The sequence below is a fragment of the Arctopsyche grandis genome, chromosome 6 (assembly GCF_051622035.1).
Source record: "Arctopsyche grandis isolate Sample6627 chromosome 6, ASM5162203v2, whole genome shotgun sequence".
NCBI classification, from domain to species: Eukaryota; Metazoa; Arthropoda; class Insecta; order Trichoptera; family Hydropsychidae; genus Arctopsyche; species Arctopsyche grandis.
Window position 1 is genome coordinate 8883811 of NC_135360.1, and position 288358 is coordinate 9172168.

Consider the following 288358-nt stretch of genomic DNA (forward strand, 5'->3'; position numbering starts at 1 on the left):
GAAAAAAAACCTCTTAATAATAATATTCGTAATTACGATTTTTTTTATAAATTTTCATAATACATATTATAACCCAAGCCTTCGCTGAAACTTCTGTGATAGATAGGCAGATTGAAACATCCTTAAAAATTCATAGTAATAAATCAACTGTGACAATGCAGTATTAGACACTTTAAAAGGCTTACACTTTTTTTAGACACGTTTACACAGATTTAGATACTGCATTGTCATAGTTGATTTATTAGTATATATGAATTTTTAAGGATGTTTCAATCTGCCTATCTGTGACAGAAGTTTCGGCGAAGGCTTAAGGCCGGACCGCACCGTGCAACTTTGTCGGCCGACTAGTTGCGCGACACCAAAAAATGTATGGAAATGTGTGCGACAAACAAGTTGACGGGTCTGGCATGTCCCATCTACCTGCATGCATTGGTCGGGTCGCCCTTAGCCAAGTCGCTCGCAAGTCGCACGGTGCGGCCCGGCCCTTAAGTTAAAAATAACATTTATTATGAAAATTTATAAAAAATTGTAAATAGCCTTATGACTTTTTTTTCCTATTAAACTGTATACTTAGAAATTTTATTTAAAAAAAAAATACCACAGAGTTGTTATACATTTCTTTGATATATGTACATTAGCATTGAAATACTTCTGCAACCGCCAACAAGAAAATTAGTGTGTAGATAATTATCACTGGATAAGTAGCTATATTATATTTTAAATCAAATATTTATATTCTCATATTTAATAAATTTAGTCTGTTATAAATTGATGAAGTTCCCTAACATGTTGGACCAATCAATTCAAAATGGGAGCAGGATATTCTCTGGTGACAGATTTTTTTAAGTCGAATCGCGAGGAGACTTGAGATTAATCGTTAGCAGCATTCCTCAATCATGGCTTCAATTGTGAGAGATTATGATTCTCAGTTATGAAGGTTTCAAAAGTAAGAGAAATTGAGTATTCTGGAGGTATTCATTTTAATTTAATGACTTTCTGTTGGAAATTATAATATTTTAGTAAGCTGTACCTATACAATGCTTAGCTTATTTCAATTTAAATTTGAAACGAAAGATGAAAAGTATATTGATTTTGTGGACAAAATTTGTACTCGGTACTGATTTCGTCTAGTTTTGTCTTGGCCAAGAATATTTCTGGTTTCTTAGGGTAGCTATTAAACAACTAGTACCATATACATATACGGTACTAGTTGTTTTACCCGGCTTCGCTCGGTATTTATAATATAAACCGCTTAAACATGCCTAATCTAATAGTAAACATTTTATTAAATTTATTTAAATAGTTTTATGTTATTTAAATTTATTTGAATATTCATTTGTTGTTTTTTTTTTTATTAAATTTAACGTCACGGATTTTACGAACCAAAACTTATATACATAATACATACATACAAAGTTTCTTTCGAAATTCTATATTAGATTATATATGAAATTGAATATTCTACCATTTATTGAAATAAAAATTTATTTTTTATCGCCTGAACTAATTGCGCTGTTATTATGTCTGGCATATTATATACATTTATAGTTTAATAGCTAACAATATTATTTCTCTTTGTTTATACAAGCGGGCTTTCACGTTTTTACATTAGATTTAAAATCACAGTCTCCGAAATGTGTAATGTGAAAATTATAATGAAAACTTTCGCTAGTCTAAAATTAAAGAATAACAGAAGACGTTGAACTATGTTGTATATACAGCGAACTGATAGGTACCAAAGTTTTCATAACGTAAATTATTCTTACACAATTTGAAAGGGGAAAAAAATTAAATACACGTTCATACGGAAAATTATTCCTCTGTTTTGGTTTAATTGCATTGAGTGGAGATTTATTTAAACATGTACATCATAAACATGTATACATTTTTACGGAAAAAAACAATGTACGCTACTGTTACTGAGTATCTTCTCAAGCACGCCCTTTACTTACATACAACCCACGCAATCGATTAAACAAACGTACCGGGTCGATACTTTTCGATAAGACCTACGTTGATTTGTTATTGTTTGAGGTGAGCTTTATGACTTTTCGAATAAAATCAAAGTCATAAAACGAAAGAAAGAACATCGGCCACGGTATCGTTGCGCATAATTGATTTTTAACTACGCGCAATTTATTTATTTCACTCGGCTACTTTATTTCTTTTGAACAAATATTTGTTTCGTTTTCTCGCCGAAATTAATTTTATACAGCCTTTTTTGTGTGTATGTATGTATATATACACAGGGATCGTATCTGACGTGCGAAATGACAGGTGTTGCCCTCGGGCGGGTCGTAATTATAATTTTGATAATGACAAAAAAAAAACACTGTTGCGAAATCTGTGACACGAAATTTCGTCGACTTTACTTTCGATCTCATTTTTAACAGTAACAAGACCGGCGAGTGGCACTTTTTTAATTGATTATTATCATTTTTAAAATATGTATACATACTAGTGGTGCTAGCCGGCTTCGCTCGGTAAATGAAAATTAAATGAAAACCATGAAAAAAATCTTCATTTGTTTTTTTTATTAAATTTATTATAATCGATAAATATTAATATTATTTAACAACCGACCAATCAAAAACATCTTTGACCAATCCAGCCAATCAGAAACGACTTTGACGACAGCCAATCAGAAACGAATTACATACGCCATTTCGGTTTTATATATAAGAATATTTAAAATGAAACATAGAATAGGCTTGTAATTATTCAATGTTTCAATTTATTTTAGAAATGAAAAATTTTCACTTGTTTCATTTTTGACTAATTCAATTTATTTAGTTCTAATGTTTTTATAGAAAACTAGTGGTTTTTACCCGGCTTGGCTCGGTATTTTTAATATAAACCGCTTAAACGTGGCTAACCTAATAGTTAACATTTTATTAAATTTATTTGAATATTCCTTTATTTTTTTATTAAATTTAACGTCACGGATTCTACGAACCAAAATTTACAAAGTCTCTTTCGAAATTATATATTACATATATGTATACATATGTGATTCTATTATATAAATATTGCGTCAATCTAAGGTAAAAAATGTAATCAAATAACTAGAGATTCATTTTCATATAGTATTAACTGGGTAAACTGTGCTCAACTGGTTGGGTGGTTGTTGAGCAACGCCAGTGGTTGATTTTATCATATATAAATGTCAATGATTTTTTCATCAAGATATAACAGGTTGTTATTATTATTGTGATTCTATGATTGTATAACTGGCCACAGTTGGAGCTCTCAGTAATGTCAATGTGGCTAATATGTTAAAAATAAAAATGAAATTAAAACATAAAAACGGACGCGATGTTTGTATATATGTATGTTTGTGTTTATGTGCGAGTGCATCGGCAAGTATGGAGGCTTAACAAAAGCAAATTTTAGAATACCAGGAGTATACGTTATGCATAGGGGTGTAGCGGGATGTGGGGACCTGAGCGTCTGACATGTGCTCCTGATACTGAGCGAGTTGGAACGGGTGGGTCAACGTCAGATGTGCTGGAGCGTACACACATACACACATCCACGAAGACACACACACACACACACACACATTCATTGCGAAAGGTGCATTATGTAATTAGCCCGTGCGCCTATAAATTAACTTACTCTATTTATACAATATGTACATATAACTTTATTTTAATTCGTGTATCAATTCCTTTCCGAAGCCACCCATTGAGATCAACGGGCACAACACTAGTATGAACATATAAAAAAATCAGATTACTAAAATGTAGAGATACGCGAATCTCTTTTCTAAGTGTATTTTCAATACTTTATTTTTTTGTCTTACTTGACTTTGTTTTTATTTTTTCCTCTATGTATTTTGTGATGTATGTAGACAAATCCCTTGGGCACGACAAAGTGCCGCCTACCCAAGTATTTTAAATAAATAAGTAATGTCACATCGAAACTTATCTACGCACATATTGTACCTATGTACATATACATATATGTAATTTTTTCTGCTACGTCTCAACAAGTTTCCGGACGTCAAAGTATTAACACACGTAGGCGCGTTCTTTCAAAAGTACGTACTATTTTTTATCGCTTTGTACGTGCGATAGCGATTTTGAAGTTAAGTAACTTGTGTTCTATTAATTCGGTTTGAAAGGTTTTTTTTTTGTATTATTTTATTATTGGATTCGACCAATGCGATGACGAAGTCAATATTTTTTCGGACATATAATATCGTGCGTCGAAACATTTCGTTAGCTAAATCGATTCTTATCTAAAGTAAGTTTGCCAAGTCGGTGACTATACGTAATACATACATATGTAGTTAGCATTTGAATTATTTTATATGTAAATCTTAATGATGTACTGCAGCTATGAAAATTTTTCAATTTTTACATAAAAATATTTTATTTATTAATTTTATAAGCCTATAAATATGGTTTTGTGTAAGTTTGCATACGATTTCGTCTCTTAATAGTTATTTATGGACTATGATTTCAAGGTGTAGACTTTTTATATAGCGAAAACCTACATATGTACTTTTATTGAGAATTTTTTTCGTCTATTAATACATCTTTTTTTATATATGTACATATGTACATCAATGATCAATTGATTGAAGTAAATCAAAAATCGTTGAAATGAGAAGTAATTGATTGATTAACATAGGATATATCAGTTTTGGCGAGGTCTTAAGAAACTTTGCTCAAATTTCATGATGAAATCATTTTGTATACATATTTATAATGGCCTGAATTTATTTGGTCAGTTAATAGATGACCAGTAAGTAAGTTATGAAAGTCGGTCACTGCCTGTTTGACTCTTGTCTGTCAAAAAATAATTAAAACAGTAAGTAAACTACATAATACAATAATCAGTTTACTGACCGTTCATTTTTTCATCTACATATGTATAAGGGCGTAGACACACCGAGTAATACGCGGCACGTGCTTTTTTCAGATAGTTTTGCACATGATAAAAAAAGATAGCACGCAAAATGGTCGAAATAATAAAATTGTACGAATTAACAATGACATAAGACACGGTCATTAACAGTTGGGGTTCACCTAGGCATGCCGTACCGCACGATCATGTGTGTCTGCGCCTTAATACACCATCAACACACATATTCGTAAATGTTACTGACCATTACAGTTACTGACAATTATTTACATTTTCAATTGAAATAAATAATCTATTTCAAAATCAATTATTTTGACATACACAGACACACAGACACACACATTTTTTCTAAATGATGAAAACGTGATCAGTGATCGATTCTGAGTTCGAATTAGTCAAAATCTCGAGTTCGAATTTTCGCATGAACACAAAACTTCATCTATTGTTACTACGTACATAGATAAAGTAAAAATTGACGCGTTCTACAAGCAAATCGCACTTCAGAGAAATTATATTATATGAATAGATATTGTATTCTAATTTGTTTATATAATGTATTGTGTTATACGTATGTATATTATATGTATGTACACATGTATAATATACTGTATTATAGGTATGTATTATATCGGTCTCCGTGACGAGCCAGAATGTTAAATTACAGAAAACACAAATATCGGAAGGCAAAGATCGAAAATCGAAAGATCTCAAGTCGAAAGATCAAAAAAAGAGTGCATGGTAAACGGTACATACTCACTTAATTTGCGCGAGCAGGATACAACAGGAACAAGGGGAACAGGCTTTTCCTCCCGTATTAATGTGCGCGCGCAGAATACGGGAGGAAAAGCCTGTTCCTCTTGTTCCTGTTGTACCCTGCTCGCGCAAATTAAGTGAGTATATACCGTTTACCATGCACCCTTTTTTTTGATCTTTCGATTTTCGATCTTTGCCTTCCGATATTTGTGTTTTCTGTAATTTAGCATTCTGGCTCGTCACGTAGACCCGTATTATATGTATGTAATATAATGTATTATATGTATGTACGTATATATAAAGTAAATAAATAAATGTATGTTAGGCCTACATGTAGGTAGGTAGGCCGATTGTACTTTTTAACCGTTTCACTGCCGGTGACGACCCAAAACGCGTCGAAAGATTAATAATCGGCGCGAAGGGGTGATGAGGGGGAGGGGATATGAATTAATTTTCGCAGTTCAGCGTTGAGGCGAGTAAATAACGGGTAGGGGAACGAATCTGTGCAATGGATAAGGGGAGTGGTGGGCCCCAAACGGGGCGGAGTCCCGAGTGGGAGTGCTCGGCCCCCTCCCTCGCATCGCCCCCATCTCTCCCTTCGTTTCATAACAGTGGCTCACACATGAGAGAGTCACTCTGTTGACTAGCGAGTGGGACGGATCCGATAAATACGCCACAACTGCCTTTGAGGGGCTTCAACAGGAAGTCGAATTGTTACATCATACGTACGTCAAGTGCCATCTTTGATGTTGTGGTGTATTATGAGGGGATCCTGTGCGTATTATTTGACGGTATGGTGGGTGCGTGTTGTGCTACGTGACGTATATCACGATATTAATGACGCAACTTATGCATGTAAATGTGTATGCTTGCTCATCTTGTTTGTGGGTGCTTTCAAGTTTTCTAGCAAAGGTGCTACTCTCACTTTGGTGGCTGTGTCTACTGTTTGTATTGTGATTTTGGTCGTTTTAAACATGTTTATTATGGGTAAGGGCACTTCAAAGTTGGTGTACTTCTTTCCGGCCGCTTTCCTCATGTCTGACGATTGTGACTTTCATGTCTTCTGATTTCCACAGTGAGGCCCTTAGTGGTCCTCCAGCTCTCTCGACAACCCGAAACTCTCAGTGATTCGACAACTGTTTTCCCAGTTCCACCCCTAACCGGATCACTCCATCTTGTTGGGGATCGTCCTTTTCTTCTGTTTCCCTCAATTCTTCCGAGAACGACCAATCTTTCCAGGCTGTCCTGGCATCGCCTCGCGATGTGTCCAAAGAACTTGAGGATACGCCTAAGCTATATAGAAGATAGTCTATCACCAACCCCCAGCTCTTGCAGGATAGAGGCGTTGGTTTTTTCGCTGTCCAGAGTACTTTGTTGGACTGAATTGGTGTATTATATGTATGGAATTCTACTAGAAGGGATGAAACTGGAATGAGAGGAATTCTGATTTCATGTCTAAATATCGGATAAACGTGAGTGCCGTGTTCCTAAAAATGGCCAATTCCTTCAAAACCATCAGTGTTCAAAACATTGTAATAACATGTCCTTTCTATTTCTAATTCGACACTAGAGTGTGTAGCTGAACCCATGTGTAATCGATATCTACTGATGACGATCCGCAACATTCAATATGGCTTTAGTTGTATATTCTAGACATATTATACTACTAGAACTAGTGTTGTGTCTGTTGATATTTCTATGCGGGGTTTTGGAAAGGAATTGAACCACACCCGAGGCTACTGTCACTAGCCGCCGTCGTTCACTGCCCCCCTATTATATCCCCGCACGCTTTCCCGACTCTCCGTATACAAATGAGTACGTGTAAATAAACTTTTGATAATTGTTAGATTTATTTTTAGAAATCTCCATACTTTTCCATGCAAGGAAACATACATACACACAATCCTTTCGTTTTTATACATAAAAATTAACTGGAATTACAGATGAAATGACTTATCTGTTGAAGGAATTGATTTGTACCACATTTGTCATACATTTTATCACATGCAATCTTCTGATATTTATATAGTTGACATAGATTCATTTGTAACATATCACGCAAATATGTGTTTATAAAATACTCGGTTTGCATTTTTTTACTGTTTAAAAAAACATTCGCCTTACTGTGTTCAAAAAATTCACTAGCAATTGTGCTGGACGCCAAGCTACCAGTTAAAAATACGTGTTCTAAGTGAAAATAATTAATTAAAAATCATTTCGTCGTATATTTAAACGTCGAATGATATAAAATAAGTGCAATAAATTAAAAAATAACGGCTGAAGCAGAGCCATCATTCTAAGGCGGACATCATTCTCACACTGACCGTTGAGCGCGGCGCGTACTGAATTCCACCTCTCTCTCCCTCTCTCTCTCTCTCTCTCTCTCTCTCTCTCTCTCAAGGGGATTCCCGTGAAAATAATTACTTCTTGAAATGAATTGAAGATAATTACTTCTGTTCTGATCAATGTTTTAATTTCGTAATTACATAATTGGAATCATATTTAGAAGTTTTGATCAGGAATTCATAAAATATAAAGACCCTGCATTCAGTATATGTATTTGGATATCTAATATATTATTATTATCCGCTATTATATAGCTTATTATTTTTATGATTATGTTAAATATGTTGTTTGTGTATATACATATATGTTTTATTTTTGTCATGTCTAATTTCTTTAGTTATTATTTTGTTTCTTTTCTATTATATTTTTGACCATTGTGGTGCATTAAGAATTCTAAAAACTGTAATGGTTCAAACTCTAAATAAATAATTTCGAAAGAGACTTGAATGAATGTTTACTATTAGATTCGCCATGTGTACGCCATGTTATTACAAATACTGAGCGAAGCCGCGTAAAACAACTTGTAAAAAATAAAATATAGTCCTGGCCACTCGCTATCCATCACAGTGCGGCAAGCGTTAACTTGAAATTGTCAAATATAAGTGTCTGGTTCAATGTTTAATAATATTTCGAATGTTAGAATTACCTATTTAGTTTATCAATAAATTACCAAACTAATTGCGCGACAGATCGCTTTGTATCTGAGCACTTTTAGGTTAAAACTTCAATTGATGTTCAATTAATTAGTGTAGTTTATTTTAAAATTTTCAATTAATGTACATAAAATTGGATATCAATTGAACATAATATTAATCAACATAATATCCATGTCGCATACATATGTTTTATTTTTATAATTGCCGCGATAGTCACTAGTATAGAGCCCTTAGTTTAAATGCGAAAGTTTACTTCGCATGCATGTATGTACGTTTAAATTACCACTTAGGCTAAATTTTAGCCTCGACGATGTCTACTCGTTAAAAGCTCGGAAAAGTTGACTCGTACTTACATACATACGTATCTGCAGACATGTGTACATACATATATACCTATAGTATTTTCCGAAATTTTCCCTCACAACGTTGTTACATCGCATCTGGGCCGATTCATTAAAATTGACAACATGATTCGACCGTACGGATAAAATTTTCCTTCGCGAAATATAATATAACATTGTATAAAATAAAAATAACATTCAAACACATCATTACTGCTCGAATTTTAAAACAAATTTATATATGTATGTATGTAGTTCATACAGCGTGCCGATAAATCAACCATTATGTATTTTCATTCATTGTACATATGTACATATATTACATTTTCAACACGTTAACGGCTGGTAAATTTCGATAACATTTTCAACGGACATAAATTCCATTTTCACCGAATTGTTTTCGTTTCACGGGTAATAATGTTGAGCTCGTCAATATTTTTATACACAGTTTATTGTGTATGTGTGTGTTTACGTGCGTGTAATTAATTTTTGTTTGTCGTGTTATAACATCGAACCTGTGTATGTACATACATATATGTATAACTAATGAGAAAAATCTCGTCGTACCAAAATCAATATTTAACTTTAGTACATTCATTGTTTATTTCATGCAGTTGTGGATGTATAAAAATATGTACATATATTAGGCTCGAATTTTCATCGTGGCATTTTTCACCCTCTATCAATTCGTTTTATTTTAAGGTTGATATATGTATCTACATACATAGTTTGCTTTATAGTGGTAGTCCTCTTAGATGATCTGGTGGCAGCATTTTTATTAATTATTTAATTTATATAATACAATAGTTTTATCGGTACATATCGAAAGAATAATACAATTACTTATTTTTTATATTTATTTTGAAGCGTAGATTATGTATGTATATATGTTACAGTGAAAGCATATTTCAAGTGAAAATATATTTTCACTAGTAAAAATATATTTTTACCAATTCATGCAGTGAAAATGTATCAAACAATGAATTAACAACGTTTAACTCTATAAATTTAACCCTAGCAACCCAATCTTAAATGCATAGGGCCAACCCTTACTTAGCCTAACCTATCCTAAACCTTAAATAATTAATTAATAAAACCAACCCTGAAAATGTAACTGGTTATGATTTCACAGAAACGTCAGTGAAATATATTTTCACTTGAAATATAATATCACTGTAACTTATACATATGTATATCCAGTGATCGATGTGTGAACTTGAACATTGGACGCCAAAATGTTGCACAAAGAAGTATAGAACGCCGTATGCTCGGTATAGTGAGGAACTCAAGTAATCGGAATACGTGGGTGAGAAGTGTGACAAGCGTAATGGACAAAGTTGAGAAGATGAATAGATTGAAATTGCAGTGGGTGGGTCACGTGGATAGAAAAATGGATGGAATGGCTGGAATGTTACCCAAGAGAATGGAAAGGGTGAAATTAACGCCGCAAAGAAGATGGGTGAATGAAATAAGATTTTTTTAGGGTGAGATGTATGAGATTTGCGCAGAACAAACGATCGGAAGCTTATTGGATAAGCCTTCTTCCAGCAGTGGATGGTGAATGGCTGTAAATGATGACGATATGTGGTTATATGGGTTCTAACTATTCGTTCCTTAAATTTAATTTTTTTTCTAACAAATACCGATTTTATCATAATATGTATATTGCAAACAGTATTAATTGTTTCTTTTAATGTTTTATATCTGAATTTATTTAAATTTTTCATTAGTTGATTGATAAACGATTGGCGAAAAGAATTTACGTCTTCGGCGATGAAATTCAGCTCATTTGTAATATTTTCATATTCTTTCGATTTATTTGACGTTCTGATGGCAGCATCATTTATCTTTTATGTTTATTTGCAACTGAAAATAATCATTTAACAATATATTTATTGTACTACATTTATGTTAGATGATGAATTTAGCGAATTAATAATGATTGTTTTATAATTTGAAAATCATATATAATTAATTGGGTCGGTTGAACTAATTACAACGTTTGTATATTTTGAACGATTTGATATATTAATATATACATACCTGTTCAATATCAATTTCAAAACATCATAATTATATTATGAAACTATGTATGTATGGTATCGATTCACTCAAAATCATATATACATATATACATGTATGTATATAATATTATTATTTTTATTGACCTTATCTGTTCGGTCACTGCACCAGTATCATTGTATGTAAGTGATGTCTGTACTATATATTTCAGTACGTCGATACATTATACAATGTATTTCTTCGACAATCACAGGTCATATCGTGACCTATGCATACGTTTATTGATCTAAAAACGTAATAATGCTGAAAAATGTATACCCACATTTGATTACAGTGCACCAGTTCTCAAAGTAGCATTTTTTTTTAATTTTCCAGTCATACGAGTATTAATGGCTTTGTTTCGTTCTGGTGTTGTTAATATGTCACGAAACAACGATATCAGTACGTTAATGCACTTTTGAAATAAATTCATGTTTTTTTTGTACTAGCGCAATGCTTTTAGTGGAATCTGTTAATTAAATGGATAAGGTTTCGGTAGACTAGGTATTTTTTCGTTTTTGTTATACTTATGTACATCTCGTGTGTACATACATACATGTGTATATAGTTGCTTGAAGAATAGGAGTATTTCTGTTTTCACACTTAATTTTTTATAAATGAAATATTTTAAATTCTCAGATTTTTTTATTTATTTATTACTTACAACCATTTTTACAAGGTTTTATATTAGTTTCACTTTTCCTAAACTCTTTCGATTGCTTTGAAACTTTGTCATTTTGCGAGGTTTCACTTCCGATAGAGATTTCAATTGTTTCCAATTAGTCCATAGTGAAATATAATTGTCATAAACATGTTTAAAATTTTCAGAATTCTCGAGTCGATGACAGCTCTCGATTACGTTCGGATGATTGCCCATTCATGTTTGACTTTCCGCCACTCGTTTTGTCAGATTTTAACTGTTTAATCGCCTATAATTTAAACTTTTTTACACTATATCTTACCTAAATTTGCATTATAGGCTCTCATTATCTATTCACATATTTTTTTACTTCACTAATAGCTATTAGAATGACATACATATTGTCAATACTGTTTGTACATAAGTATTATTCAAGACCAAACATCGATTATCATAGAGACATCTATGGACCAATTTTTGCAGCATTTTTAATTATCAACAAATTATTAGATGCTGTAAACATAATATATTGCGAAGAATAGGACAGGATTGCCAATTTGTTGGAACCGTTTCCAATGATATCAGGTAAACTGGCAAACTCTGAAAATAAACGATCGACCTTAGAGTCATATATTCAAAGTCTGGCCCGCAACAAAGCCAAGGATAGTACCCATGACCACTCATTCTAAAGCATTACACGCTAAACACTGATTAACATATGTGACTACTAGTGTTGTACAATATGTACAATATTTTATAAGATTATTATATTGAATTTTCCATTTGATTACGTGTATTCTATGAATTATAGCTTATATTGTATTTTGTTCATTGATTAGATAACTACTGATAAGGTTTTATAAATAGTGGTATAATGATTTTTGATAATTTAATATGCCGTTTGATTTTTCATTCAAACATTTTAAGCCTGTATTTGTAATAATTTTTACTGAAGGAGATGGAGTCGTGAATGTTTAGTCGTTGGATCATATGTATGTCCGTGGAGATTTTGTCGTGGAGTTGTATAAATTCAATATTCAAGCGTTTAATCATATTTTCACAACAGTTAGAAATGTTCGTACTTAATTAGATACTTTTGAAGAGTTCAAATTTAATTTCAGAATCTAATAATAGATAAGTTACATACATAACAGACGTACATATAATATAATGCATACGTACATAGTACATTACCCACACGGAAATTATTCATTTTCGTCAACCGTTTTTCCACTAATTCGATTTTCTCATTTAGAATCAATCGGCGACCTCGTTTTCCCATCGGAAAAACGATGCCCTATAATTTGAGTCAAATTACCAACCCTTTTCAAACGAAGCAAACTCTCTTACATGCCGTATATAATACACTGATAATTTCCATAAGCTCATGCTACGTTTTAAACGACTTTTAAATTCAATTCTATATGAACTAAGTATTTTATTATTTTTATTCATATAACGCAAGTATTATGTAATATGTAAGTACTTGGTTAGGTACATATCAACAGAACGAAATTTTCTTTATACGCCAACGATCCCATTCGCCAGGCTGAGTTTTAATCTAGAACCTTTTTCTCTGAAATACATATGGATGTGTGTGTGTGTGTGTGTGTGTGTATAAATCAACGTTTCCCCGTATAGATTAATGGATAATATGCTCGAATTCCTCGACTCGACCGCAAAACTTGCCTTAACGTCGTTATCCCTTAATAGCCCTTCGCATCCTTAGCCCTAGCGGGAATGGCGCTTTGTCGATGAATCCGGTTCGTTACTCTCCAACTTCCGGCGCTAATGGTGTACACGGATTTTTTCCTTCGGTTTTGTTGTTTTTCATGAGATTTCAGTTTCAGTTTCGTTATGTGATGGAGGGTTTCGCCTCGGACATGTGAACGAACCCGTCCGGCTTATGACATGTTTAATCTGAGGCGTAAAAAATTTGAGTGCTTTGTTTGTAGAGATTTTGGATCTATTCGGAAAAGTTCAGTTTTCAAAATTTTGGAAAAAGTCAAAAAAGTTATTCATTTTTTCTTAGTACTTCTGTTTTGTCTATTCGTGAAGTTGCATTTAGTACATTGCATTATACTACGTATGTACATATATCGTTGAATATAATTAAAATGACGCTGATTAAAAATAATAATTGGTTGGTCTGATGACCACAGATCGACGGTTAAGTTGCTTTTGCCCATAAAAAATAGTTAAAGCAAGAGACCAAAAAAAAGTTTGACAATAGTAAATTACAATAGTGAACCATTTTTTGTGCTGAAAAGAATGTTGGCCGCTGATTTCTGCGGACTTGCAGTATAGGCTATGCCAGTAGTGGCGAACCTTTTTACAATCGCGCGCCAAAATTTCTACATAATTATTTATTTACTGAGCGTCAGGATTTTTTATCACAAAGGAAGATAGAAAATAGAAACCTTCAAAAGTTTTATATTTTTTTTTTTGAAAATGAACTTATTAGTAATTTAAAAATAAAAATGAAATTTAAAAATTATTTGAAATTAAAGGAAAATTAATAAAATCAAATTTGGAACTCGTTCGCGTGCCCGCTTAATGTTTGGACGTGCCACCTTTGGTGCACGATTGCTCCAGGTTTACCATCCCTGAGATAGGTTAACCATATATTGTACATATACACATGGATCAAATACAATAATAAAAAAAAATCATCAACAATAAACATTAAATTTGAAAGCATATTTACGATCTTAAATTCAATATTTTTTGGCAATTTGATGAAATCGTCAATTTGGTACGTGCCACAGGAGAATAGAACAAAGTGCGGCATCCAATGTAATCGAATCATTGTTCAAATCATCAAACGGCAGATCTGGTATTTTTATTAATGCAAGAAACACGTCAACCCCAATAATTAGGTGCAAAATTAACTATAGACTATTTCAAATTAATGTAAAAATTTTATAGTAAATATATAAGCCTGCTTAATATTTTGTGATAACAAGTATTTCGTAGAAATTAATGTGAAATTGAAATGAAAACGCATATACATATATATTTGAATGTAATTTTTCAAATATAATGACTTATAGAGATTGTACATGAAAGGTTCCGATATTAATTTGGAACATAAAATCAATTAGATATGGAAATGCACAATATTTTTAACAAAATTATCGCACAAATCTTAGTAATGTTGGATTTCTTTTGGTTTTTTTTTATTCTATCATAATATAGAGTTCCTTATAAAATTTTCGTTATTAAATATTCAGTCTACTCAAGTACAAAATCACTGTTGATTTTTTCCATCCTGTGCCAACCCCTCCAGTGAGTAGACGCGCCGAAACAATGACCTCATCCAAACACGCTTCTCACGATGAATCAGCAAACGCTTGAAATCGACAATACGCGGAAAATAAAATAATAACATAATGCGAAAACAATCGTAATGTAATTAAAAGCGAGCGTAGGATAGGTGCAGGATGTGGGGTAGTGTTGTTAAATCACACCACGTAACACGCAAATACGCGTGTCGCGAATCGCAAACGAGGATCAAACCAGATAGCTTTCGCATACGAAAAATGTGACCTTAATGCGATCCCGGTGTCAGGATTAAGCGAATCAAAAAAATATGATTGAATTTAATTTGTATTTTCGTGTCGTAATCTGCGACCGGTCGTATGAATGGTTTTGTAATTAGGGGTGTGGTTTTGCTAGAGCTGAAATAGCATACATATATAAATGTTCAATGTACATATGTTCTTGATATTTTCATGATTTGACTAACCGTATTGTATAGTAAAATATTTTTCATAGCATTTCAGAGTACATCTGTATCATACTTCATACAAGATTCATACTTTTCCATGCAAACAAACATCCCTCCGTTTTCATTTATAATATTCTACAATTTTTGTGTGTTTGCGGATTTAGATACATACTTATCGCATAATATGATTCAATATGAAATTAGTTCAAATTTATATTTAAACAGATAAATTTTCAACGTTCATCGAATGATTGATGTTCTACAATCTTATCAGGATTAAGCTATTTTGAAAGACATATCTACTTATTTTCCCGTTTGAGAAGTATTTAGTTCATGTACCTATATATATATTCGTTTGATTTGTATATTTGTATTATATTTATGTTTTTAAATTGTTGAGATAAAATATTTGTGTCAACCTTTGTATCGTTGTAATTTTTGTCGTTCTTAGAAATCACTCGGCAAAAATTTGTAACTTTAACTTTGCTGCCATCTTCTGATTTTGATAAGATTTGCATAAAGTTATAAATTTTCCTTTTGGCTTTAATGCAACAATATTTTACTTGAAAAATGTCACGAACATCGTTGTGAAACTTGAAATTTAGTAACTTAAAAGTATCGACAAGACATTAAAATCTTTTATACAATTTCAGATTGTTTTTAAACAACACATATTGATTGAGACAATCGTTTTTCAAATATTTATCGTATAAATTGTCCCAGTTGATGTTTCAAAGAGATAAAATATCCTAATTTAATAACGTTGAATATAAAAATCTGATATGCCCATATCAAGGCGAAAAGGTTGAAGATAGATTATGGTGGCTTACCGTCACCGTCATAGACGTCACCGTACCCGAGATTCTGGATATTTGATACGCATTGTATACGATATTTTATCTCCAACGTAATGGCAGACGATACATTAACGTATATTGATGACCAAAATGAGCAATATGGCAAAGTATCAAAACGATCGGATAAGAGATAAGAGATATAAAAAATGACCACTAACACGAAAACCATGTGAACTGTATAAGAGGTAAGTAGAAATTGAATAAATAAGCATATAAACCGTCGCGCAAGCATTTATTGATTCTCGCGCATGCGCTTTAAACAGTGCCTGCGGTCTGATTTGGACAAATACCGGACATTGACAGAAATGGGTGATTATATAATATTGTGTCAGAGAATCAATTTGAAATACACACCGTACAAACGTGCCAATGTATTGAAATATTTATTGTGCCCGGGCTTCTACAGGTCAAAGGGTGAGCTTGGCCGAGTACTGGTCGTCTATGTACCTTACAAAGTACTACTCGTGTAGCATCGACAACCGAGAATATTCCGAATATTCCACAGCTTGCTGGTTCGAAAGTGGAACGCCTTGTCGTTTGTACATTATTTGGTAGGGTATATATTTGTATGTAAGTATGTACATATATTCCTCATCCAGATACGTAGTAGTAGGACACCTACATATCTATGGTGTGCCCGATGGGGGTGTACATATACATATATATTATATGTTTGTCCGCGAGTTGCCATGGCCGCCGACAACTTTGTGTCGCTTCACCTGACCTCCTTATGATAAGCTGTTTCTTGTCTGCCACTTTAACCTGTGTATTTACGACTTAGGAAAAAGGTCGTCATTTAGAGCTCAAAATGGGGTTGAACTTTGTACCATTGGGGCGAAAGGAAGTCTAGACTTTATAAAGATAATTTGAATACTACTATGTATGCAATCTTACTTTGAAAACTTATGTACCTCTGTATAGACTCAAATACTCAATGGTAGAATATGATTTTTATTATTTTTAAATGCTTTTTGTTCACAAATTATGTACATATGTATGTTCGTAATAAATCTCAGGTCCATTCTACTAATCCAGTGATCATTACCTATTTTACACATTTTTAATTTATCTATGTACGTAGTAACAATAGATGAAGTTTTGTGATCATGCGAAAATTTGAACTCGAGATTTTGACTGATTCGATCTCAGAATCGTTCACTGATCACGTTTTTATCATCTAGAAAAAAGGATTGTAAATAGGTTTTTGAGCTCTTTTTCCTATTATGCTGTAGATTAACATTAGAATAATATAATACTATGATTACTAACCAAATTAAATTAAATTGTAAAATAGAAAATGATCAGTAGATCAGTAGCTATTAAAATAGATATAAGATGTATTGTGAACATAATTTCGTAATAATAAAAAGCATTTAAAAATCAAATCATCTAGAAAAAATGTGTCTGTGTGTCTGTATGTCTGTTAAAATAATTGATTTTTAAATAGATTATTTATTTCAATTGAAAATGTGATGTGATGATGTACAAGTTATGAGGGGTTGTCCTAGTGCTATATTGCTGGACAGCCGTCTCCTTCTCCGACGAAAGGGTCTTTCAGACTGTATTCGTTGGGGGGTGGTGGCCTCATGTAGAGGGCTTTATTGGTATTTAAAGTGGGCTTATACATCGCATTGTAATTGCTCCGCTGCAAATGATTGCAAACTACGCGGCCGCATGCTCATTTCTTACTTTTGTCTCGGCTTTTGCCATTTTAAAATTGCCAGAAATATCCAACTCACTTTTAAGAATTGCCAATCATCAATGTACATCGAAATGTCATCTGCACAACCCCATGAATATCTCGTCTTTCGTACGTGCTGAAATTCAAACAGTCAAAATTCAATCGAAATGAGCATGTAGCCGCGTAGTTTGCAACCATTTGTAGCAAACCCTATTGTAATGGCATCACAGTAAAAATATGAATGTACATATTATATTAGGCGTGTTAACAGATAAATGTTTTTAAAATATTAAATAGTTCGTCGAATGCGACAGCCCGACTCTGCGTGGGCCAAAGCGGCTCATAATTTTAATTCTACGAATTGAATTCGAAATCAAATTTAGCGTTTGCGAGTAAATCATAACTGTATTACTCGGATATTTTACGCGTCGGTTATGCTCATACGTGTCGCGTTGAGTGAACGTTGCCGTTCTCGAGACGTATCCTTGAGTGGGATTTGCGTGATTTATGGCGGGAATTAAATTTCAAAAGATGAAAAAATAAATCCTTCATTTTTTCATCGTCGAAATTCGAGAATTTCGCCCGTTAGCGTCAAATATTCAGGGGAGCGCGCCGCCCCGGCGTACCCGGATAGGTACGACTATAGTTACCTGGATAATCGTACCTGCCGTACATTCATCATGTCGGTAAAGCTTCCGCGGCCGGATTTACCCGTATAAATTTACCGAAAAAGAGTATTACGCGACGGTAATCTGGCTTAATTTATTTGATTTAGCGATCGCGACTTAAATTTCCCAAGGAAATGCGCGAAAACGCACTTTTAACTCCGCCCTTCTACATATTCCGGTGTTTTATTTATAAGCAGCCGTGCTCTCCCTAGGAGATTTTAATTTGTTTTACCTTTATTTTGATTATCCATCTTCTATCTATATATATATATATATATATATATATATATATATATATATATATATATATATATATATATATAATATATATATATATATATATATATATATATATATATATATATATATATATATATATATATATAAATATATATATATATATATATATATATATATATATATATATATATATATATATATATATATATATATATATATATATATATATATATATAAAATTGAATGTCTGTCTGTGTGTCTCGAAAAGGCTCCTTAACCGCTGAACCGATTGCGATGGTACTTTCAGGATTTGTTGTATGCATGTCCGGGAAGATTACTGTGAAAGAAAACGGGAAAAAAACTCTTAATAATAATATTCGTAAATACGATTTTACCGACGCGAAAGTAAAGCTATATCCCGCCCTCAACACATCACGCCGCGAGTATGACAATAATCGCGCTACGCCTACCTCGCACTCGAATGTACTGACCATTCAGGGCTGTACCACAAATACACAGCGGATGGCCCACGTCAGCAAATATATCTATACTTATATATAAAATTTAATGTCTTTAGAACGGGAATTGCACGCGTTATTGTGGCATTGCAACGCATGCCGGGTTCAGCTAGTTATTAAATATAAATCACTGTATTGCTTTGTGAAGTGTATTTCTTTTACTTTTATACGTATGTTTGTATGTAGTTTTCTACTACTTTCTGAAATAATGAAAAGTTTTGTTAAAACTTGCCGCACAGTGACTAGGACTTTTTTATTTTATTTCATTTTTCCAAATATACTGAATTTAGGGTCTTCATATCATAAATCATATCATATATATAAAGACGGTAATCTGTGTGTGTGTGGGTGTGTGTGTGTGTGTGTGTGTGTGTGTGTGTGTGTCCTAACTCTCGCCAAACATAATGAACGAATCGATAAAAATCGATTAATTCATTTTTCGACGAGACGACTTTGTCGCGACTCGAACCGATCACCCCAAATAGCCTGAATATGGGTCTAAATTGAGCTTATGGTCTCGGACATCACGCCAAATCCAATTTTTCATTTCGCCTTTTTTTTTAAACATTAATTGAAATATTCCTTCTCGCCATATAAAAATACGTAATTTTAATATTTTCATTTAGCGAGGTTTTGAACCATTTTTTTATGTATTTATTTTCAATTAAATTATAATTATAATTTAAATTATTTATATTTTGACGATATTCGAGAAAAAAATTGATTTCATTCACCGCGGGCGCCGGGAATCGAACCTCGGACCCTCCGATCCAAACGCAATGTCCTCATGAGCTCGCGTCGCACGCCATATCCTCGCCCAGAATACGTGTTGTAAATACACATCATATGTATATGCACGTAATTTGTTATGTGTAATAATAATATTCAACGTTACGAGGTCAATGATCGTTTGTGTATAATCGGAAAATATTACATTTTGTTAACGTTAACTTTAAGAATTGAAAATTATTACAAATAAAGAATTGAAAACTATCTATGAGAGTCTACGAAAATAACGGTTCCGGTTCCGGATTTTTTTTTTTTAGTTTTATACGGGTATATAATAATTTTTATACCCATGCGATGATATTTCATCGGGCTATTCACTAGTACATATATAATATCGCTATTCTGAGTCTATCTGTGTGTCTGTCTGAGATAACGCCCTCCGTACTATAATAGTCGTTTCGATTCGAATTAAAATATTGAATACTCATAATGAAATATATATTAAATATTATAGAAATTGTAAGTTGACCTCATTTTTAGTCTACATATAAAGAAGTGGGGTTGCTATTTAAATCATGATTATTTACAAGATTATTATTAGTTTCACTGTGTAAACGTGGTGCAATCGTTTTGTTTGTCTAAAAATGTTTTAAAATTGTTAATCTCTTGTATTCTTTTTGACAAACGCTTCAAAGAACTCCCATTTTTTTTCAACAACAGGCTCTAGAGAACCGAGAGAACTGGCTTCCAGCACACTTCCATACATATATGTACATATGTATCTTACATATTTCAGATAGTCATATTGATTTTTAGAAATGTATGTAAGCAGATTATATTTATGGAAGCGCAGTTTTATTACCATGTATTTCGTTGTATTTATTTCCCATTATACTGATGAAACATACCGATTAACTATTCATAACACGTACAAGTGTACCCTATTAGAATGAATATTGACCTGTTATGAAAATTGGTCACACCCTTTTGAGTAAATCGCCTCCTCGAATAAACCATGAATGAAATTGGGATAACCACTCCGTATTGTGTTAAAACTATACTATTTTACCAGAAAAGTTCACATTTTGAATTAAGATAGATATGTGTACTAGTGTTGTGCCCGCTGAAATTTCAACGGGTGGCTTTGGAAAGGTATTTTTACACGAATCAAAATAAATTTATATGTTATATCTACCATATACATATATAAATATAATGTAATTAATAGACGCGCGCGCGTATTAATAGTGAAAAGTCGAGTTCGCTTATTACACGCTGGCCCTTTGCCCACCTCGAAATTATAAATGAATGTGTGTGTGTCTTCGTGGATGTTTGTATGTGTGTACGCTCCTGCGTATGAGCAGGCGCAACTGACGCTGATGTCACCCGTTCCAACTCAGGCGCTCAATATCAGGAGCACATGTCAGACGTTCTGGTCCCCACTTCCCCGCTACCCACTAATATGCATAACGTATACTCCTGGTATTCTAAAATTTGTTTTTTTTAACTCGCCCATACATACATACATATGTACGTATTAAAATTCATACAAATGTATGTAGATCCCGTCCGTTTTTGTATCATATATTGTATATAATATCGCTATTCTGTATGTCTGTCTGTGATAACGCTGCTAAATCACTGCTAAAACGTATATACGAATATAAAAACAAAAGAAAAAACTTATATATACATATATATAATGATCGCTTTTTTTAATGTTTCCTCTAGGCTGAGAATTTACCGCCATCTATTGAAACTTAATTTAATGAATTAATTTTTCTATCGGTTTTTTATATTGTTTATATGTAGGTAGGTATGTAGTTTTTTCCGTTTTTTTTCATATTAAACGATGATATCTTATCGGGCACAACACTAGTATATAATAATGGCTATTATCTGAACGTAGACATTGATCGTATTAACTTGAGTTTAATACATTGAAACGTTTCAATTGAACTCGTAATAAATTTAATTAAATACACTGCAGTGACACAGCTATCAAATAACTCGATACAAATGGTCTGTCTTTAATGGAAATAAAACAGCTGGACATCTTACCGAGTCTTAAACCATTTTATGTGTAAATAAAATCGAATCGTCTCCGTTAAACTGTGATCACATTAAATCGCAATCGGACTCGAATCGCACCCCACTTGCGAATATGAGTTTTTAAATAAAAAATCTCCACTCTTTAACGGTGTCGGAGCGTTTTATGCAAATCGAATTTCTCCCGCTAACCCATTTTCGATACGTTGGATTTTCCGGACATTTTCCGAGATAGCGAAAGGACGCAATCGCGCACATACTAATTTCCCAAACATTCAACGAACCCGAAAAAAAAAACTAAATACATACATACATATGTACAAGGGTGTTTGCTAACCGTGCTAATTTGTACCTGCAAATTTATACTAGGAGCTCGTTCGAATTCGGCAGTAAATCTTCATTTCCTCTTTTTTTCACGGTACTTTCAGTTCCACGAAGGTGGTTGTCGTAAAATTTTAATAATCCTGCGTCGACGGTAACGACGTCGTTAAGGTGATGCGTGACGCGTATGTGCGTTCTTGGCACCGTAGCTTCTAGATGGTGTACTTAAACTCGATATCGCTATTATAACGTCTGATACGGCAATCTTACCGGGGCGATGACTAATGGAAAGCGTGTACGTATACGAGGTGCTTTACAACTGTAGAAAAGATCGTTCGTAAACGAGCTTCCGGTACAGATCTTTTCAAATGTAGAGACTTGTAGCTACATATGTATATGACGTGTATGTAGCTCATCTCATCCACTGTGGAGGTTTTCATCGCCTGTTTATATACATACGTGGTATTTTTTCGTAAAAAATTTGAAAACAGAATTATTCTACTGTATAATGTATACATGTTGTATTCTGACTTTCAGTGGAAAATCTTGTCGAACAGCGTTTTTCCTCGGCGTTCTATTTGAGTAATCCTTTTTGAATGTTTGCTTAGCAGGGGTGGGACAGTGATAGAAGTGAAATGCTCTTATGAGTTTTATCAAAGCTTTAAACATACATGCATGGATAGCAACATCATATGCTAGTATAGACTCATATACATACATACATATGTACATATAGCCAGCAACTAGTGCTTCCAATCTCGGAAGGTTTCTTCAGCACCGGGATTGCGTTGCTGGGAATTCTAGATTTCGGGATCCCGGTGTTATCACCGGAAAATTATTAGTATGTATAAGAAAGCATTTCTGTCAGCACTATAATCCCGGTATCCAGACTAGTTTCACCACCGGGATTCATGGTACCAGAAAACATCGTGATCCCGGGATTGGAATCCTTACCAGTAACATAGCTCCGTAGTTAACGTATAATATCTAATATATGTATATGTAATTTCGAAAGAGACTTTGTACATCTAATATATAATTTGGAAAGAGACTTTGTATATATGTATGTATGTATGTATCCTTGATTCGTTCGTAGATCCGTGACATCATCGAACAAATGATTCGATTTATTTTTATTCGATTCATAGGCGCCGAATCGATTTTTTTCGATTCAAAGGATTCAAAGTCCCCACAGGGGGCGCAAGGGGAACAGCCCCGTGGGGCCCCGAAGGGGGTGCCATAGGGGGCACAGCCCTGTCGGCGAGCTTGTGGGGATAAAATCAAGGGGCAGTGTTAGTCGTGGAATTAGGTGCGATGCAAATTGACCGAAAGGGCTGAATGCTGAAACCGCTAGCAGCAATAACGGGTGTGATTCATGTAATCAATTAATTTAAAATAAATAAATAAATGTTTTGATATCGTTGCGTTTCTCCCTATCTTAAGTGTAAAAATAAACAATTCATGTAAAAATAAATTCATGTAAATTTACAAAACCATCCGTCGAACTATCATATGGAGTAGTTATAAAATCGGTCCTATTAATTTATAAGTGGCGATTAAAAAAAAAAAAATTTTTATTTTAAATGTGAATTTTTTCATAAATATATACAACAATGTGTGTTTTAATCAGTTTATATTTAACTTTTGACTATAAATTAATGTGGCGTTCATCGTTAAGGATAATCAAATGACTCTCTACTGCTTTCTGACATCTCAATTAGTTTAACTTACAATTTAATTCACGTAAGATATTGAGTTCATCATTTTATATAGCAACTGCTAAACGATCATTGGCTCAAGTCCGCCATTAATCATTTTTTTCAACAATGGAAGTTCAACTCCATACCCTCCAAGGTTTATTCGATCGTCTACTTAATTTATATTCGATCATTCTTAGAACCATTGCCAACTGAAAGCGTTCAATAATAAGCAATAAACCGATTGAAACGAGCGATGTACGTTCGTTCAGGGTTAATAGAAATATTTAGAAGCGAGTTTAACCCAGTTTGCACTCTGCGCTTATTGTTGGCTTTAGTATTATTCTATTTATATATACATAGGTAGGGTATGCCGTGTATGGATTTTATTATAGATATTCAACTCGTACTTACATACATACTTTTGGCATTTTATTAGACATATTCATGTACAGGTGCTGTGTCTGTGTGGAAGATACTAATTAGAAACGTCTGAAATGCGGCTCATTCGGTGTCTTGAGGTATTTCATACTGTACGTGCGCGCACGCGATCAATTATGTTAAAGTTGTGAATCTGAAATAATATTTCAGCACGGGATTTTCAAATTAATTATTTCAGATTGTGATTATATTATTATATGATTTCAGATTATATTCTATTATTTTTCTTTGTGTACAATTTTTGTTTTGAAAGATATATTTTTCTATTTTCTAAACTCATTTCATCTACATACTTACATATGTACATATCAGTGGCGTGCGGTGATTTTTCACCCAGAGAATGTTGTCCAAAACACGATCAGTTTATTTTTTTAAATTTTATTTTATTCTCCAAACATTGTCATATTTATATTTATTAAAATGGCTTTGATGTGTTTTCGTTTTTTATTGAGTGAATATTCAATATTATGTGGGTTTTGGGCTCTTAACAATAATCTTTTTTTCATTACATGGTAGAGAAGCCTTTTGTCCTTTTTAGTACATTTTTAATTAAACAATTCCAATTATTATTAACAACGGCGATAAATCCACTTGCATTGCTACTTTGGCTATCTATATTTAGGGCCATAATGAATATTAATTTAGGACGTAATAAATTACAATAAAAAAATAATTAAGTAAATAACTTGGGACGTAACGTACGAAATATCAATCAACGACTCAAGCGAAAGTCCATACATAAAAATCGAATGAAGTCCATACATACGCCACAGGAGATTTCGCTTCCAGAACAAGTGTCGCGCGAGTGAGACGGCTGTAGAGTCGTCTCATTCGTGTGCATACGCACACGAATGATAGAGTGACAGCTCATTTGTGCGCATGCGCAAAAGATTTGTAGAGAACTTCAGCATATAAGGCGATACGAGCTTGTTGTGAAAAAAGGCTACTGCCTTTCAACGCGGAATTTTGTCAATTTTGACAGACAAAATATCGTATATATCACAATTACGTAATCAAAAATAAATGAAACTAAGAAATTCAGAAAACAAACGGTATGAAAATATTTCTCACGTAAATTTTAAGGGATGCGCAGCATCCACAGCATCCACGGATGGCACGCCACTGGTACATATGTATATTTTTTGCAACGTTGAATAGGGTACAACTAATTAAAGTTGGATGCCATCGTTGAATTCTTGCATCGTATGAGGTCGACCGGGCTGAGTCGGTCAGAGTGTACATATGCACTCTAATATAAAAATAACATGAAATATTAGATTAAAGTCTCACCGGTATATATCGCTCTCATTTCTTTATACACATTAAAGATAGGAAGAAACGCAAAGATGTCAAAAAAAATATATACATTTGCAATACATAGCGTCTCCCGCTATTTATTTTGTGCCTTGGAGACATTCGCTCTTTCAGAATATAATCTCATATATTTATATTTATATACTACTGAATTATTTTGCTTTGAATCCATATGTTGACAATTTTGAATTGAGTAATGGTACAATATTGCAGTCGGCAAAAAAATGACTTAATTTCGATTACTCTCTATTAAACCATTTTTTACAAACCTCCTTTACGTTTCATTAATAGCTTCACTTTTTGAAAAATCGATTGAAAAAAGTTCGGTGATTGACTTGAGGATTAATTTTTGTGACTTTTAAATGTAAATTTTAATAATATTCATTTTTAATCTTGAATATAATCTTAAATTGTAAAATAACTTGTCAATTCAAATGATATCAGGAAAAATTGAAAAAAAAAATTTTTTGCCTATTTTTGGCAACTTAAATATGAATTATTTTTTGACCTTAGCCAATCACGTTTTTGGGGAAAATGTTCAGTTTTTTTCTTATATATTTGCATATTTTTTATTCAATCAATCATTATAAATCACACTAGCAGATTGCTCCAACGCGACGAGTGTGCTATACAGATTAAGAACTATTTATTAATTATTTAAATGGGTATATACCCATTTATTGAATACAACGTCTAATGTCGAACGATAAACAGCCACATAGACATCTATGGACATTTTTTTTTGGCATTTTTTGATAAGCGAAAATTGAGATTCTGAATAACTTGAATTTTTGAGAAAGGGATAAGACAAGGCTACCAATTTGTTTGACCCGTTTCAGTTAAATCAGATAAATTGAAACTTTGAAAGTGGGAAACGATCATGATCACGATGATATTGATTCTTAACTTTTCGAAATTAAATATTTCACAATACAATATTTGATCCAAATACTTGCAATAAATGACTGCGTATATACATATGTATAAAATTAAATTCTATTATGTAATAAGTATAATAAACATGATCATTTCCACTTTATCATACGATGACTATATTTTTAGAGTTTAAATGGTGCCGATCAATGGTTAACCTACTGACCCAGTCATCACACATTTATAGTTGGCCCGCTGTAGGAACAGACTTAGGAAAAACGTACGTGCTGTCTCTTTCATTGCTTATCGTGTAGCAAAGCATTTCGTACAATATTGTATGCTCGAAATGCTATAATCAATCCGCTGTAAAAAGCCACGCATATGCTGTCCTTTTTACCCATATCTGCGTTTTACCCAAGTGTCCCAAGTGTCATTATAAGCGGATGGACAATAACAGACCAATATTCCAGTTTGAAAATTTGAATATTAGGCCCGCTTTAAATGAAGTCGATCCATAAAGCCCTGAATTTGAGGCTATGTCCCCCCTCCCCCCCTCCCGCCTCCAACGAATACAATCTCATACATACCTATGAGAGCATTTTCGATACAAATGTAGGGAAACTAACACAAGATAAAATTTCTACTGCCAGTTATCGGATTTTGTCATAAAATCACTATAAATATTATACACATTAAATGTCGAGAAAATAAAAATAATTTAAAAGGTCAAAATAAAATAATGAAACATTGTTTTAAAAAAAATTACTACCTTTGGTTTACGAATTCCGACCAAAACCTTATCAAATCGTTAATCAAAAAGTTAGTACATAAAGAATACAAATATAAAGTTTCAGCTTGATACGTTCAGGGGCGTGGAAAAAATTGAGTGGTCACAACATTTTTGACTTTTTTTTTTATTTTCATCATGGTGATACAAGGATTATGCTTGAATTTTTTTGTGAGGAGCACACATGTTTAAGTTGTCGAAATAAATAGTGGAAGGAAAATCGAACAAAAGTAAACTGCCACTTCCGATTGATGGATGCTCACCATATTTTATATATAGCATAGTATTAAGCTTAAACTTCTTTATATGAAATTTCAGTTCAAAAACCAAAAGGTTTCTGAGAAAAACATAGAAAATCTCGATTCTCTAGACTAAAATCTACTTCCGGTACTAAAAAAACTATTTCCGGTTGAGGTAAAAATATTATATTCGGATACAAAATTTACAATTTCTATTACACTATTCATTTGTTAATTTGTTTATCTTTATGCACCATTTAATGTAATTTTTATAAAAATCTATAATTGGACTCAGTTGTGATTTTGTTACATTTATCCTTTGTTTTATGCATTTCTACATCTGTTGTTTATTGATTTTTCAATAAATAAATAAATTACACGTAAAAAACTTCTGATTCAGTTAGCGGCTTGGGAGATAATTGAAATCGAAAAATTAAAAAAGGGACCCCTATAAGGGGAGGTACCATTTCCGGTCAACTTAAAAATTAAAAAAAAATTTACATCGTATCGATAACAATTTGAGTTACCGATACTAAGTTTCATGAAAACGTGATCAGTGATCGATTCTGATTTCGAATTTTCACATGATCACAAGACTTCATCTATTGTTACTACGTAGATAGCTAAAGTAAAAGCCACAATTTATGTACCTATTAGTACAATATAAACGAAATTTTAATATATAATATAAATAACATAAATGTGACTTTATATAGTGGTCATCATTCGTAAAGGTCAGAGTTTAATACTTAAGAAGCTTAAATACTCCTATGTAGTTTATTACCACGTCATCAAGTTATATTGTCACTAGTGACAGTTAACAGTCTTCATTTTGATTGTAAATTACTTACGAAAATACACCTGTCTTATTACATTGTTGCAATAAAATGTATTAAATTGACATAATATAGCCATTCAATACGAAAATTAGGCCAATTTATGAATTGAAGTTAATAAAAAAAAAATGTTATTGCAGTGACAGCCCTGCATCTATGATGTCACAATCGAATCAAATTAGGGTGCGTCAACACTCGACGAGATGTCGCACGATCAAATTATTCTATTGAATATTTGACCCGGACCCCAGGACAGGACTCTAAATTGGTTTTCATGGTGCAACGACAAAATCTTCCACTTCGCAAATTTCAATCCTTTGCCGACACGTTTTGATGTTTGCTTGGCCTGAAAATTTTGCATAGAGTAAATAGCAGACAGCAGTACTGTGGTCGGGCAAGCGTGTTGTATGCTTTGATCGGGTCTACCTCACGGGCCGGAATGTGAAATTACCGAAAACGCAAATATCGGAAGGCAAAGAACGAAAATCGAAAGATCTTACGTCGAAAGATAAAAAAGGGTCAATGGTAAACAGTACATACTCACTTAATTTGCGCGAGCAGGATACAACAGGAACAAGAGGAACAGGCTTTTCCTCTAATACGGGAGGAAAAACCAAAAAGCAAAAAATCTGTAAAAATTGCGCATTTTTTTACACTCATATCTCGCAAACGAGCAGAAACGAACAAAAGTCATTGTCATATTTGAATTTAGTGGGTCAAATTTACTATTGACTAGTTTCCGTCCCGGTTAGTAAAAAACGTGATTTTTTGTTGCTCGGTGTAATTTGTGTCTTATATTTCACTTCTCGAGCCAACTTAAAAGGTTCGTTTTTGGGATTTTTAAAGGCATGGTCGATAAAACGATTTTTTTATAGAACCAATCTCACTGTATCTTTTTAATGTATTTTTTGGACCGCACATTTTGATCATTGAAGTTGTTTGGATTTTTTTTATCTATTTCGACCCTCGAAGATTTATCAAAATAATATGAGCCTCATTTATTCCTTTCACTCTATTCCCTTATTTTTGGCAGTTTTCAAGTAAGATGCACTTAAAAAAAACCAAAACAGAATCGAACACAATAATAATACTGATTTTGTATTTTTTTTTACAAGCCTTAATTAAGAAGCATGACTAAATAGGGCTGAACAATAGAGGAATTTCTATTATCTAAGATGCAATGTAGGTAAAATCTGTTTAAAATACCCGAGTGTTTTCAGTCAGTGGCCTAATACATCTGTCCACGGCTGTACAAGTGAACGCACTGTTGGCAAAGGAAAATGTTCCAACCGATTTTCCAAAATAAAATCTCATAAAATTTACGACAAAATCAACACCCCATCATTCGATTTAACAATACAAAATTTAACAACCACTTGAAACGAGATGAGATTATTCAGACCCCCATCGTGTAAACACATTAACATCGCACATTATTGCAATGTTTACTCAGCAGACGATACAGGAGGCGTCAGATACGTCATCACCGCGATCGGTGTGGATTTCACAGATTATAAATATTTTTTGCATTTAATCAATTGAACGACGGCCTTGACATTTGACATACGGCTTAACACGAGCGTTAAAAAAGTTTATTGTATGTGTACGAGTAGTCCTTTGTGCCACATATGTACGTTCAATGATTCCTTTCACGGAGCGTTTTGTACGATTCCTCTCGGGTGTGCATTTCAATGGGTAGCTCATCGTATTTATTGTGATTCTGTATAGAAATTGTGTGCAATATACTCTTCTAAGATTTCAATATTCGTTTGTGAACGGAGTTTTCGACTTTTCGAACGTGTGTGCGTGTGTGTGTGTGTGTATGTGTGCTTACACCCGAAAAGTGCCGTAAAATCATCTCTCCTGCGAGAGGGTTTTCGCAAATCGTGTTCTCGTGAAACGTGACGCAATTTCGCATTTTACGATTGTTCTTTTACGACTTTAACAAGGTATATGACCGGGATACCGACTCGAACAATTGCGGCTGAAATGTTACCCCGGTGCGTTTATTATATCTTTGGTGCGTAACGTTAAGGGCTCGAACAAGATGGACGCGTGCGATGCTTTACTTTTCATGGGGTAAAAGTGGACGATGTTTTTTGCTGAAGTGGATTTTATGATCGCGTGTCTATGCTGTGTATGCTCCAGAGGCTTTTCTGTGTGTGTGTGTGTTGATTGGTTCAGAAAGGGTCAGTGCTTTTGATTGAGAAGTGTCGGTTGTGAAGTCTGATAGAAGTCTCGAAGATTTCGATAATGTCTGAGTACTCATGTATATAAGTGTTGGAACTTTCTTTGTTTGTATATATCTAATCTTCTTTTTTTGAGAAGTTTCATATACGTAAAGTATTTGGGATATATTTTAAAGATGACTAAAAAAATATGTACGAATAGAGATATGTTAGATGATTTTCAATCTTGGTCTGGAAAATCTAGGGTAATCGAAAACATATGTTATGACTTAAGATTAAAAAATTAAGTGTTTGAAAATGTGTATTATTTTATAATTTTTCATTAGAAGGCTATCTATATATTTTGATTTAAGTAAAATTTGATTAAAACATAAAGAATGTATGTACACACATATGTACATATGTATGTATGGACTTAGGCTTGAAATATATTGATATTTTATGTATGTATGTATGTATGTTTTTATTTTTTTAAATTAATTAATTTCTTTATTTAAGAATACTTCGGGAGTGTGGCAAAGCCGATGGTCCCGAAGGGGTGTGATAATCTTACAGTAGTACAGAAATAAAAATGTTAAATACTAGTTGTTTTACCCGGCTTCGCTCAGTATTTGTAATATAAACATTTAAATATTAATTTGTTTTTTTATTAAATTTATTTGAATCGAAAAAAATATAATATTCAACCAATTGAATTGTCGTCAAATAAACTTTGTATTGTTTACAAAGTTCCCAACTTACATACGATGTCTCTTTCAAAATTATATTAGATGATAATGAAAAAAAAAATCAAAATTTTATATGTAGCTTAAAGTATGTACGTACACAAGTCAGATTTAATTCTATGAATATATTTTTAATTAGTTTTATTGCCTTAAAATTCTCAGAAATTTCCGAGAAAAATGTCTACAATGTAAAAATAAAATGTGGTTGTTCCACTTTGGTGTGTCTGAATTTGACTCATAAATCCTTAAAGGTTCGTTTATATCAGTACAGCTCAACCTGGCAGTATTCTTTAGTACTATATGGACACATTTATACTATGTTTCGTAATTTGTTAGTGACGTATCTTAACAGTAGCAACCGACACGATCTATTCATATTATATAGCATTACCTGTCACCGAAACGTATCAAGCAGAACCGGTTTTATTTGGGCAATGTGGAAATATTTACGCATGACGTGACGTCATAATGGCGAGTGCTCCCATAATAACGAAAGTGCTGCCATTTTCGTATGATATTTTCGGAAACGTCATATTGTGACAATATTGTCTCAACGATACGACGCAAGCAATATTACGCTGTATCGTCGTGCTCTGTAATGTATACTTAAGCCGATTTTGCCTTGCACTCGTTCAAAACAATTAGTGTGAACGTGCCGAAAACAGGCGGTGCTGTATAGTATCAATATAAGTAGTCTTTTTCGTGCAGTGTTATGCCGAGCTGTTGTGCGCAGTGCTGGATAATATAAACAGACCTTAAGGCTTATTATTAACGAAATACTATATATATTATAATTATTTTTATTTTAATCTCAAAAAGGTTTTTTCTCAATAGCGATTTTTTACGATTATTTCATATAATAAAGTAATGAAATAATTAAAATTGTCTTCAGTGAAAGCCATCTGGTTTACAAAATTGCTTTTGATATGAAATAATTTAGTGTGACCTTACTACATTAATATCAAATATTAAATTGCTGACATTCTTTTTCATGTATTTTTTATATTAATACGAGACCTAAAATAGTTCACGCATACATTTATGTCATGTAATTTACCTATCTACATGCATATGTACATATGTATATACCAGTAGCATGCCGTCATTGATGACTAGAGGACTAGGCTAGTTCCTTTCAATTACAGTAAATTCAAATCGTTGTCCATATAGATATTTTCCATTCGGATTAGCGCTCTGAACTGAAATCGGCATAAACTGAAATGGTGGTAATGGATTGTTATGGTATGGTCCGTCGCGTCGTTTGCTTGCACAGACTCGACGTCTCAATTCTGTTCCCTTGTACTTGTGGATTGTTACGTATGGGCGTACCGTCGAAGACAACTTTTTTTTAATTTACTCGTTCCTCTAAGCATTTATGGATTATTTACTATTTTTTTTATTAAAAGAATATTCTTATTTGTGTCTTTTTTTACTAATTTTGTTATAACACATATTTATACAGAATTTTTTGAGTACAAAAAATAGCAAGGGACTCGGCTCGCGAAACGATTCCCTCTGAACAAATCAGTGCAAAATGCGCGGAAATAAATAACGAGGAATTCAGTATCATTTAGAAAATTAAGTTTTGAAGAAAAACAATATGTTATTAAGAAATATCCTAAGTAACCTACTTATGTAGGCTACTCAGGATATATGTATATGTTAGCACTAAATGAAAAATTAGATTTTTCCCTTTAAGGCAGATTATTATAATTAAAAAATTTATATGTATTTTTTATCATACCTTTTAATCCCCTGATATAAAAGTCACGGTATATTCATAAATATATTAATAAAGGAATGTTACTTACTGAGAAAATTGGAAAATTCAGACACCAATTTGATAGTTTATTTATGTATAAAATAGCCCACCAAACGACTAAATTATTATTTAGCGTTAATTTTTAATATTTTCTCCACAATTTATGCAATAGTATGACTCAATCATTCAAATATGTCATAAGTCCATTTAATTAACTCGATCTCATTGTTCGTCCAAAATTTAACACATGCAAACTCATTTATATGTAATGAAGCGTGCGAACGTTAATTATTTCAATGAATTAATCATTTTCATATACATATGGTATTACACGGTAATTTAAAATGTTGAAAAATTAATGTGTTTATTTATTCGCCTGATATAATCAAACATCAACTTTATCAATAACCATAAAGGGTCAGATATAAATATACATGTACATATATATATTATATGTATATTCAAACGATACGATAAAAAATCTCCTCGAACTTACGCATAATTTAATTTAATAAAATTATTTAAAAACAACACACACCGCATGACTAATACCCAGTTTTATTTTGAGACAGATAAACAAGATTTGCGCAATTTTTCCCCACATTGTATCGCTAATGTTTACACGCAGCATCATTGCTCTTTGTTTGAGCTGCGAATTTATGTAGAATAAGAAAAATTAAACATTGCACATTCGCACGTCACTGCCATATAAAATACATACATATGTACATACATATAATATATATGTAATTAAGTATTTTATATTATATATTTTAGGTCTATTACTTTGACTTCGTATTACATATGCGTCACACGTCTCCCATCTTTGAAGCTCGGTTTCAAGGCTTCCAATAATTGTCGATTCGATCTTGTCTAAACAAGGACACGTTTCAGACATGGCATTGAACATATCAAAGGTGAAACTGTGTACGGAAACAAACCAAAGCATTATGTAGTTTGGGGCAACGTCCTTCACGCATCGTCTTGTATTGCGCGCTACATTACTCCCCCTCTTTCTGCTTATAATAAATATACGACTTATCTTTTGTGTGATTTTCTTTTCAATTTCAATGCTAGATTTTACCTTATTATTGATTTTATATTTTTATATTCAGATGTATAAATATGTATATAAAAAAATTGACACACGTTTTATCATATTCAGGGCCAACAACATTGGGGGGGGGGGGGGGGGGATTTTCCAGAACCCGTGCTATTTGAAGGGCCCCGATTCTGAAAAAAAAATCATAATAGAAAATATTATGTATGTATATATCCTATACTCGCTGGATATGTACGTACATATTTATTTATTTTTTACATATATACCAGGAAGGCCTTACAGGTAACCCCAATGCGCCTTCCTGACCAATTACAAATATTGCAACATTTCTTTTATTATACAAGTCGCTGAATTACGAGACACTGAAAAACTCGCAAATTAACGAGACATCTATGAATTGTACATACATTTTATTTTACATTAATCAATCTCAAATAGTGGTGACATAGTAGGTAGGAAGGATATTTTAGCCAATTTTACCGGGAACCGTTTCAACAATTAAATCAGAGAAAATTGGCAAACTCTGATAGGAAACGATCGACCTGGAGTCACAAATATCCAGGTCTGATCAGCAGCACTACAGATATACTCTGAAAAATTATTTTCAATCGAGATCAGCTCATGGGATCGAACCCGGCACCTCTCGACGCTAAGCTAAAGCTTAAAGACCGAGCTATGCTGCTGGCTAATATGTATGTATATATGTTCCAGTGATATCATACTAGTAAAAGTGTACTTTCACTGTTTTTCCCAAAGTACACTCTCATTGGGCTTTAGGGATTTCATATTCCGAATACTTTTACTTTTGATACTTCTATTGTTATTGTGTCTTCTTCTTCTACCCGCAACAAAAGTTTTTGATGATATTATACTGACTTCTGCAGTTTGTCCAAATACAGTTTCATATGGAGACCGTTTGATATCTGAATGGGATTTATTATGTTTTATTAATTGGACTGACCTCAATCCTTTCTTCCAATTGATGCTGCTATGATCTAGCATCCAATTTGACAGCGTGTTTTCAATGTCCTGATTTGTGTGAAAGTATGCTTCCACCGACTGGGTTTGTGAAAGTATACTTCTACTAGTGAAAGAATAATTAGACTAGGGAATACAGATTGACTGTAACATATACACATGAATGTAATGTTAGAAAGGCTATCTTAATCAATAAAATACACCTTCTTTTTGAAAAGTAAAATTGATTTTGCTATTTATTTAATACAATTTCGACAAAGTGGATTTTCCAGGGTGTCATTTTCAGTTTGAAAAATTTTGATTTCATAACAAATATAGGCATTTTTAAGTGCTTAATCATTCAAGATTTTGATTCTAACCATGCATATTACGCATGAATAAAATACAATAATGAAAAGGAAACAAAACTAAAATTTGTTTAACTTAAAAATTAAAAAAAAGAACATCTACGGTCCCAAATTTAACAATCCGTCAACTAAACTATCATGCACGTATATTTTAGATTAAACAAATTCAAGTTGATTGTAATCTGGCTATGTAGATTGAAGTCTAGAAAAAAGGTCGAGAATTATTGCTTTCCCAGAGCAGGGGCTCACTCTCGACGGTCCTGATTATATTAAATATTTTCTTTATCCAGGTGCGTTTCGTATGTAATAAAAAAAATGGTGACAGTGCGCCATTATTCTAAACATCTGTTAGATAAAATGATGTTTATCTGTAATTCAAGATTCATAGAATTTTCATGGGTGAAACGTATCTGTATGTATATTTTTATAAATTTTAAATAATGTTATTTAATCATCTATTTGATGTCGTCACGATGATATATGTACATAAAAAAACATGTATGCTCTATATTGCATTCTTTATTCTATATTCGATTTTAGGAGGCCGTACGACCGTCCACTTTTACAAGTTTGTATTATCTTCACTCTGTTAGTTCAGTGACATTCTTAACCGTCAAAAAAATGTGATCTGATTTTGAACCACTTCTACTATTCAGGTCGCTTTGATATCTTACCGACATACGGTTAGCTATTATCTATCATTGAAGTAAGTTAATGTCTCCGACATGATGCTAGAGAAGTTAACAAACTCATTATTTTTATTCCTATCTCATTCTGATGAGTTTATGAGGTTATATTTTAGATTAACATTACCACCGTGGGCGTGGGTCTTTAGAGTTTGTTGCTTGCCTAATTATATGGCGCATGACGACATAAATACAAAATTATTGCTGTCGTAATACACAGCTCATATATATGTATGTATATTGGAATTATATTAAATTTCTTCATGATTTCATTTATATATATATTATTTTATTTTGCATAGATATACATATACCAGGAAGGCCTAACCGGTAGATCCCAATGCGCCTTCCCAGACAATTAATTAAAAAATTGCAACATTTTTATTATATAAATCGCTGTCTTCTGAGAGGCTGAAGAACAAGAAATTAACAAATAATTAATTAATTAATTATAGCTATAAATTATAATTATAAATCCATAGCGACATGTATGGAATTACACTTGTACATAAATAAAATATAGATATTTCTGACATAGCGTGTAGGATGATTTTTTCCAATTTGATGGAGGAACCATTTCAACAATGATCAGATAAATTGGCAAACTCTGATAAGAAACGATCGACTCGGAGTCGCAAAGTTTGATTAGCAGTATTAAAGATGAGCACGGGATTGAACCCGGCAACCTCTTGGTACTAAAAATAAACGCAACCACCAAGCTATACTGCTGGCCGTGTGAGCCGTTATATATGAAAGTGGCGGAAGTCCAATTTTCAGTTCTAAAAACACTATTTCTGTTTGACTTAATTTACAAATTTTTATTTATTTACACTTACTTTTATTCGGTATGTCCATAATATCGGAAAAACAGAATAAATGTATTACAGGATGCTATTATTTTTATTAAATATTGTTAAACGCAAATAATTATATTTAATGTATATTGGCTACTGGCTAATTATATTTAATGTGTATTAGTAACGGCTCATATATTAGCTACTGGCAACATAGGGTTAAGGAAAATGAAAATAAAATTTAATAAAAAAATCATTTTGCACAATTTATTTTATATAAAATTGGCGCAATCAAATATTCAATCTACCTACGAAATCTTTCATATTATTTTTTGTTTCGTAATTTTTAATGCAAACATTTTTTTATACAGTTCATTTATATTGCTTAAAACTTCTTATATGTATTTTCGATTTTACTAGTAGTATTTATATTGAAAGTACATACATACATAGTTGAAAGCCACATAATTGGATTTTATCTCCGAAGGACATACATGAATCCAATATCAAGCATGTTAACGATCGATAAATTGCAATATATGACTGAGATTCGCGCCATACTTTTCAGCACTAAACGTCAAACCAAGTCTAGCGTAAACGCAACAATGCACCGCATTTTCCCACGCTTCCATTGTATACGCTTTTTTCAAACTTGCAGAATATACGATTTCGATTTAGACTAAAGTTGAAAAACCGCACTAAACCGTGCATATTTTAAAGACACTGAACGAGACTGCGGCTACGGCACCCCCTCAAAGTCGTGCTTCTGGCCGTCAGCTGTTCTCTTCTTCAACACTCGTTCAAATATCTGGTTATGTACGTGTGTGTGCCGGTATATGCATACGGGGATTATATATTTTTTTCTTTGTGTTATTGATTGCGGCGAGCCACGAGCCGGCACTGGTCGTCAGTCTCGCGCCAACTACAGCACGATCTGGTGTACTCGCGCTCTGGCCCGCTTCGTATTTCGCGTATTATCGTGGCGGTTTGGTTTAGGATTTAAGTTGAACCTGTGTCGTTTGGTTCATTAGGGTATGTAGAATGGTTTTGTCGAACTTCCGGTCTTGTTCTTCCGTTTGTTATCCCGTTGGATTAACCTGTTACACGCGACCGGTGTGCAGCGCAGCGCCAGAAAAAAAAGCAAAAGAGTCGTGTCTTATGTTTTGTGTCGTAAAAAAATGATTTTTTATTTATTTTTTAAGCGTACATATGTACGTGCATGTTTAAAGTGATATTTATCTTTAATCGATTCTTTTAAATGAATAAATAAATGAACAAATAAAACGTATTCGGATCAAGTATCAAAGTGCTACATATGTATATATGTAGATATGTATAGTTAAAGTTACACATATGTATATATATATATATATATATATATATATATATATATATATATATATATATATATATATATATATATATATATTGTTTTAGCAATGCTTAGAATAAGTTTAAATAATGTGTAACCTATTTCGGTTACGATTTTTTTATATTATAACGAAACATATAATATAAAAAAATCCGAATTTGTGAATACAATCTGTAGAGGCAAAGCTTCATATGTATTTTAGATATTCAATTTTTTTAGTATTCAAATTTTTTGTTTACCTACTTTGTATTTTTTTAATCAAAACATATGTAAATACTATGATTGTCACTTCTGTTACATTTGAATGTCAGAATAGTATGAATATTTATGTAAAATGTATCAGGTAGTTGATATTTATTGATTTTTTATTTAACAAATTTAATATTAGAGGCAAAGTATTTATTATATTCTGATCATCATTTTAATTAAATTCGTGCCAGTGTGTTATATTATGTAATATTTGACGAAAAATTTAATTTGGAATTCTCTTATGCTTAATTAATTATTTTGGATATTTCGCGTGTTTTGAATCTTTTACATAATAAATATGTGTATTGAATTTTTTATGCTCTAAATTCCGAATAAAATTATTATTGTCGTTAAATTATTATCGCGCACCTGATAATTTCATACTAAAAGAAAAACTAATAAATACATACAAAAAGTACATAAGTATATATTTTAAGTGAAGTTTCACATTTTTTTGTGAAATAACGATTTCTATGCATCCGCTGTTATTTATCAATCAATTAAAAACGTTATATGAACATACGCAGTCTGATAGAAGAAACATCGATTTACGTAATTGCGTTATTATTGAATTTGATATACTCTATCGACCTTAATATATAAAAAAAAATGTAAATAGCTGCTTTCAAAACGACTCGCAATTGATTACATGCTATTGAAAATTTTTAAACGTGACAAATTTGTCGTATTTATGACAAATGTCCGATTTTCAAATCGATTGGAAAAAAACAGGTCGTCATGAATAATATCGCGTATCAAAAGCCTATATATGTATTTCACTTGTCGTTCAATCTAATTATTCGTACCATTCATTATAATTCGATATCGATTAACGTTTCATTATTATACCACATAAAACCGCTCAAATTATTAATAATCGAAAGGTCTGTTTATATTATCCAGCACTGCAAATCTAAAGCTTAGCAAAATACTGCACGGAAAATACTACTTATTTTCATACTATACAGCACCACTCGTTTTCAACACGTTCATACTTATTTTGGCCGAGTGCAAGGCAAAATCGACTTAAATATAAATTACAGAACGCGAAGATACCGCGCAATATTGCTTGCATTGTATCGTCGAGTCAATATTGTCACAATATGACGTTTCCTTGGCAGCACATTCTTTAATACGGGTGCACTTGCTACTATGACGAGTGAATATTTCCACAGTGGCTAAAGAAAATCAGTTCTGCCTGATGCAATTAGGTGACATGTACTGCTGTATAGTATGAATAGATCGTGTCGGTTATTGCTGTTTTGATGCGTTACTTACACATTACAGAATATATTAATGTGTCCATATAGATTGTACTGCTGTTTACGTGTAGTTGCCGACTTAAGTTTAGTATACATAACTGAACCTTAAATATTATAAAATAATATTAGTGTTAGTTTTATTTTTATTTTTGCTTCATAATTCGTATTTTTCCAATATTAAGTATAATATAGCGCGATACGTTATCAAATTTCATATTTTAACTCTTCGAATGTGAGGTTTTGTGCTATAATTCTTTTTTCTTGTATTATATAAATTCCATCCATCATTTTCGTATAAAAGTAGACGTTTATCCAATGCTTAGTTCGTCGGTGGATTATGATAGAATAGAATTTTTCAGCCACACTGCAGATAAGTTATCTCGGTTTGTTTGCATTTTTTTTTCAACCAAATATAATCGGAAAGTATGCTATTCGAATTACTTTTATTATATGTAGTAGGAAGCTGGACTGAAATTTCAATTAAATGCAAAATAAATTAATTGCGGAATCGGATTGTATGATATTGTGAGTCAATTACCACTGATAGTGGACGTTGCAAATTGTTTTAATTAATTTAGATTTTTATACGTATCAATTATAATGCTCGGATTTGCAATGAATGAAAATAGAAATTTTAACGGGATGCGTGCAATTTTTTTTTTGCTTTTCGTCGTGTGACGCTTTGTTGCAGTGGCGTACGGTAGATTGTATTTTATCTTTTTTTATGTAAATAGCGATTATTGTTTACACTCGCGTAAGAATGGACGTGATGCAGTCAGACAGATGCAGATGATTTGAACCGGTTTAAATATATATTTTATTATGCACCGCGCGTTTCCCCTTCTTAGTTGCGAAATGCATTTATAAACTAATTTACGTCTCGTTTGAGAATATCATTCTTAAATGGCTGTTTGCAATTTTAAAAGGACTGCTCGTCTCGCTCAAGACGAAACGTGTTGACTCAGTGATGTTCACTTTGAAATAATAGCATTTTATCTTTTTAAATTTCTCAGTTCAACGACTGCGAAAAAATAACGCGAAGAAAGAGGATCTTTCACCCGAGAGAGTGCACTTTGTTTATTTTTTCGCACATGTTTTGCATCAGCGTATTCCTGACAGTGAGAATAAAATCTTAATAAAATCTTACATTTTCAAAAATATATATTTTTCAGCTTAAATGGAGACGTTTTGATCATGACGTACATTCTGTCAGATGAGTAAGTGCCGTTAATCAAGTCATTGTCTCCACACATCAGAGCTCAACAACCAAAATCGTCATTTTAAAATCATGCTCAATTGTTATTTGATTTGGTAAATAATATAACACACATTAGATAATATATTTGTTTACGCTTAAACTATCTGTAGCATTTTATCTCATGCTTATTATACAATTATGTAGATTGAAAAATTATAATTTGTTTTCTACTAATATATATGTATAATATTTGCCATTTCCATTGTAAACATTGATTGTTTGTTTGACGGATTTAATTTAATCGCTATAATATACATACATATGTATATATAAAAACGGACGTGATGTATGTGGGTATGTTTGTGAATATGCATATATGTGGTGGACGCGTGGAAAAGTATGGAGATTTCAAAATAAAAAAATTTAGTATACCATGAGTATACTTTATACGTAGTGATGTGGCGTGACGACTGATCGGAGACGCGGGGAAGCTGGGTAGCGGGACAGCGGGTACCGGAATGTCTGACATGTGCTCCTGATATTGAGCGAGAATGGGTGGCCTCAGCGTCAGATGCTCTGCGCTGGAGCGTCCACACATACACATATCCACGAAGAAACACACATTCGCTCATCATTTCGAACGGATGAACGGGTTGGATCGGCGATTTTACGATTAATACGTGCGCGCGCCCATAAATTACCTTACATTATATGTATATATATATATATATATATATATATATATATATATATATATATATATATATATATATATATATATATATTTTATTTTATTTTATTTTATTTTACATATATACCAGGAAGGCCTTACAGGTAAATCCCAATGCGCCTTCCTGGCCAATTACAAATACAAATGCAGCATTTTTTTATTATAAGTCGTTGAATTGCGAGACACTGAAAAAACTCGCAAATTAACGAGACATCTATGAATTGTACATAAATTTTTATTGTACATCCATCAAATTTCAAATAGTGGTGACATAGTAGGTAGGAAGGATTTTTAGCCAATTTTTTTTTTCCGGGAACCGTTTCAACAATGAAATCAGAGAAAATTGGCAAACTCTGATAGGAAACGATCAACCTGGAGTCACAAATCCAGGTCTGACCAACAGCATACTCTGAAAAATTCATTTTCATTCAGGGATAGAACCCGGCACCTTCTTGACGGTAAGCAGAAGCTTAACGTCCGAGCTATGCTGCTGGCTATATATATATATATATATATATATATATATATATATATATATATATATATATATATATATATATATATATATATATATATATATATATATATATATATATATATATATATATATATATATATATATATATATATATATATATATATATATATATATATATATATATATATATATATATATATATATATATATATATAACATATTTGAATTCGTGTATCAATTCCTTTTCGAAGCCATCCATTGAAATCAACGGGCACAACACAAGTAATATATAATACATTTCGTGCCGTATTTGTATGCATGGTGTGAATTAAACAGACATTGTTATGTTCGTATAAATAAATACGTATTGAAAATAAAAGGTCAAGAATGAAGGTGTAGTTTAGTCATGTTTGCATTGTTGCATATTTAAGACTTGGTTCACTTTCGCGCTGTTTTTAATCATCGAGCTTTCTCGAGACTGTCCAATTTGAAAATTTATATCGAGGACATAAAGAGGCGAAATTTTTACGGCGCTTCTCAGGGCTCTGGAGTTCTGAACTTGAAGTCCACTCAGACTAAGTGGTCTTAAAGCTCCTCGCTTTAATAATAAGCATTTTTTTCTTAAATAAATTACCGTTGAGGTGGAAAGAGGTCAATAATTTCAATTATGACGTCTTCAATGCGGCCGTTCGATGCTGAAGTCAAATAATTGGAAATATATGAATATACATACATAATTTGTATAGTAAGAAAATTATATAATAAAGTTTGCTAAATTGAAAAAGTTCGAACTTCGTATATGTATGTATGTATGTACATATGTATATTCGGTGCATTATATTTCATCATTGTTTTGAAACTCTTTGTTTTAAATGTGTAAGGTTTTGAAGTGCCTATTGAGTAAAACAATGGTAGTACAACAAATCCATATTAAATAGAAGCCACACCTGGATGTGAAGTTACCCAGATGGTTTATGAAATATAGCATGTACAATATGTATTGTAATTTTAATTATATAGAACACTGATATGATTCGGAATTTAAATTCAGAAAACGAGTATTTTTAGGGTTGTAACTTGATATTGTGCAATATTCATTAAAAACTTTTGGATATATAATACTGACTTACATACATAATTACAAAGCGACATGTTCAAACAGCATTTTACGGTCTGAGGGGTGCTGAAAATATTCCCCTGCATTTTTTATATACATATTTTTTTTTTAACATCTGTGCGTTGTTTTGATTATAATATAATTCAAAGGACACGCTTTTAAAAGTGTTGATTGGAAACTCTTCAAAAGTTTACACAATTAAAGCAGCTGCTTAATTGGGTCAACGTGTTTAGTCCCAATTAACAGAAATCTATTGTAGTCAGTGTGTATGAAAAGTATTGTGTTTTGAACATTCGATTTTAAAAAAGTATGTAAGGCAATTTTAATTGAATGAATCTACTGAATCTTTCAAGCAAAAACGGTGCTTCTGCTGAAATACATACATATATGATATATCATGTGGATTAGATTATTAATGAAAAACTATAAATATAATACAAATTTAGCCAGCAGTATAACTTGATGCTAACTACGAGAGGTTGCTGGGTTCGATCCCCTGGTTGACCTCGATTTAAAAGAATTTATTCCGAGTATTTCTGTTATGCTGGTGGTTAGATTTAGATATTCGTGACTCCAAATCGATCGTATCCTATCAGAATTAGCCAATTTATCTGATTTTGGTGTTGAAATGGTTCTTTATCAAATTGGCAAAAGGCATAAATATAAAATTGGGTCCATCGGCTATGTCACCTTTTCCAAATATTAAACTAAAATAATAATTAAGATAGGACAGTGTTATGAAATGATACAATCAGTTCCGCTTTACTTCAAAACTGACCTTCACTATCCTAGTGGTTAAAATATAGAATATCAATATGACAAATTGTACAGATACTGAATATCCCAATTTAAAATATCAAAAATGTAACGTTCATTTCTACTTGTATAATATTAGTCAGTGTATAAATTGTGTGTCCCACTTTTTTAGTACGTGTTTATACTAATATAACATATTCTGCATTTATAAAATTCATAATATTGATATTATGTATTTTGATACGAACCCCATCCTCTCTTCATACTTATTGCTTGTTACTCAACAATTAAATTTCCGACCTTCCAACGGCCCTGTTCAATAGAAATGGTAGAATACACTCACATCAAACCGGAGCATAATCACTAGCTAAGCGATTGTTTATCAGTAGAGAGGTCATGGGTTCAAATCCCGGCCGGAATCGATGATTACGAACTCTCGTCTATCTAAGATCTGAATGCTTATTAAATCCAGGTTGACCGTGGACTGTTGGAGTTTCCAATTCCAATTAAAACTTGTGACATTTCCAATAAAATCCGCAACCTTTCTCGCTCTCGAAAATTCGACTATAGTTGATCCGCTGTAGAAAGACACTTAGGAAAAACTTACGTGCTGTCCCTTACACAGCCTCTCGACCAATAGCTTTCGAGCAGACAGTAAAACATTGTACGTGCGGAATGCTATTGGTCGAGATGGGGTGTAAGGGATAGCAGTGCGTTTTACCTAAGCGTATTTCTACAGTAGATGGACTATAATTCAAATTTGTCGATTATTGCAAGCATTCCTATGCTTACGGTTTGTAATTAATATATGATATGTACATATATTGTGTAATGCTATTTAAGATAACCATTGAGTTGATTTAGGGTGACCTTTCATGTCATTAAGGTATATGTACATATATGGATAAAATGATCGCTAGGTATTTTAACAAGGATGAATTTAAATTGAATTGTGTGTCCATCTGCTGGAGAAAGACAAGGGTAAAACGTACATGCTGTCCCTTACACATCATCTCGACCAATAGCATTTCGCACTTACAATGTTCTATCGTCTGCACGAAATGATTTCGGTGGACGATAGTTAAATTTGTCGATTCTTGCAAGCATTCATATGCTTACGGTTTGTTGTTAATACAGGTTTTTCATTCCAAATTGACCCTTTTTTATTTCAAATTGACCCTTTTTTATTTCAAATCAACCTTTTTCATTTCAAATTGACCCCTTTTAAATGTCAATTTGAAATTAATCTTGATTGAAATGAATAAGGTTCAATTTGAAATGATTAAGTGTCAATTTGTAATGTAAAACCTATGTATGTATATATGATATCATTAAACCTTTTTCATTTCAAATTGACCCCTTTTCAATGTCAATTTGAAATGATAAAGTGTCAATTTGTAATGACAAACCAATATATGTTATGTATACCTACATTGTATAATTTAATTAATACATACATATATGTATGATATGTGTATCTACATTGTATAATTTTTTTCTCTTATCTATAATACATACATATATGCGAAATTTTTAAAATGGTTTATCTTTTAATAACTATATTTTATTGTCGTTTGTAATTAATTAAACTGTAAATTTCCCAAAAATAAATAAATAAATAATGCAATTTGAGTTAGCCATTGCGTTGATTTAGGATGATCTGTCATGGTATATATGAAAAAAAAAAGATATTATTACGCTAGATATTTTAACAAGGATGAATTATAGTTAAATTGGAATCACGCGTCGCGAGTTGTCGACCCTTGCCAATCTCGTTACGGGGGCGGTGCGCGGCGCTGCGTTGCCGTGTCGCAGAGTGTGTCATTGTTATTGTTGTTTTGCAGTGTCGCATCGCAGAGCAGCGGTAGTGTTGTGTCTTAGTGCAAAGTGCATAGTGCATAGTGAATTTACAAAGTGCATACAGTGAGAGATGAGCGCGTAGCATGTCTGCGGGGCAGCAGCGCGCGCTAACAGCGATGGAGGGCGCAGCTGCCGTGGGCGCTGTGCCCGCCCAGGGCGGCGGCCCTTCCAGACAACGCTCTCTCAAGGACCGTCTCAGGGAGGGCATCACAGGCCTCCACTGGCAGTGAGTACCATCATCCCAACTCGCCATTATCCTCAACCGTGTACTTCCATTTAGATTTAGATGTCTCACTTATGTAATACTTGTTGTTAAGGGGCTTGCGCATTGTGTAAATTGAAAAAAAAATCAAGTTGAAAGTCAAAGTGGATCACTTGTTGAACATCGCAACCTGCAGTTTCAATGTCGAATATGTGGAGACTATTTAGCTGTCGACAGATAAAGCACATACAGGCTGAGATTCAGGGGGGGGGGCAAGCTTTGCATTAGCCCAGGGCGGCAGATTTGAAGGGCGGTTAAAATTTTTTCTAAAATGACATGAACGTGTCGTACATTTTCAATGGGTCTACCTCACGGGCCCGAATGTGAAACGCCCGAAAACGCAAATATTATCGGAATGCAAAGATCGAAAATCGAAAGATGTTAAGTCGAAAGATAAAAAAAGGGTGCATGGTATACGGTATTAATGTGCGCGCGCAGAATACGGGAGGAAAAGCCTGTTCCTCTTGTTCCTGTTGTATTCTGCTCGCGCAAATTAAGTGAGTATGTACCGTTTACCATGCACCCTTTTTTTTGATCTTTCGACTTAAGATCTTTCGATTTTCGAGTTTTGCCTTCCGATATTTGCGTTTTCGGGCGTTTCACATTCGGGCTCGAGACGGAGACCGATTTTCAATACACCGCAGGCAATTCAGAAGTTGGGTGACTCTTTGATGTCATTACCTTTTTTAAAGACGATCATCAATAAACAATGGAATTGATAAAAAATATATTTTTAAATTGATTCAAAAGAAAAAATACTGCCCTCAAAGTAATTTTAGAAATTGCAATTTATCAAAAAATTATCTTTTTTTTAAACTTCATCTACATTGTACATAATGATTACCGAAGGAAATTTAATTTGAATCGTCTTTCACGTGGCATGTCAAATTTAGATATATTTAGACAAAAAAAAATTTCGCCTATGGCTCATTTCATTATTTTTTTGGGCGTTTTGCATAAAGGTAATTTTTTCTGACATCTTTATCATTCTGTTTTTTTTTTATATACGTATATGTTATACGTTTTATTTATTTTTTTAAATAAAGTTTTTATTTTTATAAAATAACTTCATAAATTCCCTGCCAAAAAAGTACGTTTTAAAATAATTATTTTAATTATAATTATATACATATAAAGGGCTGCAAAAAAGCTAAATCGGGGCCGGGATAGATTAGATAGAAGTTTCCGTTCAAAACATAATACGACTAAAAGTCTATTCATGTACCGGCAACTCTACAGCACAGCATATACCGGCAACTGTACGTAACCACTAGTATTCTTTGATACATTTTAGTAGACATGAATGTGCCGACAAAATCTATTCGTACTATACATCAAACATGTCACCAACTATGTACATATTCACGCACAACATGACGTCGTATAGGCGAGTGCACGCGTATTAACGAAGGTGCGCATGCGCATATGAATATTTTCATAAACGTCATATTGTGACATTATGCAAGAAATATTACGCCGTATCGCTGCATTCTGTAATGTATGTATAATATGTAAGCCGATTTTGCTTTGCACTCGGCCAAAACTTGTCTGAACGTACCGAAACCGTGTGGTGCTGGATAGTATGAATAGAAACTGTCATTTACGTGAGCTTCTGCGTTGAACTGCTGGATTGTATGAATAGACCTTAAATGATTAATTACATTTCGAAATTTTTGACTTCGGGCTCCGGCCTTTTTAACAACCTGTCAACAAATTCATAAGGGAAAGCTTTCACTTTCAACTTGACTTTCTACTTGCATTGTGTGTAAGTCCCTTTAGCGTGTGTTGCACGATGCTAGTCAATTGTCACTGCTTGTCTGCATAGAAACAACTAGTGACAAGATTTATATTGTATTGTAAAGCAAGAAAGTTTTTTTACAGATATTCAAAATATATTTTTTTATCTGTGGAATGATTCTTTCAACTTATTGGTAGATAAAATATTGATGTTGTAGCTTATATGTGTACCACATATAAAATGTTGGAAAAAATGTTTAAAAATAAGATCTGAAAACGTGTGATTTTGCAACTATGTATGTACATACATAGTGCCCGATGCGGGGAGATTTCGTAAACAAGCCAAAATTTCTATGACGACGAGTCGATTTCTTTTTTCGATTCAAATAAATTTAATAATGATTATTTACTATTAGATTCGCCATGTTTAAGCTGTTTATATTATAAATACTGAACGAAGCCGGGTAAAACAACTAGTTGTCAATAAGGCTTATCTCAATTTGTCGGTCTTAGTTGAATAAGATCTTCTAAAACTGAAAAAATTATTTTTTGAAGGATTTTGTAAAATAAATCACGTCAAATTGACCCCATAATCGACTGCAACAGAAAAACGAATGCATCTATGCATTTCTAATTCTTGTTGTCCATCTCTGATATACATATAAGGACCAATATTTTTCACTGCCTGATACTTACATACATAGTCGTGCACTAAAAAAAAGTTGCAAGCAACTTATGTATATTAATCGTGCATCAACACAACGTTGCCATTCCGATAGTTTTCGGTTTTGTAATTGTATGCAGCAGGTTTCAGTTTTCGTCAAACTTTCTTCTGTACGGTTGTTGGATTGAATATAACAATGAGTGTAGATAGTAAATTATTTATATCACCGATGGAAATAAAACCCGTTTTGTGGGTTAAAACGATGCCCAGATACAATTAATGAAGTGTTTGGAATGCTCAATCCAGATTTCAACCAACTACGAGAAAAATGATGCTCAGATTATACCTATAATGAGTATTAAATATTTTCAGTTGATTTGCTGAATACATACATACATATATCAGTTTTATACCCACTTAAATTCTTCTTCTTGACCTATTGAATGTCAGCATTATCTTCGAAGTATTTTTATTTGTTAACATTGTATGCTGATCAAGCACCATATCGTTTTCTACTACATATGACTAGTTGATCAAATAACAAGTAATAAAAATATTTTCAAGTTTAATTTTACTCACACGTTGCACACATATAGTTTTATGTATGCACGCTGCATTAATAGAAGTAGGACATAAAGGTAGAACCAGATAATCCGACCAAAATACCAAGTTGTCCAAAAAAATCACATATTTGTTAAATAAGTGTGATAAAATTTTTAACGCTATTAATAATTTTTACAAATATATTTTGTATATTTGGTCAGTGCGAATTTAGAAAATGGTCAAAAATGAGTTAACTTATGGTAAACAGACTCAAAAGTGGCGCGAGACGTGCTCGTGGTTTCCAGCAATGATGGGTGTATTTTCATTATTTCGACAAGTTTCTCATACATTTATTCAAATATGGGAATCGCTGCTATTGATCACTGTCAAGCCTATGTATATATGTACATATGTATGTAAATACAAAGATAAAATATCACCGAAAACAATCTAGGAGGTTAGTTTTGACAAGGATCGCGACGGTATAGATTAGGCGTACTAGTAATATATCGCATGTGCAAAACTATCAAAAAACGCATACCGCTGTGTCTGCACCTTTACATTTTTGTAGCCATATTCTATTTATTTTCGTTCAGTTTTTACATCAGTAAGTAAAGAGCAAGCTCTTAATTACATGCAATGTTTCATAGGACAAGCATTTTATTATAAAATGGACTTATAAGCAAGATAATTTGATGAAATCTGTGAAAATAATGGAAGGACGAACACTTTCAGGATCAATGTCAAAATAATGCAGACCATACATACGTATACAACGAACAGATGTAATTTTTGAGTAAGGTTATACATCTCTTCAAATCGACAGTCTCGATAATACAGTTTTTGTAGACATCGACGATAACAATGTACTAGATGTATCCGAATCTAGCAGTTCGGATGAAAGTTCCTTTTCGAAGGTTGCAAAATCTAGTCAGTGCAGTAAAAAAAAAATAAAGCTCACTCTATCGAATGAACGAATCACAACGTTTTCCGAAAAACTCCAATCAATCGATCGTCATGCATGCATCTTTCGATGACGACCAAATAATTGACTTTTAAATGGAGGTTTCAAACTTTATCAAAAATTGCAACGTTAAACGGAATCAACGTGTTTCAATACAATTAAAAATCTGTAATCGTATATGTATATGTTACAGTCGAAGTGTATTTTCAGTTAAAATATATTCCAACTGGAGTTTTAGGTCATTCATATTCGAATACAATTCAACTACTAAATGATACCTCTGCAAGCGCAAATACACTTTCAACAATGTGCGCCAGTTTTAATATAACATTTGAACTTTGACAGTTCTAATATATTTACGAATGCCTTAGAATTCAATAATGCGTTAATATTTGCTAGGTATTACGAATAACGGTAATGACGACTGAGAATTCAACAAAGCAAAAAATAGTATTTGTAATATATTTATATGCCACTGTTTTTATGTGTTCAGCAAATAATACTGCATATTTTCGAAGACAAGATATTACTTTTTTATAATATGATAACCTTCATTTCGTTTTTCTGTTGTACGGTTAAAATATGGGTGCCGTGTGAACATGGCCTAATTGTATAAATGCATTAATATATTTCATGATTTATATGTATGTATAAAGATCAAAATACAACATAGTTGTTTTTGTTTGGGGGTATTTTGTACGTTAAAACCAATTATAATTAATTAATTGTATTGAAATATAAATCGTGAAATTATTGTTATTTATTGTGTTTGAAAACTGTTTTAATTAAAATACATGCTTAAATCTTCCTATCGTCCTTTTTTGTTCGCCGGCAATTACATATTACAAATGTATCAGTTTTAATCGAGTTCTTGTCGGCGTAGGAGTTGATTCACTCTTGTTTTGATAAAAAAAAAAACAATATCGCTTTTGTTGTGTTGTGGTCCAAATTTACATTTGACGTTTGCTGTTTTGTTTGTAAACAAAAAATCGATTTGCATAACGCCGACGATCTACAGAGCTCTGCTTTATCGATCGCCATTTTGAGCGCAAAAGTTTCAAAGATCACCGCTAGAGTGTTCTGCTAATTGTGATTCAATTATTTTATTTTATTTAAATTTTTAATACAATAAGTACTTTGTTAATTATAATGTTAAAATTTAAATAAAATTCCTTTGTTTCCGTCTTATGAAACTTTTACGAGGGAATCGTTAAACTTTGTAATAATTATCTATCTGCGCAGTCTTTTACGTCATTTTAAGCGCTTACATTTTATTCTGTCGAGTTTTTAATTTAATTACATGTCTTCTTATGTCCTGTCGGGATGAACAGTTTGTTTCGTTTAAAATTTCTTTATTAAAACTCGTACGTGGGCGTATAATTTCTATATTAAATTCGTGACTGTATATACGTATGTAGTCGAGTAGTCTTTAGGGGCGCAAAATTGAACGCGTGCTAGTATATATGTATGTATGTGTGTCGTTGGCAACGAAATCAAATTATATTTATTTACGATTTGGTAGACTCTGCCTGCTCGTTCGCGAATTTAATTAATTCCGCGTTGGATTCGCGTTTAATTTCAATCCAGCCCGAACGGGGCTTATTAAAATACGAGAACGTGTTAAACGCCGTTGCCACTTACTTATACGTACAAATTAATCGAAACTCATTGTTTTTACATTTTGATATACTCTCGTGCTTTCGTACATAGGTAGGTATACGTTGAAAGTTTCTCAAACCGACCCCGTAACCCGATTTTCACCACCGAAGCTTACTCCGACGAAAAAGTCGTCCCGAGAGGTTATCTCGAATGCGAAAACGAAATGAGATTGTCGAGAAACCAAAAAAGAAAAAAAAAACACCAACTATATATGTTTTTTCGGAGCAGAAATCCTCTATGCGAATGTTATGCAATGCTTAAAATTTATCAGTTCAAAAAGCTTGTGTGGAAAATTTTTTGCCCGCTAATTAAGCCGGGTCACGTGAGTGTCACATTAATAATATACCGCGTGGCAAAAAAAAATTAGCTCTCTCGAGATAATTATATTAAATCTGAGACAGTCTAATCCGCAATATTTAAATTGAACGGGTTAATTGCCCTGCTTATGGTAATTGTCGTGATGAAATATCTCGATTACGGCCGGCGGTTTAGCGTTCGCGACCGCAGATAAACAGCGCGAATCTCATCAAAACTATCTCATCTAAGTTTGATCCTATGGTCGACACACTTGTGCGGTTTGTATCTTATAGGCAAAACTATAAGCCGATTCGCTTTAGCGTAAGTGGATGTAGGAATGTGTGTGTAAATCGAAATATTTCGGATTTAGTTCGAAGAATGTACGTCGACAAAATTTTCCCATGTCGCCCTCTGGGGAATTTTCTATCGGATGATTAATGTTTTGCTACATTTTGTCTAGTGGTTAGTTTTTTTTTTGCCTCTACGCTTTCGTAAACAATAGTATATATTAGTTTTTTTAGGTGTGTATTTTTCATACAAAGAAATAAAAATAATTTCCGTCGCAAAATTTATTAATGGATATGAAATACGGAATATGTACTAGTAGAATATTCCAGATTGAGAAAATTCGATAATAGTATCTAATAAATATTCGCCTCTTTTGATGACAATGATTTTTCCTGTATTTCCGGTAGGCCAGTGTCCTATGATTTTTCTCAATACTTTTTGAATTATTTGAATTCATAATTATAATTTTGAACCATTTTCTTTCAGCTTGAGAGTACTTTTTATTTATTTGTATACATTTTTTGTATTAATTTATTAGATACATATTAGTAAATATTTAAATATCAGCGATTACAATTTCAAACAATGCTATTTTTAAATCGATTTATTTATTTTTAATGTGTTATTATTCCGAATGAAGTCTTTACCGTATGCTTTTATATGAGTGACATTTTTATATGCAACGCGTTATTTATTTATTCAGATATGACACGCGCGATTAATCGAACGCGATTACCGACTGCTTAAGAACCAGTTTATATTACAATTCTAAATCGCGCACGTTTCAGCATAGATTTATGTAGGTATGTACATATGTACATATGTAGTAGGATTCCACGAAAATTTGCACACCAATTTCAAACTCCGAATCAATCGCCTTGTACCACTTTTCATTGTCCGCGCGAAGGAAAGCATTAATTTTTAGCGTCTACACATGTATCGATGCATTCGAGTGAATTCGCGATAGACTTTCGACCTTTTCGACACAATATCTCGGGTCCCTTAGGTTTAGGTTTGGGGTAGGCAATGGGTGTGGGTGGGTAACAATGTGTTTCGTTTCCACGGCTTATTTCCTAGATGTCATGTCGAAACGTCAATTCGCCTCATGTAAATCGCGCGGGAGGGCCGTGGGCTTATCCGAGGGGTTAGGATTCGAAGAGGGATCCCTTCGAAAGCCCTTTTATCCTCGCCAGGGTCTTTTATTCCACCCCTTTTACGACGCGTATTCTGTATTTCGGAGACGTTTTCCGAAAAATGTGACCCGAATACTCCTCGCTGCGGAAATGTCGCGATCGCTTTTAAAAATGTCGATATTTGTGCGTGTGTGTGTGTTTTATATGAGTGTGTATAAGTTTATTAAATTTGGTTTTTCGTTACACTGAGAGGACTTGTGTATAGATCTGCCTTTATATCTGGAAAATCGTTGAAGCTAGTGTCATCTGCAGTCATTCAAATAAAGCTTCCGTTAGATTTATTTACACAGTACGTTTTCCCTATTAACGTGGCGGAACGCCGTTCCGGCACCTTCTTTCCCGATATTTTTGATGTTTCAAAAGCAATTAAACGAAACAATGTTCATGCGTAAATAATCACAATCTATATTTTTAATTTGTCAAGATGATAATATATGGTGTCCTTATGAAGAGGATAAAATATGGATGGATTTGAAAGTGCAAGAACAAGAACTGCACTTTATTTTACTTCAAAAAATAGCCCTGTTTGTATATATGTAAATTCTTATTACTGCAAGTGATTTAAATCCTTAGAATATTGTTTTTAAATGATTGAAATAGGTCGTTTTTATACAATATGCTTCCTAAAATTATATATTCCCCCCCCCCCCTATCCCATGCCCCAAGTCCCGGGGGCAAAGGTGCCGAGGCTGAAGCCCTAGGAGGTGCAGACGCCAGGGGCGAAGCCCTAGGGGGCGCAGGTGCCGGCTTCTGGTATACATATAATTTCGTATACATATAATTTTTTATACGAGACTTATTATATACATATGTTTGTTTGTTCGTGACAGTCAATTTAATAAAAAGAAACAAATGAGTATTCAAAATAAAACTATTCAAATAAATTTAATAAAATGCTTACTATTAGATTAGTCATGTTTGAGCGGTTTATATTACAAATACCTAGCGAAGCCGGGTAATACAGCTAGTTAAACATAGATATTAAGTTAAATATATTTAAAAGGATCAAACACAGGACCGACACATTTCTTTTAATTTTTGTTTTACTTAATAACTTAATATACCCATGCGATGATATTTCATCGGGTACAATACTAGTGAATATTTAAAGCTGGCGCAAGTCTTACTACTTGTCACTCTATCCACTCCTAGTATAAGGAAAACATTGATATTTCGATCGATTTAATATTGACCTCATTTAATGCGTCTTACAAATCCTAACCCGGCAAGGAAAACAAACACAAGATATTGATTTTAACCAATGAAAATAGACATCCAACCCAAAAGACCATCACGCGAACATTCGCGAATCATCGATTGCAAAACACCAATCGCTCGAGCTACATATGTATGTATGTAGTTAATTAACGGGAAAATGTAAATGGGGGTAGGGGGTTGGTTTAAAGTGACCCGTTAAAGCTGTGAGTGAAAAATCGGGATTGTCTGGCTAATGGAAGTGTACAATTTGGTACATACACGGATATATAATTATGTATGTGTGTTCGACACACCTTTTCCCGTTACGCGCAATTACGTACACACGCCATTATGCAACACGTTAACATCATGTCACTTCGGAACGGTCATTACCTGGATGGGTGACCTCGACACAATGCCCGAACGAATATACATATATAAACATATATGTATGTATGTATGTATGTATCTACTGGTTAATTTATATTTTCCGTTTTGTTTTGTCACTATGCGAAATGAGTTTTGATTGATTGGTTGTGTGAGAAGGCAATTTGCAGTGGATTGTGCTTTATATCATCCTTGCTTGATTACCCAGGGTTGCTCGGGCAAATAATTATTGAAAAATAAAAGTTAAAATTGTGTTTTTCCAAACTTTTTTGTGTAGAATCGGACACTGGGGGGGGACCATGGAGGGGGCCCTGCACTAAGATAATTTTTTTTTAATTTACTACGAAATTGATAAATGTCTTTCGTCTTCATACTTCTTAGTTATTTTATTTTTACTGTAGATATGTACATATATACCAGGAAGACTTGACAGGAAGACCCCAATGCGCCTTCCTGGACATTTAATTATAACAAATGCAGCATTTTATTATTATTATATATACATAAATCACTGTGTTTCCAAAATCTGAAGAACACGAAATAACAATTAATTAATCCAGAATTAATCCATTGAGACATCTATGGATTTTAGATTTGTACATAATTGTTACAAATTGTACGGGTACAATAAGTACAGAAGATTTGTGACAACAGGAAAGATGACTTTTTGCCAATTTTGAGGAACCGTTTCAACAATGATCAGATAAAATTGGCAAACTCTGATAAGAAACGATCGATTTCACAATACCCCCAAATTGGCGGATCGAACCCACTGATCACTTGGTGCTAAAAATACACGCTACATTAAGGCATACTGCTTAATGGTAGCGGTAACTTGTCGGTGATACCTTAGCTATTATTTTTACACCATGACTTTTATTTGAAACTTGTGAAAATATATGTTATCACTTATCAGGTGATCCTCAATCCTATTACTCCTTAATTTGTATTGTGAAAAATATTGATGAAATGATTTTTAATTTCAATTTTGAAACTTTTTGGGGGGGGGGGGGGAGGCAAGCATGCTAGCCCAATGGCCCGGCCCGGCTTGGGATGTGCGGGCCATGGTAGATAGTATACCAACTTTTGTAGCTTCTAGTCAATTAAAAAATGTAGATTTTAATAAAAGATACATTCATTTTTATACTAGCAACATAGCTTAGCAACATATAATGCTAACAACTGAGGGTTCATGGGTTCCAGCCCTGACCCCGTGTTGATAGCCAGATCTTGGATATATGTGACTCCAAATCGATCAGAGGCTGCCAATTTATCTGATTTCATTGTTGAAACTGTTCTTAACAAATTGGCCACCTATCCTCATTTGTCGCCATTATTTGAATTTAATTTCAAATTAATAATAATATTATAAATTTGCATACAACAGTAATATGTAGTATGTACAAAGTTGGCCATTAATATGTAGGTGTCGCTTTGGGGCAATCCCGTATTGATACCATGATAAAAAAAATCGTTTGCGGGACAAAAAGTTTGAGAACTCCTACTTTAAAGGTTTCCTAAAAAAATCACTTACTCGTGTGATATTAAATTATTCCTATTTTTTCCCCCATATATTGCTTCAACTCGCACTTTAAAGACTCACATTTCCGGAATAGATCCATTTTATTAGCTTTATACATTGGAGTTGGCGACCTCATTCGAAGAGAATGGGATTCTCAAAATGTACTCGAATATATGTACATAGTACGTTTACTATTTTAAAAGCGTCGTGCCGAATTTTTTTCATATAAGCCTTCTTTAACTTTGATCCAATTTCACCAAAGAAAAAAATCCAACGGATCGGAGGAAAATCCTAAGCTCATTTAAAAAATATCATATTTTTGAAAAGCTTTTTTCGCTTTTTCATATATGTACATAGTATTGTATGTATGTATATCGTATATTGTATATATGTATAGATATATCGCGAATGCAGATACTCCTGCATAAATAATGAAAGTTTCCACAGCTGCTTGTATGTATGTAGTTCTGATTTTTTATTTTAAATAGTTTCTATCCTACACTTATTTACAAATAGTTAATGAATTTTAATATGTACTATATACTACTGACATAAATACAGATATATATACATATGTATATATATATATTATAAACATATCTTGATACTATTATAAATAGAAACACCCCAAAGATTCTGCGACTCCCAGCTTGGAATACCGTGTATTACGTATACGGAATATTTAAATGGTACGAAAGTGGGCTCTGTGGGAGAGATGATCGTATCCCAAGTAGGATGAGGTGGAGACTTCTTCGGTACAAACGAGCTGCTCCAAGAGGAAAATCTATGTATATATGTATATGGGAATAAACAGTGGACTGGTAATCCCGATGGGGGTATAAAAACTCAGTAAGCCAGATGCAGTAATCCCAGAGATTGAATCCGAGCCTACATACATACATATTCGTACGTATGACATAATGTACCTGCCTGCCTACTGATATCGTTAAAAAATAACCCAAAACAGACGCGCTTTCCAATTGCCGAAGATCCTCTTTCCTAAATGAGATTTCGGTTACGCTAACATCTTATGGGATTGTGTATTATATACACAATAATGCGTAATGTATATTATAGGTATATGTATGTGTACACGTGTATATATTTCCCTTATGTATTTTGTACGAGTGCCGTGACAAATTCGAGTGGATTGTGGTATGGGAATAAAATGGCTATGCTCCATACAATTTTATCTGTTAATTGACTGTAACACACGAACAATAGTCTATTTAGCTTGACATTTCCAACCTTGAACTTTGAGTCTTTGATTTAACTGTCAAACTGTAAAAATTGGATCGATATTTATCATTGTTTTGTACCGTCTCTATAATTTTATAACAAACTTTTTTTTTTATTGAAATTTTATCCGTGCAGTTTGATCACATTTTTTATTTTGTGTTTTGGAATCACTGATAATATTTCTATATTGTTTGCTACTCTCCTAGATATAGTGGGAGACCTTTACTTGTGCTTTACATACATACAATATTATTGTATATGTACTTATAAACCGAGCAATTTTTAATGTTCAACGAAAAATCTGTCAAAATACTAAAAATTTCTTCTCAGTGGATATTTTTTGCAGAATGGTGTGTCTACCACTACATATATACCACTATTATTTTAAAGGTGAATTTTTGGCGTAACCTAACCATACTATTGTATATATATGTATATGTATGTATGTACTATGTACATATATATGTATATATTTTTATACATATATACATATATAAAACTCGAATACATCTAATATATAATTTTGAAAGAGACTTTGTATGCAAGGTTTAATGTAACTACATATGTATGTAAGGTTTGGTTGGGAGCATCGAAAACAAATCACAGTTTTTATGATGACGATATCGATATCGTTGAATATTATTTTTTTTCGATTAAAATAAATTAAATAAAAAAACAAATGAATGATTGCTATTAGATTAGCCATGTTTAAGCTGTTTATATTACAAATACCGAGCGAAGCCGGGTAAAACCACTATTTACCTATATTATTATAAAATTGAAATTATATTCAAATAATGGTGATAAATGAGGATAGGTTGGCAATTTGTTTGGAACCGTTTCAATAATGAAATCAGATAAATTGGCAACCTCCGATTGGAAACGGGTGGCTTGGAGTCACATACATCCAAGGTCTTGCTAGCAACACCACGGCAGGGATTGAACCCATGACCCCTCAGTTGATAACATTATACGGTAAACAATGAAATATATTGCTGGATCTATATTTATGAAATGCTAGCTGAACCCGGCATGCGTTGCAATGCTGCAATAACGCAAACAATTCCCGTTCCCGTTTCTCGATGTGTTTCGATAAGTGAATGCTTCGGTTTCAATTTAATACTAAATAATCAAATTAAATTACAGTAATGATAATTTTTCGGAAAAACGCAGACAGCGAACACATTTAAAATTATTCAGTTGTTTGTTTATTTTACCCTAACACCCCAGGTGGCGACGCGAACACATTTTAAATTATTATCGTTGAAATGCCACTCATTCCCGTTTCCGTTCCCGTTTTTGGGCGATTTTTTTACAGAAACCATCTCGGGCATACACACAATAGCTCCTGTAAGTTTCATCGCAATCGGTTGAATGGTATAGGAACGCATACGTGACAGACAAACACGTATGCGTTTATCTGTATTCTTCCGCTTGTACATATAATATATTATACTAAAATTTACGTACTTACATACATATAAATGTAATCATCTCAAAACAAATCAAATAGTCCACAATTCAAATGAATGCGGTAATTTAAACCGGAATGCATTGGTGCCACGTCCCAAGAGAAATACACACATCTACATACCAAATGGCGATATATGCGAATCTGTAATACAAAGCAAAAATATCCCAGATATTAAATGGGATATAGCGTGCTTTCAGCGAATGCAACATGCAAAACGACTCGCAATTACATTCCTATATTGGGTCATTATCCCACCTCACCCTTATCGCATAGCCTGGGCTGAAACCGTTGATGGCAAACCTCATAACCATCATTGTATACCACACACACACACACACATACAATGTATGTTCATACATCAGAGTCGTACACTCGTATCGCCACCTGGGATCAATTTCCTCTGGCCTAGTTGGATTTATGTCCACATCCATATATGTATGAAAATTTTAAAAATGAAATGACGCACATCAGGTATGCATTGCAGACGGTCGTGTATTTTCCGCTGCGCTTTTCCGAATCCCGTTGCATCGAGATAAATCGATTTTCCGCTGGCATCCGAGTGTGCATTTTACGTCTCTATGTATATACCGCTAGTACCACTTTTCTGGCTTCGAGATTTTCCTCTCGCATCAATTTCCCTTTATCGCACAGCCGCTTGTCGTACACACTGAAACCTTTACATTGTTTGATATTGAATGAAACACTCACCGAAGGTTACGTACAAGTGTAATACCTATACGAATTGTTTTGGAAAAAATGCTGAAATTTTACGTATTATATTCGTCTGTTGTTTACTTGGAGTTTGTTATCTTGGCTAACTTTTATGTAGATCTGCTGCCATTCAGATCTGAAGTGCTTTTGTCGCTCGCGAGTGTTGAAGCGAGTGATTATTATTGTCAGAATCGATACACGACAAGGTCGCACATTTGACACAATATTTCTGCTGTTGTGATTTTAATTAATGTTATGCTTTAAGTTTGAATGGATATTCTACAATGTAAAATATACCTACTACTTTTTGAATATAATATATATATATATATATATATATATATATATATATATATATATATATATATATATATATATATATATATATATATATATATAATATATATAAAAAGAGATTTCAAAAAAACAAATTTTTAGAATACCAGGAGAATACGTTATGCATAGGGATGTGGCGTGACGACTAATCATGTCGAGGAGACACGGGGTAGCGGGGAAGTAAGGGGTGTGGAACGTCTGACATGTGCTCCTGATATTGAGCGCCAAGCGACGTCAGGCCGAGCGAAGGGTGACGTCAGCGTCAGATGCACTGCGCGGGAGCGTACACATACACACATCCACGAAGTAACACACACACACGCATTCATTCAACATTTTGAACGAGTGAACAGGTTGGATATGCGAGCATGTAATGCGCGCACTCAACTTTTTCTATTAATACATGTACCTTACAACCGTATAAATTACCTTACATTACATTTAACATGACTTTATTTTAATTCATATATCAATTCCTTTCCGAAATCAACGGGCACAACACTTGTTTGTTATAAAAATCAAACTTCGATCGTACCTAGTCTACGATTATTATTAGCAGCATTGGCATTATACATATATTATTAATAATTATCTTACTTTATTGTTATTTTTATTTCTTGTTTCTTAATGTTTAAATTTTTCTTTTTTCTTTCACCTATTTGTGAAAATTCTATAATGGTTTTTTTTTTATTATTATAATTATTATTTTTTGTTAACAATTTTGTAAAATTGAAAAGAAAAAACTGTAGATTTTCCTATTAAATAAATAAATATATCCAGGTCTGATGTTTTGCTGAAAGTCTTCGGTTATATTGTTACGTATACTAAAAAAGAGCCGCCGAGTAATTGCAAACGGATTAGGCCAGGTAGCATCCCAGAGACCGTGCGATCGTGATAATTGGTTTCAAGGATTATATCTAGACTCTAAGTGCATTTAGGCTAAACAATGACCGTTATTAGTCCTTTCTCGGAACCGGTACCGTGAGACCGAATGTCGTGGGAAGACATCCGAATACGTGACTATACAATAGGTAAACAGATTAGACGTCCTGAGAGAACTACCCCTTATAAGGCGGTACGTAGGCGAAATCATGTCAATTCTGGACTGAGCACTGCCAGTGCGTGTATCTCCTTAATCATCAATAAATGCTGTGAAAGGACTTTGACCTTTGACTTGGATCCTCCACCCACCCCTACGCAACAATATTATACATTAAATAAGAAATCATCAGTGTTTTTTCTGGTTTGCTACACACTACTCTAATAATCCTATTGTTTTTTCTGACGCTTGTATTTACGCTCGTCCTAAGGAGAGCTAGTGCTGTGAACCCCCCCCCCCCCTTCCAGTCAAAATCAAAAAAATCATATCAATATTTTTAGCAGTAAAATAAAGGAAAATCACTATTGGAGTTTTCCAATTTATCTGATTTCATTGTTGCAACGATTACTCATCAAATTGGCAAAACCATCCTACCTACTATTTGAATATGATTTCAAATTTATGAAGCATAAATGTATGCATGTAAAAGTTTAATACCATAGGTGTCGCTCAGGAGTAACCCGTAATGACATCTTGGTGAAATATAAATCAAAAAATAAGCCAAGACATCTTAATTACAACCAACCCCATGGGCGTATCATGTTATAACGTTCCAAGCTCATAAATAAAAATAGTAAGAATCTGCATATCACATATTATACATATGTACGTATAGTATACATTTACCGTATTTTTAAACCACACCTCGTTCGTGCAAACAAACATGTTAGATATGCGTCTTGCTTACGCAGATATTATACATTTTCCTGCCGCTTTTCCGACGGCACACATGCGTCCCAAAGTTGACCCAGAATATTTTCGTGTCGCATCCACGTATCATTTGAATTGGTAATGTGCGGTGTAGCCTAATTGTATTGGACGAATTCGTATGCAAATCGTTCAGAAGTAGCATCAACATATGTATGTACGTATAACAACTACTATATGGATGCGATGTAAATAAATTAGAATAGTATGGTTGGTGGCGTTGAATGTGTGACGTTGTGGCATGTTCCATCTTGTATTACTGTTTCCAGCTTATGAATATTGATAAGGGCTTATTTTTCCGAGGTTTTCCAGGGTTTTTCAAGGCCTCTAATTTTTATTCTCTTTCATAAGCCAGCAGTATGGATCGGTGGTTGCGTTTATGTTTAGCACCGAGATATTACTGGGTTCTATCCCGTTCTAATTTTAATACTCATGGTCAGACTTGGATATTTGTAACTTCTAGTCGATCGTTTCTTATCAGAGTTTGCCAATTCATCTGATTTTCATTGCTGAAACGGTTCCCCCAAATTGGCAAAAATCAGCTTACCTGCTGTCACAAATATCTGAATTTGATTTATGTACAATGTGTAAAAATTTATGTACATGTCTGAATCCATAGATGTCTCAATGGATATCTATGGGTTTAATTTAAATTCTACATTTAAAAAAATTCCAGTCTGATATATCGAGCGGTTTGGGAGATGATTGAATCCAAAAACTTAAAAAAATGAGGACACCTATAAGGGGAGATACCATTTCCGGTCAACTAAAAAATTTACGTTGTAAGAATTTCAGTAACCGATACTAAATTTCAGTTCGATAGGACTAACGGTGTTCAAAAAATTCTCAAAATACACCGACACACACACACACACACGCGCAAGCATTTTTTCTAGATCATGAAAACATGATCAATGAAGTTTGAATTTTCGCATGATCACAAAACTTCATCTATTGATACTATGTATTTATTGATACTACGTAAAGGTCATATTTACTTATTGATACTACGTAAATAAAATAAGTAAAAAACTATTAACATCATGTATTGAGTGGATTCTGGTCTCCCGAGTTAGGAGACTATCGAGCGACCATGTGAACGACCAAGCAGCGACCAAGTCGCGCGGTGTGGCCCCGCTCTTTTTCTCTCGCGGTTTTGACTTCCATGTCGGGGTGGTTACGACGAGGCGCTTTTGTACCGAGAGATTTTGATTGGACACCCTATAATTTTGGGCATGCTTGGGTATAATTCCCTTGAACTTCGGAGAAACTTCTCGTTAATTCGTTTTGTTCTCCAGCTACTGCGTTGTAATACGTCATGCCCGTTGTTGCTGGAACAGTTGGGACTTTGTGTACCTAATAATTATATGTGTGATAGACATCATCATTTGATGGCTGTTCCCCATGCTCGCACAGTTCTTTTTCGAATGGCTCCTATACCAAGAGCAATTCGACTTCTCAATGAAATCGTTGCTGCCGTCTCTGAATGCGATATTTTCCACCTTGGTGAGCGTAGATTATCGGATATTATTTTAACATATTTATCTGGTAACCTGCGCTCATCATTACTGTTGCGTAAGGGTGGGTAGAGGATCCAAGAAAAAGGCCTTAGTCGTTTCACAGCATTTATTGATGATTAAGCTGTGAATCAGATGATTAAGCTGTGATGCTATCAGTCCAGAATGACCTGATATCGCCTACGTACCGCCTTATAAAGGGTAGATCTCTCAGGACGTCTAATCTGTTTACCTATTGTATAGTCACGTATTCGGATATGTCTTCCCACGGTATGGGTCAGTTCTGCGAAGGGATTAATAACGGTCATTGTTTAGCCTATATGCACTTAGAGTCTAGATATAATCGCTATCGCCTCTAAGTGCAATCACTTAGTTAATCCGTTAACGGATAATCCTTGAACGGTCACACAGTCTCTGGGATTCTATTCTACTCTCTTCCATTTGGGCCTCGCAGGGATGTTCTGTAGCTTGTTCTTATTTATTGGAACAGGCTGCAGGAGCATGACATTCCTGTATTTGTATTTTTTATTATTTTAATTTTAATTACAATAAAGTTCTTTAATTACTATTATTTTTTTATGATTATGTATACATGTATTATTGTCTATGTATAATGTTATATGTAACTGATTTTACTTTGCACTCGTCCAAAACAACGTATGAAAACGGTTGTTGCTGTACAGTATGATTAGAAGTAGTCTTTTCTGTGCAGTGTTGTGCAATGCTGGATAATATAAACACTGTTTAGCACAATACAGCACATGTTTATCAAACAGATATTTAATATTAAAATGTAAGACCTTCATTCAAAAAATGAAATGGTTTGAGACTCACTGTCAAACTCGACTAACCTTATTGTCACGTCGAGCAGACTATACCCATTCTTTCAACATATTATTTTTTCAATTGCACAAGCAATTTCAGCAGCTATGTACGTAACTGGCTCTCGACGACTCCACAGAGAGGCGGACTCTGAAAAGTAGTGTCGGTGGAATTCGTGCCCTATCTGAAGTATCTGCTCATCCGACGGGCAAACAACCATTTCAGCGACAGCCTCTTTGCACTGCTTATCAGCCCTGTTGCAAAAACCTCATTAGACCACGTAGCCAAAACACGACACGTGGCCACTTAAACGACACGGCCGTGGAATACGCTATGAGGCGCGTATGAGAGTTTTCCCACCTCTGGGGCAGGGTTAGTTTACGAGGTGTCAAGTGAGGTAACAGTGCTGCTGGTCTCGAGTATATTTTTCAGTGCCCTATAAGTTTTGATATATTGCATGAAACGTGATGCCACGTCGAGATGCGTCGTTGTGGATGGTGCAATTTAAATTTAATATGCTCGCTGAATGGAGGCGTGTTTGTTTTGTGACCAGGATGTATAGTATTTTTAGACATTTTTTTTTTGTAATGTTACTATAGCTAAAGCATAGTTTATTGGAGAAACTGTTTATGAACATCGAAATCGGTTTTATCACACACAACCTTTCCATCCTTGTATCAGCGATCCACATATTGTCTGACAATTATTGTTCCAACAATATTCACTTTTAATTACTCGCACTGCAGAAGGCAAATAAGAAACTGTTCGATATTGAAACCTCTGTCACTTCATGGTAAATAATACAAAAGATGTCCGACTTCGCTTCGAATTAAAAGAAAAATGTATGTGAAAAGGTGGTTGACATTTAAATAGGGTTTTGCCTCTTGTCCTCCATACTCTTGTTGTGCCCTTTCTTTATAATTTTAGATACAAAAATTGAATTGCTGTCAGTTTTGTATCATTAATTTCACAGTGGAATGATTTATGGACTACTTTTATATGAAAATCAAAATATACACGTATATATAATTTGGGTTTGTTTATTATATATAGGTACATGTTGTTTAATTTCTATGTAGATAATTCTCATGAATAACGAGGGATCAATAAGCGAATGCAATTTATTGTTAAAGTTTGCATCCCATATTATAGTAAGCTGCTAAAGAAGTTACACATACCATATTGTAGGATAAAGCACATACTTATGTGTATGTTTTGTATTGATTTTAGTTTTGAGAATTTAGATTTAAACTAGTCTGCTCCACTTTTTAATTCCGCTTTTTTAAGTCCGCAATGAAAATTGTTAGCAGAATATTGAGATAAATTCACCAATAAAAGAAACAGAGTGAAAAGGTGTAATGTCATTGTTTGAGATTATTTAGATTAAATGTTCGTCAAGCCAACTAGTTGAACAACAGTAGAGCTTTATTCATGGCTATGTGGAGATTTTAGGCTAATGTGAGAAGTAACCATAAAAGGACTTTCTGCGATAAAGTTATCACTTTAGAAAATTAATAGATTAGTCAACTTTTGTGGGTGTTCTGGACTCTTACTTACTTACTTACTTTACTTAAAAGTAAAAATAATATTACACTTATATATTTATTTATTTATTACAAGTATTTGTTCTCATATCTGTACTCTGGTACCTTTATCTTGGGATCTATGGGTTTCAACTCCCTGACAAAGAAAAGAGATTTATTTCTTGGGAAAAAATTCGTAAAATTACTTAGAGGAAAGATTCACAATGCCGCTATCCTGGAGAAGCTAAAATTTTGGGCCCCGGAAAATCATAGAGTTTTGCGAAAGCATGATACCTTTTTGCCAATTAGGGCTAAATCAAACGTGCTCATGAACTCGCCCCTCTCGAGAGCTGTTCGACACCTTAACTTACTGGCACATTACTTGAACCTCTTCAATGCCAGTTATGATGAGTTGTACGAACGCATCCTACATAGCACGATATAATTTTAAATTTTATTTATTTGTTTTTTATTATACATATTTCTTACTTGATTTTTATTTTTTTATGATTTTTGTTATTCTTGATTTATTTTTACTTATATTTATATTATAACCACAGTGATGCTTTGGGGCTACCTGTCATGTCTCTGTGGTATTGATTTTTAAAAATAAAATAGGTATTTTTCTAATACATAGTTCTAAAAATATATCTAAAAACCTTTTTTTTTAGTTTGTAAGGGGCTTAGTCTTAGTTAGTCTTTCTTTTAGGGCCAGATATAATTTTTTCGCAGGACCCGGGATTTCTCTCGGTGGCCCTGGTTACAGCTGTATATAAATCGAAACATTTACCAATGCCAAGGCAAGAGAGAGCACTCACTTTATACGGTTTACGTATTTATTCAAATGACCTCTTCTATCACCCCCCATTAGAATACGTGCCATTAGTCCTCGCATAATGTAATATAATATATAATAATATATTTTCTAATACATTTTCGTCGCCGTTACACCGAGGCTCGACCGGGGGGAGTGTCTTATTAATATTTCGTTTACGCGTTGACGAATTGCGCCTTAAAAGGATCTTAAAAGCCTCGTTCGAAAGCCTCAGATTTCGGCTTTTACGCGCTGCGAACTTTTCGCGGCCTTAATTGACTTTCTGACGGAAAACTCGGCGCCGCGAATGAGCGAGACCGCGAAACCGAAAACCGCGATTATTCAAAGGCCAACCTTCATCCCCGTTTTCCCATCCTCCCCTGCCTCCCTTTGGTCCCGGTCGCTAATGCTTCGGAAAGCCTCGAAAAACACTCGTTGAGAGCGACTCGCCGACGAAATATTTAAATAAGCCAACCGTTATCTGGATAAATCATCATAACAATGCACACTGTGGGGTATTGTTGACATTTAAATATTATTTTTACTTCGCATTATACACACGATCCTCTTTTTGCACGGGGGATACGTTCCAAAGACTACCGTGCATAAAAGATAAAGCCCTAATATTGATTTTGATTTTTAAATGCTTTTTATTATTACGAAATTATGTTCACAATACATCTCATATATATTTTAATAGCTACTGACCTACTGATCATTTTCTATTTTACAATTTTAATTTAATGTTGTTAGTAATCATAGTATTATATTATTCTAATTTTAATGTACAGCATAATAGGAAAAATAGCTCAAAAACCTATTTACAATTCTTAATAAGGGCCTAATATAAAATAGTAGATTAGTTACACTACTTAAAATCAACCGAAATTATGAAATTCTTGAACTCAAAAATATTATACTACAAATTTATGTATTAAAAATAGTTTCTAAAGATCCACACATTAGTAAGTCTACGGCATATTTTTAGTAGGTACATATTTTGAACAAAGTTTTTATTATATAATATGTATGTATGTATTTGGTTTTTTTACAAGCGTTTTATCAGTGACATTTCTACCCGTGAAAAAATTGTGATTTGATTTTGAACCACTCCCACTGTTTAGGTCACTTTGATATCTTACCGACATACAGGGAGTTAGTTACATAACATACCAAGTAATTTAATATCTCCGATATGAATCTAAAGGAGTTTAATTATCAACAAACTCATTAAAATTACATAGGAATCTTGTGTCAGATGAGAGCGATGACACCTAGCTATCCAAACACGTCTTTCTACCGCCCCTTTACAACTCAGGCTAAACAGTTAAACAGTTATAACAGGTACTTTTTTCACTCTCATTTATGTAATTTATATTTTTCATTGTGTCCCCAAGTCGACATCTATGGCCAAATTTTTACATATGTACTATATATTAATTTATAATATTATTATTAATCTGAAATTTAATTCAAACAATGGTGGCGAATGAGGGTAGGTGGTCAATTTTGTTGGAACTGTTTCAAGCCATGTAATCCGATAAATTGGCAAACTCTAATAGGAAACGATCGACCTGGAGTCACATTCTATCCGAGGTCTGGCCAGCAACACCGAGCTAGGGATCTAACCCGTGACCCCTTAGTTGCTAGTATTGTACGCTATCCTCTGAGCTGTATTGAATACAATTGAAGCGTTTAATTTAAAAAAAAACACTGGTAAATTAGCATCTATTTTTTATGGTGGAAAACGCGAATTTTCTGCTACTTCTTCTTGTTCCTTCTACGTCACATATTATGACGAGTCGCTTAAATTGACCACCACAAGTTGAAATAATGAAACATTTCCATCAATAGACGTTTGAAAAGGTTCACTTGTATTGGATCTTTTTTTATTGTAAAGAGTCGTATTACCTTTTAATAATTTTTCATATTAAATTATATTTCATATTTAATTATTAATCATTCTTCAAAAAGAAAGATTTGGTTATACGTTCCGTTGCATTTCTAAACTAGTATATGAAAAAAAATGCCAATTCTCGATTTATGTATCAATTTATCTCCAAAATATTACGTATCAATAATAAATCTAATGTTGAATATTGAGGTCAAATATTATTTTTATCGTTTCAATCTCTTTTGGGATTAGATTTGATCTTTAAATCGGTTCGATCAATTAATCACTTATAAATACATATGTAATTTATTCTTATTTTGAGATCAGGTCGAATGGTAATTCTTATCTACATATTGTATCATAACTACATATATTCATAAAAATCGGATATAAAATATTTGAGTTTTTTAGTTTTTGATGTCTTTATTTGCAAATTTAATTAAAAAATAGAACCTACTTTGTTTACGGCTACTACGGTTTCTTTGAATATCTGAATTTTGTATGAAAAAGTTGTCTAATTATCCAATTTTTTTTTGAAGAGTTTCTTTTCTTATGCAAAGCAGTAGAACGAGTTCTTCTCTAGAATATTAAATGTTAGCCTACACGTAATTTTAAATACTTTTATCTTGGAAATGCTGCATGTATAGGTATATATGTATGTACGTGCAAGTAAATGCAAGGTATATACATATGTACGTGCAATAAACTTTTTATGCAAAATATGTATAACAGTAAAATTTTGCTATTTATATTATATATAATATATATATATATATATATATATATATATATATATATATATATATATATATATATATATATATATATATATATATATTTATGTAGATATTGAATGCTTTTCCAGTTCAAAGACGTTGATTGAAATAATGTATAAATAAAAAATATGAATCAAGCAATCACACATACCATAAAACTTTCAAATGTTTATGTTTTAATTTTTCATCGGATGAATATTTGGCAAAATTTTCGTAAATATTATGACCGGTCGATTCTTCGACTGCCAATTTTTACGTTTCAAATTGGCACACAACACTCTTTTTATCGATCATTTTATTATAGGTACATTATTTTGTTTATAAAATGTGACGTTTCAATATCAGCCACGTGCAAAATAAATGGCGCAAATTAGAGACGTCACTATATTTAAAACACATATACATTCGATACATGATATTGTATCTGATACTATTTAAAACCGTTATTGAAAGCCGTTTATTTTTCGATTTATTTCGGATGATCGATGATTGATGTGTTTGTATGTATGTATGTATAATTACAGTTTGCAATAATCGGAAAACAACCAGTGTCATTCGGAAAGCCTGATTGGCGATTTTTATCTGGCTGAAACGATTTAAGTATACTATTTATAAAGCGTGTACTATATTTATAATGTCAAGGAGTACTTGTCAGTGTGACTTTTGAAGATTTTCGCGCGAATTTTTTTACACGTGCCTCGGAAATTTACCGGTTAACCCACTTAAACCGGTCGAGGATTGATTATTTCATTTATTGTGCTCGCTGGGCAGATGTGGCAATCGCAATCGCGAGAAAAATTGTTTTAAATTATAGACTACCATTGCAAAAGCGATAGTTAGACAGACAATAGTGTTTCAATGTACCTAAGCTATGTACATATGCATATATTGTTGACCTAAAGAGTTATATGTAGAGATTTAATTGCTATTCTAATTGAAATATGATTCAATTGCCATTCTGTTAGTCGATGGTTAAAGTAAATCAACGCAGATAGCTTACAAATATCTCATCTAGACCTAATCATATCATCATCATCGAATATCTCATTCTGGACCTAATCGAGTTGTTTTACTCTTTACGTGTCTAATAAACTTACAAAATCAATTAAGGTACAATTTGAACCCGTGCTATTGGTGTGGAGCGTTGACAAGTGGTTTGGAAAATGATCAATGGTAGTTAGCAAGTAAAAAATCAAAAGACAATCAATCAATCGCATTAATCAAAACCGTACATTTTTTATTTATTTTGAAAAATTTATTATTCATTATTTTATTGATTTAAGAAAAAAACCATTAAATTTATAATAAGCTACATTTCTTATAACTTTAAATATTAAATTTTAAATCGAAAATGTTTAAAAAATTTTAATTGGATTAATGGCTATAATTTTAGATATAATAAACATTGTAAAATCGCCTTTAGGCCAAATTATGCTTTTATATATACAATACATGAGAAATTTTTGAACATGAAGCTCGCAGGCAAAACACGCCAGTGTTCACTAAAACATTGAATTAAATCAGCCTAAATAATAAATCCTGAGAATTTCGGGCGGCTTTACAGAGCTTTGCCTCCATGTTATCAACGTAATATTCAAATGTGTGTGTGTTATATTGACGTAACATTAGGTGTGCATATATTGACGGTTGAAATTGGCGTATTGTTTGCCGGCACGTGATCGTTAACACTCTGCTAATCGTGTCAATTGAGCTAATTTTTGCCCTTTTGTAAATTGTCATCATCGTTTCGTCTTGTTACGGTTAACGTTGAGTTTAATTGAAAACATCCAGGCGTTTGATGCGTTAGGTAACGTCGTTTGCGGCGTTTTGACGTTGAAATTGTCATTTTTAGACCGGAGATTGTTTCAGATGTCTCCTTTCCTGTTTTCGCATGGGCGGAAATCGAATATTTTGACGATGCGGCAACGGATGTCTGAAAATTTCGCCTATTCTCTGGAAAACCTTTTTTTATTCTGATCTCTCATATACATACATGTATGTAATATGATGTGAGAGTTCAAATGCTACAGATAGACACTCAAATTGATATGATTAAATACTGTAGCGAGGACGCTGTGAGTAGTGGTAGAGGTAGTTAATTGTTGTTCCGTCGACGAGCCAGCTTCAAATGAAGTACGGAACAAATCCGCCGAATATTTATACACAGCGTGTGCTCTCAGCACAGATCATTGGTCGATGGGTCGCGACACCTTATTGGCTGTTGTATACAGATTATTCATTGGCGCGAACGCGCGATCAGGTGATCAGTGCTAGTCAACCAGTGGTCGATGAGCACCAATCACCTAATCTGTTTTTATTAATAATAAGTATTTTAATACTAATGTTTTTGTTTATTATAAGACAATTCTAGTTTTTATTTTATAAATTGTAAATTTCAATTAGATCGCCTCTCATTCTTCTCGTCTCCAATGTTGACAGATTTATTCTTTTCAATCTCATATCGCAGGAAAACATTCTTCTTTGAACCTCTTTGCATACATATTTATGGAAATATAATGTTCTTTTTAAAATGAAAGCTCCAGATAGTAAATGTACGTACATATTACAATTTAATTTTTATTAAATTTGGCCAAAAGCTTTTCAAAATTTTGGCCAAAATTCAGATAGCAAAAAAGAGGGTGAGGGACGTTCCCGTTTTGATTCCCCCCCCCCCCCCCCCTCTTTAGTAAAAAAAGTTTACTGAAACGTAAAATTTAAATAACTCCAAATATTCCAAAGAAAAATTCTCGGTTTCTTTTAATCACAAAAATAATGTACTACTAAAAGTTTTGATTTCTTCAATTTTCATTTTTTCTTCTGTTAATTAATATACTTTTTATACTAGAACGTACAAAATTATAATTAAAGGACTTGAAAATAAAAAAAATTTAAACATAATATAATATTGTATTTTACATTTATTTAAAAATAATTATGATGAAAGTAATAGAACAAAGTGATTTTATTTTTTAATTCTTTTGGGCATCAGTGAACGAGCAAAACGGGACAAATCAAACATTTTTTTTAAAACGACTGGACGAACGCACAGCACTTAAAATACAGAACTGTCCCAGCCAAAACAGAACATATGATTACCCTAAGGTAAAACCCTTTTTATTATATTTTTTTTGTATTTTAATAGATATAAATATACAAACATATATACTAGGAAGGCCTAACAGGTAAACCCCAATGCGCCTTCCAGGCCAATTATAAATATCGATAAACAATTCATAGATCAATTTTACAGACCATCATAGAGACATCTATGGACAAACATTTTTGCAGCGATATTAACCTCAAGCGCCAGTTTCACCAAATACTCACCCCACACTTTTCATCCCGTTCTTGAGACACATTCAGGTGTGTTTTCTGTGGGGTTGGTCTGGGTTCGTTTGCGCATCACATTACACCTGACGCTTTACAAAACTACTCATACAAGAATGATTAACTTTGTGGTTGTTATTATATTTTGAATTGATTTATTTATTTTACCATACCTATCAAAAACTGTAGATTTACTAGCATAACGAACAATGGCTATTTTGAATACTTTGAATCTCGTAATAACCGAGTTCAACCTTATGTATAAACATATTATATGTATGTAGTGTCAAAAAAATACTTTCACAAAAGTATTTGAAAGGTTATTGTAGGTCACATCCGACCCATATCATGACAGCAAAGGTTATATATGAATTTTCCAACTACATATGTACGTACATACGTATACGACTTTGGCCTTTTTGATTCCACACCACGAACATGTCATGTTGCATGCCACTATTATTGTCGTCTTTTTTATATGCACTCGATTGATTCACAGATAGCGTCATACTTCATAATACTTTTCAAGTGATCAAATACAATACATTCATACACACAGAACGCCTCAACTTTAAAATTTCACCGAATACATGCGTATTTGCGCTTCAATATTTGACATATTTCAAATATCAAAGGCGTCGAATGTTAATTATCGACATTTTCGTGTTTACTCGCTATTTTAATAGCGATCAAATTTGCCAGCCGGCCTCTATTGATACAGATGCGTAAAAAATACCATCGACACATCAAACGTATGTATGTATGTATGGTACATATACAATTCTAAAATGCCTCGTGCTCTTTTTCAGCGCGATGTTTTTCTTAGAAACTGAATATGAGCGGATCGCTTTGGCAAATTCATTTATTTCTCATATTTTTATTATAATATATACAATCGTCACTTGTTCAAAACGTTCGAGCCGTTTATCCAAAACAAAATTCCGCGTCTGTTTTTGCGACCGTACACATTCGATGCTAATAAAGTCTTGCAAACGACGTTGTTCAACGTGCCTAATGGCGAACTTCGACAGAGACTGATCGGAACGTATTAAACAAATTGGGTATTGTGTCGCTTCGTAGAAAAAGAAAATAATAATGACAAATCGAGCGGACGTGTGAGTGTTAACTGGCGGAAAAGTTCGCAGCTTTTCTGTTTAATAGCACTGGGCAAAAATTACCGTAGCGGAGTCTAATCAATCTTGACTGAGTTTGACCCACTGAATTCGAATATGACAATGATTTTTGTTGGCTTGCTCTCGTTTAAGAGATAAGAGCTTTTTAAAAAATGTACGAATTTGCAGTCCTCAATTCAAAATCTAGTATTGCTGTGCCGTGATTGAGTGTTGAAATCAATAGTCATATTTTTTCTATTGATTGTGATCTTTAATTGCTTTGAAATATTTATAATTAATTATCTTGCCAATTTTTAAGTCGAAAATGTAATATTTTTTACAAATTTTAATATAATAATTCCGCTAATTTTTCACTTTACAACGTTTTTAAATATTGTTTTTTTAATCAAAACCAATTCAAGTGGTAAATGATTACAAATTGAGTTAAAAAATGCTGTCGTATAGGGTGATGCAAGAGCGAGATGAAGTATGGAGAGCGCATCACCCCATCTTTCTCGCTCACGTTCACGTACGAGCGATGAGCGTCTCAGAATAATTCAAATTGTAATTTTAAATCATTTACTGCTTGAATTAGTATGTTCAAATATAATAAAAGATATTGATATTAAAAACCAACCCTTATAAACGTGGTAAAGTTAAAAATTAGCGAAATTACATAGCTAATAATACGGAAAATTGTATTAAAAACAGTATATTTTTGACTTTTATTTCAATTTTGACAATAAATTATTAATCATACGTATTTTATAGCAATAAAAAATCACAATCAATAGAAAAAACATCTGACTATTGATTTCACTACTCAATCATGGCACAGCAATATGTACTAGATTTTGAATTTAAGACTGCAAAACCTGAAAATCTGTAATAATTGCCCATCTTCATACGCTCATATCTCATAAACGAGATCAAGCCAACAAAAACCATTATCATATTCGAATTCAGTAGCTCAAACTTAGTAAAGATTGACTAGTCTCCGCTGCGGTAAGTAAAAAAGTTGTTGCTCAGTGTAATTTATTCGATACTATTATTCATTAATTTTATTGCTCGATTTCAAGCATGCGAAATGTGCATACTAATGATTTATAATTCTGCATGATTATTATTATGTTGGTTTAAGTAAACACGTAAAAAATCGAAACTTTACTCTGCAAGTCCTTCGTGACTATTGTAATTTCGATTTTATCGTCAACATACATACATATCTTATACTTTTTATCGGTCAAAAAAAAAAAAGTTTAATCCCTAATCTATGTATAATTTATGGTATTATGCAGGCTCAAAGGTACATTTGTATAATATGTATTTGCGTTCTAAAATTTAACAATAGTTTGGAAGTTGCGTCATTATTTTTCAGCGTTGATGCTAATTCTGAAAATTTACACAATGCTCACAAAAGCGCATACATACATATATTATTTGTAGAAAGTTTGAAAAATACGCAGAAATCAAATCCATTTCGAAAAACAAAATGTTTTTAATTTGAAATTAAATAATTGCGTTTCGTTTGTTTTTTCATCAAACGCTCGAGAAAATTTTGGTGACATATTGGAAATTCTGCTTTGCGTGCATGAATTTGTTATTTAAATGGCTGAGGTATGTTTTCACTTATTATGTTGAGCATGTCTATGTATCAGATGATGTTAGTGGAGAAAATCTGTAGTTTGACATGCATTTTCAATTTGATACATATTTGTGTATGCATATCAATAGTAAATATCTCCCTCTGAACTATTATTCATATAATACGGTATTATTCACTTATATATTGTTATAATACGGTATTATTCACTTAAATATTATACATACATGCATATATGTACATATATATGATTCTAACAGTTTCAGATCAGAAGTCCTCATCTTAAATTTCAGATAGGTTTTATAATATAGGACACAAAAATTTGTGCCCTATATTATAAACAGTACCTACGTGGAAAACTTTTTTAATAGTACTTTTGAAAATCGCTATTATTTTTACTAGAAACAATTTTATTCGTTAGAAGATCCTTGAATGTGAAATATGGATTAAAGGGGATTTTGTCAATATTTTAATTCTGATTGGATTAGTTGATCCAGATTGAATTATAATTATAATTTACATTATTTGAGAAAGAATAATCAATAAAAAAATTATTTTATTCACTATAAATAATTATACTTCAATTGAATGAATACACTTTACACCCCCTCACGACCATAGATACATTGGACTTCCCTTAATTATAACAATTATCTTACTAAAAGTCTATCTTACTAAAATCATTCAAGTTATAGTCGGAATCGGAGTCGAATCATACTAAAAAGTCGGAGTTGGAGTCGGTAAATTTTGAACCGACTTCACAAAGCACTGGTTTTTCATATATCTTTTTTTTATAGAAAAGTTTCGATTTTTCACTATTTAAGAAAATAAAAATAATCGCTTAATATCCATCTATTGCAGTTTGGGTCGGTTATGATTTTGACTGATACAGTGCTTTCATTTCAAATTCAACCATTTTGCAAATGAAATTCAAACTTTAGCAAATGGAATTATGTATGCAAAAAGGTTAAATTTGAAGTGAAATAACTGTAACGAGGATACAAAGTCGCCATTTTGTCCGAAACTCCCATACAAAGTGCGCCACGCTCACAATGGTCATTTTTATGGCGGAAACGCATTTAAGTTATGTATGTATACATAACTTAAATGTTCGTGGCATGGTTTTAAAGATTGCAATAAATCGTTGGGGGGATTTTAAATAAACATTTTCATAATTCAATCCAGATTTAAATAACCGTTTTTACTTGTGAGTTTAACTTTTATTTTTTCATTATATTGCGGCGTTTAAAAATAATTAAAAATTTTAAACTTAATTTTGTACTCTGTTTTGCCAAAAAACGAGTGACGTATTTTCGAAAAGTTGATATTTTGCTATCATGGAGTATGAAAACGGGAAAAAAACTGCATTATTAACTCAATTTATTCAAATTGTGGAATTATCTCTTTTGCGCTCCAAAGATGCAATATGTATGTATAATACATACATATGTATGTAAGTATGTAGATATTTATGTACATATTAGGCAAATTTCATTTGAAATAACATTTTTTTAATTGAAAATCTTCTGTTCTGTCTGTTTGTAACCATCTAAGACCCCATTTTATGTCTACTTTGCATGTTTCGGGCAAAATTGTTTACAACCCTACTAACTAACTATACATTCCATACAATTATCTGTTCAAACAATTATTAGCTATATGATACTAATAATCATGAAATTATTTTAATCCGATGGTTTATTTTTTATATTTTCATCTAACACTAAGTGACTTAAATAAAATCATACAAATCAATACTTCATAATTCCACCAAGCTCTCCTTACCTCGAATCGATAGCTTTTCTTATCGTATGTACATATGTACATACTATGTATGTATGCATAGTCTGTACAACTTTTTTGATTGTTTACGAATTTTCCTTGCGTTCCACATTCAGTTTCCATTTGCTTACATTTTCACGCGCTCGATGTGGAAACTATGACTATTTTGGAAATTTTCCTACGTTAGTTTTGTATACACTTTTTTCGTCATCGTTATCTCGAACTATGAGCGTCAGAGATACGTGATATTGAGCATATAGGCATTTTTCCCCCCTCCCCCCCTCTCCCAGTTATTAATTCAAATTTCGTTTTGAATTTTTGAATTCATAATCACTGCATCGGAATACCATCGATGCTCGTTTTTTGCAATTTTTTTTATTTCATGTGCTTGTAATTAAAATGGTAAAAATGTACATATTAATCGATGATTTGTCAGTCAAAGCGAGCGTGTATGTTTGTATACATGTATGTATGTATGTACGAACGTGTATGCAAATAGTTTTCAATTTCAATAAAATTCGCATTACACGGAGAAAATTTATATATGTATGTATGTATATGTAATAAAATATCCAGTTTTAACCCGTTACCTTTACGTTTCGTACAGATGTTTTGCATAGAATTTCTTGAAGTCGTACGTGAGATAATATTTAATAATAATTTATTGCTGTTGTGATAGTAAATTTTAGCAAATGCTGTTGTTTGTTTGCCATCCTTGTGTGTAATTGTTATTTGACGAAACATTGTCTTTTAAGATCAAAGCGAGGATAATTCGCCTGATAAGCTTATGTATGTGTTATATTATTTTGTGTAATAATTTGGCGATATTTCAATGGGATGCTTGATATTCCCGTCATCTGATTATCACATTCGGATGTTGTGTCGCTTTACTTATTTAATCGGATTGTGTTTTTTTTTAATTATTATTATTTAACTACAATCTTTGTTAATCTGATTGAAATAATAATTGGCCTGTTTTTTGTTAGAGTTTTGCCTATTGTCTGATCATTTTCAGTTTCATAAATGGAATGGAAATTTTTGAATTTGAGATTGTTTTGATGTGTAATCAAATTTAGAAGCCTGGAATGTCTATTTCTGAGGGAAAGATATTTTGCTTTTTCTATTTTACATATATCAATAAATAAATGAGTTATTTTGATATATGTATTTTTATGTTCCAAATAATCATCGAGAATATCGAATGCAATTTTTCGCTTTCTAAAATAATTAACGGTAGTTATTTTTTTTATTTTGTATTAGAACTTGACCCAATGGTCGTCAAAATAGGCTATTTATGTATAGCTTTGACATACATATATATTTATGCTTTCTTCGGCACGCATTTTTGCTTTTTTAAGCTCCATTTGCGAATTTCCGGTCATTTTTCTATTTTTATTGCCGATAATTACCGAAATATATATGTATAATGTTTGATCAAATTTGCCCCACTCTTTATCTCGTGACTCGAATTTCAAACTAATTTATAATTGATCGATTAATTTGACATAATCAAAAATTGATTTTTTTTTACATTAAAAATGATAAATTAGTCTTTTTTATCAACGTTTTAAATCTTCTATATTATCAATTTCTAATCTTTGATGATTTTAATGTTTTAAAACAATGTACTATCAATCTATATATGTACATTCATATGTACATATATACGATTGTACATTTCGAATACTCGCAATACTATATATATATATATAATTTATACATATGTATTTATGTACATATATGTATATTAAGGGGATATTATAAAATAATGCTGTATATATTCTAGAGGATTTTCCTATAAAAATAAAATATTTAAAATAAAGACCGATTGAATCGTGGAGTATACTCGTTGAACTCGAGTACCTCTCGGAACGTTATCGTGAATAATTTAACGTATTGGCTGTCAAAGCACTTACTCTACAGCGTATATACAGACTTTTCCTTTTTCTTCGAGTAAACTTTGAACCTACGTAGAATTGAATTTTGACAAACAAACATTTTCATTTGAAATATCTTACACCGTGTCTCTTGTATGTAATGTGCGATCCATGTGCCGAATGAGAAATCCTGTTTATAACAACCAGTTTCGCTAAAAAGTAAAAAATAAATGTCGTAACAATTACATTCGCAGGCGAATTTATGTCAGGTTGTTTGATGTTGCATTTGGATCATGAAAATTTAATTACGTGTATGTACAATTGTATACAGATTTTAATTCGTTATTGCAATTGTTTTATCATCAGTGTCATTGTATAAAATATCGTGCTTGAAGGTGTTTAGTTACGTTATATACTTGTTACATGTGTACATGGGTACATTGTATTTATTTTCTCCACGTTGAATATGCGAGTGAAGATTAGTCGTACTGCGAGGATGGTGGTCCGTTCATTTTTCCAGAGTTGCGTATTTAAAATCTCATTTTGAATTCATAAGCTAAGGTTATTATTACCCTCGAGGGTAGTTGGCTTGGGGTTTGCCTTTCCTATGAGTCGGTGTGGAATGGTCTTACGCAGAGCTTAACCTAATATTTTACAAACATGCTGTGTGTATGTCAGTATACTTAGGCACCTACGTATATATATATATATATATGTATGTACATGTAACTATATTGTGTGGGGAATCTTATATCAAGTACTAAAATAAGTTATATATGTATATTCACTCAAAATTTCGGTATTGTGAAATAGCATGGCGATTTTTCGCATTGCAACGCTTCTGTAAATGAAAGTTGTTTGGAAGTAAAATCATTTAATATACATATTATGTTGGGATTCGGTTCGTTGATTTTTTACTACCAGGCTTGTTATTAATGCTACGTTTGATTTGTCAGCGAATTTATCGACAAATGGATAAGTCTCCAACAGTTTGTCTGCCGCAACGGTTTCTTAGACTTAATAGCTTGTTTGCCAACCGATAACGCTTTGTCCGCTAGCACAATACGGGCGATCAAATTGCATTTGATAAAATACTTTTTTGTTTAGCAAAAGATTCTCGAAAACGATGTTTAATGCTAGGCTTTCTTCGACATCAAGCTTTAAACTTAATAACTTACGTTTAACGTTTTTAAGCCGTGATCTAGATTAGTTTAGTTTCCACAAAAATTTGGTAATATAAAATACATTACTTTTAATGAGAACCTTGGTTTTGATAACAAGTTTAGAAAACATCTTATTTTAGGTAGGCTGCGTCTTAGATCATCTTCAAACTAATTCAGAAATGTATTTGCTTCAGATAAAGACCTGAAAGATGATAATCAAATACCATTCGACCAAAGTTTGGGTCGTATTCATAGGTTAAGAGCCTCTGTACTAAATTGATCGAAAATATTGATCGTCTATACTTGGTCCGCTGTAGGAACAGACTTAGGAAAAACGTACATGCTATCTCTTTCACCGCCTCTCGACCAATTTTCTCGAGCATTTCGTGCAGACAGTAGAACATTTTACGCGCGAAATGCTATTGGTCGAAATGGGTTGAAAAGGACAGCATAAGTGTCATCCTACACCGGATGGACAATAAGGGCGAAAACACACCGAGTGGTATGGGACGACATGTTTCCTTGGCTTCGCGTCGTGACCGTAAACAGTGGATGTTCCCCAAACCGGATTCGGGTGTACTAGCACGTGCAGAATGCACATGTTTGGGCGGTCGCACATGTATGCATATCCATATGCAACCGACAAGTTTCTCCTACATTTCTTCAAATATGGGATTCACCGTTATCGATCACTGTTAAGCGAGGATAAAATATCACCGAAAACACTCCAGGGGGTGATTTTTGGGAATTTGTACCATGTACATATATGGACTAGGGTTGCTGCATTTTTTTCGCTCGTTTAAAAGTATCTTAAAAAAAACACGTACATACCACGTCCCACCCAGTCGCTCTTAGTCTATATTTTAAACTGGGATTCAAATTTAAATCCGCATTAAATGAAACGTAACAACTTTGTACAATATTTTCAACGAGCGATTTGCCAATTCGATCGACTTTTTCGCTCTTTTTATTTTGTATCTCCGGTAACCGCAAAAAACCCTCAATCCGCTTAAAATTCAACGAATCATTGTTCGAACACCTAAAGTGAAAGTACTCACAGTACGGAACTGCTGAAGAACATCCCGAGCGGAACCGTCGACGATCTTTGCGATCTTCAACGACGTTCGACATTCGGGAAGTATATATGTACCACCGCCGCCACCATTATCATCATCATCATCATCATCACCATTGAAAACGAAGCCTGTCTACGGTAGGACGGTACGTATTCTACGAGTACGTGACGTGCCGAAGCAACAGCAGTCAGTCGGCAATAACAGTGGTGGGGTTTCAACGGCCAAGCATTTGCCGGCGTTCGAGACCAGTGCAGAGCCGCGGCTCGTTGCAACCGGTTCGTTCTCATTTCGGCACCGGTTCGTTCGATCAATCGACAACAACAACACTCAACTCTCTATTTATATTCTATACATACACCCAACGTACATTTCTAGTTACCGTAATATAAAATAGGTATATAATGCAGTATGATCTTATTTTATGGTGTGTGCATCGCGGGCAGAGAGAGTCTGTCCGTCTGCCTGTCTGTTTATCTATCCGCCTCTTGGAGAAATTTCTCTCTCTCTCTCTCCCTCTCCATCTCTAGCATTATATGTGCGTCGTCGCGGAAATGTGTGAAAATGGCGTGTGTGTGTGTGTGTGTGTATGTCGCCGATTTTCACCGCGGCGAAATGGTCCATTCTAAAATGGCGAACCGGCGACGCTTATTTGCGCAAAAACGAAAGTTGGCAACCCTATGATATGAATATTATGACTTAATTCTATTTATCACGTTTTTAACTGATTAAAGGTTATGTCGTATTAAAGTTTTGAATGTGCGGCCTTTCTTCGTTCTAATTATGATTTTTTTTTTATATTTGATTGTAATCAGGTAGTTGAAAATTGTGTCACAAAATGCAAATGCATTTACTTTGTTTGTTTGGTTGTTTGCGTGTTGAATTTCAATTCCGCGTTGAATAATTTTGACAATGCCGTCCGGGAAGTGGCCGTCGTTTATTACGTATTATTATCGATCGTTTAATGTGATCGATTTGTTAATTGGAAAAGTATAGCGTGTCGTGTGTCGAATTTTTGCGTCATCGATTATATTATTTTTTACGTACGAATCTATTGTACGTTCTGTAAAAAAGATGTACCGGTTGGATCCTTTGTGCAAAGCTGTTCAATTTAGTTATTGGTTTGATTGAAATTTGTTGACGCGCTTGTTAAATTCAATAAGAGTACTATTATGTATCTGTGTAATACATATGTAGGTAGTGTTTTTATTACTTATCTACAAAGGCTTCGATTGATTTTGCATTGGTAATATGTATTTTTAGATATGTGAATTATTATCGTTCGAAAAATGCGCACTACTTGACCTCTTGAACGCTTTTTAAAATGTATGAACATGCACTGCAGATTCAGTCTGATTTATTGTCGTCACTATTGTTGTGTGTTCGATACAAGTTTGATGCTCATTATATTAAATTTCTCGAGATGAAAAATTTTCATTTTTGAAATAGAATACAAAACCATTCATCTATCGCATTTTGTATGCATACAAAAGAACACAATCTCGCTTGAGGTCACACTTTGCGCGACAATTTTGTTGTGTGTATATTATTATTAAGATGATTTCAAAACATATGTACATATATGACTGTTTGTGTATACGTATAAAATTACAATGTTATTATTTTTGATAGTTTTGACCCTAATGGGTTTATCGCATGCCCGGTTATCTCGTCGATGATTACACAATTCTGTCCGGTAAACGTTTCATTCCGTAGATATATTTCAATTTTTGTGTTTGTGTGTGTGTATATTATTAAATTAAGCAAATTTATAATTAATTCGCTGTGAAAATTTTCGATTTTACGATACGTACGATAGTGAAATCGTAAATGTCGTTTACGCTCTTGAATGTGTGTGTGTGTGTGTGTGTGCGGAATTGGAACATTTTTTTGCTTGTGTGTGCTTGATCTCTTCACGTGTTCTTCGATGATGATGATGATGAATTTGATAAACATGTTCGCTTTTTTTTGGTCAAATTGTTTGATATTGTGAGATATATCGTGACCGGTTGGTGCAACTTTTCTGTATCAATTAGCGCTCAACATGTTCTGTATTACTACTACTGTCGACATTGTTCTCTTCAATGGTTGGTTTCATTCATTTATGCGTCGATCGAAATACCAGTGGCTTTCAATTTTATTATGATTTTATTTTGTCTTTTTATTTCAGTATATTGTCATTTTTATTGTACAATTTTGAATCAAAGTTATAAATTTTTAATATAAGGCAAAAATAATATACGTTTTAATGTCAGTTTTTGAATATATATAAAAGGATTCGTGTTATAGTTGTGGCTATGTGTTGTATCTTTAACGTGAATTGTATCCGGTCTATACAAAAATAAGTACGTACGTTTGTCAAAATGAAGTGTTTTGAAATTTGCACTATTGAATGTACAGTATGTACATATGTCATTGTTGCGTTTTCATACTTTGTGTTATTCAATCAAAGTTATATGGGAATGTTTTTCTAGTCGGATCTCAATTTCTTCTCGATCGTCCCACTTTCTCTTATCGTCTTCGGTTTTTCTCTCTTTTTTTATATTATTTTCCGTCTTAAATCATAACGTCAACCCTTCCTCGTCGATATTGCGACGGGTCACTTTGTCAGAATTCGTCCAATTCTTGAGACTTTTTCTCGACGTTCTTGCGCCAAATGGTGACCTGTTGCTCGGCCGTATCAAAAGACAACGCTTTTTTTCCGCTTTATTATTATCGTATTTTATTATTTATTTATTTTTTACTCCAAGATCTAAAATTATTTTGCCTCGTCGGTGCTTGAAATTTTCATCAATCGATAGAATCGTATCTGTCGCACACATCGCGATCGTTTTTATATTAAAAGTGTGGAAAACGTTGTATTTTCCGGGCTATAAAATCGGCGATTTCGTATCGTATCATTTTTTTTCCATTTCATACACTGATCATTATGTTAGTGACATTTTTATTTCGTATTGTATCAGATTAACGATGATTTTATTTTGGTTTGCTATCTAACGCTCGTAGAATTTTGGATTCTTTCGACTTTTAGCGATTTCTTCATTGTTTTGTGTATGTCGCAATAGTGCCACGCCCGCAACTACAATTTATTTGACTATATGGAGGCATAGTGGTTCGTTCAACTTGTCAACAGTGATGTATTACCGGCCGAATAATAGTTGAATTTTTCTTGTGTGTACAATATGTATGTATGTATACACAGATGTATGTATGTATATATTTTCTTCTCGCTGTGTGTAGTGGTTGAAAACGCTTGCCAAAAAGAGCATTTTCGTTACACTTATGTTGTTGCCAGTTTCTTCGCTCTTATATAAGACGGGGGAGCGTATGCTGAAATTTTTATAATAGTGAAAACGTGACTAGGAAAATCCGGTCGGATCTTCGATAACAGTATAGAATTTTATGTTCATTTATATTTAAATATATTTGTAGAATCTTGAACATTCTAGTATCAATTTGTCATTGGTAATTAATTGCCTCTTAGTTGTGATTGTGTTTAATTATGATTGCATTTTTGAGTAGGTACTTAGTGTAAAATTGTATACATATTGTATGACTATTACGATAAATATTTGGCATTAAACGTTATATAATGCGTTTCGTGTGGTTATATTCCGCTTTCCTCTTTCAATGACCGGTAATAAATAGTAGGGCAATTAGTAACATTGACCGAAGATGTTCCACAAGTTGAATTAAAAGTTGGATTAAACATTCAGGCTATTATATTTACATGTATTTTAGTTTTTTGAAAGTATCGAATCATTTGAATAGATTCCCTTTAGCCACAAATATAATATGGTTGTAATTTTTAACGTGGAATATTAGCTATTAGATCTCGCAATAAATGTTTTTACGTCTGCAATTTAGTAAATATTTTTTTTTTGCAACGCATAAGTTGTAAATTCTATTAGGTCGCATTTTACATATGTAGCATAAAAATATTCACGATTTTGCGATTCTCAAAATATTTACCGTATGATTTTTTTTTATCCTTTAGGCAGTTCAAGTTCAAGAATAGTTATAAATTTAGATAATAAAATAGTTATAAATTAACTTCTTCAATTTTCCAGTTTTGCGAAGGTTAAATGTATCGATCAGTTGATAGTTTTTCTTACAGGTACAATTTTTTTTAATGCCTGTTTTGTAATTCGAAGCATTGCAAATTGCGATTTGAACGCGCGCACTAGTTTGATAAGCAAAACCGCAACCGAATCACAATAAACATTGTCGTTTTGGTGTGGTCGATTACGTGTCGTATATAATGCTTGCGAATCTAAATCCATTGGGAATTTACGGAGTAGTTCTAATGTATCCTATGTACCAAAGTGCTTGGAATTTGGGAAATTAATTATGAATGAGGATGACTCTCGACTTGTTGCGACACGCGCTGTGAAACTAGACTAGAGTTTCGTGACAAATGTATATCCTCGTGAGGTGACAACACATTGTGGTGCATGATTTAGTGACACCGGCCTTCACAATGTCAACGAGCGCAAAACATCTTGCCTCTTATCAAATAATGGAATTTTTTAGTGCTTATATCACAACAAACAAACTGCGATAAGTATGTTTGTATACTCCGGTTCTTCTCTCGCCGAGCACCTGGTGTTTTCTTTCGTTTTTACACACCTGAACACTCCCATAGCTTCTACTACTACTGCTCTCCTATAGATTTCCTAGTGTTTTCAAAACATAAAATTATACATATTTAACAAGACGAGTCATCGCTCCGAGCTTATATTCCGGTCAATGATGATTGAAGACGACCAATGTAATTATTATATGTATTATGTCGTATAGCTGACGGCTGTGGGTCTCGCTCGGAAACTGGTCCTATCCACTTATCTGTATTATCTTTCGATTGAATTGCATTCGTGTGTCACTGCACTTGAAAACAGCATTTGAAATGCTCGCGTAAGGTTTAAGGTCAAGCTCTCTCACTTGACCCAATTCGCTTCTACCTACGGGAAGCTTTTGATTCTCAATTGCGTACTTACACGGATAGGGTTGTCAACTGGATGCATGGATGTAGTGGACGATACTAACGCCATTTTGACATTTCAGAATAAAATTAAAGAAAATGGTTGAGCCGTGAACGTGCTATATAAAGTGTGTGTGTATCGTATAAAGTACATAAATAGGATAATATGGATGCGGAAACGATGGTGTCCAATAGTCCAACGATCATATCGAGCCCGCTCAACAAGTACAAGAAGAAGAAGAGTATCACTGGTTCAATTCCTACTTTGATCGAAAGTGTACTCGAGCATCCTGATGATGATGCTGCGGAAGAAGAGGAAAGAGAGCATGATTTCGTTGAAGTGGGATCCGTGCCTAAGAATGTAGGAAGCAGCTTGAGGAAAGGATCTTTGAGTCTGTTTCCGAGGAATAGGAAAGGCTCGCTCGGGCTCTCCTCTCTGTTCGGAATGAAGAACAAGACCGACCCGAATATTTCTCTGAATAATAGTAGAGAAATTGAAGATGATTCTGAGCTGTCTCCTCTTCCCACTCCGAGGAGATCTTCTATTGCCGTATTGGAGGACAGGTCTAGGAGAAAGTCCTGGGCCACTAAGCTGCAGATCGAAAGACGGAGACGTCAGTCTGGAGGCGAGGATGAGGTCCCGGAAGAAGTGAGGGGGAAGAGGAGACCCTCTTGGTGGAACAATTTAGTGCCTGAAAATTTGCTGAAAACCAGGTGAGAATTTTGTCGATGAAATTGTCCGATCGCCCACTCTCTACTAATAAATCGTTTCGAAGATCATTTGTGATGTCTATTTATCTCATGGGTTGTACGTATAATTTATATTCACGAAAATAATAATAAAATTATCTCGCGCTATTAATAATCATTGAATCATAAAAAAAATTATTTATTTATATTTTTATCGCATATTAAGTCATGCTTTTGTTGTTGGAATTATTTTTAAAATTTACGTATTTATATTTTATATGAATAATTAATTAGTTGGAGAAAAATATTGTTTACAGTTTAAATCGAAGTTCTATGTACATATGTATGTACTTTTTATTGATATTGTACCTATGTACATATATATGATAGTATACGTCTCTTTGTGGATTTTTCCGTCTATTTACGAGATTAGATATTGAAGTTGGATACACAAATGTACACATATTTATATCTAAAACGGCTTTTTTTTTCAAAAAAAAAAAAAAAAAAACAAGTATCGCATTCACTTTAATAATGTTGCAATTGCAAAATTGCTTTCTTTGAATAATTTTTTTTTTAATATTGTTTTCTTTTGGCTTTAAAAAAATGCCACAATAACAACATATTTCGCAATTCAACCTTGAATATATTTTGACCGTCAAAACGTCCCGTTTTTTTTCTGAGGCATCATCAAATTTCGCAGTTTTGAATGTCTCTTTCTTAGAAAAATGCAACTCAAAGAAATTCTTCGTACTCGTTCACGACTTTGTGTGCCGTTTTATGACGAACAATGCATTCGATCGACAACAATGCAAATTTGATACTATGTGCCATCTGGAAAACAAAAACAAGCAGCCAAACATCAATTTGTATCCATTCGACATTTTGCTTCGAGGAAAATTACATTGCGTTTAATTTATTAGCACTCAAACAGTGGACGATACCCAACCGCATATCATGATGTGTATCAATCTTTATTTGTTTCCATGTCAACATGTAAACAATAAACACGTGATTTTATATACATACATATATACGAGTCACTTGTCATTGCTCGGTAAAGTTTATCGATTGTATTATTATTATCTCATAGATCGAGATAAGCGTCTGCGGTTGCTACCTACCTGTCGACCTCATTATTACGTACATTTTACCATGTCTGAAATTAATGATTATCATAATTATATTATATATATTTATATATAAATGTAGTGAACATCTGATTGCGAATGTTATCGGGACTTACTACTTACTTAACGGCCTCGCAACTTGGACAGGTGTGTGTTTGTGTATGATGTTTCGAACTTTATCGCACATTTAGAGTGTGTTGTCGGTTTACGCGCTCAATAGGTTAAAAAGTGGATCAAGGACCGATCTGGACCGAGCATACATATTTCCGATAAATCGTTCATCACGCGGATGATCTACAAAACCCACGCGATCCAATCTGAATGATATGTATGCGCGTATTAAATTAGGAAAAATCTCTGCTCTTTGTATGCTATGTACTTTGTAGGTAGGCAAATTCTTGATCTCGATTTTTGTTGATCGGAATATCTTGGCCTATTAGTAGCCTTATCCAGAAGTTGCTACAGATATGGATGTCTTTGGTGTGATCCAGTATGGTTAGCATCTAAGCATCCTCATCTCGGTAGCGTGTAGTACATATACAGCGGTTTTTTGAGTGGCCAACATTCGGCACCGTAAGTCATGGTTGGGATATATGGAGTAGCTCTGTTTTTTTTTCTATACTGTCGTGATCCAGGCCAAAGCTCGGTGATTTTTTTGTCCTTGTATTGATATAGGTTTGAAGGTTTGACCGTGATCGAAAACGGTGATTCCCATTTTTGAAGAAATGTGGGAGAAACTTGTCGAAATAATAAAATCGTACGCATTAACAATGACGCGAAGATACGCCTATCACAGCTAAAAAACGACGAGCACGCCCATGCCCTACGATTCAGTGTGGTGTTTCCGCGTGTTCATTGCGTGTTCTCTTCTCTCGAAAAAATTTCCATAAATACAATACACGTTTACAATATTGGTCAATTTACTTAATATACTTTCGATGTACACTTATCTGTTTATTTTATGTACATTTAAAACCGGCTCAATATCTTTTTTAAAACACGCTTTCGCGAGACGAAAACGCTGTACGTCGTTAGCATGAATAAATTATTCCCAAAATTAATTTTCTAATTGTAATTTTCTTGTCGGAGATTGTCTATTTAAAACGCACTGAAAAATATTATATAAAATTCTTAAAAATTGCTCATTTCATGAGATTGTCCAAAAATGCTCAGTTCGCGAACGGTGCAAGGCTGGTGCTTTTTTCGTGAAATTGTCAGAATATGTGCCGATTTCACGAAATATACAAAACTAGTTATGCTTATTTCGTAAATTAAGCAATATAAATAGGGGCGCCTCGGGTGATGAATAATTTCACGAATTTTAACATGTATACATATTTGTATCGGTTTTTTTTTCGCTCGATACGCAGTTTTCCTTTGCGATTTAAAATTTAACGTCTGCAAACTCTTTAATTCCGTATTAATATATTCTCATTTAAACCCGCATACGTGAAGTTCGCCCTGTTTTAACCCTTTGCGCGCGCGGCATTCCCGCATTCGCCGCACGTATCAAATCCGTCGTCTTCGGGAATTCGCCACAAAGTTTTCAGACTTACTTAGTTCAGTTCTGTGCAATACCGACTACATATTATATATAATGGTTTCTGAAATATTCTCGAATCTGAAACTATGCCCAATATGTCCCCGATTAAATCTCGCATTCAGTGCGAATTCCGCGAGTTGCCGCCGCGAGGCGAATTTAATATTTACGTGCAATAATAAAATCAGCTGTTCGTCGTACGTACGTACATACAAATGTATGTAGGTGTAAACGCGCATATGAATCTTCGATAAATCAAACTTTGCGTGTTTTTATTTTTTAATTCCATTAATAAATTCTGAAGAATATAAATGGCCGCTTCGTGTTGCCGTTATTAGGCCGTTTATCAGATGATTTATTTGTACGCATATTTGCGTCATTTCACACGTCCGGTTGGCTATGTGTTAAGTGTTGTTATTTTTACGTACAAATATACATATTTGTATTTGATATATTGAAATTTCGCCGGAAAAATTGGTGTTTATTTTTCGTTTTTAATTTCAAAGGCACACACGTTGTTAATCCCGAATACGTGTGTGTATATTATATTAATTAATTTTTTTTACGCTCGTTTGAATTATGTATTTAACGGCGCGATGATTTATTATCGAATATCACATGACTTATTGTACTCGTAATTATATTTTCGGTTACGTTGTGTGTAATAATATTCGGTTACGTTGTGTGTGTGTGTGTATGTAAAAAAAATTGCAAATTTGTTAAACGATGAAAATACCAAATCATATTTCATAATTAATTGTACTTACGGCATATCTGTCTGTCTGTCTATGTCTATTCGTATCGAATTCGTTGCTATCGTGTATTTAAATTTAGCGTTTGAATATATGGACGTGTGAGCTAATTTAAATTTATGGTTTTCGATCGTTAAAGTTTGCCATTTTATATTCGCCATGATGCTATTTATATTTGTTAGTTGATATTGACGTTAGATTTGTATCTGGTGCGTTTTCTATGCAAACAAATGACAAATCTTTGATTTTAATTTATTATATTATTGTATATACAATTAGACGATTTTATAAAATTATTATATGTACATGTGTGTGTATGAAGATTGAACATTTTATTGTAGTCGAATATTCATAGATTATTTGTTTTATATATTTTTTAATTTTAATGTTCGGTATTTATTTATGTAAGTATATACTATTAAACTAATAAGTATATACATATTTACTGTCATATCTTGATTTTTATTAATACCATTAGTTTCGCCATCACGCGTCTAGTAGCGCTTGGGTAAAGAAAATGCTAACTTTCAGCGTAATTTTCCGGAAATGGTTACAGGTACACGGTGTACAAGTGCGGATGATGATATATAATACTTGAGTGAATAATTGCGGTTAATTATCTGAATTTGTATATATGTGATGCCGTGCAAATAAATTAGCAGTATGATTTTTTTTTTTAAATAAAATATGGTGGTACATATGTATGTATGTATGTATGTACATATATACAGATGTATCTAAGTTCGTGTGATGGATATACATGCATACATACATATATAATAAAAGTGCGAGTGATAGTTTTTATGTGACTCCAGGTCTTGAGTTAGCCAATTTATCTGATTTCATTGTTGAAAAGGTTCCTCACCAAATTGGCCACCTATTTGTCACCTCTACATGTACATATGTATGTAAGTACATTCGTACAACTTTATATATACATATATAGTTATCGCCTTGTGGAAACCTTTGATGACACCACGGTAAAAATAAAAATTTAAAATATGCACTTGCAAATTTACCATTTACATAATTTGATGAATAATTCATCACTGTTGTATGACATTTTATTTCTAAATTTTCACTGAATTTTCAAATTAAGTTTCATTCAATTGTTATTTCTTGCTTTAGAAATGTTTCCCTTCTCTATTTATAACTGTGTGTTCTCTCAGATGATTTCTATTTTTGTTTGTAAACAAAACATAGGGACTGCCCCTTGCGTCACAATAAACACATCTCTCGCGTAACCCGACCTTGAGAGTGGTGCGAAAATTAAGTCGACCTTGATTTTTTTGTTTTTAATTTTAAAAAAGCAATCAATCAGGATGGTGGTTTTATTTTCACCTTTTCGAGATTAAAAGTATTGAACGACCGCAACCTTTAACCTCGCATACACCTCAAGTTCGCAAAGATAACGTAATAAACGTATTTAAAAATAAACCTGTTTGCGCGGTATAATGCAATATGAAATTATTACTGGGTAAAAAATAGATACGGTCCTGAATCACTGATTTATTTAAATATAATATTACCGGTTTTAATGTGTATAAATATATTAATATACATACATACAAAAAACAACAACATTGCTAGTAACGATGACGGAATTGGCAAGACTTCGCCCGCCTCGTAAAAATTAATCGTGAATAATTTTATATATAAATCTGTCTTGATTATAAACATTGAAATGCGGACTGACTCGGTTTATGTGTGGTTTTTTTTATTTCGACTATGGTCGAATTTTAGCGCGTTTGCGCTCGTTGCTAATTTTCGACTAATTAACCTCAAAGTACGCAATTTGCGTGTTTTTAGGGTTAATTTTTGTCGATTATAAACCGCGACACGCACTCGCAGAGCATCTGTTTCGTGAATTATTTTTATCTTCGTTGTTTGTGTACAAGTTCGTGCACGAGATATATAATATTTTTGCAGTCGCGTTTGCAACATCTGTGCACTGTCTGCTCGCCATTTTATTTTTATTTTTGTTTTCGCGTGAATATTTTGTAAACGATGGTTTCTTCAATGGTTTGTTTTTTTTATTTATTTTTAAGGTATAATATAAAAATAGATCGTATGTTTTATCTGTCGGTAGGTGTGTTCACCCGAACGTTCGGTTTTGTTTTTTTTGTCTATGTTGGTTTTATAGAGAAAACGAGTGGTCACGATTAATATGGCTGTGTTCCTTCCGTATGAGTATTATTAATTTTTGTTGTGAATTTCGGTAATGGTGGGCAACGTTGACGATAATATTCTCAGTAATTAAATTTTACTCGTGTAGGTTGGATCTTTTTTGTGTACTTTCCTGCAGTGTTATTGTTTCTGTATTGACTATACATATTTAAATTTGACTGTTCGTTTAACTGTTGAACTTTTCAGTGTCTTGTTAATGGCAAATATTTAAGTACCTACGCTTTGGAATTTGAATTACAAAGTTGTCTTTGCCATTTATTTCTTTGACCCTAAAACTTTGAACAGTTAAAATTTTGCGTATTTCTATGCTGCAATCCATTTCCATTATTACCAATCAAATTTTATAGATTATTTTTAGCTTATGTATATAAACATCATAGATCTATGTATATATATAAATATTATTGAATCTATTTTTTTTAACTTAAGCAATGATTGTTAGTTTACAATTATATTATGTATGTATTTGATTTTACAAGGTGGAAATTTAAGAATTTAGCTGAAAGCTGAAAGCTTTTTGAAAATGGGAGTAATAGGTAGTAAATGGGATATTTTCCAAAAACTCTATGAGAGCCCGCTTATTTTTCGCAATGTAGCAATAGAAGTAATAGGTTTTGTAAAATTAACATAATTCCTAAACCTTATCAATTACATTAAAATTAAAATGTAGCTTTTTGACAGTTGTCTTTAGTGGTATGAATTATCAGATCATTATTTCTCAAAATGTGGTGATTGTTGTATTCAATTTTGTAGAAAATGTATATGCATTTCAACATATTTTCATTTAATAAACACGACATCTACACATATTATAGATCATTGTGCTTCATTTGAATGAAACATTAAATTTTAGAAATACGATTCAATTGTATGCTATGCGAGAAAAATACAGTAAATTTCAATATCTGGGGATTTGAAATCTTTTCTGAATATTGTTTTTTTGGAATATTATCGATCAATTCAACGGAAAAAAGTCAAGTTTTAAACCGCATTAAATATATGTACATATTTTTCAATTTATTTATTGATATTTTGGATAAAGATATACTGGTATGATATCTATGAAAGTTTTTAACTAAATCTTTAAATTAACATTTTTTTGTATGAAGTTAGGAGCATTTTATTAAAAACGGCATATTTGTTTACGTCCCATAATAGGTTAAGATGCATTTTATTTAAACGGTGCATTTTTTTTTCTAATTTCTTAGTAAATTTACACCAACTGCTCTGTTATATGAGATCAAATTTTCAGCTTTATAATCACAAATAAAGAGCGGTGCCTATTTGGAAGTTCGTTATACTTGTGGAATTTTGTCATTGTCCTCGCTGTTAATAATGGTCGTTCACAGATGATTGAATAGTAGGTGTGGTAGAGGTATCAGTCAAGATTCATTACTACATAGTGCTAGAATCATAAATTATTTTTATTATTAGAACTAACATTATTTTTTATATTTAAACTTCAATCTGGAATGCATATATGTACATAAATAAATATATGTTAGCTCAGACTATTAATCACTATTTTGATTCTGTGCCATGAATTTGTCATATGAAAAGATATTTTTGATTATAAAAGTATCGATTTAGATCGATTGCTTGTATACGCTTTAAGTGGAATTTTAATCTACGTACATATATGTAGGTATAATATATGTAAGTACCTACATACAATATAATTTGCACCGAGTAATTGAAGGTACGATTTGCATATTCGTCAACGGTTATTAATCATTATAGCAATGCTTAATTTATGCTAAGAAAATTTACGACACGTACGCACTCGGAATCAGTGCGAGATGCAAATTAGTCCGTACATACATACATACATACATAGGTACATATACAATATATATATATATATATATATATATATATATATATATATATATATATATATATATATATATATATATATATATATATATATATGTATGTATGAGATAACAAATATAATATTATCATACCCACCTTTGTCATATTATAGACAGCTGACGTTTTCTCATTGCGAAACCTTGGATCGATCTAACAATATGGACGTCTATTTTACACGCCTAATTCTCGTTTACATCGCGATTGTTTTTCTCGAATTCAATGCCATTGTTGTCGCTCTTTTCAGACTCTTCTTCTCGTTCACTTATTCGTGTGCTGTGTAAGAGTCTTTTGTAGTCCCGAGACAAGGCGAGACGGCTCGAAGAACGCACTTTATCTTCTCGAACGACAATACACTTCAATATTGACGTACGAGTGCCGCTCCGGCCCGTCATAGACCGTTTATGTAATAAAATATTACGTATATATGTATTGGAGATCGCTCTATATTCGTTCGTTGGTGTAATTTTGCCGAAAATTGCACGATCAAAGTCAATTTTCCGGATTTCGGTCCTGCGAATGTACATACATATGTACCTACGTTTCGGTTGACCTGTTTGTTCACAGATCGCGCACGGTCTTTTGCCACGTCTACCGTGCTATTTTGCGCTGCTAAAGGGTTATCAAATTCGGACCTGTGGCTATGTATAGTCATCGGGTATGTACATATGTATGTATGTGAGGGTCCCAAACTGATTTAAAGTATGTATGTATGCGATGTTTTATGATAAATGATTTTTTTTTTCAATATTGTTTTTCAAATGTTCGTATGAGTTATGTCTATAATATAATATAATAACATAACTTGTTTCCTTTCACCGTTATACTTTCGCCAATATCGATGATTATACGCCGAATGTAATAATTAGATTACAATAATAAATTACTGTTGATTTATGTTTGGGTTTAAACGTGTTTCGGATTGGATTTACGCGTGCGGTTTTATTACACTATGTATGTGTAAGCTTGCCTTGCGTAGTTTATTGTTCGACTTTTTCTTCGTGTTTGTTTAATTCGATTTAAATGTTTAAACTCTGTATGTTTTTTTTTTTTAATCAGATCATAGATACATTCATTTGTCGTATTAAAGTTAAATCCCTTTTTATACGTTTTCCGTTGCAGATATTTCCGTACTTAAAAATTTTCCAATCTGTTTTCGATCTGACTCTTATCTTCATAAATATTTGCAAACGCTGCATTGATATACATACATATACCTACATAGGTATAATACTTCGCAACTTCTTCGAAAGATCGTTCATCTGTCGATGTTCAGTTTTTCTGCAGATCGTATCTATTGGTGAAGTTCGACCTGTATTTTTTACCGATTGCAATTTATTTTTACTATGCAAATTACATACCTGAACGAGTCTGAAGGACTCTATTATTTTGCATAACACATACGTATACATGTACAATACGTTTAGAGTACATATTTGACGAATAAATTATTTCGAAATTTGTTAGTATTATTTGATCAGTCACTCTTCATTAACATTGTCGTTCAAATGATGAATAAATTAGACGCAGTACGTTTTACGTTCGATTAACGCTATCAACATTGTATACTCATTCCGTTTTCTATTACAACACTACGTATGTATGTACTACATACATATGTAAGTGCAAAATATTCGTACATAAATCTCTCGATACGTTTGTTTGATTGTACACACACAGTGGGCGATAAATTTGGCATTAATTTGCGAAAACACTGTCGCAACACATACACGCATAACAGTCAGTCTGAAAACGGAACGTTTATCCAACAAATTAACCGGCACATTGTTAAATCTTTACTACTATCTGTTCCGCAAGCAAACAACGCCGTATAAATTTGTGTCAATACACCAGATCCAGAAATTGTACAAACAAAACCAACAATGTACCAATTTGTAATTTATTTGTTGTTGCTTATGCAAATTTCGTACGCCCAATTAAAGCCACTTGATTCAACATTTACTCGCTTCTTCTTCTTCTTCTTCTTCTTCGTCAACGCTCAACGTTTAAAATTCGAACTTGCATACTTTCGAGCTTTGATAGTTTTGCGTATTGATATTGACTCGCATACATACATATATTCTGTTGTATGAATCGATTCGATTCGATCATATGTACATATTTTTCTCAGCTGTTGAACTTTGATCTAGTTGTGGTGGCTTTTGATCGAATATAATTTTCCCTTTGGATCTATTCTCGTGGTCCAAGGACTTTTGGCGTGTGCAACGCCAGATGCGACTATTATCTGCTCGTTTCGCTCACATTCTCCGCTAATTGTGACCGACTGAATGGAGGCTTTTGCCGGTCTGCTGTGTTCAGTGGACAATTGCCGTTGTTTAGCAAAATTGCGCCTCGGATCGGCTCGTGCCTTTCAAGGTACCCAAGTACTATGTGTGTGTGTGTGTGTAACGTCTAATTACGGACTTTAGTCGGTTGGTGACTTCCGGTGGGGCTTATTGCAGACTTTTAACCTGAATTGAACTGTTATGTCATGCGATTCGTTTGCTGGAGTGCAATTCGTCTCGGTCTGACCGTTGTTGAGTAACGTTTCTAGGACATATCGATGAAAATATTGAGATTGTGCTGTGAAAAGCTTCGACGTAATGGACAGCGAGCGCGTACATACATATGTACATATGTTTAAATGTGGAGAAAGGCATAGTGTGGTTCAATGATTAAGGTATGTACACGATTAATGTTTCCGGTCAGTTTTTTGGCAGCAGTGCATATTTTTGCAAATAAACTATTCGATTTTCTTTGTACATGTGTAGTGTAGACTATTTTAATAGTTGCTGGAAATGTCGTTGATGAGACTTTACACTTTTTGAATGTCAAAATGTAGAAAAGACTTGGTAATTATTTTGATACGTCATAAAACCCTTATAAATTTTGTAAATTCGTTGCCATGGCAACCAAATTTTTGTGCCGATTTGCAACTTTTGATACATACATACATATGTTCATCATTATATGTTTTCCACATTGTATGAAACCTTCTATGAATATAAATATGTATGTATATCCAGCAGTATAGCTCGGTGGTTGCGTTAATGCTAACCACCGAGAGGTTCCTGGGTTCAAGCTCAACGTTGACCTCGCTTGAAAAGAATGTATTCAAATGTATTTCTATAGTGCTGCTGGTCAGACTTGGATATTTGTGACTCCAAGCCGATCGCTTCCTACCAGAGTTTGGCAATTTATCTGATTTGATTGTGGAAGCCTCGTCAAATTGGAAAAACCATCCTACCCACCATGTCACCACTATTTGAATATGAATCAAAATTTATAATTTATAAATTGTACAAGATTAATATCATGGGTGTTGCTTAGGGGCAACTCGTAATGGCATTATGGGAAAATATATATTTTTTAAATAAATGTTCTCGTCTTGAAATATGTATATTGATCTATGTAATTTAAAACTGATCTATGTAATTTAAAACTGAAGAAGTTTCATCGTATCTAGGAAGCTTTTCGAACATGGTTTCTTCCTGTCGCTGGATGTTCGAAGTATCGATAGTATCTGTGACTTTTTTATTACAAACGACAACCTTGTAAAATTCAAAGAATTTAATGATTATGATAACTTTACGCCAGTATATTATAGCGTGGTTTCTTTGGTGTCGTGTTATATGTGCTATAGAAAGTTTAGACAAAATTTTGACAGTTATACAACCTGGAATGTCAAGGTCCGAGTTTGGTCAGTCGATAATATGTACTAGTTATAAATTTGGCATATTTTAAATTGGGCCGATTGCAATTCGACAACTTATCGTACATATCTTTCGAAACAACCAAAGTGAACCACTCTTTTTCACACCCTTTCCTGTTCTTTCAATGTCGATGATTTTAAATGCGTTTTTATTATTTTTTGCAATTCACGCATTTATTTTATGTACATACATTACATACATACCGAATTTTTTTTATTATTTTATATACACGTTGCTTCATTAGAGACTGTGTCAGGATATTACTCAATACAATAACATAACAGGTTAAACGAACTAACTGGTCACGAACGCACGATCGTATGTACATATGTATGGCTGGCGTCTCGCTAAACTATTTTTTGTGAATTTATTTTTAATTTAATAATAGTGTGCATGTTTCGTACAGGATTATTTTTCGCTCGATTGCGTCACACGGTGAGGCTGTGCGAAAATAGGTCAGATGGGTAGTGTGAGGACGCGACCCATTCAAATTTCGGGGATGAAAAGGGCTTAAGAGCCCACTCGAAATCTTCCTATTTACTCCCGTGGCGCTCGCTTAATGCCTCGACGGCGGCAGTGAACGGGTTAAAATAACCGGGAGATAATTTACGAAGGACGGTTTTATTAAATTTCGCCGGTCGTGCACTCGTTTCGCTTGCGTAAGTACGTAAGATCAGCGCAATAATTGCCGTACAGTGTTAACGGGGCGATTGTTTTATTGGTGCTCAACGCGACACTGCAGTTTTGTTTGTCGTTTGATTTTATAATGTTGTCGAGTGTGTATTTTGATTTAATTGGAATTGATGTTATGGTCATTGTGTTTGTTTTATTTTTACATACCTCTTATACAGTATGAATGTACATAGACATGTAGTTCTCTATGTTTGAAATTATATGTTTCATATTAAAGTGGATGTCTCATATACATATGTACATATGAACATATGTACATGCTTTGTCTGATTTTTTATTTTAAAAAAATCTATCCACGTATGTAATTATAAAAACCCATTCTTTTTTATTATAATTTTTTCTCGTTATTCAGATTTAACCATCCATCAGTATGCATACATATGTACAAACATATATGTACATACATATGTATGTCCATATATGAAGGAGATTTATCCTGGTTTGTCAATTTTTCTGGTCAAGTGTCCTTACATCTATTCCACTTGTATCATTAATAATAATTTTCTCCGGACTTGAAACTAGTATGTCACTAAAATCAGGGATTTTTCAACTGCTGAATACTCAAGATATGTACAATATTCCAATTACGATATAGTATACATATACGTGCGTCGAAGTAACTTTGATATTTTTGAGTACTTACATACATATGTATGTACATATGGAGGTAAAAACATATGTATGTTCATATATTGAATGAAATTCACGCTTTCAGAAATTTTCACCGATAAATTGGCTCGGATCAAACGACCACTTCCGGTCGTTGGATTTCCGTCGAAATTAACGGGTCGCTCGTCAATCTAATAAAGTCCTCAAATACAAATTTGCGCCCTTTTCCTATGATTAGTTTTGGAATCGTACCGAATCGATTAATTGATGTTCAAAACGAACACGTACATATATTATACATGTGTATTATTTCGTACGAATTCAATTTAATTTTTAATCGTGATAATTCGATTTATGTATGTACATACATATTTATTTATTTATTTTATTTTACATATATACCAGGAAGGCCTTACAGGAAAATCCCAATGCGCCTTCCTGGCCAATTACAAATACAAATGCAGCATTTTTTTTATTATAAGTCGTTGAATTGCGAGACACTGAAAAAACTCGCAAATTAACGAGACATCTATGAATTGTACATAAATTTTTATTGTACATCCATCAAATTTCAAATAGCGGTGACATAGTAGGTAGGAAGGATTTTTAGCCAATTTTTTTTTCCGGGAACCGTTTCAACATTGAAATCAGAGAAAATTGGCAAACTCTGATAGGAAACGATCAACCTGGAGTCACAAATCCAGGTCTGACCAACAGCATACTCTGAAAAATTCATTTTCATTCAGGGATAGAACCCGGCACCTTCTTGACGGTAAACAGAAGCTTAACGTCCGAGCTATGCTGCTGGCTGTATTGCCTAGCTATATTGCCTTATCCTCATTAAGTCCTTGACGAATGACTCATCTTTTTTTGTTTCCGTATTATTTTGTAATTATTTAATTATATATAAAAATCGTATAGAAAATTTGATTGATTTTCATTTATATGTTAGTCTTCTTGAAATTACAGACATACATGCATACATATATTACGTAACAGTAGGTATACATTAACTGTACTAACTGAGCACCAAAGTGAAACCAATATCGGTTTGAATTTTCAATAATACTCACTCGAATCGAACTCGAATTCACTACTCCAATCCTAAACTAATAAATTAATCGTTCGGAAAACGCACCTCACACCTTACTACGACTCTAACCCTTTGCGCGCGCAATTTTCAATACTCACCAGCACTCACTGTAATATACATACATACATATGAAGCTGCACAATATGCGCTGTTCGAAACTTTATTATTAATTTCAATGTGAACCTGCTCTGGCGCTGCTGCATTGCAATTTATGTACACAATATCCTGTGTATGTGTGTATTTTCTCTTCCTGTGAAATTTCATTTTGACCCGTTTTAGAATGTGTACACGTAGGAGGATTTTTCTCGCCGTGTGCATATTATATAGCTAGTACATAGGTTTCCACGTACGTGTTCTTGTATTTTCCAGGCGTGATTCACTTGTCCGTTTGCGTTTTCCGCGACGAAATGCGCATTTTCAGTTGATAACTTGGCAACCGTACCGAAACGAGATGGGTATGTGTCGCTGAGGGAAATTCAATATTTACCGAACTCGGCACGTACTATGTATGTATGTCCGTTTTGAATCGGAAAATTGACACGTTCTCCAGTACGTGTTTCTAATGGTAGTATTGTATGTGGTAGTTACATATTGTGAATCTTTATTTTTAGTGTTGTGTTATCGCTTCGATAATGTGTGTGATTTGGAGATTAGAGGCGAGACAATACAGATAGTGTGCGTACTTGGAAAAAATAATTTTTCGTCTGGATGTGTTTGTGAAGTGTGTCTTTTCAGCGGTTTTGATTGATTTAGTGGTCGCTCTTTATCAGACGAACCAAGTTACAGATAAAGTTTTTATTTGTAAGTCGTAAGCCCGTTCGAGTGTCGTAAATTTATTTGTCAGAAACTCGCATTGTTTAACCCTTTGTTTGGTGTGTTGAAATGTATTTCAGTGTTTAAGTTTTGAAATTCTGTTCGCGTAATCCGTAATGATCGGTTGTTGTGTGTGTGTGTGTGTCGTTATTCGGTAGTATGCAACCTTTTTTCATTTGTGATTTGAATGTATAATGTGACTTTTGGTGAATCATGCTATATGAAAGATTCGTTTTTAGCAAAATGAATTTAAAATTTGTGGAAAAAGCACTATTGAAACTTGTGGAAAAAATACTATTGAAATTTTTGGAAAATTCAAATGTATAGAAAAGGACACATCCAAGTGCGTGTGCATGCAAATAATGCGTACCAGCTTTTCTGTCAACCTTTAATGACTCATCCACCTGTCGAAGTCCTGGGTTGCCTCACTGGTCATTTCATATCGCTCATCCGTAGATCATGCCCTAGCTAGCTTAATCTTTAATGCATATATTTCTATTAATTAATTCTTATTAATTAATTTGTTTATATCGAACTATTAATTAACAGGTTTACTTACATGACTACGTTGGTGTTTTTTCCTCCCAGTACTCCCCCCACTGTATTAACTCCTGAAACCCCGACAAAGCCGCGCTGATATAACAGCGCAGAACAATGGTAAATTCCTATAAGGTATATTGAATTTTATATCCAATAAAAATTAAAACACTCGTAATTAGACATCAGAGCAGGGATTGCCAGACGTCCCTATTTGAGTGGGATTGTCCTGAGTTTAACGGACAAATCCTGAGTCCCGCATTGCCTCTGGAAATCCTGACTTAATATTTTTTTTATGTACAAAAATGTGCATAAAAAGAAATGGTTCGACTTAAAAATTAATAAATTTTAATCCATTAAAGTCTTGTCCTTACACCAAACATGAAAATCGAACTTTTTTCAATTTGCAATGTTGACCTTCTATACGAAGATGCCTGTTTATCAAAAACGCCGAACTATAACGGAATATATCTCCAAAAAATAAACTTCTGTTTTATTAAATTAAACAAAATTGTTTTGCGCGGAATTGACAGCGTGGCTCAGCTCTGGCCATTGTTATGCGCGGGTTTGTCGGCGTGGTAATGTCTCGCGGCTTTTTCGGGTCACCTTTGCTTGCATAAGAATATCCGAATTTAAGTCGACCTATGAAATATATAGTTATATAATAATAAAATGTATTTTAAATTGGCTAAAAATTCCATTAATGTTTGAATATTATATATGTACACAAAGATATAAATACATACATACATATGTATGTATGTTTAGATTAAAATTTTATGAATGACTGAACAAAAGTCGTTTCAACGCTTTATGCTTATTAGTGCAGGTAAACATTGTTGATTCATCTGAAGGATGGATACGCGGATGAAATTTTTCAGTCAGTCGTACATATTGATAATTGAACGGTTTTTCAAATACATACATACATACATACATAGAATATACATGAATATAATATATTTACATATATTATCTGTTTTTTATGTGCATTTTGTGAATGAAATGCATTTTTTTTTTATCATTGTTAGGTAAATACTGTTCATTTACGTAATTCGATTCAAACTGTATATACATATGTATGTACATATATTTGTATACGTAATGTACATAGACATAATAATCATTTTCCAACACAGATACCACAATCTGTATTTAATAGAAATTATATTCGAATGCACAACATGAATAGTATCAACAAACATCTATCACTGTCGCACGTAACACTTGACAGCCACCTTGGCAATACTCACTCCATCGCATTAATATAATACATACTTAAATATTTTATTTCGATGTTATCATCTCGTTAGAGTGACCCTCAATTTAGAACAGAATTCATTTATAGTCTATTTATTAAATTTGCTTCATCTCCTCCCCCTCTCCCATACAATTTTCAAAATATGTGGCTTAGACTTTTTAAATTCCAAAAATTATTTCCCAATTTTCCGAAAACTGTTCTTGAGAGTCTTAATCGAAAAGTAACGATAAAAAATAGGTTTTGTAAATTATACATAGCTCCTTTATGATATATGGTTATCTTATAGATTCATTTAATTGAAAGATTCAAGTAATCAGTCAATTTCCATATCTGGGGATTTGTACTGAATATTATTATTTTGAAATATTAACGATAAAGTCCTTGAAAATAGTCAAGCTTTAAACTATAAAAGTATATATTTTTTTAATTTGTTTATCGACATTTTTGATACACATGGCATGATATCTATGAATGGAAGTTTCAAACTAAATCTTTTTTTGTTGTAAGAAGTTTTGAAGATTTAAAAACATAAGCTGTGTTTGATGGTCTTTGAACATTATTTTTGTTTAAAACAGCGTATTCGGCCCATATTTAGTTCATTATATTTTACAGTAATATAAATTTCTAATTATAAATGATTTTTTTTTTTTTATATTTGATTCGTCGAATTCACACATTATTTATATATATATTAATTCCTTTCCGAAAACCACCCGTTGAAATATCAACGGGCGCAACACTAGTAATATACATATGTACATATGTATATACATATCTATTTTTTAGAATTTATCAAAGCTTTAGAATCGTTAGTAACAACTCGACTCCGATTATGACTCCGAATTTAAAAATTAAAAATGTAATTTATTTTCCATTGGACTAATTTTCGAAAACTTTTAATTTAACCCTTTTTTATTTGTAAATACATACATATATATTTTTGTTTAAAAATTATACCAGAAAGACGTAGCAGGTTAACCCATTGTGCTTTCCTGGTCAAATAAGAAAATAATTCAATGTGGTTTAATTTAATCGGAGCTTTTCTTAATTTGACCTAAACGTGAGCAAATGACACAAATAGAAACACCGTGTCTCAGATATGCATATATTGGATATTGAGTCACTCTTAGTTAGTAATATAATTCAATGTTCATGAACATTATCAATGCGATCAGAGTCGGAATCGTTCGACTCCAGTCAAAATGCCACGACTCCGAATCCAATACATCCAAGTTGGAAAACGTTTACCGTTATGTTATTTTATATACGGAATGCACATTCATGCGATACAAAGCGTTCGGCGGTAATCTTTCAAACAACACATTACACATGGCGCAGACAAGGTTGAGTGAGGTCTGAAAGATTGAAGTTTGGAGGGCAGGAAGGGAGGGGGCGGGGGGCGAGGAGGAATCCTTTCGACCTCACGAAATCAAATCAAAACCAAACAAACGGAAGAAGGGCACACGCAGGCCCATTGTCATTTTCCAATTCGGTACTCTGTCTGTCCTCTTCGGTGTCAGGGGAATGCGTCGATGGTTGCGCGCGCATTGAATCCTTAATCGGGTCCATTTTAACGGACACGGTGTCACATTGTGGGTCCCAAAATTGGCACCGACATTTTTACAGGACATTTTAGACGACGGGTCACATTTCGGCGTGCGCGCTAATTAACCCCGGGGACTAATTGACCCACCGACAGTCGACCCTCCCCGTCGGGCCTATTAATTGTTGCAAATTTTTAATTTTTGTCGTGCATAATTTGTGATGTTTTTTTTGCTCTTTCTGTTTGACGTGGGTTGAACTGTGTCCTTTTCAATTTGTTTTCTTTTGAGGCTTTGATCTATGATGGATGACGATCGGGCCTATCTCAGTGTACATATGTACGTAAATACGAGTATGCGTGTTATTTTTTTAGCTTTTTAATTGATAGTTCGGTAGTTAAAAGTGTAGTATTACTATTTTTTTAATACATAAGTTAAAGACGATAGCATAAACTGATGGAATTGTATAATATAATATATAAATTGCATATTTTATCGACTGTTTGAATTTTGCGATCTGCAGCAGTTGTGTGTTGGGTAAGGAAATTTCGTGGAAAACTTTGATTTTTCCGTACGAAGATGATTGTTTTCTCGATTTGTATGTGTTCAAATATAACTAGACGCGTGTAATTTACGATCTTATTGTTTTCTGTACTGAAAACTCCTAAGTTTTCTGCGAAATTTTCTTTTCCGATATGTAATATGAGAACTGGCTATGTTATGTATTTAAGGTATGATAAAAGTTTAATTCTTTGAAATACAATTACAGTGATTTCTGTTTTAATAATAAAATCTGATTTAAAAACATAGCTTTTTTATATAACATAACGTATTATCTTTTCACAGATTGTTAGTTAACTATTCTAAAAAAAAAATGTTTTTTTTCTTACATATTTTGTATGAAATTATTTCACGCTATATATATATATATATGTATGTATTTTGCTGTCTAAAGATAGGTATGAATGTTTATCAAAATTTAGATTGAAAACGTCAAAACAAAGACTTATTTTTGTTTGCCTCGTGTCAATTTTGCAGTTTAATAATAGCACCTCGTATTTGCGACAACCTTTCTCGAATATACATATGTAACATGTACGTAATATATTCAATGTAGATATTCTTTATTTTTACATACCTCCCGTGTTACATTTTTTTGTCGTATATATTTCGCATTATTCAACCATTTTACGAATCTCCTGTCAAATTTAACACGGAAGACGAACCAAAAAAAAAATACGCACATATGTTTACATATATTCAAAGTAACCCGACCCGTAATAACTACGTTATAATGGAAATTCGATAGTAAATATGCGGAATATATTTTTCCCGTATAGAAATAATGATAATTAGCGATGACCTTGCCACGTCCGCAATAATCGCCAATTTTGAAGGTATTTATTATGATATTTGAATTTATTATTTATTTTTTGTCTCGTTTGCGTGAGTGCGAAATGATCAGAACGATAATTTCGCACTCGGCGATCTTTCCGGGTGCGTTTATTTCCTCGATTGTGTAAAAAGTTGAATGAGATTCTTCTGCACAGATTGACGTTCGATATGCACGCTTTGAGAAGCACAGATTTTACATAAATAGTAAGAACGTTGGCGTGCAATCGAGACGACGAACTGTGACCCTGCCCCTGTCTGTTGTTTGTACATACATATGTACATTGTCATTGCATACCACGCGAGTTTTATTATATGCTTACACCTTGTTTTGTCACTTGTGGTCCAGTGCTTTTCAAAGTGTATTACATACATATGTATATACATAATTTGGTTTGTTTCTTTTAATCAGTTTTTTATGGAATTTTGTCAGTTTGTATTGTAATATATATGTATGTACGTAAGATGCATTAAAATGATAAATCTATTTATGTAAATGCTTATCAAACATCGCGGTTTGAATAAAAATGTACAAACATATTTACATTCATCGGTGTGAAGTGCCAGGGAGATTAGTTTTATTCTAGTTTTGAATAAATTTACATTTCTATCTCTTCGTAGCTGATTGTTGTCAAACTTCGTGCCAAAATGTTCGAACGTTTAGACGTGTTCAATTATTCTCATTGTACTATTCTCTCCGTTGACGCAATTTACTGTTAAACGTTCGTATTTTTAATTCAAATGTTTACAAAATTTTGGGTCCATGTTTATTGAAAAAAAACGTTGAATTATATTTAAATGTTCATGCAAATTATATATGTATGTATATATGTATATGCATTTTGAATGTAGGCTATCGTTTCTTTTTTTAGATTTCAAAACAAAACTGGTATTGGTATTCATATGTCGTTTTTAAAATGGATATCTATATTCTTAAAAGTCCATTGAAGGTATACGCTGTGCATATTAATTCACACGTTTTTATTTGTATAAAAGCACATATGTACGTATTTGATTTGTTTGTAAATGTTTCGTTCAAATTATTAATTGTTTTAAAATAGTAAGTTCAAGCTTTCTGTGTTTATCTGCGGTTAAATGACGAGATGTTTTCATACAAAATTCCCGTAATCTTTTTCAATTTTCCACTATTTCTACATACTACAACAAGCAAACGGGATAAAAGATAAAGATAAAAAAAATGTATGCCCGCGATTGTTCCTGTGAAAAAAAATCGCCCCAAAACGGGAACGGGAACGAGAACACAGGAATGAGTGGCATTGCAACGCAATAATTGAATTTAATTCGAATTGCCACCTGCGTTGTTAAGGTAAAATAAACAAACGATTGAATAATTTCAAATGTGTTTGCCACCTGCATTTTTCTGAACAATTATCATTTCTGTTATTTAATTTAATTATTAAGTATTAATTTAATAATTGAAACCCATCGAGAAGCACGAGCCGAAACGTTGAATAAGTCAAATTACCACGACGTTAAGTCGGGAACGGGAACGGGTATTGCATGCGTTATTGTGGCATTGCAATACTTGCCGGGTTCAGCTATGTAGTTAATAATAAATTATGCAATGTTCTACATATTTTGTCATGCCTTTATTCTTTACTTTTTAATTTGTTTTCCTTATATTTATCTTTTTCATTTTTGTAAAAATCTATTATTGGACTCGGATGTTACATATATTATTTATTTACTATTTGTTTTTTTTATACATATCCATGTACATCCTGTCTGTTGATTTTTCAATTAATAAAATAAAAATAAAATAAAATAAATAAACTACTCATACTTACCCAAGTATACATAAATAAATTTATAAATAAATAAATAAACTTTACTACTTAACAAGTAGTTTGACATAATGGACTAAGTACATACATATGTACATACATTCGTTCGGAATTGATTGTGCATTTAAATTTTAAATTTTCCATCTGCGAACTTGTTTCTTTCTACATATGATATAGACTTGAGAATTTGCGATCGTCGAATACCTTGTAATTAAGGTCATCGGTAAATTTGAATTAATAAATGCATAAAACGACGCGTAAACGACGCGTGGGTGTAATGGACCAGCCTCGTGACCGCCACTGCTAACTTTTTGGACAGACCTATCTACTACACCTCGACGTCAAGGCTTTCGTCTTTTTTTTTCCTCTCTACGTTCCTTCTCCTCCTCCACCACCACCTCTTTCCTCTTCCACTTCACCGACGGACGACTTCCACTGCATCGGCGGAGATAAATCCACTTGTCTTTTGTGTGCTTCTAGAGTGCCAATTCACATGGCGAAGTTTCGGCGGAAAGGCCTTGACTCAATTTCAGGTTTTTTGTCCGTACCCTCGATACCTACACTCTTACATTGTACGATACGTATGTACATTCGATTGTGTCATTCGATACGATTTTATTGCGTAAAATTCGTTTCATTTAAAACGTCTCCACTTCCTGCTATCCTTCTGTGTGCGAAACAAACACTCGATTATGCTAATTTTTTCCAATTTCCTTGAGACTCCCATTGTTTCGTCGGCCGGGTAGCGCAATTTCTCTCAATCAATGCCATACTAATTAAACGTGTTTTTCTAAACCGTAAAATTCAAACGTGATACACGTGAAAGCCTATGTATGTATATCGTGTCGTATTATTATTGTGCAATATTTATTATATGTAATTCTCTCAATGAATGAACTGATTGGTATTGTTGCTCAAACCATGATAGTATCCAAGTTGCTTTGTTGCACAATTTGTGTTGCGTAACGTGATTCTTAGTTTGAAAATATATTAAGTCATTGTACTTTTCTGTTTGAAATAATTAATAGCTTGTTACAATGTTGAAAATCATTGACTTTAAATTGTATTATAAAATGTTGACTTTCGTTATATGAGCCGTAATAATTTAAAGTGGTATAATTTTTTATTTCCCCCGATTTGAATGTGTGACGTGACATGACGCACGAAAAGTTGCAAAGAATAACCAACCGGCTTGGGAGTGCGTGCGCTTCCCTTGCAATCTGTCAAAACTCGTCCGTTAAATTCTAAAGGGCATGCCTTTGCGCATGCACTCTACGTCCGACTAGCGCATGCGCTCAAGTAAACAAGTGTAGACATAGTCAATGTGATTTTCATTTCCACTTACGTTGCCAAAAAAACCCACATACATATGTACATATTTATATGCATGTACATATACATAAATATAATCTCTTGTGGAATTTTCAATGACATGTCTTAATCTTTAAATCGTTCAATGACACTAATGAGGTAAAAGTTCAACATGTCATTCTGCAATGTTTCAAATTTATATATTTTCTCATGTAATTAGAGCGTATCGAATACTTTCATTTGACAATATACATAAATATTTTAGTAATTTATTTCGATATATACTGTGTGCTCATAATTATTACACTTTGGACTGATGTTGATTTGAACGCATTAAGTACCTCATTTTATTACAACGGTTGTATACCAGAGTATATTCAAGTCGTTACTGGCGTTTTATAAGCTATATAAAAGCTCTCTGAACTATGCAATGAAAATTCGACATTACGACTCGAATTTTACGACAGTGGTTTTGAAGCCGTTTCGCTCGACGAAAAAGAAACGCAGGGGAATGTCCAAGATTGGGTATCGAAAAGTCGAAGAAATATATAATATATATGGAGGTCAGTCATGGGGTCAACAAGACACCGTGCCATGAATATGTACCATATTGTATATATGTGTATACAAAACACGAGACTCTCGACTCGTTTTCCACCATGTGATGTAATCTTCCTCGGGGCAAGGTCGTTCGCGGCAGAACAACATCTGGCCTCTCTCGGGCTTCCCTCAAAAGTCGGTGAACTTTCCGATCGAAATCTGGTCAAACTCTCAGTGGTGGTTGGAGTGAGATAGCAGAGAAGTAAAATAAAGGTGGGTGGGTGGGTGGGGGGGGGGGGATAGGAGCAAGGAGCAATTGCTGAGGGAAAGGTCGTCGAAAGCTCGTTTCGCGGTCAAGTTCTCTAATCGAGTCTCGAGTTTTTGCTCTCGAGCTCGCAAACTGGCTAATTGCTGCAGTGGTCGAGGGAAAAAAATGTAAACATCACGTGCTCTCCTCGTCGATCAGATGGGAAAAATTGAAATAATAAAACAGATGTTGAAAAAATACTGCTCCAAGGCACTTCCACCGCTTACTAATTGAACTCGGAATGGTTATAGGAAAAAAATGTGATGATGTTAACGCGTTGCGTGATAGTCATGCATTTATCGTGTATTGGAAAATTATGATGAAATATTCTGTACCTGTTTGTGATGTTTACAAACATTTAAATTTTAACTTTTTGTGAATGTCGCTTCGTAAAACTTTGATTGTTTTCGAAGCATTTTGTTTTGGGTCATATCGTTATATTATATTAATCGACTGTCAAAAGCAGTGACATATATGTACATATGTATATATATTACAGTGGCATGTTTCTTTACTTTCTTGCACTTTAGATACTTCTTTTATGTTGATGGAACTACATAATTCTGGAACTGTCAATGTCCACATATGTACATATGTATGTCTATTTCATGATAGTGATTGTTAAGTTAATTAACAGTAACTGCAATACTCTAATATTATCTCCCAATAAAGCAGGAATGACGCGTTATAATACTAATAATTAGTTGGCTTACTAAAGGTATGTTATACTGGCACAGCACAGACCGGTAACTGCATGTATACAGCAGACACATTCATGTGTTCTGTAATATATACGTGGCATAGATAGAGCAGTAACCGACACAATTTATTGATATATTGTTTTTGTTCTATTTTTTACATTATTTTTGCTTACATTTACATTTTACATTACATTTTGATATTTTATTTTTGTCTGTTTTTTCTTGTATATATTTTTCATGTACATATATATGCTATGGTGACGCCCTGGAGTATATCTGTAATGTCACTATAATTTAACTATAATAAATAAATAAATATTATACAGCAATACATGTCACCGTAACGTATCAAACAAAACCGGATTTCTTTGGCCACTCTGGAAATATTGCCATAGTGGCGAGTGCACGCGTACTATCGGATATGTGCATGCATGCGCATTTAAATATTTTCAGAAACGCCATATTATGACGTTTATGATCGACGATGCGACGCAAGTAATATTTCACCGCTTTGTAAAGTATGTGTGAGTCGATTTTCTCTTGCACTCGGCCAAAACATGTCTGAATGTGCCGAAACATGCACTGCTGTATAGAATAGAGGTAGTCTTTTCCGTTCACTGCTGTACCAGGCTTTTGACGTGTCTTACTAGATAATATCAATAGACCTTAATTTGTAGTCAGTCTGCAGTATTGTGTCAAAGTTGTATGAAAAGTTCTTTAAAGCTTTGTTGAGTTAATCTTCGTAAAATGGCAACTTTGTCATTTTATTTTCCGCAAGAAATCATAAATTCTTCGCTTACGTATTTAACATTTCACGACTGTTTGCAATAAAGAATACGCGATTCTTATAAGTCAGCTTAAATGTTCTGTCCAATAAGTATCAAGTCCAAATTACAGGTTCATGAAAATGCTTTTCAACCGATTGAACAACCGAGATTTAAAATTGAAGTAATCCGAATATACTGTGTTTTAGATTATTATGCTCTGTATCTCTGTCAACTGCATATAATAATACCTATATACAAACAACATTCTTATACAGACCTTATGTACATACATTTGAAATAGACAGCACGTGTCGACCGACTTCGCGTCTGAAACTTTTTTCACATTGCTTTTAGTCGCATTTTTTCACGTTAGCGAAACGCTATTCGCTTTAGCAAAACTGCATACCATACATATCGGTACACACATGTGGCCGTATTTATTTTATTATTATATTATAAATATACGTGACCAAGTTCAAGGTCTAGAATTTCCCGCAACGACAGAGATACACACATAACTTGACAAGGGCGTGTTTACACCGGCCGTCGAATTTTATCATCGGAAATAAACGCTCCAATTAAACCGGCTATTTCTGTCCGTTGAGGTATGGCGAGCCAAAAGCTCCCACTTCATATGTACTATGTATGTAGTTGTATGTGATATGGAGAACGGCACGTCGAATTGCGTCCATCGAATTGAACTTCACATCTGATTGACCTTTCCGCTTTGAATAAACAAGTTCTGTACGGTGCGACGCGTCAAGTGCGCTCTGCATACCAATCGAACGCCCATACAATGGTTTTGTTTGTCGAAAAATCACTCTCAAGTGTTCCCCCTGCTGTTGGGGGGGGGGAGGCAGATGAGTGCCACATAGAGATGCTGAGGTGTGGTGGTCGGGTTACGTGCCTGTCTTTTCTCGTATAGGGTAGTTGGGGTGAATATTTTTGACTGTTCGATATTGCGTTGCTTTGTTTATTAACTATGTACATACATACAGGAAAGATTTTCTAGCATTATGAGTGTGGATAGCAAGCGTGCATAGTGTGTATGGGCCGAGTGTTTGGAAACTATGTAAATGTATATGGGTCACTTTCTCTTTGGCAGGCCTGATGGATAGATGTGAAATAAAGGCCGTTTGTATACTGAATATATACATTTGTATATTATTAGCGTTATTGAAAACAAGATTGATTCTTAAACATGCGATAGGGGGAAGAAAGAGATGAAAATTCAGGGATTAAGAATATACAGGATTGTGTGGATCTTTATTGTGTAAACGAAGGAAAGGAGTAAAAATATGTATCATTGTCACTTGAAAAAAAGGTCATACTTTGAGATGTTTCTGATATCTCAGATTAAACATATTTTTTGAAAACAAAAAGAGATTTCTTTTCTTCAAAAAGAGTGGTTAAAATTTAGAGTAATCTACCAAATGAATTCATAATTTCTAGTTATTCAAATCTCTTTAAAAACGACCTTAATGGGTTTTTGCAGCTCTGTTTTCTTGGTTTATGCTCATTGTATTTTTTTATTCTCTTGTTTTAGTTTTTGCTTTTATTTTATTTTGAATCTTGTTTTTAACTTATTTTATTTTGTATTCTTTGTTGTGATTATATATAATTGACAAGCCTCTTCCAAGTATTTTTAAATAAAAATAAATAAATGTGAGCAGGAATAAATTTGATGAAAAGCAGTAAAAAAGCGTTATGATAATAATTAATCGGTTGCAAAAGGATTTAAATGGAATAAATAATCAAGGGTTGCTGTTGGTCTGCATTGGTAATGAAATAAGATCTTATTACAAATAAAGAAGAAATTACAAAACTTTGTAATTTTGGCTTTGATGTTTAATGGTAAATTAAAAAAAAAATCTTCAAAATTTAAAGACTTTAATAATACAATTTGGTTCGCATCTAATTTTATAATACAATTTGGTTCGCATCTAAAAATCGTATCTAATTTTATCCGATTAAATTGTTTCTATAAAAATTTTAATAACCTATGATAATAAATGTCTAAATCAATTCAATATCCTTTTCTACTTTCATTTCTGTCCTTTCCGTAAGACATTGAATGTATTTTTCCTTGGACGGAATACGCGAATTTTTCGCATATCGATATTTATTATTTAGGTTGTTGATAAATGTCTTTTAACAATTTTGACATTTGACGGGGAATGTGAGTGTAAAACGTTGTTTGACTCACTGTCAATTGATCTCGCTCTTTAAAGACGGATAGATTGTCTATCAGTCTACGTAGTTCTTGTCAATTCGAACGTTGTTCTGTAATTCAAACATTTGCCATGAAAAAAGTCGGCAGGCTTGCAAAATTTTCAATTCGACAGTCAAAATTGCTAATGTGTATCGTCAAATAATAATTTCTCGGAAATTTTAAATATTTATTACAAAACTTAAGGTTGTTTTAGCGAAACGGCGGATTTCTCTCAGGATGTACCCTCGGTTAAATATTCATAAAGAGGAAGTACACTTTGTATGTATATACCATGTCTACTTATACACCTACACGCTTACTCGGAAGATATTCCGAAACTTTGCCGTAAAAATCTCGCTGCCTAGGTAACTCTTGCGTCACTTCGACGACGATGGGATTCTTGCTTAAATTAATAATAAAATATTTTATAAGCCCGAAGGAAATTTTTGATGATACATACATACACATTCTATTCAAATATATAAATTTATATATATTTTTTAATTTGCCTATGTTAAAATCTGTTGTTTTTTTTTTAATACGGAATCTGTTTATAGTATATATTAAATTTTCCTGAAGACTTTGACCCTATAAGTGAATTTCCTGCCGAGCCGTGGAATGAAATTATCGGCGAAATTGTATTGCTTCACCCTAGTGTCCCTCTCTGGCCGTTTTGTTCTCGAATTGAATTTGATTTGAGAAATTCGATTAATGCCAGACACATATTATATCAAAGGATATATTGAAATGGCAACTTTAGAGATAATTTGTATGATTTTTTTCATTTTTTTTTACACGAACACGCGACATTGTATTATATCATACACAATTTCCTTTCTATATTAATATATATATATATATATATATATATATATATATATATATATATATATATATATGTATATAAGAAACCTTGAACTTGATAAACGGGTGTTAACAGTTTTACTTCTGGGTATATTCTACACTTAACCTAACCTGACCCAATCAATGCCAGAGAAAATATTAATTTCTCATTATTGGTACGTTTTATTGATAACATTCCACTCCATATTTTAATACGAGACTCAAGGTGCAGACACACAGAATCGTACGGCCCGGCATGCCTAGGTAGAATGGGCGCGTCTTCATATCATTGTTAATTCGTACGATCTTATTAAACTTAGACAAGTTTCTCTTAATATGAGATTCACTGTCAATGCAAGGATAAAATATCACCGAATACAATACAGGGGGCGAGTTTTGACCTGGATCGCCGTAGCATAGATCAGACGTGCTAGCGTTCTATTGTGTGTCTGCGCCTTTAATCTATATCTCTTTTTAAAATAAAACAGTATTTCTATAATGCATATGTATTATGTATGTATATATGTACTTGCAACTGGCAATCTTCAACTTTGTGATATCTTTTCCAATTTGAAACAGTATAGCATTGTTTTTGTTGACATAATTATTGTTGTTGCTGTGATGCAATGGAGTGTTTCTAGCGTCTTATAACTTCCTAAAAATAGTGTAATTGGTCAACGTTCTTTTCTTGGTGATTTCGTCAACCTACAATGACGTACATACTGTATTTTGTTTTCTCCGCTTTCTTTTTTGGCAACTGCCTTTGAATCTTTCATTATTTTTATTGCTGCGATGGACAGACCGACCGTCGCCGGATGAATTAACGACCACACTTTTGGACCTAGGTGTAGATACATACATATGTACGTACCTCGAACCTCGTTGAACTTGGCAAAGTATAATCCTCCATCGGCCAAGATCCGTTTATAATATCTAATATTTCGAGTCGAGAAGTTCGCAGAGTTTACATACGCCTCGATTAATTATTAATTGAACGACCTGACTTTCGGCAACTCCGTGCGTAACGCTAATTATTATTATATAATCCTGAAAAACTCGCAACGGTTTCCAAAATGTTAATTCATTATGCGCTTAATTGCTCAATTAATTTCTCTCGAGGTGATCTGTCATCGCTGGCCCACAACTTTCGAGGTCGACTCGTAAATGTTTTACGAACAATAAAAAAGTACGTACTTTGTATTATATGTACTTACCTTTTAGGTAAGTCTTTATTGTGTGAAGCAGCCTTGCAGGGCTCGAAAGTTCGATCGATAATTAATTACCTGTCGAACCCAATCGTACCGGTTAATTAAATTCTTTAGTGATTCATTGTTTTGGACGATTGCTTTTTATATTTTATTTTTTTCGTTGTTTTATTTAATTTGAAAACTTGTCGTTTAATGTGTTTGTGTGTTTTGGCAGTCGTTGTATACATTCTTTAATGGAGCTAGTAAACAAAAGCTTCCGGTCGTTGAAAATTATCTCTTGCACATGCATTTTGATTGCCAACATATTTACATGTTTATATGTACATATGTTTCACACAATTTATGCAAAAAATTGTTTGATAACTACCTATAGCACAACAGGTATCTAGAAGCTTTTCTTTTAGCAACTGCTATATTCCATTTTTGTTTTGACCTGGATCCTGGCTGGGTCCTGGATTTTGGCTGAAAGCCTTCCACGTTTTGCTAAATGCTGGTCGCATTGACGTATAATACACAAGATGCGCCCTGACGTGTGATTTTGGTCGGAGATCTTGTCTTCACTAACTGAGGGGTGCGGGGGGTTTAACTAGCGGGGAAGTTGGGAAAAAAAAGGTTTTTCCCTACGACGCAGCGGTACCTACCTACCTACTAAGATAAACTGTGCATGCGCCATGTATTTTGCATGCGCCAAAAGGGAGACCAGTACAAGACGTGAGGGCAGATATAGTGTATTATACATCAATGGCTGGTCGTCGTGATCATTCCTGTGATCTGGGATACGGTGGACGATCCGTCTCCACTCCTCCCGGTCCTGTGCCAAGTTAAATACAGTGTTTAGGGATGTTTCTGTCAGTTCTTTAATTAGTTTGCAACGAAAAACCATAAATTTTAGTAATATATCACTTAGACCGTTCTAGAAGGGCTTGAAACCTTTGAGTTTTCTTTCTTTCGTCCTAAAAAATGATTAGTCTTCGAAATTTTTTTGAGGGATAAATAAATTATTTCGTGTACGTATGTACATACATACATATATATGTGAATATAAATTAGTAAAATACTCGTGACCGTGATTTTTCAACGTTCTAGGTCAGTTTATAAGAATAATTACCATTTAAAAACAAATAACATTAGATAGGTATGCGTGGAGATAATTTAATTTGCTCGAATGTTGTTCACGCACTCGCTACATCAGTTAAATATTCATTACGCGGATTCAGTAAGTTGTCGAGCAATTTGCATAAGCTACATATATACGTATGTATATTATACGCGTATAATATAATATTATTTATGTAAAATAATACATACATACATATTACGGCAGACAGTCGAGGTGCGTTATTAAAATGAATTGACGACCACACTGTTTACGATGCAGCTCTCGGTTCGTATGCATTTATGCGGTGATGCAGATTCAGATTTGCGTTTTGGCAATATCTGGTCTGTTGTTGCATATTTATAGACGCCATTGTGAGTCGTTTGCGTGCGCGGAATTTAAATTCCATCGGATAGTAAGCGGACTTGATTCATCTCGAGTATTGAGTGTTTGGATTCAGAAATGCTGGGAAGCCGTTCGTTCTATTGATGTTGTATTTGCATGTCGTGCGCATAGTGGGGGAAATGTTTGGGAGGCTGTGGCGTAATTAGATCAGACGCGGAAGAATGCCACAACTGCATTCCTTGCGTACAAATCCAGTTAGTACGCTAGCTGCTTATGAATGTGTGTCTACGCTAGTTCCTTTCGATTTTAAATGTCAGATTTGTGAGGCGTTTTTCCCGCCTATTTATGTATGTATGTATGTATGTACTTCCATATCGAAACGGATCGTTTTTATTTGGGTTTAGATTGCGTCATTGACGAGAATGCGGTCGTAATGGAAACGATCGCGTTTTAACGATGCTAGTACTTTCTCGTTGGAAAAATGTAATGCCATTATTAAGGCATCGCCATTTTCATCTAAAAGTCATATTAGGTAATACATTTTCATAGAATTGTATTCAATTGAAGGTTAATCGTGTGCTTCATTTTCTGTATACGTATATGTACATGGGCTCAAATTGAGTCATCGAGAAAACGGGAATTTCCCGGTGTGATTAGTATGATTAAAGTGTTGGTTTAGGATTGCTTTTTTTCCTCTTATATATACAGATTATACGTATGTATATAAATATGCTTTTCTTCGTTTAAATCGGGCTGACACGATGCAAATAATCCAGACTGAGTAGCTCGAACGAATAAATTGGACGTTTACCCGTAGCGTGGCGACGGGTAATCCTACCGTTTTTGGACGCTAACATCCGCCCTGATTAAGGATGAAAACACACTGAATAGTACGGAACGTCGCGTACTTGGCTCCACGCTGTGTCAGTGTGTGTGGTTACACGTTCATATGTTTCTCCTGCATTTATTCAAATATGGGATTCATCGTTATCGATCACTGTCAAGCAAGGATAAAATATCACCGAAAACCCTTCAGGGGGTGCTTTTTGGGACTATATACCGTGTATATGGGCTAGAGGTGCTGCGTTTTTTTCGCATGTTTTAAAGTATCTAAAAAAAAACATTCAGTGTGTTTTCGCCCTAAGTTTACTCGTCCGAGTTAATCGGTTTGGGCTACTCGTATTGTGTCAACCCGGTATTACTTTATGTATAGTTGCTATCTACATATATTGGATATTGTTAAATCTGCATTCCAATTAGTGCAATGAGTATTCAATGAGCCTGTGACGTTCTCGTATGAAACCACTCCAAAAAAGCAAAATTCTTATGACAAGAACACACTCAAAAGTGTGGCACGGAACGCGTACGTAGCTGTGAGAGGCTTATCTTCACACTGCAGGGGTTGCCCATATCGAGGTGTACTTCATATGATATATTTTATTTCGACAAGTTTATCCTACGTTTCTTCAAATATGGGAACCAATGTTATCAATCACTGTCAAACATGTCAATACAAGGATAAATTATCACTGAAATCATTCCAGGGGGTGAAGGATGCTGTAGTACAGATTTGACGTGTCAGAATATGCCTGGCGTTTATTTTCATGTGCAAAACTATCTAAAAAAAAAAACACATGCCGTGTACCTCTCTATATCATTACCTTAAAGGTCGAAAATATACACAAGAGTACATGAAAAGATAAATAAAATAAAGATCCACTCCGTTATGAAACTTTGTTAGCCGTAGTGGGTCGACCGGGTTCTCAGAGAAGGCCTCTATCCGAGTCGGTTAGAGTGCACGTCTATACGCAAACGTTGGATGTCTCACTTATCTATCACTATATCAAATACATATTAATTGAAAAATAGTTAGAAAAGCAGCAAAAGCCATGAACGTATTTGACATTGAGGTCGAAGTCAAACTCTATTCACATTATGTATCGCATCATAAAAAAAATACCAGTAGCATTTCAAAAGTTCAAAATCCTATTCACAGCATCTTTACAAAACGCTAAATTTGACCTCGAGATTTTCAATCCGGATTTGTTATTCTCTCGTTGTGACACTGTGAGTGCTCAAAAGTAAATCCCACTTTTTATCGTATTGGGTTTCCCCTATTCATTGAGTGGTTATCTTTTATAATTTTGTACGTATTGATGACCTTGATAGTGTGTTGAATAATTACATTGTGGTAGGTTTTAGTATTAGTGGAAAAAAATGCACCTACATATATTTACTTTATATGTACATTAACCTGATCGCTTTCTTGTTCCGAACAAACTATGTACAATATTGATCACTGGGGCATTAAAGCCCTTCAATATCACACCGACTACACGGTTAAAATAAGCCGATTACTGGTACAATACATAGTCTATACTTCTGGGTCTAGTAACGTATACACACACATTCATAGTCGATGTGATGAGCTTATATAATATATTATACCTTGTATATATGTACGTTGGCTGTGGCTCTGTGTTTTCGAGCTGTCAGTTCAGATTCGGCTCTACCCCAATACACGTGACATAAACATGTTTTGATCGTGGCATGTAATGGCCAAACACGTCCTCAGTAGTTACTAAGCGCCGGTTGTCAATACTAATTACGTAACCGAATCATTGGTTTGAGCATAGCTGATCGATAAGAGCTGGGCTAGTCTTTTGTGTCTGCTGCTCAAAAAGGCCGACTCTAAAAGTCAATGTCGTTACTGTCGTTAGAACGGTGATAATGGTCCATTAGTATGAATGAACTGGATGCTTCACCCGGTGTGTGTATGTACATATATATGTAGGTATGTATGTGTATAGAACAATTTCCAAATGACTCTTGCGTTTGCTAGTTTTGACTTAAAACGACATGTCTATGTCCGTGAGCTTCGCGTCTAAGAGGTATGAAAATATGTCTCGTATAGCAATATTACTTGTATCATTGAATAGAACGGGAATAAAGCTTTGTAAAGATGTGAATTAGTTGGAAAATGTATGAAGTCCTGTTGATGACCATATATGTGATATTTTTGTGTTTGACAATAATTAATGTTGGTGGTTGCGTTAATGATAACCACTGAGAGGTTCCCGGGTTCAAGCCCTGGGTTGACCTCGACTGAAGAGAATTTATTTGGAGTATATCGGCAGTGCTGCTTGTCAGACTTGAGTATTTATGACTCCATGTCAATCTTTTCCTATCAGAGTTTACCAAGTTATCTGATTTCATTGTTGAAACGATTTCTCATTAAATTGGCAAAACCATCCGGCCTACTGTTTGTCACCACTATTTGAATATGATTTCAAATTTATAATCTGTAAGTTGATATATATGTGTATGCAGTGCAATACCATAAGTATCGCTCAGGGATAAAACCCGTAATGGCGTCATGTTAAAATACAAATTTAAAAAAAAAACAGATGTAAATGAATATATATAAAGCAGCAAATTTGGTGTATTAATCTCATTAGGAAAGGTAGGACTCAAAAAATACAGCAGTTGAATCCACTTTTACGCATGCTAACTTTATCCAAGGTAACTTTCCTAACGAAACTAATCGCGGAAACACTGAATCGTACGGCACGGCTTGCCTAGATAGACTCCAGTTGTGATGAGCGTATTTTCGTGCTATTGTTAAACTTTGAACTTGATAAACAGTTCTGGGTATAATCTAGATTTAACCTAACCTAACCTAATCAATTCCAGAGAAAGTATTAATTTCCCATCGTTCAAGGTGCAGACACACAGAATCATACGGCCCGGCATGACTAGATAGAATGGGCGCGTCTTCATGTTATTGTTAATTCTTACGATCTTATTAAACTTAGACAAGTTTCTCTTACATTTTTTCCAAATATGAGAATCAGTGTCAAACCTACAACGTCAATACAAGTATAAAATATCACCTAAAACAATACAGGGGGGTAACTTTTGACCTGGTTCGCTGTAGCATAGATCAGGCGTGCTAGCGGTATTGTATTGTGTTTCTACGCCTTCAGTCCATATCTAACCTAACCCTCATTAGTGATTATATTATAATATTTTACTCAATTTGTAAAAAAAAATGTTATTTGAGTGTTGCTGTTATCATAATCGTCAAGTTTATTTCGTTAATGGTTGTTGCCAAATTATCGTGTTATTTTCACTGATTTTATTATATCATCAATGGAAATGATGCTTGTTTTGTGTGTAAGGTATTTTGCTTACTCACCAATGCGTAAAAATTTGGCAACATGTATTGAAATGCTCGTAGACTGTTTGTTCTACTGTTTTTATTTATTTACAGTGCAGTTCACACTAAAGAAATGTTCGCTTTCTATAATTATTCTTTTATTTGAACGTTATCAACCGCTCAAGTAGCTTATTTCCGATATAAGAAGTTCATATAAGCACATTTTAAAATAACATACTCATATCTATGGGTAATTTAAATGATGAGTGAAAAATTATCGCCTAAGTATGTTTAGTCTACTCCCACCATTCAGTTGCTTTAAGTCTGCTTTATAGTGTTGAAAAATCTGTACAATTGAGTACTGATTGATCAATTTCGTGATTTTTTACAATAAAAACGTAATATTTTTTACAATAAACGTAATATATAATATTATATTTATGTACATACCGTTTAACATACTTTTCTTTGAGTATACTATCAAATACCAATGGCCCTACTTTTGGTGAATTGCATTAATCAAGATAAATTAAATTTCATTACTTTTTTTTTATTAAACACTCACAATATATGAAATTACATTGTTGATTTCATGTGATGAAACAATTGTCATAAATTTTTATCAAAAGCAAGTGTACTATTTATAAATGAGCTATTACTGCATTTTTTTAAATAAACTACTTCACATTTTTCATATATTAAAAATAGTCAAGTAAATAAGAACAATGTTCCTTATCAGATTCGGATATATGTACATATTTTATTAGATTATTTTTTTGATTTGGTAGTTCAATATAACTGGTTGTATATTTATTTTAAAAAAATGGTATTATGTTGTGTTTTCCTTTGTTATATTTTTTGGCGCATTTCGGCACCGACAATTGTACCTTTTGTGTACTATTTTTATTTATTTAATTTAATTTTTTGCCACAATTGTTACCCGACGAAGGGAATGTCTTAATTTGTCCGCATTTTCCGGCTATATGTGTGTGTATGTGTGTCGCAGTTGTTCAACAACCGTGGTCCGTTTTCGTCGACAATTCGTTTCCCGTTCTAATTTCAGATGTCACCAACCGAACACTAGCTGGAATAAATGTGCGACAAAATTTTCCATAATAAACACACAATTGCGAGCTTTTAATCGTGCAAACCCCAAAAGAAAACGCGACAGGAAAAAACAGCACAACAGAGTTATTCAAAACATTTTCCTCTTCCTGTAACCGGGATACTGTGTCGTGACATGCAAATGAAACATTAAACTTTCATACAACATTTGAAATGTAATCTAACATTATAATTAGAATTCCGTTAAATATATAGTTTCTATCGAATTTCTGTGCCAATGGGTGAAGAAATAGTTATTTTATTTTATTCAATCAATGATGCACACTCGACTTACAGATCGTTCCAATGTGATGAGTGTACTATATACACATCAATAAATATCAATTATAAATACATAAGTATTATATAATTTACATTAAACACGACATCTATGGTCAAACATTGTACAGAAGCATTGTAAACATTATACAAGGCAAATACTATCAACATCCAAAGAGACATCTATGGACGAATTTGCACCATTTAGCGAAAATCTATATGCTGAATAACTCGAATAGGATAGGGATGCCAATTTATAGGATCCGTTTCAATGAAAATCAGATATATTGGCAAACTTCGATAGGAAACGATCGACCTGGAGTTACATATCCAAGGTCTAGCTAGCAGAAACCAGTGTGATTGAACGGTTATTGGATTATTAGTCACATTGCGATGGTCACAAAGACAATGTTTGCTATGAAAACCGCGAATGCGGAATATTTGGCACTCGACTTTTCGTTAGTATGATAGTTATTGTTAGTATGATGGACTTTTCGGCTGCCAGATGTTCCGTTATAGAAATTTTAGGGGAGCGCTTTGTGACCAATGATCACCGAACGTATTGAACCCGTGAACACTTTGTTCGAAATCATTATATCCTAACCACTAGTCTATGCTGCTGATTATAATATATAACATTTTCCCGGATATTTAAAATTTTAAAGAAAGGCTTTTGGAAATCTTTTCGTATGAACAATAGTGTTCAACATTTGAATCCGCAAGGTGGAGCCACCGTCTATTGGATTCAGTACATTCTGTTTTGATTTCGCATAGATCACATAGTTCAATACTACCAATATTCAACTTCTACTTTTTATATTGTTTCGATTTGAACGTACATATATATAAACAAACTCCAACTTCTTGTTCCGAAGTGTGTCCGACCTTCGAATGGTTGTTGTTCCAACATTCAAAACAATTAAACCGCCATTCTTTACGACCATTTCGCAGCATCAGGCGAAGGTTACAACCTCAACCTCAGCGAGCACGTGCGTAGCACCGTTCAGCAGTGCCAAAACACTTTGCTCTGAGACAAGCGCCGGAAGATCTCTTAAACCGGGTCAATGCATCCAGATGCCAAGTGCGATAATCATAATCCCTGCAGCGACTGTCCAACCTCACGGACGAATCTCAAATCCGGTGTCGAAATGAGATAAACTTCCGCCTCTGTCCCACCCACTCCAATGTATGACACGTACATTCATACGTAGATCTGATCAATTGCAATTGCCACCATTTGGCAACGACAGGAAGGCGGTTTGTTTTATCCGTCCGAGTTAAAGTTAGACGGCGGTTCGCCTTGACCGACAAGGAACTGGATAGTTATTGATTTATTGGTTGTCATGTGCATTAATCAAGACGAAGTTATCGGCGAGTGCATCTGCTCCATTTGCGGTGCATCCGATACGATCGAGTAATATGTAACGAACGGCCGACACGATATGCTAGCCGTGTGTGAAACACGAACTAGTGTTTTTGCACGTCAATTTATCAGACAAATGACACTGTGTGTGATTAACTCGAAGGGGGAATAGATCTGTCATTTATGGAGGATAATTGAAATTTTTATAAAAATGTATATTGTTGTTCGTTATTGATTATGAATAAATAGCATATTTACATGAGTTGCAAATATTATTGTATATATTAAAACAATGACACTTGTATTTATAGAATTGCATTGAGAAGATATGCTAAGGCTAAGTTTTATTATATTTTAATACAATACCACTTTATATGACTATTTCTTATTGATCAATTGAATATAGTTTTGCTTAATAGAATCAACATACATATATACATAAAATATGTATGTACATATATACATTAGGCCAGAGCGAAAATTTTAATTTTCATCGATGGACCTAGTGGAAAACTTTCATCGTATCAAGGGAATGTTAAATAAAAAATTTCAGTGATTTTAAACAATATCCTGTCGATTTATCTAAACAAAAAATTTCAAATAGTAGGTATTTTTAATTTATCTCTTTGTGAATAGTTTTGATTTTTTTAGTATTTAGCTAAAATAAACACCCAATATTCAATAACCTATTGAGGTTTATTTGCTTCCATTTTGATAGATTTTGACTGTTAAACGAATATTAAAAGTCACCGTTTTCCTAGAATATATATAAAGTTCGCCGCCGCGCTCACGATGGGTGTTTGTATGGGGGAAGCGTTGTTTTCAGAAAATCATTATTTTTTTCATGTTTCCGTGATTATTTTGAAAATAAAAGTCGTTGAGAGCTTTGTAATATATGTATATATATGTACATATATGGCATAGTGCCGTGACAGGTCACCCTTAAAGCGCAGACACATAGAATCGTACGGCACGACATGCCTAGGTTAACTCCAGCTATGAATGGGCGTGTCTTATATCGATATATTATTATTTATTTTATATTATTTTGATATATTATTATTTATTTTATATTATTTTGATATATTATTTTGACAAGTTTCTCCTGCATTTCTTCAAATATGAGAATCACTGTCAAACAAACCAATGTATCTATATCAATACAAAGAAATATACCACCGAAAACACTCTAGGGGTGTTTATATGATTCGATGATTATTCCACACAAAGCGATATCGCGCACGTCAATAAAATCTCGATCACGGAACGTCTGGCACTCAAAAATTTCATGTGTGTTGTGTGCATGTCCGGGAAGATAACTGTGAAAAAAAAACGAAAAGGAAACGGGAAAAACGGGAATGAGTGTCATTGCAACGCAATAATTTCAAATGTGTTCGCTACCTGCGTTTTTCCGCCTAATGGGAACGAGAACGGGAACGGGAACGGGAATTGCATGCGTTATTATGGCATTGCAACGCATGCCGGGGTTCAGCTAGTATTACTAAAAAATTAAATACTTTCGATTAGTAATGAATAATAGCATCGTTGTACGCACACTATTTGTATAATAATATTTTTAACACAATAAACTAAGATGAGCCCAATTAAGTTTCTTCTCTATTGTATCTAGACGTTACTATAATTACACGAGAACGCTGTAATAATACACGGCATATGGAAATACCTCTTTGGTTTAATTTATTGACAAATTTTTCCCACTTGGGTATGGTCGGAATAAAATTGCATCAGGTGTGCGTGAATCGCGCAGCTGTCAAACGGAAAACATAACCTCAAAGCATAAACAAACATTAGATTTGTATGGAGAACATTTTTCGAGCGCTTCACTTGCGCGAACAATGGTTCAAAACAAATGAATTACTTTTTTTTATTTTAATATTGTTTGCATAATTCAAATTGAATCTTTTCATTATTACTTTGTGTTTAATTATGGCAATAATGGCTTGCATATATTTAATTGGAAAATGCTTTCAATTTTATTACGCATCGAGGATACGTACTCAATTATTCGCTAGCCGTTTTAATCATCCGGCTATAAAATTCAATGCAGTGTGATTTTTTTTTTCACATATGTATCATATACGAATTGTGTGGGTCGATTCGCTATTATGATTGTGCAATAATATGACAATACCAATTATTTTAATGTCATCGAATTACAGTTACTACTACCTGCTGTGACGTAGGTTATATTATCGGTTGAATGTCCTCCGCATTAATAAATGGTCATATTGTACAACCCGTTACCGTTTTATATACTCCGTTATCGGTGCATTAAAACTGTTATTACTCTATTAAAATTCAATTTGTAATGTATGACTTTTTTTGTCATTTCATACTGTATATATCGACGTTGAACTGTTAAAGCCTTGTATGCCGTCAATTGATATCTTGATGTTTTGTTAAGTTTGTATTCAATCTTAAAGGTTTTAACATTTCAACGACGATTTATTGATTGAAAGGAACTCCTTATAAGGACATTGCAGAAATAAATATGTATACCATCTTTTTATAATGCGAAGATTGTTTATACTCTTAGGTTAAGTCACAATTTAGCTTGCACCCTTGATGTGTTTACATAGACATTGCATGCTTTCAAAACGATACCAACTGCGATCAAAAACGTCTTTTGTTTAGAAAACTTCCCCATAGATAGATGTTAATGAATGTTTTTCCTTTCCTTGTTGTTGTTTATTTATTTATTTTTTCTATTATTATTTTAATGCACAATTTAAATAGAATAATTGCATGTGAATGTGTTGCATCTGCTTATTGCATGCAGGTCACGACGTGCTTCCCAACAACTGTCCCGTAGTGACGAGAGCATCACTCAACTGCCTTACCGCAGGTATGAAAACGGCACACACTTCTACTTATGAACTTTCATCGACGGAAATCCATCATCTTGTGTTTGAAATTGAGTTATGAATTAATTTCAATTTTTTTTATATATATACATCACAGGTAAAGTGTCAAGTCTTGTTAATGTACATACATATGTTACAGTACATATTTTCACTACGGTTCGTTCATGAACATACTAGTTTGTCCGTACACGAACTATTAGTTCTAACAGTCAAAACCTATCTTCAAATAGAAACTTTTAGCTGTCAAAACCTTTGAATGGTTAAAACGCCAAGTATTTTAAATGGAAAATTCCTGTTTTTTGCTAATTTTTAACTGTTGCAATTCAGGGTAAGCATACATACATACTCACATTGAGGATAGGAAAAACGGGATGCGGTGCATCCGCTCTAAAATCGCCAGAAAAATTGAACGACAGATTAACGGACGGCTGCTTTAAATGCAATTCTCGTCTTCTCGAAAGATAGATTGCACATCAGATGACGGGTAACCTTTCGATGTGCACAGATGCAATCATTAAAATGGTAATTTTTAAAATTGAGTTGGATCTTTCAGGCGAGTTTAATAAGGCAAGATTCGACAAGTTCCGAAACCAAATCCAACTCAATTTTAATAATTGCATCTGTGCACATCGAAAGGTTACTCGTCATCTGATGTGCAATCTATCATTCGAGAAAACGAGAATTACGTTTAAAGCTGCCGTTCTCTTAATCTGGCGATTTTAGAGCGGATGCACCGAACCCGGAAAAACGATTGAGAATACTATAGTTTGTGCGTGAACCAACTAGTGTCAATTTGTTATTTTGTGTACAGTATAACTGACCAGATTGGTTCGTCTGTGAACAAACTAGTATGTTAATAAACAAACGAATTGTACACTTGGACTGTAACATATACATTGACTAGTTAGTTTATAAACTAGCATAGTTCGCACTTTATCTGTAACATATATTCAGATTGAACCACTTTTCCTATACCCAAAGTTATGATTTCAATGTAAGTAAAAAAAAATAATGATTTTATAACAAGAATATATATGTAATATGTACAAGAAGTTTTTTTTTTTGTCTTACTTACTCGAAAACATGTATGGATTTTCGTTGTATGAAACACTTTCTTTTAATTGTATTGCAAAAAAAAAATGTAGAACATAGTTTTCATTAAAAATAATAATATAAACATTTTATTTTAATATTTTGTTTGTACAATATGTAACAATTTTTTCATTCCATATGTTTAATATGATATTTTTCACTGTTTTGTATACACAGTTGTTAACTTGTATACTTATGTGTGTACATTGTTAATTTTTTTTGTTCATAGAAATATTTGACGCTGATCAAACGAATTGTACACATTATTGTTTTTGTACGATGAGTAATTTTTGTTTTTCAATTTACAGGTCCAAAAGCAGATCAGTAGACCATGGCTTTGCACCTCCCTTCGACTTGGACTCCCTTCGTTCAAAGGTTGAGGGAAGATTCGATGCTGTACAACGAGGTCACTACAAAACAATCACATTAATGAATTTATTTTTAATATGTATACTCAGTGTCACAGACATATATGTACTTACTTTTATTTTTGATTAATTTCAGATGAGGATGAGACCGTCAAAAGAATACCACCCGTACCACCGATCAAAACTACCACATATGTCGTAAGATAGCTTTGTGATTTCAAATTTAAACGAAATGTCCTCTTAGAAATGTTAAATGAAATTACCCGGTGGTACAAATTATCGATGTCGTCAGTCGTTTTTGAATTATTCAGCAGTTGAAAATTAATGATAATGTCGTGTCTCTTTTGTACTACGACGATCGATCCCCGTATTCATAATAACACATGTCATTGACAAACTGACTAATAAGTTTTGCAAACAAAACTGTACAAATATAATTTTCAGTGCACAGTATCTGCGAAACTGTCAGTATTCAGTGCTCTTTGTTCATTGGTATACGTAGTTTCTGTTTTTAAATAATATACCGGGGCTCCTATTTTTGTCTGTTTCGCTTCAGTGTATCCAATTTAACGTCAAGCTGTTCTCAATTGTTCTATTATTATTGCCTTTTTTGACTCTTCTCTTGCTATAAATTTATCTATGGCAAAATAATGTCGGAGGTATATATTTATATTTTACTAGTTGTTTTACCCAGCTTCGCTCAGTATTTGTAATATAAACAGCTTAAACATGGCGAATCTAATAGTAAATAATCATTTGTTTTTTTATTAAATTTATTAGAATCGAAAAAAATATATATTCAACCAATCGAATCGACATAGAAATTTACTTGTTTTCGATTTCCAACCAACTATAGTTACAAACTTACAAAGTCTCTTTCGAAATTATATATTAGATGTATTATATATTATACTAGAATCCGGCGGCTCCCCCAGCGCCCCCCGTGCCTTCGCCCCCCGTCCCCATGTCGTAATGGAAATTTTGAATTGTTTTCAAAGTTCCCAACCATTTTCCAACCAACAATATTTACTTACATACAAAATCTCTTTCGAAATTATATATGTATTAGATCGTGCTAATTTTTAGGTTGTGTGAATAGTTCAAATTTGTTTACAATGCTTTTTATGATCGTTTATACAAAGTGCATAATTTTATGTTGGATTTCCTTATGACTGACGAGAAACAGTATTTCTAGAATGTGCTGTTATTACTAAAAGAATCCAACCCAATTCAATAACATTAAAAAAATCTTAATTTCATTAATCTAATATTGTGCTATTTCTGCTTTTATTCAATTTAGTCAGTCTGATTTTACACTGTAACAAAAATTTGTTGATTGAGAATTCATATGTATACAAAAATGAGACTTTTCTTCTTAAAAAGCATATTAATTATGCCAATGGTCATAATCTACATAAATAAAGCAAAAATCTACCATTATATCTTTAGTATCGTACATAAATACATACATATGTATGCCATGCATATCTTTGACATGCTTTGTATATGGAAATATATTTACTCCTGGCTTTTTTACAAGGCTTTTCTATGTTTTTCAAAATATAATGAATGATCTGAAACATCTGTCTGATTTGTAACCATCTTTCATTTACTTGTTTATGATTAATCTCCCGTGAAGGAGGTTTTTATCATATATTCCATTGATTGATAGATATTTAAATATACAACATTTTAAGTTGTTATGCAAAAATGTACATCAGGTTCCACACTACCTTTATTAATCTTTGTAATGTTACATTTCAGGTGCAAGATAGGGATACCTTGACCTCGGTGGCAGCCCGCTTCGACACAACACCTTCCGAACTCTCCAAATTGAACCGCCTCGGCACCAACTTCATTTTTCCCAGTCAAAATTTGCTAGTGCCGGATAAGACCGATGGTGCGTTGACATTCTGACACTTTAAAAATTACACTAGTCGTTTCCTTTTTTTTTCCTCATAATAAAACGATAAGAGATAAGCACCTGTTATCTTTCCCAATCAATGAAATTATAAAGTGAATTTATTCAATATGTACCGAACATGTCTGAATTCGTGACCTACGTTCTAAGTTACTTCTGTTAGTTTTCGTTTGTTTCGAATTAGTGTTGGGTTAAAGTGTTTAAATCGTTTATTTTTTCATTTTTGACGTACATATGCACATTATTGTCTTATCTGCCTGATAATGACGACTGTCATGCCGTATCTACGTTTTAAATAAACAACATTTCTTTTTTCGTGGTTATAATTGCATTTTATTTTTATTCATCTATAGACAGTACCAAAGAAGATGCCCCATCCGAAGGTGGAGAACAAGGATCGGACGGTTCTTCCCATCAAAATGTCCCGTCTCAAGAAAAAGGTATTTTTTTTTTAGTTATTTTCAATAGATGCGTGTTTGCACATTTAATTTTAATTCATTCGAATTGTTATTATTATCCACAGATATACTTGATAATCTTAGACCCGTTTCTCCAGAACTTCCTTCCTCGCCAGCAGCCCCCCAACGTTTCTTGAAAATAAACGTCAGACACATTACAGATGGACAGGTATTACGATGTACAAATCATGTCAAATTAATTATACATTCATGCAGTTATTTAAATGATGTACTATTGTGTGTTTTAGGGTGTTGTCTCTGGTGTGCTACTGGTGACTCCGAACGCCGTAATGTTTGATCCCAACGTTTCAGACACGTTGGTGCTGGAGCACGGTCCCGAATCTTACGGTGTGATTGCACCGATGGAATTCGTAGTCAACGCTGCCATATATTACGATATAGCTCATATGAGAACGCACGATTCAAATCCAAATATCAATAGGTACGAATTGTGTTTTTTAATGCACTATACTCGAAACCATTAGACATCTATTTTATGTAATGTCATTTTTGTTGCACATTTCAGAGGTGAAAAACCAGAGATTTATTATATGAACAAAAACAACTCGCCCGGAAAGGATTCTCTAGTCAAGGTAAACAGTTTACTATGTATTACCTGTTCAGTGTAAGTTTACCTGGTGAAGATTTGAACACTTTCAGACTGATCGAAACTAATGTTCCTTTTATGATGCTGATGGATGTAATACTAGAATTTTTCGTATTCTCAAAAAAGAATTTGCCTTTGGGGCATTTCAATAGTACATATTGTATTAAAAATGTCATATATAAAGCTTTCAAAAACCTACTTTTGAAAAAAAAATGGTGGTTGGATGCTTCCATATGCACATTGATGTATCTAATTCAACCACATCACTAGTATGTACAAATGTTTGTACGGAATGATAGTGACATCTTATATTCCCGCTAAGCAAGACAGTTGAGCAGCCGCCCCCAAAAAATATTTCACCACCCGAGAAAAGTTTTTACCGCCCTAGCTGAAGCAGTTCAATTAAAATTATAAAAAAGGACATTTTAATGATGACACCGATGAACGAACAGTAACGTTTCTCGGATTGCACTTTTTGATGGGATATTTCATTTTAATTTTTTTATTTATTTACTCCGACCAAATACCAATTATTATGCTCGCAAGTTTGAGTTCCACATAGATGACATTCCACACTGTAACAATATTTACTGATCTTTTTATTAAATACATCATCATCAGACCTTTAAACTAATGGATTGGTCACCATATTTCCAGCATAATGTTATAATAATAATAATAATAATAATAATAGCTTTTATTCCAGACGATGAGGAGAATAGTGCAATCCCCAACGCCCATATAAATAATATATAGATAATAAAAAAAAAGTATTGAAAAATAGTAAACAAAAAAAATAAATAAATACATAAGTAAATATATAAATATTACTGATAATAAATAATAATAATAATAAATAATAATAATAATAAATAATAATAATAAATAATAATAATAATAATTATAATAAATAAATAATAATAAATAAGTCTAATAATAATAAATAATAAAAACTCACCATATCTCATTTCAATTAACTTGATAGTGGGAAGAAAAATACACAATTCCTATTAGTCAGCCAAGATGTTCTAACCAACAGATATCGCATATGCTAGAAGTCGACCAATATGAATCATAAATTATAGTTTGCCTAGTATGCAATCAACTGAAATGAAGTAAATGGTTTACCTTTATTATATGTATGAATAAAAGTTAAAATATTATTTTATGTGTATATGTATGTACATACGTAGTAATGTTCGTTTTCTGTTAGTATAAAAGTATTTGACGTGCGATTTCAGGATGAAACATTCCCCGAATTGGCGGCGACCACCGTTGAAGGTGACCTGACGGATTGGAGTGAATCTTTGGAGAATAGAACATCAGCTGATGGTGAAGAAGAAATCGAAACAAGCACTGGTGACACCGGTGAGCGAGGAGGCGATGCATTCCCCAAAGCGTTCGATCGAGAACTTGTCACGCCAACGAGCGCACAAGTATGCAAAATTCGTACATTGGTATACATTCGTACATTTTGAAAATATCAAAACCAAATACACTTTGATTACAATGGGCTGTTGATTTGTGTGCTTCAAACAATATATACACTGTGTATCATCCGTTAGAATTATTATTACATATTAGCGTGTCCATAACACAATATCACATCTGGAATTACATATATATACATATTTTCAACAAGCAATATTACTAAAATCATATGGCAAATGACATTATATTTTGAAGAATATTCAATATTAATCCAGCTAATAATATAATAGTAAATTCAGAGTTGAAAAATTTTAAATTACATTCAGAAATGAACTTTTATTGTAATAAATTGTTCAATTAAGTGAAGTAACGCAAAATATTATCATGTTTTATAATAATTATTGAATATTCTAATATGCAATGTTATATCAATCTATAGAAAGTTAATGTTATCTTATGATCGGTCTTTGACATACAAAAACATATCTTAAATAATAAACGTTGGTTTTATAGTTCAATAATGCTGTACAAATATAAGAAGCGACAACATAAGATACCATTGATATTTTCGTTTCATAGTTTATCAAGCTTTCTTTGTAGCACATAGTTTGCTAGTAAAGCTGTAGGTTATACATATGTGCGTCGTGCTAATTTGTGTGCATCGTCATTCATTTTTTTTTCACCATTTAGATTGATATGTGATCTGTTGTACTATTTCACATAATGATCTGCTGTTACTTTTGTATTATTATATTGAGATAAAAATATATATAAAACAAGACAGTTTTGTGTTCAAAAATGCAGTATTTTTGCACTACACAGTAAAAGTTGATGTAAGCCAATATATATATGTAAAATGCTATACTATTTAAAAAGTTAATCGACTATTGGCGAGCATTATGTGTTACATTCGTTGCAATAGAATTGTAGTTAGTAGTGCTTAGATATAAAATTCATCTTCCGCAGCAACGAACAGAGGAGAGAAGACGGTCTCTGTTGGATCACCATTGGGCTGTGCCAAACAAGGAAAGAATGTCTATCGACATCACCAGTGAGGTAATCACGCTTTGTTTATTGAATATGCAAGTCACAAGTAATAATATATCCAAATATCGTATTGACTCGATATTAATTTCAATTGCATAATTGAGTTCCTAACTTTTTTTTTACTTTTCTCAGTATTAATATATATACTTCTTAGAAGACGTATTCTTCGTAGAAATTGTGATTTAGTTTTTACTACAAACGATTGTGCTCTATTGGTTTTTCGACTATCAAACTTTACCTAATCATAGTATTAATATTTTTTCAAAATCTTACCTGCAAATTAGACGAAACCTTTTTATAATGTTTATTATGATTTGTATTTTATTTTATTTAAACAATTCACTTTTGGAGAATATAACTAGTTAAAACCTCATATATGTAGGTATTATTGATATTTTACTTTGCAAAGCGGAGGTTTTCAAACTGTATTGATTTCGAATCCAGATTATTTTTTGGTAGCATCCTTGTTTTCAATGTATATTTCTTATTTTTTCGAGTATAAAATAAATTTATTTGTTGAAAAATTTTAAATTTTCAAATTAAAATTGGGGTGGTCAACATCTTTAGGAAATTACTTTTAATATTAGCATCTTTTTACTCACAGCATTAGTTTCCTACTCAATGTTCAATATTTTGTATAATAATGTGAGTCTTTCTACCTTGAAGGGATATTAAATATATTTTTTTAAATACACATAGTTTGAAAGCCTCTGTCTTAAGGGTTTTACAATATAATTAGAAATTTTACTTAGTTATTTTATTAAAAAAACAATGCTATTACAATTTTTCTACTGAAAAACTTCTATAAAAAGATTCAGAAGAGATACTATTCTACGTTGGTAAAAAGCGTTTCGTAGAATTTAAAACCTTTTGCATGATATAATTTTTTCATTTCAAATATCGATTCAACATCTTGCCTCTATACATAATATATTCTAATCCAACCACAAAAATTGCTTTACAATTAACCCAATCACAATAAATTGTCAAAAAATAATGTTACTAACAAGCTGCAAACACCTTTTTTTGTAAAAACACTTTCATGTTCGTATCCTTGTAAAATTTTCAATTCTTACATGTCATTGTGGCAAATTCGCAAACATTATACTTATTAATTTATTCATAATATATGCATGCTGCTAATAAAACAGTGCATTATTTTCGATTTGAAGCTTGACAACGATAAACTCTAAAGTTTTGTGACGATTTAAGATTTTTATTTTTTCTGTCATGCAAATCTGGTAAATAGTTTGCGACCTTTTTTTTTAATCTGTCTCTCGCTCGCTGCACTCTCGACCCTTTGTGGCCTTGACTTTGGGACTGCAAAGGGTTAAATCAAGAGTCGAATGAACGTGCGAGATTTTACCAGATTGTTAGACATCTCACCGGTTCGTTCTATACCAGGTGTCGTCATCTTCGGGAGACTGCATAAGAGAAGAGGAAACGCAGGAAATTATTCCCATTGTCCCAGCACGCCCGGCGGCTGATTTGCCCGCATTACACCTTGTCAAACTATCCTGTCACGACTCAGGCATAGATATCAGAGATCCTTTGCCCGCTATCACTCCAAACAACACCAAAAAGGTTATTAACGCCACTTATTTATAAACTTTATTTTTATGGTTTTTCTTTTTACTATTTTTTTTTACAATATTTTCATTTAATTTGTCCGATTTTCAATTTAAGTTAAATTTTAATTTTATTTTAATATATTTTTTTTTTTCATACAAAATCCAATTTAACACAACAAAATAAACAATTTCCTTTTAAAGGTATGTAGCTTTATAGGAAAATGTGGTAGTGTAGTTTGTTTCTAATTTAACCATAGACAGAAAACTTGCAGACAGAAATTAATGCATTATGTGTTTTATTATTATCATTATTATTATTATTGGCTTCCGAGTTCTATGTTGTAGCTTTAGCTAAATATTATATATTATAATATAATATAGATTGTTTTTCTTTATGCAATATATATTTATATATCACTCAATTACATTATATTCTCACTATCACTATTCTTATAGAGTTAAATGAACTAGTTTTTAATATTTTTTCATATGTGCCTAAAAATATTATAGATGTTGTTACAAGTGTAAATATTATCTTATTCAGTGACATATTTATCTCCATATACATAAGTAGCAGTATAACTGACTATCCGTTTCGTTTTTATCAATTTTACGGATCATTTCAGCTATGCTGCTATTATTGTATTGTTATTGCTATAATTAAGGGTAGATGTTGATATTATTGATTAGTTTTTCACTGAGTGATGATATGATACACAGGTTTATAGCGACGCTGATATTGTACTCTCCCAAGATTGGGTTCCTCCCGTTGCCATAGTTCCCGTTGCTGAACCTCCACTCTCAGCACCGCCAATGTCTTCTGAAGAACGTGTGAAAAAACACGCAGCTGTATCTTTTTCGCTCGACAATACCACACCTTTAAGTCAAGATGTATCCAGAGAAGATCCATCGAAAGGAGAGAAAAAGAACAAGGTATCATATGTACATATATATGTATATAATTCGATTCGTGAATTGTTTTTTCAATTAGTGTCAATTTAGAGATATTAATCTTCTAATTTTTATGTCCGTTGAATAATTATCATTAGATTTATTTGTAATTTGATTTAATTCCTTCTTTAAGATGCTTAAACGACTATCTTACCCCCTGACGTGGATGGAAGGACTCGCTGGCGATTCTGGAGGGGGTAGTTCTGGTGGCTCTCAAGGTGATTCTCTTCCCACATCTGCTGACAGTCATAATTCTGGCAGTGTGTTCTCCAAAGTTTTCAACAGGTTACTATTCATTTTTATTTATTTTCAATATTAAATTTAAAAATATCAAAATCGCCGGATGTGCCTATATTATAAACGTCATCATATTGGACCATTCGTTATCGACCTTCGCACATTTCGACCGTGTATTTTCATAATACATTCAAAGAAGTGTTCCCCGATGCTTATCGACTAGATAAAAAGCTTAAAAACCTATTCTACTCGTTTCAATTAAGTTGATGGATTTCGCTCCGTAGGCATTTGATAGTACATATACATATATATATATATAGATACATGTAGTTGTAATATTTAATTATAATAATATATTTTTACGTTAAAAACATTGTGAAAGTACATATTTAATGTTTTCTTTTTTACGCCTGCCTCTGGATTGGAATTGTGTTACATTCGATTGGTGTTACGTTACAATATACATACCGCTATCATTTTTACAAATACTTCTTGATTTGTTTCCACATTTCATATATCATGTCCACTTTGGGTTGCCAAAAAACAATTTTTTATCAAACACATGATCGAAATAGCTCTCCGATGAATTTAGTCGAGTTGGGTACAGGGTTATTTTTAAGCAAAACTCCATCTGAAGAAGGGAGCCACGACACAATGTTCCCACAGTCGGGGTACGTGAAAAAAAATCTCATTCAAAACTTGATGTTTGAACATCTCTGTCTATTAGTTTTGTTGTTGTTTTTTTTTTTATTGTGTCTATCTGAAAATTTTACTTACTGTCTTTTAATTGTATAGTTGTGAGATTGTTGATTTTATTATTATATGAAATAGAATCTGGATGCTTTTTGTTTCTATATATATATCTCTCTCTATATCTGTCTATCTGTCTTCTATTTTCGACGCCATGATCGTTCAGTTCATTCATCACATTCCATCATCATAACGAATCGTTGACGTCAAACAGGCACGCTTTCTATCATCACCTCTCTACATAGCACGAAATGTGCTAAATAAAAAAGCATGATTTGTCTAAAATTGTTATTTATACCTTTTGCATGCACGAGTGATGATATTATTACAGTGTGATTAATACGGAATAAAAAATTCATTTATGAAAATAATTCAATCATTAATATTCATACAACAAATAAATCATAAATCATTTCGTACCTACATTTTTTTTATTTATTTACAAGGCACTAATATTATATTAAAATACGCACCCTTGAAATTAATATATTTGTGACATCACCAAAAGCTATCTCTCCAGAAATGAATATTTCAACGCTTAGCATGTAAACCTCCTTCGCGCCCCCCCCCCCCCCCAACTCCCTTAAAGATTAATGTTAAATTTTTATTAGAATGTGTGTGAAAATAATATTTAACCAAATATTCCGCGTATAGAATACATACGTCAATGTTTAGTCAGATCAATGTGCTATTAAAATAGTGTTGACTTCAAAGGCAAATTGTCTATTATATACATATATATGTAGGTATGTATGTATACATGACGAACGTTCTGACGTTAATGGTTAAATTTTTATTAGAGTCAATAACAATATTTTAAAATTGGCACTTTACTTTTGCAGTCAACATTGCTGTGATAATCAAAAATAATTTCACGAAAATACAATTTTAAATGATCTCGAGAGAAAAAAAAATCAAAATAAATGTTTTTCGCGTCGAATGTATAAATTATGAACATTTAATGATTGTATGTCATTTATAGACGGAGCTCTTACGGTGGCTTTGGTAGGACGGATAGTAAAAAAGTGCCTCTAAACCCAGCTCCACGACTTGACTATCGCAGTATGGTATCGGTGGACGACATGCCTGAACTATTCGTGTCCTTCGATAGTAAGTCTATTAACAGTGAAAGTTTCCTTTAAATGCATATATGTATTCCCTGATTGACAATTTTATCCTTACAGAGCTGATTCCGAGACCAGCCCGCTCTTGCGATGACCCACCGCTTTATTTGAGACTGCGCATGGGACGACCGGCCAACAAGGCCGTGCCTCGTTCAACTCCCCTGATGTCTTACGGTCGTAAAAGAATGCGTCCTGAATACTGGTTCAGCGTGCCGAGAAATCGGTAATTGCAACATTTGCATGTTTTGCGTTGTAATGTTTGTATTATAATAATCTAATAATCGTTTTGTCTTTGCAGCGTCGATGACTTGTATAAATTTCTAAATCACTGGGTGCCTGAGTTATATGGGGAATTAGGTGACGTTACCGAAAGAGGATACATTCTCGTCGACAGCGACACCGAATTGTCGGATGATGAAACTGGCACTGTTGGACCTAAGGTTTGTAATGTAAACATATTTAAAGTTTTAAGAAGAATATATAGCGTGGACGTGTAGGAGGGTGTCTGATATTGGAGTGAAACACACACAGTAGTGGTAGAGGTAGTTTATTTTTCTGAATCCGTCAACCTGTCAGCTCCGAATGAAGCACAGACCAAAACCGCCTAATATTAATACGTTTATTAGCGTTTACACAGCACAGATAAACCATTGGTCGATGGGTCGCGAGACCTTATTGGCTGTTGTATAAAACTTGTTCTTACGTCGAAGCCTTTTTGGCGCGAACGCGCGATCAGGTGATTAGACAGATGATCAGGTGATTAGTAATTACCTATTCTCTATATTACAATACCTAATCTCACCTAACCGAATATACATATGTATGTATGTAGTTTGATTAGGTGAAGTTAGTAGAAATAAAACTAAATTGAAGCATAAAAATAAAGTGCAACAATCTTTTATTGAAATCAGAAGAATTTTTGTAGCTATACATGTATTAGCATTAAACACTCCTAGTACATATGTTTGATTGAGAGTAATTCGAAAAAATGTTTGAGCTAATTTATATTTGTATGTATGTATATTGAAAAATTTGCAGTCTTGTAAAGAGGAGAAATTTTGATTACATAAGATTCTCGAGATGTAATGATAGATATATGATTATTGTGTATTTTTCAATCTCACGTTTTTAACATTTGGTTTTATTTTCTTAATTTAGGGAGAGCGATCTGATAGTCAAGGAGACGTCGGCGATTTAACCCGAGAATCTTGGGAGGTGAGTTTAAGTTTTTGCTTCCTTACTATTATTTATAATTCCTTAATGGAAAAATGGTTATTGATTTATCAATTTCATTCGCTGGTTAGCTATTAAATGATCGCCATCATAATTCAACATGTACATTTTCATACATCACGTCATAATATATCATTTGTTTCAATAATGTAATGTTTTCAAACTGGCCTTAATTATATGGTATACGCATATTATATATATTTAATAATAATGAAAATTGAACTTCAATAAATGTGCCAGTCCTTCTTTTAGCTCAGTCTAGTATGTTTCACGTAAAGATCGAATAGTCCATGACAAGGTAGCTGACTTGTTCCGAGAGGTGTGTAAAATTTAACGAGTAAAATAGTGCACATATACATAGGTTGTAAATTCGCATTTATTACTATCGCTGTTGATTTCTTAATAATTGCGTCATTTTAATTTGGAATTTCATTTCATTTGCCAATTTCATAATTATTTTTGTTTCACTTCAATCGTATGCATATATTCTGATCATTGAAAATCTTGACAGTATTTTTTCCCACTTTGGCATTATCATTATTTTGTTTTTGGTTCATTCTGATCACTTCGTCTTCATTGTCATCATCATCATCGTTAGCATCGAACTTCATCACGCATACAATCATCTCAAAACTTTAGTTGTAGTAATAATTTGGTCGCTAAGATATTAGCGATGGAGGCAAAAACAAAAATGATTTCTCTAATGGTTGTATCAATGACCAGTTGTTGAAGGCGCCCTACGTCAAAATCTACTCCATACTCAAGAGCCAGGGTCTGTCCGGAGATTCCGATGAGCATTCTCGAGACGAGGTTTGATTCGACGACTCTTCAGAGTCGTAACTTACCCCCTAAGTAGTGGCAAATCCAACCTGACACCGCCCCAAAACCTTTCAAATATAGTTTTTGTTTTCCGTATCGCTTCGATCTGTGTTGATGCCAAATTGTAATTTAATTCCATAGATAGATGTGAATCTTAACAAACAAATCTTCCTTGAGTAAATCATATCTTCGCACAATTTATTTATTTAGGTTATTCCCGTATGTATTTGATGGTGATGATGATAATAACTTTGACGTTTTAAGTCTGTGTCTGTTTCTCCTCTTGAATGTTTTTTTTTTTTTATTGTGTTTTACTTTAATTATTATTATTATACGATTAATAATATTACAATTGGCACTGAAATGATGATTCAGATACGGATGCTCCAAGCATGCTTGTATTCCGTACAGACTTTGTTATGTTTAGATGACATGTCAACAAACTTTCTATAATAGTCAATAGTTTTCCTTTTTCTTATGAACCTACGTACATAGATCTTTGCCAATCTTAAATGCTTTGATGTTTTTATGCTATAAATTTAATATTAAGATTGGCCGGGATCGCATCTTAGATTTATCATCTCTTCTTAAAACTTCCTATGAGGCTTTTGACTCAAAACTATATTACTGTTTCCTTTCACATCCTTAATGCTCACTTTTCCACGTCGCCATTTATTATTTTGCATATAAACTTCAGATGAAGCAGTTTTGCTAAAAGGTTCCAGACCTTATCAGTAATAATGTAACAACTGCAACTTTGCGAGTCTTTTTATACAACTTTAAGCATTGAAAATATTTAATAATAATAGCAACAATATACTGCTATGGGCTTTTATTAAATTTCATTAGTTTTCTTTTACATTGTACAGAAAAGATTCGTGAAGTTTCAGCTATCAAAATATCCCGTATTTTAAAATTTTGTCCATTTGTCGACGTGGTACAATGAGCATACGTTTTCATTCTAGATGAAACAATGTGATTTTTTTTCCCTGTTAAATGCACTTCTTCGTATTGTTCCCCTTGTTATTTCCCTTTTATGTGGAATGTGTATAGAAAAATTAGCGAAATCAGCACCACCTACATATCTAACTATCCTTAGATCACACACTCTTGAAGCACTCTATTGTCATTACTGATTGATGTGATGTGACTGAAATTTTTGCTATGTATTTACTTTTCGGTTCGTTCTTTGTTTTTTTATTAGTCCCAGTAAATTAAATTAGCTATGGGTATGACAAAAATTTACATGGCAATTGTTCGAATCGTCTTCGAGTGTATTGCATCCCGTGTGTAATTCACATATTCAAATGCGCACACATTCATACACTCTCACACACGTATACTACTTAATAATCACTTTTCAGGTGTGAATGCCTTTTGTTATTCTGATTATTCAAAATCGGCAAAAGTTCTTGTGTAAAACAGCAAACGTGTAATTTTACAATTGTCGCCTTCCGTTTGCCGCGTCTTATGTAATTTTATTGTTTTTCTCTGTTATAAACCATTGAAGATTTTGAAATGCCAGTTCCAATGTTTTAAAAATGTACTTTCGTACTCTTACTAAACTACAATCCAAAAAAAAATAAACTAAATCTATGAAGTAGAAAATGTATTTTTAGTTTTTATGATTTAAAAGTTTGACTCAACGACAACACATTTTAATCAACAACCACATATTTGATTACAAAAAGTTGTTGGTGCGTACTTGTCTTAAACTTATTGAAGGAAAATCAAACTTTTCACTTAAAAAATGATATTACTAGTCTAAGCAATTTTAATCAATGGAAAGGTCAAATACTACCAAATATGTAGAACAAAAGAGCAACCAAACCATAACGTTGTAAGTGCCACATAGGCTCAAATGCATTTTATTCATGATTTGCGGTGTATGTGCCTTTAAAACAATTTTGAGATGCCGACTTCTAGGGATAGAAACTTGAAGTAGCAAGTCTTAACGTTGTAAGTTTAGTTGCACTGTCAGTATCGTAAGGATGGATATAGTATAAATACATACATACATACATATGTATAATAGTATATTTAGTATGATGTATAGTAGTATATTTAGTATAGAAAGCTGATGATATCTTCAGCCACCATGATCAGGCTTATATCTGAAAGTAGATAGACGACGCTTTAGAAGTTATCAATTTATTATTTTGAAAGTGGTACATACATACATACATATGTATGTATGTACAATTTTATTATGGTACTTAATGATGACACAATGATGAGGTTTTGTTATTTTTTTCTTAAATTTATTTTTATAAAAACTTTATTAATTGCTCATTGAACGATTATAATATCTCGCAGAAGAATTATAGTTTATTAATAAATTTTGCAAGAATGAATTTTTGCATTAGGGGCCGTTCAAGTATTACGTAAGCAGATTTATTACAATTATTTACCCCCTCCTCCCCCTTGTCAGCAAAAGTAAGCAAAGCTCTTACCCCCCCCCCCCCCTCCCATGCTTACGTAAACATTGGTACCTATATGCATATTCATTATTTGTGGAAATCCCCGAATATGTGTTTGGTTTTCAAGCATAGACAATGTGTGGGTTGCCAATGTGTAAAAAAAAAATTACTTCTGCTGACGTAATCACCATCTCGACCCCCCCCCCCACCCCCATGTCATCAAAAATAAGCAAAACAAAGACCCCCCCCCGCCCCCCTATAGTTCTTACGTAATACTTGAACGACCCGTTATCTATTTATTCGAACAATTTTAAGTCTCTCCTGAAAACTTAATTTTCTGGCACTAAAAACGTTATAGTTTAGCACTCCTCAAATGGAAGTATTTCTATATACACACTTCTTACGAATTATATTTTAAAGGAAACTAGTGTTACCAATTCATATAAGTTGGGAATGATCATTATTCAATATTTAATAAAATAAACTATTAGAAAAAGTTTTGACTGGTAGTGTACATCTTACACATGCATACTGAATGAATGTTTACAATGTAAAATAGTCATTAAAATTACAACTCTATATATTCATGTATGTTTCTTGTGTTTCACAGTATAAAATATTAAAATCTTTATGTGTAATAAATTAACAATATGGCATTGTTATACGTCTATATTAGTACCGACAATAGCGTCATATGCAATACTATCAAACATACGATCTTTATTATTATTAGATCTTATTTGTAGCATGCATGTGACTAATAACTGCCCAAAAAGAGACTCAGCTCCAACTCAAAGACGGAGCTAAAAGATTAAAAACTTAACGACCTCACCTGTCTGATCGTTTTGTGTGTATGCAAGTGTATACCGGTGTATAAATATATTTGTTCAGTTTTACCTGGATGTAGGTCGTGGCTACTTCCTTTCTACGCACGTACAGGTGTCGGTCACTTCTTTCGAAATTTATTTTTGTATATATGTATATTATCTAGTATATGTATTTATCACTCATTAAGGCATTTGCCGCAAAAGCCGCTCTAAAACAAATAAAATATTTAATATGTGTGTATGTAGGTATTTTGTGGACATTGTTTCGCGTGTGTGCTGCTATTTATGATGGTGACCTTCCAAAACATCGGGTAATGGTTCATCGATCAACGTGGTTGTCTTATTTATTTTTTGCCGTTAAATTTTTCGTGTGGCTTGATACTGGCGTGTCAATTCAACTGTAATTATGCCCTCAGCTGTATAAAACATGATCGTTGTATGTATGTACATATGTTCATTTATGGAAAAAATGAACAAATTTGCATCAAATGACATTTGGATGTTACATTGCAGTTTCCGGTTGACCTGTGTTTATTTGAAAATTTTAATGATTTTTTTTTATTTATTGTTGAAATGTTAAATTTGATAGTGTATTGCGTTATAGAAACTTTCACTTCATTCATATTATTATTCAATACTTTTTTTAAACATATATTGTAAAGCATTTTTTATTGATTTAAAAGTTCATATTAATATCGATACCAATTATTTTATTTAAATATTAACAATTATTTTTAAATGATATTTATTTGTGTGTTAATTTTTCTCGTGATTCGTACTTACCCATCTTATGTATGTATGTATGTACAGTCCCATGACAGCGAATTACTAACACCATGCGGATTTTGCAAATTCTATGTTTAGAGCTATATATTGAAGAGTAGGTTCGTAAAATTAAAACAAAGATGTGTTTATAATGATTATACATAGTTTATTTACAATATTAATACAACATATATATATATTATTAATATTTTGTATGTCCACCCTTATTTCGGAGACACGATGCTATTCTTTTGGGCATACTCTCGATACAAGACGCAATGGTTGACTTTATCTCAGGATCTCCCTGCCACACAGAAATTATGTTTTGTTTTAGGATATTTTTATTGGTACATTGGAGCTTATTTAATTTCATTTTAAGGGTATGCCGGACATTTTCTTTAGGATTTAGATCGGGAGAATTACCGGGCCAGTGAAGGAGCGGTAAATTGTGGTTGGACATGATTTTTTTCACAATTTTGGCTTTATGGCAGGGTGCAAAAATATTGCATTAAGTGCAGGCGATCCCTTTTGTCAATTTTGTTTTGTATAGAGTGCAATAGGGTGTATCGCAATACCGTTATATATTGCGAAGCATTCATCATCCCTTCTACAAAATACAATGGCCCCCGACCTTCCGCTCTAATTGAGCCCCAAATCATGAGTGACAGCGGGTGTTTCACATTTTTTATGACACAGGACTCATTATACCGCTTGCCGACTCGCCTACGTACGTATTGGTGAGTCGGTGTCATCAATTGAATTGACGACTCGTCAGAGAAGTGAACCTTAAAAATGTTAAAAACATCGATTAATTCAATTCATTCAAAAAAAATTAGACAAATAATTTAATTTCAATTAAATTACCCCTTTCCAATCGTCGAGGGTGAAGTGGCGATGCTCATTAGCCAAATTGAGCCTGGCTTTCTTCATTTTTGGCGTCAAAAGCGTTTTTTTAAGTAGTTGTCTGCCATTCATCCCCGCGTCTGCGAAACGGCGTTGTATTGTCCGAGTCGATATTTCGGTTCCGCTCCCGTAAATTTGTCTGGATTTTTTTATTTGTGGCAAACCGATCCTTCTCAACAGTATTTATAATATATCGATCGACTCGAGGACCGTATTTTCGAGTGCCACAACAATTCTTACGCTTGGTGACCGTAGGATTTTCACCTCTTTTTAGTTGGGTGCTAATTTTATGCACACTGAAAACTCTAACCCCCTAATCTTTAGCAATATATCGTATAGAATACTTCCCAGTATTTAATAATGTGGAAATATTGGCGATTTTCTCCATAGATAAATCTTTATTTCTTCCCATCTAAAAAGGAAAGGGGTTTTTTTCACAAGCAATTTAAACAAATAATTAAGTCACATTTAAAAAATTTAAACACTTTAACTTACTTCAATGATATCGATAATATACAGGAAAGCAAAAATCTCTTCAAAACTAACTTTTCTCCCAGTGAAAGCACACGTCTACACCAAACGAATTTCAAAGCCAAACTGTGTATTTGCACTTGTTCGGTTTTTAAACTATTTGTATAAACACTACTCATCCTATCCTTCTCTAAATACATAGAATAGGATACAATGAATGGTCTACAAAAAAAACCAACCCAAAATGTTACTTAAGACGGCGCAGGTACACAAAATAGGGTAAATACGCGGGTGTTAGTAATTCGTTGTCATACGACTGTATGTAGTTGAAATGCGCCACATGGATCTATTCTAGAACCTTTCTCCACCAAACAGTCATGCATTTATGTCTAAAAATACAGCAAAAACTAATGTTTCCTAGTGTTTAAGTGTCTTGTGTGAACTATTTAATTAAGTGACCTGATGTGATTTATATTTCCAGTAGTTTTCATATCTGAAGGAAATGGAAATAATTAAATTTCGGTGATGTTTTGCCACACTAATTCTGGTTTTTTTCCACGACATTTAGGACATTGCGATCTCATATTATTTGCTTAAAATTTACAAAACAAATACATATGTATACATATTTATGTGTGTATATTTTTATTAAATGCTATGCTCCTGCATGTATGAATGATTCACTTGCATTTGTGTTTATTTAGGCTTTCTAATACATTGTTTTGACTTCATTCGGACATACATATGTACATACATACACCTTCTATTATATTTATTCTTAGTGTGTACATACATACATGTACACATACTATATAGCTCAAGACAAGAGATTGAATGTATCAAACAATACAACCAACATTGTTTTGCTTTACAAACTAATTACATACATGAACGAATCGAGCAGTTTTTCCTTTTAATACAGCGAACTGGAATTGTTTATTTACTTTGCGTTGACACTATCTTTCGTCGACATATTTAGTTGAGACTAGTTATTTTCATGGAAGTAGCTGATTACCAGTGCTAATTTATGGTGTTGGCTTTTACATAGCTCAGTTGCCTCATTACTTACATACACAACACCATTATAATAATATATGAATACCATTCAACTGAATATGGATTCGAAGCACACTTTACACACATGTATGTGTTTTAACGATCGATATGTACCCAATAGAAAAAAACGTATGTACGCACTCATCCTGTTGCATATTCATCGAAACATCGATGATTATGCGCCAGCAGAGTCAATGATGATGATGATGGGTCGAATAATAATTATACGATGAGACAGTGTGGTTTTTTTGTAACATATTGCGCAACTCGTGTTCTGCTTTTGTCCTTCTGTGTGTCAACTGTCGTCCCGTTATTCTCTCGTTGCATTGTTGTAAACTCGCCATTATGATTCCGTCACGCGGATCGCGGATGCGATTAATCAAAACGAATCCCCCTGAAACGCCGGATCGAATTGTTTCGTCTCTTTTTTAGCTGAATGTATTACAAGGAAAATTGTAGAATGCATGGACTTGGTCGAAACTATTGTCCGTACTCATGTGCTGTTCTTCTCCTGTGAACAATTCGAATTCGTTCGACCGAATGGTTGTTTTTGTCTGTTTTTGGAATTTTTTTGACGCTGGGTTTAACGCTCCGAAGTGCATTGTGAGGCTTTAAAGTGTTGAAAATTTCAATTATGCTAATGATCAGTGCGTGAAAATATGTATTTACATAGGTGCATCTCGTTCACTCTTCACCTGTTTTGAAAAAAATCTTGCATAATATCAATTTCCTCCGATAACCATTTTCGCTGTATTTCATAATCTAAGAAAAGATACTTCATTGCATCTGTTCGGTATTTTTTTTTACCTCAAATTTAGCATTTCTGTATATGTTATACCCAAAACCAAATTAAATTTTTAACCTAATCCATCAAAGCATATGAGCTATTCTTGGTTCATTGTTATCTACTATATATGTATTGTTGTCACGCTTTCAATTTTAATCATAGTTATCATTTAATAATAAGAAACTATAATAAGTTAAGTTACAATGCGCGAGGCATCAATGGAATTTGATCATCGCCATAGATAATTCCCCGCCACGACTATTCTTAAGAAATGTTTAGACACTGATTAAATTCTTAAAACCAAAATTATAACATAATAGTTTGCCGTCAGCGAAGATAAAAGACACACAGCGGTACGTGGCACGTGTTTTTTTTTTTAGATGGTTTTGCACATGCCAAATCTTTTCCGCCACATCCATTCGCAAAAATAAACTGCTGGAGTGTTTTCGGTGATATTTTATCCTTGTATTGACATAGGTTTGACAGTGATCGATAGCGGTATTTCCATATTTGAAAAAATGTAAGAGAAACTTGATAACGATATGAAGATACGTCTCTCACAGCTAGCGTCCACGAGCACGTCCCATGCCGCACTTTTGAGTGAATTCTTACCATACTGATTCTACTTTCTTCTAAAGTAAATACCACTGATCGCTTTTTACATGCACGTAAAATAAATACTTCATATTAAAAAGCGCCAAATAAGAATAATTACGTAAAATTAAATGTAATATTTATATACTCGTTAGTCATAAGTATACGAATTATCTATATACATATATAGAGTATTGTTTTAATTAAGTACTATTACAATTTCCTGCTATGGAAAAGACCTACTTTGTGACCTATGTATGCATAATACATATATTCTAAAAATAGTTTCATACATAACGCACGTACGCAAGCTATACGCATTAGAAAAGATTGGATTCCTACTTAACTTTCTTCTGGTTCCTTCCAATAGTCGAACAGTACGTAACACTCACATCTATGTATCGTAAATATAAAAAAACTTTTCCATTATATACGCACATTAACACAAATCGCATGCATTTGACACATTAATAAATAAAAAAAAAATAGATCAGCTATCTCACATAGAGCATAACACAATATATAATATAAGAAAGCTTTCAGCATCTTCGCTGAAAGGTGGGGCTGAAAGCTCTATTGAAAGATATCGATTCCACGTCACGCTCGTATGAACAACCCGTTCATAGTTATTGAATATACAGAGGGATGAAACGAAAGGTTTTCAGAGACCTTCGTTTCCATTGTGTGCAGTTTTGTCTCCAGACGATCTCTCTGCTCGATGTTTATGTGTGTCGTCGAGGATAATGGGTGTCTCGAACAAGTCGTCGGCCTTGTCTATCCGACGTCTGTTTTGCTAGACCACCGTTACACCTGGTCTGTGAATTTATGGACCTGTCAACTAATCGTCGGCTAGATTGGCTCTGGGTTGTTCATGAATCAACGGCCACGTGAACCCCCCTCTGAACTGTGATACCTCTGGGTAAACGGTCTGAATCATCGACTGGTACGTGTGTTCATAATTGTGCTCAATTTGTTTGGATTCAATACTGACTACTACTTGTTCTTCAAGTTTTCACATGGTATGTCTTCTTAATTTTTTATTGTTTTATTTATCTATTAAAAAAAACAGAAACATACAGTATTTCAATATATTTTCACAACATTGGCACCAAAAAAGTTTCTATATATTTATCCATTATATATTAACCACGACCATAAGAGCCACTACAGGTTGCCCAAGGCCACACCTATGGTCAAACTTTTGTACATAAGTACCAAATTCAATCATTCCACATAAAGATGAAACATAAACATGAGGTGAAAACACTATGTGACAACCCGTGCCACTCAAACTCTTCCACTGTGGAAGCCACTATAACAGCTTCGTCGTATGTAGATGTTCCTCTTCCCAATTAATTGAGCAAAACTAAAGAGTTTATTGCAGTTCGCTTCAATATTGCTACTGCTTCACTCAATTCAACCAGGAAGGTCGAATGTCCCGACATCATATCGTCAACGTTATTGCTCTATCTTGCAAATATTCCACCGATGATTTTCAAACTGCACTCTTCAGCCCTTCTTGCAAAAATTTTAAGATTATTGACGCGAATTAACCATTGCGAAACACTAAAGATTATATCTAATCTGTTGAATAAACCTTTCACTATCACTTATTTTTAATACGATATTTTTAAATTATTTCAAATTTATTTATTTATCACATATTGTTTCGGTTGATGGTGCTATTTAGTTTTTGTATAGTTCTGGATATGTTTCAATAGTTTTAGTTTCTTTATTTTTGTTATAAACGCAATCCAACGATCGAATCAAGTACTGTCAGATTTAAATTCGTCGTTTATTTTTTCAAATATTGTGGGGCACTACGTCATGGTCGAACCTGGGTTGCCAACCTCCGATTTCAATTCGACCATGTCGTTGCATCCACTTTACTTTCATCCCAGCCTTTACAATAAACAGTCGTGCATAAACCACGCCGACGTTTCATTCGGTTCGCTCCCAAATATCTTGTGGTCGAACAATTTGGTTCGGTGATTACATCCCAAATGTGAATCGCTACCAAATCGCTCGCACAGGAAGATTGCCGTGCAGAAAACTGCCCAAATGAGCAATATTTGGTCAGTTTTCTGTACGGCAATCTTCCTATGCGACGTATTTTCGTGCGACAGGAGACCGCGCGAGCGATTTTCGTAGCGGTGGTTGTCCTGGTAGCGATTCATATTTGGGATGTAACTCGTTTACCGAACAATTTATATTAGAAAATGGTTTTCTTTTTTTAGAAATCGTATGTACTCTTGTTAATTTCTTATAAAAAGCAGGCTTTTCTGCTCTCTTGATTTGAACACTAATGGAACGGTCTATTGTTATTTGCAATTACGTTGAACCGTAGCCGAAGTCTACTCATCAGTTGACAACCACTGATCATAGAATTCCATTTAAATTTTACGGCCTTATTTCAAACCTTCAATATAAATGTGAATTAAGTCGTTTTACATTCACATAGTATCTATGAACAGTATACAAATTGTTTAAACAGATTTTTCAAAATAATAATCAAAATAGTGTTCACTCCAGCTCAGGGTTCAAATGTTTAATTGCTACCAATGATTAATGTCTAAACAGGACTTTCCTCAATAGTCATTTGGAAGGAAATAAAATTTGTGTTGATTCCGAGTAACGCCTTGCACTTTTGGGAATGTGTTTTAATTAATTTCGAGCCGTCTGAAGGTGCATAATAAAGTTCGTCGATTCAAAAACAAATAATAAATCACAGAAGTGTGCGATCTTGTTTTCCTTGCAATCTCTCCAAGGTTCAGTTTTAACGCCTCTTACTCTCTGATCTGAATTAAAACTATTAATACGCAAATTTATTATATTTTTTTGCTAGAGAAGTTTTGCTCACGATACTCGTAGCACTTATGTTAGTTCAGCTTCTTAATCAAAACAATAAGGAAGGTCGTTGCTATAATCTCTCGTTGAAACACCAAACAAAAAAAATTGGAGAAGATACGCAAAAATTACGTCACAAGTGACGTGCTTCTTTTTTAATGAACTTTAATAACCGTTGCGATAAAAATACTTGACACCGTATATATGTAAATACTAAGAAAATGCTAGAAATAAATTTCTTTTCTATATTTTAAGTACACAAGTGAAATTATAGCACGGTGTATGATAATTTTATATAGGAGATGCAACAGTAAATAAAGCTCAGTTCACACCGGAGTGAGAGTGCGACGCATCTGTCAACATTTCGTGATATACTGATATGTACATACATATATACATACATTTAATATTTACTCAACTACATATCATAGCAGATGATATTCGCGATGGCACATTGAAACTTTCATTGCATAAAAAGTAAATTTGTAAAAAGCCATGCGTCATAACTTAAGATTTCTTGCAGATATGAAAATATTAAAATTATTTTTTTACATAAATTCATTCATTTCTTGTACATTTTATTTGTAGACATCATTGGAATTTACAATACAAAAATTCATACATTTTTCGCATAAATTTGAAGCAAAATTATGGAATATTACCAACTCCGTGCTTAGCGTATAATGTTAACAGCTGAAGGGTCACGGGCTTGAGCCCTGGCCCAGTGTTGCTAGCCAGACCTTGTATATTTGTGACTCCATGTCGATCGTTTTCTATCGAGTTTTACAATTTATCTGTTCAAACGGTTCCACGCCAAATAGGCCACCTACCCTCTATTTGTCTGAATATAATTTATAATAATGTTATAAATTTATTAGGTAGGACTTACGAGATAGTACAAATTTGGCCATGTGTTTCGCCTTGGGGATATTTGGAATGGCATCATAGTAAATAATAAATAAATAAAGTCACCAGCCAAATAATTATTATTATTAAAAAAAACGAGTCTTTATGTATTTGAACCATTGTCACATTAGGTATATAATGCGCCTCGATGATGAAAATTAAAATATAAGAAAAAAATAATAGATTAATAATACAAAAAGAACACACATATGTATGTAGGATCTAGTTGTTAGGAGAAATAGGCGGTAGAGTAAAATGAAAATCGTTGGGTGGCTTAAAACATTGTTAATTACTCGGAGAGCCACAACTAACTGTCAACCGTATTACATGCTACCAACCTCATCATTCATACCAACCTAATCATTCATATATGCATTCTTCTATGTTAGAAAACTAAATCCCACACATATTCATATATAAGATAAACATAAAGTAGCATTAAACATCCGTATACATTGCTATATTTGATATAGACTCCATAAATCGTTTTTCAAATATAAAAAAAAAATCTGGCTTCGATAGTCTACGTATATCTAAATATATCCTAAGCTTCCTACTACGTTTCCCTCCATCTTTATGTGATATTTACGACCGCGTCGACAGTGATTGACACTGTTGGAACATTAGTCCCATATTTTGCATATATGTATATAAAAGTGCACTGACTACACTTATGGGGTGAAGATCCGCCCCTCGCAGCTGGATTATTTCACGCGTCCGGTTCTATCCGTTTATGTCCATACTCTCAGCTTTGTTTCAAATGCGGCATTCTTTCGCATCGCGGTGTACCCTCACGAATAAACGTAGCATTATGTCAATTACACGTGCATACGTACAATAATAACAAACGCATTAATAAATAATCAATGGCGGCCGTGGTCACCGTTAATATTTATGAAAACGTGAAACCGGCGTTTTTATGTTTCTCCATATATGTAGAGCGCGTGTCACCTCGCTTTGAGCGATACCTTCACGGTTCGATTTCAATGTGGCAAATTACTACTGTTCGTTCTTTGCAAATCCAGGAAGAAGGGAAAAAAGCAATCGACAGAAGACGCACCAACGTTCACCAAACTGTGGGTCGCAATCGTGCGAAATTTCAGCTCGTTTTGGCTAATTGTAAGTGTAGTGGCGCGTGTTGATATCGCGAATTACCGCCCTTAGGAGACGCGTCCCACTCTCTGAACGCACATTGGATGCGGCCCTTGAACTTGAATCCCCGAAGTGATATTGCTTTTTTTGGTATGCAAACTGGATGATAAATATGTACAGTGAGTGGCAGTCAACGGGGTGGGGCGTTTTTAATAAGATATAATATATATGATGGCGCTTAATCTATTCGAATAACACTCGACGCGTTTTATTGTTAATTGAATGCTTTTATACTTATGTAGAACTTAACACCTGGTGATGTGTTTTGCAGTGCTTGCGTGTAACTTAATTAGAAAAATTAAATTGCAAAAATGTGTCACTGGGAGTTTCATATTTATTCAATAGATACATAATATGTACATATAACCAGCAGCATAGCATTTAATGCTTCCAATTGTGTGGTCACCGGTTCTATCTCCGGTGTGTGCTGCTCGCCAGACCTTGGATATGTGACTCCAAGGTCATTGAAACGGTTCCAATAAATAGGCATCCCTATCCTATCTCTCTCACAAAATTCGAGTTATTCAGCATCTCGATTTTCGCTAATTTGTATAATCCATATAATGTCTCTGTGAATGCTAATCGTTGTTTGTATTTGCCTTGTATAATACTTACAATACTTCTGTACAATGTTTGACCGTAGATGTCGTGTTTAATATAAATATATGTATAATAAACACTCTGTTAAGTCTTAACTTAACTTAACTTACTTAACAGTTAAGACGAGTGAACATCATTTATTGAATAAAAAAATAAAAATAAAAAATATGAACATATGTATGTACATAGTAAGTATTTTAAATTATTAAAAAAAAAATCTCTTTAAAAAAGTCTTTTTGCATTACGTGTTGACTTTTTATACATGTACATATGTAAATGAACATTCATGGGCGCACACATGATTTTTTGAGGGCGGTTCAGCCGAGAGAAAGTGCCATGTGATGTTCTTTAATTCAAGGGTGTGGCTTATTTTACGACGATAGTAAAACAGGATTTTTTTTTACAATCAATGATGTATGCATATATACGTATATTACAGTTCACACCGGTTTTGTTCATAAATATAAATATCAGTTTGTTCATACACGAACTATTGGTTTTAATTTAAGTGCCAACAGTCAAAATTAACCAACGCATAGGCGTAGTATTTGGGTTAATGCTAACCACTGAGAGGGTACCGGGTGCGATCCCGTGAGATGACCCTGATTAAAAATAATTTATTCCGAGTATAATCTGCAGTGTTGCTAGTCATACTTGGATATTTGTGACTCCAAGTAGATCGTTTCCTATCAAATTGGCAAAAACCATCCTACCAACTATGTCACCACTATTTGAATATGATTTCTAATTTATATATTATATGTAAGTACAAATTTAATACTTTAGGTGTCGCCCAGGGGTAAAATCTGTAATTACATCATGGGGAAATATAATTTTTATAGATAAATAAAGCACCTTCAAATAGACTCACCAGGTGTTACATGTAGCTTTTAGCTATCAAAACGCCAACTATTTTTAATGTAAATCCTATAGATACCGCTTTACAGCGTTGCTATAATTCCCGTTTCTGCTTATATTTAAAATATTCCATATCCAGGATAAGCATACATATATATAGACATAGAGGATGAGACAAACAATTGAGAATATGTACTTAAACTTATGCCCAATAGTTTGTGCATGAACAAACTACATAGTCTGTTTTTCAATTTGTTCTTTTGTTTACACTTTGACTGGCCAGATCGGTTCGGGTGTAAATAAACTATTGTGTTCATGAACTAGCGAAATGTACACTTGGACTGTAACATATACGTTTGAAAATACTCATAATTCAAACATGTTAACACGTGTTACTCTTATGCGTAAATCGTTCAGACGTAATATGTAATGGTATTCATATTGATTATAAATATAACGCCAAATTATTTTTAAATAAAATCCTAGCGTTAGAGACTGGGAAGTAGTGAAGAAATTTATCTCGCTTTAATTTCGCAAATGCCATCACATCATCGACGTACTTTTCCTTTCAGATATTCCAAAAAATGATAGACGTCTGCGAATAGTATGCGCAATACATTCCGCAGCCAAAATACTTTGGCAAACGCTGTCGTATAGGATATAAGGCATATTAAATAGACTCTGCTATTGCCAGTGCATACTGTGGCTTTCAATTTAAATAGCTACCGATGGATAACGTAATTTAACTGCATACGACGTACTATCATTAGGCACAGTTAGAAACGCCATTTATTACTGTCAAGTTAAAACGTGCATACGTTTATCATTATCATACTTAAAGTACGTACATATGTATAAAGCTTCCTAGTAAATCGGATCGATACAATGTAATATTAAAATTCGATTTGTGAAGGTACATACATACATACATATTGTTGCCTTTAAAATATTCAGTACGAAGTCGAGATTATGTCTCGCATAACAATAACACTTATAACGTATTTGAATGACACCCTTTAACTGTAATAGTTTGTGGGCCTGGTGATTTGAAAAGTATATATAAGACATATGTACGTATGCGAAAAATGTACGAAGGCTAGAATAATGGTAATAACACTAATAACACGCTCAAGAAGTGTGGCACGGAACGTGCTTGTGGTTTCCAGCTGTGATGGACGTATCTTTATGTAATCTCCTACATTTCTTCAAATGTGGGAATCACCGTTATCGATCATTGTCAAACCTATGTCAATACAAGGATAAAATAATATCACCGAAAACACTCCAAGGGGTGAGTTTCGCCAAGGATCACGACGGTTTAGATTAGGCGTGCTAGCGTTTGTTTGCATGTGCAAAACTGTCTAAAAATACACGTGCCGCGTACCATTATGTCTGTCTGCATCTTAAGCCAGGTCATGGAGTCGCTAGAAGAAAACACAAGTCCAACTACGATTCCCGACATTTTCCACAATACCATGTTTCCCATTGAGATAGTTTTCGAATATCTCTGACCTGATTTAAATCATTAACTTTTTGTCTTCCAATTTTTTTTTTATTTATTTATGAATATACTCATCCCCCGATTTACGTGGTTGATATGTGCAATTAATCTCGTAAATGAAAATCGTGTAAAAAAAAAAGCAAAGAACCGAGTAAAAAACACGTAAATAATTATAAATAACCGTTCAAAGTAATAATATATATGTTTTTACATTTTGTTTTAAACTGCATGGAGGAAAGAAGGGTCGAGGGAAAATCTAAATCTAAGTTACCTTGACAACGGCACGTCCGCACGTTCGGGGCGTGCATAGGAAGCAAATAACATACATATTCAAAATACGCGTATTAAAAACTTTTTACTTGACCGCGTTAATCAAGGAATGGGTAATGAGATGTACCTACATACATAAATAAAACTAATAAAATATACGCATTTAGCGTAATGAATTCGTCAAATATCAAGCCTTTTCCTCAATTTGACCTATGTAAGCATAAAAGATAGAAACACTGTCTTAAATCTGCATACATTGAGTATTGGCAAGTCACTCTTAATTAAAAAAAAAATACATACATTATTAACAAAAAAAATTAATGCGATATATGCGCGAAATTAGAGTCGATCGAATTTTTAACTGGAATAAACAAAATTATCCGATGATGTTCATAAACAAACGATGAAATAAATATTTTTATAAAACCGCAACTTTGCCATTTTCAATAAAGAACCGTATGTAAATCAGTATGCCTATCGCGGTTTCACTTTCATTAAAATACAATTCCATGAACTAAACTACCGGCTCTATTTGGTTAAATCGTACATACATATTTCATCCAAAAGTTATATCATTACGGGTTTTACTCCTGAGCGACTAGTATTAAACTATAATATAAATTTGAAATCATATTCAAATAATGGTGGCAAATATTAAGTAGGATGATTTTGCCAATTTGATGAGGAACTGTTTCAACAATTAACAAAATCTGATAGGAAACGATCGACTTGGAGTCGCAAATATCCAAGTCTGACCAGCAGCACTACAGATACAGCAATACTCGGAATAAATTATTTTCAATTGAGGTCAATTCACGGGATTGAACCCAGGATAATCTTAGTAGGGAGCATTAACACAACCACCGAGTTATACTGTTGCCTTTTTATTTTATTTTGCTTCCATGTATTTTAAGGTATTTTGCTTCTCTGAAACAGCATATTTAAAAAAAAAAACACAATGTATATGTTACAGTCGAAGTGTATTTTCGGCTGTTATATATTCCAACTAGCGTTTTAGGTCATTCATATTCAAATACAATTCAACTAGTAAATTATATCTCTACAAGCACAAATACACTTTCAACAATATGCGCCAGTTGTAATATAACAGTTGAGTTTTGACATATCTGATGTTTATATGTATGAATGCTTTAGAATTCAATAATGCGTTAATATTTGCATGAATAATTATTACGATGAAGGGTAATGAGTACCGTATTACTAAAACTCTAAGAATGTGTTCAAAACAAATATGTGACTTTCCAACTCAATTTACTAATCGAGTGAAGTTTTAACCTCTCTAACTTACCTAGTACCAACTTTTAGTTGAACTGTCGTATTATATTTTAACCTGTCGGAATGTAATTCGTCATATCAATCAACTTAGTTGGTTAGACGGAATGTATTCCAACTAGACAAAATATACTACTATAAATATACTACTAAAATATACTAATAATAATTTTTTTTTTTAAATCGACCGTTAAATAAGGACGCTGGACTCTTTTCGTGGGTGTAAAAAAGAGGCGATTTTATAGATGTTTGGCGGCTCCTAGCTCCTATAAAAAATAATTAATCAAAAAAATAAAACGATAGATGCACCCCAATGGTGGATATCCATAGCATATTAAAAAATAATTTCTCTGGTGCCATAATTGAGGAAGGGAGAAGTATAGTAAGTTTGTATGGACAAGGCGCTGGTGTCCAGCCCTCTTAAAGTTTCATAGTTTTTTGACATACATATGTACATATGTACATGGTTTTAGCATTGCTAAAAGCAAATGTTGCTGTTGACACACAAACACGGGTTTTGCAAAATCAAAGATGTTGAAGAGGATGCATTATGGAAGTTATGCATTATGCAAAATATAAAAAAAACATCATAATTTCAACAATTAAGAATATTTGTTAATTATTTACAAATATTTGGACTAGCAATATAAGGATAGAACTTTTTTTTAGTACGGAATAAAGCAGGGGGGTCGTAGAAAATAAACACCGACCTGGTTCTTTTTTATTTAGCACTACACCACTGCTAGTATATGTCTATGTAAAATAAAATATTTCAACTGGAAGATATACACTGTATTTGGATCCGCTCTTATATCGCCTGACAAATTGAACGACAGATTAACGGACGGCTGCTTTAAATGCAATTCTCGTCTTCTCGAAAGATAGATTGCACATCAGATGACGGGTAACCTTTCGATGTGCACAGATGCAATTATTAAAATGGTAATTATTAAAATTGAGTTGGATCTTTCGGGCGATTTTAATAAGGGAAGATTCGATAAGTTCCGAATCTTGCCTTATTAAACTCGCCAGAAAGATCCAATTCAATTTTAATAATTGCATCTGTGCACATCGAAAGGTTACTCGTCATCTGATGTGCAATCTATCATTCGAGAAAACGAGAATTACGTTTAAAGCTGCCGTTCTGTTAATCTGGCGATTTTAGAGCGGATGCACCAAACCCACTGTACTTATACTGTAACGTATACATGTGTTCATATGTAGATCAAAACCCACCTTTTGATAAGACTTTGTTATTGTGCGACTTTTGTGAAAGTTGTCGCAATCTCTGTGGGTCAACACCGTATCAAGGTGGACTCACATATATGGCCGTTTTTGTCTCCGATTGCACAATCTGCCCATCTACGGGGGGGTGTCCGTTTGGCAAACGGTCACAGCTTCTCGTTCGACTTATTATTCGGGTTTCCCGGTCCGAAAAGTTAAAAATACAATGCCAGCAACCGGTGTTGTCGTATTGGCCAGTAGTCGCGGCCAGTTGGCCACGGATTGTGGTTACGCGAACACCTGTACAGTGCGATAACTGTACACCGGTACTGCCTGCAGTAGAAAATGCGAAACATCACAGTTTACTTATCGCCAAAACGTACACATTGCCATATGGCCTACTCGCCATTTCCTTATCGATTCATATTCATCAGTTGAAATTGGCGCATATGCATTGTACTGTACTTGCGTCAGTTTGATAATACAACATACATATGTACATAGCATCGGTGTTGGGATTTTCTTTTGGAAATGTGTGATTAAAGTTCATCTGTAGTGTTGTGTTTGAAAAATGTTGTATTTCGTATTGGTCGATTATTATATTTAAATTTATTCCACACCTATTCTGATACGGGTATGATCCGATTGGATCTAGTTTTCTATATACTCGTATACTGCTTCGATCTAGTAGTTTTGTATACGAAAATTTTCATGGTTAATGTTTGTCGGCATATGTGGGCATTGCCAAGGTCCGGCTTGAGATAAAATTCAATTTATATGAAATGATTCATTGCTTGTTTTGTTTTTGATGTTTCAATATAGTGATTATGTTTAATTTAAAAATATATACATATCCAACCTATTAATGTCACAGTAGTTGGTCGGCCTATAGTAAGGTGATTAGTGATATATATTTATATTGCTATCAATGTATTAGTTAGTAATGAACAGGAGCACTAACAGTATAAAAAAAATATTCAATAATCTCACAAGGTTCTTATTTTTTATTTTACTTGAAAATATAAATGGCCTACATACACACTTGGTTTTTAAATGTTAAATATTATGTTAGTGAGAAATCATATATTTGTACATATATTTGTGATCATGCAAAAATTTGAACTCGAGATTTTGACTGATTCGAACTCAGCTTCGATCACTGATCACGTTTTCGTGATCTAGTTTTTATTTTTCTTCTGATTTTGACAAATTGTTTTATTGAGTCAAACTCAACAACTCAACACTAGCTTAAATTGGAAAACTTGATTAAACTTTCAAATGGTAACTAAAGGACCGCTGGTCATCGGTGCAGTAGTAAAAAAAGGGCGCTATTGTTAATTTCTTATAAAGCCATGTTTTTTTGCTCACTTGCTTTGAACACTAATGGTTAAGCTTAAACCTAGTGATAACACTTTAAAAGTCGATTAAAAAATACTTATTTGTAATTTTTGGTTCGATATGAAAAAAGGTCAGTGATTTAATTCCGAGAATCTTAATTGTTATAATTGTTTACATTTTTTTTTTTCAAAAGTCTTCACCAAACAGAGCCTATTGAGCTTGTCATACTACGTTACAAATATTTTTATAAATTAAAGAGTTTAAACAGTGTTTGTAATTTAAACAAAATGGGCACGCGAGTTAAAACGGCTTGGGAGCCGCTGCTATGAGCTAGCAGTCAATAAGAAGATATCGATCTGTATAAATGAGACAGAGACAATACTTATTACAATACTTAAGACAATACAAATCAACTGTGTACCTATGTATATGTTACAGTCCAAGTGTTCACTCCGGTTCGTTCATGAACCTACTAGTATGTTCATACACTGATAACTTTTGTTTTAAGTGCTAACAGTCAAAATTTATCTTCAAATAGACTCACCAGGTGTCGCACTAAACTTTTAGCTGTCAAAACTTTTGAGTTATCAAAATGCCAAGTATTTATCTGTCAGAACATCCTATAGAAACCGCATTACAACGTTACTTTAATTCCCGTTTCCGCTAATATTTAAAATATTGCAACCCAGGGTAAGCATACATGGGTCTGCTTTAGAGCAGAGCATCGTAACCTTTGGATATTCGCGGCACACATTGTTTACGACTAGTAGAGTTTGTCAGCTACGTACATACATATGTAATTCATCGGCAGTCGCTAGTTATTCCGTATATGCGTAGGGACAAAACACTAACTGACATCGGTTTTCTCCCTCACACGCGATCTCACTCGCACGCATTAGGCCGAAGTGCTGTTCGCGGTGCACAGGTTACGATACTCTGCTTTAGAGTATAGTGGATCGTTTGCTAGCAGGTTTAAAATCTGAGATCAATTTTAATTACGCCTAATTATTCGATCACAAGTAATTATGTCACATAAATAGATACTTGTTATCGAACTGCCTAACTAGTAACATCATAAATAATTACTTGCTAGCAATCGATCTCATCTTTTAAATCTATCCAACAAACGATCGACTATACCCTAGAGCGGACCGCGTTTAATTAAGTTACACTATAACTGGCCAGATTGGTTCGTGTATGAACAAACTAGTCTACGAACGAAATGTACACTTGGGCTGTAACATTTACATGTATGAAAAAAGTAATGGTGATTTAATTAAGTTAGGTTTTCAATTTATTCTTATTTTTTTTCTTGAAAACAACTGAGGATGAGTAAATGGCGCCCCAGGCGACCGCCTGAACGACCTGCCCCTTGGGCCGGCCCTGAGTATATGTATGCCAACTACTACTATAGACTGTCCAATTACTATAATGTCACCCCTTAACTATGTATTTTTTTTTATTTTGCATTTAAATTGAAATGCGGTTGTCGTTTTTTTTTATTTTGAAGTTTAAAGTTCAATGACAATGCCATGTTTATAATTACGCTAATTTGCAATGTAAAAAAGGATAATTGTGCGTTATTGCGCAAAACTGGTTAGTGTCCGGATGCACGTGTATGCTTAACGTCAATCGTCTGTGTCGTTTTTCAACCGGTTTTGATAGAAAGAGTTATCGTATGGATTGTTTTGAGAAGCGTTGATCAGACGTGGCTGATGCGGCGACCTCTCTCTGATGAGGAAATTCTTCGAATCTGGCATTTTTTCCTGAAGTCGTCGTCGTCGTCGTAATGTTGTGTATGAATAATCAATGAGCAATACCAGAGATTGTTCGCCTACAAACGATATTCACTATTGTTTTTGCTGCAGGCAGAAATTGATTTTACTACTACGAAATATTCGCAGTTGCAAAAGTTGACTCTGGAGAAATGTGGTGTGCTCGTTCAGTTATAACAGACTTTATTCAACGATCGTTGTTTTAAAATGTGTGGACGTTTTAAAAAGGTGTCTGTTCGAAATACATAGTTGAATTTTTAATATAAGTGATCAGTGAAAACGTATCCATGTCGTTAATATACTCGAGGACACAGCCTGAGGTTTGTATTTGTATTAAAATTTTATTTAAAATATCACTCTTGTAAAAAAAACTTATCGAATTTAATCAACGGGCTCCGATATTGTATTCATTGAATATATTTAGCAATTTTTTTTTTTTTAATATTTAGCAATTCTGAAAATGATGATTTGACGTTAAATAACCTCTATTTTGTATTTAAATTTTAAATATTCATACTTATAAAGAGTCACTTTTTAAGGCAAAAATATTAAAGTGTGCAAATAAATGATTATAAAGTGTGGCTTAAAATAAATTCCTTCTTTTTATTCTAAGTAACAAAAAATAAATAAATATAAACACGAGTTAATGTCAACGTCACATGTACAGACTGTCCAAGTTTTATTTTATTTTTTTTAATTTACGGCACTCAAGATAAGACTCCACTATTAAAATGCTAAATTTAATGTTATTTCAGTTGCAAAGACTGGCTTTAAATAGCTTCTTTGTCGTATGCGTGAGAATTTATATTTTAGGTATTTATAATATACATTATAATACATATAAAAATTTTACATCTCTGTCAATAATATTCATAACATCCTACTCTCATTTCACATACACAACAAACAGTGTTGAATCATTATCCAAGAAAAATTGTTTTAATTTTTTTATTTTTATATAAGACATGCACTCTTAAACGGCTTGAATATTGTTAGTGATGGTTGGCATGATGAAAATTTGTCACGGTACAAAGACGACATAGATTTTTCGTATTTATTATTAAAAATTGCACTTGTTAGATTTATGAATCATTGTAGAATGGTAATGTATCTTAATGTTTAATCTATGTGAGCTTTTTAGAGATGTTCCCAGCACCTTATCTAGGATACATTTATAATACGGCGTAGTACTATGCCGTATTTTGTAAATAACAAATCAAATACAGTAGTTTATGTTTTTATGTTGTTGAAAGCGATTCTAGATTCGGTACTGTGTTTGTGTGTGTATTGCATTTAATTATTATTTGTGTTTTTTAATACTTGTTTTTGAACGGTAGGTGCTGTCGATGAGCGATGAGCTGCGGCGGGCTCTATATTCCTCTGGAGCATCCGTCGATATGGAATTTAGCCCACCGGATCTCATCGGTACAACAGAAATTCTCACACTGGAACATAGGTATGTATTATCGAATTGAATTTTGATCAATTTGTCGCAATTGTTATATTGTTAAATTTCAATCATTCCAGAGAAAAATTATGTGCACATTTACCGGCGAGAGCTCAAGGCTATATGTGGTCGTTGGTCTTCTCTAGTATCCAGCATGGATTCTCTCTCAATTCCATGTACAGGAAGATGCAACGTGTGGACAGTCCCGTCTTGCTCATCGTGCAAGACACAGATAATCATGTCAGTATTATATTGATTTCGGAATCAAACGATTATAAATGCTGGATTTTTTTTATAAATATTTATTTTTAGGTATTTGGTGCTCTCACTTCTTGCGCACTTCACCCGTCTGAACACTTTTACGGAACTGGAGAGTCGTTCCTATTTTCTTTCTGTGCAAATAAGCCGGATTCCCCGGCCGCACACCGTCGAAGCATTTCTACATCGGCTCCGACAGCAACTCCACCACCTTCGGCCACTATTCCCTTGGACGCTTCCCAAACCACTATCGTCGATGAGAGTGAAAAGCCCCCAGAAGAACCGCAACGAGTGTTCCGAGTCTGGCAATGGACCGGAGACAATCTCTACTTTATCAGGGGCAGCAATGATAATATTTCTATTGGTGCCGGAGAGTATGTATTTTTTAATACTTAATTTTATTCTGTTAAAATAATTGATTTCCTTAAATCAGTATTTGCCAAACTATGTATGTTACTCAGTGGATTTGAAAGGATATGTGAGTCAAAGCGATCGCTCTGTGAGCTATGTTATCCAATAGGCAGAAAAAAATGCTTCTGTTTACAAATTTTAATGATATTGATTATTTTTCATATCTTCATGACAGTAACAAACTAACGAACTTGATAGTGTTGTGTTGCAAAACTATCAAAAAATAAAATGCTTGAAAAGCTTACAAAAGAATTTTAATCAGGGCTGTAGAGTTGTGTCATAATTTACCGACTCCGATTCCAACTTGAACGAATACACATACACAAACAAATCAATTTAATAAAAACACTGAGAATAAAAATAAAGTATGAGACAGAGGAAGCATCGGTTTTGGTCAGAACACATCAAAATATGCGTAATTCAACGATTTTATTTATAATATAATTTAAATTCATGATTTTTACAAAGAAATGATTAAATTTCAATTTATTAGTCGATACTGTAAAAATATTAATCAAAGGAAATATTAAAAAGGAGTGGGAGTCGGTTGATTTTTTATGATTTTGACTCTGACTCTGCTTGAAATGCTCCGACTCCACAGGCCTAATTTTTTTTAACAGTAGTTTCTTGCATCAAATCTTTTAGATGGATAAAATATCCTTTCCTAACCAACGTTCCAATATTGTCAAATAATCTCTCAAATGCAGAAGAAATACAGTTGATCGAGCTGACTGTGGATAGTTATTTGAATAGAAAATTTGAGCAATTATACAAAATCCGTTCCCTTTGATAAAAAGTTACCGTTTGCGGATTTTTGTACATATTACATATTTCTACTTATCGTTTGCCTGAATCGAGGCCAGATTTGAAAATATATTCGTATATTATTATATCATACATATCTGATGAATTGCTAATAGGATGAAGTTTTATCATATCTACCCTTTTTGAGTGATTCGATAAAATTTATATTAGAGCCTTGGGTATCCAATTTGAGGTATATTCATACTGGCACAGCAGAGACCGGGAACTGCACGTAAACAGCAGTACGAAAAGTATTCTGTGGTACATTCATATGTTCCGTAACATAAACGTAACAGCAGTAGCCGACAAAATCTATTCATATTATACAGAAGTACATGTCACCACAACGTATGAAGCAAAACTGGTTTTCTTTGGCCACTGTGGAAATACATATTCACGCACCACGTGAAGTCATAGCGAGTGCACGTGTACTAACAAAAGTGCGCATGGGCATATGAATATTTTCGGAAACGTCATATTGCTGCAATATTGACTCAACGATACGACTCGAGCAATATTATGCCCTATCGTCATGCTCTGTGGTGTATATGTAAGCCGATTTTGCCTTGCACTCGGCCAAAACTTGTCTGAACGTGCGCTACTGTATAGTATGAATAGAAATAGGCTTTTCCGTGTAGTGCTATTGCCTTCAGTGCTGAATAGTATGAATAGATTTCTGATGGTGAACTTTTGCTTTTCATCGATTCTGAATATTCGTTTTGTCATACATATCTTTCAGGTATATTTTAACCTCTTGTTTTTTTTATTTTCAAGTAATTTTTTAACAGTTACGCAGTACTCTCCCCTCTTTCCTCCTAAATCCTTATTATTTTGATCAAAATCAGGGGTATATCAATAAGATTCTTAATTCAAAAGGGATTTCGACTTATTGTAGATTTAGGAAACACTTAATGTAATTCAAAGAACACACGTCAGAGCAACATAAATATTCATGAAAGGTCAGCAGGATATAGCTGACTCATTCCCGGAAAAAAAATTTGACTTAAAAATATGATATTATAAAAACAATACAGCCAAATATTAATATAATAATGTTTATTTTATTTTCAGTGGTAAATTTGGACTGTGGTTAGACGGAGACTTGTACCAAGGAAGGACCCAATCTTGTACAACTTATGGAAATGAACCCCTGTCAACTCAAGAGGACTTCATAGTCAAGACTTTGGAGTGTTGGGCATTTATATAAGTGAAAAAAGGTTGCTCGCAAAAGAGAACATTCGTTTGACCAACCCACACCTACGTAGCCATGTGAGGAGACTAGCGTTATATGTGCTTAGAACAAAAAATAAATGCTATGATATAAATGTGTATGTAACAGAACATGTAGGCAAAAAAAAAAATGAAAATATTTTGAAAATTAACGACGCATCTATCTAGTTAGACATGTTTATTAGAAATTTCTCGCTGGTAGTAGGTGCTGAATGACTTCTTAGAAGATTAGAGCCAATCGGTGTGTTTTTGATTGGATCCATTTCCGATTAAATTATACGTGTCGTGTGAGATTAGGGCATTTGGAATCTGGTATATATGTATACTATTATTGTTTTTAGAGAGTTGTTACCCATCCGGGCCACGTAATTGTGCATGATTGATTTTACTAGTTGGGCAGCGTGACGAGTGTGTCAATAATCAAATTTCACATGGAGGCAAAAATTTCAACGTACCATAAATGAAAAATTTGAAACTATATTTATACGAGCCTGAAAAAAGTGTGTTTTATACGTTTTCATATTGCCAGATTGTATATCCGAATGAATCACCTTCCTTGCTGATGATGGAAGTCGACTACGCCTCTAGTCCGAATCGTTTTCTACTAGTCTTGGACTCTACCCGTTCGACGGTAGAACGAAAATTGAAACGTGTTATAGAATCATCTCAAATTGAGAGACAAACATTCGACCACAAATCGTGGGATGACATTTTACAACAACAAAAAAAAAGCTATTCCGAATTATTCCTCCCGCTTCTTGTGGGACTAATTTTTCACGTCTGATTACAAAATAAGAATCCGATGAAATTAAAACACTACATAATGGGAAGATCGGCAAGATACCACTTCTCAAACATACGACGTTTTCTCAAACATACGACAGAATTATAATGAATCTACTCATTCTTAAACGGATATGTCTGTGGATTTTATGTCGTTGACATTTTTATAACAAAAAATATATATACATGTATATAAATATCAGCTTTTTTTATTACATATATATATATAAAGAATTTGACCAAATCATTTCAAACACGTTCTTCAACGTACGTTATTAGAAACATTTTAAGAAATTATTAAACGCATAATTTTTTTTTAACCTACATACATAGGTGTGCCCTAAATATTATATAATATAATCTTTAGTGGTATTTATATCATTATAAATTTAAAACATACATCGATCATATCTTATGTGATGTGAAATATTTAAATTCTACACCACAAGAACAATTGAGTTTGTTAAAAAAAAAAAAACAAAATCTCAGTATGAATAAAAAAAAATGATATGCATTTGTTTTTAAAAGTTTGGTCACATTTTATATAATAAAAATATTGTTAGATTTACAACACCCGCACACGAACGACAATAAACGATATATGCATTTTATCATTACATCATCGCGGTGGCGTAATTAACGCCCCCGTGTTTTAAAATCCCTATATCGTTGCGTTTTTCACTATTTTATATGAACGTACACCAAGTTCGCGGTGTGCGTGCTTTGAAAACGCATTCGATTAATCGTTCACGCATTTTTTTAGGTTACGCCACCGCTTTGTTGCTTATGAAGTTGTTACGTTGACGATTCCGATCTCTGCATCTGACAATACGTCTTAAATTATTCACACGTGTATATTCAGAAGTGTGTTTAAAATGAATTGAAGAAAAAAAAAAGCAAATTTTTGTATGTGCTCGTTTGTACGGATGATGGTGTGGAATTTTTCAGATTCAAAAGTGTGATCGATTCAACTTCCTAAATCGTATTCGCATATAAAGTATCGCTTTATCTGCCGTTGGATGGAAATAAATGAACATAACATCAAAATTTAAATAGCGTGTTTTAATTTATGCACAATACGTCGTTTGTTTCTTTGTTGTTCTATCTGTGTCTATATAATCGTATATGATTTGTGTTGAAATAAAGTATTTTTAATTAATTTTTAAGTCTATGTGATATTATTCTCTTTTATTGTCCTTTATGTCCGGTCTGCCGACTTCTTAACGTGAACCTCACATTGTAGTGCTTCTGATTGGATGCATATTTGTGATGATTTATTGTGATTATGAGTTTTATGGAGGTTTCGTACGAGGTATTCGGAACTGTTGCCCCGTCAATTCGCATTATTTATAAAAACTTGCCTAAATTTATAATAACAAAACAATTATTGTCAATATTTTAAGCTGTTAAACGTAAGCCTAGTGTCATAGTACAATATTATTATATTAACAAACTTGATGTTGGTTTTTGTCAATATATGTACATTCTGCTTTATTGTGTTAACACTCGTTACAATGTTCCGGTCTACGTTCGATTCTAAAAGATGCCCCAATAATGTTGATATTTTACTTTTATAGGTCATGTGTTTAAAATACATATAAAATAATCATAATATTACAAAGTATATATGTATATATATGTATATAAATATATATATATATATATATATATATATATATATATATATATATATATATATATATATATATATATATATATATATATTTATAGGCTTTACTGTGTCATATTATGCGCATATATTTTTTTTTGTTAATTTAATTTATTGTTTATTTTATAAGTAATTATTAAATTTAAGATTATAATACATGCATACATATATACGGTACACGATTAGCAAATCATCTGAATTGTAAAATAAAATACATATGACATCACTGTGGTCATTGATTATGTGTAGCGTGTCTGATTTAGTAAATTTAAAGATAAATAAAAGATTAAATGTTTAATTAAAAATTGGAGTTTTGAGAACTAGTAAGCTACCGAAGTTAGTATTCGTTGATGATATAAATTATATTATAATATATATATACATACATGTTTAAACTGCATGAACTTGTGTCTATCATAAACTCAAATATAGGGTGTTTCAGTGATTAAAAGCTGTTGGACCAAAGAAAAAAATTATTTTAATACTAAAAAAAATATGTTTTTTTTTTTTTAATTAACATTTGCCATATCTCCCATTAACGTTTACCCTTACTGTGTTCAATTTTTCAATTCCTTGCTATCAAAACACTGTTTTCCAATCTTTTACGTTGTCGTTTTATCCATTTATTATTGTATATTCAAGTAATTTTAAACTTAAAAAAATTATATTACAAGTTGATTGCTTGTCTATGTGAATCAGCTGTGTAAAAATATTATTTGTATAAATGTACATATGTATCCATTGAAATTGGCCTCTAAAATCGATTTATTTTTAAATGATTTAGCCGAAAATCCATATATGAACATAAATATTTAAAAAAAGAAACAAGTTATTATAAAAAAATATTTATTTTTTTATAATTCCATCTTCGGTCAGGTTACGTTGAATCGTACATATACATATGGTTAATTCAGCTTTTGAAAATATATTAAAATTTTCATTTGCTCATTGATTATTGGACGTAACCATGCCGTAGGTTGACTCATTCATTGATGATAAATTGTTATATTTTTAAAATAGTCATTTACGAGCTGGGCACACTTGCATTTGTATATACATATGTGTTATTAAGAATATGCGGACTACAAAAGTATCGTACATATTAGAAGAAAAAAAAATACAGCTATATTATATATGTGGTAGGCCTATTTGTGTATTTATAAAGAAAATTAACTGGAATATACCATAAATAAAAAAAAAAATACATCTTTTTATGTAAGATATCAAGCTGTGTGATATATCGTATTAAATATATATATATATGTATATTAGTAGGCATCTTTTGAGTAGTGTGGCACTGTTTTGATATTTCTCCATGGACGTACACGAACACACTAGCGGAAACATACACTTGGATTTGTTGACGAGACGAAGCGGAAGACATCCGGGTTGTTGAAAAGCGATGCTTTCTAAAATATTATACAATTATTTGGTGTTTTCCTTCTCACTGCTTGTATCGTACGAAGATGTGCTCTCCTGTAGAGCGTATTATTCAGTTGTCTTATATAAAAGTAACGCATCAAAGCATCCCTGAATACTATTAAGCTCACATTTGGCCATTTTCTATGACTGCTGCATTTGGTGCGACCACAATTTGAAGATTGACACATGTATCATGTATGGTTTCCTTTCAGACATCCCTCGATACAAAATTTTTAATATTTTTACATTCATTCAATATGTACGTATGTAATAGAAGGACCAATGAAAGTTGCTTGATCTCAACGGAATTAAAAATGTTGTGCTATTGACATTGTTTTCTAAATATCTACACTTATTATATAAACACATATCTACACGTCTCTATTGTAATCTTGTATAAATCTCGTATACTATCTATCATTGTATGTTAATAATTCGATTCACCATTGTCATTGTCGTTGTGTTATGATTTCAAAACGAATTAAAGGGTAATGTTCTAACTGTGCAACATTGATTGTCCATAGAGAATGATCAAACAATCTATGTTATTATTAATATATTAAAGATTATTATTATTAGCCAACCACAGTACGCTTCATATAGAGAGACTCATTATTGTTAATAAAAGTATATTGAAAAAAAAATGAAATTAATTAGTCGTTAAAATGTTTATTGTATTGATTAATATTGCAATTTAAGAAGATATATATGTATATTTGAAAATGAAAACAAATGAGTTAAAAAAAATCATTTTAAATTCAAAAAAATATACATATTTGTTAAAATGATCTACAGCGTGTGCCAAAGAACTCGTGGCGCCCCCTCGTTTTTGTTGACTTTTGAACTTTTTTGAGTATGTTGTTGAATTAATTGTACATTTTTTGTATAGATCCATTGAATATACACACATATTGAAAAAGAAAAACTAAAAAATATTGAAATACACCAGCAGCATGACGTCTGTAACATAATAATGAAATACATTTATCTCACAATAGAAGGGAAGATTCAGTATATGAAATATTTACAAGCAATGTAATACAATTTATATTGTATTTGTTTCTTATACACTTTAGATCCTGCCCATTAGAATCATCATTCAATATATTTCCTAATTATAACCACCAGACGACATGCCACTGAGTGTTAGGGCGAAATCACACAGAGAGGCACGCGGCACGTGTTTTTTTTAGATACTCTAGCACAGAGCATCGTAACCTTTGGATATTCGCGGCACACATTGTTTACAAATCACTACGTACATACATATGTACTTCATCGGCAGTCGTTAGTTATTCCGTATATGCGTATTTCCGTATATTTTCTGCGCACTCCGTATATTGCCGAAGTGCTGTTCGGAGAACACATATTACCGCGGTGCACAGGTTACAATGCTCTGCTCTAGCATATAAAAGAAACCTAAGCATGCCTCGCAGTCCCAAAAATAACCCCCTGGAGTGTTTTCGGTGATATTTTGTCTTTGTATTGATATGGGCTAATCCCATATTTGAAGAAATGTAGGAGAAACTTGTCGAAATAATAAGATTGTACTAATTAACAATGAATTGGGAACGGCCTTTCTTGACTGGAAGCCATGTAGACATGCCGTGCTGCTCATTTGAATGTGTTTTCGCCCTTAATCAACGTTTTGAGGCACATAACACGCCCGCTGCTGCGACATAATTTTAAAGAGCACACAGAAAAGCTTTCTGCATACATACTCACATGCAAGTGTGTGTGAATGCTGTAGCCATACAACTAATTGTGTATATTCGTATACTAAAATATATATATTATAAATGTTTGTTTTAAAAATATCTACATATAGCGATGTGGTGTTGCCGGTGAACTCGATGTTTATTAATAAATGTTGTTGACGCATTTGCAATTTGTACTAGTTATTTGTATTAAAAAAAAAAAAGAAACGCATGCTAATATTTAGATATTGTCAATTTTTAAATGTGATAGCGGGGCGCCGGTCGTTGTATACTACTACCGATGAAGTTTCGCATCTTTGTCCGCGAACGGCGCCACTGTCCACCACCATTGTAACTAATTCTGCAGACAAATATAATATATATGTATTGCCGATTTCTGCAGAAGGATCATATCTCCCTTTGTAATTCTCATTTCCATAATAAAAGCATAAACATTTTTGCAAAAATGTATTAAAGCAAAAACAAAAGCATACACATTTTTTTATTTATTTTTATTATTTCTTTGAAATGTAATTGGAAATCAAACATTTGATATACAATAGCCGAGTTTGCCCAGTGTTGCTCAGACGGGCGAATTATATATATATATAAAAAGTTGATCTTTTTCAGAAAACTATGTAGTATACACATACGGTCTGCATAAGTTAAGGTGACTTATGCATGTCTCGTTCATATTCGAAGAAAAATTCAAGTAATCTCTATTCGTACTATATTAATATGGTATTGTCTTAATTTGTCTGCAGAATTGCTTGCTAGTTGAATAAAAATAAAATACATATATATTATGTGCACTTGCGATGATGTTTTGATTATTGGATTACGTTGAGTTGTTTAGTCATTGTTTAATACATCACGAGAATATATTTGAAAATTTTCGTCGTCTTTTATTGTATAATCATTATTTGACAGCTGTATGTTGAGCAAAAAGTAAAAATAATGTGTAATTTTGTTGAGTAAATAAATTAATAAATATGTATGTAATGTAACGATGAGTTAAATGTTGCTCGCACTCATGTCAATTAGTAGTCAGACTGTTAGATGAAGACGAAAAAATAAAAAAAAATATGAGCATCTCGTTTTTCTTTTTTTTTTTTTGTAGCTAAACTAAGTCGATGAGGGGAAAGAGTGCGGTGTCAAAATCTTCGAATGGCATATTTCGTGATATTTAAACAACTGTCAACACATTTATAACAATGTTCAAATGATGGACAATTTTACTGCATCGAAGCCGACTCTTGAACCCATCGTAATATGTATATAGACTATTATTGCTAAGTGAAGAAATATTATAAAACATATATATTATATATACATGATATATATTGCAAATAAATAAAGGAATGATTAAAAATATATGGCTTTTATTATATACTAGTAGTTCCACCTGCCTTTGCTCGGTATTCTTAACATTCATTTGTTTCCTTATGTATTAAATTTATTTGAATAATTACTACCCCCATCTATGTATAAAACTAAACACTACAAAGACGTCACCCAGATTTAAAATTTGCAAACTTCAAACGCGTCTTAAACGATATTTTATGTCTATCGTAATGGCGGAGGATCCATTTACTTATATTGATGACCAAAATGAGCAACATGACAAAGAATGAAAACGATCGGATAAGAGGCAAATTTTTTCCTGAATTGTAAGTGAAAGTAAGTGAAACGTAAAGGAGGTTTGTAAAAAAATGCATATTTAACGATAGCCAATCAGAAATAAATTACACACACACATACACAACTGGCTTTGTTTTATATATGTATAGGATGAGATGAAATATTTACATTACTTAAATGTATCTTTTAAAACATTATGTACCGGCTTTCAATCCTTGTAATTTAGATTTCCATCTTAACATACACGATGAAATCAAATGAAGTAAATTAATCTTAAATTTAAATATTGATGGTTAGGATTTTAGCACACTTAAAACTACATACTTAATACTAATTTCAAATGAGGAACATATTGTACTTGTGAACAGAAAATTAATAATGATTTGAGCAAACACTCATCGTTATACATAGATCCGTCACCTATATCGTATCTAGAAAAATGGAAACATTACCCTTTTTCAACAACTGCAAGATTTTAGCATACGAAATCCAAAATATTTTGATTAAAAGATTTAAAATTATTAGCAGCAATGATAAAATTATCCAATGGGTGTCGCTAATTCTCCAGAAATTAACGTCTATACTAAAAAAAATTGAATCGACTATCGTATGCCTAAATTAATTATAATTATCTTACTTAAGACTAAAAATACTATCTAAAAACCAATCAATCGATTTTTTTTATTTTACTGTTCTCTTGGAGCTTCTTCTTATTGTTGAAAATTATATTTTTAATATTTTGAAACGGTAAATCAAATATCACAGTTAAAACTATCGACAAAAATATAATACAAGCAAATTCCTTCATATTGAACTGAAACATAAATAAATTCATTTTATTCATTGTGCAAAATTTCACATATACAAAATGTATTAATATTATTACCAATGCTCCGTAGAAATCATAATACTGCGGTGTTCTCGTTATACCAATATTGAAAAAATACACTGGGAATTGCGTCAAATACACAGCATAACTCAAACGAGTCCACACCAAGAAACCCCGCCATGAAAACACATCGCCTAATAAACCTAAAACGAATTACCGTTTATTAATAAATTCATAAAATAAGAATATAGACTTATAAGATTATATGTATCACTATTGTATCCATGGTGGGTAGTATAAACGATCCATGCAAACGAATAGCACCAAGCTATGGGCGCAAAAGCTGCAAAAATGGCATTATGGAAAGAGCTATACTTATATCCGATACAGCTCATACTAATCGGACCGAAAAAGGCAGCACAGAATAAAGCAGTCGCAATTGTCCAACCGATGAACAGTTGATTCTAAAAACATATATGTACATATATAAAATGAATCATACATATGTATTTACTTAAGAAACTTACCTGTGTTAATCTTTTAGTAGGTGTATATCTCAATACTTTGGCGAGCAATATTCCCATTACGTAGACTGTAAATCGGTGTGCAGGTAAGATGTACATACGATTTGCAGTTTTGAATAGTTGTTGTACACTAAAATACATCACAAAGATCGAAATCATTTATTTACTTGAATTTACAATCTGCAATGTCTTGCAATGGAACTTACGTCGCTCCAAAGTAAACGAAATTGGCCATATTCATAGTGTAAGAAACGTAAAACCTAGCAATCGTCGATAGTGTTGCTAAAGCAATCAATATATAAAGTATTCTATTTGCATATTTCTTTTGAAGTCCCATCAATATCACTATAGGGACACCAATGATGAACAGTTGGGTATCTATTCCGATGTGATGAGTATGTGTCAGACACTGAAAAGTTGTGAAATTATAATAATATGAAGTTTTATATGTGTATTACAACTTAATGTGTGTTAAAATGTACCATATTTTCAAATCCAAAATAGTTGTGTATGAAAAAATAATTTCTCCACCAATATTTCTTGCAAATATCAGCATGGTGATCTACTACGAGCGGAAATTGTGGTCCGGAACCTAATTCGGGCAAAATCCAGGTGCAAAATAGTATTAAAGCACTCAGTGTTGGTATCAGCCTGAAATATATTCAATGTTAGTCATTTTTAAATATGGAAAAAATTTAAGTTTTCATTTATTTAATAATAATTAAATTACTTATATGGAAAATAAAATCTAACCTAAAAAGTCTTCCGATATATTCCTTTGCAATATTAACAGTTTTATTGTGTTCAATGCGGCCGACGATTGAATAATAAGTAAGCAATCCACTGAACATGATAAAAGGATCCGTATATAAGCTGGCGGCTCGTCCCGTAACACTGAACGGTGTTCCTAAACTCTAAACATAAATTTTGTTCTAAATGCAAACGTAATAAATGATAGAGAAATCATATCGAGACATTGACATAAAATTAAATAAAATATTACTTCTGCCATTTCAGTCCTGTTTAAGTACGGATAGAAAAATATAGCCATCGAATTGTGTGAAAACAAAAGCATCAACGAGTTCAAAAATCTAATTCCGTGCACAGCTTTAATGTCATCATTAGACCTTTCCAATGAAAATATTGTTTTCATGGTGTTCTTCAATGAAAAACTCATGACTATTTCATCTGAAAAACATAATATTATTTTTAAATCCTTTAGGTGACGATCAATCCCGCTTTTTTATTACAAAATAATTTTAAAAAGCAAATATACATGGATAATTATGTTAGTTACATACTAAGTTATATTTGCATTATAAAGATTTCAGTTTAAAATGAAAATCAATCATCATTGACAACAATTACTCAATACTCAAACTCAAACTGCGATTGATGTCTTTGTTATGGTTCTTTGCTGATAAAATTGTGACTCCAAATAGGACGATATTAAATTATTTTATATACAAGAATAAACTTTTACTTTAGTTTTTAATTGGTATAAATTGTGGTACAATATATTATTTATTTTTCCTTACTATAATACTTCCAGAATATATTATTTATTTATTTATTTACTAAAATTAAGCCATAGCGACATTACATGGGTCTACCTCACGGGACCGAAAGTGAAAAGGTCCAAAAAGCAAATATCGGAAGGCAAAGATCGAAAATCGAAAGATCTTAAGTCGAAAGATCAAAAAAAAAGGGTGCATGGTAAACGGTACTATGTATATATAATATATATCAGTGGCATGCGGCAATTATCTCTCTTTTTGTCATACAGCCTTGTTTAGTGTGCGCGCGCAGGATACGGGAGGAAAAGCCTGTTCCTCTTGTTCCTGTTGTATCCTGCTCGCGCAAATTAAGTGAGGATGTACGACGGGGGGAGAGAGACTTTTACCGCACGTCATTGATATATGTATATACTAACCGTTTTTCATATGTATGCATGATAAACGAATATTTTCGGCTTTTTCACGGTCAACCACATTACAGATATACGATTCGGTGATTATTCCGCACACGTCACTAAAATCTTGATCACAGAACATCTGACACCTGAAAATTCCAGCCATCGAGAGCTACCCACGCGAACTACCATATTAACATACAATGTTATAACGATTGTCGTGTGCGCAATCGTAATAATATGCGAAATAATCAGTTTACAAGATATAATCCAGGGTGCAGTGCCGGTTTTAGGGGGGGGGGGCTAAGTCGGGCGGCGCCCAAGGGCGCCAAATAAGTTTGTCACGCTAAAAAATCACCTTTGGGGCGCCCAACGATGCCCCAAAGGTGATTTAAAATTTAAAATTAGAGCGCCAAAAGCCATTCAAAATTTTAGATTAGAGCGCCAAAGGCGAAAGTTCTTTCTAAGGGTGTTTAGAAAAGTTGTCCGAGGGCGCCATCGGGTGTAAAGCCGGCACTGCCAGGGTGTCAGGTATGTAGTTATTGTCATATCCTTGTATATTTGCATCAAACTATCTACATATATTATGTAAGTTACAGTCGAAGTGTTCACTCACGAACGTACTAGTTTGTTCATACACGAACTATTGGCTTAAGTTTAAGTAAACAGTCAACAGCTATCTTCAAATAGATTCATCAGGTGTCATATGAAACTTTAAGCTGTCAAAACTATTGAGATGTCAAAACGCCAAGTATTCAAAGATGAAATCCTATGGAAACCACATTATAACGTTGCTATAATTCCTGTTGTGCTAATATTAAAAAAAAATTACAACCCAGGGTAAGTATACAAATATACATAGAGGATGGGGCAAACGATTGAGAATACTTAAACTTATGCCCGATAATTTGTGCATGAAAAAACTACATAGTGCGTTTGTCAATTTGTTATTTTGTGTACAATATAACAGGCCAGATTAGTTGGTGTATGAACAAATAAGTATGGTCATGAATGAATTAAATGTTCACTCGGTCTGTAACATATGCGCATATATAATATGTATAAAAGTTTCAAACAATCAATAATACACAAAATGAAATGAAACTTACTAGCATTGTTTTCGGCTTTCATGTCACACACCGTTGCATATGTGACCAATCCGATCATGAAAAAAAACAGCATTCTGTGCATACATACATAGAATGCAAAACATTATTATTTTACCAAAAATCAAGTTAAAAACATTTTCATCAAGATTCAAACATACCCGACTACGATCGAGCCATTAGATTCAAACGATCCACGCTCCACCTGACACAATTCAGGATCTACCGACACACTAACACTAATCTTGTCAGTGTCGACGAATCGGTTCAACATTCCACTTGCTATCTTCTCAATATCGACGGAAGAACAAGCGCCGGGAACACACATGCCCCACGACATCGACGAGAAACGAGGAACTCGATGACCTGGCTGAAATTTATCCAATAAAGCAATTCATTCGTTTGATAACATTATAATTTTCGTTCTCATATAAAAAAGTATAACCTTTAATAACTTACATCGTCCAATTGACTTCTGAATATATGATGGGAGTGTATTAAGTCATAAAAGACTTTCATTTCTTCGGACATTGCAGAAATGATATTAATCTGAAAAGACGTTAGGCAATATTTTCCATTTATTTGCTTAGCATTTTTATTGGAATTGATATTGCGTTTAATTTTCAAGCATTGATCAAAATCTCCATATTGATTGACGTTACCATTCAATATTGACGTCGGTATTTTGGCGGTAGAATCGTACACTGGAAGCAAAAAATAGTACTACTTTTCATTTACTGTCCATCATTTATACTATATAATGATGAATATTTGTTTGTTTATTTTTCTCCTATTCAAATATACATACAATTTTTAATTTAAAAAAAAATTGATTTGAAAATTATTCAGCTGAATCATCTTGTTAAATTAGACACGATAAGCATTAACAGAAAAACCACGAGAATAATGAATCGTTTATATTAAAAAAAAACTACTTGTTTGAAAGAGACTTAAATCTAAGGTGACCGTTCGTACTTTTTTTTACCAGTACAGTACAGGTTTTTTGAGTATCTATCCTGGTATATATGTAAGTACTGGTTTTATCTTCACGTCAGATAAAACCAGTACACTTTTTTATCTAATAGATTTTTTTTTTTTTTTTTTTTTTTTTTTTTTTTTTTTGTGCCATCTTATCGATTCCCGATAAATCATCACCAGCGATATCGTTGCTCTTCAGATCATGTACGGGCACTACGGAATCATCACTCCGTCCCCAAAATTGTGAATTGGGCTTCTGAATCTCTCACATTCAGAACACCAATTCGTGAGGCTTTTTTCGCTTTAAACGCCTCTGCTGGTGAGTTGTGTCCAATAGCTGCAACGCTTCTATGTTAGGGTGACGGTGCAGTCTCAACTCGTGCCTCCCGGCGCATTCTCGGATGACTTCTTTTACTTTTTTGATTTTAAGGTCCTTGTGGATCTCTTCATTTGTGACGAAGCGATATGCATCGGTGATAATCCTCAAAAACTGGTTTTGACATCTTTGCATTTTTTCGATATTGGATGGCTTACTGCATCCCCACAGTTGTATGCCATATGTCCATATTGGCTTCACGATTGCCTGGTATATCAGTTTTTTGCATTGTAGGTCTAATTTGGAGTGTCTTCCTATTAGCCAATGCATTTCTCTTTGTTTAATTCGAATCTGTTCTAATAGATGTATTTTTTTTTTTTTTTGGGCAACGGGTTCCTTAGTCCCTAGCTAACATTATTTTTACATTGTACCTCCTTTATGTTTCACATTAATATTGCATCATTTACAACTAACTATTATGCGTAAGGGTTGCATACAAAAATATAATTTTGACATGTAAAAGACACACGATTGATGTAAAAGGCAATTAAAATGTAAATGTAAAAAAAATCACGCGCGTTGAATAGAGATAGCAAAACAATAATATATTTGAAATTAGTTCTATGATTGACAGATGAATTGTCTACACAAATGGACGAAAATATGTAAAAAGACAAATGGGTTAAAAAATTTTACTACCCTCATATTAGAGGCTATTGAATGTATTTTTTCTTTGCGTAAAACCCTAGGACAATAGGCAAATGATGGGTTCGAAATCTCTTCAATGTCCTCTTCAACGTCGGTTTGTAGCAATGGAATAATAATTTTTAGCTATTCACAGTTGATAAGCTCGATCACATTTATTATAGAAAAATATACATATATGTATGTAATTACGTAAATCTAAACAAACCGAATATTTTACCGAACAGCAGGAAAGCTCCGCAAAAAGCTGCGGGCACTAAGTCCGTACGCTAACACTAACAGGTATGTAAATTTGAAATATTTTCGAGTTAATAGCAATGAAAATAATTTCACCCCATTGATGTATAATACATTAGATCCGCCCTCACGTGTTATACTGGTCTCTTAACCTTTATAACCTTTTGGCGCATGCAAAATACATGGCGCATGCACAGTCTCTCTTAGTAGGTAGGTAGGTACCGCTGCGTCGTAGGGAAAAAAAACATTTTTTTTCCCAACTTCCCCGCTAGTTAAACCCCCAGCACCCCTCAGTTAGTGAAGACAAGATCTCCGACCAAAATCACACGTCAGAGCCCATCTATGTGTATTATACATCAATGTTTCACCCCCAAAGTAAGTGATAATAATTAAACATACGTATGTTCGAAAAAATCAGCTCTGAATACACGCACTTGTTACTTCTTCGATGCTCAAAAGCGACTGAAAGAATTGACGCTATAGTAAAACACATTTAAAAAGGGAACGAAAAACATTTCTGTGTGACATAATTTGTTTCAAATAACACGCATGTTTACATACGGTCGCAATCAATCGGTGTGTTTCATTATCATTATATAAGAAAAAATAATAATAATTAATATTTTTCAAGCACGGATAATCGAGAATACACTGTACATACATTCCTGTATGTTTGTCCATTAATCCTATCATTCTCCAAGTATATATTTTAATTTTACCGAAACGAAAAAAATATCGGTTCGGTTTTGGTTTTCGTTGTGCCAAAAAAATAACGGATAATTCGGTTTTCGGTCCGAGTCCGTGTTTAAAACTGATATGTTTAGTTCAAATGAGGCAATCATTTTGAATCAAACAATAATTTTGAATTTTGGTACTCTATATATTGAAATAATGAGACGAAGTAACCTAGCTGAGGTGTCCGAGTGGTTAAGGAGTTGGACTTGAAATCCAATGGGTTCTACCCGCGCAGGTTCGAATCCTGTCCTCAGCGTTCCTTTTTTTTTAATATTTTTTTTATTTATTTCATTGTAAAATATATATTTAAGTTTACACAAATACATAGTTATTGGAATAAATATAAATTTCCAATATTTTCTCGCTATGAACAAAAAAATCAGTACAAACGTCATATGTACGTTCGCGCAAGCAGTTCATTATAGAAAACACGTCCAATTTCTCTACGAGCTTCTTCATTTTGGTAACAAACGTTGACATAATTCACGACTGCCAAACTACACATACTTGAATTGTAAACCAGACTCCATATTACGCAGTTATTTCATTGAAACATTTGCTCAGTTGTGTTTTTATTTATATTTTTTAGCATTATCAATATTAAGGTGTATGAATTTAAGCATTAATTTGAGGCGCATCTTCATCGACGAGGTGGCCGAGTGGTTAAGGCGTTGGACTGCTAATCCAATGTGCTCTGCACGCGTGGGTTCGAATCCCATCCTCGTCGTCTCTGTTTTTGCACTTTTTTTCCATTTTTCATTACATTTTATATGTATTGAGCAAATAAACATTACTTAATTCGTTAAAAATACTATATTTAAAAAAAAAATGCCAAAAAATTTTTTTTATTTCAATATAAATAATATTTTATCATGAAAAAAGCCTTGTAAATGCAATTTATTTTTTTTTATATGCCTAATGAATTAAAGTTTTTATTCCGTTTTCGATTGACAGAATTTCGAACGCAAAATGAGATTCAGACTTTTGTTTAAAATTAAATTTAATTTCTGCTTAAGTAGAAGCGGCCACAGATGTCGCACTAACTCTTTCCAATTAAATATTCCACTCACAACTATTTATGTTATTTAACCTCGGGCATTCAATTAAATTAAATTGTAAATGTCAATTTGCGTTGGAAATATTATGAATGTCCGCTTTTATTCCGTGTGCGTATATTTCTTGTTCGCTTTTTTCCATGTTCGTCTCTATCGTACATATTTACAAGGGTATATATTTTTTTTGGTGGCACGACATCTCAGCGCAATCCAACTTAGCGCCGACCTTTCGGCGCAGACAACTCAGCGCAATAACAACTCGGCGGATGATAATTCAGCGCATGGACTATTCAGCGCAAAATCAATTTTTTCAATAAGTTTCAAATGCGTTTTCGAAAATAATTACTGTATTGAAATTGTCGGTCATATATTCATTATAATTTCATAAATGCGAATAAATTTATTTGGTACTCTTTGAGCCTTGAAATATTACGCAAGCAGGGTTTCTCAACTAAGGCCGCAAAATTTTATTTTTAAGCAGGGTTTCTAAACCGGGCAGCAATTTTTTTTTCAAATATATTTTTAGCTATTCAAACTTTATCTTATGCAGGGTTTCTAAACTAAACTGGATAGAGACGAACATGGAAAAAAGTGAGGTAGGGAGTATTTACGAACGAGTCTAAGATAGACTTCACTGAGAGGATTAGTGAAAAAATCTAATAGGGTTTTTGGTGCTTTTTCTTCAGCTAAAAAAAAAGCTTTATAGTGCGTTCTATTGCAGGTAATAGTGATAGCCATCTAGTTTTTGAATGTGAGAGTAGATTTTTATATTCAATATTAGCAAAATCACAGAAATCTTTTAGTCTTTCTGTTCTGGCGGTATTTATTCCGCGTCTGCGTGCGATGAATAATTCTGAGTATGAGAAAATTATCGATTCAAGATAAATTGATTGATGCCTAATACACATTTTTTGTCTCCCTTCTACACATAATTCTCCAGAAAGTATAAGCCAGAGACAAATAGTTCATTGTTGAATATTGATGTAGTTTTTACCAGACTGTTTGGAAAAAATGTTTATAGTTTATGTTAATTCAGAGTTAAAAACTTATCTAGGAATTTAAAAATTGGTAAACCGGGACATTTGGGCGTCCCGAGAGGTTTGTTCGGGACACCGGGACACGAGAATTAAAACTGATGACAATCCCGAGTAATCGGGACGCGTGAAAACCCTACATAGCCAAATTTTTTTTTTACTAGTATCGTAAGTGAAAGTAGAGGTTAGTAAAAAAAAAAAAATACTCACTTTTTAGTGCCCATAATTGTAGAGATTTTAATTCTTGTGTATAGATGTCAGTTTGGAGACGACATTCGCTACTTATTCCATTGATTCCTTCTGCACTGAATGCCGGTATCAAATCGAAATATTTATCTAAAAGTAAGCTTTTCACTTGTGATATATTTGAAGGATGATCTGTAAACAGAAATAAAAATAAAAATAAGATGCAAAAAAAAAACAAATTCGCAGTCGGTAGGATTCGAACCTACGCTCCCAGAGGGAATCTGATTTCTAGTCAGACGCCTTAACCGCTCGGCCACGACTGCCTTGCTATTTCGTGCTTTATTTTGGAATAAATCCAGTTGTATGAATTAAATAATTTAAATACTTCGATATACATAATATAAGTATCAGAATTTAATTCAAAATCAAAAACAATAAAAGTAAGTGCATATCAAAGGATAACAAAGAATGACTTTGAGCCAAATACCAACTGTCAAATAAACGCGAATGGTGGCAATTACAAACCAAAACCGCGTGCATTCGTCGTTGATTGCTTAGTAATAATTCACGATTATGCAATACTAAACAATGATATAACACATTCGAGAGCTGCACACTGGTCACTCGTTCGTTTACGGTGCGTAATTCTATCCCAAACTCAATCCGTCGGTCAATGGAAATCCGAATATGGAAACCCGCCGTATTTGACTGACCATTGGCCATAACCCGTATGCAAAGTCGACCTTGATAATCATATATATATATTTTATATAATGTCAAATGCATGCAGAGTATTTATAATATTTATATGAAATAGTCATAATAAAACTCATATGCGTATGTATGTATATGTACATATATGTATGTAGTGAGCGGATGAAAATCATTAACTTTTAATAAAACATCTTTTTCTTTCAATATTTTTATTTTATGAATACATATGTACATGATGGGTCTGGTTCAGTGCATCGAAAGTCGAAAGATCGGAAAGCAAATATCGGAAGGCAAAGATCATAAATTTTATTTTATTTTATTTAAAAAAAATCAATACCACAGAGACTTGACAGGTTGCCCCAAAGCGTCAATGTGATAATAATATAAATAATAAAAATCATAAAAAATATATAAAAAAAACATCATAAAAAAATAATAAAAATCATAAATAAAAAAAAAACACAAAAAATAATAAAAATCATAAATAAAATAAAAATTATTAATGTGCGCGCGCAGGATACGGGAGGAAAAGCCTGTTCCTCTTGTTCCTGTTGTATCCTGCTCGCGCAAATTAAGTGAGTATGTACCGTTCACCATACACCCTTTTTTTATCTTTCGACTTAAGACCTTTCGATTTTCGATCTTTGCCTTCCGATATTTGCGTTTTCGGGCGTTTCACATTCGGGCCCGTGAGGTAGACCCATATTATATATATATATATATATATATATATATATATATATATATATATATATATATATATATATATATATATATATATATATATATATATATATATATATATATATATATATATATATATATATATATATATATATATATATATATATATATATATATATATATATATATATATATATATATATATATATATATATATATATATATATATATATATATATATATATAAATATAAATATATATATATATATATATATATATATATATATATATATATATATATATATATATATATATATAATATATATATATATATATATATATCATTTTTGTCGTACTGCCTTAATTAATGTGCACGGGCAGGATACAAGAGGAACAGCCTGTTCCTTTTGTATCCTGCTCGCGCACATTAAGTAAGGCTTTACGACAAAAGGGGACATAATTTTACAGCACGCCACTGTTATATATGTATACTACCCGCTCTTCATATGTATGCATGGTAAACGAACAAGAATAAAGATTTCGATGCGGTGACGGCCACCGATACATGATATGTACACGTAATTAATAATATGTAAACAGTTGGCGTAATGGATTTTACAAATATTAGGCCTATCCCCAATTTGAACCAAGTACGAAATAAAGGCAATGATAGAACCATTGTATACAGGGTTGCCAGATTTCTGATATCACAGATTGGGACATTCACTATTTCGAAAGATCAAAATAAGTTAAGGAAGAAATTAAGAAAAAATACTACATCATTTTATTTAAATTATAATATATGTAAATAAGTATGTATGTACATATAATCAGTGGCGGCTCGTCCATACGCACTGCGGAACTCCAGCACCCCCGAAGCAAATTGAGAAAAATGTAATATTATAATATTGTACATAAATTTATGTATATTATGTATATGAAAATATCAATACAATTTAAGCGTGCATTAAGCTCGCCGGCACACCGATACATCCAATAATGATCATACACCGCGGTACTAATATCAGAAAGTGAGGCATCGTTTATGATTTTGTGCAGTACGGTTTTCGATGGAATATGCTCGAGTGGGCGAAGGAGGGGCGCGGGGAGGGCGCTCGCAGCCAGAAGCTTGGTCTCGTACTGCCACTCCCGACAGTATTTCGTATTGCGTCGTATGCGCGCGACCAACACCTGTCACTTTTTCTCATTCCTTCTGCTTTCGCTTTAAAAGTACAGAAATAAAATGCCAAAGGAAGATCTACTACTAACCATTGAATCATATGCAATTCTAGATAAAGGAAAGCTTCAGAATGAATTAAAAGTGTTTTACTCAAGGAAAGAAATTCATAGCTTTAATGATTTATTAACATTGTCAAAATTTATTTCTGCAAACAATTTATGTAAAGTTCTTGAGTAAATATCAAAGCTAATTCAAATTCTGCTGACAACTCCAATGACAACCGCTGAGTTAGAACGGTGTTTTTTGTCAATAAAAAGAATACAGACATATAGAATACAGACTGAAACCTAAACTGTCGGCTGGTCCAGATCTCATTCCTGCGTATGTGTTGAAAGCTTGCAAAGCTCCTTTAACGCAACTACTATGCTTTATCTTCAATTTGTCATTAAATTCGGGAATTTTTGGAAAATCACAAAAATTGTTCCCATTTTTAAAAAAGGTGACATTTTATCAATTACAAATTATAGACCGGTTGCGTTACTTTCTGCTCCTGCCAAGGTGCTCGAGGCAATTTTACATCGGTATATCTACAATCACTGTGAACCATATTTGATCGATCAACAACATGGATTTAGAAATTCTCGTTCAACAGTTACTAATTTATTATGTTTTTCCAATTATGTAACCAAATCGGTTGATGCGGGAAACCAAGTCGATGTAGTATATACCGATTTCATGAAGGCCTTTGATATGGTAGACCATAATGTTTTGTTTGTGAAGTTAAGAAATTTTGGGTTATCAAATGGCTTGATGCAACTTATACAAAATTACTTAGAATATCGGAGGCAATTTGTTTATTTTCACCCTAATTCCTCAAATGAGTTTATTTCATATTCTGGGGTACCTCAGGGGTCCAACTTAGGGACATTATTCTTTTTAATTTACATTAATGACATCTCAAAAATAATCAAGTATTCAGACTATCTTTTATTCGCCGATGACCTTAAGCTTTTTATGACAGTCAAGTCTCATAGTGACACAGCCCTTCTCCAATTGGACTTAGATGCGCTGTCAAGTTGATCTGTCGATAATAAATTATTTTTTAGCATTCAAAAATGCTGTGTTCTCAATGTGACAAGATCTTCAAATCGCTTGATTTATCCATATCGCCTAAGTGGTGTTGAATTAAAGTTTGTGGATGAATATTGTGATTTGGGGGTCTTGTTCTCGAATAATTTTCAATTTAAACGACACATAGACAATATTTGTTTGCGTGCAACAAAAATGCTGGGATTCTTACTAAGAGTTAGCAAACCTTTCCAGAGTACGTTGGTGCTTAAAATTCTTTATGAATCTTTAGTACGTAGTATTCTAGAATTTTCTTCTATTATATGGAATCCTACCCATATAACTCATTCATTGAAGATTGAGAGAATCCAAAAACGGTTTCTCAGATATCTTTATTTGAAACAGTATGGTTATTATCCTTGGCTATATCCTAGTGCATTCCTATTAGGGGCGTTAGGTTTCAACTCATTGGAGTCTCGTCGGAATATGTTACTGGGAAGGCACTTTTTTAAGCTGTTGAATGGGATAATACACAATCCTCAGGTTCTAAATGAATTTAGGTTTAATGCACCTTGTAAATTCAGGGACTTGAGAAATCGTGATTTGTATGTTCCTCCTGTGGCTCGCACAAATATGTTGTCAACGGCTCCTATATCTAGGGCGATATATCTGCTTAACAGGATTTCTGGCGAAATTGACCTCTTCAATATAAAATATACTAATCTGGTTGAGTGGTTGTTGAGGAATACCAGTGGTTGATTTTGCCTATTATAAATATTAATGATTGTTATAACTTTATCTATGTTTTTTCTTTTTTTTTATGATTTTAATGATGTTGTGTTAATATTGTTATTATTATAAGTTATTATTACTGTTATCATGTTATTATTGCTGAATGACCGGCCACAGCGACGCGTTGGAGATCTCTGTATTGTCACTGTGACTAATATGTTAAATAAATAAATAAATATGTATAAGAAACGATTGACGGCTCGGATTGAATAGATTGACGGCTTTGTCTATGCCGTCAATAGAAAACTACGTATACATAGATAAAGTAAAAAAAAATGATCATGAACTATGAAAAATTTAACCAAAAGGTGATTGACCTTTTTTCAAGGAAAAAAAACAGAAGGATCAATTTTATAATGAAATAAAAATACATATAATGTTAAATTTTAATAATTTTGATGTTAATAGTAAAACGTAATCCAAATAAACATTTTTTTATTTTTAATCAACCGTAGTACCCCCAGATATCTTATCCACGAGCCGCAACTGTATTTAATACATATGTATGTACTACATACCAATATAGTATATAAGAGAACATGTGAAAAATAGTAGCGTAATAATCCGCAGGAATCATAGTTATTAAAATACAATACAATAGATCTCATAGTTATTAAAATACAATACAAAATTGGGGTGACACCACTGATCTATTGTATCAGTGGTGTCACCCCAATTTTGGAACAACGGGTTTGCTATTTAATTTATTTTGAAAATATACATGTAAATATATAATACTAGTGGTTTTACCCGGCTTCGCTCGGTATTTGTAATATAAGTAGCTTAAACATTGTAAAACAATCTAATAATAAATATTCATTTGTTTTTTTATTAAATTTATTTGATTCGAAAAAAAATAATATTCAACGATATCGATATCGTCGTTATACAAACTTTGATTTTTTTTCGATGCTCCCACCCAAACCTTTAAACCTTACATACATATGTACATACAAAGTCTCTTTCGAAATTTTATATTAAATACTTTTTTTTTTCGTCCAAGACACTATTACATGAAAGTTCATTACATTTTCAAGATTTGTAATATTTTTGACAAAAATTATATGAATTTTTAGATTAAATAACGGGTTTCCGGAAACTTTTGATTTTTAACAACGGATTTCCGGAAACTCATGGAAACCATTAGGGCGATACCACTGCAATAGATACAATCAAAGGAATTAAATTTTTATTTGAATGAAAAAAAATATGCAATCATAACAGTTTTACTAAAAGTATATTTCCAAGCTTTTTAGCTTGTTTCAAAATATGTTCGCCTTTATTGCTCGATGAAAAATTTCTAAAATCATTACAATTTTAATCAAAATTTTGCCTAATCATTAATTTAACTCGTTTTTAATAATTGTTTACACCATTTCTCTCCTTTCTCGAAGTTGCACTCATTAGACTAAATACTCTTTTTGTCATTGCATTGGAATTGGGGTGTGGGTGGGCCACAATTTTATATAAATTATTACAAGCGGAATGATCTTTAAAAAATATTATCAATTTCTCATCTATTGTTTTTTTTTATTTTGCTTTGTTTGACATATAAATAGATAATATAAATAGCCGTGTTTCCTACAGGCTAATTTTAAATAATAAACACAATGTTACATAATGTAGTTCATTTCAAATTACGTAACATAGAGGTTATTCCCCCTTGAATTTACAAGTCGCAAGGGTGAACTTGAATTTTCAAACGCCTGTATGCTTGATTTGACTACTGGAAATCCCCATGATATCAAACGTCTCGTTGTGAATGATAATGAGTTCAAAGCATGTACATATGTACATACGTTTGGACAAAGATATTGCATTACCAATTCAAAATCTTAACTACCGAGAAGAACATCACTGTGTATACAAGGTCGTTGAGCGTTTTATAATCTTGCGGTTTTTTTGCACACGACATGCCATTGGTCTCATCGAGCCTATGTACAATGTGATCACACTTCAAGTACTATATAACTAACCAGTCATCAAATTTAGAAACATTTGAATATGAATTCTTTTTTTGAAACATTTGAATATGAATTCTTTTTTTGAAACATTTTACCGGTTAAAAAAAGGACAAGTTACCGGTTTAAGTTGAATATTTGTGTAACTTATAACCAGACTTCGGCGCTCGGGTTCTATTTCCTAGGAAAGAGGGTTGATTAGTATTGTCCTACAAAGTTAGAGAGCAAAAAAAAGGTTGACTATAAAAATTGACAATAGTGAACCAATTTTTTTGGGCAGAATCACTCTGGTGCCGATCCTTACTTATAACTACAGATCAGCGCCAGCGTGCAAAAATGGGCTCACCATTGTCAATTTCTATGGTCAGCCTTTTTTTTGCTCTCTAGCTCTGGAAAATAGCACCGTTGCACCTATCCTTACTTCTAACCAGTGGCGGTACGTCCATACGCACTGTGGAACTGTAGCACCCCCAAGCAAATCGAGAAAAATGTAATATTATAATATACATAAATTTATGTATATTATATAAAAATATCAATATTATTTAAGCGTGCATTAAGCTCGCTTCGATACATCCAATAATTATTATACACCGCGGTACTAATATCAGAGAGTGACGCATCTTTATGATTTTGTGCAGTACAATGGAATATGCTTTTCACCCAAGGAAAGAATTGCATAGTTTTAATGATTTATTAACGTTGTTAAAATTTATTTCTGCAAGCTGTATTTTTTGACGGTGTTTTTTGTTATAAAGAATAAAAATACATATAATGTTTAATTTTAATAATTTTGATGTTAATAGTAAAATATAATCCAAATAAACATTTTTTTTATTTTTTATCAACCGCAGCACCCCCAGATACCCTATCCACGAGCCGCCACTGCTTATAACTAGTCACCGGACCCATAAGGTGCCGTGTATTGTTCAAAGGTTGTAAATGCATTGTTAAAGGTTTGTCGAACCTTTTTTACAAAGAATTTACAACAATGGAACAATGGCTAGCACTGTGACTATCCTACCTCTACTTATAACTAAAGATAAGCGCAAGGTTGCTATTTTCCAGGAAAGAGGGGTTCTCTATTGTCAATTTCTATTGAGAACCTTTTTTTTGCTCTCTGACTTTGTAGGTTGACAATAGCCAAACCCTCTTTCCTGGAAAATAGCACCTTAGCGCCTATCCTTACTAATAATTACAGATCGGTGCCAGCGTGCAAAAATGGCCTCACCTTTGTCAATTTCTATGGGCAAACTTATTTTTGCCCTCTAACTTTGTGGTTTGCCCTCTTTCCTGGAAAACAACACCACCGCGCCTATACTTACTTATAGCTGGCTACGGATACTCATCAGTAGAGGTAGGACCGGAAGCGTGCCTTTTATTGTTCAATTGTTGTAAATGCTTTGTGAAAAAGGTTCGGCAGAGCAATGCATTTACAACATTTGAAGAATAAACGGCTCCCTCAGGGTCCGGGCTTTACTCATCAGTAGACACCGGATAGTCACAGTGCTTTTTCTAGGAATCGGGGCAATTTAGTTCTATTTACAAAGCTAGAGTCCAAAAAGAAAAACGTTCGGCAAACCTTTAACAATGCAATGAACAATACACATCACCCTCTAGGTCCGTTTTTGTCAAGACGGCACCTTGATTATCCGGCCTTTACTCATCAGTAGAGGTTCTTTGTTTATTGTTCGCGGTGCATTGTTCATTTTTATGATTCTTTTTTTTGCACTCTAAACCTTGTAAATAGACCCAAAACGCCCTGATTCCTGGAAAAAGCACGCTTTCGGTTCCACCGCTACTTATCAGGGAAGAAGTATTTTGTTTTTGTTGACTACGTAGAAAAACCTTTTTTACGAGCTTTTATTTCTTTGCTTGTTATTTGTTACGTGTATTGTTATTTGGGATTGATATAATGGTTATCCTACGTATAAACTTATAACTAGTCACCGGACCCTGAGGGGGCCGTGTATTGTTCAAATGTTGTAAATGAATTGTTAAAGGTTTGCCGAAATTTTTTTACAAAGGATTTACAACAATGGAACAATGAGCGGCACCTTGGCTATCTTACCTCTACTTATAACTAGAGGTAGGATAGTCACAGTGCTATCCATTGTTCGGCAAACCTTTAACAATGCATTTACAACCTTTGAACAATACACGGCCCCCTCAGGCTCCGGTGACTACTTATAACTGAATTCGCGTAACTACAACACCACTTCCCCAGAATTACAATTTGCCGTTGCAGCCGTCTGTAATTACAAAACTTTCGCTATCGAATGCAAATAGTGTCCTGCACTCGAAACGTGCAGCGATTTGTTTGATTTCGACGACCATTGTGTAAAAGTGTATTGCTCGGTACACCACTAATATTCCGAACATACGTGATCTTTTATAATTACTAAGAGTTTCCTAACGCTATCTCAAAAGAGGAGACGGCAAAATGTCCCAATATTAGTCCTATCAACCTAACATAATGAAGCTTCACTAAATCATACGCTGAATTGCGTGCTGTCCATTGTACATAATATGAAGCATATTACGTATGTACGTACCTATACATATATGATTATCTATTTACTAATCTAAAGCATTACATACATACAATGCAACGCGAGTTGACTTTTCGCAACGAATTTCGTAAATTCGCCATTGGTCATTTGACGTGAGCCCTTGCATACTGATAGTATAAAATTATATTGGGATTTTGGTCATTGTGCTGATTATTATTTATTACTGATCGTCGAACGCGGAACAGTGAACTTGACAAAATTGAAAATATCTTCCGATGACGCGTTCGACGGACGTACCTACAATTAAACATTTAAATGCACACTTCAACTTACTACACACCGTAATAAATTAATAATTATTGATCGAGTGTGGCATACGAGGTTATTTTTACCTGCCACTTATGGGGTAAATTAAAAATTAAAATTACATTTTATTACATATCGTTATGTCTCTAATGACACACTGTTCTCGAGTAATCGAATACGATGCGGGCCCTTAATGATTATTCAATCCAATCCAATGTACATTCGAAAGGAAAAGAAGAGCAATATGTATGTATGTGTAAGAGCAAATATGCTTGCAAGACGATTTTATCACTCCAGTAAGCAGTACCGTAGCGAGGCTATGGCAAATGGGCGAGTGCCAAGGGCGCTCGATGCGAGGGGCGCCGAAGGCTCCCCTCGCCTATTTTATTTTATTTTTTAATAAATAATAATATATTTAAAAATAAAATTCGGATAGGAGATGGTGTTCAAAATCGAAACCAATGGAAGCAGTTCACGATCAGTATGAGAACATATGTATACATATGTACTTTCAGTTTTAAAATACTAATTCACAATCACTTGCGAAACTTTCAAATGTACAATTATAAGTTTCTTGAATTTTTAAATTTGTGGAATCTGTGTGATAAATGGAATAAGGTTAGCATTGCGCTTCAGCAGAAAGAACAAGATAATTAGGTTATTAATTCAGGGCTCGATAATGATTTTAGGAATTTTTGAGAAAATAGTTTATGTAGAAGTTACTGAACATTGCACTAAATTGAATTATAAAAATTATCTAAGCATAATATTTAAAAAAATATATAACAATAGAAATTGAATTAGCAAGTAATGTAAATTTTGATAATAGAATAACAGACTTTGCTAACGCCAAATTCACGGAAAATTCATCCTTAGTGTTTTGTATCTGTAATAATTAATAGTTAAGTTGTTAAAAAAGTTATCGGTTACTTAGATAAAGAAAAATTATTTGAAACAACCATTTATAAAAATTAAAATAAATTATAAACATACGACAAAAAAATAAAATTCACGAAATTTTAATTGTGTTTAAGTGCACTGATTCCTTTTATAATATAATTTTTATTGCGAATTTGTCAATGTGGGACATTTATAATATAAATAATAATTGTTTTTTTTTTTAATGTGATTTTAAAATGTTTAATTTAAATATTTCAATAAATGTGTATTTTTAAATGAAGTAAATTCTTTAAATGTAATTAAAAACTATTAAAAGGGCGCCAAATTTGATATTTGCCAAGGGTGTCAAAAACATCGCTACGGCTCTGCCAGTAAGAGATAAATAGACAATTATTTGTGTCCTTTTGTATTAGCCTCTAAACTGGAGAGCTATGGACGAAATACAAGCAGGAGACAATGAAAAGGATTAAAGTACAACAGAACAACTGCTGCCGTGCCCTTTTCGGGCTGCCAAGGTGTTGCAGCGCATCGCATATGTTTGTATAAGGGCAGTTGCCTCAGTTTGAGGCCATTTTCAGGATGAGAGCGGCCTCCCTACGTTCTCGTGAATTTGTATCGCCAAATTGTATTTTTGCTGCCACGTTTTCTCATATCCACTCATCAATGTACACATGTTCGGTGTATGGAGCTACACACTTAACCGACCGCCATAAATTAATTTTAAATTGATTAATTAATTATTATTTAATGACGATGGGGAATACATTTTTCTCCCTATTGTCTGGAATTAAAATTTAATATTATTATTATTAAATTACTTTTATAATATTTATATTTACATATGTACATATGTATGTACATATAAGAACTATTTTCATAACAAAGGTGCCATTAACTAAAGGAAATATGAATTTCAATTTATTGTACTAATTTGTTTATAAAGTCACAGCTTAATAATATCGATTTATTAAAAAGTTCTCACGTTTTTACGCTAGTATGAGGGGTATCAAACCATAACGTTTCAAGTGGCAGAAAATTAAGTTTTCAGGAGAGACTTGAAACTGTTTAAATAAATAAATAATGCAATAATTCATTCTTATAACATTTACAAAAAAACATAATTCTTCTGCGAGGTATTATAATCATTCAATGAGCAACGAATAAATCTAAGATATTAGATAAAAAAGGGCATAAAACGTTTAAAGTGCCACACTTGTGTCACCAGTAAGTTCCTCAACAACATTGTACATATGTACCACTAATATAATATGTACATAATAATAAATGGACAACTTCTACAGCGTCGTCTCTCTCCACTTTTAGATATTACCCTGATCATGGTGGCTGAAGATCATCATCAGTATTCATCCAGTTAAAGAATATCGTAGGACGTATGATATGCATATATGTATGTAGGTATCCATCTTTACTATACTGACAGAGCAACTAATACATATAAAGTTACGACTTACTACTTCAAGTTTCTACCCCTAAGAGGCGGCATTTCAAAATTAAAGGCCAGAACACACCACGAATCACGAATACATTTGAGCATGATTTGGCATCATTCATTTGTATTCTACGTTTAACTAAGATATTATTACACTTGTATATATGTATGTATGTATGTATAATATGTTACAGTTGAAGTGTATCTTCCAGTTTTAATATATTCCAATTAGTCAAAAAATATTTCAACTGAAAATACACTTCGACTGTAACATATGTATATGTATGTACATTTAAAAATATTAGTCGACTTCGGGCTTTTTTTTACAAATAAAATGGTCTTAACATTTATTAAAATCCTTTCTCCCCAAAATTTCATATTTTAAATACTCATTCATATGACCTTGAATGACTAATTTTAAGAATACACTCAAATGTGCGGCACGGAGCGTGCACGTAGACGCCAGCTATGAGAGGCGTATCTTCATGATCTACGATCGTATTTTTTTGACGAGTTTCTTCAAATATGGAAATCACCGTTATCGATCACTGTCAATACAAGGACAAAACACTACCGAAAACACTCCAGGGGGTGAGGTTTTCGAAGGGAAGTGACGATACAAATTTGACGTACTGAAATAGGTCGAGCGTTTTATTGCATGTGCAAAACTATCAAAACTAAAAGGGTGTGTACCTCTTTGTATGGTTTCGCCTTTAATAAATACTACTTTATTATAAAATGTAAGTATCACCATATTAATCATAGTTATTAATAATTATATAATAAGTCTTTGACAATTGAGTAATCAAATGCATTGTTTGAAATTGATGAACAAAATATAATTATTATATTTTTAATTAGGTTTCATTTGTTTTCGTAACATTTTCGATGAGCTGGCACTATGTCTGATTAATTATTTTTTATAGAATCATATTAGTAGCTTAAAACTAAAATTTCAGCTAATATTAGTTTTTTGGCGTTTTTAATCCTCAATAAGGAAATATCGACCATTAATAAATATCCTATGAATACAATGCACGTATGTGCTGTTTAAAAAATTAAAATTAGCTCACCAATTGTAAAATTTTCCAGTACAATTTTTGATTCTTCATTTCCACTGGTGTTCTTATTATTGTATGCATTAGAAACTTTCTCCTCCGCTATTTTATCCGTCGAATTTCTGAAACACTCGCAATGGCCGTATTCTGAAGCATTGCGACCACTGAAAACGGCGAAAATTCCCGAACTTTGCTGAACATTAGAACACACGCAGCCGGAAATACACCCCTCGAACACACGACAACCGGAAGCACACGTGACGTTTTCCTCCGCATTTGAAAATCCAGCCTGTATCAAACACAGAAACGTTGCCAAAATGGAAAATATCAAGCGGCTCATGTTGCAGCAAAACTTTCAGACACAACTTTCCCGAAACATTCGCTCAATTCGAAATCAATTGACACGCTCGATTAACCGTGTGCGTTTGTCGTGTGTTGAAATTAATTTGGCAACCGCACGCACCTTTATTGTCGATCGTCCGCAACTATATGGTCATGTTGTTGTTAAGCATTGTCTTCTTATAAACTGATGGTGGCTAAGAGGAGGTGGCAAGTCCAGAGGGTGGACCCTGTAACGAAGTCTAAAATGTCCAAATATTGCGAGTGCATCTTGCACTAACAATGGAAAGCGGACTGCATCAATACATCGTGATCTGCATCGTTCGTGAGTAATTGATTCGAATTAAATTGTCACGTCGCTATGTCCTCGGATTCAAGTCGTCTTGTCAATTCAACTCCATTTCAGACGATGGTGATGGAATTTTTAATATATTAATTAATTCAAAAAGTTCAATATTTTCTAATACCAAAACGATAAGCGCTTCATTAGCAAAGGAGACAAAAAAATCAATTTGACCAATCTTTGCCTGCCCCCCCCAAGAAAAAGCTGAAATGACGTCCCTGATTGTTTTCTACCGAAAGTAAAAGCAGCTTTTATGCCGCATTCTTTTATGATGCATTCTATTTACCTAGGACAAGGGTTAAAATGAAATATACAATGTAATTTATGAATCTATTTTGCTTTAGCCATTTTTCTTGTACCTAAATTTGTTTATTCCCAATTTTGAAAATTCAATTTATTTTTTACCCTTGATTTTTAGCGTGATGAAAAGAAATAAATTTTGTTATATGGGGGGGGGGGGGGATTTTTTTAACCCTGGATGGGCCCCCTTTGACTTCTGGCAAGCACTAATTTCAGTCCCAGTCCGCCACTGGGTATTGGTATATACATATACATGTGCTAAGCCCGCTTTAAAGGTCACGAAATTTGACCCTTAAAGACCTTAAGGCCACCACCCCCCTCCAACGAATACAGTCCAAGAGACCCTTTCGTCGGAGAACGAGACGGTTGTTCATGAATATCGCACCAGAACAACCGCACATCACTGTTCTAATAAAAAAACCACACTGTACATAACCAAGTACAAAATTAACAACAACGCATGAACACATAAAGCGCGCATGCGTTAGATACCCACGCAAATGTTGAAACTTACATTTCGAGCCTAATAAAAAAAAGTTAACCGATCCTTGGGCTGTTAAAGCAGGTATTAGTTCTTTGTGTATATCGTAAGAAATTTGTTTTGTTGAAATACCCAAACCTTAGGTCCTAAAGTGCAATATCCTATAAATTTTTACACACGTGAAATAGTTAAAAAGTTATTTAATTTTACTGAGGGCCCATATTTTCTAACAGATACTGGGGCCCACATATATATATTGACGGCTTTGTCTATGCTGTCAATTGAAAAAAAAATGATGATGAACAGTGAAAAATTTAACGAAAAGGTGATTGAAGGTCAAGGAAAAAAGACATTATATGTATTTTATTGCATTATAAAATTGATTCTTCTGTCTTTTTTCCTTAACCTTCAATCACCTTTTCGTTAAATTTTTCACTGTTCATCATCATTTTTTTTCAATTGACAGCATAGACAAAGCCGTCAATCTTTCCTGAACCATTGTGTTTCTTATATATGTAAGTCTTTATTCTATTTATTGATGAAAAACACCGTTCTGGCTCAGAGGTACGGCTTTGTCTATGCTGTCAATTGAAAAAAAATGATGATGAACAGTGAAAAATTTAACGAAAAGGTGATTGAAGGTCAAGGAAAAAAGACATTATATGTATTTTATTGCATTATAAAATTGATTCTTCTGTCTTTTTTCCTTAACCTTCAATCACCTTTTCGTTAAATTTTTCACTGTTCATCATCATTTTTTTTCAATTGACAGCATAGACAAAGCCGTCAATCTTTCCTGAACCATTGTGTTTCTTATATATGTAAGTCTTTATTCTATTTATTGATGAAAAACACCGTTCTGGCTCAGAGGTACGGCTTTGTCTATGCTGTCAATTGAAAAAAAATGATGATGAACAGTGAAAAATTTAACGAAAAGGTGATTGAAGGTCAAGGAAAAAAGACATTATATGTATTTTATTGCATTATAAAATTGATTCTTCTGTCTTTTTTCCTTAACCTTCAATCACCTTTTCGTTAAATTTTTCACTGTTCATCATCATTTTTTTTCAATTGACAGCATAGACAAAGCCGTCAATCTTTCCTGAACCATTGTGTTTCTTATATATGTAAGTCTTTATTCTATTTATTGATGAAAAACACCGTTCTGGCTCAGAGGTAGTTGAAGTTGTAAGCAGAATTTGAATAAGTTTTGTTATTTCCACACGAACTTTGCATAAATTGATTAAAAAATATGTTTTAAAAATATTAATAAATCATTAATACCTACTATGCATTTCTATCCTTGAGTAAAAAACTTCTAATTCAGTTTGAAATTTTTCTTTATCTAACATTGGATATGATTCAACGGTTAGTAGTAGATCTTCCATTGGCATTTTCTTTCAGTACTTTTCAAAATTTTCTTTATTAAATAATTTCACAGCTTTTAATTGATTAGAAAAAGTATATCTTTCTTTTATATCCTTAATAATAACATCACACATATTTTTGGCTTCTATAATATGTGCGATAATATATGCATATAATATATGCATCACATACTTTTGGAATCTCATATTTGTATAATGACATTAGTAAAACTTTTTAAGTTTTCTTTAATTGAAAATGCATCGATATTACTATGTTAGATTGCATTTGGTTATAAATAATTTCTACATGCGGTATTAACTTGTGAAAAAGTTCTGACTAAAATAAAAAATTGTATTCAGTAAATTGGTAGAATCTGTTATTGTTTTATCAGTATTTTCGGAAGAATATTTAAGTTCTTGAAAACATTGTCTCAGCTTCTCTTAATTTTGATACCATCTTAAATACTTAAAGTGACGTGTAGAAACGTAGAAAGTGTAAGAGGTGTAGAAGGAAAAACAAAAGGTGCAGAAGAAATGACGAAAAGTGAGGAGCGTGTCGAGCGCGCGGCGCGGCGCGCACACGAACGCAACAAGAAATGTATATAGTGCTGTTGGGAGTGCAGTACCGACCAAGCTTCTAGCTGCCCCCGCGCCCCTCCTTCGCCCACTCGGCATATTCCATCGAAAACCGTACTGCACAAAATCATAAACGATGACTCACTTTCTGATATTAGTACAGCGATGTATGATCATTATTGGATGTATCGGTGTGCAGGCGAGCTTAATAATAAATAATATTGATATTTTTATATAATATACATACATTTATGTATATAATAATATTAAATTTTTCTCAATTTCCTTGGGGGTGCTGCAGTACCACAGTGCGTATGGACGAGCCGCCACTGTATATATATATATATATATATATATATATATATATATATATATATATATAATTGAATGTTTGTCTGTCTGTCTGTCTGTCTGCCTGTTTGTCTGTCTCGAATAGGTTTCTAAACTACTGAACCGGTTACGATGGAACTTTCAGGATTTTTTGTATGCTTGTCCGGGAAGATTACTTTGAAAAAAAAACGGGATAAAACCTCTCAGTAATAATATTCGTAATTATGATTTTATCGACGCGAAAGTATGAAGCGCCAGTTGGTAGTTAAGGAAAATTTTACCTTGGTAACCAACATGCGCGCACGCATGCCAACGTACAAATACATTACGTACCACTCATACCAACTTGACATTACGTACCACTCATAACAATCCTACATATGTATATAAATCAATGTTTGTCTGTCTGTCACGTATGCCATCCTATACTATAATTTAATTTCGTTTTTAAGTATTAATTTGAAACTGAGACATTCACTTATCGAAACGCATCGAGAAACGGGAACGGGAACGGGAATTGCATGCGTTCATGTACGATGGAACGATGGAACTTTCAAGATTTATTGAATGCATGTACGGGAAGCTTATTGTAAAGATAAATATAGGATTAAACGTTATTATTATCATTACATCGAACACTAGTACTATAAAACTTACGCTATGAATCGATGATCCGACTAGTGCTATTTTTTCGATTTTCCAACGCCGATCAGTATTTAATATATTCTTGCGCTGATCAGTATTTAAAATTGATGCAACCGTGTCATTAATCATTTTTTTGTATTCCGGTGTTGAATAAAAGTTTGACATAACGTCGGTGAGGTTAATTTGAAAATAGTGCTACAAGTTATTAAAAAGTTTCATAAAATATGCACATTTATAATATTTAATTTAACATACCTCCATCGTTAACGCTGTTAACTTAACGTATCGCAACAACTTCTAAATTTTCGTAGTTCCTCGTCATCCACCACCCACAATTTAATTTATTTCAATACGTGCATTTCAGAAGACACGTTTAAATAATCCGATTTGATGATTTCGATCAATTGAGGGATTGGTAGCTGAAGAAAATCTTTGGTTATGTGCAACTGAAATAACAAGAACTGAGTAATATAAAGTTAATTCTTCACAGAACATCTTTTATAATCAAAACTCACTTTCTCAAAATGGTTTAGGATCAAATCCATTGCTGTTGCTATCGCCGTTGGATCATTCGAAAGCGTCAAAACAATAAACAAAAAAAAAGCAGTTTTTTTTGTTTATTGTTTTATAATGTATAGTTGTTAAATGCAACTTGGTGGCTAGCCCCTTAAATTTATGGTACTTTTTCATGTCGATGTCTGAAATCAAATTTAAAAAATAAAATAGTACAAAAAATGTGTGATATGTTACTTGAATTATCTGGATGAATTTAATAGCTCTTACCTATAATTCCAGTGTAACAAAATTTCAAAATGGCATCAATAACTTCGTTGTCGAAACCCGCAAATATGCCGTTCACATATTCGACACTTTCTTTGACGAATATTTCACTGCATGCTGAAAGCACAACCTTATGGGCGAAGATTCTGCAATTATTGTGGAGAATGATTGTTTAATAATTGTCGTTTACAACTAATTTAAAATTTTTACAAATGAAAATATGATACTTCCGGTTCCCAACAGTATATTTAACATCAGTGTTTTTTTGAAGTTTAGCAGCAGAATATAATTTTTCTAATCGAATTTTCGCAAATTCTGAATTCGCCTCAATATGGTAACTCATTTTAAAAAGTTAGTATTTCTCCTTATAAGTAAAAAAGTATAAATTACACGCACATATGTACTAATATAATATATGTATATAGGTGGTGGGACTTACCGGTGTCCTTAGTGGTGAATGATGATCGAGTAAGCATCATTTGGTGTATAAATGAATTCATATGTTTTGAGATTATGCTCATGAGATAAGAGTTCCGTAAATTATTGTATTGTTATCAGGACTGAGGTTTTAAGGCTAAATTATTATTATTATAAGTCTAGGTCTGAGATTTTAAGATTAAATCATCGATATAAAGTTCTGAAGTGGTTGTGGATTATTTATATACATACATCCTTTTATTAAAATAACCGCAATGTAGTTAGATTACATGTTTTTCAGTGGTCATTTGATCTCGAATTTTCTGTAAATGAAGCGATCAATATACCAATAAATTGATTATTCGGTGACTTTTATGGGATATGGAGACGTGTTGTAAAACCAGAGCTAGTTCATATCCTTTTCATTTAATTTCATTTGTCTGATTTATAATAGAACTGCTATATGGAGGAGGATGAATGAAATTTGACCGGTGGGAAGGAATTAATGTGAAACCTAGCAATGTATTTAATCCTGTACGAACACACAGATTCAAACACTAGCATATTTGAACATTCTTGACATTTTACAAAAATATATATTCACCGCAACATCCGCGATATTTTTTGGATCACATTTTATCCATAATACATATAATAATATATGTATCTATTACCTCCATGTGTATCTTATTTACTATGAATATGTGGCGTTAAAACCACAAACAAACATGTTTACGTATGTTATTTTCTTTATATACATATGTATACATAAGTGTTATCACCTTGCTTTTATTTAGATGCATAAAAAATAGCGTAATTTATTTTATTAAATATAAAATTTTCTGAAATTAGTTTTTGTAAATCAATAAAGAAATGCAACTGCTTCGGTTAGGCTTTTGTCAGACATATGTACATATGTAGAGTTGTAAGTCGAGAATATTCTCGGAGAACGAGAATATTCTGAGAATATTCTGGCATTGCTCGATTGGGTGAGTTTAAAAAGTACACTTTTATTTATAAAAAATTGTAATATACGTTAGAAATTTTAACGTAGATCGAAGATTACGGTATTCTAACTTAGAATACCTTTATATGCATCGCATACCAATTTTTTTGGTTCTAAATATTGAAAGCTGCAGATTTGAATAGTGTAAAAATACAAAAAAAAAAGAAACGTTTTTATTTTTACAAGGCTTTTATTATATAGTAAAGTGAAAATATAAACAATTCCACTAAATGTGAATGCTTAAAACAATTCTGAAACAGTGTGACTAGAAAAAATCTAAGAAAGTATGTGTGAATATATTATTTATTTTCTGAGTAGAATTTTTACTATAATTATGTGTGCTAAGGTTTATATTTTACAAATTAAGATCGTTCTTCATTTTCAAAGAATCCATTTTTCACTCAATGTAAAATTTTCGGCTCATCTAAATGAGGAACTTGATTTGGATGGGTATATTACAAATTTAAATGAAAAAGATATTGTTTAAAATAATAATAATTTTATTTGTGTTTCGATTTGTAGAAATTTACATAACAATCACTTAAAAATATTTCATTCATATTTTATATGTGTACATGTGTACCTACATATATGTATGCACATATGGAAATTAAATGTCAGACTTATATGGAATGACATGTGCCATTAAGGGCGATCCAAATCTTGTTTTGCCAAGACTCGTTTTGGGTTCCCAATTTCTATTTGTATCATCGTATTCAAAAACATCGGCTGTTTTCACATCTCTACTTTTTCCACCTAAAAATTAAATTAAAGTTTACAGATTAGCTTATATTCGCTGCTTGCATAATTTAGTTGTTTGTAAAGCTCACCTATGCAAAGCAATTTGTTTCGAAATGCACAAAGACTGAGTCCATATAGAGGCTTCGCTAGTTTGATAAAATTTGTCCAGGTTTTTGCTCTTGGATTGTAGTACTCAACACTGTCAATATTTTCCATTTCCGAGTTGCTACCACCAGCGACATATATATATCCATTGAATATAACGCTCTAGAAATAATGGAACCAAATTTTTATATTTGGTCATCATTAATGATAGCCCATTGATAAGTTTTAAAAGATGTTCACCGAATGACCTTCTCTTCTCTGATTCATTGGAGTGCAAAAGGACCAAGAATTGTTATTTGTTGAGTATATTTGTAGTTTATTTGTGATTCTTTCATTATTATTGTCGTTTGTTCGCCCGCCCATCACATAAATAGTGTCGCCAATAACAACAGAAGAGTGTCCAGCAACTGCCAGGTTCATTGGAGCAACATTCATATCCCATTTTTCTTCCAACTTTTCTTGCATCTCCTTCTTACTATTCCACCTGTTCGAAAGCAATTGGACGATAAATTAAATTTCAGAACTTCTATATACAATAGTTTTATTCTTGCACTTCATGAACACCTTTCAACTGATGACAGAATGACATTTCTTTCAGTATATCCTCCCATGACGTATACATAACTGGATGATTTGTCAGAGATTGTCACTGCTGAAGATCTCCAGCGTTTTTTGTGTATTTGTTTCAATTTCCGTGTTTTACCATCGATCAAATTAATGCAGACAACCTAAAAATAATAAGTTTCGTTTTATTGAAACCCAATTAAAAATATATAGTCGACAACTTCAATGAAATGTTACCTTTGCAGAACTTGATCCGCCAATGATCAATAATAAATCGTCGACCACAGTTGATGCGTACTCTGATCTGAATACATCAAAATGCTTGCTTGTGTTCCATTTATTTGTTTTACAGTCGTATATTTCAAATACATCTCGATTCTAAAAATAAACATACGATTAAATCATTATCATAAAATCAAACAATATTGGTACAAAGCTTACAGCATGTTCCGATGTTCCGACAAGTGCAATTTTTTCAATTTTCCAACGCCGATCAGTATTTAATATTTTCTTTGACAAAATCGATTCGACCGTCTCATTAATAATTTTTTTGTATTCCTGGCTTGAGTAATAGTTTGATAGAACGTCAGTGAAGTTAATCTGTAAATAATGCTACTTGTTATCAAAAAGTTTCATAAAATGTGCACATATTATAAATTTATACTATTTCATCTTCACATATCTACCTCCATCGTTAGCGCTGGTAACTTAACGTATCCTAGCAGATTTTGTAATTGGGCTTTTCGTTGTTGATCGTCTTCCTCCACCCACATTTTTATAGATTTCAATACGTGCATTTCTGAAGAAACATTTAAATAATCCGATTTGATGATTTCGATCAAATATGTGATTGGCAGCCGAAGGAAATCTTTGGTCAGGTACAACTGTAACAAAATGAACTGCATAAAAGATATGTATTTAATTGTCTTTTATAAAAGAACATCTTTCATAATCAAAACTCACTTTCTCAAAGTGGAGTAGGATCAAGTCAATCGCTGTTTCTATCGACTTTGGATCATTCGAAAGCGTCAAAACTTCTAAGCAGTTTTTTTCGTCTATTGTTTCGTAATATACAGTTGTTATCTGCAACTGGGTAGCGAGTATCTTAAATTTCTCGTACAGATCCTTGTCGGTGTCTGAAATCGTATTTAAAAAATAAAGTATAACAAAAAATATATGCTATGATAGTTGAATTATCTGGATGCATTTAATAGCTCTTACCTATAATCCCAGTGTAACAAAATTTAAAAATGGCATCAATGACTACGTCGTCGAAATCCTTAAATATGTTGTTCACGTATTCCACACTTTGTTTTATGAATATTTCACTGCATATTGATAGCACAACCATATGGGCATAGATGCTGCAATTATATTGTAGAACGATTGTATAATAATTGTCGTTTTCAACTAATTAAAATTTATTTTTAGTGATAAAAAAATATGATACCTCCGGTTGCGAACAGTATATTTAACATCAGTGTAATTTTGATGATTAGCGGCAATATATAATTTTTCGAATCTACTTTTCGCAAACTCTGAATTCGCCTCAATACGGTATCTCATTTTTAAAAAGTTGGTAATTCTGCTTATAAGTAAAAAAGTTGCTTATAAGTAAATTACACGCACATATGTACTAATATAATATATGTGTGTATGTAGTTAGTAGGACTTACACATCGGTTGAGATCCTAACGGTGAATGTGGATTGAGTGAAAAGCCTTTGGTATATAAGAGATTTCATATCTTTTAAGATAAAGCCCACAAGATAAGAGTTCAGGATTTTTTTTAAATATAAATAAATAAATTCTAGGATTGGGATTTTAAGATTAATTTTTTGGACAATTTTTATTTACATTTCTTTTCAGCAGGCGATAGGAGTAAAACGACGGAGCGGTTTGGATTAGTGGCTGCCAACCTTTTAGACGTCACGGACCACTAAATTCATAATTTTAATCCCACGAACCACTGATATGTTTTTTTTTTAGTTATAGCATTTATGTTTTATTATATTTAATATAATAAAAAACAAATCCTTATTACTAGTAGCACTTTTAAAGATTGTTTATTTATAACGAAACTATTATTTTAAGTTGGATTATTACATAATAATCAAAGCTTATTTAAGTTATACACATTATTTTAATGTGATTTCTCAATTGTTTGAAATATGTTTACTGATATTTAGTGCTATTGACGTTACTTCAATAAGGAGAGCCGTTTTTATTCCAAACCAATATTGGTATCGAGTTTTACATACTTGCTGTGACAGATGAAAGTGTCTTTTAGCACAAATACATTTATTTTTTTTGAAAAATGAATCAAAACATACAAGCTTAAACTGGTTTGGTGATTATTTCGCAAAAAGCGATCTTGTGGACGTCACTAAAATCTCGATCACCGAACATCTGGCACCCAAAAACTCCATCAATCGAATGTCACACACGCGAAATTATACTGACGAGAACTCGAGTGCCAAAAATTTCATATTCGCGATTTTTGTGGCAACGATTGTCGTGCAATAGTCCGTTTACCATTTAAACTACCCCGACGTGCGTCTTTTTATTATTTCCCCTCTCCATTACAATTCGGGAATTTAGTGCAAAATAAAAGGGAAAATTATCATTTAGAATATCAGAATTTCTTAGAATTCTTTTATTATAAGTCAAATGCACGACTTCGAAGCCAATATTTGCCACGTTATTGCCGATATACTGAACATAAATAAACAATCCTCTTACAAACACAATCAGTGTTTTCATAGACCGTGATCCGGTCAACACACCTTCCCACATTCTACACTTCCTCTAGTGCCAAAACCATGTCGAAAGATTGAACAGCTGTCAACTATCGATAAAACAACTGTCAACTATCGAATCATGGCACGTAATGGGCGTATATATCTCCACGATGGCCAAAAAGACGGATACGGTACGTTGACGGATGTTGCTGTAAAGGTATGAACAGAAAATGCCGACTACAGCTGTAAGCCCTACGTGGCGGAAACGTGACGTATGACATGAACAGACCTATACGGCCGGATACCTGCTGAAGTCGGTTCGCACCGATTAGGTATGAACAGACCTTTATTCGAACCAACCGCGGCCCCATATGCCCGATATCGATTTTTAAACACAAATGGCATAACATTATCTTCCAATATAGCCAATATCATGACCTTTACCAAGGTTTTTATGTGCTTTATTTCATTTTAAAGTTCTATACCTCTAAAAAACATTCTTTACTTACTTGACATTTGACAAAAACATCTTTGAGATCTGTTGGAACACATTTTATATACATGCATACAATATGTATTTATTATTCTCCATGTGTATCTTATTTATTGTGAAAATGTGGCTTTAAAACCACAAAAAAAATGTTTTCATACATATGTAGATGTTATTGTCTTATAAACCGCAAAAAATATTTTTATGAGCTGTATAATTTTGTTATCAACCTCTGATTTATCATCACCAATTTTATTTACAATATATGCTTCCAGTTACGTATAGGCACTACGGAATCATTGTTCCGTCCCGCAAAAAATGTTTGACCACATAAAGCCCGTTATTATTTCATATTCAATTTCTGAAATAAGTTTTTTAATCAATAAAGGAATGTGACAGCTTCAGCTAGGCTTTTCTCACAGACAGGTTAAAAATTGAAAAAGGGGTAGAGCAATAAGATATGTACTATCTCTCCTAAGTTATTCAATGCGGAATACATAGGGTTGAAAGCCGTTTTTAAATAAAAAAAAATGCTACATTGCCTGAAGAAAAAAACATTTTGATTATTGTGTTTTGCCAGTGATGACGTATGAAAATGAAACTTGGACATTGATATTGAAATGATACAAAGTCTAATGTACTCAAAGGAGTATGAAACACTATATGCTTGGCATAACACGGAGAGATTATGACAAGGGTGGTTGATATGGTTCGGTGATTACTGGTCACAAATTACTCGTCACAAAGTCACTAAAATCTCTATAACGGAACATCTGGCAGCCGAAAAGTCCATCATACTAACGATAACTATCATACTAACAAAAACTCGAGTACCAAATATTCCGCATTTGCGGTTTTCATAGCAAAAATTGTCTTTGTGACCATCGCAATGTGACTAATAATCCAATTACCGTAAATAATGATGATGATTTGATAATTGGTTCAACTGCACATGGCCACATTATTATCTGCGCATGGCCACATTATTGCATTTGACGTTTGATATGACGTTTGTTGGCGTCTACGAGGCATATTAGATTTCAAGGGTGTTTGCGGGGGCGAAGGCTCAGGGGGAGCAGGTGCCACATTAAAAATGGCGGCACTCCTCAAAAAGCGTGCTCTGGCAGAATATGGACACATCCAGGTACAACATTTAAAATCTTGTATCTAACCATAACCTCAATGTACCGCGCTTATTTACAATACCTATGTATAATTTAGGAACCGCCGACGAAGAAGTTGAATCTTGTAAAGAAACCGCTCATCGGGAGTTCGGCGGCCGTTTTCATAGGCATGTTGGACAAATGCAAAACGAGCAATGACGCACTTCAATTACTATTGAGAATTTCAGATTGCCTGCAGTTCCAAGAGTCAGATGTCGAGGAAGCCATAAAGAAGTTAGCCGAACACTTCCTGTCGGAGGAAGGGTCAGCCGTGCGCATGAAAATACTGTGGATGTTCTGCGACATCGGACTAGAATGCCCCGGTGCAGATGTAAACCACCTGGTCGATGAAACTATCACTCTGCTTAAAAATGAAGAATCTCACAAAGTTATCGCTCAAGGTATTACGACGATGCTGAAACTCGGCGCCAAGATAAACAATGATGATTTTCACCTAAGATTGATAGCCGTTGCTAAAGAATATTTGAAAGACACAAGCCATCGCGTCAAATGTCAATGCCTACTATTGATCAGCGAACTATTTCCGGAATCATTGGAAAAGTGTATCGAAGCAGAGACTATCATGAAATTGATCGCTGATTATACATATTCTCAGGTTTATTTATGAATAGATTTACCGCTATAATTTAAATTTAAATGATGTAGTTTTTGTATAATTTGTTCATTATATTTAGGATGCTCGTGTTCGCTGTCAAGCTTTTGAAGCAATGTTGGTAATGGATAAAAGAGGATTATCGCTCGATCCTAAACTGTATGATCAAGTATGTCCCGCGCTTTCTGATGATTACGAAATTGTTAGACAAGTAGCGTTGAAGTTAGTGCATTTATTCGGAAATAAATATCCTGAAAAGTGAGTTACTTTAATTACTTATATTTTGAGTATTGTCGTATCTTCTTTAACCCATACATAGATAGACAGCTGCTGTATTTTGTACTGTATTGCAATTTATATATGTATTAATAGTAATATTTATGAAAAAATGTATTTGTGAAAAGAATCTGGAATAATCAATCACGCTTGATAAAGATTGTTTATATAGAATTCTATTATAGAGGAGGGTGGCGGTTTTTATTTGATTTTGCAATAATAATAATAATAATGATTTATTCTTTTTAGTATGATAACTCTACCTGATGGTGAGACTACACTCCGACTTGTCGATGATGCTTTTGTTCGAATCTGTGGCGCCGTGAATGATCTATCCATGGTAACAAGGGCTTTGGCTTGTTCGCTCCTCGGAGGAGTGCAAAAAGTCAGTCAAAAGTTCTTACAACAGACTCTGGACAAAAAATTGATGAGCAACATGCGAGTACGTATTTAATGCACATTTTTACACGCGATATAGAAATAAATTTAATAATATTAATTTTTTTTGTAGCGTAAGTTGACCGCTCATGAACGAGGTGCTCAATTGCTTGCATCCGGCGAGTGGGCTGATGGTCGTCGTTGGGGTGCCGACAATCCTCGTGAGCATTTACATGATGCTCATATTGCTCCGCTCTCGCTTATGGCAGGTGGTGCTGCGGGAGCTTTCGTACACGGATTGGAAGATGAATTCCTCGGTAATGTTGTATCCATCGTGTTAATTGTAATACATTATGTAATTGATTTAATTTAATTTAATATTACAGAAGTGCGCTCAGCCGCCGTCGAATCCGTCTGCCAGTTGGCTCTGAACAATCCGACCTTCGCTATAACTTCTCTTGACTTTCTAGTCGACATGTTCAACGATGAAATTGAAGATGTGCGATTGAAAGCTATCGATAGTCTTACAAAAATTTCGAGTCACATCATCTTGAGAGAGGATCAATTAGAAACCATTCTTGGAGCGTTGGAGGTGAAGTATTGAAGTTTCCGTAATCAGTTTCTTGTATATTTGTAACTGTTATTAAATTTGAAGTGCGTTTTAGGATTTCTCTATAGATGTTCGAGAAGGTTTGCATAGGATGCTGGCCTCGAGTACATTAGCGTCGAAAGTTTGCCTTGAAATGTGCGTTGATAAAATACTTGACAACCTTAAGAAGTATCCGCAGGTGTTTATTTATTCTATGCTGAATAGAATTTCTTTGATTGATTTGTTTTTATACGATTAACGTTTCATTATTGCAGGATAAAAGATCGACGTATAGATGTTTGCAAAAAATTGGTGCCTCTCATCCGGAACTGACTTTACCACTTGTACCACAATTATTAAACATACATCCGTTCTTTGATATGCCTCAACCAGATGTTGAAGACCCATCTTGTAATATTTGTATATTATTTTAAACAACTGACTGCACTTAGTAGACTATTTATAACCAACGAATTTTCAGATATTTGTATTTTGATTCTTGTATTGAACGCTGCTCAGCATTGTAGTGCTATGTTGCAATTATTTGAAGAACATACAACAAAACATTACTCATATTTGAGAGATACCATGCCTCATTTAGTACCTCAATTACGTATTGGTAAATTTTGATTAGTTTTGCTCGGATTATTTTAATTTGTATCATATTTAATTGAAATATATGTCCTTGTAGGTGATTCTTTAATGTCGGATGCTGCAGCTCTTTCCAACGACAACAACAATACGGTAAAAGTACCTCCAGAAGAAATTGCTTCCAACACACGCAATCTTCTCGATACGATAATGTCAAATGTGGACAATGCCGGAACTTCAACTCGAGTCCGAACTACAATTTTATCTGCTGCTCAAAACCAATTGAACCGGTGAATAATACAGTTTATTTATATCATTAAATTAAATTTGTTATTGTATATATTTGATGTACGTTTTGATTTCAGCCTTGCCCAAATAGATCCGGCAATAAGCGGTGGCGCTAATTTTACAGCTTTGTATCTCGGCTGCGAGTTGCTTTTATGCTCCGTCTTATCTAATAGAGTTTGGAATAATCCTGCAGCCTTAGCTTCTCCACAGGGTTTGATTATCAAAAATAATATATCGACATTGATGACTAATTGTTTGAAGTAATTTAATTTTACATTATTATTAAGCATTTTTCAACACTTTTTCTATAATTTAATTTGCTTATTGATGTGACACATTTTCAAGATTACAGCATTTGTTCGTTGGATGTACAAATGAAGACATTTCAGCTGTGAAGCAGCTAAGCTTGCGTGCTTTGGTTCTACAACTTGTTTATATAGTGCGAGGTAGCAACCAATCTGCTTTAGCACCTTGCCATGCGCTATTACTTGAGATTGAAGAGTTAGATCGGTTCCTTATAGAATTTGGTAAAGATTTTGTCTTTAAATACATATGTACATATGTATTTGTATATTTTCCATATATTGGTTCCTAAATTTCTTTTTAATATTGTAATAATCGTTTGTAGGTTCGGAACTTGATCAATTTACCATTGGAGTTTTCCAACAGTTGGCCACTCTAGCGGAACCGAAACCAGGACCCGTGGCTCGTTGCTTGTTGCCGTTGTTGAAAAGTGTGCCTCCGTCACAAACTCCTAGACCAAATCCAAATGTAATTAGTTCATCCCATTTTTTTTTTATTATAATCTTGAAGTATTCATACTGATTAATTGTACCATTGTTTTTTTTTAGATAAGGATGTGTACAGCTTGTATTATAGAACCGACAGGTGATACGGAGACTGCAGTGAAATTTACAGCGGGTCTTATAGCAGCTGTTCCTTTAGAAGCCGAGGTGTTGCATATTCGAGACCCTTCAACGTTGCGCGTCAGAGTTAAATATCCCGATCAGCTTGTACAAATAAGTGTTCCAAGATCAGGTCATTTAAGAAAACTTGATATGGTTGAGAAAGGTAATATTTTATTATATGCATTTATTTCCTCATAACATTTAGAATTGCGAATTGACTCTAAAGATTTTATTTTTGTTTTAGAGGGGGCTGAAAATGGTTCAAATTTAAGATTAATTACTAAAGTGTTGGTTTCACATCAAGTGTGGACAGATACAAGTCCGATTGAAATATCCTTGTGTTTGGCTGTGCCGAAACAGATCGGAATGGGCAAGAAAGAAGTAGCCCTTATCGATCTTTGTAAACCTGTTAAGGTTAATATGGCACCTAATGCCATTAAAAGAGGAATATAATTTGTGCTTTAATATTAGTTGTATGAAAAAAATTGTATTTTCGATGAAATCAAATTAAAAAACAAATTTAATTTTTGTTTTATTTTTTGAGCACTGTTTTTCTGACATATTAGTATGCCTCAAATTATTTTAATTCTTGGCCATGTTTAACACGTTCAACGCGGCGTGTACCACCGGTGGCCACGCGGATAGTGCTATAGCAGACTATAATTTTACGGTTCCACTTCATTGAGCACCCCAACACTAAAATTCCTATAAAATTCTAAAGATTTAGGGACAACTCATTATATAGTGATTTAATGCCGTCAAGCGTAATTGGGTGCCGATACGCGTGACAGTGCCGCCACATGGGCAAATGTATGAAATCATGCGCCGGGCTGAATGTGTTATAAAGGAATTTAATTGTTTTATGTCCATTGTGTTGAAGATTCGTTTTAATTTTCTTGTATTTTACTTGTTCGAGTTGTATCTACTTATTTATAATTGGTCCCTCAATACTGAGGATCGTGACTTCCATAAGCTCGGGTGTGGTTAGCAACTTTTCTCAAATCTTCTTTGGAAACGGTATTTCGAAGTGCTTCGACGACAGAATTGCCAAGAGTCGACCTGATCTGATTAGTCCACCATATAGGAGATCTTCCCTTTCTTCTTCCCCTCTATGGCCCCAACCACAAAAAGCTTTTCCGGGCTATTGTCGTCTCCTCGCCACGTATCCAAAAAACTGGAGAATTCGTCGCAAAAATATTTTTGAGGGTTCGGTGATTATTCCGCAAAAAGCGATCTCGCGCACGTCACTAAAAACTTTATCACGGAACACCTGGCACCCAAAAACTCCATCACGTGAAATAACGATACCTTGACCTCGACCTCATAACGAGACCTCGAGTGCCAGATATTACGTATTCGCGATTTTTGTGGCAACGATTGTCGTGCACGCGATCGCAATTTGCGCAATAATCCGTTTACCATTTTTGAGAGAAGATCTTTAATGTGTAACTCCTTCAGAATTTATTGAAACATTGGTTCGGGGCACACGTATTCTGTCCGAAAGAGAGTTTTATACAGCGAACTAAAAAGGGACCTTCTGAATACGGCAATACGGCTCTTTTCTCTTTACCTCCATTGACCGACCAAATAGGCCAGTTGGTAGTGTCAGAGTAGCAGGTAAACTGACGCTGGTGACCACGAAATCGTGGTAGGGAGGCGACTGCCCTAAGCTTCATTACGAATCAGTTCTGTTCACTTCATATTGTTCGTGTATGATGAATGCGACACAATAGTGAGCAGTATAAATAAAACATTTCTTGAATCTCAACTATCAATCAATTGAATTGAATCACCAAAAATATACATATAAGGAGAAATGTGTGTGAGCACTGCCCCAGTTGCCCGGTTCGGTGATTATTGGTCACAAGGCACTCCTCCAAGTCACTAAAATCTCTAATAACGGAACATCTGGCAGCCGAAAAGTCCATCATACTAATGAGAACTTGAGTGCCAAATATTGCGTATTCGCGATTTTCAAGGCAAAAATTGTCTTTGTGACCACCGCAATGTGACTAATAGTCCAATTACCCAGTTGCCCACACACATTTGAGCCACCACGCCGACCGTTTGATATTTTTCAATGCTCGATTTATATTGCGCTACGGCCGCTCGCGAATTGATAGCAATTTAACAATGGCGGGCGTTGCATTGACGTCTGTCATGTCGACCCTTAGTTCGATCCTTGCCGTAATTTTAATCATCAGCATCGATCACATACACGGTATTTAGAGCATTTATTACCATATATATTATAATTTTCAATGTTTATCGTATTCTATACGGGTTTTCATTCAAAAACATATGGCACTTTTACCACTCACGTGTCGCTATTCCATTGGCTGTCAATACGAAATTACGTGGCCCTCGAATACTTTCCGCATTTGATAAGAATATCAATTGGCACTTTTGAAACAATTGAACCATTATGAATTTAATTAATTAAAAAAAAATATATATATTTTTTGTATGTTCCATATGGAATATACTCTTTCGTACTACATATGAAATAATCCATCACCTATAATATATTCTTTTAAACATAATTTCAGCATATAAGACCGAATTTGTAACATGTGGATCAATCCTCAAGCTGCTCAACACAGATCTCAATCTAAGATTGCATTCACACGATGTTAAGTACGGAACTGGCTCGGGACAACAATCAGTGACAGCCATTGATCTCCAAGAAGATAACAACAGTCATTGGCAAATTAAAGCTGAAACTGGAAAACAGTGCAAAAGAGGGTAAACATCATCAACGTACATATATATATATATATATATATATACATGTGTAATACATTGCACATATGTGTTCATATATATATATATATTTTTATTTTTTATTTTTAGCGATCCGATTAAGTGTGGTACTACAATTCGTATATTCCATATAGCCACTCTCAAAAACCTACATTCGCATCATTTCTCATCTCCATTGTCTAGCAATCAGGAGATTTCTTGCTATGGAGATTCTCAAGGTGAGGGAGATACTGGAGATCATTGGACGGTCGTTTGTAACAATGATTTCTGGAGACGGGACACTCCCGTTAAATTCAAACACATAGATACGGATGCGTGAGTGAATTTTTTTCATTATTATTACATATTTTATTTTAGAATTTGTGTTGATTTTTTAAATAAATTTTAGATATTTAGCTGGTTCGGGACGTACTTTTGGACGTCCTATCAACGGTCAAGGTGAAGTCGTCGGTGTAAATTCATTATACAGTGCATATACAGATTGGCAAGCTGCTGAAGGACTATTTATACATCCGGACGATTTAGGGGCAAATAATGCTATTCTGCATACGGAATTATAATAATAATTAAATTAATTTTTAAAACAATATGAACGTATGGTAATTTGCAAATTTTCCTATTTAATGTACGAAGAAGACTCAATATAAATATTGTGAATTAATTTATTGTTTACTCAGTTGTCTGTAATGAGTTATAAATTTTTTATATTCCATTTTACAATATTGCAGTGGTGAGCTAGTAAGTCAAGATTTTAAGGAATTTCTCATACATATGTATATAAGGGTAAACCTTTTTTCAACTTTACCAAACGATGAATAAAAGACGAATAGTTGCTGACAAACAAAAAGGGTGTTGATTTCATAAAAAAAATATTTTTTTTACTGTCAATTAAGATAATATGTTATGTATGAAAGAAAATGAAACTAAAATGACTTACTAGCTTATTGCCGATCTGTTGCAATAGTAGACTGACGGTATTGTTTGATACTTGTCGCACGCCAATGAAAGACTTCGCTCAAAGGTATCCTTTCTTCAAAAAAAAAATCGCAATCTTACTTAAATGTAGTAATTTAATTTAGGTATTTATTGGACGATAGCTAACCATTGCGATTTTCACGTCTGACGAGTGATAAATAAGGTGTTTTCTATACGTTTTCATAGAGCTGTGTTTTAGTTTAATATTATGTATTGTGTTATGTGTGCAATTTTTACTGTATTTGTATTTATTATGGATTTTGGAATACAAAGATAATTGAGTCAAAAAAAAAAAAAACTAGGCAATTCACACAACCACAGTATCCTTATAGAATGTGATTTGTATATAAAATATATCAATATGATAAAAAAAGTAGTCGTATTTTTTTAACCTTTTATTATTTTAAAAATATACATGTCATTATCATATGTTATCAGTGATTGTCGTTTTTGTCATCGTTGAATCACCGAAACGTTAAAGCTCTTGAATTATCTTATTATTTTATCACGGTAACTAATTTGAAATTATATTAAGGGAATGGTAAGAGTTCGTCGAGTGGAAAACTTCCTGAAATCCTGTTGGCGATTTTCTTGAACAAGTTAGAACAGGTCCTTTCAATGAACGGCTTGGAAGCTCTCAAGAATTCTCCCTTGTTTTGGTTCAACACTTCGTTAGCTATGCTATCTGCAAATTAATAATTACGGATAGAGTACGGTTGTTCATATTATATTTTTTATTATTGAAGTATTGTTTATATTCACAAAGTTTTACCTAATTGTTGATCACCATTGAACAAATTGGTTATGTGGAGTGAATAATCTTGCACTTCTATATCGGTAGTTACACTGCTGAACTTCAAATATTCTTTTCCATTTTTTTCTTCCAATTTTCCTTGTAAGAGGATTTCCGCAAAGCATTTAGCTAAAATTTTATAATATTGCAACTTAAATATATTTTATATTTTTAGTTTGTATCCTATATACGTATGTATGTATGTATATACAACAAAGACTATTGTGTGTGTGTGTAAATTGTTTCTGATTGGCTGTCGTTATCGAAAAACTAGTGTTGTGCCCGTTGATTTGAACACTTGGCTTCGGAAAGGAATTGATACACGAATTAAAATCTCTCTCTCTCTCTCTCTCTCTTGTCTCTCTTCGATGGTTCGCTTTTAGACGATACTTTTGTTAACAATGACCATTCTATGCATTCTACTTCTATGGTTATAATCGCGCGCGCGTATTCGAAATGATGAATGAATGTGTGTACGCTCCGCGCAGTGCATCTGACGCTGACGCTACCCGTTCTAACTCACTCAATATCAGGAGCACGTATAAGACGCTCCACACCCCCCACTTCCCCTCGTCTCCTCGATATAATCGGTCGACACGCCACATCTCTATGCATATCATATACTCCTGGTATTCTAAAATTTGTTTTTTTGAAATTTCCATACTTGTCCACGCATCCGTCACAAACATACATCGCGTCCGTTTTTGTATATATTATATACTAGTGTTTTTACCCGGCTTCGCTCGGTATTTGTATTGTAAACCGCTTAAACATGGCCAATCTAATAGTAAACATTATATTAAATTTATTTGAATAGTTTTATTTTATTTAAATTTATTTGAATATTCATTTTTTCGATGACGTCACGGATTTACTAACCAACAATACTTACATACTTACAAAGTCTCTTTCGAAATTATATATTAGATATTATACTGAGCAAAGTCAGGTGGAACCATCATAAAGTATATAATATATTTTGAAATTTTACTCACTTGCATTAGTTTCAATATGGCCTTTGCCATGGACTGGTATGGCTAGCAAACGTGCATCCAGATCATATTTGCCGTCAAATTCCAACCGCGGGAAATATACCCTGCCTTTGATTTGCAACGAGTCTAGGTCGACGCTGTAATATTAAATACAATAATTAATTCGAATAATTAAATTTCGTTTGGTATAATTTTTAGAATCGATGATTACTGTAAACTTTTCAGTTTGAAGTTGCTAGCGCCGGTCACTTTGACATCTCTTCCGACGGCTTTGAATCTAATCACGTTCCCTTGATCTACGACTAACTAAAAGGTTAAAATTATCATGAGTGTTGTTTCAAAATGGTGGTTCAAATCTGTATATACATATGTAGGTGTGATTAAAATACCTCCGGTATGACGAACGGTTCAATCGACGGAACTTTCAACTCGGGTATACCTTCGGTGAGTTTCGGTCTTAGAAGCTCTATTGAGTTTTTAACACAATCGCTTATTGTGTCGGGATCTCTCTTACACACTTTGATATAATCAGCTGTAACAAAAAGTTATAATTCATTATTTTTATGCTGCAAAACGATTTCTTCAACAAACCTGGGACAATGCTAATCATTTGCCATATATGTAAATAGACTACAATCAAATAAGTATGTGCTAGATACCAAATAAATAAAACGTCCACGTTCCAGTGAAATTATACTTTCACCAGTAGAAGTATACTTTCGCCAACTCAGTTGCTGAAAGTATATCACACAAATCAGGACACAAATCCCACGCAAAGGAGTGAAAATTTTAGACAAAGTTGATCCGAGTGTCGGTGTATGAGTTTTGATTTGCACTTGACTTTGATATTGAAGTAAGATGTGTAATTGATTTTTATTAAAAATTTTATGTAATATTCAGGAACAAGACACAAATCAGAACATTGAAAACATGCCGTCAACTTGGATGCCAGTTCATAATAGCACAAGGTGATAATTTTTTCCAAATTCAAAACCAGGACATTATTTCCAAAAATATATTTCTAAGTACTTCAATTATTTAAAACGAAGATTAAAGAATCATGGAAGCACATTTATGAAGAATTGAATTCATTTTCTTGAATGCTCTTATAAAATTCTACACAAGACTGGTTAAAATTATACTAAGTGATTGGCAAACATTTTAAGGTTTTCAACATTTAGTTCCGTTTCATCACTGGACTATATATTGTTCATCAAAGTAAAAAAATCCTTCGGTCAGCACATTTGCTTAATTTGCCAATATTTTTGTAGGAGACATCATTTTCGCCGAAGAATTTGTATATTTATCCATCTATTAGATAAAAATAATTCTATTACATAAAAAAGTGTACTGGTTTTATCTCACGACTTACCAGGACTGATACTCAAAAAACCAGTACTGTCCTGGTAAAATCAGTATGAATGGTCACCTTATAATAGCACCAATTGAAAGAAATTACTGGGGACTGTCCAATTTATGAAAAATAGGGCATCACATTTAGGAATCAACCGGTCCTGATATGAAGCTGTATTTGGACAAACTGCAAAATTTGTAAATAGAAGTAATTGTAAAGTATTCGGAATATGAACTCTCTAAAATGTCAGGGAGAGTATACTTTCACTGTAAGTGTGTAATCACAAACATATATGTATATGCAGGGGCAGGTCGTGACTTTAAAAACAGGTGGGGTAAAAGGAGGCTAGAAACCCCCCCTTCATATTTTTTTTCCAAAAAAAAATTGCACTTAATATATTTTTTAGTAAAATTTAATGCAAGGAAAAAAACTTTTTTTCAACAAATTATCGACTTAATTTATATGTTCTGAAAAATCAAAAATATGATTAATTAAAAAAATTTAATGACAAATTGTCATATTGTGATTGACAATTTAAGCATAGTATGTATATACATATTTAAAATATGTTGAAATGTCGAAAAATATTGACGATGTCGTTTATTTTTCAAATCGTATAGACCCCTTTCGAAGCCAACTAAAAGCGACCTTCTGTATACGGTAATATGGACTTTTTTGTCTACGCCCAACGCACAGTACCAATCCTGGCGACCACGGGACCACGGCAGATGAGCGACTGCCCCGAACTGAATTACGAACCGGTTACAAACTAACCCCGTGGTGAGCGGGATAAACAAACACTTGAGACACCAACAATATACAAAAACTATTCTCTTGTTTGGTTAGGAGAAATGTGTGTGGGGCAGTCAGAGAAATGTAATATTAATAGAAGTGGCTTTAGGTGTTCTTCTGTTGTCAAGTGAAATTCTGTCCACGGACAGATCTAAATAATTTTAGCATCAGTCGTATTTGACGCTTGGTGCTCGACTTATGTCCGATAAAAACTTCTCTGTTTGTTTATATTACTCGCAAGATGGGCATGCATCGCTAAAAATTGCACAATACATTCAAAAACACACAATAAACAACATGGGATACATTTTTATAAGTAAATTGATCCGATTGTATTCCGTGCGATGTAGCGTATTTATAGAGACGTATCGCGTAAAATTAACAACAATTATTTATTCGTAAGGGCCCCTCTATTCTTATTACATCTCTCTGGGGGCAGTGCTCGGTTTCCCTTAAAGACGAGCCACCACTGTGTTTATGTATGCATAGAATATAATTCAAACCATAATAACAAGTTGCTGATTTTTATAAGTCACTGAATGTATCTGCAAGTTGTAATGTGCATTACATTAAAGAGTTTCTGCGTATATCTTCAATAGCTATCTGAGATCATGACAGTTTATATCCCAAACGAACCACTTTCAATCTTGTTGTATGTATATTGATAGACTAATATGCATTTATTGAGTATGGAATTATCCAATAAATAATCTATAATATTAGCATTGAACAATTTACATGTATATATAATCTATTATAATTTAATAAGAATATGTAATAATCATATATTAGATATATACATAATATAAACATGGCAGGCATTTGCATTTTGATTGTAGGGGAAATTTAAATTGCTTTATCATTCAAAATATAGTGCGTCACCGCAGTTCTGTAACACGTAAATGATCTTTAATCATGAAGATGATTTGCACACTCCTTTGATTTGATGGATTGAACATACATACATACATACATATAACTAGAAAAAAAACCAACAATTTAATAAACTCTTTGAAAAATTTTAATTAGCCGTTATTGTGATTATTTATTAGTGTCTTGTCATTGTAATTGTGAAAATGATGTCATTTTTAATATCAGATGAGAACAAAGTTCGCATGAGATGTACAATTATTACCTGGTTTATTGGTTAGTATTAACTCCTAATTGAATGTTAACGTACATACGTACATATGTATGTATGTATGATCCCATTACTTGCATACAAAACAGACTTATGGAATTATATTTTAAACTTCTTCAATTGTAAGGAACTGTTGTCGCGATTGTAAATTAGCATATGTACCTGATGTTAATTTTAATTCAATCGATTCCATGAAATACATACATTGCAGCAATACACTTTACATTTGTTCGGCATTATAATATATAATACAATAACCATTGTTTGCATTGTGGATTTATTTGTATTATATTGTAATAGACGATTCATATCATGTAAATGTTATACACACGACACCGGGAAATCATTAATTCAATCAAATTGACCATTTAAAGCTCTCACTTCAAGAACAACTCTAGTGTTCGTATATTAAATATTACGTACATAGAACATTAATGGATTTTCTTCAATTATGCATATTTATTTATTTATTTTTATTTTCTACATATATACCAGGAAGGCCTTACAGGTAAACTCCAATGCGCCTTCCTGGCCAATTACAAATTAAAATTACAATGCAGCATTTTTATTACAAGTCGTTGAATTACGAGACACTTAAAAACTCGCAAATTAACGAGACATCTATGAATTGTACATACATTTTATTGTACATTAATCAAATAGTGGTGACATAGTAGGTAGGAAGGATTTTTTTTATCCAATTTTTAAACGGGAACCTTTTCAACAATGAAATCAGAGAAAATTGGCAAATTCTGATAGGAAACGATCGACCTGGTGTCACAAATATCCAAGTCTGACCAGCAGCACTATATATGTACTAAGAAAAATACTTTTCAATCTAGGTTAGCTCATGGGATCGAACCCGGCGCCTCTCGACGCTAAGCAGAAGCTTAACGAGCTATGCTGCAGGCTAAATACGTACATATTTTCAATATATTTGTTAGTACAACTGCGACTAATATGTACAAAACATAATACATAAATAACTAGTTGATTTTGATTTTATTCAGGGTTAGCCAGCCTAGAGTATGGCGGATGAAAAGCACCTGGGCCCTGTGCAATACCGAGGTCTGGCCGTAAAACCATCGGTTGGCCAGTGCTTCGTCGTCAAGCATTGACTTCCTCCCCGGCCGTCGAAATAAACAGTTGTGCAGGGTGACCGTAAAAAAGTCGACAGTGACAAAGTCGAAAATGTTCGTTTACCATGCATACATATGAAAAACGGTTAGTATATATATATCAGTGGCGTACGGTAAATCTCTCTCTCCCCCCGTCGTACATCCTCACTTAATTTGCGCAAGCAGGATACAACAGGAACTAGAGAAACAGGCTTTTCCTCCCGTATCCTGCGCGCGCACATTAAACAAGGCTGTATGACAAAAAGAGAGATAATTTCACCGCATGCCACTGATATATATTATATATACATAGTACTGTTTACCATGCACCCTTTTTATTTGATCTTTCGACTTAAGATCTTTCGATTTCCGATCTTTGCCTTCCGATATTTGCTTTTTCGACCTTTTCACTTTCAGTGCCGTGAGGTAGACCCAGTTGTGCATTACCAACACAGCCGTCTCACTTGCCCTACACTCATAACGCCCCCAAAAATGAAAAAGAAGGAAAAGAACGTCGAAAAAAATAGATTTCATTTACAAAACGGTTATGAAACCACCAATGGTTGCATTACCGTTTCAGGTCCGAAGACAAGGGTCGTCCGTTTTGCTTCGTTTTGCAAAAAAAATATTTTTCTTTTAATTTCATGGCGACTAACAAAACATTGCATAAATTATAATGGAGATCAAGTCTCCTTTTTATTATTTTTATATTGTATTTATGCCGTATATTATTAAGATTTTTTGGGGCCCAAAATTTTTTTCTTACCCGACCCCCGTCTGGAGAAGGCCGGCCTCGAGTTTATTTTCGCATTGAGAACAAATGCAAGTAGTTTCATTTAATGGTCTTAATTTTTGTGAGCTATTTTATGACATCCGCAATTTCAACAACATCAACAATCTATTACTTACTATTATTAATACAAATACCGTAGTGTGTGTGTGTGTGTGTGTGTGTGTGTAGTTCGTTTCTGATTGGCTGTCTTTAAATATTCGTTTTTTTCGATTCAAACATATTTAATAATAAAACATATGAATGTTATGAACTACGCACATGCGCAGAAGGCTTTGCGCCTGTCGCAGATATAGTACCTGCAAATAGCCACAACCTATTTTAATATATTTAATATGTAATTTAATTTCCGGTTTGACTTTTTTACACACTTAAGGTTTATTATTTAATAAATTAGTAAGCTGTTAACAAAAATTCACAATGAATAGAAAAAAAAATTGGATGTGATCAACCCATGACTTTAACTATGAATTTGAGGAATATAAGAAGGTCACAAAATAAAATTCGATATCGAACTGTACAGACACATTAACACATACCGGCAGCATTATGAAATACTAATCATTATTTTTTACTTTCATCACATTAATACAAGAATTATACTTGATTTTTTTCATGAAGATCACACATGCTTAAGGGGTCGAAAAAAATAGTGGAAGAAAAATCGAACAAGAGTAAACTGCCACTTCCGGTTGAGGGATGCTTACCAAATTTTATACATAACTTGGTATTACGCTTAAACTTGTAGATATGAAATTTCAGTTCAATAAATTGAAAAGGTTTCTGGGAAAAACATAAAAAACCTCGATTCTCTTGAGTAAAAGTTCTACTTCCGGTTCAGATAAATTAAAAAAATATATATAAGGTAATAAAAATTATTATTTCTATTAAATGTAAATTTTTTTTAATCCCATTGAGTTAGTGGTTTGGCAGATAATTGAATTCAAAACTAAAAAAAAGAGGACACCTATATATAAGGGGAGGTACCATTTCCAGTCAACTTAAAAATTTGAAAAAAATTGTACGTCGTGTCGATAAGAATTTCAGTGAACTATACTAAGTTTCAATCCAAAATACACAGACACACACACATTTTTTCTAGAACATGAAAACGTGATCAGTGAACGATTCTGAGTTCAAATCAGTCAAAATCTCGAGTTCAAATTTTCGCATGATCACAAAACTTCATCTATTGTTACTACGCACATAGACAAAGTAAAAATATTCATGAATTTTATGGCGAAACAGAAAAAAAATTGATTTGTAATAAAATAAAGCAATTTAAAAGCGAAAATATTTACGAATTGTTCCATCGCAGAATCTCCAAGAGAGCGCTTGTAGAAAGAAAACGAAGAAAATTGCTTTCTCAAATACAGCCATCTTCAAGGTAATCTGTTTGGTTGACAAGGTACGTGTATAGAACCTTAACCGACGGAAGTTAAACTGGTTAAGATCTAAACTCTGATGCTGCTGCATTATTTATATACACACGGTGACGTATTTGTGACGAGACAGCAATACACAATACCTGTACAAAACAAAAGGTGACGCAACTGCAAAGAAAAGGTTGCTTTAATTGATTCCATCAACAATTTTCAGCCTTAAATTAAAATAAATCCATTTAAAATTAACACATTATTGGAGATTGTGAATCGAAATGTAACGTTATCCGGACCGATGGGGGCGTTATTTACGCCCTCAATGCCGACTTTTAACCCATTCCTCAATTATCCAAATCAACTTTGTATGCATGCATTATCTGATTGTGATTAACTTAATCGTGTACGAACATTGAATAATATGTACAATTAATAATTGACATTTAACCTTTTCGTCGTAACGTTGTATGCAATTGATGAGTAGCAGGCGTTTCCCGGATTGCACCAATTGCGACTATTTTTAAAAACAATAATTGTAGAATCAATATATTGTGCAATTATTTATCATTATATTATATGTACATCAGATGTAAAAACGGCAAATTTATGTGCTTGTTTTAAAACCAGTTTTTTATACGTATTCAAATTAAGATAATAAAAAATAGTATCAATAAGGAAAATTATTTTAAATTAAAATATAAGATTATTTAATTTAGGTGTCATCAATCCAATTGCTTTAATTAGATATTGAATCTTTCCGATCATTTGCGTTTAAATGATTGATGAATACATTAATGTGCACTTCTTTCATATCATTTTATTGTTGAGATTAGTAATCGAAGTGGTATTAATTTATAATTATAAAATCACATTATGTATAAATTAATATACAATATTCACGTAGTTGATTTAATGAGTTGTCAACATACTGTATGAGATCATGCAGGCGCCTAATTTTTATATTCGGATACATTACAAATATATGTATATATTATCCATATTATAAAGTAGGTACGAAATATAAAATTTTATAGAATTGCATGGTGTGAATTTTGATATGTTTAATAACATTGAGCGACAAAAAATCACGTTTTTGAGTTATCAGAGCGGAGACTAACCAATATTTACTAAGTTTGACTCACTGAATTCGAATACGATAGTGATTTTTTTTTGGTTAGTGATCGTTTATGAGATATGGGCGTTTAAAAAAACGCGCGATTTTTATAGTTTTTTGGCATTTGCGGTCTTTAACTCAAAGTATTGAAGTTGAAGTGAATTGAATTGAATTGAAGTGCTCAAAGTAAGTATTGGAATCAATATTCAGATGTTTTTTCTATTGATTGTGATTTTTTATTGTTTTAAAATACTTATAATTAATTGTCTAGCAAATTTTAAAAGTCAAAAATGATTTTTTTTTTACGGATTTTTGCTCCGTGCTATTTTGCGTTTATTTGTCCAGTTTTTTTATTTCACCACGTTCAACACAAGATAGCGTTGGTGTAAGCGAGATGGCAAACGAGAGTCCGCCACTTAAGCGCGTAAGCCGCGGACTTACCATCTCGCTTGCACCAACACTATGTGCTGTACGCTCACGGGAACTGAACGAAAGTGTTTCTAACGCAATTACCGCTTGAGTTAGTACGTTTTGATAAAAACTGAGATAGATAAAAACATTGAGATAGAAAATCAATCCTTATGAACGTGGTGACATAAAAAAAACTGGCCAAATAAACGCAAAATAGCACGGAGAAAAAATCCGTAAAAAAAATCATTTTTGACTTTTAAAATTTGCTAGACAATTAATTATAAGTATTTTAAAATAAAAAAAATCACAATCAATAGAAAAAACATCTGACTATTGATTCCAATACTGATTTTGAGCACATCAATACTAGATTTTGAGTTCAAGACCGCAAAAGCCAAAAAACTATAAAAATTGCGCGTTTTTTTAAACGCCCATATCTCGTAAACGATCACTAACCAACAAAAATCATTATCATATTCAAATCCAATGGGACAAACTTAGTAAATATTGGTTAGTCTCCGCTCTGGTATTTTTTTGTTGTTGCTCAGTGTAATCATTGTACATATATGTATGTATATAACGATCAGGGCCGCTGAATATAGTGCAAAAGTATACATTAAATCAGCGGTTCCAATTGATAGATTTTAGCAGTTTATTTATACAAAATTATCTTATTGTAGCTTAAAATTGAGGTGCATGATTGAGAGCTTGTTCAGTTATATGTAAAAAAATTGAAAAACCCATTCTTACACTTTTTTTTATAATTCTTGAAAATGATTAGAAGACATTCGTGACAAAGTACGAGGACGTCTTCGTGCAGCGTGACGCGTGCCAAGTTTAAAGCTCATCTTTATTGCTTTATAATTTTTTGTCTTTTATTGTCTATAAAACTATTTTAGGAAAACAAAGCTTATTATGGCGTATTTAAAATATAATTGGTGTCGGCATTTAGTCGTGGTAACATGCATGGTTTGATATTCGCTACTTTCCTTATCAACACTCGTGTCCCATATATTAAACATATGCTATGTTTTGATTTGATTTCAGTTTGATTTTGATTAATGAGCATTGTTAACGTTGCTTTGGTTTATTATTACACCTAAAATTTACAATGGGAAAATTCTTATTTTTAGCACTTGCTTTAATCTATACACAAACTTTCGCCAAAGATTTGCGTACGTATTCAACACAAATGTTTTACATATTTTTTTAAACGACCATCGAGGATCTCTAATAAATCAAATTGTAACAAAATTTTAGCTGATTACTTAGAAATTTGCCGAAGGAACGACCCACAGTTAGATCAATGCATTGAACGCAGTTTAAATGACCTGCAACAGTATACGAGACTGGGTTACATTTTCAATTGATTTTTGTTGAATTAAATGTTGTTTGTATCAAAATTTAATAACAGATTATATATTGAATAGGTGATGTCGAAAAGGGTATACCAAAATTGGAGCCGATACATATAGAAACTCTGCTGGATCAGAAATCTACTGGTCCTAATAAAACATCGACGTTTACTGTGAAAAATTTCAATATAAACGGCTATTCGAATTATAACGTGACTAATTTGCGGTGGGTTTTTATTTAATTTGATTTTTATATGTTAAATTTGAATGCATTTTTTGTGAATGTGTGTTGCGTTGCAGTATAAATATTGGTTCCAAGTTGATAACCTTCGATGCTCATGTTGATTCGCTTCGAATAGATGGAGAATACGATCTCAATGGTAGGGTGGATGCCATAAGAGTTTCCAACTCTGGAAAAATCACAGGATATTTCAGTGAGTGTGTTTCATGTATTTTTTTTTAAGTGCAAACATGCGCCAATGCGATTTATCATTAGGTCACGGTCTCTGTTTTCGTTTTATGATAAACATGGTTGTGAGATCTGCGTCGTTCAATTTTGTGTAATCAGAGGCAATTTTCGATTGCAGGTGATGTTAAAACTCGTGTCAGATTGTCGTACAAGATTGTAAAGAGGAATCATAAGGAATATATCAACGTTATTCACGTTGGTTTGAATATTAAAATCAACGGTGGCAATATGATTCTTCACGATGTATTTCCAAGTAGTAAAATTCTAGGTAATGTTATGTTGATGTTATATAAGTTTGCATTGTATATGTGTAAAACGATATAAATTTTATTTTTCATTTAAAATATTCGTTTATTTATACAATTTATGCCTGTTTACATCGTGCCACAAACATAATCATATGTAAATGTCAAATATAATCAATTTATTATTTATTATGTTTCAGCAAAACAAATCCAGAAGAGTATTAACAGTAGTTTCAAAACATATACGAAGGATTTGACACCTCAATTGCAACGAGAACTTTCTAAACAACTATTGCATATTACCAATCTATTTTTCTCCAAATATACGTACGATCAAGTACTTCCAAGAGCATAAATTTATATGAAATTTCAATAAAATTTGTTTTTGTTTTTTCAACGAATTTTTATTTAAGTAATAATGCAAACATTCAACTTTTTTAAATGTCAATCATCTATTAATATATAATTTCGAAAGAGACTTTGTAAATATTGTTGGTTGGGAACTTCGAAAACAAGTCAAAATTTCCATGATGACATGGGGACGGGGGACGGGGGTGAAGGCCCGGTGGACGCCGGAAGTGAAGGCCACGGGGGGCGTAGGGGGCATATATATATATATATATATATATATATATATATATATATATTCAATGCGGTGCTTGAGGGAGTTTTCAGGAACTTGGATTGGGATACAGCCGGAGTAAGCATCAATGGTCGCTTTTTGAGTCACCTTCGGTTCGCAGACGATATAGTTTTAGTAGCTCGTGATTCAGCTGACCTACTTATCAGACTAACACAGCTGGACAGGGAAAGTAGAAAAGTAGGATTAAAAATTAACGTAGATAAGACTAAACTAATGTTCAATAGTTATTGCATGCCTGATAGCATCCCCTTAGATGATAAACCAGTAGAAGTAGTAAATAATTATTTATATTTAGGTCAAATAATTGACTTGTCTGGTAGTAAAGATGAAGAGATAAAGAGACGTATGAAACTAGGATGGAGTGCATTTGGACGGATGAATTCTGTTTTTAAATCAAAAATGCCACTCTGCCTGAAGAAAAAGATCTTTGATCAATGCATTTTGCCAGTGATGACGTATGGACGTGAAACTTGGACACTGAACGCCAATTTGCTACATAAAATCCAATGCACTCAAAGAAGTATGGAACGCTGTATGCTTGGCATAACGAGGAAAGACAGAAAGCGGAACACGTGGGTGAGAAGTATGACAAGAGTAGTGGACATAGTGGATATAGTGAAGAGATTGAAATGGCAATGGGCGGGTCACGTAGCTAGGAGGATGGACGAAAAGTGGACAAAAGAAGTGCTTGAATGGTACCCGAGAGAATGCAAAAGGGTAAAAGGAAGACCGCAAGGAAGATGGGTGAACGAAATTAGGAAAATGTGCGGGGTGAGATGGATGAGTGTTGCTCAAAACAGAGACGAGTGGAAGCGTGTTGGAGAGTCCTTCATCCAGCAGTGGATGGCGAATGGCTGTAAATGATGATGATGATGATTTTGATATGAGTGATTTATCTGTAAGTGTAATGGCCGTGAGGCAGTTGTCGCGTGAGTGGTTTGTCGCTGAATTTCGTAGGTGTAACGCCGTTGAGTGTAAAATCCGTGAGTGATTTGTCGCGGAACCGTATGTAACGGCCAATAGGATCGCCCGGCTCATCGACCAATAAGATCGCGCATACAATATCTGAATGCGCTGAGCACCCGATATGTATAAATATTGGACGCCCTCGAACTGAAAGGCATTCCGAGCTGAAGAGCCGACGGGTGCGGACCAATAAACCACTCCTACAACACTACTGTGTCTTTCTCTCCGATCCTGGAAGCCCCCTCTTCACGTCCATGTTACAGTATTATTAGATTTTCTTTTCCGTGCCGGGCTGTTGCTGCTTACAGTGCTGGATAGTATGAATTGACATAAAAGATAAAAAAATGTATTTAACGCACTTCCGGTGTTTATATTACATGCCATATTATGTACATATGTAATGAAGGTATGTATTTACATATGTAAATATGTACAAGTAAGAGTAATTAGTCATGATCAATATTGAAATGTCGCTCAATGTACATTTGAAATAAAAAATGTGTTTATTTCAATTGCTGCAAATATTTCATATTTATATTTATGTTATTGTAATATTATAGTTTTATTATCGTGCGTCTTTATCGCCCTCTTTTTCTATGTACATATTGAGTAAGTGACCCGTCATTTAACATCGTTCATTTTTTCATCAATGTCATTTTGTTGGTAGTATTTCTACCGAGCAGTCGTATTTACATATAATAAATGTATAATAAATAAATGACATATTAATTGCCAAAATGAGAGAAATATTATATTTGACTATTATTTGCTGCGTTTCGATCTTCGCCAAGGAACTGCGTAAATATCAAATTTTGTATATTATTAAATTTGAGTATGTTTGAGTTTTGTATATTATAAATTCTATTTATATTATCAGATCAAAATTACTGTACTGAATCTGTCAATAATTATCTATCCTCTTAATATGTATATATTTAATTTCAGTGTCATATTTTATTGCAAATAAAGATATTATCATTCAATTTCAGCTCCATATTTAAACATCTGCTATAGAAATTCTCCCGAAATAAATGACTGCATGAAAAATTCCTTACAAGCCTTTGCACAAATATTTCAAACAGGTTATTCATTCAATTTTTAAATTATCATTTTACCACATATACAATACGTATGCAAATATTATATTTTTATTATAAGTAAAAATACTCCGAAATATATACTTAAATAAATCAGGTGATTTAAATTACTCAATACCGGATATCAGCCAAATTAATTGTGACAATTTATTGAAAAATGTCAAGATCGATTCGAAAAGAAGTACTTTGGTAAATATAACAAACTCGAAACTACGAGGATTCTCCAACTATAATGTGAAAAATATAACGTGAGTTTTTTTTGTTGTGTCGGCCTCTTTTTGTACCAAAATATTATAGTTTGACATTTTTTATTATTATTTTAGAATGACTTTCAATGGCAGCGATTTAAAACATACTTTTATCAATGGCATCATTGGGCCTTTTGACGTTTTTGGAGATTATCAAATATTAAGAGAATATCCATTTAATTTCAATTTTAAAACAAGTGGAAACATAACGGGAATGTCGAGTGTGTTTAATTAATCTATATGATATAAATATTTCAATTTCACAACATTAATTGAAAACTTAAATTTCAGGTTCCTTCGTAAACGTCAATATTGACTTTGAGACATACGAAAAAGATAGTAAAAAATATATTAATGCAACGTACGTTGAAGTCGGCTTATTATATAAGAGTGGTATTTTAAATTATACAAAAATTAACTCTCTTAATAACTTTTTCGGTAAGAAAAATTGAATTAAGAAAACTCAATCTAATTAAAAATAATAAATTATTGTATTGTGGATTTGCAGCCAATAGAGTGATCGATAAAATCAACATTAAATTTCTGAAATACTCGAAATCCATCTATGTTATATTGGAAAACTGTTTTAACGACAAATTTAAGAAACATCTAAATACATTCTTAGCACAATATACATATGATCAATTATTACCGGAAAATGAATCGCCACCATCCCGTGAAAATCAACCACTGCCTTCAGAAGATGCTGCAGAATTGCTGCTGAAAAACTTACTCTTTTAATATGAGAAATATCTACAAACATTTTATAAAATAGTTATATTTAAACTATGGCGGTTTAAGTTTAAATTTAAAACAAAAATACTTCAGGAATAACTTATAAATTACAGTGCAACATAAAAACGGAATGTATGTATGTATTAATTAAAAAAAAAAATTTTGTCGATTTTTCATGTAATTTTCATTCAATAATATATACCTCCCATTTCGGCCGGGAAAGTCCCGATTTTTACGTAATTTGCGTTAGTTCGGTCTTTTTCGTAAAATTGTTTGATTTGTCCGGTTTTTTCTGACTACTAATTTATTTTTTCTATATTGTATTTATTTCCACATTTTTCCTTGTTCAAAAAAAAAATTATGATATAAATATACTACATTTATATACAATATATCAATTCATTTTAAAGTAAAATTAAATATTTTGTTACAATATTCATAAAGAATCCCTTTGTGCTATTTATTATTTTCATTATATTTATTTTTTTATCTATTTTCTTTACCGGAACATACAATTCTTTTAAAGAAATGTATGTTCCGATGGAAATTATATTACTTAACAAAATAAGATATCAAAATTTTCAATTGCACATAATTTTTGCAATTAAAAGAAACTGAGAATATGTTTTTGGAAAATTTAATGCGTTTCAGAAAAAATATCAGTCTATGGCGCGTGGACATCGAATATTACATTATTTTTTTAACCTTTTCTATTTTCCTTGTAAACAAGAATTCTACATTCTGAAAAAAATATAAAGCTGCTTGTATTACCAAGAAGGGAATACAAAATTATTCAAGGGAAAAATTATAAAGTTTGGAACACTTTTTTTTTTTTATAAATTAAGGGGGACAATTTTTTGCGGAGCGTCCCGTTTTCAGACCTGGGAAATATGGTCACCTTAAGCATCTATTTATTAGCATCTATCGCAAAATGCTAAAAATACGTGTCTCTGACTAATGCTTTTTTTTAATGCTGTGGTTCAAAACTTAGATTATATTTAATAATTTAAGCTAAATTCATGTGTAATCGTATATATAATTATAATATAAAAATCAATTATTATTAACGCAGTGCTTTTAATAAAAAAAAATGTAATTATTGAATTATTGAATGCCGGTTGAATTAGCTTACAGGACGAGTTCAGCACTTTTCAGCTTGTTGTAGTTGGAATTTATTTTTCAAATTCTTTTTTTGTATCATCGCATTCGCTAGTTTTGGATTTTTTTTATTTTGCCATCGAATTTCAAATCTAAACATCGACGGGAAAATTCGTTTACAGCAGACAAGCAATATGTAAGCAAAATGTGTAAAAAAATATTTTTGTTATTTAAAATTCGCTAGATAACTAATTATACGTATTTTAAAGCAATTAAATACCACAATCATTACAAAAAATACCTGGCTCCAAATCCAATACTCACTTTTTGTCACAAAAATAATAGTTTTTGCACCTATTTATTTAAGGGTCAGGATAGGTTAGGTTAAGTTAAGATTGACCCTATTCATTTAAGATTTGGTTAAGAGATATGTATCTGCTGACGATATTTTGATAAAAATGCTTCGACAACATTATGAGGTGGCAGGACAAAACAAAAATTGTAATAAACATTTCGTTGCTACGATACAAATAAAAACGAGTTCGCATTTTTGCATGATCATAAAACTTCATCTATTGTTACTACGTACATAGCTAAAGTTAAAAATAGGCGACTGCGATTCAAAGATAGATCGCATGCTAAGATAGACCGCATACTAAAGTAGCACCGTTTTATTTTTCATTTAAAATAGGTTGTGGCTATTTGCAGGTACTATATCTGCAAATTATTGGCTATTTGCTGGTACTATATCTGCGAATTATTGGCTATTTGCAGGTACTACATATATCTGCAACAGTTGCAAAGCCTTCTACGCATGCGTGTGAACTGTCACTGTCAGCGTGTTACCTGTTAAAATTTTGTTTTAAACCTCTTAAAATTTAGTTCGAACTCGTAGAGTGACGTAGAGTAAAAAATATAATCCAAATTAGTTAATATTATTAATTGTTAGAAAATTATTATCATATATGTACAACGTATAATACCTACATACAAGTACAAGCCGCGAACTAGCTAAATGATATAAATCTATTATAATAACGTGCGAAATTTAGTTGCCTCATGTATAGTGAACGATTGATTAAACAAGTCTAGCATACATCAAATGTAAGAAATTATAATCGGTATATAAGTTCACGCGCATGCGTAGAAGGCTTTGCGCCCGTCGCAGATTTAGTACCTGCAAATAGCCACAACCTTTAAAATATTCGTTAGGGAAAAAAATTAAAATACAAATTTATGCCTGTTACATATCTTGCATCATGCCACACACGTACACACATATGTACATATACATACATACATGTGTAAAATGTCAAATATAATCAATTTATTATAATCTTTAAGCAAAACTAATCCAAAAGGGCAGAGCCGTGTTTCTCGGCAACGATTTTGGCGCCCTTGGCAAATATCTAATTTGGCGTCCCATTTATTGTATTAAATAAATAATAAATATATTTTAATACAATAAAATATTATTATTAAAATAAAAAAATTGAACAATTGAAATAGAATTACAAAATTAAAAAATAAAATAATTTTATTATTGATTTTGGCACCATCCTGTTGCCAATGCGTTGTTACGGCATTGCAGAAGAGTATCAAAAGTAATTTCAATACACTATGTATCTAATTTATGTAAGTATGTATGTACATAAATACATTTAATATTAATGACAGTCATGATTAATATCGGACTGAAACTTAAAAATTATATGAACTTCATATACATATGTATGTATGTACATACGTACTCACTAGTATGAAATAATCTACATATGTATGTACATATATTTGCAATTAAAAAATGTTATTATATAAGTTTCATTATCGTTCGTTTTTATCGCTCTCTTTTTCTATATACATATAAATGTAAGTGACCCGTCATTTAACATCGTCCATATTTTCACCAATGTCATATTATCATAGTATATGTAGTATTTGTATGGAGCAGTCGTAAATGATGAATTGGTAATTGCCAAAATGCGAGAAATATTATATATGACTATTACCTGCTTCGCTTCGATCTGCGCCAAAGAATTGCGTAAATATCATGTGTTGTATATTAATACATTTAAATATTAATAACTAGTGTTTTTACCCGGTTTCGCTCGGTATTTGTAATATAAAACGCATATACATGGCTAAACTAATAGTAAACATTTTACCCATTCGAAATGATAAATTAATGAATGTGTGTGTGTGTGTGTACGCTCCCGCACAGTGCATCTGACGCTGACGCCACCCGTTCCAACTCACTCAATATCAGGAACACATGCCAGACGCTCCAAACCCCCCCCCCACTTCCTCGCGTCTTCTCGACATGATCGGTCGTCACGCCACATCACTATGCATATCATATACTCCTTTAAAATTTGTTATTTTTTTTAAATCTCCATATTTGTCTACGCATCTGCCACAAACGTTTTTATGTTTTTATATATATTATTATGTGCCAGTGTTTTTACCCGGCTTCGCTCAGTATTTGTAATATAAACCGCTTAAAATGGCCAATCTAATAGTAAACATTCTATTAAATTTATTTGAATATTCATTTGTTTATAAATTGAACGTCACGGATTCTACGAACCAAACAAACAAACATACATACATACAAAGTCTCTATCGAAATTTTATATTAGATGAATCAAAGAAATCAAATTTATCAATCACTTATACATAAATGGAACTGAATGTTTTTATTTATCGGTTATAAATTTTAGTGTAATTTATGAATTAAAAAAAAATTATATATGACCCCTAAAAATTCCCCCTTTATATTATCTTATATTTATTTTCACAAAAATTTTAAATATATAAAAATATTTTGAAAAATCAATATTAGCCAATTCGAAAAATTTTAGACGAGTTGGAGGTACATACATACATACCTATACATTTATGTAAGTTCAGCACCCCGGCACTTATTTTAGCAATACACCACTGTGTATGCCTATCTATCTGTACAATATTGACAGTGCAACTAAAACTTATAACGTTATAAATTGCTACTTCAAGTTTACCCCTAGGAGACGGCATTTTAAAATTGTTTTAAGGACACGTACAACCAGGGCCGCTTCTTCCATATGTACAAATGTGTGCAACGCACACAGGCGGCTGAAATATAAAGGCGGTCAAAAGAAATGAGAGTCGAAAAAATTATATTCTTTAAAAAATACGAAACAAGACATCGTACTTTTTAAAATGCATTTAGTCTGTTTTATTGTACATATACTTGTGGATTGCTGTTGCAAGTTACAACTTGTAACACACCCGAACTATAATTCGGGGAAATACCGGATTAGCAGGTATATGTAGCTTCGATATAGAGTTAGGTATTTTATGTTCTATTATCTGTGCGACTGCCAGATGTATTTCTTCAAGGATGTTGAGTATTGTTTGGTCATCGAAAGAAAATGTGTGGGCAGTGCTGGCTTTACACCCGAGGGTGCCCTCGGGCTTTTTTTCTTAACACTCTTAGAAAGAACTTTCGCCTTTGGCGGTCTAATCTAAAATTTTGAATGGCTTTTGGCGCTCTAATTTAAAATTATAAAGCGCCTTTGGCGCATCGTTCGGCACCCTAACTTATTTGCCCAACCCAGCCCCCGCTAAAACTGGCACTGTGTGGGATTGGAGGTAAAAACACTATATTTTCATGAATGAACATGAAAACGTTCAGTCTCTCTTGTCGTCTTGTCAAAACTAAATGTTGTGGTTTTCTGTCTGTTTTTCTGGTTAATTTTATTTCTCACACAATATTTATTACAATGTAAAATTTTTGTACTACTCGTATGCACTTCATTTTTATTTTTTATTTTTTTATTAAATAAATTTTATTTATTTTAAAATTAAAGACATGTCCAACTATGAAATAAACATTATATCCTGTAAAATATTATGTACTATGTAACCCATTTTTTTTATATTACAGAGAAAAAAAAAAAAAAAATAAAATATAGTCTATTTGTATGTATGTGCATATATATCATTTAATCTTAATCAAAATTACTGTACTGTATCTGAATACTGATATTTTCTCCTAATATGTATAAATTCCAGAATTTTATTGCAAATAAAGATATTAGCTTTCAATTTCAGCTCCATATTTAAAAATTTGTGATAGAGATTCTCCCGAAATAAATGACTGCATGAAAAATTCCTTACAAGCCTTGGCACAAATATTTCAAACAGGTAATTCATTCAATTTTTAAAAATCATTATTTTACATTATTATGCAATTATTTTATTATAACGAGTAAAAATGGTTCAGTGATTACTAGTCAAATGTGAACCGGTCACAGGACAACCGGTCGCTCTAGATCGGTCACACGTGATCACCCGTCACACTAAATCTGGTCACGAGAAAACTGGTCACATCCTAAAATTGATCACGAGAAAAGTGGGGATTTAGGGTGTGACCAGGTTTAGGGTGCGACCAGTTTTCTCGTGACCAGTAAAAGTGTGACGGGTGATCATGTGTGACCAATCTAGAGCGACCGGTTGTCCTGTGTCTAGTTCACATATGACTAGTAGTCCGTTTATTGTAAAAATACTCCAAAATATATACTTTAAACCAGGTGATTCAAATTACTCAATACCGGATATCAGCAAAATAAATTGTGACGATGTATTGAAAAATGTCAAAATTAATTCTAAAAGAAAAACTTTTCTGAATATAACAAAGTTGGACCTACTAAGATGCCACAATTATGATGTGGAAAATATCACGTGAGATTATCTTTCTGTAATGGTTTCTATTTGTGTCAAAATATTGTAGTTTGATATTTTTATTTTTGGTATAGAATGCACTTCGATGGTAGCGGTTTAAAAAATACTTTAATCAATGGCATCATTGGACCTTTTGAAGTTTTTGGACATTATGAAATATTAAGAGAATACCCATTATCAACAATAAGTGCAACTGGAATCGTCACAGGATTGCTGAGTGAGTTTGGTTAATATAAATACATGTGAGAAATATTTCAATCTCATAATTTCAATTGAAAACTATAATTTCAGGTTCCTTCACAAATGCCAGTATTGACTTTAAGACGTACGTAAAAGACAGTACAAAATATATTAAAGTAACAGACGTTAAAGTCAGTTTTTTATATGAAAGTGGTAATCTATATTTTACCAAAATTTTCCCAGGAAGTAAAATAATCGGTGAGCAAAATTGCATTTAAAAAGCTTATTTTAATTTTTTAAAAATAATTGTAATTTGGTTTGCAGCAAAAACAGTGAACAATAGAATCAACATTAAACTTCCGAAATATACGAAATCTGTCAATCCTGCTATGGAAAACTTTTTTAACGGACAAACTAAAGAATATTTAAATGCATTCTTAGCACAATATACATATGATCAATTATTGCCGGAAAAATACCTGCCATCCCTTGAATATCAACCAAAGCTCGAAGATTGAAACTAAAAACGGACTCTTTTAATGTGTGAAACTTATACTAACATTTCATAAAATAGTGATACAATATGTAATCTACGACAACTACAAGATTTTTCATAATATATTCAGCGCTGTTAAAAAAACGGACTCTTTTACCTATAATATATTATATGAGAAACTTATACTAAAATTTAATGAAATAGTAATATGTATTTCAACTTGAATAAGTGTGAAATTTGAAATTTTAGCTAATAATATTTCAGGAATATTATACATATGTGTATAACTGTTGCTAAGAAGAATTACAAGGACGAATTCGATTAAGATTTATCACATAGTTTCTGCATTGAATTAAAATATCTTAACAAAATAATCTTTAAAAATTATTTTTCAACAATTACATTGCATTTTTATTCTACACTATAATTAGTTCGACCATGTCTCCTTTTTTACGTGGCTTGTGCTCTTTAAAATAAAAATACTTCAGGAATAGCCAAGAAAAATTCGTTTAAGATGTATCGTTTTGGTGTTTTATTAACATTTAATTTTATTAGACTTCAATTTTAAATAATAAATAATTTAGATGAATGTTTACGAAATTTATATATTATATGTATGTACATACAATGTAATGATACAACAATTAAAAAATAGTTGAAAATTACAAAAATGTTTGTTATTCAAATATAAGATGAAAAATACAAAGACAAAAACAAGTATATAAAAATACAATATCAAATTAAAAGCATAGAGCATGTTTAGATTTTAGCACACCACAGATTTGTGGTGTGCTAAAATCGATCAGTTACAATTATATTATGTATATTCACTGAAATATCTTTCAGCATCCACACTATTAGCTGGACACCAAATTGATCCTGAGAAGCACAACCATACGCTTCATATTTAATTTTTCTTACCATCAATAGACTATAATAATACGTATAATGAAGCTATCGTTTCATATTTATATTATGGTAACTTTTATCTTAAAAAAAAACCAATTTTACATTTATTTTTGAAGCATCTACTCGCATATCTTACGAATTTCGCATTTATTAGCATCCGTTCCGAATTTAAGCATCTATTTTGCAAAATCCTTAATATATTTGTCCAACTATAGTGCTTTCTCTCTTTTTATTACTGCCCTCTATTGAACTAGTTATAAAGTTGTGGTTTGAAATATTTATATTTAATAATTTAAGCTATTCTGAATTTATACGTAAAAATTATAATAAAAAGATCTATTAATATTAATGTGGTGTCTTAATATACAATAAAAAATGTTATTACTGAATGCTGTTTGAATTAACTTGCATTTGGATCATTACTTTCCGCCGATTTGTTGTAGTTGTAATTTAATTTACAAATTCTTTTTAGCATCATTGCATTTTCTGGTTTTGTATTTCATTACTAAATGTATCCTTTGTCTTTTTTTTCATCGAATGTCCTCCAATTTGAACCTGAAAACCGAACGAAAAAGTTGTCTCCAAGGGCACAAGCAATATGACTTTCAAAATATCAATCGTATTCACGTAAAATTTCCATACCCTTTCGTAAATTTTGAAAAAAAAAATCATTAATAATTGCCGAATATAATATTTCAATTTTGCCAATATTGATTAACGACGTAAAAGGCAAAAAAAATTACATTATGAGTTTATGATTCTTGAATTACAATCAGGGACCTGAACCGTTATTTATTTCTTTCCGGTTCTTAAATATTAGCATGTTAATGTAAATACACGCACATATACATATACTACCTCTCTTTATACGGCTTTTCACTATAACTTATTGTGATTAACATATTTTTAGTATATATGTACAATCCTGTAAGTTTGACCATTAATGTTTGTCATTTTTGTATGTAATAAAACGCGTATTAAATTTTCTTAACTTAACTATTATATATTATCAAAAATCTATAAAACTTTTATCAGACCTACATAAATTAGAATACGCTTTAGGTATATGGAATCCTCATAGTAAAAAAAAAATGTTATATGTGTCGAAAGGGTACAAAAGAGAATTACAAAGATTACTTCTTAACTTAAATCACTTTCTTATAACGAAATATTGAAAAGAATGAATCTCACTAGATTGGACACGAGAAAAATAAGAGGCGACTTAATTGAAGCCTTTAAAATATTAAATAATCATTATAATTGTGATATGTCCAAACTTATTACATTCAATGAAAACACTCATCTCATCTCAGAGGTCACTCACTCCCTTAGACTCCAAAAAGAAAAATCGAATAAATTGATCAGAGATTCCTTCTTTTCCAACAGAGTGGTTTCAGTTTGGAAAAGTCCCAATAACGTAGTAATTTCTGAAAGAATTAATATTTTAAAAAAAAAGCTAGATGTATTTCTTAAACTTAAAGGATTTCCGTAATTCTTCTTTTCCAATATATTTTCTATATTTTTGCTTAATAGGTTACTGTTCCAGGTATTTTTTATCTTGAATATTTATTCTTTGTATCTTTTGGTATTCTCTCTTATGTCATATCCTTTATAGTGTTTTTTTTTTGTCTTGTATCTTATTAATGTTATGAGTATTATTATTTTATTTCATTATCTATACTAAACCAATCCCCTTGGGCCTATCAGATTTGCCACCTTACCCATGTATTCTAATAAATAAATATATAAATAATTCCATCATTCCCAAAAAAAATTACTGAATGTTTTCAAACAAATTGTAAAAAATTAAAAAAAAAATTTTTGTATATATTAATTTTACCGAACCGAAAAAACGAACCGCAAAATAATATCGGCTCTGTTTTGGTTTTCATTCCCGTAAAAATTACGGTTAGTTCGGATTTCGGTTTTCGGTTCGGGTCCCTGATTGCAATTGTTGACTGCAAGTATTATACGTGTAATATCTTTTTTGAATAAAAAAAACTAATTTTAATAAAAAAAAAAATAGGGCTCCAAATTTTTATATTATGTACTATAAAAAAATAAAAAAGCATGTTTTGAAAATTATAAAGCACTCCCATTTGTGAAAATATACATTTCAAGCTATGACTACATACACATATGTACATACGTACATACATATGTATGTACATACTCACTACTATGTAATTATCTACATACATATATGTATACGTATTGTGTAAAAATGTGTTTTTGAAGAAAATCGTATTTATTTTAAGTGTGGAAAACATGTTGTATTTATATTTATGCTATTTTAACATCTTAAGTTTCATTATCATATGTCTTTATCGCTCTTTTTTTATATGTATATTCATGTAAGTGACCCGTCATTTAACATCGTCCATATTTTCCCCAATGTCATATTGTTGTTTGTATTTGTATATAGCAGTCGTATAATAAATGATAAATTAGATGTCAAAATGAGAGAAATATTATATTTGACTATTATTTGCTTCGTTTCGATCTTCGCTAAGGAATTGCGTAAATATCATAATTTATATATTACTAGTAGTTCCATCTTATTTCGCTCCATATTTATCAAATAAACCGCTTAAGCATGGTCTATCTAATAGTAAACATTCATTATTGTTTTTAAATTATTTGAATATTAAACAACAGCCAATCAGAATCGTCAAAAGAATTTGATGACATCCAATCAGAATAAAAATACACACACACACACAATGAACGGTCATTGTTTTATATACATACATACATATAATATTACATTTCAATATATGTGTAAATGAATCATTGAAATCAAATTCATACATATGTATGTATGTAAAATTAATTATTGTAAAATATGTATGTTGTTTTCTCAAATGTTAATTAATGAGCCATTCATTAGTGAACTTAAAAAATTAAATAAATATAATATTTCACCTAGTTTTTCGAATTTGTCATATTGGTTTTTAAGATTTTGATAAAATTTGACTGAGACATTCAAAGACTGAATAATAATTTATAGTTAAATAAATTCCGTTCAAGAGTTACTATTAGTGGTTAGTTAAGATCTACATACAAATGTTCTACTTTCGATTATTGCAGTGGTTTCCAAATTTTTTTCAAATGAAAAAAATTCGGATGTAACCAATCCATGACTTTTTCTTTGTATGTGAGGAATATAAGAAGGTTAAAAAACAAAATTAAATGATTTAACGTACATACACGTTCTCACATACCGGCTGTGAGAGCATTTTCGATACAAATTGAGCGCAAATGTTGGAAAACTTACACAAGACAAAAAATCTACTTCCGGTTGTCTGATTTTGTTCAAATTTTTTTTATTACTTATAATCACAATAAATATTATACACATTAAATATAAAGAAGATAAAAATAATTTAAAAGGTCAAAAGAAAAACAAATTAAATATTGTTTTAAACAAAATTACTACAAAGTCACGACATTTTTGACTTCTCTCCCACTTTCGGTATATTAAATTTAATCATTTTTACTTTATCTATGTACGTAGTAACAATAGATGAAGTTTTGTGATCATGCGAAAATTCGAACATGAGATTTTGATTTTTTATTTTCATCACATTGATACAAGTAATATACTTGAATTTTATCGTGAAGAGCACACACGTTAAAGGGGTCGAAAAAACTAGTAAACCGCCACTTCCGGTTGGCGTATGTTCATCAAATTTTATATATACATAACTTGTAAGCTTAAACTTCTAGATATGAAATTTCAGTTCAATAAATCAAAAGGTTTATGAGAAAATCATAAAACCTCGATTCTCTAGATTAAAAGTACTACTTCCCGTTGAGGTAAAAATATTAGGGTATGAAATTTATAATTTCTAATTCATGTAAAAAAATTTCAAAAAGGTCTGATTTGGTTAATTGAATTAAAAAAGAGGATACCATTTCCGGTCAGCTAAAAATTAAAAAAAAAATTTACGTCGTATTGATAAGAATTTCAGTTACCGTAGTTTCAGTTCGATAGGATGAACGGTGTTCAAAAAATTCACAGACACACACACACATTTTTTCTAGATTATGAAAACGTGATCAATGATCGATTCTGAGTTCGAATCAGTCAAAATCGCGAGTTAGAATTTTCTAATGATCACTTCATCTTTTGTTACTACGTACATAAATAGATAAAGTAAAAATCTAATCTTGGTGCTTCCCCCCCCCCTCCATCTTTAATACATTAAATAATACAAACTTATTTTAAGTGATAAAGATGTATTAATACAAAATATACAAATATTATTGACAAAACAATAAAATTGTTATTCCAAATGTTTCGCATATGAATCGTCGAACTGTTAACAAAACTGGTGTCTCTAATATTGTATGTGGTTTTTAACATTTTGCAATTCTGTGAAAAACGTTGTACGATGCTTGCAATGCATTTGATGGAAAAGAAACTATTTTCTTGAAAGTTTGCTTTTGTTTATTAAACAGACCTAATTTTCTTTAAATAAATTATAAGGGTTTACCAACCTAATCAGAATGCATAGTTTCTAGGTCCTATTTGCAGACAAAACTTTTGTACAGAGCAAACACATTGGTCTTTCCGAGCCAGCATAAAATGTAGTACTCTTGAATCTCATTGATAAATGGGATGAATCGCATTTTATTGTCGTGATTTTTCTACTTCCTTGTTCCCCGTCGCTTATATTCCTTACTATCTTTACTTACTTGAATTATCGTCAGTATCTTAATTATTAGTGAATTTTCTCTTGTAACCAGTAAATAATTAATTAACTTTTGCGCCTTCTTCGTACTAGTCTGCGTCTTCCAGTTTGGAAATCACTGGATTAATGTATTCTAATCAGGGCTCGAATTGAAAATGTTCATGATTGAGGTTAATCTGAAATTTCAGTTAGTTATTTTGTTTCAACTTTATAAAAGTATAAATTCTATTTATATATCAGTTAAACTTTATCAAAATTACTGTACTGGATCTATCAATAATTAATTATCCTCTTAATATGTATATATTTAATTTCAGTGTCATATTTTATTGCAAATAAAGACATTAGAATTCAATTTCAGCTCCATATTTAAAAATCTGTAATAGAGATTCTCCCGAAATAAATGACTGCATGAAAAATTCCATAAAAGCCTTGGCACCAAAATTTCAAACAGGTAATTTCATTTAATTTTTAAATTGATATTTTACTGCATATACAACATGTATGCAAATATTATATTATTATAAGTAAAAATACTCCAAAATATATACTTTAATCCAGGTGATTTAAATTACTCAATACCGAATATCAGCCATATAAATTGTGACGATATATTGAAAAATGTCAAGATAAATTCCAAAAGAGAAACTTCTATGAATTTTACAAAGTTGGACCTTCAAAGATGCTACAATTATGATGTGGAAAATATTACGTGAGATTATCTTTCTGTGACGATTTCTATTTTTTTCAAAATATTATAGTTTGATATTTTTATTATTGCTTTAGGATGCACTTCAATGATGGCAATTTAAAAAATATTTTCATCCATGGCATCATTGGACAATTTGAAGTTTTAGGAATTTTTGAAATAATAAGATTTTATTCTTATTATTTCACATTTCCAATACTTAAATCAACTGGAAACGTCACGGGATTGCTGAGTGAGTTTGTTTAATCTAAATACATGTTAGAAATATTTTAGTTTAATAACTTTAATTAAAAACTAAAATTACAGGTTGCTACATAAATGCCAATATTGACTTTGCGACGTACATAAACGATAGTAAAAAATATATTAAAGCAACAGAAGTTAAAGTCGGTTTTTTATATAAGAGTGGTGATGTACATTTTACCAACATTAATATAGTTGGTGAGTAAAACTGCATTTATACAGCTCAACTTAATTAAAAAAAAAATAATTGTTATTCGTTTTTCAGATAAACAAATTAACACTAAACTTTCGAAATACACAAAATCCATTAATCCTGAAATGGAAAATTTTTTTAATGTGAAAATCAAGGAATATTTAAATGATTTCGTAGCACAATATACATATGATCAATTACTACCAGGAATTAAATCGCCATCCCGTGAAGATCAACAGAGTGCTCCACAAAAACAAAATTTTTAAATGTGAGAGATGCATATCTAGGAATATTTTAAAAAATAGTAATATTTCCAGTAAAGTGTCAAATTTAAAATTTAAAATACAAATACTACAGGAATAGCTAAGAAAAATTTAAAGGATTCTATAACTTATAAATTCGTATAATTATATTCATCAATCATTTATACTTTTTCACAATTTCTGCATTGAATTAAAATGTCATATTAATATTATCTCAAAAAAAAAAAGATTTTAAATTAATACATTCCGTTTTCATGCTGCATTCATAGTTATAGACACGTATTTTTTGTCGATTTTAGCATTTTAATTGTGCATTAGCGTTTTAGAGCATTAAAAATGCAAAATTTTAACGTTATTTTAGCTTCTATTTTTATTAGACTTCAATTTTACATAAATAATAAACTTAACTACCATAAATTTTATTAAAATACATATATGTAAACACATACAATTTAAAGATAATACAACAATTAGAAAATAATTGAAAATTACAAAATCAAATAAAATCTAAGCATGTTGCATGCTTAGATTTTAGCACACCACAGATTTGAGCGCACCGACATCTCAGCGCAAACCAATTTAGCTCCGACCTTTCGGCGCAGACAACTCAGCGCAACGACAACTCAGCGGATGAAAATTCAGCGCATGGACTATTCAGCACAACGACAATTCAGAGCAAAATCAATTTTTTCGATAAGTTTTAAATGCGTTTTTGAAAATAATTACTCTATTGGTATTGTCGGCCATATCTATAGGATAATTTCATAAAGTGCGAATAAATTTATTTGATTCTCTTTGTGCCTTTATGATTTTCTCACTGTGGTCTACGAAATTTTACGCAAGCAGGGTTTCTGAATTAAGGCCGCAAAAATTTATTCTTAAGCAGGGTTTCTAAACCGGACGGCAAATTTCTTTTTTCAAATAGTTTTTTAATTTTTGCCTTTTAGGTATTCAAAATTTTACGTATGCATGGGTTCTAAGCTAAGGTTCGCAAATCGTCACTATGGGCTTTGTTTTTTATAAAAAATGGGAGAATATTTGGTTTTCGATTTTTTCCCCGGAAATTATGTTACGGTATCGATACTACATATATCGATATCGATATCGTCTTCATAGAAACTTTGATTTGTTTTCAATGTTCCCAATACACCTACCATATGTATGTATGTACATAGTTAACTATCTAATATATAATCTCTTTCGAAATTATATATTAGATAGTTAATAAGATATAAATAAAACATAGAAATAACTTTATGTTTACGAAACGGTCGAACGGCGGGCAAAATTAAAATGCAGCGGTGGATTAGGTCTAATAAAAGATTGTAAATCTTGTACTCCATGTTTTTAATGAATGAAATTTCGGAAATACGGTTCGAGTGGCAGGTATAAAAGTTAAGTTCGCAAAGTTTTCGGCAAACAGTCTAATATATGTTACAAAGTAATGCATATTAAATTTTAAATTATGGAACAATTGTTATTATTTGTATATTTGAAATACGAGAAGCGTGAATATGAAGACCAGAAAATTAAGTAGTACGAACAGCAACTGCATATTTTTTCAATTGGTTGAAATGCACGATATGGTCACCTATTGAAATGCACGATAATTTAAATCAATGGTCGATAAATACGTACATACATACATATACGCGTACTTGTTAGATATGAATAGCAGAACCCATGAAGACGGGCTTGCGAACCTTGGTCTAGAATCTGTTCACATGTAAAAAAAAATTCTGTCTATCCCGGTGTCGAAACTCTTTTTAAGAAATATTTTTTGCGGAACTCAGTTGACAAACCCTGAATACGTAGGATTTGAAAACAAAATTTTCGGGGAAAAAATCGAAAACCAAATACTCTCCCATTTTTTTTTATCAAAAGCAAAGCCTATAGTGACGATTTGCGAACTTTAGTTTAGAAACCCTGCATACGTAAGAGTTTGGATAGTTAAAAAACTTTTTGAAAAAAAAATTGCTGCCCGGTTAAGAAACCCTGCTTGCGTAATATTTCAAGGCACATTTTATTTATTAATTGTAATATATTACATATATAAATGTAATTTATGCGTAGTACATATGTAATTACCTTTTTTTTTAATTTTCGAATATATTCGAATATTCGAATAGCTCTTGATTTACTATTTGATATTCGAATAGTTGAAGTCGAAGAATATTTGGGATCCCTAGTATCTCCCCTTATACATAGGTGTCCTCTTTTTTTTAGTTTTTGAATTCAATTATCTCCCAAACCACAAACTTAATCGGATTAAATTTTTTTATATGTAATAGAAATAATAAGCTTTATACCCTAATATTTTAAAAATATTTTTATCGTTATATTTTTATATATTATATATATTATTTATATATTTTAACCAGAAGTAGTAATTTTACTCTAGAGAATCGAGGTTTTTTTATGTTTTTCTCAGAAACCTTTTGGTTTATTGAACTGAAATTTCATATCTACAAGTTTAAGCGTAATACCAAGTTATGTATAAAATTTGGAAATCATCCCTCAACCGAAAGTGGCAGTTTACTCTTGTTCGATTTTTCTTCCACTATTTTTTTCAACCCCTTAAACATGTGTGGTCTTCACGAAAAAATGCAAGTATAATTCTTGTATCAATGTGATAAAAATAAAAAAATTACTAAATTTAATAAACCGGAAGTGGGATTTTTTTAACCTAGAAAGGTCAAAAACGTTGTCGCCTGGATTCTGTCCACACCTCTCAACGTATTAAGCTGAAAATTTATATATATTTGTATTATTTATGTACTAACTTTGAGCTGTTAACTTTCTGGTCTGAATTCGTAAACCAGAAGTAGTATTTTTTTTTAAACAATATTTCATTATTTTTTTTGACCTTTTAAATTATTTTTATTTTCTTGATATTTATTGTGTATAATACTGATAGTTATTATAAGTATTAAAAAAAATTTGAACAAAATCTGACAACCGGAAATAGAACTTTTGTCTTGTGCAAGTTTCCATACATTTGCGCTCAATTTGTATCGCTGTCATACATAGTTATTAGCATTTTTTTCTCGTTTGCTTCAGTAAAAAATTGTTTAATAAACAGATATCTTCGTATAGAACAGTGGTTCTTAACCGGGGGTGCGTACATCCCATGGGGTGCGAGAAGGCATATCAGGAGGTGGGGGAGGCGTTTCTGTAAAAAAACTATCCTGTAAAAATGTGTTTTTGAAATCGTATTTATTTTAAGTGTGGAAAATATGTTGAAATTATATTTATGTTATTTTTATATCTTAAGTTTCATTATCTTACGTTTTTATCGCTATATATATTTTTTTATATGTATTCATGTAAGTGACCCGTCATTTAATATCGTCTTATTTTCCCCAATGTCATATTGTTATTTGTATTTGTACGGAGCAGTCGTATAATAAATGATAAATTAGTTGACAAAATGAGAGAAATATTATATTTGACTATCATTTGCTTCGTTCCGATCTTCGCCAAGGAATTGCGTAAATATCATAATTTATATATTACTAGTAGTACCATCTTATTTCGCTCCATATTAATAAAATAAACCGCAATAAACATGGCCTATCTAATAATAGTAAACATTCATTTTTGTTTTAAAATTATTTGAATATTAAACAACAGCCAATCAGAATCATCAAAAGAATTTGACGACAGCCAATCAGAATAAAATTACACACACACACACAACGAACGGTCATTGTTTTATATACATACATACATACATATAATATTACATTTCAATATTTGTGTAAATGAATCAATGAAATCAAATTCATACATATGTAATATTAATTATTGTGAAATGTGTTGTTTTTTCAAATTTTAATTATTGAGCCATTCATTAGTGAACTTAAAAAATTAAATAAACATAATATTTCACCTAGTTTTTCGAATTTGTCATATTGGTTTTTAAGATTATGATAAAACTTGACTGCGACATTCAAAAACCGAATAATTATATACAAATTCCGTTCAAGAGTCTATTAGTGGTTAGTTAAGATCTACATACAAATGTTATACTTTCGATTATTACAGTGGTTTCCAAATTTATTTCTACTTAGAAATTAAACAAATTCGAAAAAGAAATTAAGAAAATTTGAAAAAATTCAGATGTGACCAATCCATGACTTTTTCTATGTATTAGAGGAATATAAGAAAGTTACAAAAAAAAATCGATAATTTATCATACATACACGTTCTCACACACCGGCTATGAGAGCATTTTCGATATAAATTGAGCGCAAATGTAGGAAAACTTACACAAGACAAAAGTTCTAATTCCGGTTGTCGGATTTTGTTCAAATTTTTTTATTACTTATAATCACAATAAATATTATACACATTAAATATAAAGAAAATAAAAATAATATTAAAGGTCAAAAGAAAAACAAATTAAATATTGTTTTAAACAAAATTACTACAAAGTCACAACATTTTTGACTTCTCTCCCACTTTCGGTATATTAAATTTAATCATTTTTACTTTATCTATGTACGTAGTAACAATAGATGAAGTTTTGTGATCATGCGAAAATTCGAACATGAGATTTTGATTTTTTATTTTCATCACAAGTAATATACTTGAATTCAAGTAATATACTTGAATTTTCTCGTGAAGAGCACACATGTTAAAGGGGTCGAAAAAACTAGTAAACCGCCACTTCCGGTTGGCGTATGTTCATCAAATTTTATATATACATAACTTGTAAGCTTAAACTTCTAGATATGAAATTTCAGTTCAATAAATCAAAAGGTTTATGAGAAAATCATAAAACCTCGATTCTCTAGATTAAAAGTACTATGTACTTCCCGTCGAGGTAAAAATATTATTAAAATATCAGGGTATGAAATTTATAATTTCTATAACGTAAAAAAAGAGGTCACCTATAAGGGGAGGTACCATTTCGGGTCAGTTAAAAATGTGAAAACAATTAACGTCATATTGATAAGAAATTCAGGTACCGATACTAAGTTTCAGTTGGATAGGATGAACGGTGTTCAAAAAATTCACAGACACACACATTTTTTCTAGATCATGGAAACGTGATCAATGATCGATTCTGAGTTCGAATCAGTCAAAATCTCGAATTAGAATTTTTGCATGATCACAAAGCTTCATTTACTGTTATTACGTACAAACATAGATGTCATAAATGAATCTCATTGATTAATGGGATGAATCGCATTTTCTTGTCTTGATTTTTCTACTTCCTTGTTCTTAGTCGCTTATATTCCTTACTATCTTTACTTACTTGAATTATCGTCAGTATCTTAATTATTAGTGAATTTTCTCTTGTAACCAGTAAACAATTAACTAACTTTTGCGCCTTCTTCATACTAGTCTACGCCTTCCAGTTTGGAAATCGCTGGATTAATGTATTCTAATCAGGGCTCGAAGTGAAAATGTTCATGATTGAGGTTAATCTGACATTTCAGTTTGTTATTTTGTTTCAACTTTATAAAAGTATAAATTCTATTTATATATCAGTTAAACTTTATCAAAATTACTGTACTGGATCTATCAATAATTAATTATCCTCTTAATATGTATATATTTAATTTCAGTGTCATATTTTATTGCAAATAAAGATATTAGAATTCAATTTCAGCTCCATATTTAAAAATCTGTAATAGAGATTCTCCCGAAATAAATGACTGCATAAAAAATTCCATGAATGCCTTGGCACCAAAATTTCATACAGGTAATTCATTCCATTTTAAAATTATTATTTTACTGCATATACAATACGTATGCAAATATTATATTATTATAAGTAAAAACACTCCAAAATATGTACTTTAAACCAGGTGATTTAAATTACTCAATACCGAATATCAGCCAATTAAATTGTGACGATTTATTGAAAGATGTCAGGATCGATTCCAAAAGAGAAACTTTTATGAATTTAACAAAGTTGGACTTACTAAGATGCTACAATTATGATGTGAAAAATATAAAGTGAGATTATCTTTCTGTGACGGTTTCTATTTGTGTCAAAATATTATAATTTGATATTTTTATTATTTCTTCAGAATGCACTTTAACGAAAGCGATTTAAAAAATACTTTAATCAATGGCATCATTGGACCTTTTGAAGTTTTAGGACATTATGAAATATTAAGAGAATACCCATTTTCAAAAATAAGTTCAACTGGAAACGTCACCGGATTGCTGAGTGAGTTTGGATAATCTAAATACATGTTAGAAATATTTTAGTTTAATAACTTTAATTGAAAACTGAAATTACAGATTTCTACATAAATGCCAGTATTGACTTTGCAACGTATGAAAACGATAGTAAAAAATATATTAATGCAACAGACGTTAAAGTCGATTTATTATATGAGAGTGGTGATGTACATTTTTCCAAAATTTACCCATTAAGTAATATAATCGGTGAGTAAAATTGCATTTAAATAGCTTTACTTAATTTAAAAAAAAATAATTGTAATTTGGTTTGCAGACAAACAAGTGAACGTTAAAATCAACACTAAACTTTCGAAATACACGAAATCCATCAATTCTGATATGCAAAATTTTTTTAACCTGAAAATCAAGGAACATTTAAATGCATTCTTAGCACAATATACATATGATCAATTATTGCCGGAAATAAGAGGTTAGTAAAAACCTGGCTATTTCAATGTAAGAAACTCATAATGACAATCCTTAAAATAGTAATATGTATTTTAACTTATGTGTCAAATATATATATATATATATATATATTTACATACATATATATATATAAATATATATATATATATATATATATATATATATATATATATATATATATATATATATTCCTTTTTCGGTTTCGGATCTCGATCTTTTTTCAGTTCCGGTTGCCTATTCTATTTTCAATTCCGTATCCAGATTCCTCTTTCAGTTCCGGATTCTTTTGCTTCGGATAAGGACTCCATTTTCAATTCCAGATACCAATCCCTGTTTCAGTTCCGATTCCCGATTTCTGTTTTAGTTCCGATTCCGATTGATTATTACTATACGTATTGTAACTTTATTTTAAATCATATATCAATTTGTTTCCGAAACCAACTGTTGAAATTTCAACGGGCATAACATGGCATTGGTAGTATAAAACACAACAAAGAAGAAATGAAAATTGAAAAGAATCTCAATTTTCAATTGGACATAATTTTTGCAATTAAAAGAAAACGAGAATGTCTTATTAGAAAATTTGTAGTTATTTTATTTGTTGATTTTACATGTACCAAGAAAAAATCAGCCTTATGTGAATATATATTTTAATCTTGTTTCTATTTTCCTTGCACACAAGCATTTTACATTCTGAAAAAAATATGTAACTCCTTGACAATACATATTAATGCTTATTTGAATGTAAAATTATAATTTATTTTAAATAGGGGGGGGGGGCAATTTTTTTTTGCAGAGGGTCCCATTTTGTGTCTTGAGAAATATGGTCACCCTAACTATGTTTTCTCTTTTTTATTAGTGCCTTCTATTGAAATACTTATAAAGCTACGGTTTGAAATTTGGATTCTATTAAATTGTACATTTTAATTTAAGCCATTCTAAATGCATATGCTATTATTATATAGGTAGTAAAAAATCAATTATTGTAAATACAGTGTTGTTAATATGAAATACAAAAAAATGCAATTATACTAAATAAAAAAATAATAAAAAAAACACTTTGTATTAATTTCTACACGGCCTTGAACAATCGTCAATTAGTATTCTAAGCATATCATTAGCAATTGACTTACAACACAGTTCTGTAACAGACAATACTGGTTGAATTAGCTTACAGGACGTGTTCAGCACTTGGATCATAATTTTCAGCTGACCTTGATTTAAACAGCTCCTCCTTTTATGTCACACATTAATTGAAATCGTGACTTGAATCGAGTTCTAATGAACTTTTACTGTAAAATTCGGTAAAAATTATGGATAAATTATGAACAGATGAGAATGTACCTACATATGTAATTATATATGCATTGACTAAACAAAAATATACACAATAATATAGGAACGACATTCAAATGGGATAATTAACGGAAAAGTTGAGAAACTTTATACATATGTACATATGTATGTATACATATGTACATATATGGATATGCTTTTCAGCGATCATGGTCGTTCATGGCGAAGGTTCCTCACATTAACAGAAGTTGTAGTTGTTATTTTATTTTCGATTTCTTTTTTGTATCATCGCATTTTCTGGTTTTGGATTTCATTGCCAAATGTATCCTTAGTCTTTTGCCATCGAATTTCCTCCAGTTCGAATCTGATCACCGAACGGAAAAGTCGTCTACAAGCGCACAAGCAACATGTCTTCCAAAATATTAATCGTATTATTATCAATAATTGGTTCAACACTGTGCTTGAAAGAAATTCGTGAGTTTAAATATAAAAATTAATTTTAACCACTATTATTATCAAAAAATATTTTAATACTGCCATATTTTTTCAGCTGAATATCTCAAACTTTGTAATAAAAATGATCCTGATTTGCAGAGGTGTATAAAAAAATCCGTATTGTTCTTGAAACCGTATTTGTCTCGAGGTAGTATTTCTATAGAAGTTACAAACACTTGTGTATGTATTTTAATGTTACATTTAAAATTTTAGGTATTCCTGAATTGAAGGTACCGTCAATAGAACCGTTGATGCTGAGAGAACCTCTTATTTTGAATCCAAGTAATGGTTTAAGAACTGTTGGCTTGGAAATTAATGTAAAAAATATAAGCGTATATGGCTGTAGTGATTTCGACCTTCGCAATTTATAGTAAGAATATTATTTATTTTAATTTATTTTTTATTATTTTTAATATCAACAACACTTTGTTAATCTTTTCAGTGTTAATTTTGACAAGGACACGGTCAACTTTGATTTAAAACTGAAAGATTTGATGATTAATGGTTTATATAATGTCGATGGGAGAATATTATTATTGCCAATCAAAGGAAATGGAAAATTTGTGGGAAATTTCTGTAAGGAATTAACTAGTTTTTTAAACACACAATACATATAAGCTCAGATATTTCTCTTATGTGACTTTTATATTATAAAAATATCACGCTTGATCGCTTTCAGCTAATTCTGTAGGATATGTAAGAATGGATAGTCAAATAGTGAAAAGGGATGGTCACGAATATATCCAAATCAACGCCATGAAAGTGAAAATGGAAATTGGAAAAGGAAATTTGCAATTATACAACTTATTCGGTGGTGATCGAAGCTTAGGTAAATTATAAACAAAACGCAATGTATTTAATATCAATTCATGACCTACATACATACATATGCATGTACATAGACTGCAGACTTGTATCTTTGAACCATAAAAATCAACAGTACAATTTAGACGAAGGGCACTCAAAAAGAAACCTACTCAAGGTCGTCCCTTTTTGTATGAATTCTATAAAATATACAACATTATCAGTGACAGGAAACAAGATTGTATTTCTTAATCAATTTAGGCCATCCTTTGACAATTTTCTAAAGTGTGTATAGTTTTTTTTTCTTCTTTTTTTTAAAAAACGACCTCGATTTTTCAATCTTACAACCTTCACATAGCCCTTAGATTTAGTAGACATAGTATTTAATACGATTTAATAAATGTGACAGCCTTCAGGCTTTGTGTTGTCAGCTCATATGTGACACAGTTTATTTTGACTTCAGTTGGACTTACACAATACTATGACAATAACTATTCTCAGCACACACTGATCGTCTTATAATCATCGTCCATTTATAAGTCCATTACGTATGATTTATATATATGTGTATGTGTATACTATTGTATTAGGTGCTGTTATCAACAATGTGATCAATGAAAACTTCGATTTGCTTTCAAAAGAATTTATCCCACCATTGGAAAAGGAGTTGTCCAGATTGATGCTGAGGTTGGCTAACAATATTGTTTCCCAATTTACTTACAAGCAATTGTTTCCGGAATCGTAATTTATAAATTCGTAATTAAATACATAAATAAAAATTTAAAATTTATATGTGTTTATTGGTTTTTCACTCCCTACATTACATATTTCAGTACCTAAACGATACAAATGCAAGAAATTTTTTGTCCATTACAAACATTGAACACAAAATAATTTTAAATTTAGAAGAAAATAATAGCCTTAACATAAAACTGAATAATTTTTCAAATAACTACACCAATTAGTCACACTTCGTTATTTCGTAAAATTCTTTTCCGACAGTCAAATTACATACATATGTATATTTAAAACCGGTATTTTGAATTAAAATCTAATAGTAAACATTTGATTACATTTATTTAAATAGTTTTATTTTATTTAAATTTATTTGAATATTCACTTGTTTTTTTATTAAATTGAACAGATTCTACGAACCAAACAAGCATGGATACAAAGTCTCTTTTGAAATGATATATTAGACTAGTGGTTTTACCCGGCTTCGCACGGTATTTGAAATAAAAACGGCTTAAATAAGGCTAATCCAATATTAAATATTAATTTGTTTCTTTTTTTCCGGAACTGAAGGACGAATCCGCATTCGGAACTGAAAGACGAATCTGGACGCGGACCTGAAAAAGGAATTGAAAACGATATCGATATCGTCAGCATAGAAACTTTGATTTGTTCGATGACGTCACGGATTCTACGAACCAAAACTTACATGCATACAAAGTCTCTTTCGAAATTATATATTAGATATAAATTATAAAATAAATATAATAATAATATATTTATTTTATTATAGCAATTTGCAAGTCGTTAAGAAACAGCTACGGCAAAAAATTTGCTAAAAACATGTTTGCCGATTTGTTTGCTCCAAAATACTTTTGTATGTGCTATTCTTTATGCTTTTCATTAGCTTAACTGTACATATGTATGTATGTATGTATATGTTCGTGTCTGATATAGGCATAATATTGCAAAATCACTAGTGTAATAAAAAATATAATAAAAATTCAAACGGCGTTATCAGATAAATCATAGACACACGTCTATAATTACCGGCAATAACAGACAAGTTGTGGAATATATAATAAGATAATTCAATATTTCAAAGATTGGGAAATGCTGAAAAGTTCATTGATCACACGATATCCTCACCTTGAAAGGGATGCTGATAAGAGGAAGTTAAAATGTACTGGACAAGTTTTCAAGGTTCATAAGGATGTGGAACCGAAGGTTACATAAAAATATAAATTCACAAGTGTAATTTTCACACTAACATATAAATGCATACTACTCAAAGGTCAACTTGAAAATTGACCTAAAAGACTTTGAACGTGAAAATCTGACAACAAAATTAATCAAAATTGTATTTGTGATTGTTACGTATGTTAATAATATATTACTTATCCAAAATTTAAGTTAACTAGTAATTTTAATCTATAGTTTTCAAATTTGGAACTATCAAATTTTGACTTAAGACCAGTGGTTCTTAACCGGTGCACCGTGAGCTTGATGCAAGCGCAACCGCGAAGATATTGATAAAAAAATAGAAAAAATCCGCGAAATACTGAAAATAGGATTCGTTCATTTCATAGATGAAAACAAAATAATGAACTTACTGAGTGTACGACAGGACAAGTTTTTTTATTCTATTTCTTTATATTCATGGCAGTAGACAATACGAATTTTATATTCGATAAATAACCACAGAGACACCTATGGTGAGCAATATGGCGAAACCTAAGATATAACAATAAATAAAGGTTCGCAACAGAAAATTGGGAAGGAAACGCCAATTTTACAGGAATCGTTTCAATGAAAATCAGAAAAATTGGCAAATTCTGATAAGAAACGATCGACCTTGACAAATCAAGGTCTGGCCAATAGCGAGACTTAGCGATAGAGATAATTCAACATTCACCACTAGACCACGCTACTGGTTATTCAAAGAACTTAAGAATGAATTGTTAATCTTTTTAGAAGATAAAGATATGGGTAATTTTGTAAAATGTCTTCAGAATGATGATAGGTGTGCTAAAATGGCATATTTAGCAGATATTTTTTATTACTTAAATAACGTTAACAAAAAGGAAAAAACGAAATTTTTTTGACAGGATTTCGGAAAAAAAAACTCTTGGGAAAAATCAAATAATATAAAAAAATAAAGTAGATAGGTATCCTGCATCTAACGAAAACATTGGCGAGGAGATTGTTTCCGCTATAACAGAACATATAACTTTATTGGAAGAAATATTGCACATTATTTTCCTTCCTTAAATATAGAAAACTAGTGGTTTTACCCGGCTTCGCTCGGTATTTGTAATATAAACCGATTAAACATGGCCAATCTAATAGTAAACATTTTATTAAATTTATTTGAATATTCATTTGTTTTTTTATTAAATTGAACGTCACGAATTCTACGAACCAACAATAGTTACATACAAAGTCTCTTTCGAAATTATATATTAGATTATCACTGGATACGATTTCTATTTGCTACGATTGATACATTGAGATGCAGATTTTCCTACCCGCAAGAAGAAGAAATGGTCTCCTTTTGAACGGATCGTACTCTAAAAATTAAATTTTCCGAAAATGACTATGGAGGAATTTTGGAATTCTGTCCAAATGGAATATCCAATTCTCCACATGAGGACACTTTATTACAGTTTTCAACATCATACTATTTGTGATCTCGGTTTCTCAACAATAACTAATATAAAAACTAAAAAAACGAGAAAAACTTACGAATTTGGACGAAGAATTTAGGGTAGCTGTATATCAAATATTCGACCTAATATTTCTGAAATCTGTGAAATCCGACAATCTCAGGTATCACATTAATTTATTTTTACATCAAATAAATTTCATTTTGATAACAGTAATTTTAATTACAGTTATGTAATTTGTTTAATTTATAATAAAAATTATGTTCACATTTTTTTGACCGCTTAATTCAGGTGCACCGCCATTTTTTCTCATGATCAAAAGTGTATCGTGACTTCGAAAAGGTTAAAAACCACTGACTTAGACCATAGACGGTTTTCAAAGAAATTACTTTTTTTCAGATTTACTTATGTATGTAATATATATATATATATTTGATAATTTATTATATAATCACTTATAAAATTGAATAAATTTCCTTGTATTTAAACTCAATTCATGTACCCAAGTGAATTGCGATTATGAAACGTTTTTATAATTATTATACCTTATAGAATGCCATTTACATCAAATTAAAGTACAAAAATTGCGTCAGAGATAACCTTGTATATTTCGACAATGCTCCAATTCATATTTTACGAGGCTTTTATTATTACTTTTTTGATTGCATTAGATGACTATACAAATATAACTCATATACATTAGTGTTTTGCACGTTGATACATTAATGAATGGTTTTGGAATAAGATTGATTATTGAAGCTTGGATTGTACATACATACATACATACATATGTATTACAGTTTCATTTGTGTACATTTCGCTTTTTCATGAACAGTTTGTTTGTTCATACACGAATTAATTTGACCAGATGTACACAAAAGAACAGATTGACAAACGAACTAGTTTTTTCATGCACAATTTATTAAGCATAAGTTTAAGTATTCTCAATCGTTTGTCCCATCCTCTATGTACATATGTACATATGTATGTATGTACATATGTATGCTTACCCTGGATTGCAATGTTTTTAATATTAGCGGAAACGAGAATTATAGTAACGTTGTAAGCCGGTTCCATAGGATTTACCATTTCAAATACTTGGCGCTTTAGCATCTCAAAGGTTTTGACAGCTAGAAGTTTTGATTGCTTTTGACTATTAGCACTTAAATTAAAACTAATAATGTGTGTATGAGCAAACATGTTAACGCCGTTCGCTCATGAACGAACGGCATTAACACTTTTATTTATTTTTTATTTTACATACATATGTATATACAAATATACCAGGAAGGCTTAACAGGTAAACCCCAAATGCGCCTTCCTGGTCCACATAATTATTACATAGATACATGTCAATCTAAACAATATCTGACATCTATCGTCAGATATTACAAATATCGTATTAATACGATAAATAACGATGAATAACATTCATGTAACAAAACGAATTTTATATTCGATAAACAACCACAGAGACATCTATGGTGAGCAATATGGCGAAACCTAAGATATAACAATAACTAAAGGTTCGCAACAGAAAATTGGGAAGGAAACGCCAATTTTACAGGAATCGTTTCAATTAAAATCAGAAAAATTGGCAAATTCTGATAAGAAACGATCGACCTTGACAAATCAAGGTCTGGCCAATAGCGAGACTTAGCGGGAATCGAACTCGTAACATCAAGTACGAGATAATTCAACATTCACCACTAGACCACGCTACTGGTTACACGCTACCACGCTACTGATCACTTGGAATGTAATATAGATTTACCGACTGAAATGTAAGCAAATCCATGTCAAAAGCGACTGAATATTTCTATTTACTATTTCTATCACCTCCTTGAACTCCAACGTTACCGTACTTCAATATCAACCTGAATTGTCATGCATACCCAATTTATGTTAGTATTATTTTTGGTTTACTTTAAATGATTTTTATTAACTTAAAAATGATATAAATATATGTATACATATGTGGAGCAGGATTCTTGCAAGGGGCGTCATTTCAGCTTTTCTCAGGGGGAGGGTAAAATTTCTGACCAGTAAGGAATGTCTTTCTAGGGGGGGGGGGGGCGTGTATTGTATTTAAAAAATGAGTTTATAACAATTTTAACTATTTCTTTTAATCATTTTTTTATATATTTATTTTTATCAATAAAATTGATAGTAAAATAATTAAAAATAATCTATTAAGAGATTTGGGTGTAAACGCGTGTTTACAAAGTACAAAATAATCTCCTGAAAATACATTGAATGTTTTTTTTTTAAACTAAAAAATATAAAATTAGCATTAAATAAATGTTATTATTATAATATCATTTTATGAGCAAATAATATTTCTGGATCTTAGATAAAAAAGTTCTCTCTGAATATTTTGGTAAAAAGTCTGTGTTTTACCCATTTTTGTCCGTTTTAACATTTAAAATTATTATATTAATAATTGTAAACATGTTATATATAATTTTTTTTCCCAATAGAACTGAAACCAAAATAAGAATTTTCAAGATCTTTCTGGATCAATATAAAAGAAAACTTTTACAGTGAGCAATAAAAAGCGATTTAAATAAACTATTATTAAATGTTATGGGTTAAATTGCGAAAAGAAGATACATTCAGTTGTTAGTGTCAATAGAATTCTCACATGCAAAATGAGTATAATTTTGATTTTTTGTTTTATTTTTTTATTATTATAATTAAAAAGTATAACAAAATATTTAAATAATTAAAAGTAAAGTCTTTTTTATAATTTCACTTTTACAAAATTTTATTCGTGAAATTGTTAATTTGGATAGTTTCATTCTATCCAATGATCGTATGGAATTTTTTCCATTAAGCGACTCATGAAGTTTGACATGATTTGCACCAACTTTCGCTTTAGATCGGGTTTCATCTCTTTGAGCAAATCTTGCGCATTCGTGTTGATGAATAAGTTTAGCGCAGCATCTGAAAGAAAATTTTAAATAATTACATAGACTCATCATTCAGAATCATTAAAAATATATGATATTTTAAATTTTTTCATAATAGACAAACTGACGTAGTATAGTATTCCCGTTGTGAACGTTTTCCACTCCCATTTTGATATCTTTGACACTGAAGTCCATTTTCAATTGTTCTAATGTTAAATATGTGACACCATTAACCCTTCGAGGTCTCGCTCTGAAGTATGTCTTCGCTTTTACACCACCTAAGAGATTATAAACCAATCTTGAGTAACAATTTTAAATCATTACATGATTCGTATTAAACAAATTAATCACTGTATTCTCCCCAATAGTCTCCACCGCCGGATGCTTTGACTAATATCAACACTCCGGAAGATCTGTAGCGAGCCGCCACTTTGATCTTAGGTACTACCATAGTCACTTGGAATTGATAAGTATCCAAATCTGACCTGAAATGTACAAAAGTTGCAATTATTCGTCAATTTTTTTACTTTAATATTTTAACATTTCCATTTATTTGGGACAAATCTTATGATCAATTTTTGGCCCACTTTTATTAAGTGGATTTTATTGAAAATTTACACACATTCTAATAACAATATGTACAATATCTTGACTAAATTTGATATGAACTCGCCTTAAAAGTTTATGAATCACCGGAAGATATCTTGGATTAATATAATAGGGGTTTGGTGCATCTGCTCTAAAATCGCCAGACAAACGAACGACAGATTAACAGAACGGCAGCTTTAAACGTAATTCTCGTTTTTTCGAATGATAGATTGCACATCAGATGACGAGTAACCTTTCGATGTGCACAGATGCAATTATTAAAATGGTAATTATTAAAATTGAGTTGGATCTTTCTGGCGACTTAATAAGGCAACTGATCGAATCTTGCCTTATTAAACTCGCCTGAAAGATCCAACTCAATTTTAATAATTGCATCTGTGCACATCGAAAGATTACCCGTCATCTGATGTGCAATCTATCATTCGAGAAGACGAGAATTGCATTTAAAGCAGCCGTCCGTTAATCTGTCGTTAAATTTGTCTGGCGATTTTAGAGCGGATGCACCGCATCCATATAATAGTATTTGTTTACTTGGTTACCATATCATTTAGTACTTGCATTATGAATGTAAGTATGTAAATATGTTTTGGTTTTCCAATAATCCAGTGGATAAAAATGAAACTTTACAAAACTGTACAACTGGAATAGTGTTTTTAACCAGTTTTATATGTATCAAACTTGTGTAGTACCTCTACAGTTCAAAATCGAAATCTTTACCTGACATTAGTTACTGTCAAGTTGCTGACTCCATAGGCATTTATGTCTGTGAAAGAAGCTCGATATCCATCTGGTCCACTGCCTATAGCTATTCCGATTTCATCTATGACTATAGGTTCTACCTAAAAGCAAGAGATAGTGTGTTAAGTGCTGTTTTGGTGTCATTGTTTGATTTTTAATTAAGTTTCAATACTTCTGTCATGCCGAGCTCAGGTATTCCTCTTTTGAAGTGTTCTGCTAATTTGTTCATGCTCCTCAGGAGGCAATCATTGACTTGTGGATCGTCTTTGTAGCATTTGTCGATATAATAAGCTAAAAAATTGAACAATTCGGTTATTTGTTTATTTATTATTATTATTTTTTTTAATTGCGTGAAAGTTTCAAGTCATCTACATATATATGTATGTAACTGTCGATGAATTGTTGCTTTCGAAAACTGAACTTCAATTTTCTACTTTCGCTCTTTATTACAATTTTTTTGAATTTTTGGTTAGTGAATGTATGTACAATATTATCGTATTGGAGCGAATGTCAAGTTTAATGTCAAGGCTTGCTTTCAATTGCGGAAATAATTTCATTCTCAGGCAAAAGCACTTTGCATATACTCGTTAATTTAACTTTGAAAACAGCATTTCGCCGATTTTATTGTTGTTACTTAAGCTAGTGACCTGGTTTTAAATCAATACGTGAAGTGCGAAATATGGGACGAGCGTATTTGCTTTAACGGTTCATTGTTTGCTGTCTGACTTAAATATGTATGTACTTATTTATATTATTATAAAGTGAAACGCGGACATTTCTTTGTATTGTACGATTAATAATTTACGTAATGAAATATAAGTTTAGTTATTTTTGAAATGATTTTTAATTGTGAATTGTACAAGTGGAAATCAGAAATTCGAACTATCATGCTGATGCTTTAATAGTGAGAGAAAGTGAGCTTGAATTTATGATAACTTTCTAGCCTAGTGCTTTGATTATGTTACATTTGACATAACGTTTTTATTACAAAAATAAAATAGAAAACATTGCATCAAAAATTATATAATAAATTGATGAACCTACTTTTTAGGGTTTTACAGCTTGTATTTATGTGCATACATATGTATGTATTACTACGCAATGCTTATGTAATAAATGTATGTATTTTGAAATCAAATTTGTTTCAATGAATGGTTAAGATTTGTTTCTATAATGTTATGTATTGTGAATATATTAAAATATTAGTTTTGATTTTAAAAGCGCGTTGAAGTCTCTCATGTATGGATATAAAATTTGAAATTAATTAATTGAACAAAATTTTTTGTTTTATTTTTTTATAAAGAAATTTGTTGTAAATAAATAATATTCTATTTATTTTCCAGATAATTATCGGGTTCGTTTACTGAATTCGACTGATTTGAATGTAGGTGTGTAATTTTGAGTGTTTTTTTTTATAGATGTTTACTTGGTCGTTTTTACAATTTACGACTCGATTTTCCTTTAATGACCAAACCCGTCGAACAGTCGGTTTTGTATTCCATGGAATTGGATGTAGAATTGGGGCGTTGAACTTGATTTGTGGCCCAGTGAGGTTAATCTACCGTTTCATTCGACGAACGCATAAGGCATTGAGTCTCATTTCAATTGATAGTTGTCGGAACTTGAAAGAGTACAACAGAGTTAATAATGCTTTTTTTTACATAAAAGCAATCTTTTTATGGCGGTTCGATAAATACATATATAATGATGCCCATGATGAATAGCTTGGGGTTGCTGTATTTAATTGTTGTACATGAATAAAATATTCACACATACCTATATATATTTATATATAAATATATTGTATGTAGCGATTTATAATTTTAATAATTAGTTGGATTCAATTGTGCTATACAAAAAAATATGAGAAATGAAAATCGCACCAATGTACATATGTATGTAACTAATGGATTCACTGAGCATGAATTGGATATTGATTTTATTTTTAAAATTTTTGACATTGCTTAGCCTTTTTTTTAAATTAAATATTGAATTCTAAATTTAAAAGGTAAATTTGTCAATATTGTTACTATCCCATCATATTTATTAGTACTATATATATATATATATATATATATATATATATATATATATATATATATATATATATATATATATATATATATATATATATATATATATATATATATATATATATATATATATATATATACATATGCATATGAATTCAATATGTACATACAATAGAATTATATAAATATCAAATCAAAAGGGAGATCAAATTATCTATAGTGTGAATTAAGGAATTTTGACTTGAATAATAATATATTGGATATAATAATAATTGGACATCGGATGGTCATTAGGGCAATTTGCTTTTGAGGCGTTATGGCTATTGTTAACTTGGTTGAAAGACTTTTTTTATTGCTCTCTTACATTCGACACTGTTGGAACGTGTATTGTTATTTGCCATAGCTCTAATGACTAAAGCCCGGATAACCAGAGTGCCGTTCATTGTTCAAATATTGTAAATGCATTGTTAAAGGTTTGCCGAACCTTTTTTACAAAGCATTTACAACAATTGAACAATGAGCGGTGCGTTTTGGGTCCGTACTCTACTAATGACCATCCATCCGATTTCTACTCATTAGGGCGATTTCATCTCAAAATACAATACAAGTTCCAACAGTGTTGAAAGCAAGAGAACAAAACAAAGGTTTTTCTACGAAGTTAACAATAGCCGTAACGCCAAAAACCATCTTGCCCGGTAATAAATATGTAAAAAAAAATTAAATGGTTAACAGTTGGAAATGTTAGCAACAATATGTATATTACAGCACGTGTAATAAAATATTTAATATTATTTGATTTAATTTTTTAATAAGTTGCTTATCTTAAAAAGATTTTAGGGTTTGTTTCTTTTATGTAAACATTTATTACAGGACGAAATTAAACGTAAAGTGAAATTCAAGATGTGCTAGATTGACGTATGTATGTATGTATATGACGTCAAGTACAGTTAGTTAGCTTGAATAAAAAATAATAAAAAAACATGTCACGAGAATATAATCTAAAAAGCTCCAACTATATTCAAAATTCACTATCTATGTAGCTAATTTGACAAACACACGCTATATATATTTATGTATTTTTTCCGTTCAAGTTCGTTATGCAAACGCTGAAATAACATTCACCCATGAAAAATTGATTTAGTCACCTCACGCGACCTTTTCAGCACATTACGTATGCATATTTGCATCGAAAACAAAGCAATGATTAAATAAAACGCATCGTTTCTTAGCAACAATGCCGGTTCAAGTTTGCAGGTGATAAATCTTTCACTTACGTTGTTGTGGTTGGACACATCCTGTCAACGACGCCAGAACAAGGATCGCGCACACCACTTGATTCATCTTGATCGATCGATGTGGTTTGGATTAAATTAAAAATGTACGATTTTGGTGAGTTGGGGAGTGTTCACGGAAACATAGATCGGCTTGTTGGGATGCACGTGCACTTTCTTTCGAGTTCAGTCGCCGAGTGGCAGACCAGTCCCTGACTTCTTGTTGACTGACCGCTAGCTGGTGGGTCGCTGGCCGTGACACTGCATCACCTACCAGCTCCAGGTGCTTTAAACTTTGGTGTTTTGATCAGTTTGTGTGGGGATATGTAGGCTGTGAGCAGTACTGTAAGTATGTCCTATGATAGTTGATATATGGTAAGATGGGGTCTACCTCACGGGCCCGAAAGTGAAATGCCCGAAAACGCAAAGATCGAAAATCGAAAGATCTTAAGTCGAAAGATCAAAAAAAAAAGGGTGCATGGTAAACGGTACTATGTATATATAATATATGGATGCGGTGCATCCGCTCTAAAATCGCCAGACAAATTGAACGACAGATTAGCGGACGGCTGCTTTGAATGCAATTCTCGTCTTCTCGAATGATAGATTGCACATCAGATGACGGGTAACCTTTCGATGTGCACAGATGCAAATTATTAAAATGGTAATGATTAAAATTGAGTTGGATCTTTCAGGCGGGTTTAATAAGGCAAGATTCGATAAGTTCCGACAGATTTAACGACAGATTAGCGGACGGCTGCTTTGAATGCAATTCTCGTCTTCTCGAATGATAGATTGCACATCAGATGACGGGTAACCTTTCGATGTGCACAGATGCAATTATTAAAATGGTAATTATTTATTTAATAGTTTTGGACCATTGTGGCATTACAGGAAGAACCTAATGCGCCACAATGGCCTACATTTTAAAAATATATAAAAACATGATATAAAAACAAGTAAACTGTAAATAAAGGAAAAAAGCAAAAGCAGAAAACATGGTAAAATAAAATAATAAAAAAAAGTAACAAAAGGAAAATAATACATTATTCAGAGAGAAAAAAAAAATTATTAAAATTGAGTTGGATCTTTCAGGCGAGTTTAATAAGGCAAGATTCGATATGTTCCGAATCTTGCCTTATTAAACTCGCCAGAAAGATCCAACTCAATTTTAATAATTACTATTTTAATAATTGCATCTGTGCACATCGAAAGGTTACTCGTCATCTGATGTGCAATCTATCATTCGAGAAAACGAGAATTACGTTTAAAGCTGCCGTTCTGTTAATCTGTCGTTCGTTTATCTGGCGATTTTAGAGCGGATGCACCAAATCCATATAATATATATGAGTGGCATACGGTGAAAATATCTCTATTTTTGTCATACAGCCTTGTTTAATGTGCGCGCGCAGAATACGGGAGGAAAAGCCTGTTCCTCTTGTATCCTGTGTATCCTGCTCGCGCCAATTAAGTACCGTTTACCATGCACCCTTTTTTTGATCTTTCGACTTAAGATCTTTCGATTTTCGAGCTTTGCCTTCTGATATTTGCGTTTTCGGGCGATTCACATTCGGGCCCGTGACGGAGACCGAGATGACCCATGGCTACGTTTTTTTTTTTTTTTTAATTTATACCAAGAACGCATGTAACCCCAATGCGCCTTCCTGGTCAGAAACATTGTACATTTGATACAAGTATTATTATACAAAGTAAACACATATTAATTAACATCCACAGAGACATATTGTATGGTCAAATTTTTTTAATTTGCAGCATTTTTACTAACTTCTTCTAAGTTCAGAATAGATTTTTTAAACAATTCAGCGAAATTAAGTCAATACATATCAATTAACATTCACAGTGACATTTATGGTGAAATTTGAAGATTTGCAGCGCTTTATACAATTCAGCGAAATTCGAGATTGCTGTAAACTCGAGATTTGCGAGAAAATGAGTGAGTTTGCCAATTTTTTTAACCTTTTCAATGAAAATCCGATAAATTGGCAAACTTTGATAGGAAAAGGTCGACCTGGAGTCACAAATCCAAGGTCTGGCCAGCAGAAATCAGTGGGATTTGAACCCGTGACCACTTTGTTCAAAGCATTATATGCTAACCACTTGTCTACTCTGCTGGTTTTCTTTATCTTTAAGAACAGGAAATGCTCAAAATTTTGCCTAATTTACAGTGCTTTGTCTCGTAATGATAAAAGGAGCATATTTTCTGCCTCAAAAAAATCTCCATTGATATTGTCAATACTTTTTTTTACAATTGTCGATCACTAATGCAGTTTTGATATACATTTTGTATTTTTCATTTCCTATAAGCATAAAATTCGCCAAATATAGTTCGTGAAATACGCCTTTGTGAGATAAAAATACTTACTGAGCTTCATGATTTTCTATAAAAGCCTTTCTAGATGTTTTTATTTTAAGTAAGACTATATTCAATGAGTTACAATATGTACAAACATGTTTTATATACATATATAGGTAGTTATAAAAGTTTTAGATATACTGAATGTTGCTTTCCATTTCCTAATTAGATAATATTAAGTAAATTATCAGGAAGAAGGCTTTCAGAAGTGTTTTTATAGGAATGATAGTTGATAATCTTTTGGTTTACAATCTATCAGGACACATTGTTTAATTGTTAAACACACAAGATAAACATTTTAAATTAACCTTTTTTCACCATATTTTTATCATGTGTGCTATTTTTATGAAGATACGTGGGTATAATTGCTGAAAAATATTTAAATCTTATGTTAATATAAAATAATATTTAATTTGAGTTGAAAACGTATGGGAGAGTAATTCAAATATGAGCACATAAAAATCATGAGCCAGTAATTGAAGAAAGTTTTTGACGTCATCTGGTTTGCTTTGCTATTATATGTTCCTACATATAAAACATTGGCTTTGATTAGCACGTTTTTTCCTTGCTTTTTGTTGATCTACTTATTGTATATTAAATTAATAATCAAATTTTTATCAATTTAAGTTATCGACTTTAATCTACTAAAAGATCGCATTGAAAAGTGGTAAAGTTATTTCAGATAAAAAATGTGGAATCAAAATAATATAAAGTAAAAATAATAATTAATAATTCATTTTTTTTTAAATAATTAAACTAATCGTAATAATGTATTCGATTTTAAATTTGATTAAATTCGTTTGTGCCTTAGATAAATGTGTAAGTTATTTAGTTAATTTTTGTATATATAGATGTCACTAAATAATAAAAAAAAAAAAAAACACTTTATTTTACACGAAAAGTTTGAAATGAAACTGAATAAAAATGTCAATTTTTCATATGAAAATGCTTAACTTAAGAAAAAATGTTTCAAACCACAAAAAAAAATAAGGAAAGTAAAATAAAAATCAAAATATGTATATTTTATAATTTTAGCTTTTATTTTTATGTAAAAGCATGATTTGTACGTTTTTTCTGTTTTTCAAATTTGTACAAAAAACAAAAACATGTATAATTTCTCATTCAACTTCTTAATGCATCTTTTTCTAAAACAAATATATTACCTATCTTATGAGTGAAATTCAATGTGCTTACAAATTAATAATACAATTCAGGCTACCATCTTCACAACTTAAATGAAATAATAAGAAATTAAAAAGTCAACAAGTCAACTTGGACTTTATTCCTCAATGTAAAATAGATGCACCGGGACGTTTTTCAACAGTTGATTGGCAATCCTTCTGAAAACCTTGGACAGTTGAAGGCGAAGTTGTGGCATCATCGCTTTAAGGACCTCTTGACCGTTTTCCCTCAAGAACAAGTTGATAGCCTCAACTGCAACAACAATGCATTCAATTTTAATAAAGATATTAAATCTTCCATTATAGAAAAGTTTCAGGTGAACAAAATCACATACTCAATATTCTATTGTTGTTGAAGATCCTCTTCACGGACATTTTTACATTTTTAACATGCAGATCGACTTCTAAAGAGTCCACATGCAAATATCTCCCTCCTTGCTTTTGGTTCGAGTTGACTTTTCCTCTGATGTCGGCAGTAACGCCATCTACATAGAAATATGTAAGGTCATCGATTGATCAATATGTACGTTGTTATTGCGTAAAATTTAAATATTTTGATTTTCGTCAAAGGAAATATTATATTATATGTTGATTTTCTCACCGAATATGGCGTTGAATGTTCCATTGCCGCTAGCTGGTAATATAAATAGTACTCCACTGCTTGTGTACTTGGCATTTATCTTCAATGCTGGCATTTTTATTCTCGCTTCAAAGGGACGACCATTTTCACTCAATCTGAAATTATTTTTTGTATAGTCGTTATTTTGAGAGTCGACACACTTGCAAATAATGTGATTTTAATTAATTTTTGTACAATAAAAATCGAGGTTAAAATTTTTGTGATAGTTGATACTCATTTCAATTATGATTTAATATTTTTTTTGTGAATGTTACGTATAGACTTGTTTATATTATTTTACATAGTCCTGCGAAATGGATTAAATTAATGAGTAATACTACAAACTTAATGCTTATTTTTCTATAACTTAAAAGGGACTGTATACTTTTGCCTACTACTATCAAAGTTTGATTTTAAATTATAAAAAAATATTACGTGTGAGGGATAGATCTTTTTTGGAAAATTCAGTTTGTAAAAAATAGTCGGAACTGAAACAAAGTTTTTAATTTTCAAATTATAATAGAGCTTATATGTATATATACAATGGACTCCAATAAGTATGGAACGCTGTACACTTGGCATTACAAGAAGAGAAGTAAATCGGAATACGTGGGTAAGGAATTTGATATTCCTATAGTAGAGATGGTGAAGATATTGAAATGGCAATGGACATGTCAAATAGTTAGAAGAATGGACAAGATAAGTGCTAAAATGGTACCCCAGATAATGTAAAAGGTTGAAAGGAAGATGGGTAGATGAACTTAGAAATATGTGTATGTATGTATGTATGTCTTTACATACATATGTGTGGGGTGAGATGGATGAGAGTTGCGCAAAACAGGAACGAATGAAAACGTGTTGGAGAGATCTTCATTCAGCAGTTGATGGATAATGGCTGTGAAGTCTCAAGGCGATGACATATATTTTATATTTCGTCTATTATATGGAGTCCTAGTGGTAGAGTCCATTGTTTGAGAATCAAAAGAGTATAAAGGAGGTTTCTCAGATATAGTTTTACAGTCGCTATCCTTGGCTCTATGTACCTTACTGCGTACCTGTTGGGAACACTAGGTTATAATTCCCCCGAGTTAGGACGTAGAATATATTCGAGGAAACATTTCTATAAATTGCTGGCTGGTTTGGTGTGCAATCTTCAAATTCTTGCAGCTTCAATATTCCCAGCCAACTCAGGTACATTAGATGCTGTAATTTGTTATATTTTCTTGGGGTACGTACCAATTTGATGGTTTCGTCGCCTGTTGCCAGGGGCATCAAGCTCCTCAACCAGATTTCTGTCAACTTGGTTAAAATAAATCTAAAATATGCTGATCTGGTTGAGGGATTGTTCAGTTTGAGATCGTAACGTGTTTAATTATTGTTTTTGTTTTATATTTATGCTAGTGTTGCGTAAGGCTTCACAGCATTTATTCAACGATTCAGGAGGTCAACACGCTAACCAGCGCTCACCTCAGAATAAATGTTCTACCGCTTGTACCTCCTTATAAAGGACAAGTTGCCCATCATAGCATCCCTGATCCGTTAGCGTATATTGTCTAGGCACCTAGGTTTACCCTGAGGAGTCGCACGCACTTGCCCCAGTTCTGAGAACTCTAGCACATCCTTTGTTCGGGCACTTACTGGGTAATCCGGGGGTCTCTATTGTTCACCGACGAATGCACTTAGTCAGTAGATACTCTATTCCCACGTGCCCAACGTTACACTAGTTTTGTTTTATTTTTTATGTTTTGTTTCAATTTCATCTTATTGTATACTATTTTTCTTTTTTGTTTAGTCATTAGTGACGAATTGGAACTACTCTGTAATGTCACTATGGCAAAATTGTAATAAATTAATAAATATGTATAATATATGTGTCGGTGGGCCTGGTTTCACCAATTCTCGTTTAATGAACTCTTCGTTTCTATCTTTAAATATAATTTATCATCAATTTTGAATAAGATTGATAATTTGATGTTTATTACAGTTACGTGAATATGTATGTAATGCAACCAAAACCTTTTAAATTGAAAATTCTAGGATCGAAATTTCCCTTATAATAATTTTTTATTTTATTTTTTTATTTACTAGGAAGGCCTTACAGGTAAATCCCAATGCGTCTTCCTGGCCAATTACAAATACAAATGCAGCATTTTTATTACAAGTCGTTGAATTGCGAGACACTGAAAAACTCGCAAATTAACGAGACATCTATGAATTGTACATAAATTTTATTATACATCAATCAAACTTCAAATAGTGGTGACATAGTAGGTAAGAAGGATTTTTAGCCAATTTTTTTTCCGGGAACCGTTTCAACAATGAAATCAGAGAAAATTGGCAAGCTCTGATAGGAAACGATCAACCTGGAGTCACAAATCCAGGTCTGACCAACAGCATACTCTGAAAAATTCATTTTCATTCAGGGATTGAAACCGGCACCTTCTTGACGCTAAGCAGAAGCTTAACGACCAAGCTATGCTGCTTTATTTTATTTGCATTTAATAAATATAAATATATAAAATTAATTTGCATTTAATAAATATTGAATTAAAAATTGAGGTAAATCTTAGCACAGTAGACATATTGAAAAATGTTTCTAGAATGATTACTACCAAGCCAGCGAGACGAGTATAGAAACGGAGAGTTCATTTAATGAGAATTGATGTTTCGCAGGAGACCCGTAAAGTCACCGAAGACAACGCTCTTTTTATAGATACTTTCAATTGTAAAATTGCACACTTTGCCCACAATTTTTTCCAAAAGCGTAACATAATAATACGTTGCAATTTCGAGACGCAGACGCGACAGTCACACCGCATTCGATTACAGCTATTATAATCAGTGACGATTTCGCCAAACGTAATTGCAATCAATTGCATCACTGCGACAAAACGACAGGAACCTAACTGGATACTTACAGTGTCTTCACAGTTTGAGAAACGATCATTAAACTGCACGAAACGCATCATCATTGCGTTTCTCCCGCCTTTCGCAAGGGTTTCTTCGACCTTAATTCTCTTTAAATTTTATCGTGTCTATAAAACTGAAGTGGAGTGGATGGCGTAAAATTTTAAATGGCACATGATGTGATCTGTGACCAAGGTGGTGCATGTTGGGAAATTGAACGACCAGAAGTACAGCTTCGAGATGTTGAATTAAGGTTGACAATCACGGGTTAGAATGTCTATATCAGCCTTGGTGTGTTGGTTGTTGGGTCGGTTTCTCAACCCGAAGTTAAGTTGCTCGACCCAAATCGACTTTGTCTTAATATATGTATAATTATTTTTAAGGAAAATTCTGTAGTGTGTTTGAGTAGCAGTACGTGCTCATTCGATGCTAGGATTTTATCGCTGATGTTTGTCGTTTTGAAGATAAAATAGGTGGGTTTTAATTACTCGAATTATCAAAAGATTCGATTCCTTTGCACAAATGCGTTTTAAATTGTCGAATGGTCGTTTGTATTATCTGGGAATGTAGTGTAATTGGTTTCCAATTTTATTTTCTTAAGTGCTCTTTCAATTTCTTCAATCATTTTCATAGTTTTATTTTGGAATTGTAATTTTACAAATTTGTGATATTTTTATATGAATTCTTTTGATAAAAATATGAATATTGCACACATTTATGAATGATTTGTACTCCAGTTCCTCAAATTCTCTGAACATACATATAATAAAATATCAAATGTATAATTCAATAATGTATCGATGTCAATAAATTTCTCGTTTATTTCAATATCGAATATCATAAAAAAAATATATATTCGAATAAAAACTCAAAGTTGATTTACTCATTTAAAATCACACAGTTGTTTTTCCAATACCATTTATTTAATATCAACTACATAAAGTAGTATACAAGTGTTTTGACTCAAGATTTGGATCTAAGACATGGACTATCGTGCTATTTTCAGTGAGAAAATATCATTATGGATTATATGGTGTCCTAATCCTATAAACATAATGTAGAGTAAAAATCATTAAGGTCATAATATCTAGCGTAGATTCTACAGCTAAAAACACGAAACACGATCAAACAACGAGTCTTAAATGATGCAATAATAATTATTCAAAAGTACGGCAACTTATTGTATTAATTTCTCGTTAGATTGTTTACACTTTTAATATGTTGCACATCCTACAACTTTTTATTGCGAAAAATTAACATTAACTGTAAGTAAGTATGTCACTACTGCACGCCATGCACCACGAACCGTATAATATTAATCACTCGATCAAGTTGAGTAATTTATCGTAACGATTTATCTAGTAGGTAATGAGTATATATCAAATATCTCAAATACTCTTTAAGAATTAATTCAAATAAAATGCTGAGCTATGCAAATGTCTCTACGACTGAAAAATCGCTTCATCAGTCCGCCCCATGCATCGCCATTCGGTTATCATCATCATTTTCAGCCACACATCATCCACTGCTGGGTGAAAAACTCTCCAATACGCTTCCATTCGTATCTGTTTTGCGCAACTTTCATCATTCTCAAGTCACACATTTTTTTTTCTAATTTCATCAATCTATCTTCCTTCCGGTCTTCCTTTTACCTCTTAACATTCTTTCGGGTATCATTCAAGCACTTCTTTCGTCCATCTATCGCCCGTTCTTCTAGCTACGTCACCCGTCTATTGACATTGCCATTTCAATTTCTTATTATTAATATAAGTACTCATATTAATTAAGACTTAGAATTCAAAAGTTTATGAAGACTTTTAAAGTCTATTTTGGATTTTAAGGTCTTGGTTTTTACAGGCTGAACTTAATGATAAGTTCAACTTATAATGTATCATCATTATTTTTACATATATGTATACCAGGAAGGCCTAACAGGTAAGCCCAAAATTTGATAAACAATTTATAGAGTAATATTTACAGAGCACCATAGAGAGACATTTATGAATAAATTTGCATTTTCACAATATTTTAACAATGAAGCGAATTGGAAATGCAGAAAAACTTGAAATTTACGTGAAATAGGCCAAGCCTTTTCAACGAAAATCAGATAAATTGAAAAACTCTGATAGGAAACGATCGACCTGGGGTCACAAATCCAAGGTCTGACCAGCAGCACCGGGAATTACAACCGTGACCACTTGCTTTAAAATCATTACATGCTAACCACTAATCTCTGCAGCTGGTTTGTTTTTACTTTTTTTTTATTTACAGTTCCCATCTACTGTTGGTTAAAAGCCTCTCCAACTCCAGTCATCCCTGTTTTGCGCAACTCTAATCAATCTCACCCACACATACATATTTATAATTTCATCCACCCGTTTTCTTTGCCCTCCTTTCAACCGTTTTAGTTTTTATCTGGTATTATTCTAAGACTTTTCGTCCATTCTTCTAATCACGTGACCTGTCCTTTGTCATTTTAATCTTTTCACTATATCAACTACCCTTATCATACTTTTCACCCACGAATACCGTTTCCTATATCTCCTCATTGTGCCGAGCTTACAGTGTTCCATACTTCTTTGCGTGCATTGAACTTTTTAAGTTTCACATCTTTGTCAAAAACACATTTGTTAGAAGATCATTTTCTGCAGGCAAAGTGGTATTTTGTATTTAAAAACCCTAATGCATTCCGTTCTAATTTCACACGTCTCTTTATTTCGCCTCAATTATAACTATAGATATAAAATGTAACTCACTTCAATTTGGAAATGGTGTAGTTGCTGGCTCCGAACACGTCCAGATTCCTGAGAGCTATCTTGTAGCCTGTCGGTCCTGTGCTCAGCGACAGGACCAGCTCTTCCATGGTGAAGGGCTCGATCGTGGGCATTTCGATCTCGGGAATCCCCCTGGCCAACCACGGTCTCAAATGGTGGATAGCTCCAGTGAAACAGTCCAGAAGTTTAGGGTCGGATGATCGGCATTGCTTTATGTAAGGTGCTAAACAGAAGTCAATCGATGGTTAATCGAAGTTGGACGGTTTGTAATCGCCTTTGTGCAATGTGTATACTTAGAGAAATTGTACAAATGGCGATTTCTATTGTTGGATAATGTCTATTATTGCATTGACGATGTGAAAAATTGGTCAGATTGACAAGTGAGCAGTTAAGCCTTGACATAGTCAATGGAGCTTGGTAGATAGGTATAATATTATACATGTGTATATGGATGGAGCGGGTTACGCTCGATTTGTTTTAAATTAAATGTTAACAAATGTGAAATGGATTGTAGATTTCATTTCTTTGTGTGTGTGTGTGTTTTTTAAATGTATTATTAAGTTTTTATTTGCTACTGGGTCGGCACTGAATTTATCATTGCCAAATTGTTTGACAGAGGTTATTTGATATATCTGTATGTATGTATGAATATCGTTGAAAATTGATATGCGCAGAACGATGGGTATTGTTTGGATTTTTATAGCAAGGCTATTTTGATAAGAATCATAAAAAAACATTCTGTGAAAAATTTACCTTATATGAGGTCGCTATCCTTCGTTTTTAGATTTTGTTGTTCTTGGATTTAAAGGTTTCAAGTTTGAAAAAATGATTAAAATAAGTTTAATATTTAAATATGAATGTTTGTTTGACCGCTATGAAAGTCTACAGTTTTTTATTTAAAATTCGCAATACTCCTTTAAACAAACCATTTGCGCATTAAATAAATATATTTCTGTTAAATAAAAAATGTTACATTGAGCAATGTTTTATTTCTGTACGAAATAAAAAAAAATGTTTCGATCATTTATTTTATTTTTATTTTATTTTATTTTATTAATTGAAAAATCAACAGACAGGATGTACAGAGATAGGTATAAAAAAAACAAAAAGTAAATAAATAATATATGTAACATCCGAGTCCAATAATAGATTTTTACAAAAATGAAAAAGATAAATATAAGGAATTAAAATTAAAAAGTGCGCAGCTAAAGGTAGAATTGAAAAACTTGCATGATTTCAACTACAACAGTTTAATTCATAAATTCTTAACCCGTGAGTTATTAAGATTAAATACCTTATTATACAGAGTGGATGAACTTGGATGGTTGCCAGTTGAAATCTTGCCTATCCTATATGCGAGATTTTTAATGCTTGGCGTTAATGCGCATTTAATTCATTTTAGATTGCTTTGTATTTTTCTCTTGTGAAAGTAGCATATCAAATGCTTGCATTTAATATTAAGATGCTGACAAAATTAAAACAATGGATTTGTAATTTTCAAATGATCAAGTAATTTTTATTTATTTATTACAGGTTTTTAGTCTGTTTATATGGAATGCTTACGATAAATACCCATTTGTTTTATAAAATTTGCATTTAAATTATTCCCGATTTGATTTAGGGCGCAGACACACAGAGAGGACGCGAGGCACGTGTTTTTTTTTTAGATAGTTTTGTACGTGTAAAAAAACGTTCCTGGCCAATTATAAACATCCATAAACAATTTATAAAGTAATTTTACAGAGCATGATATGTAGATAAATTTGCATTTTTGCAGGATTTTAAATATATTTGCATTTCAAATATAAATCTCCGAATATTGAGATGCTTAAAAAATTCGAAATTTGCGAAACATGCATGGAAAACTTGCATAGGAACCGAATATCAATAGAATAGTATTATTACTTCTGTTTAATACTAATGTCACTAAAAATCGGACATATTAAATAATGTATAACAGTTAATAGCGTAACGAGTTGGAAGTCATTTTAAAGCACTAATACATTGATTAAATATTCAAATACAAATTGCGTAACTGAAATTCTATTCAAACGATCTTTAGAAGCGAAATTCTAATAAAAATTATGTAAAATAAGCAAATAGTTACTTTGCGAAGGTCATCATGTGTCACATACATATGTACATAGTTACATATGAGGCATAATATGTAGATATTATGTACATAATTTTGCACCCGTATCACATACGCGTCGTTTGATTCGCAAATTCGGTTTTTGGTTTAAGGTCAACGACGAAAACCGCTTTTCAGTGCAATAATCGACCTTAATGCACACTTTGAATGCAACTCAGTACAACGACCGAACCAAGGCGAGCAAGGATGCGTGCTCGCAGACTCTCGTAACGTAACTTACGCTCGGTGTGTCATCGATGATCAATGATTTATCAATATTTTGATTGGAAGTTGTCATGAAAAGTTAAGATAGTGAAATGTTTTTTTAATTTCTTTCATATATACCTACATATATTATATATAAGTGAATCGAAAGCCTTGCCATTTGAGTTGGGTGCGAACCTTTCGGTCAATGTCGTGCGATGATTATCTTAACCTTGTCTCCGGACCAGTACTTCATGTTTATTCAGCGTTGTTTCAGCGATGAAAACAAGTATTTAATGAAAAATAACTGGTGCTAAATTTCAATGTCGCATATGTATTTTTATCGGTTCGACGTTTCTCAAAATGAAAATCATGTGAGCTATAAATCGACTCAAACTATAATTTGTTAGACGAACTTCCTGGCGCTGCTCGGAAAATGGATATTTTTCCGAATTCAGTACTTCTAAATTGAAAACTGTATATTTACATTGTATTTATATATGTAACAGGTTTTAAGGATTCTGACTAGTACATATTTACATACATATGTAGATACAAACTAAAAAAAAAAAAATATTGAAATAGAAATCAATATAATGTATTAATATCATAATCTAAATTTTTCTTTACCTAAATGTACTAGATATTTCAAAAAGCTTAAAAAATAAATGCAGTAGCATTTAAGTTAGAAAATAATTGCAGTAGCATTAAAAAATAAATGCAGTGCAAAAAATGTAGCAAAAAATATTGAAAAAGATAAAAAAGAGTAGTATTTTTGGAAGAAAGATTAACATAAAAACATCATTTAAATATTATAGATATAATATATGGTGACAATAAATTTCATATTATGGAAAAATTATATAAAAAAAACGTTTCCCGATGAATGAATAAATGAGATTGTTATTTGAATATTATGAATTTAATACACAAATAACCAATTTTAAGGTATTTAAAATAAATACAGGAAAATGTGATATATGCAAAATCAAACTAAATATTATCATATTGAGCATGAAAATAAATCATATTTCTATAATAAATTGGAAAATGTTTAATTCTAAATAAATTATTGAAATCTAGAGAAGGAGGACGTGAATCAGAAATCCCTGATGACGTGAATCAGAAATAGTTAGTATTGCAAGATTACTATGTTCGCATGGAACGATTAAATTTCTTGTGTAGACGAATCTTTGTATGTACATATACATATCTCAAGAAACAATAAGAGGTATGTAATAAAATAGCTCGGAGTTGACGACTCACAACGTTGCTTTTGGAATTTTAAGACAAAATATTAGCCAGCAACATGACGCAGTTAATAACTGACGGGTCATGCATTCAATCCACGACCCGATGTTGCTGGTCGGGTTTTGGATGTTTGTGACTCCAAGTCCATCGTTTCCTATCAAAATTTGCCGATGTATCTGATTTCATTGTTGAAACGGCAACCTATCCTCATTTGTCACCATTATTTGAATATAATTTTAAATTTATAATAATAATAATGTTATAAATTTATTGTATAAATCTGGCCATACGTGTTACCTACATTCGTAACGGATCGTAAATGAGCGTTTACGATCGTTACTATTTATAAGAATTTTTATACACACTTAAACTGTTTTCAGTCTTAAAAATACATATGTATATCATATATGTATATAATAGCGCAATTCTGTGTGTATCTGCAATAACGCTCGCCGTAGTAAAATAGTCGTTTCGATTCGACATACAATACGTCACAGTTAAAACACAATTTACGAATATAATAACGAATCAAGAAAAAACCTGCATGTATACCGTTTGCTACCAATATTTCCTCTAGAAAAATAGTTTCACAAAGCATTTAGTGGCGTCTATTGAAAATAATTAAATTAACTTATGAATTTTTCTATTGGTGTTTTATATTATTTATATGTAGCTACGTAGGTAGGTAGTTTTTACTTATAATACATACGGAAATTTTCATCTGGTCTATCACTATATTACAGGTCTGTTACCGAGTGTTTGCGCGGTCAAAACCACCCACGTCATAGTAGTTACGCCACCGAGTCACCAAAACACTAGAAGAAAGACGAGCGATAGAATGGTCCTCAATGGTCCTCATAGTTAAAGAACAGACAGGATCTTTCCTACTTTGCCATTTTGCCAGGAAGAATGTAGAGAGTCTAGAGAAGCTGGTTTTCATCAGATAGAAGGAAGGCAAGTGAGAAGACGGTCTTCCATAAAATGGTTAGATCAAATTGAATAACAGACGGGACTGTTCCTGAATGCTGCTTTCAACTTGACACAAGACTAAAAGAAATGGAGTTGGATCGTCCATTGGATTCTACCAATAGATGAAAGAATTGACTACGACGATCAGTTTGGAGCAAAAGAGAAAGAAAAAGAAGTTATTGTAAAAGAATACTCTTTTCATAACCATTTTGATGTAAATTATGAACACTTTTTGTTATGTACAATAATAACGATACATATGTATGTACATAAACTTTTAAAATCATTGAAATCTTAATTGAATAACAAATAAAATGTGACTCTTATTGATCTTTTCCATATCAATACCAATTATTTATTATAAAACAATTAGCATCATCTACAGCGTATCTACCTACAGTACTCAAGATAGCTATAAAATTATTTAATAATTTTATATAGCACATCCTATTGATGTGCAATTAAGAGATTTTGCCTCACGTGTCTGCGCAAATTTTTTTATGTGACATATCTGCTTTCACCGTTCAGAATATCTCCTTCCGTTGAATGCCAATTCAACTTCCGCAGCTTCCGGTCAAGTTCCACTACTACGTATTCCGACAGCCCTAAGGCTGTGCATTACATATACATATATAGATTTGTATAATACCGCATATCACTTTCTAGGAGCGAGCACGTGTAATATAGATAAACGTAAATTTGTGTGTATTTTATTGTTATTGCGGTGCGTTACGCGACTTTCACCGTGTAATGATCATTGAATTTTCATAGCACTTGACCGTGAAAAGAACGCGAGATCAATGACTCTCAAAATCGTGTTTTTGACCGTTTGTATAATACTGAGATAATGATAATCGAGAGTTGCGGCTGCATGGTTATATTATATGTACACATATGAAAGCTTTTTATTGCGTGGTTTTGTTTAACTTGTCGACGTTGTATGTAGAGAAGGTTTCTTGTTATCAATTTTTCAACCAAGTCTGTTTCGATGACTATAATTTATTATATTTAAATTTGAGTTGACCTCTACAAAAATGTTTTTGAATAATCAGCTATGACAGAAGTCATGTATATGTATTTACTATATCAATACATCAATCTAATATATAATTTCGAAAGAGACTTTGTGTATATGTATGTATATATGTATATATATATATATATATATATATATATATATATATATATATATATATATATATATATATATATATATATATATATATATATATATATATATATATATATATGTATGTATTGTTGGTTCGTAAATCCGTGACGTCATGGAACAAATGATTAGATTTTTTTCGATTCCAAGGATTCAGTCCCCGGGGGCGCAGGCGCCGCCCTAGGGGGCGAAGCCTCCGGGGGGCGCTGGGGCCGAAGGCACTGGGAGGGCTGCCGGATTCTGGTATACATATAATTTCGAAACAGACTATGTCTGTATATATGTTTGTTTGTTCGTGACAGTCAATTTAATAAAAAAAAAATAATTGAGTATTCAAATAAATTTAATAAAATGTTTACTATTAGATTAGTCATGTTTAAGCGTTTTATATTCCAAATACCGAGCGAAGCCGGGTAATACAGCTAGTATTCAATACTTCAAGTTTATTTTTGTATAGAACTTTATTGATCTGACTTTTGATATACATAGGTAATATCGTTTTAATATTGTAAGTAGTTATAGAATATGTAAATGCATATTATCTATGTATAACTATATATGTATTCACGATAACGTACATACATATGTTGAGAAAATTATTTTATCCATCAAGTTTTGAATCATGATATTTAAATACATTATATTTCGGATTTTATAGTGGGTCACCTAAAAGCTACATCATTCATAATTGCTTATTATTATTTTAGGCTTTCAATTCAAAACGAGGATTTTATGATCTACACTTTTAGATTAGACAAAGTGTATTATTATTTATAAATCAATTAATTTCTTCGTCGATTCAAAAAAAAATTTGTTTTGAAAAAAATATGATTTTTCTTTTGTTTAAATTTATATATTTTTTATATATTTATATTAATCATCTTTTCTTACAAATATAATTATATGCATGTACAATATAGCTATATAATATTATAGTAATTATTTAGACGTAGTTTTGCCTAAAAGAACTAGCATAGTTTGCTTTTACATGTATGTTGTATTCATTAAGTAACGAATATCAAATATGCTTAATATTAACCATTCCTATATGATTTTGTAGAAACTTTAATGCAAGCTTACGCCACTGTAAATCATGTAACAAATTTACATAAAAGTATAGTTTAATGATGCTTCAAAAAAACGATTCATCCTATGTAATTAATTGTGCATTGAAATCTATGTGCATATATTTTTTCTTATTAATATTCAATACATACAATAATAATTGAAAATTTATATAACTATGCGTTCAATAACCAATTCGTAATGTCGAAATGTGCGCGCATTGCTTAGTAGAAAAATTATTCTATTGAACGGCAATAAACGGAAATCAATTATTGTATACGAAGATACGATGTTTATGTTGATTCATTGAAAAACCACTGAAAAAATTGTACACAGGTAAAACCTGTGTATTTTATCGCTTATTTACACCTTTTTTATTTATCCTCCAACCCGAGTAAAACGCTAATGTATGCAGTGGGTGTGTTTTGTATTGTAAATAAATACGCGAGTGCCCCTGACATGAAGGGCGTTTTAATTTGTAATTCACAACGACGAGATCGTTGAAGTGTGACTAATTCGAGTTATCGGGGTTTTTATAACCGTCAAATCGTTTCTGAAAATTTTACGTGCTTGAATTCAATGATAAAACTGACTGACGTTGTGCAACGTCGATCGAATGTTTATTTTTCTGGGAAGATGATTTTCAAATGATAATATTTTAAAATAATCATTTTATATATGTACTTATATATATATATGAACTATTCCCCGTGTTATATTCACGTTCTTATTAGAAAGTTTAAAATAGTAAATGTGTATGAAATGTGTATGAAAAATTTATTTCTATTATATTGTTATGAATTGGATTGTAAATATGTATTATACATACATACATTTCGTTTTATGGAATCGACTTTTCAATGCATGAAGTTGCTAATGATGTTTTAACCGTGTATTTTAGTGAAGCTTTTAAAAAACTATCTTAATAGCTTTTTAAGTGAACGCTTAAAGTAAAAAAATGTGTTTTCTTACAATGGTTATGTCTTTGGAGTATAAAAATTGTCAATTTAAAGTTCAAATATGATGAATTTTTATGTTCAAATATGAACTAATTTAGTTCGATGTACATGAACTTAATTAGTTTATTGTGATCGCTAAACTAGTATCATGTCAAATATTTTATTTATATATGTACATATTATTGTATTAACAGTTTCATATGTAATAGTATAAAAATAAGCGTATATTTAAATATTATAAATGATATTTTTTGCATTTTTGAATGAGTCGGTAGATATTTTAAGCCCAACTATACTAAAAATTTCAATTAAAATCTATATGGGATTATCGAACGGAAAATATTAATTTGAATTATTTTTTTTCATGAATTAAATAATTTGGGAAACACTGCCTTAAATAATTTATTTTATATACCTATATAACTATACAAAGTTCACAACCTACGATAAAATTTATTATAAGGAAAATTCTGTACACAATTTAGAGACATCGACGAGTCAGCCTTTTTCAAACCCAACGATAAAAGTTTGCCGAGGAAATATAAAGTTTCAAAGAATGTTAATGATTTTCACATTGAAAAATAATGTTATGCTCACTAATTAGAAAAGGTGAATAAACTTGACGCAATTTATTTCACACCTTGAATATAATCTAACATAATACACGGAAAATTTAAGGTAATATTTAAATACTTTGAAAGAATCGGTTATATATTAACATTTTTATGTATAATTTACCACTGAATCAATTTATTTACATTTATGTATATAAATGTCTTTATTTTTAGCTCATTTCGATTAAACGGTTGGTGTACTTTTGTTTCTGAAATTGAATCGAGCGCATCGACATTGATCAATTAAATCATAAGAAAAAAATTTAAAAATGATTCATTTGCATTAAAAAGAAATTAAATTCAGGTACAACGAAGAATGATTAAATAATGCATTATCGAGTAGTGTCGGTTTTGAGCGACTTCGAAAGTGAAAATTGAAACTGAAAGTGAAGAAACGTACGCAAGGAAAAAAAATAGAAGAATCGACTTACGGACTTCTTGCGCAACCGTGAACGAAACCATCAGTCCAGTTACGAAGATTAATGCGTTGGCGAACATTTTTCGTTTTATTTTATCTTTTGGCACAAAAGAAGTTGAAGAAATGCAATGTGTACGGAGTGTTGCGAGAGTTGACCTAACTCGACGGTTGTCAAAACGCGTTTGTTCCTCGAAGCAAATATAAATGCATCGTAGTCGTTGGTAGTAATAACCATCTGTGGCCAGGTCGTGGTAGAGGGGGAGGTAGTGTCTTGTATACAAACTCTTAAAATAAAAAAAACAATTTTCCTGCAATGTCAACATGTTTTATTTTTCGCGACAGACCACCATTGTATGGGTTTGTTTTATAGAGCTGAGAGTTCACAGGTATCTTGTGACATATGTACGTGTGTGTCCCATATTATTATTTTTTTATATAGTAATTAGATTGCTATTGTATCTTGTATATGTTTTATTTAGAATATACATATGTATGAATACATTATGAGTGGGTAGAAATTTTGTGAAAATTAGTTAATCGAATTAACCTTTGTATTGTACCTCATTTAATTTTTTGCTATCTAAATATGCGTCTTTTTCGTCATCGTCTTCTTCGAGTATTAAATTGAAATGTATATTTTATGACCGGAAAAGAATAGTGCTATTGATGTAATTTATAAATAATGCAAAATTTGAATTCCGCTACAAAGAATATCGCTAAATATATATGCATAACGAAATTCTATAGTATTATATTTTTGTTTATTACAATTTTGCCGTTGCGACATGACAAATGTACTCCAGGACTTCAGTATGGTCAAGTATTTGAATAAAATACATTAATAAAAAAAAAAGTTTTTTAAAAACATACCTCTTCTATACATAATTTGTATATAAAATTATTATTTTGAATAAAAATGTCAATAATTTTATTTTACTACCGCCACATTTATGTATAAAATTAATGACTACGAGACGTCACCGAGATTAAAAATTTTCGGACTTGGTTCACTTCTTAAACGATATTTTTTCTCTATCGTAATGGTGGAGGATCCATTTACTTGTATTGATGACCAAAATGAGCAATATGGCAAAGTATGAAAACGATTGGATAAGAGGCAAACTTTTTCCTGAATTGTAATCGTAAGTGAAACGTAAAGGAGGTATGTAAAAAGATACAAAATAGTAAATAAAATTAAAATAATATACGAAAACAACATACAATTCCTTTATATTTTTATAAAATGAATTCATATTGTACCTATGTACATATATGTATATGACTGCGGATATATTTCATATAATTTACAATGGCTTAAACACACAATACTGTAATAACTTTAACCACATAAGTAATACTAAATTCAAACCAAAGAAAATCTGTAGTTTCCCAATTATATAAGTATATTTACATACATACATACATATGTACATATAATACTTCCTGATATCATTACATATGTTTATAATATATATTATTTTAAGCAAATGCCACCCTTTTACTCGAAGATCAAAACACAGTAAAAAATAGATATACAGATAAAGTCAAAACTAAAATAGATATATTCTAGTACATCGTTTCGCAACCTGGGTCCACATGGCCCCCTTGCGAAGACCCAGACCCTCTCAAGGGAGGCCCAAACCAAAATTCTACTTTTGGGAAGGCATAACGAGCTTAAGGGAAGTACAGTCAGAATAAAGTTATAAAATTTTTATACTTAAATAATATCGAAAGAAGAGAAGAGAAAAATGTTATATTTGTCATCAAACTGAATACATGAACGTTTGCATTTCGGAAAACATACTAGCTTGTGCGACCGATGGGGTTGCTTCAATAGTTGGCAAATATCGAGGATTTATCGCATACATATATAAAAAAATATGTGCCAAATATTTTTTAAAAAAGGTTGGGAAGGCGTTTAATATTATAATAAAAACAATAAATTTCATTAAATCAAGTTCACTTCGAGATTGCCTTTTTCGACAAATATGTAAGGAAAACGAGGAAGATTTTGATTGCCTTAAATTACCCACAGAAATTCGTTGGCTATCGAAGGTTAATTGTCTTAATCGTATTAATATACTTTGGAACAGTATTGTGTCCTTTATGAGTAACAACCAATTTTGGGAAGAGATGATTGGTACAAAATGCTATATATTTTATTTATCAAATATATTTGAGAAATTTAATTTGTAAAACAAACAATTATAAGGAAAATGTTGTAATCTCATAACGTGTAAAAATGTAATCATTGCTTTTCTTGGAAAGCTCAATCTTTTCAGAATTAATATTGGACGACGTGAGTTAACACAATATCCATCATTGGCTACTATTTCTAATGAAAGACAATATGATGATCATATATTGAACATTTGAAGCAGCTTCATAAGGATATGCAAGTTAGATTTAATCATATTATAAATCTAAATATTCCAGATTGGGTGATTAATGCATTTGGTGTGTATGCAATCTATATTGATATCGAATTGTAAGAAAGTTTGATATATCTGCAACGTAATATGAATGCACAAGTAAGATTTAAACTAAATAAAGATAATTTTTGGATCAGCACTGAATAGGGAGTATGTTTCCACAGCTTTGGGAGAAGGCAAGTTTATATTTGGCTGAAATTCCTTCATTTTATCTCGTCGATTCTGGATTTAGTCGAGTTATGCATCTCCTCTGAAAAGTTCGTTACCGTCTTGATGTCATAATAATTATGTACATACGAAATTATACTGTTACGTAGGGGTGGGTGGAGGATCCAAGTAAAAGGCCAACAGTCGTCTCACAGCATTTATTGATGATTAAGAAGATACCCGCACTGGCGGTGCTCAGTCCAGAATTACATGATATCGCCTACGTACCGCCTTATAAATCTCTCATGACGTGTTGTATAGTCACGTATTCGGATATGTATATGACTAATAACGGTCATTGTTTAGCCTAAATGCACCTAGAGTCCAGATATAATATCTGCTGTCCCTGAATGTGATATTTTCCACCTTGGGGAGCGTAGATTATCGGATATTATGTTAAAATATTTATCTGGTAACCTGCTCTCATCATTACTTTCTTAATTTGAATGTGATGAATGAGTGGAATCTTAATCTACTCTCTTCCATTTGGGCCTCGCTGTGATTTTATTTTTATTTATATTTTGTTTTATTTTATTTTATTTTTTCATTCTCCTTTGTATATTTTTATATACTATTTTAATTTTGTTCAGTGTAAACAAAGAATGGGATTTATGGATTTTATTTTTAATTTTTACACTTTTTTTTTTTTTTTTTCTCTCTGAATGATGTATTATTTTCCTTTTGTTACTTTTTTTTTATTATTTTATTTTACCATGTTTTCTGCTTTTGCTTTTTTCCTTTATTTACAGTTTACTTGTTTTTATATCATGTTTTTATATATTTTTCAAATGTAGGCCATTGTGGCGCATTAGGTTCTTCCTGTAATGCCACAATGGTCCAAAACTATTAAATAAAAATAAAATAATCCCGGAAGTAAGTGCAAGCACTTAGTTAATCCGATAACAGATATCCGTTGGTCTAAGTGCAAGCACTTAGTTAATCCGTTAACAGATAACCCTTGAACGGTCACATAGTCTCTGGGATTCTATTCGCTTAATCCGCGGCGTACGTAACAATACTATAAAAAAAGTGTTTTAAAATTAAATTATTATTTTGAATAAAAATACCAATAATTTTATTTTACGTCCGCCATCTATGTTTAAAACTAAAAACTGGATAGACGTTTGGCACTTTTCAGAAATTAAAATTTCAAAAGCGTCTTACACGATATTTTTGCACCATCGTAATGGCGGAGGAACCGTTTATTTATATTGATGACTAAAATGAGCAATATGGCGAAGTATGAAAACGATCGGATAAGAGGCAATTTTTTTCCTGAATTGTAATCGTAAGTGAAACGTAAAGGAGGTATGTATGTAATAATAAAAATATGCGATCGTCACTAACAGCATCGGAATCATATATGAGGCATAAGGATCACACTAAATAAAATTATCTTTTAATCAATTTATTACTTATTTTAAATTTACGACTTATTTAAAATTTATTACTTATTTTAAATTTTAATACTTATTTACGATTTATTATGGTTAAAAATATATATTACATATGTATGTTCAAATTTGTAATTATAAAAAGATTATATAATGTTACGTACGCCGTGGATTGAGCGAGTTGTACTTAGACCAACGGATATCTGTTATCGGTTAACTAAATGCATGCACTTACTTCCAAAGATTATATCTGGACTCTAAGTGCATTTAGGCT

The 288358-nt window shown here is 32.5% G+C and overlaps 13 protein-coding genes and 3 non-coding genes across 62 annotated transcripts; 10 read left to right on the forward strand and 6 right to left on the reverse strand.

Annotated features, from left to right (window-relative positions):
- Positions 1–38039: 38039 nt before the first annotated feature.
- Positions 38040–168800, forward strand: mtd (TLD domain-containing protein mustard). 41 transcript variants are annotated; one of them, XM_077432630.1, is made up of 25 exons: positions 82029–82175; positions 86843–87473; positions 127423–127488; positions 128908–129005; positions 129104–129165; positions 130732–130867; positions 131242–131328; positions 131412–131515; positions 131595–131788; positions 131873–131939; positions 133195–133389; positions 134351–134440; positions 135836–136015; positions 136723–136935; positions 137087–137238; positions 137766–137861; positions 138923–139050; positions 139125–139287; positions 139363–139504; positions 140223–140279; positions 141021–141107; positions 164041–164159; positions 164231–164390; positions 164463–164782; positions 166695–168101. In XM_077432630.1, the coding sequence occupies exons 2-25, from the start codon at positions 86926–86928 to the stop codon at positions 166828–166830; spliced, it is 3600 nt and encodes a 1199-aa protein (XP_077288756.1). In that variant the 5' UTR covers positions 82029–82175; positions 86843–86925; the 3' UTR covers positions 166831–168101. The 41 variants fall into 41 exon arrangements, with proteins under 41 accessions (XP_077288793.1, XP_077288789.1, XP_077288790.1 ...); XM_077432663.1 differs by lacking the exons at positions 82029–82175; positions 86843–87473; positions 141021–141107 and adding exons at positions 38069–38225; positions 46200–46441; XM_077432664.1 differs by lacking the exons at positions 82029–82175; positions 86843–87473; positions 137766–137861 and adding exons at positions 38069–38225; positions 46200–46441.
- A 4993-nt stretch (positions 168801–173793) lies between these two features.
- On the reverse strand, positions 173794–184357 carry drd (drop dead). 2 transcript variants are annotated; one of them, XM_077432162.1, is made up of 13 exons: positions 184208–184357; positions 183707–183874; positions 178896–179140; positions 178598–178806; positions 178440–178513; positions 176422–176606; positions 176172–176332; positions 175901–176069; positions 175625–175827; positions 175422–175548; positions 175169–175358; positions 174952–175097; positions 173794–174879 (listed from the first exon to the last, which is right to left on the reverse strand). In XM_077432162.1, coding segments are annotated over exons 2-13 (1857 nt in total). In that variant the 5' UTR covers positions 183708–183874; positions 184208–184357; the 3' UTR covers positions 173794–174732. The 2 variants fall into 2 exon arrangements, with proteins under 2 accessions (XP_077288288.1, XP_077288289.1); XM_077432163.1 differs by lacking the exons at positions 183707–183874; positions 184208–184357 and adding an exon at positions 181072–181136 and having other exon boundaries at positions 178896–178985; positions 179099–179140.
- TRNAS-UGA (transfer RNA serine (anticodon UGA)) lies at positions 181582–181663 on the forward strand. The gene has a single exon. It is a non-coding gene; the product is annotated as a tRNA-Ser (tRNA).
- Positions 182053–182134, forward strand: TRNAS-GCU (transfer RNA serine (anticodon GCU)). The gene has a single exon. It is a non-coding gene; the product is annotated as a tRNA-Ser (tRNA).
- TRNAS-AGA (transfer RNA serine (anticodon AGA)) lies at positions 183924–184005 on the reverse strand. Its single transcript has one exon. It is a non-coding gene; the product is annotated as a tRNA-Ser (tRNA).
- Positions 184358–203377: 19020 nt separating the features above from the next.
- Positions 203378–206001, reverse strand: LOC143913174 (kelch-like protein 7). Its single transcript, XM_077432819.1, has 11 exons — positions 205979–206001; positions 205753–205887; positions 205524–205666; positions 205266–205438; positions 204989–205186; positions 204744–204902; positions 204540–204680; positions 204303–204466; positions 203979–204222; positions 203723–203900; positions 203378–203648 (listed from the first exon to the last, which is right to left on the reverse strand). Exons 2-11 carry the CDS (start codon positions 205866–205868, stop codon positions 203503–203505), a joined length of 1662 nt encoding a protein of 553 aa, XP_077288945.1. The 5' UTR covers positions 205869–205887; positions 205979–206001; the 3' UTR covers positions 203378–203502.
- A 386-nt stretch (positions 206002–206387) lies between these two features.
- IntS4 (integrator complex subunit 4) lies at positions 206388–212880 on the forward strand. The gene is made up of 15 exons (XM_077433839.1): positions 206388–208676; positions 208754–209311; positions 209391–209566; positions 209834–210026; positions 210096–210279; positions 210349–210554; positions 210628–210750; positions 210827–210962; positions 211033–211170; positions 211243–211432; positions 211508–211690; positions 211776–211957; positions 212059–212201; positions 212282–212501; positions 212583–212880. Exons 1-15 carry the CDS (start codon positions 208626–208628, stop codon positions 212789–212791), a joined length of 2892 nt encoding a protein of 963 aa, XP_077289965.1. The 5' UTR covers positions 206388–208625; the 3' UTR covers positions 212792–212880.
- A 1498-nt stretch (positions 212881–214378) lies between these two features.
- On the forward strand, positions 214379–216512 carry LOC143913459 (stromal cell-derived factor 2). Its single transcript, XM_077433276.1, has 4 exons — positions 214379–214559; positions 214888–215083; positions 215192–215416; positions 215490–216512. The coding sequence occupies exons 1-4, from the start codon at positions 214472–214474 to the stop codon at positions 215659–215661; spliced, it is 681 nt and encodes a 226-aa protein (XP_077289402.1). The 5' UTR covers positions 214379–214471; the 3' UTR covers positions 215662–216512.
- LOC143913458 (circadian clock-controlled protein daywake-like) lies at positions 216385–225045 on the reverse strand. Of its 2 annotated transcripts, none has more exons than XM_077433273.1 (7): positions 224884–225045; positions 224358–224609; positions 218251–218393; positions 218073–218167; positions 217865–217998; positions 216849–216998; positions 216385–216761 (listed from the first exon to the last, which is right to left on the reverse strand). In XM_077433273.1, the coding sequence occupies exons 2-7, from the start codon at positions 224530–224532 to the stop codon at positions 216607–216609; spliced, it is 852 nt and encodes a 283-aa protein (XP_077289399.1). In that variant the 5' UTR covers positions 224533–224609; positions 224884–225045; the 3' UTR covers positions 216385–216606. The 2 variants fall into 2 exon arrangements, with proteins under 2 accessions (XP_077289399.1, XP_077289400.1); XM_077433274.1 differs by having other exon boundaries at positions 224358–224584; positions 224884–224974.
- Positions 225046–226755: 1710 nt separating this feature from the next.
- On the forward strand, positions 226756–228500 carry LOC143913460 (circadian clock-controlled protein daywake-like). Its single transcript, XM_077433277.1, has 6 exons — positions 226756–227135; positions 227221–227313; positions 227391–227541; positions 227616–227749; positions 227903–228052; positions 228230–228500. Exons 1-6 carry the CDS (start codon positions 227072–227074, stop codon positions 228382–228384), a joined length of 747 nt encoding a protein of 248 aa, XP_077289403.1. The 5' UTR covers positions 226756–227071; the 3' UTR covers positions 228385–228500.
- A 1291-nt stretch (positions 228501–229791) lies between these two features.
- Positions 229792–232106, forward strand: LOC143913461 (uncharacterized). 2 transcript variants are annotated; one of them, XM_077433279.1, is made up of 6 exons: positions 229792–229900; positions 230628–230720; positions 230833–230983; positions 231059–231204; positions 231275–231421; positions 231492–232106. In XM_077433279.1, exons 2-6 carry the CDS (start codon positions 230678–230680, stop codon positions 231722–231724), a joined length of 720 nt encoding a protein of 239 aa, XP_077289405.1. In that variant the 5' UTR covers positions 229792–229900; positions 230628–230677; the 3' UTR covers positions 231725–232106. The 2 variants fall into 2 exon arrangements, with proteins under 2 accessions (XP_077289405.1, XP_077289404.1); XM_077433278.1 differs by lacking the exon at positions 229792–229900 and adding an exon at positions 230184–230436.
- A 2594-nt stretch (positions 232107–234700) lies between these two features.
- Positions 234701–238883, forward strand: LOC143913462 (uncharacterized). The gene is made up of 6 exons (XM_077433280.1): positions 234701–234857; positions 236912–237004; positions 237391–237541; positions 237616–237758; positions 237833–237979; positions 238046–238883. Exons 1-6 carry the CDS (start codon positions 234797–234799, stop codon positions 238237–238239), a joined length of 789 nt encoding a protein of 262 aa, XP_077289406.1. The 5' UTR covers positions 234701–234796; the 3' UTR covers positions 238240–238883.
- A 2593-nt stretch (positions 238884–241476) lies between these two features.
- On the forward strand, positions 241477–246959 carry LOC143913464 (uncharacterized). 4 transcript variants are annotated; one of them, XM_077433282.1, is made up of 7 exons: positions 241502–241646; positions 244185–244277; positions 244385–244535; positions 244610–244764; positions 244839–244973; positions 245041–245236; positions 245760–246959. In XM_077433282.1, the coding sequence occupies exons 1-6, from the start codon at positions 241586–241588 to the stop codon at positions 245232–245234; spliced, it is 789 nt and encodes a 262-aa protein (XP_077289408.1). In that variant the 5' UTR covers positions 241502–241585; the 3' UTR covers positions 245235–245236; positions 245760–246959. The 4 variants fall into 4 exon arrangements, with proteins under 4 accessions (XP_077289409.1, XP_077289408.1, XP_077289411.1 ...); XM_077433285.1 differs by having other exon boundaries at positions 245744–246026; XM_077433286.1 differs by having other exon boundaries at positions 245777–246025.
- A 1637-nt stretch (positions 246960–248596) lies between these two features.
- LOC143913463 (uncharacterized) lies at positions 248597–255245 on the forward strand. Its single transcript, XM_077433281.1, has 11 exons — positions 248597–248722; positions 250852–250944; positions 251051–251201; positions 251276–251418; positions 251493–251639; positions 251707–251862; positions 253708–253800; positions 253866–254022; positions 254095–254228; positions 254332–254481; positions 255047–255245. The coding sequence occupies exons 1-11, from the start codon at positions 248662–248664 to the stop codon at positions 255199–255201; spliced, it is 1440 nt and encodes a 479-aa protein (XP_077289407.1). The 5' UTR covers positions 248597–248661; the 3' UTR covers positions 255202–255245.
- Positions 255246–260546: 5301 nt separating this feature from the next.
- On the reverse strand, positions 260547–265616 carry Jhbp2 (Juvenile hormone binding protein 2). Its single transcript, XM_077432943.1, has 6 exons — positions 265421–265616; positions 262286–262404; positions 262093–262214; positions 261118–261251; positions 260895–261044; positions 260547–260800 (listed from the first exon to the last, which is right to left on the reverse strand). The coding sequence occupies exons 1-6, from the start codon at positions 265485–265487 to the stop codon at positions 260652–260654; spliced, it is 741 nt and encodes a 246-aa protein (XP_077289069.1). The 5' UTR covers positions 265488–265616; the 3' UTR covers positions 260547–260651.
- A 3172-nt stretch (positions 265617–268788) lies between these two features.
- Positions 268789–284284, reverse strand: Jhbp1 (Juvenile hormone binding protein 1). The gene is made up of 5 exons (XM_077432321.1): positions 284065–284284; positions 275255–275495; positions 269574–269707; positions 269308–269457; positions 268789–269225 (listed from the first exon to the last, which is right to left on the reverse strand). Exons 1-5 carry the CDS (start codon positions 284129–284131, stop codon positions 269071–269073), a joined length of 747 nt encoding a protein of 248 aa, XP_077288447.1. The 5' UTR covers positions 284132–284284; the 3' UTR covers positions 268789–269070.
- Positions 284285–288358: the final 4074 nt, after the last annotated feature.

What these genes read in the sequence shown, in the direction of transcription:
- mtd (XM_077432630.1), top strand. Translation starts at nt 86,926, where the DNA reads ATGGATGCGGAAACGATGGTGTCCAATAGTCCAACGATCATATCGAGC. An exon ending in ACTCAACTGCCTTACCGCAG is followed by an intron (nt 127,489 to 128,907) that starts GTATGAAAACGG and finishes TTCAATTTACAG; the next exon opens with GTCCAAAAGCAGATCAGTAG. An exon ending in AAGGAGAGAAAAAGAACAAG is followed by an intron (nt 136,936 to 137,086) that starts GTATCATATGTA and finishes TCCTTCTTTAAG; the next exon opens with ATGCTTAAACGACTATCTTA.
- LOC143913462 (XM_077433280.1), top strand. Translation starts at nt 234,797, where the DNA reads ATGCGAGAAATATTATATATGACTATTACCTGCTTCGCTTCGATCTGC. An exon ending in GATCTGCGCCAAAGAATTGC is followed by an intron (nt 234,858 to 236,911) that starts GTAAATATCATG and finishes TTTCAATTTCAG; the next exon opens with CTCCATATTTAAAAATTTGT. An exon ending in TATGATGTGGAAAATATCAC is followed by an intron (nt 237,542 to 237,615) that starts GTGAGATTATCT and finishes TTTTTGGTATAG; the next exon opens with AATGCACTTCGATGGTAGCG.
- Jhbp1 (XM_077432321.1), bottom strand. Translation starts at nt 284,131, where the DNA reads ATGTTCGCCAACGCATTAATCTTCGTAACTGGACTGATGGTTTCGTTC. An exon ending in CACGGTTGCGCAAGAAGTCC is followed by an intron (nt 275,496 to 284,064) that starts GTAAGTCGATTC and finishes ACTTCTGTTTAG; the next exon opens with CACCTTACATAAAGCAATGC. An exon ending in AACATTCAACGCCATATTCG is followed by an intron (nt 269,458 to 269,573) that starts GTGAGAAAATCA and finishes ATTTCTATGTAG; the next exon opens with ATGGCGTTACTGCCGACATC.
- LOC143913459 (XM_077433276.1), top strand. Translation starts at nt 214,472, where the DNA reads ATGGCGGGCGTTGCATTGACGTCTGTCATGTCGACCCTTAGTTCGATC. An exon ending in CAGCATCGATCACATACACG is followed by an intron (nt 214,560 to 214,887) that starts GTATTTAGAGCA and finishes ACATAATTTCAG; the next exon opens with CATATAAGACCGAATTTGTA. An exon ending in AAACACATAGATACGGATGC is followed by an intron (nt 215,417 to 215,489) that starts GTGAGTGAATTT and finishes AATAAATTTTAG; the next exon opens with ATATTTAGCTGGTTCGGGAC.
- LOC143913174 (XM_077432819.1), bottom strand. Translation starts at nt 205,868, where the DNA reads ATGAGATACCGTATTGAGGCGAATTCAGAGTTTGCGAAAAGTAGATTC. An exon ending in TCCTACTCCACTTTGAGAAA is followed by an intron (nt 205,187 to 205,265) that starts GTGAGTTTTGAT and finishes ATTTTGTTACAG; the next exon opens with TTGTACCTGACCAAAGATTT. An exon ending in ATTCTGTCATCAGTTGAAAG is followed by an intron (nt 204,223 to 204,302) that starts GTGTTCATGAAG and finishes GCTTTCGAACAG; the next exon opens with GTGGAATAGTAAGAAGGAGA.
- Jhbp2 (XM_077432943.1), bottom strand. Translation starts at nt 265,487, where the DNA reads ATGAATCAAGTGGTGTGCGCGATCCTTGTTCTGGCGTCGTTGACAGGA. An exon ending in ATGTGTCCAACCACAACAAC is followed by an intron (nt 262,405 to 265,420) that starts GTAAGTGAAAGA and finishes TCAATTTTTTAG; the next exon opens with CTTATTATATCGACAAATGC. An exon ending in CTGAGCTCGGCATGACAGAA is followed by an intron (nt 262,215 to 262,285) that starts GTATTGAAACTT and finishes TCTTGCTTTTAG; the next exon opens with GTAGAACCTATAGTCATAGA.
- LOC143913460 (XM_077433277.1), top strand. Translation starts at nt 227,072, where the DNA reads ATGGGAAAATTCTTATTTTTAGCACTTGCTTTAATCTATACACAAACT. An exon ending in AACTTTCGCCAAAGATTTGC is followed by an intron (nt 227,136 to 227,220) that starts GTACGTATTCAA and finishes ACAAAATTTTAG; the next exon opens with CTGATTACTTAGAAATTTGC. An exon ending in AAAAATCACAGGATATTTCA is followed by an intron (nt 227,750 to 227,902) that starts GTGAGTGTGTTT and finishes TTTCGATTGCAG; the next exon opens with GTGATGTTAAAACTCGTGTC.
- LOC143913463 (XM_077433281.1), top strand. Translation starts at nt 248,662, where the DNA reads ATGAGAGAAATATTATATTTGACTATCATTTGCTTCGTTCCGATCTTC. An exon ending in GGCACCAAAATTTCATACAG is followed by an intron (nt 250,945 to 251,050) that starts GTAATTCATTCC and finishes ACTTTAAACCAG; the next exon opens with GTGATTTAAATTACTCAATA. An exon ending in CCCATTAAGTAATATAATCG is followed by an intron (nt 251,640 to 251,706) that starts GTGAGTAAAATT and finishes TTTGGTTTGCAG; the next exon opens with ACAAACAAGTGAACGTTAAA.
- IntS4 (XM_077433839.1), top strand. Translation starts at nt 208,626, where the DNA reads ATGGCGGCACTCCTCAAAAAGCGTGCTCTGGCAGAATATGGACACATC. An exon ending in GGAAATAAATATCCTGAAAA is followed by an intron (nt 209,567 to 209,833) that starts GTGAGTTACTTT and finishes TATTCTTTTTAG; the next exon opens with TATGATAACTCTACCTGATG. An exon ending in AGTACCTCAATTACGTATTG is followed by an intron (nt 211,171 to 211,242) that starts GTAAATTTTGAT and finishes ATGTCCTTGTAG; the next exon opens with GTGATTCTTTAATGTCGGAT.
- LOC143913464 (XM_077433283.1), top strand. Translation starts at nt 241,586, where the DNA reads ATGAGAGAAATATTATATTTGACTATTATTTGCTTCGTTTCGATCTTC. An exon ending in GGCACCAAAATTTCAAACAG is followed by an intron (nt 244,278 to 244,384) that starts GTAATTTCATTT and finishes ACTTTAATCCAG; the next exon opens with GTGATTTAAATTACTCAATA. An exon ending in AAACGTCACGGGATTGCTGA is followed by an intron (nt 244,765 to 244,838) that starts GTGAGTTTGTTT and finishes CTAAAATTACAG; the next exon opens with GTTGCTACATAAATGCCAAT.
- LOC143913458 (XM_077433273.1), bottom strand. Translation starts at nt 224,532, where the DNA reads ATGCAGCAGCATCAGAGTTTAGATCTTAACCAGTTTAACTTCCGTCGG. An exon ending in TTCAAACTGAAAAGTTTACA is followed by an intron (nt 217,999 to 218,072) that starts GTAATCATCGAT and finishes TTAATATTACAG; the next exon opens with CGTCGACCTAGACTCGTTGC. An exon ending in CCATATTGAAACTAATGCAA is followed by an intron (nt 216,999 to 217,864) that starts GTGAGTAAAATT and finishes ATAAAATTTTAG; the next exon opens with CTAAATGCTTTGCGGAAATC.
- drd (XM_077432162.1), bottom strand. An exon ending in CTACTAAAAGATTAACACAG is followed by an intron (nt 175,359 to 175,421) that starts GTAAGTTTCTTA and finishes ATATGTTTTTAG; the next exon opens with AATCAACTGTTCATCGGTTG. An exon ending in ATGATTTCTACGGAGCATTG is followed by an intron (nt 174,880 to 174,951) that starts GTAATAATATTA and finishes TTTATGTTTCAG; the next exon opens with TTCAATATGAAGGAATTTGC.
- LOC143913461 (XM_077433278.1), top strand. Translation starts at nt 230,376, where the DNA reads ATGAGAGAAATATTATATTTGACTATTATTTGCTGCGTTTCGATCTTC. An exon ending in GATCTTCGCCAAGGAACTGC is followed by an intron (nt 230,437 to 230,627) that starts GTAAATATCAAA and finishes ATTCAATTTCAG; the next exon opens with CTCCATATTTAAACATCTGC. An exon ending in TGCACAAATATTTCAAACAG is followed by an intron (nt 230,721 to 230,832) that starts GTTATTCATTCA and finishes TAAATAAATCAG; the next exon opens with GTGATTTAAATTACTCAATA.